The 258,709-nt window shown below is 40.5% G+C and overlaps 4 protein-coding genes and 3 pseudogenes across 11 annotated transcripts; 3 read left to right on the forward strand and 4 right to left on the reverse strand.

The window, feature by feature from the left end:
* Window positions 1–12,324: 12,324 nt before the first annotated feature.
* Window positions 12,325–50,121, reverse strand: SHCBP1 (SHC binding and spindle associated 1). Its single transcript, XM_019980204.2, has 13 exons — window positions 49,994–50,121; window positions 45,344–45,511; window positions 45,055–45,170; window positions 43,463–43,671; window positions 38,461–38,553; window positions 33,548–33,781; window positions 33,288–33,456; window positions 32,880–33,000; window positions 29,593–29,724; window positions 28,812–28,930; window positions 16,502–16,588; window positions 15,968–16,109; window positions 12,325–13,541 (listed from the first exon to the last, which is right to left on the reverse strand). Exons 1-13 carry the CDS (start codon window positions 50,100–50,102, stop codon window positions 13,216–13,218), a joined length of 2,025 nt encoding a protein of 674 aa, XP_019835763.1. The 5' UTR covers window positions 50,103–50,121; the 3' UTR covers window positions 12,325–13,215.
* A 10,375-nt stretch (window positions 50,122–60,496) lies between these two features.
* LOC109572969 (kxDL motif-containing protein 1 pseudogene) lies at window positions 60,497–61,813 on the forward strand (annotated as a pseudogene).
* Window positions 61,814–94,127: 32,314 nt separating this feature from the next.
* On the reverse strand, window positions 94,128–94,295 carry LOC109571643 (small ribosomal subunit protein uS14-like; annotated as a pseudogene).
* A 15,449-nt stretch (window positions 94,296–109,744) lies between these two features.
* VPS35 (VPS35 retromer complex component) lies at window positions 109,745–143,053 on the reverse strand. Of its 2 annotated transcripts, none has more exons than XM_019979460.2 (17): window positions 142,948–143,053; window positions 133,448–133,546; window positions 132,074–132,170; window positions 131,229–131,352; window positions 130,589–130,771; window positions 128,811–129,024; window positions 127,745–127,828; window positions 127,190–127,299; window positions 126,206–126,302; window positions 125,952–126,100; window positions 124,023–124,230; window positions 123,460–123,615; window positions 121,260–121,382; window positions 119,412–119,591; window positions 118,479–118,718; window positions 117,879–118,022; window positions 109,745–116,345 (listed from the first exon to the last, which is right to left on the reverse strand). In XM_019979460.2, the coding sequence occupies exons 1-17, from the start codon at window positions 142,948–142,950 to the stop codon at window positions 116,166–116,168; spliced, it is 2,391 nt and encodes a 796-aa protein (XP_019835019.2). In that variant the 5' UTR covers window positions 142,951–143,053; the 3' UTR covers window positions 109,745–116,165. The 2 variants fall into 2 exon arrangements, with proteins under 2 accessions (XP_019835019.2, XP_070626609.1); XM_070770508.1 differs by lacking the exon at window positions 142,948–143,053 and adding an exon at window positions 142,113–142,357.
* A 154-nt stretch (window positions 143,054–143,207) lies between these two features.
* Window positions 143,208–151,795, forward strand: ORC6 (origin recognition complex subunit 6). Of its 4 annotated transcripts, none has more exons than XM_019979462.2 (7): window positions 143,208–143,569; window positions 144,798–144,927; window positions 146,511–146,674; window positions 146,893–146,982; window positions 148,235–148,347; window positions 148,804–148,872; window positions 151,235–151,795. In XM_019979462.2, exons 1-7 carry the CDS (start codon window positions 143,505–143,507, stop codon window positions 151,360–151,362), a joined length of 759 nt encoding a protein of 252 aa, XP_019835021.1. In that variant the 5' UTR covers window positions 143,208–143,504; the 3' UTR covers window positions 151,363–151,795. The 4 variants fall into 4 exon arrangements, with proteins under 4 accessions (XP_019835021.1, XP_019835022.1, XP_019835023.1 ...); XM_019979463.2 differs by having other exon boundaries at window positions 143,209–143,569; window positions 144,504–144,927; XM_019979464.2 differs by having other exon boundaries at window positions 143,209–143,569; window positions 144,657–144,927.
* Window positions 151,796–151,920: 125 nt separating this feature from the next.
* On the forward strand, window positions 151,921–155,991 carry LOC139177060 (histone-lysine N-methyltransferase SETMAR-like; annotated as a pseudogene).
* Window positions 155,992–162,833: 6,842 nt separating this feature from the next.
* Window positions 162,834–219,796, reverse strand: MYLK3 (myosin light chain kinase 3). Of its 4 annotated transcripts, XM_070770505.1 has the most exons (15): window positions 219,586–219,791; window positions 207,833–208,642; window positions 201,897–201,987; window positions 200,834–201,182; window positions 192,888–193,333; window positions 191,410–191,515; window positions 190,750–190,843; window positions 190,220–190,329; window positions 189,140–189,281; window positions 180,917–180,973; window positions 179,991–180,061; window positions 169,650–169,778; window positions 168,207–168,359; window positions 167,146–167,278; window positions 162,834–166,007 (listed from the first exon to the last, which is right to left on the reverse strand). In XM_070770505.1, exons 2-15 carry the CDS (start codon window positions 208,307–208,309, stop codon window positions 165,948–165,950), a joined length of 2,418 nt encoding a protein of 805 aa, XP_070626606.1. In that variant the 5' UTR covers window positions 208,310–208,642; window positions 219,586–219,791; the 3' UTR covers window positions 162,834–165,947. The 4 variants fall into 4 exon arrangements, 3 of the variants coding, with proteins under 3 accessions (XP_070626606.1, XP_070626607.1, XP_070626608.1); XM_070770506.1 differs by lacking the exon at window positions 180,917–180,973 and having other exon boundaries at window positions 219,586–219,789; XM_070770507.1 differs by lacking the exon at window positions 207,833–208,642 and having other exon boundaries at window positions 219,582–219,787.
* Between the last annotated feature and the right edge of the window lie 38,913 nt (window positions 219,797–258,709).

Below are 258,709 nucleotides of genomic sequence, written 5' to 3' on the forward strand. Positions count from 1 at the left end.
TTAGAGAATGCAAATCAAAACCACAATGAGATGTCACCTCACACCAGTCATAATGGCTATTATCAAAGTCTATAAACAATAAACACTGGAGAGGGTGTGGAGAAAAGGGAACACTCTTGCACTGTTGGTGGGAATGTAAATTGATACAGCCACTATGGAAGACGGTATGGAGATTCCTTAAAAAACTAGGAATAAAACCACCATAACCCAACAATCCCACTCCTAGGCATATATCCTGAGGAAACCAAAATTGAAAAAGACACATGTATCCCATTGTTCATTACAGCACTCTTTACAATAGCTAGAACATGGAAGCAACCTAGATGTCCATTGACAGATGAATGGATAATGAAGTTGTGGTACATATACACAATGGAATATTAGTCAGCCATAAAAAGGAACACATTTGAGTCAGTTCTGATGAGTTGGATGAACCAAGAACCTATTATACAGAGTGGAGAAGGCAATGGCACCCCACTCCAGTACTCTTGCCTGGAACATCCCATGGATGGAGGAGCCTGGTAGGCTGCAGTCCATGGGGTCGCTAAAAGTCGGACACAACTGAGCGACTTCCCTTTCACTTTTCACTTTCATGCATTGGAGAAGGAAATGGCAACCCACTCCAGTGTTCTTGCCTGGAGAATCCCAGGGACGGGGGAGCCTGGTGCTGTCTATGGGGTCGCACAGAGTGGGACACGACTGAAGCGACTTAGCATATCATAGCATTATACAGAATGAAGTGAGTCAGAAAGAGAAAGATAAATATCGTATTCTAACTCACATATACAGAATTTAGAAAAATGGTACTAAAGAATTTATTTACAGGGCAACAGTGGAGAAACAGACAGAGAATGCACTTATGGACATGGGGAGAGGGGAGGAGAGGGTGAGATGTATGAAAAGAGTAACATGGAAAGTCACATTACCATATGTAAAATAGATAGACAATGGGAATTTGCTGTATGGCTCAGGAAACTCAAACAGGGGCTCTGTATCAACCTGGAAGCATGGGATGGGAGGGAGATGGGAGGGAGGTTCACAAGGGAGGGGATATATGTATACCTATGGCTGATTCATGTTGAGGTTTGACAGAAAACAACAAAATTCTGTAAAGCAATTATTCTTCAATAAAAAAATAAATTAAATTTTTGAGAAATAATATGCTCAATAAAGTGTGCAAACCCTAAGTGAACAGTTTGATGGATATATGCATACACACACACACACACACACACATATATCAGCACTACACAAGTCAAGAGAAAGAATCTTTCCAGCACACCAGAGTTTGCCCTCAAGATCCCTTCTAAATAGGCCCTCACCAAAGGTGATCAATTATTCTTTCTTCTATCATATAAAATATGTTCTCCTTTTTTTAAACTTCCTATAAATAGAATCATATAGATTCTGCTGTTTTATACGTATGGCTTCTTTCCTCCAGCATTACAACACACACGTTGTATATACTAGTCTAGTCTGCGAAAATACAATTACATATCCATTCTCCTTTGAGACGTTTGGGTTGTCTGTAATTTGGGGCTAGTATGAGCCAGGCTGGGAGACAGCTTGGGACCTGGGACCCTCTGCTGTGGTGCTTGCACCTGAAATCTCCTTGAGTAACAAAATACAAAGAAACTATAAGGGATTAAAAATAACTGCCTGCACATCCAGTTGGGGCAAATTACAGACAAAATACAAAAAGACCAAAAATCCCAGCTGCCACTTCTGAAGAGCTGGGAGCAGGGTATCTGGAATAAAGCCACATGACCCATGCACACACCACTGAAAGGGTGGGCAAACCACTTAAGCCACCCTTTGGCCCAACTCCTGATCCTACCCCTGCCCTCACCTGATGTAAGGAACACCCTTGCCCTCCTCAGGGAGGAAGCAAGGGAACATGGTACTTTTCACTACCCCCTGCTGCAGCAAGGTCTCCATTGTCTGGCCTCTTACCAATTTCTGTTGATTAAGGAACCCACAAACCCTGGTTGGTAACACTGCTATGAACCCATTTCTTGTGGTTCTACATAGTTGGAGGTTGGATCTTATACATCCTTTACTCTCCCACAATATCCAGCAGGATGCCATACATAGAGCACTCTCCAGATAAGTCCCTGGGTCAATACTCAGACATTATGATATTAATACTTAGTCAAGAGACTTGGACATTAAAGAAACCTCATGAAATTAACTCAAAGCAGGTCAGCAAAGCTGTATTCCATTTCTCAAGTCAGAAAATGTTCGGGTGGGTTATTCACATGTTCAAGGTGACATGAATAGTTCGTGGCAGATTTAAGAAAGAGGAATTTTCACACAACTCTAGACATTTAGAGTTCTGGGCTTTCTTGCAAACAACAATGTAACAGATGTTTTATTTTAAATTATCTATGCCTGAACTGACTTTAGATCAGTTATTTCAGGATCTTGAGAGGGTGGTGGTGCCTATGCATAATGTTTCAAGCGCAGCTAAGTGCTGAGAGTCATGAGCTAATTTTCCAGCCTTGTCATCTTATAGCACTGGCATGGAAAAAAAAGGGGGGGGTGTGGGCTGAAATAATGACCCTACATGCTTGGTCTCTAGAAATTGCAGGAAGACACAGACTCACATGCATTCATAATCAATACCATGAGTGATGAACCTGAAATAATTCTGTCTTCATGTTCTATGGAAATTATCCTTAGGCTCTTTTTCTAGAGAAGCAAAAATGCTGGATAAAAATGGGATATTCATACATTTCCATGATGTCTATCTAAGATAGTATTTTCTGAGAGCCTCCTATACTCCTGCCATTATCTACATCCTTAACATCTTCAAAATTTGGATGCAGAAAAGACCAAATCTCTTCCCTCAAGTACCCAGATGCCCTAACATATGCTATAGAAAAATACCTGTAGTCCAACATTTTTGTCTTGGGAAAAATGATTGGCTTTCTATTGTCAGTATTTGCTTTAATAGTCTCAGATCTTTCCATATGATATTACGCAGTTAATTTCATAGTGTAAGCACTTCTCTTATATTACCAGTGCCTATCAGACCTCCCTCCAGAAAAGCTTTCAGGTGATAGTGTTCTACAGAGTAGATTTCCTCCCTCCCCTCCATCATGCCATCAGCAAATTAGTCATTACATTCCACAGCCTAGCAGAACCCTCCCTTGTCAATTGCTGAATAGTCAGTTACAGTCTGGACAGAAGCAGTTTCACACTGATTAAAAAAAGAATTACAGTTGTTTCTGTTTTTCAAATTAAGGGACAACATCTATGTAATACAGAATTAGAGACTTGGCTCAACAAAACGATTACTTAAAAGAACAGAAAACTGAATTTAGAGGGAAACTCTGTGACCAAGACAATATGACTTTCTTAAAACAAGAAGTTTGAAATCTGTTAACCTTTCTAAATCCAGAAAATTGAAAGACCCCAGGGAACTGTAAACTAACCTAATATCAATACTATGTTGAAAAGTCAAAATGTTAATTTCCTCAAGCACTGGAGAGGATTTGTCTCACTAGCAAATTTTAGATATAAATACCAAGTCAAAAATAATTCTCCAATGACTCTGAGCATGTTACCAATGACAACAGATTTGAAATGCATTTTAGAAGCAATGAAAGGGAATTAAATAGATTTCCAGTGCTATAAAGCTTAATATTACTTTAGAAAGTGTTGAACTCTCTTTCTCATCTTCCTTGCAACTCATTTGGTGCCTTGTAAGCATTGAAGTCGGACACGACTAAGCGACTTCACTTTCACTTTTCACTTTCATGCATTGGAGAAGGAAATGGCAACCCACTCCAGTGTTCTTGCCTGGAGAATCCCAGGGACGGGGAGCCTGGTGGGCTGCCATCTATGGGGTCGCACAGAGTTGGACATGACTGAAGCGACTTAGCAGCAGCAGCAGCAGCAAGCATTGAAGAAAAGCTAAGTGCAGGAGCACTTTATTAATGCACCAAAAGCCACATCAATGTTAATATGCTAACACCTTCAGAAAGTTTTTGAGATCTAAAATAAAACAGTATGTGGATTCCTAAAAGCCTTGACGGAAAAACATCACTAGTTATCACCTAGGAGAGCTGCCTTTAGCGCAAGGACCAACTATAAGTTAGGGATACTTGATTTTTCAAGAATATTCACAAGTTAACTGCAATGCATTATGCTTCCCATGAAAATAATGCAAAGATTTGAATTAGTTTTTAGTTGCTTGCTAAATTGGTCCAATTTTACTCAAAACGGCCTTTAAAGGGCTATACACCAAGATTATTTCAGTGAGAAAGTTGTCAGCCAACCTGGCCTTCAGGCAATAAAAGCTGAACTCAGAAGCATGCATGCATGGTAAACTCCTACTTTTGGATGCGAGCAAACCAAATTAGAGTTGGTTAAGATTCTAGAATGTGATGTGCTCAATTCAGAGTTAATGCCCTGTGACACCACCCCACCAATACTTGCTTTTATTTAAATGCTCCAAAAATGTTTTTATAGTCAAATACCAACCATTCTAGTAAATATTTCAACAGAAATAAGCTACAGAGAAACTCAGGAATTTGACCTAGTTACTAATTGGCTATCACAGAGTATCCTAACATAGAGAGACTCCATAACATAGTCTCCTAACTTCTCTCTCTACTAACATAGAGTCACCCATTTCTTTTGGAAATGGTTCTGATCTCAGAAGGAGAGTGGTCCTGAAGAGAGCTCTCAGTTCCCTGCCCAGGAATGGAATCTGGGTAACCTGTTTGAAAACCAGGAATCCTAGCCACTAGACCATCAGAGGCTAGAGGCTAGAAGCGAAGTGGCCCTGGCTCTTTCCGTTTGAAAACAAAAATGTTTCAAGGAGGCAAAAACCGTAAGAACAGGCACAAAGTTTATTATTAGAGACAGTACAATGTGTGGGAGAGCACACAGGAAAACAGTCTAAAATCAGAAGCTAGGCAGAAATACACCCCAGAGAGAAAGGGTATGGGCATCCTCTTTGATGAGGGGCCCAGTAAGGTGATTTCAATCACTTATATAGGACAGTCCTTTCAGGTCTTTGCTTACATTTGACCAATTATCTTGTTTCTTTCTTCACATCTCGGACCTTCCCCAAGATGCATGTGCGGCTTTTTCCTAAGATGGATTCTACCACAGGCCTATGGGTGCATGTCCTCACTTGTTATGGAGTGGAGCCCTCTCCCTTTTCAACCCCCAAGAAGGCTTCCTGCACATTTGCACACAGGAAAGTCTTCCTTGACCTCAAGAACGGGCACCTTATTGCTTTACTTTGGCAGAGCTCAACTTTTGCCACTAGCTTTGCCCTTGGAGTGTCTGGGTGAGAACAAAGCTTGAATCTCACTCCACTCAACAAACACTAGGTGGGCAGCCCAGAGGCCCACTGTCTTTTACCTCAGTTCCAACCTGGAGGATTAAAGACGACTTCCACTTTCAGTGAAGACTGAGTAACAAGTTTCAGATTTACCCTCCTGCCTTAAATAACTATACAACTGGACAAAACATATGAGACAATGGTTTTCCATACATCAGACAACAGATAACACAGGACTGTGATACCTGAGACGGGAAATAAAATTATACCAGCCTTCTGCCTGGAGGCAGTTTCCAGGCCTCAACACAGGGACAGGGAGCAGAGCACAGCTGATTCACTAAGGCTAGGAAACAGAAATCAAGAGTTTAGAGGCCAAGGCACCCAGAATTTGCAAGGCAAACTATTAGAGAAAGGAAATGTACAGGAGAGCTTCAGAAACCTGCAGTGGGTCCCCTTGAGTATGGGTTGAGTACCAACCGCATGTGTGTGAAGAAAGGTACCCAAGGCTGGGGAAAGGGTCACCAGAAAAGAATGAGCAGAAAAGAGTTCACTCCTACCAGCCAAAGTGAAAAGATCTCATAATATATGGGGCACCAGATAGAGTTCTGGAAAAGCAAAGAAAGGTGTAAATTGACCAGACTATAAGCTGCTCTGAACCTACCCAAACAGAGCTTAAAAGCAAACATTGAAAGAATTCAACTGATTCCAAGTAACTGCATTCCAGGAAAAAAAACAAAGCCAACACTATAAAGGACTAAAACAAACTATACGTTAGCAGAAAATTCATGATGCCTAGCATCCAATCAGAAATAAGCAAGCAGCAAAGAAACAGGAAAATATGACCCATAACCAAGAGTGAAACCAATCAATAGAAACAGACCCAGAAGCAACAGAGATGATAAAGCTATCAAATAAGGATACTAATAGCTATAATAAATATGTCCTATATGATCAGGAAACTAGAAAATATAATCATGTTAAAGAGCAAAAGGAAAGATGTTATAGTCACCCTGAAAAACCATCTTGGGATTAAAAAATACATAATATCTGAAATGGGTGAGATTGATAGAAGTTTAAATTATTTGGAAGAAAATTTTAGTAAACTTGAAGACATACCAATAGAAACTATCCAAAGTGAAACACAAATGAATAATGTATCAGTGACCTTAGGAACAAAATAAAACAGAGAAACATGTATGTAATTAGAATTAAGGAAATAGAGATGAGAGAGAGAGCAGGACAGAAAAAATATCTGAAAAAAAACTCACACAATGAAGAAGTACAATGAACTCCATGCAGGATAAATAAAAATAAAACAAAATCAACACAAAGATATAGGATAATGAAACTGCTGACTGACAACTAGTGATTGAATAGTCTGCTTGCCAGAAACTATGAAAGTGAAATGATAGTGAAGGACATCTTTAAACACTGAGATACACTGTCAATTTAGAATTCTCTAAGCAGCAAAAAAGATGTCCTTTTCATTATAGGGGACTGGAATGCAAAAGTAGGAAGTCAAGAAACACCAGGAGTAACAGGAAAATTTGGCCTTGGAATACTGAATGAAGCAGGGCAAAGGCTAATAGAGTTTTGCCAAGAAAATGCACTGGTCATAACAAACACCGTCTTCCAACAACACAAGAGAAGACTCTATACATGGACACCACCAGATGGTCAACACAGAAATCAGACTGATTATATTCTTTGCAGCCAAAGATGGAGAAGCTCTATACAGTCAGCAAAAACAAGACCAGGAGCTGACTGTGGCTCAGATCATGAACTCCTTATTGCCAAATTCAGACTTAAATTGAAGAAAGTAGGGAAAACCACTAGACCATTCAGGTATGACCTAAATCAACTCCCTTATGATTATACAGTGGAAGTGAGAAATAGATTTAAGGGCCTAGATCTGATAGATAGAGTGCCTGATGAACTATGGACTGAGGTTCGTGACACTGTACAGGAGACAGGGATCAAGACCATCCCCATGGAAAAGAAATGCAAAAAAGCAAAATGGCTGTCTGGGGAGGCCTTACAAATAGCTGTGAAAAGAAGAGAAGTAAAAAGCAAAGGAGAAAAGGAAAGATATAAACATCTGAATGCAGAGTTCCAAAGAATAGCAAGAAGAGATAAGAAAGCCTTCTTCAGTGATCAATGCAAAGAAATAGAGGAAAACAACAGAATGGGAAAGACTAGGGATCTCTTCAAGAAAATCAGAGATACCAAGGGAACATTTCATGCAAAGATGGACTTGATAAAGGACAGAAATGGTATGGACCTAACAGAAGCAGAAGATATTAAGAAGAGATGGCAAGAATACACAGAAGAACTGTACAAAAAAGATCTTCACGACCCAGATAATCACGATGGTGTGATCACTCACCTAGAGCCAGACATCCTGGAATGTGAAGTCAAGTGGGCCTTAGAAAGCATCACTACGAACAAAGCTAGTGGAGGTGATGGAATTCCAGTTCAGCTATTCCAAAACCTGAAAGATGATGCTGTGAAAGTGCTACACTCAATATGCCAGCAAATTCAGAAAACTCAGCAGTGGCCACAGGACTGGAAAATGTCAGTTTTCATTCCAATCCCAAAGAAAGGCAATGCCAAAGAATGCTCAAACGACCGCACAATTGCACTCATCTCACACGCTAGTAAAGTAATGCTCAAAATTCTCCAAGCCAGGCTTCAGCAATACATGAACCGTGAACTTCCTGATGTTCAAGCTGGTTTTAGAAAAGGCAGAGGAACCAGAGATCAAATTGCCAACATCCACTAGATCATAGAAAAAGCAAGAGAGTTCCAGAAAAACATCTATTTCTGCTTTATTGACTATGCCAAAGCCTTTGACTGTGTGGATCACAATAAACTGTGGAAACTTCTGAAAGAGATGGGAATACCAGACCACCTGATCTGCCTCTTGAGAAATTTGTATGCAGGTCAGAAAGCAACAGTTAGAACTGGACATGGAACAACAGACTGGTTCCAAATAGGAAAAGGAGTTCATCAAGGCTGTATATTGTCACCCTGTTTATTTAACTTATATGCAGAGTACATCATGAGAAACACTGGACTACAAGAAACACAAGCTGGAATCAAGATTGCCGGGAGAAATATCAATAACCTCAGATATGCAGTTGACACCACCCTTATGGCATAAAGTGAAGAGGAACTAAAAAGCCTCTTGATGAAAGTGAAAGTGGAGAATGAAAAAGTTGGCTTAAAGCTCAACATTCAGAAAACGAACATCATGGCATCCGGTCCCATCACTTCATGGGAAATAGATGGGGAAACAGTGGAAACAGTGGCTGACTTTATTTTTTGGGGCTCCAAAATCACTGCAGATGGTGACTGCAGCCATGAAATTAAAAGACGCTTACTCCTTGGAAGGAAAGTTATGACCAACCTAGATAGCATATTGAAAAGCAGAGACATTACTTTGCCAACAAAGGTCCGTCTAGTCAAGGCTATGGTTTTTCCAGTAGTCATGTATGGATGTGAGAGTTGGACTGTGAAGAAAGCTGAGCGCCGAAGAATTGATGCTTTCGAACTGTGGTGTTGGAAAAGACTCTTGAGAGTCCCTTGGACTGCAAGGAGATCCAACCAGTCCATTCTGAACATCAGCCCTGGGATTTCTTTGGAAGGAATGATGCTAAAGCTGAAACTCCAGTACTTTGGCCACATCATGGGAAGAGTTGACTCATTGGAAAAGACTCTGATGCTGGGAGGGATTGGGGGCAGGAGGAGAAGGGGACGAGAGAGGATGAGATGGCTGGATGGCATCACTGACTCGATGGACGTGAGTCTGGGTGAACTCTGGGAGTTGGTGATGGACAGGGAGTCCTGGCGTGTTGTGATTCATGGGGTTGCAAAGAGTCGGACACGACTGAGCAACTGATCTGATCTGATCTGAAGCAGCAAAAAGTCATCTTTCAAAATTAATGACAAAATAAAGGCATTTTCAGACAAATGAAATCTAGAAGAATTCAGTGTCAGCAGACCTATGCCAAAAGAAATGATAAAGAATATTATTCAGGTAGAATATGATACCAAATAGAAAACTGGATCTATATAATGAAGAATGAAAAGTGCCAGAAATAGTCCATACATTAACAAATATAAAAGACACATTTTTCAATCTTCCTGACAGCTAATAGTTTAAAACAAAAATGACAGCAAAATATCAAGGGGCTTATAAACCTGTGTAAGGGTAAAGTGTTTGACAACAATAGCACGAGGCAAAGAAGGGAAAATGGACTTTACACATAAGGTGAGAAGACAGTTTCTGTCTATTGTAAACTGTAGAGCAAGGGTCAGCAAATTCAGGCCATAGGACAGATTCATCTTGCTACTTATTTTTGTTCCGAAGCTAAGAATGTTTTATACATTTTGGAAGCGGGTGGGTAGAAGGAGATATAAGACCATGTATTTACTATCTGGTTCTTTACAGAAAAAGTTGCTGAGGACTGCCTGGAGCAGGAGCTTTTCTTGGTACAACTGACATTTTTGGCCAAAATGTCATTCCACAGTGTGAGGGTACAGGTACACTGTTAGGTTCAGATGTTTACTGGCATCCCTGGCCTCTACCTAATACACACCATGAGCACTCCACTCTAAGTTGTGACAACCAAAAACGTCTCCAGACTTTGGCACATGTCCTTTTGGGGTAGAGGTAAGGGGCCAAACTTGCCTCTGATTGAGAACTACTGCCCTGAAGCAAAACTATCAAATATATATTTAACGCGTGTATAATAAGCCACTGGTAGAGATAAAATGGATCCATTTTTTAAGTTAAAAAAAAAAACAACCCAAAAGAAGGTAAGTGAAAGTCACTCAGTCATGTCTGACTCTTTGTGACCCGGTGGACTATACAGTCCATGGAATTCTCCAGGCCAGAATACTGGAATGGGTAGCCTTTCCCTCTCCAGGGGATCTTCCCAACCCAGGGATTGAACCCAGGTCTCTCATATTGTAGGTGGATTCTTTACCACTGAGCCACAAGGGAAGCCCAAAAAGAAGGTAGGAAAAGAGAAAAAAAGGTTTCCAGAGAAGGCATAAACTGGTACTATTAAGAAAATTAAAGCCCACACCACAGGCAGAAAGGAAATATTTGCAAAACATATATTTGATTAAAAATTTGCATCCAGAATTAAAAAACACAAACCGTACAACTCAATAAGACAACCTGATTGGGGGGAATAAAATAAGCAAAAGATGTGAATAGACACTTCACCAAAGATATAGAAATGGCAAGTAAGTATATGAAAAGATGCTCAACACCATTAATCATAAAGTAAATGCAAATGAAAAACACAATGAGCTATCACTGGACATCCGTTAGAATACTTAAAATTTAAAAGAATGGCAATTACCAAGTGTTAGCAAAAATGTAGAGCAACTAGAACTTGCATAGACTGCTGGTAGGATATTCAACAGCTACACAATGGAAAACTATGCAGCCATAAAAACGAAATACAGACACATGAAACGATATAGATGTACTTTAAGAGCATTATGCTAAGCTTAAGAAGATGGACACAAAGACTATATGCTGAGTCTTTCTTTATTATACACAATTCTAGGAAAAAGCAAAACTATGGTGACTGACAGCAGATAAGAGGTTGCCAGGACCCAACAGGAGGTAGAGGGGATTGACTGCAAAGAAAAATGAGGGAACTTTTATTAAAGATGATGGGGACTTTCAATATTATGGTTGTAGTAGTAGTTACATAACTACATATTTGTCAAGACTCAAAAGGAGTTGTAGATTTAAAATTGATGATTTTTTATTATATCAAAGAAAGAGATAAATGTTAATTTTCAAGAAGGTTTTGAAGGTTTTCAAAAGAGTAAGTGAGGCTATATTTTCCTCTGGTGACTAAGAGGAGAAATAACTTGCTACAATGCAGGATGGCTAGAAAATACTTCTATTCAAACTTGATTGAGTGCTAGTGATGTAGACTCTTGTAACAGAATATACACTTAGCTAGAGATTATCAGACAGTAGTTTTTAAGCCAGAGGGTCAACTATAGGCAAACATGGGAATTTAGCATGATTCCAGTTAAGTGGGGAAGATGAACTAGTCAACAGGCACTATCAAGGGAACCTGCTACCCACTGAGAGAAAACCAGTTCTACATCATAACATCCACAAAACCAAATTACAGGTGGATTAGAAGTGTAAACTGAAATAAGCCTACTTGTACTAGAAGATAATATAAAATACTTTTATAAGCTTGTAATGGACAAGCCCTATGTAAACAAGTCACAAGACTCAGAAGAGTAGATTTGACTATATATTAATACTTAATCTCAAGTAAAAACTTTTTCCATGTCAGTATTTTTACTTCAACTGTCAAATCCCTCGAGGGCTCTCTCTATACTCCCTGAACTAAGTTATCTGAGATGCTCAATCCTCCCCAATAAGCAAAATGGACTCTATGTAACTTAAATAAGAATATACTTGTCTATTCACTAACTCATCATTTGAACAAAAATTAATATATAGTAAGGTTAGATTTAAACTGAGATAGAAATGAAATCTGAAAAACCATCATCCTATAATAAGGAACAAAGAAGGTATTAACTTTACTTACCTGGTCATTCTCCTGACACTCTATCTAGTAAGTTACAAGAGAAAATAAACAAAATCTAAACTCTAAGATAAAACAGAAATTTAATCCGAAAACCAATTTGATCTTTTTAAGTTGAATAAATGGTTTTCAAAAAAGAATTTAGCTCAAGTGACACAGAATTAATTAGTATTACTTTTGGAATAGGATTTAAAGAGTAAAAGAAAAATGCCTTGCAATGGTCAAACGAAAAGTCTAACACAAATCCTTCCACACTTTTTAGCATCTGAAAAATAAAATTACAACTTATTCAAATTTAAGAAACAATTTCTCTGAGAAAACATTTTAATAGTCTTTCTGAAACACTAAAATGATGTCAAAATACTGTATGTACTTCAAAGGATCACACGTGCACATGTGCACTATGGCCCATAATGCATTTGAAAAAATATCACAAGATTCAATTTCTTATTTTCATCATTGTAATTTTAATCAGTAGGAACATTAATGTCACATATACTTTCTTATAATATAAATATTTTAAAAAGCTGTACTTTACAATAAGATATCAAGAACATAGAGCTGATATGTTTATAGGTAATCATTTTGCCTATGTAAGAAATCTGATCAGAGTACTTTTATGGTGAAAGAAAAGTACCTTCTTTTTAATCATTCATATTCAGCAACAGGGAAAATGCTCTATGTACACACTGGCTCTGAAGAACACGTTTCATTCCTGTTTCAAACCTGCTATGCCATTATTGCTTTGATGATTACATAGTTCAGCATAAAAAGGCATTTCTTCTCAAGATTCTCAATATGTCTGATAAGGCAGGTCACGTCCCAATCATAAAAGCTTTAATGCAAATATTACAAGCTTTATGCAAATATTACAAGTATTATGCAAATAAAGCATGGCTATCAGACTCACTGTAACTGGGATTAAAAAGACAACTATAAGAATACTGCATCTTGATACACTACGTTTTTGTGCACGCACCTGGCATTCTCTGCCTTTCTTCCTCATCTTTGAAGTGCTAAAGTATATTTATACTAGAAAGTTATTAATAGACTTAATGTGGGAACTATGTATTTGAGAAAGCAAGACTTTCTGGATACGAATCTCCAAATGTTTTCTATTTTGTTTTATGACTTTATTAAACAGAGAGAGAGTGTTTTACGTGCAACACTTGCCGAGAGAAATGAAGCTACATTTCACTCAAATCCAACTGAATATATCAGATACAAAATATAGACATGAAGCAAAGTATGATAGCAGCAGTGATTCTTGGGGGCAACGTGCAAAATTCAATATTTTGCTATCTATTTACATCACAGTGGTCAGAAAAGAAATGTGCCAAAACTCCCTTTCCCATTCCACTTGAACTGGTTCCCCACAATTGAAACAAACATCTCCTGTGACATTAAGTTGTCATCAGCTTGTGTGATCCCCAGTTCACTCAACCTTTTCTTCTTCATCTGGCCTTTTTGTGTGGAGGCAGCAACTAGTTCATTTACAATTTCACAATTGCCTTCAACTTGCTCAGAAAGCTCAGCTCTCGCATAAAGCTCCATTTTACCAGTTGCACATTGAATCAGCTCTTCCAGATCCACTCTTTCAGCTACATCTGCCTCTCCACTTGTTTGAACTTTAAGTGCTTTATTTTCTGGAAAAAAAATTATAAAAATTGAGTTAAATATACAAACCACCCCAACTAAAACATGTATTTCTACAGTCTATCACAGCTTTCAAGTTTTTTCTGTCAAGGGGTCCTGTGTCATTTGACTGGACTTTCCAAACTCTCTGCCATAGTGTCTCAACAAGCAGTTGTATTAATTGTCAAGCTTTCCTGACTCTCATACAGGATTACCAACTTCGAATTTTCTCTTTTTATCCTAGATCTCATTCATTCAACAGACCTCTCCTGGATATTTACAAGCACTGTATTAGAAGCTAGATACAAAGATAAACAGAACAGTACTAGTACTTTAGTTTCCCTAAAGGAACTCCCAATTTAGCAGCTTTATAAGTGATTGCCTGTGATAGGCAGAATTCTAGATGGCCCTGTGATGCCTGCCCCTTGTTACTTTTACGACTGTTAAATGGTAAAAGGACCTTGCAGATAAGGTTACTTATCAGACCTTAAGAAAAGGATATAACTCAGGTATTCCTAACCTAATCATATGAATCCTTTAACAGCAAGGCTTTCCCTGGCTAGATGATGAAGAAGAAAGCATAAAGAGATTTAAAGCGTGAGAAAGATTTGAAGCGTGAGAGATTTGCTCTGAGGGAGGTCCTCTGTTGCTGAAATGGAGGGGGGTCATGGGGCAATAACCCAAGAGTGATCCCTAAGAGCTGAGAGCAACCCCTAGCCAACAGCTGGCAACAACAATTAAAAAAAAGAGATCTCTGTCCTACAACCTCAAGGAAATTGATTCTGCCAACACATAAGGAATTTGGAAGCAGATTCTCTCCCAGAGATTTCAGATAAGGGCCCTGTCCAGCTGATACTTCACTTTCACCCTTGTGAGACCCTAAGCAGATAACCCAGCCAAGCTCACCTTAACTTCTGACCTATAGAACAATGAGGAGAAAAACAACAGATAGAGTGGACCTTGAAGGATGAGAAGGACTACTCATCATCCTTTAAATGTTCCTCACCCATGCCAAGGCATAATCCTGCATGGCTGAGATTTCATAGTGATCTGGGTCATGGCTTGGAATTCAAGAATTTCCTGCAAATCAAAACCACAATGAGGTACCATCTCACGCTGGTCAGAATGGCTGCTATCAAAAAGTCTACAAACAATAAATGCTGGAGAGGGTGCAGAGAAAAGGGAACCCTCTTACACTGTTGATGGGAGTGCAAACTAGTACAGCCACTATGGAGAACAGTGTGGAGATTCCTTAAAAAACTGGAAACAGAACTGCCACACGACCCAGCAGACCCACTGCTGGGCATACAGACCGAGGAAACCAGAATTGAAACAGACATGTGTACCCCAATGTTCATCACAGCACTGTTTACAATAGCCAGGACATGGAAGCAACCTAGATGTCTATCGGCAGAGGAATGGATAAGAAAGCTGTGGTACATATACACAATGGAATATTACTCAGCTATTAAAAAGAATGCATTTGAATAAGTTCTAATGAGGTGGATGAAACTGGAGCCTATTATACAGAGTGAAGTAAGTCAGAAAGAAAAACACCAATATAGTATATTAATGCATACATATGGAATTTAGAAAGATGGTAACGATGACCCTATATATGAGACAGCAAAAGAGATACAGATGTAAAGAACAGTCTTTTGGACTCTGGGAGAAGGCGAGGGTGGGATGATTTGAGAGAATAGCATTGAAACATGTATATTATATGTGAAATAGATCGCCAGTCCAGGTTTGATGCATGAGACAGGGTGCTCAGGGCTGGTGCACTGGGATGATGACCCTGAGGGATGGGATGGGGAGGGAGGTGGGAGGGGGGTTCAGGATGGGGAACACATGTACACCCATGGCTGACTCATGTGAATGTATGGCAAAAACCACCACAATAATGTAAAGTAATTAGCCTCCAATTAAAATAAATAAATAAATGAAAAAAAAAATTCAAGAATTTCCAACTGAGTTAGCTCAGCTTTGCTGCCAAGAAAGACAGCTGTCAGGGAGACATTTACTTTTACAAATAAAAAATAGAGGCAAACTCTATGATCCCCTCCAGTCAAATGCAGTTTTCAACCTGGAATGTTCATTTTCCTGCCTCCAACCTTAAATGCTAACAGGATTTGTTAGCAATAGCCTCCATTGCTAGTGTATGCCCATCCTTATTTTATAAATTTAGAGAAAACCGAACATGAGAAGGGAACTGCAGGACTACAGAAACCACACATCAAGGCTTTGACCAGCTGACTTTGAAAGTTTCTTTCACACCTAGACTCCATATTATAGCTTTACCAAGTTCTCTATCTCTGTGCCTAAGTGTATGCTAGTTATCTTTTTTTAAGTAGAAGATTTCTATCTTTAATCAGAGCTTAATGCTGAAATAAACTAGGTCGAGATTTTATTTAGAAAATTACTAAATATACCATACCTTCAGTTTCATCTTGGGCATCTTCTTGCAGATCAGAGAAAATTGTAGGTTTCACCAAGACAACACCATAACCTTCATTATTATGTATGACATTATTCACCATGGATATTTTGGGAATGTCATAATGTTCATCTAAGAAGTCCTGTGACATTGAAAAAAATGTTTCAAGGAACCGTCACATTCAACACTGCCTGCTTTAAAAACCTCACTTTTTTCAGGCTATTCTAAAAGTAAAATAGAAAGCTATGCTTATTAAAATGTGGTAGCACAATCTGAGCTGTGAATGACACAGCATTCCTCTGCTCTTTTTGCAGAGCTATGGGGCAGCAAAGTATTCATAAGAGACTTTCAACCACCAACTATTGATATCATTAAAATTTATACACTGTTTATGCTTTTTAAAACAGAAAACAGAAATAACATGGGAATTTCATAAAACATAACTGTTTCTTAGGTAAAACCTAAATTCTAAATTTAAAATTCTAAAACCTAAATTCTACCCTTTGGAAAGAGGGTGTCTCAGCAGGGGCTCACCTTAATGAGGATCCCTTCCTTGCAGTGATGGATCCCGTTATCACTCAGAGTGCACTTACTCCCAGGATATATTTCTATACCAGCACCCTACAAATTACATTTTAATCACAGTCAGTTTTAAATAGGCAGGACTATAAAAGAAGGCTTATCACTTCTTAGACTTTTAATGTAGCACAAATATAAAGTGTATTATAGAAAGTTTTATTAAGTATTTTTAATCAACATTTCCATTTGCTTAATTTCCAGCAAGTTGTCTATCATTTATCATATTCAGATACCATACAGACACACACACATACACACACACACACACACAAGACAATGGCTAAGAGTTTCAACACTTGATTACTATTTCACTCTTTCCTTCTGGACAAATCAGTTTTCTGATTCTGCCCAAAAAATGTCAGTTAACAATTACACTGAAAGAAGCACATATTAAAAATAACCATTCTTTTATATATAATCAATTAGTTGGAGAACAGTGTTCAAATCTAGTAAAATATTGTTAAACTGTAGATAGAAATAAGGCTCTATATTTTGAAAAGCACACCAGTTCAAGAATATCCCAACATAACTTGAAAATCATTTCTGTGAATTAAAATAACTAATGCTCCCCACTACTACACATGTTAAATTAGTAGCTAATTCAAATGTCCTATTTATACCCTAACAGTAACCAGAATAATCCATGCACAGCCCAGTTCTCTCATATTGTCCCTTGGCACCAAATGGTACCAACAAAAAAAAGTAACAGTAATGGAATAATTTATTTCTTGACACTATGCTAGGTATTCTAGTAAGTAAAAATGTTCACTCAAACCTCTATGATTATTTAAAAATTCACTTTTAGAATAATTTCATACACAATATCCTAGAAGAAGAGTTGCAATTAACCATTTATGGCACATCTATTGAGTGTATGTTGAGCTGTTTCCCTAGGAATGGTAGTGTACCATGAGAAAATAGTTATTATTACTTCCCCCTTTAGAGATTACGGATATGTAAGGGCATGGTCACTACACACCAATCTAACTCTCTGTAGAAATTGTAAGATCTGTGAAATGGGCCTTCAGCTAAGACTTTCAGTTTGTAGCTATATACAGAAATAGATTTATGGGCAATAACATTAAAAATACATACACAATAAAACAGTTTAAATATCAAATTATCAGGAATCATATAAAACCTGAAAAGAACAACTTAAGCCAGCAGTCACCTAGTAACTGGGACAATCATTTTCAAAATATATTATGAAACTGAACAGATATTTAATAACTATAAAGAAACTGAAAAGGCTGCCTCTTCTAAGATGATGGTACAAGTAAAAATCACGGACATTATATATAAAACAAACATAATACGATTGAAAAGTGGAATAAAGGAGCCAGACCACCTAGACACTTCAACCCCTGAGAAATGACACCAACCTAGTTAGACTGGGTTTTCTTTTTGCCTCACATTTCCAGACATGAAACTAAAGAAGCTGGCAATCTATAAACATCAGACACAGACCAGAAAAGCCTCCCCCAAATCCCACTCTCTCTACCCAAAGGACTAGGCCAGCCTCAAAGGACAGAAAACTTCATCCATGCTGGCAAGTGCCAAGGGAGAGCCTAGACTTCTACCCTCTCAAGGCTGTGACTAGGTACCCCAATACTCACACAGAGGTAGTATCACTTAAAGCCAAAGATTTTCATCCCCACTAGCTGGTAACAAGTCCCTCACCCTCGTGGAGACTCCATATAGGGCCTGGACTCATGCCGTCAACTGATAACAAGATGTTGCACCCATTCCCTACTGGAGTGGGGTCAGAGCAGGCCCAGTGGGGGGGTCTAGATTTTCATCATTGCCAGTGGTAATAAGCCCACTGCCATGTGCCAGAGTGTCAGTGGAGACATGTAAGAAACTAGAATTCTTACACCCGCCCACCAGTAACAAGGAGCTTTCTCACTTAACTTGGATACCAATGGAGGCCAAATGGGGAACTTAGAGACCTGGTAGTAATAACGCAGTAGCCTTTACCCCATTCCCTCCTGTAGTAGTGTAAGAGAAGCCTACCTAAGACAGAAGATGTAGATTCTAATAATATAATACAAAACATCCAGGTTTCAGTTGAAAATCACTTGTCATATCAAGTGCCAAGAAGATGTCAGCTTAATAAAAGGTAATCAATACAAACTAAAACCAAGATGTCAGAGATGATGGAATTAGCTGATAAGGGTTTTAAAGCAGCCAATTATTTCAGTGAGCAATTATTAAATACTTAAATGAAAAACAGAAGACTGAATAAGAAAATAGAAAGTCTCGTCAAAGAAATAGAAGATATAAAGAACCAAATGGAAATTTCAGAACTGAGAAATACTATAACTGAAATAAAAAGCTCAGTGGATGGGCACAGGAAAAGAATAGAGGAATAAAGGAAATAGAGGGATAGAGGAAAGAATCAGTGAAATGGAAGACAGAACAATAGAAATCATCTAGTCTGATAGAGAGGAAACAATCTGAAAAAGGAAAAAAGAATGGAACCTTAGGGACCTATAGGACAATAACAAAGGATCTAAAATTTTTGTTATCAGTCATAGAAGAGAAGGAGGGTGAAGCTAAAAAAAGAAAAATCAAAGAATAAAATAGCTAAAACTTCCCAAATTTGGCAAGAGACATTAAATTTACAGATTTGAAAATCTGAGAAAACAGGATAAACTCAAAGAAATCCATTTCAAGGTACATCATAATTAAACTTACAAAAGCTTAAGGCCAAAAGGAAAGGGAAGAAAGGAAAAGTTATCCTGAAAGCAGTCAAAGAAAAATAATGTCTTATCAATTAGAGAAAAAATTCAAGTAAAGAGGATTTCTCATCAGGAACCATGGAGGCCAGAAGAGAGTGGCACAGTATTGTTCAAAAGAGCTAGCAGAAAAGAGTTGTCAATTGAGAATCCTATACCCAGTGAAAATATTCATTAGGAATAAAGAGAAATTAAGACATTCTAAGATGAAAGAAAGTGAATAGCATTTGACAAAAGCCAACACTTCAACATCAGTCCTTCCAATGAACACCCAGGACTGATCTCCTTTAGGATGGCCTGGTTGGAGCTCCTTGCAGTCCAAGGGACTCTGAAGAGTCTTCTCCAACACCACAATTCAAAAGCATCAATTCTTTGGTGCTCAGCTTTCTTTATAGTCCAACTCTCACATCCGTACATGACCACTGGAAAAACCATAGCCTTGACTAGACGAACCTTTGTTGGCAAAGTGATGTCTCTGCTTTTTAATATGCTGTCTAGGTTGGTCATAACTTTCCTTCCAAGGAGTAAGCGTCTTTTAATTTCATGGCTGCAGTCACCATCTGCAGTGATTTTGGAGTCCAGAAAAATAAAGTCAGCCACTGTTTCCACTGTTTCCCCATGTATTTGCCATGAAGTGATGGGACCAGATGCCATGATCTTAGTTTTCTGAATATTGAGCTTTAGGCCAACTTTTTCACTCTCCTTTTTCACTTTCATCAAGAGGCTCTTTAGTTCTTCACTTTCTGCCATAAGGGTGGTGTCATCTGCATATCTAAGGTTATTGATATTTCTCCCAGCAATCTTGATTCCAGCTTGTGCTTCCTCCAGCCCAGTGTTTCTCATGATGTACCCTGCATATAAGTTAAATAAGCAGAGTGACAATATACAGCCTTGACATACTCCTTTTCCTATTTGGAACCAGTCTGTTGTTCCATGTCCAGTTCTAACTGCTGCTTCCTGACCTGCATACAGATTTCTCAAGAGGCAGGTCAGGTGATCTGGTATTCCCATCTCTTTGCTATGGTTTTTCCAGTGGTCATGTATGAATGTGAGAGTTGGACTATAAAGAAAGCTGAGCACCAAAGAATTGATGCTTTTGAACTGTGGTGTTGGAGAAGACTCTTGAGAGTCCCTTGGACAGCAAGGAGATCCAATCAGCCCATCCTAAAGGAGATCAGCCCTGGGTATTCATTCGAAGGACTGATGAGAAGCTGAAACTCCAATACTTTGGCCACCTCATGTGAAGAGCTGACTCATTGGAAAAGACCCTGATGCTGGGAAAGATTGAGGGCAGGAGGAGAAGGGGACAACAGAGGACGAGATGGTTGGATGGCATCACCAACTCAATGGACATGGGTTTGGGTGGACTCCGAGAGTTGGTGATGGACAGGGAGGCCTGGCGTTCATGGGGTTGCAGAGTCAGACATGACTGAGCAACTGAACTGACTGAACACAAATTCACTATGAAAATTCTCAGAAAACAGAAATAGAGGACAACTTCTTTAATTTGATAAAGAATATTTACAAAAAAGCCCTATAGTTAGACTGGTGGCAAAGATGGTGAAGTGGGAAGACCCTGAGCGCCTCCCCCAAGAGGCACACCAAAAATAAACTATTTATCAAAGGGACTACCAATGAGAACAACTTGGTAACTAGCAGAAAATATTTCCCACTATTAAAGTTACAAAGAAGGAACCGCAAAGAGACAAATAGAAAGGGTGGAGACCCAGTACAGTCAAGGTCCACCAAGGTAGACAACCCACAAACAAGAATTAGGCAAAATGAGGTGCAGAGGAACATGTTCCAAAAAAAGAAACAAGACAAAAATCCCATAGGCAATCTACCTGATAAAGAGTTCAAGGTAGTGATCAAAATATGATCGAAGAACTCTGGAGAAAACTGGATGAATACAATGAATTTAACAAGGACTTAGAACTTATAAAAAAGAACCAATGGAGAAGGGAATGGCAACCCACTCCAGTATTCTTGCCTGGAAAATCCCATGGACATGGAGCCTAATGCGCTGTAGTGCATGGGGTCACAAAAGAGTTGGCCATGACTTAGCTGTCCCTACAACCCTCCTCCCAAATGGTCATCCCGCTGCTTGAGTTTGTTTGCTGGCAGAGTGCTCTCTCATGGGTGACTCTAACATTCTACTGATAGCGAAGGGCTTCCCTCCTAGCTCAGTTGGTAAAGAATCTGCCTGCAACGCAGGGGACCAGGGTTCGATTCCTGGGTCAGGAAGGTCCTCTGGAGAAGGAAATGGCAATCCACTCCAGTATTCTTGCCTGGAGAATCCCATGGACAGAGGAGCCTGGCAGGCTACAGTGCACAGAGTTGCACGAGTCGAACTCGACTGAGCAACTAAACCACCATGAAGAATCAAATTTGCCTCCTTGTAAATTGCAACTGTTGATTTCAGCGCTGCCTCCTGGAGCTTCCCCCACTGCAAATTAAACTCCTCTTCTACACCAACAGCCCTTCAGACACTTGAAAATGGCTCTCATGCTCTTCTGAAGACCTCTGTTCTTCAGAATATGCTATACTAGGGACTTCCCTGGTGGTCCAACGGCTAAGACTCCATGCTCCCAACGCAGAAGGCCCGGGTTCCACCCTAGGTCAGGAAACTAGAGTCCACATGCCAAAACTAAGAGTTTGCAAGTCACGACTAAAGATCCCACATGTTGCAATAAAGATAGAAGATCCTACATGCCACAACCAAGAGCTGGCACAGCCAAATAAATAAATAAAAACAAATTAAAAAAAAAAAAAAAAAAGAACCAAACAGAGATTAAATGCAATAACTGAAATGAAAAATACACTAGAAGAAATCAATAGTAGATTAAATGATGCAGAGAAACAAATCACAATATGGAAAAGAGATAGAAATCGCTGAGGCTGAACAGAAAAAAAGAATGAAAAGAAATGAAGACAGCTTAAGTGGCTTGTGGGAGAACATTCACATTGTAAGGATCCAGGAGAACACCAAGAGAAAGGGGCAGAGAACACACTTAAGGACATAAAAGCTGAAAACTGCCCTAATCAAAGAAACAAAAATCTAGGTCCAGGAAACAGAGAGAGTCCCAAATAGGATCAAACCAAAGAGGACCATATCAACACATATTATAATTAAAATGGCAAAATTAAAGAAAGAATATTAAGAGTAGCAAGGGAGGACTCTCTGGTGGTTCAGTGGTTAGGAATCCGCCCGCCAATGAAGGAGACACAGGTTTGATCCCTGGTCCAGGAAGATCCCACGTGCTGTGGAGCAACTAAGCCCATGCACCACAACTACTGAGCCTGTCTGCTGCAACCACTGACGTCCAAGTGCTTAAGGCCTGTGCTCTGCAATAGAGAAGGCGCTGCAATGAGAAGCCCGCAGACCATAATGAAGAGCAGCCCTCACTCGCCATAACTAGAGAAAGTCTGTCAGCAGCAACAAAGATCCAGCACAACCAAAAAATAAATACAATTTTAAAACAGAAAAAAGCAGCAAGGGAAAAGCATCAAGTTATATACAACAGAACTCCCATAGGCTATCAGCTGACTTTCCAGCAGAAACTCTGAAAGCCAGAGGGCACAATATATTTAAAGTGATAAAAGGGAAAAAACTAAAATCAAGAATACTATCTGTGAAAATAATCTGAAAAATATATATATATACATATATATGTTGTAACAGAATCATTTTGCTGTATACCTGAGACTAACCCAATATTGTAATATATCAACTATGCTTGAATAAACAAACAAAAAAGAAATCCCCATATTGGACACCAGCTGATAAAAAGGCCAGCATACTTCACGGTCCGCCCAAAAGAGAAAGGCAACAGGGATGGCCAGGGACAGATCAAGACACTCCTGGCCTGAAATGTGGTGGGAAGGAAGATACCCTGCAGGGACAGTGAAGTTAAGAGGGGGTTAAGGAGAAAACTGGAGCCCAAAGGAGGCATCCCACCATCCTGGCTGCATCACTCCCTTTTTACTGAGATACAACTCACATACCATGCAATTCACCCAGTTAAGTTTAATGTACCATTCAATAGTTTTTAGTATATTCACAGAGTTGCTCAACCATTACCAGAATCAACGTTAAAACACTTTCATCATCTTAGTACAAGACCCTGTACCCTTCAGCTATTACTCTAATCCCCTCTTCCCCACTCTAAGCCCAGCCCTAGGCAACCACTACTTTACTTTTAATGCATATAGATGTGGCTATCCTGGACATTTCACATAGAATGAATTATATACTATGTTGAAAAAAGAGAGAATACTTTATCCAGCAAGGCTTTCATTCAGATTTGATGGAGAGATCAAAAGTAAAGCAAAAACTAAAAGCATTCAGTACCACAGAACCAGCTTTGCAAGAAATCTCAAATGGAATTCTCTAAGCAAACAAGAAAAGGTCACAACTAGAAACATGAAAATTATGAAAGGAAAAGCTCATTGATTGATAAAAGCAGCTATACAGTAAAAGTAGTAAATCAACCATGTACAAAGCTCACAGGAAGATTAAAAGATATAGTAAAATCATCTATATGTACAATAAGTAGTTAAGGGATATACAAAAGGATGTAAAATAAAATGTCAAAAAACAGTAACTGTAGGGGCAGGGGAGTAAAATTGCAGGGTTGTTAAAAAATATATTTGAAATTGAGATTCAGTTCAGTTCAGTCGCTCAGTCGTGTCCGACTCTTTGCGACCCCGTGAATCGCAGCATGCCAGGCCTTCCTGTCCATCACCAACTCCCAGAGTTCACTCAGACTCATGTCCATCAAGTCAGTGATGCCATCCAGCCATCTCATCCTCTGTCGTCCCCTTCTCCTCCTGCCCCCAATCCCTCCCAGCATCAGAGTCTTTTCCAATGAGTCAGCTCTTCGCATGAGGTGGCCAAAGTATTGGAGTTTCAGCTTTAGCATCATTCCTTCCAAAGAAATCCCAGGGCTGACTTAAAATAATCACATATACATAAAAGTTGATATATATATATAAATCTCACTGTAACAACGAATCAAAAATCTATAATAGACACACAAAAAGAGAAAGGAATCCAAACAGCAAAGACAGTCATCAAATCATAAGGGAAGAGAACAAAAGGAACGAAAGGAACAATAAAGAACTACAAAAACAACCCCCAAACAATGAACAAAATGATAATAAATATATCTGTATCAATACTTTCAGTGTAAATGGACTCAGTTCAGTTCAGTCGCTCAGTCGTGTCCGACTCTTTGCGACCCCGTGAATCGCAGCATGCCAGGCCTCCCTGTCCATCACCAACTCCCAGAGTTCACCCAGACTCACGTCCATTGAGTCAGTGATGCCATCCAGCCATCTCATCCTCTGTCGTCCCCTTCTCCTCCTGCCCCCAATCCCTCCCAGCATCAGAGTCTTTTCCAATGAGTCAACCCTTCGCATGAGGTGGCCAAAGTACTGGAGCTTCAGCTTCAGCATCAGTCCTTCCAATGAACTAAATACTCAATTAAGACACAGAGTAGCTGAATGGATATAAAATAAGACCCATGTATACATACTGTCTACAAGAAACTACTTCAGATCTAAAGACACACAAACTGAAAATGAACGACTGAAAAATGGTACTCCATGCAAATGAAAAGAAAACTGGGATAGCAATACTTATACCAAACAAAATAGACTTGAACACAGAAACTGTAACAAGAGATAACAAAGGAAATGACATAAATATAAAGGAGTAGACCCAACAAGAAGATATATCAATTGTAAATATGTATGCACTTACACAGGAGAATATAATGAAACTGACAGTAATACAATAATAGTAGACTACTTAACACCTCCTCAATGGATACAACATCTAGAGAGAAAATCAATAAGGAAACACTGGCCAGATGGACTTAATAAATACCATTCCATCAAAAGAAGACGACATCCTTTACAAGTGCTTATGGCAATTCTACAGCCAGAAAACAAATCTCAAAATTCTAGAAAACTGAAATCCTATCAAGCACCTTTTCTGATCACAACGGTATAAGACTAGAAATCAACTACAAGAAAAAAGACTGCAAAAAACACAAACATGTACAAGCTAAACAGCATGATACTAAACAAACAATGGGTCACTGAAGCAATAAAAATATACCTGGAGACAGAAGAAAACAGAAATGATCCAAAACACAATGATGAAAATAAAAACACAATGATCCAAAATCTATGGAATGCAGCAAAAGCAGTTCTAAGGGACAAGTTTACAGTGAAACAAGCCTACCTCAGAAAACAAGAAAGATCTCAAATAAACAACATAATGTTAAAGGAACTAGAAAAAGAACCAAGAAACTCCAAAGTCAGGATAAGGAGATAAATAACAAAGATCAGAGTATAAATAAATGAAGTAGAGACTGAAAAATAATAGAAAAGTTCAATGAACTCAAGAGCTGGTTCTTTGACAATATAAACAAAATTGATGAACCTTGAGCCAGACTCACAAAAAAAAAAGAGAGAGGGCCCAAATAAAACCAGAAATGAAAGAGGACAAGTTACAACTGATACCACAGAAATACAAAGGACCATTTAAGACTACAAGGAACAATTATATGCCAATAAAACGGACAACCAAGAAGTAATAGATAAATCTCTAGAAATGTACAATCTTTAAAGACCAAATCAGGAATAAATAGAAAATATGAACAGATCAATTACCAGTAATGAAATTGAATCAGTAATTTAAAAAGCTCTCAGCAAACAAATGTCCAGGACCAGACATCTTCACAGGCGAATTCTACCAAACATACAAAGAAGAGTTTACATCTATCCTTCTTAAATTATCCTCCAAAATTGAAGAGGTACATTCCCAAACTCATCCATGAGGCCACCATCACCCTGATATCAAAACCAGAAATAGACAACACACACACACAAATCACAGGCCAATATTCTTGAAAAAATCCTCAACAAAATATTAGCAGATAGAATCTAACAATACATTAAAAGGATCATATGCTATGATCAAGTGGGATTAACCTAGAGATACAGAGATAGTTCAATATCTGCAAATCAATCAACATGACACAACATATTAACAAATGAAAGAATAAAAAAACCATTTGATCATCTCAGTTCCTGCAAAGAAAATTTTGGACAGAATTCAATATCCATGTATGGATTCTCAACAAAGTGTCCATTAATGGAATATATATCAATATAATGAATGATTTACAGCTAATACCATACTCAATGGTGAGAAGCTGAAAGTATTTTCTCTAACATCAGGAAAACATGACAAGGATGCCCATTCTTGTCATTATTATTGAATGTGGTACTGAAAGTCTAACCACAGCAATCAGACAAAAGATAAAAGAAATTCAAATAGGAAAGAAGTAAAACCATCACTGTTTTCAGATGACATGAAACTATCCATCAAAAATCCTAAAGACATCACCAAAATCCTATTAGAACTCATCATGAATTTGGTAAAATTGCAGAATACAAAATTAACATACAGAAATCTGTTACCTTTCCATACACTAATTATCAGAAAGAGGAATTTAAAAAACTATCCAATTTACAATCACATCAAAAAGAATACCTAGGACTAAATCTAATTAAGGAGGTAAAAAGCCTGTATATTTAACAAGACTTCCTTGGTAGTCCAGTGGTGAAGACTCTGCACTCACTGTAGGGTGTGTGGGGTCAATCCCTGGACAGGGAACTAAGATCCCATATGATGTGTGGCATGGCCAAGAAAAAAAACAAAGCTGCACTCAGAAAATGTAAGAAACTGATGAAAGAAATCAAAGATGACACAAATAGATGGAAAGATATACTGTGCTAGTGGACTGGAAGAATACTGTTAAAATGACCATACCACTCCACACAATCTACATATTCAAAGCAATTCCTATCAAAACACCAATGGCATTTTCCACAGAACTAGAATAATTCTAAAATTTGTATGGAAACACAAAAGACCCCAAATAGCCAAAACAATCTTGAGAAAGAACAACAAAACAAGAGGTCCCAGGTTCCCTCTTCTCAAGCTATACTACAAAGGTACAATAATCAAAACAGTATGGTACTGGCACAAAAACAGGAGAGATCTTCGCACCCTAGGGCTAGACAAAGAGTTCTTAACACCTAAAAGGAAAAAGTGATAAACTGGGCTTCATCACATTTTAAAACTTTGCTCTGTCTGTAAAACCCTCATGAAAACAATGAAAAAACAAGCTACACACTAGCACATCTGTAAATGATGTACCCAACTGAGGATTCATATCTAGAATTTATAAAGAACTCTCAAAGCTCTATAGTAAAAAAAAAAAAGGACATAAGTCATGAATTTTTCACTGAAGGTAAGGATGGCAAAAAAGCATATGAAAAAATGTTCATCATCATCAACCACTAGGGAAATACAAATTAAAACACACCTATCAAAATAGCTAAAATTAAGAAGTAGTGAAAATACCAAATACGGATCATTGGATCCATAATACCAAACCAAAAATTGGATCCAATACAAAAAATTGCATCAAAAATACCAAACTGGATCATTCAGATTTTGTTAGTGGGAATGTAAAATGGTACAACTAATCTGGAAAACAGTTTGGCAGTTTCTTAAAAAAAGTAAGCACACAACTAACCACACGTCCTGCAACTATACTCCTAGGCATCTACCCCAGAGAAATGAGAATGATGTTCACACAAAAACCTGTACACCAATGTGTACAGTAGCTTTACTTACAAAATCCCCAAACTAGAGACAACAGATGTTCTTCAACAAGTGAACAGTTAAAAGTGTGGAACAATCATACATGGAATACCACTTAGCAATAAAAAAAGAACCTATTGGTAAATGCAACAACCTTATACAGATCCAGAGAACTGTGCTGAATGAAAAAAGCCAATTCCAAAAGGGTATATACTGTATGATTCTATTTATATAACATATTTGAAATGATGAAATACCAGAAATGGAGAACATATTAGCATTTGCCTGTGATTAAGGAGAAGGTCAGAAGGAGAGGCACATAGACAGCTTTAAAGAGCAACATGAAGGATCCCTGTAGTGATGGAAATATTCAACTTAACTGAGTTTTATCCTGGTTGTGATGCTGTACTATAGTTTTGGAAGACGTTACAATTAGAGGAAACTGGTAAAAGGTACACGTATAGGCTATTTCTGTAGTATTTCTTACTACAGAATGTGAATCTACAATTATCTCAAAATAGAAATTTGATTTAAAAATAGCAAACAAGCCTCAATTACTACATCACTTACAAAGTTACAACTTAAAAAGTCTAACCTCTTTTTTAAAGGTATGACAGAGAAACTGTGAGATGCATTACTGTCTTCCTAATAATCTGTTTTGAAAATGCTAAATAAGAAGAACATTATATAGTTGAGTCTGGCCAACTTAATGCATGTAAGTATCTAAAGTTCTCTGAAGAAAGAGAACAGAAGTATGCATATACATCTTGTCCTACATTTTATTTATCTATTTAGAACTTAAACCTAAGCTACTCCCCAAAAGGCTAAGAGATGATCATACCTTAGCACCATATAAATCTGAGTTCTTCATTAAAAACTCTGCTGAAGTTCGTACTGTGACTCCTGTGGTTTCACACTGCAGTACACAGTTTTCCAATGTCGTCTTGCCACGGTGAATGACTGTGATGAAAACATGCGATCAAATGCTTTAAGAAGTAATGTATCTTTTACAGTAGTAGAAATGGCCTAGAGTTGATATTAGATACAGTCTAAATAATTCTCATTTAAACTTTGTTACTGAATTTATGAATTCTTATTTTATAAAAACAATGATTATTTTGAGCTATTTTCTAAACTCTAAAAGCGCTATTTTTAAAAAAGAATAACTTGACCTCAGAAATGCAAAATCATGTCAAAAATCACTTCTCATTACAAAAAAAAATTATGAAAGTAACTTTCATAACTGTCTTACAAGAGAGAAGAAAAGGAGGCCCAATTCAAAATAGGGGATACAAGTCCCAGGAAACAAATACTGTCACAATGTGAAGATAGCTGGTTTGAGTCCAGGACTAAATCAAATACAAAGAACACAGACCACATATTGGAATGTTCTAGTAGAAAAAAATGACCACTCAGAAACAAATATTAAACTAACAAATTTTCAAGAATACACTGAACTATTTTTCACTTTAGAATAAGCTTCCTAAATTGTCTAGCTACATAATTAACCAGCTTTTCATACTACTCAAAAGTAGTATTTCATTAAATTCTATCTTCCAGGGGAAATAAAGCTTTTCTTCAAAGCCAGGAACAAATAATAAATGAAATATTCAGATATTTACTCAAGATTCCTTCTACGGCATCATGCTGAACAAATTTCATGCTTGAGATTTTAATATCCGCACCCGTACAATCCACAAAAGTGTCTCCTTTGCCTTTCTTTTCTATCACAATATCATCTGGTAGACCATATCCTAAGGAAGAGAGCAAGAACATTTAGGATGGGGGAGGGGAAATGTCTAAACACAAAATTTCTATGACACATTTCTTCATTTCAAATGACTCCAAATGATATTTAAGACCAGTCAACCTAGTTACCTGTAACTAAAATCGAGGGACTTTCCTGGGGGTTCCATGGTTAAGACTTTGCCTTAACTGAGCGACTGAACTGAACTGAACTCCAAAGCAGGGGGTGCAAGTCAGATCCCTGGTTGGGCAGCTAAGATCCCATGTGCCTCATGGTCAAACCAAAACATAAAACAAGCAATATTCCAACCAATTCAATAAAGACTTTTTTTTTAAAAAAGGTCCACATCAAAAAAAGAAAAATCTTTTAAAAAAATTAATAAAATCTATTTCTCCACGTATCTAGCTTGACTTTTACCAAGGTATACAATTTGTTAACAAGTGCCTGCATATCAGGAAGACTACCCCCTATCAGTCATCTCATACCAGTTTCGGCAGTAAACTCACTTATAAAACTGCTACTAAAAAATAATAATAATCTTAAGTACTCACAGCTGGGTCAGAAGGCTTTCATGCATTTAGCCTTTATAAGTTTTTACTTCCCAACCCAAAGATTCTATTATTCTAATGCAATTAGGTTTGAAAAAGCATAAGCATTTCTCAAGATTTTCTCATTTTTATATTCTCTTAACCAGATAGACCTAAAATCTGACAAAGTGGCTTAGAACAGTTTTAACTATTGGAAAAATAGGTCTACCTTGTTAACCAATAAAAAACATTGTTCTCTACAAATCTTAATCAAACTAATAATGCAGGTAGACCTCTGAGTGGGCTTATGAAAAACCGGAGTATCAAAAACTAGAAAACTTTGCCTGACTATCATAAACCAGAATTATACAGACAAAGCTTTAAGAATTAACTCTCATTTCCTAACGTCAAAGACTCGTTGAGTCTTTGCTTGAGGAAATGAAAGTAGTAAAACATTAAACAGGCAAAATCTCTGAAGTTTTCTACATTTGAAGAGGGTGGCGGCACTAGAGAATGCAAGAGGGCTCCACCCATGGGAATGCTACTAATGCTGTATTCTGGATGACTAGATTGTAGATTTTTTCCCCTGATTCTTTTTATGTGTCTATGTGTACTTTGCACATTTTTAAAAATAACAACTTTTTATCATCAGAAAATTAAAAATATAAAAAGAATGGCCATGTTACATTATATAAACAAGTTACATAATCCTAGCAGTTTAAAACACAAAGCCTTCACCTAAGTGAAAGGATTTTCTAAACAAGAAAAATCTTATTACAAGTACTATTAATATCATGCAAATAGTGGGTACTCAATATATATCACTTGTTATAAGTGTTAGCTATAGATCAGATAAGCTATCATATAAGCTTTAATCTACCTCATGAACAGTTACTCCATATAGTCACACCAGAGATACCAGCTGATTCCCCAGATTCTCAGAAATGCCCTATGTTCACAGATTTATAGCCATTCTTACACTTAACTATCAGAATTCTATATGGTTATTCATGTGCTTAGTTGCTCAGTTGTGTCCGACTCTTTGTGACCCCATGGACTGTTGCCTGCCAGGCTCCTCTGCCCGTGGACTTTTCCAGGCAAGCGTACTGGAGTGGGGTGCCATTTTCTACACCAGAGGATCTTTCTGACCCAAGGATTGAACTCTCATCTCTTGCATCTCCTGCAACGGCAGGTGGATTCTTTACCACGAGCACCACCTGGGAAAGTGAAAGTCGTTCAGTTGTCTCCAACTCTTTGCGACCCCATGGACTATACAGTCCACGGAATTCTCCAGGCCAGAATACTGGAGTGGGTAGCCTTTCCCTTCTCCAGGGGATCTTCCCAACCCAGGGATCCAAACCCAGGTTTCCCGCATTGCAGGCAGATTCTTTACCAGCTGAGCCACAAGGGAAGTCCAAGAATACTGGAGTGGGTAGCCTATCCTTCTCCAGGGGATCTTTCTGACCCAGAAATCGATCCAGGGTCTCTTGCATTGCAGGTGGATTCTTTACCAACTGAGCTATCAGGGAAGCCTTGTTTATTTGTGGCACATTGGCACAATTACATTATAATTTCTTCACCAATCTAGGAAGAATGCTTATCCACCATATAATCTATAATATCAATGCTGTTTGCACTATGCCAAAAAAATTAAGTGCTTTTATTGCTGTGATTTATTCTGCAGATGTGTTATTTATAAAACACACATCTGTTATATACCAAATGTTGGAGAGGAAACAGAACAAAAATTACATACATAAAATAAAAACGGGGGTGAGGTGATGTATTGGTGAACAGCAGGATATTAAACTCCCAGCCTAGCTTCTATTAAGAAGTTTTGACAAGATAAAGAACAAAGCTTAAGCAGTTTGTGAACAGCTGCACCAATCCCAAAATGATATATGATTTTTTGCATTACAAGTTTTATTGCTGACTTGAAATTGTTTTGATAAATAGTTGAACAGGTGCCTTTAAATTTGACAAGCTATGGAAATACAAAAGACCAAGGTGAACTACTGTAAAGCAACCTAAATTTAGGAATCACTCTAAATGTACAGTAAGATTATAACAGCTAAAAGCTATTTTTAATAGACTCTTTCAACACTAATATTCTCAAAAGTACTGTAGAAGTTATGATATTCAGAAGTTCTTAAAATAATTAAGATAAAGATGTTCAGTCTACTTTCAAGTTGGACCTATACCTCTCACAAAAATAAGCTAAATTTAAAACAAAAACCGTGCACCAATATATCTACAACATACATGAGGTAAGAGGAAACAACAAATTAAAAAATAGTAAACTTTAAAAAAAATATTGCTGGGAATTTTTTTTATTCTAGAAATTAATTCATTTTCATCAAGCACCTATAGTCTGGAATTATGTTTCTCCCTAGTGGTTGTTCCTCTATATTTTTGTCTTCCCAACATTTATAATGTTGTAAAGACTCATATTTCATGTTGTTCAAACACTGAGTCAATAACCTATACACTTCAAAAACCCTTAATGTTTCCAGACAACTCATTTGAAATTAATTGGGTTGAAATAAAATTCTTAGAGCTTCAACAAGATCAGTGATTTCCTGTTTCTTAAGTGTCTCATGCAGGAGAGTTTGGTTGTATCATCTTCCATACTCACCTTCCAACTCAATGGAGTCAGCAATGGAGAAGGCACCATGTACCACATAATGGCCAGGACAGACAATCACAGTGTCACCCTCATAGCAGGCATTTATAGCAGACAACGGGTCACTATGGAACTAGAAAACAACAGCATATTGCAAATACACACCCCTCAAATGCAACCTGAGTATTACTCCAGGTGCCTTCATGTTTCATTTTGAAAAGGGAGCCAAAACTGTATATTTATCTACCGAGCCCAGTACGTGACTGATGACTAATGCTGTGGAAAGGCAGTACTCTCACTACTTCCCACTCCACAGAAAATCAGCTCAGGGAAACACCTATAAACTTCCTGTAGAATTCAGGAAAGCCTAGGGTGAATCAGATGGAAAAAAGCAACTGGAAGAAGAAACTCTCCTTTTACCTGAATTTCTATTTCTTCCTTACAAGGCTCTGGGCAAAGCCTATCCCTGAGCAGGGACTGCAGCAGACCAGTCATCATGGTGGAGGAGACCACATGGGTGATCTTCCGGCCATTTGGACGGATGCCTTTTGCTTGTATATTAGAATTCTTCTGATAACCAAATACATATCTTAAAGAAACCAAACAGACCTGTCAGTTCTCAGTAAGACAGCTGGTTAGAAAAGATGCTGACTAGTTGAGAATAACAAAAATACACATACCTCAACAAAGGATTCTCAATGAGTTTTAGCTTTTGTTTCAACTGTTCGATTTCTGAATACAACTTTAACCCTTCCACCATGGAGATGTTTTCCTGCTCAGAATCAGAGTTACAATTTGACAAACTGCTTCTCAAATTTAAAAATTTCCTGTAACTCTCCTCACATTGAGTCAACAGATTTTGGTAGTCAACAATAAGTCCTGAAGGAACTCGGTCTTCAAGAATGTCATAATGCCTGAAAGTTTAAAAGCAAATTGAAACCCATTGCCTTTCAGACACATTTCCCCATCACTAAGACAACCATTTAGTCCTCAAAGACCCCGTTAGAAAAGTGTCTCAGAGTATGCAACTCAGCAGCAACATGTTCAGTTCAGTTGCTCAGTCAGGTCCGACTCTTTGCGACCCCATTAATCACAGCACGCCAGGCCTCCCTGTCCATCACCAACTCCCAGAGTTCACTCAGACTCATGTCCATCAAGTCAGTGATGCCATCCAGCCATCTCATCCTCTGTTGTCCCCTTCTCCTCCTGCCCCCAATCCCTCCCAGCATCAGAGTCTTTTCCAATGAGTCAACTCTTCGCATGAGGTTGCCAAAGTACTGGAGCTTCAGTTTTAGCATCATTCCCTCCAAAGAACACCCAGGGCTGATCTCCGTGAAGTCCAAGGGACTCTCAGGAGTCTTTTCCAACCCCACAGTTCAAAAGCATCAATTCTTTGGCGCTCAGCTTTCTTCACAGTCCAACTCTCACATCCATACATGACCACTGGAAAAACCACAGCCTTGACTAGACGGACTTTTGTTGACAAAGTAATGTCTCTGCTTTTCAATATGCTATCTAGTTAAGTCTCACTAAATAGGTGGATGTTATTGAAAGTTTTAAGGGCCACTTCATTAAGGCCACTAATTTTTCTTTTGAGGAGTTGCTATTTTTTTCCCCCTTAGATCCAGGCATTTGTGTTCTTGAAGCACTGAAAGCTTATGTTGCACAATTTGTAATTATTATTTAATAAGAAATTATTTTCTCATATATTAAATTCAAAATCTTAATAAGTGGGTGGCAGGGGACAATCTGGAGATGGGGTGGGGAGAAAAGCATCCCAAATAGTTCATAACAATGTTTAAGATTACCACATTTATAGGATTAAAAATTTTAAATAATTCAAATCATCTAGTCCTGTCCTGCATTTTAAGCACTATGGAGCAGAATATGCCAAATATTTCTTCAGGAAGATTACTAGAGTATTTAAAAAATACAAGCCTTTGAGATTCTGAGGAAAAAAATAAAGCTGTTATTACTAAACTGCTGCTGCTGCTACTGCTAAGTCGCTTCAGTCGTGTCCGACTCTGTGCGACCCCAGAGACGGCAGCCCACCAGGCTCCCCCGTCCCTGGACTCTCCAGGCAAGAACACTGTAGTGGGTTGCCATTTCCTTCTCCAATGCATGAAAGTGAAAAGTGAAAGGGAAGTCGCTCAGTCGTGTCCGACTCTTAGCGACCCCATGGACTGCAGCCCACCAGGCTCCTCCGTCCATGGGATTTTCCAGGCAAGAGTACTGGAGTGGGGTGCCATTGCCTTCTCTGTATTACTAAACTAGAGAGTGATTAAAACAAAATAACCTTGTATTTTGTATTGGACAACACTGTTGGCACTTAAAGTTTATTATTAATTTATATACCTTCTCAAATATATAAACACAACAAAAAGTTCTTCTAGATGCAATAATTTATAAATGTGCAATTAAGTTAATGGATATGAAATGGATTTGAAAATAAATTATAATATTATTTCATTACCTATAGTTTTAAAATAATTGCTTTATTTCTCAAGTATATTGACTTAGGCCAGAGCTTATTTTTTTTTAAATTAATTTATTTATTTAAATTGGAGGGTAATTTCTTTATAATATTGTGGTGGTTTTTGCCACATTGACATGAATCAGCCACGGGTGTACACGTATCCCCCTCACCCCATCCCGAACCCCCTTCTACCTCCCTCCCTATCCCATCCCTCTGGGTTGTCCCAGTGCACCACAGGCTTTGAGTGCCCTGCTTCATGCATCAAACTTGGACTGGTCATCTGTTTCACATGTGGTAATATACATGTTTCAATGCTATTCTCTCAAATCATCCCACCCTCACCTTCTCCCAGAGTCCAAAAGTCTGTTCTTTACATCTGTGTCTCTTTTGCTGTCTTACATATAGGGTCGTCGTCACCATCTTTCTAAATTCCATATATATGTGTTAATACACTGTACTGGTGTTTTTCTTTCTGTCTTACTTCACTCTGTATAATAGGCTCCAGTTTTATCCACCTCTGAAGAACTGACTCAAATGTGTTCTTTTTTATAGCTGAGTAATATTCCATTGTGTATAAGTACCAGAACTTTCTTATCCATTCGTCTGCCAATAGACATCTAGGTTGTTTCCACATCCTAGCTATTGTAAACAGTGCTGTGATGAACATTGGGGTACATGTGTCTCTTTCAATTCTGGTTTCCTATGCCCAGCAGTTGGTTTGCTGGGTTGTGTAGGCCAGAGCTTTTTAACTTGGCTGCTTATTAGAATCACTGGGGAACTTTTAAAAATACAGATACTCAGGTCCCCATCCAGACCAATTAAATTAGTCTCTAGAAGCAGAGGAGTATTTTTTTTTTTTAATTCCCTGGAGATTCTAATGTGCAGCCAAGGTTGTGCACTATTACCTTAATGTCTTAACTTTGTCATGCTCTAAATAAGATAGGAGGACAAAAAAAGAAAACCACATCCTAAAGAAATTTACATCAAATTACAGCGAGCATTTAAATAGTATTTAAGATGAATAAAAAATACTTTTTCCACTTTTCAAGTAAATGAATTAGTTGAAGCCTGAAAAGCAAGGATTTTGTCTGCTTTGGTTAATCCATACTCATTTAAAAATATTCTAGAAATCCATTTCGCAAACAAGAAACTGGGGAACCCAACCACTGACTGCTTGATCAGGTCTATTAAGTTATGGAGATTAAGACTCAAATTTTAAAATAAATTTCTTAGCACTTCCAATATCCATGCCATTCAGCTTATTTCTTCTCATTATAATGATGCTTCATAGTCTGAAAGTAATGAACCAATACATGTGTCTCAGACCCATAACCTTTGAAGCAGAGTGTTTTGAATTAGAAAGGAAAAATATTTACTTCACAATGCAAAATCAAGACAATATAGTTTGGTTCCCTTTAGCTCTTGCCTGTGAATAGCTCTACTCCTGTCTTAGCCCAGGGACTTTTTAAAGAGTCTGTCTATATTTGATAACATTCTGGTTTCCCCATCAAGTCCCATAGTTTCTTCTCCGTAACTGAAAACAATTCCTCCCTTATGCTTTTCCATCTGCCAGTGAAGTATAAGATATGTATGTAAATAATTGCTTATTGTTTGAACATGTAAAGCTGTCAAATCAGAATATAGTATTTTCCAAATAAAGATCAAATTTGCCAGATACACGATATTCATCCACCATTATATTTCCCTTCAATCAAAACCAATCACTGCTCTTTAAGAGCAAGTGTATCAAAACTAGAAAGTATGCAAGATTATTGAAAGTCTGGATTTTATTGACTACATTATGGAAAACTGGGAAATGAACAATGGAAAAATTGGAAAGGCTAAACAAAAATCATAGCCAATTTATGAAAATCTGAAATTAGACATTCATAATTCTAAACCAAGTAGAACTAACCTTAACCAAACTTCTCAGGTATTTTTTACTTATGACTTACTATTTAAACCAAGGGAAACTTACTAAATCAAATCAGTTCTGCAGAAATGTAAAGAGTACTGCCTTATCTTATGTAACCACATCATCTTTTACACAGAGAAAAAAATTACCTTCTGCAATTTATTTTTGTCATGCAAGGTCTAATTTTATTCTTATTGCAGCACTGCCTATTAAATTACAGTGCACAAATATTAAAAAATTATCTGGTCTTATAGCACCATCTAGTGGAAACAACATTTAACAAAATCCGTGCAGGACAATTACTCCGGTCGCATGGTTAATTCGGGGTATTTTTATAATGGAAGGGTTTTTCCCTACCAAAACATGATATATCAGAAGAATGTGTTTAGGTATTTTGTTTACTTCAGTATGTGTTATGTTTGTTTAGCTATTTTGGAAACTTTTATTCACCATCAATATTAACTATGCAGTATTTTTATCTGTAAAATAAGATTTAAGGAAAAGAACTTGATAAAATATCCTGAGGTAAATCTGTTTAGCTTAGTATGTTTTACTTAGAGTAAACCCCTGTCTTTAATTTCACTGTTTTTCAAACAATTATCTTTGAATTTGGTTCTTTTTAATATATGCTCAACTGAATTTTACTTAAATTCAAAAACGAGTAAGCTGTTAACTTATATGTTCTTGAATTCTCTGCTTTTAGATTCTAAAAACACTACAGGTAGGTTTATAAACACAAAGTAGGTTTCTCTGCACTTACACAAATTTCATTTAATAACTTGTCAATGGGTTATTAGAGAAGGCAATGGCACCCCACTCCAGTACTCTTGCTTGGAAAATCCCATGGGTGGAGGAGCCTGGTGGGCTGAAGTCCATGGGGTCGCTAAGAGTCAGACACGACTGAGCAACTTCACTTTCACTTTTCACTTTCATGCATTGGAGAAGGAAATGGCAACCCACTCCAGTGTTCTTGCCTGGGAATCCCAGGGATGGGGGGGCGCCTCGTGGGCTGCCGTCTATGGGGTCGCACAGAGTCGGACACGACTGAAGCAACTTAGCAGCAGGAGCAACAATGGGTTATACTATTTGTCTCTGTCTGTAGGCCCCTGGAGTATATATACAGTATACACAAAACACGGGTTAAATTAAACTATAAATAGCTATTTTTTCCAACATGTTCAAGGCCACTAATAAATACTTACAATCTCAATCGAGGTTCAACACATCTGACAAAATAATCATATTCATCCTCCTCTTCTTCATCCCAACTCCTCCAAATGTTCTGATAGAAAAACCTGAAAAGTAAATCAGTATCACTCAATCACTGGCTCAAAATGTTAGAGGCGTAAGAGTAAATCAAACAAGTTTACCAAGTATGGTAGAGAAGAATGCATATTTGCTAATTTGACAATTGTGAGTCCCACAAGAACTTCTTTGGATTGGCTAAAGAAGTTTTTCTACAATATTGGTTCTGTTACGACCTTCTTTTTATCAGAAGAACTATTTGTTGACCATCTGAAACTTGGTGGAAAGTAGTGCCATTTGTCGGAGAAGGCAATGGCACCCCACTCCAGTACTCTTGCCTGGAAAATCCCATGGACAGAGGAGCCTGGTAGGCTGCAGTCCATGGGGTCGCTGGGAGTCGGACACGACTGAGCGACTTCACTTTCACTTTTCACTCTCATGCATTGGAGAAGGAAATGGCAACCCACTCCAGTGTTCTTGCCTGGAGAATCCCAGGGACGGCGGAGCCTGTTGGGCTGCCGTCTCTGGGGTCGCACAGAGTCGGACACGACTGAAGCGACTTAGCAGCAGCAACAGTGCCATTTGTTTAGAAAAGACTGGGAGAGAAACAAGTTTGGGGCTAAAAATAAAGAGTTCTGTTTTCACTATGTTCAGGTTGAGATGCCTATTTGAACTCCAAGTGGATGACATCAAGAGTGCAGATGAATATACAGGACCTGAGCTCAAGAAAAAGGTCAAGGCTAGAGACATAAATCTGGAAGTTGTCAGCATATAGATGGCATTAAAGCAATAGATGAGATCATCCAGAGAATAAAGCAGGAGCTCTCAACTCTGGCTGCACGTTGGAGTCCCCCGGGAAGCCTTTAAAAATTGATTTGCAGCCCTATCCCAGACCAATAAATCAGAATCTCTTGGGTGGGAGACAGGAGAGAGAGTGTGCAGGATCCACATTTTTTTAAAGTATGTATCCATGATCCAGCTCTGACAATGCCAACTCCTGGCAATCTCATTTTGCCTCTGCTCTACCCACTTACTTCTCTGCTCTCCTGCACCCACTATACTGACACTGGATTATTTTAAAGCAAAATTCTGACATATCACTCATAAGTGTTTACTTTGTGCCTCTGAGATAAATCTTTATACAAAAAAGTTTTAGTTACTTAATAACCAAGTATCCCCAGTGTTTCCTTTTCCTTAATTATCTCTTTCTTTCATTGTTGCTGCTGTTGTTTTATTTGGCTAATTCAAATCAAGATCCGAACAAAGGTCAGCCATTAAATTTAATTAAGTCACTTTTACTCTATAGACTATCCATACTTCTTTTTCACCTTGCAATTTATTTAATAGTTTCCCACACTCTGAATTTTACTGATTGCACCCCCATGGGGTCATTTAACATGTTCTGTTTCCTTTATTTCTAGTAAACTGATATTAAGAACTAGAGACTTGATCATCTTTAGGAAAGACTTTTTGGCAAGAATGCTTCAAGGGATATAATGTACTTTCATCACAAAGCACATGATACCTGGCCATCTCTATTTTATTATGGGTTGCAAACACTGATACTCTCATCATTCTTTCCTCATGTGCCAGATGGAATACTCCTATGAAGAAAAGTCCCAGGAGATTCTAATGTGTTTCCAAAGCTGATTAGAGAGAGATAAGAGTAGACAGCCTAGCCCTAAGCCCTGGGCTCTAATTTGAGTATGAGAGGAAGGACCAGCCAGGCCAAGATTACTAAAAAAAAAAAGCAAGCCTGTGACATACCATCATAAGGTGGTGTCCCAGAAGCTGGGAGGAGAGGATATTAAGAAGATGAGAATGATCAAATAATTAGAATGTGACCAAGAGGTCAAGGCAAGATGAGATCAGAGGAGTGATGACTAGACATGAGAATATAGGTGACCTTAAGCACAATTTCAATACTGTAGAAGTAGAGGCGTGAGTGGAAAGCCAGTAAGTACAGCCTGTATAACTGTCAAAAAGTTGAAAAGGAGGGAGCAGTGAAAATGAAGCTATCTTTGGATTCATGTTGATGTTTGACAGAAAACAACAAAGTTCTAGAAAGCAATTATATTTCAATTAGAAAATAAAATTTTTTTTAAAATGAAGCCATTCTTTGAATTCTTATAAATTGGACTGCTAGTCTCTTCACCCTCTGGAGTCTATCTCTTAAAAACAAACAAAAAAAAAAATAAAACAAACCTGAGCGTGCCTTTGTGTGTGTGCACGCTAAGTCGCTTCAGTTGTGTCCAACTCTTTGTGACCCTATGGACTGTAGCCTTCCAGGTTCCTCTGTCCATGGGATTCTCCAGGCGAGAATACTGGAGTAGGTTGCCATGCCCTCCTCCAGGAGATCTTCCCGACCCAGGAATCGAATCCACATCTATTATGTCTCCTGCATTGGCTGGCGGGTTCTTTACCACAAGCACCAGCTGGGAAACCTGAGCATGCCTTTACTCAACCAAAAAACTCTGCTGGCTCCTTGTTGTCCTCAAAACAAAGTCCAAATTCCTGAAATTGGTGATATTAGATGGACTTACAGTCCACTTCTAGAGCACCTGTCTTGCCTTGGAGCCCCTATATGCAAACTTCCAATTTCACAAGCTCTTTCAAACCCGCTGTGACATGCTGGTCAGGCTGCCTTCCACTTTTTCCACCTGGTGAGCTTATATTTGGGCTTCCCTGGTGGCTCAGACGGTAAAAGAATCTGCCTTCAAGGCAAGAGACCTGGTTTCAACCCCTGGGTCAGGAAGATTCCCTGGAGAACGGAATGGCAACCCACTCCAGTATTCTTGCCTGGAGAATTCTATGGGCAGAGGAGCCTGGCAAGCTACAGTCCATGGGGCTGCAAAGAGTCAGACACGACTGAGCGACTAACACACAAGCTTATATTTACCCTTCATGACCCAGCTCAAATATCATCCTCACCAGCTCAGAACTGGGCAATCACCTTTCATTCACATCTGCACTTCCACCAGTGTTTATCCTCTCGAGACAGAAACTTGGTCATCCTTGCCTTCTCCCATATCCATTCCACCATCAAGTCTTAGCCATCCTACTTTCTCAATAAGCCTAATCGGTATTTGCTGTATCTCCACTCTAGTCCACTCTGTCTCTTAACTGGTCTCTCTACCTGTTCCCCCTCCATTTACTTTCTACACAGCAGCCAGAACGAAACTTTTAAATAAAAAGCTGATCACATTCTCCCTTGATTGAAAACCCTTCACGGGTTTCCCACTGCACTTGAAGACAAAAATGATTCATTGGCTAACAAATCCCTGCATCTTCTGACCCCTGATAACCTCTAAGCTGGTTTCCTAAGTCTCATCTATCACTGTCTACGTTCCAACCAATCTGGCCTTTCGGCTCCTTAAATTCAGAGCTGCCCAACATGTTTCTTCCTCCACCCTGCTGCAACAACTTTCACCTAGCCAACCCTTCAGACCCAAGTTCCAATACCATTTCCTCAGGAAGTAACCATATTACAGAAACCTGAGCTAGACTTAGAACACTCTAATCCCTCACAGCACTCACTGCAGCTTCCAATCACACGCATATCTTTATGTGATTATTTCATCAAGGTTCATCTCCCACATTAGACTGCCAACTCCCTGGTGATGGTGATTGCGTCTGTTTTGTGCACCACTCAAATCTCATCCTCAACTTAAGATGCAGCACTGAAATACTTACTGAATAAAATGAGCAAATGAAAACTCTCATAATCTAACTTTTTCTTGACTGTGATCAGAATCTGAGCCCTCAAAATGAAAAATAATTTAGCCAGGTTCTCCTTCAAATAATACTAATTCCAGATACTTGTTTTTCTACCAACTTCTATACCCGTAAGAGATTAACTCCCTGATTTCTAATTTCCTAAATGCATCAATTATCCCTTTACTTTCAAATGCCTCGTTGACAGCTTTTTTAAGTGAGAGAAACATAAGGAGTTATTTTGGCTCTGGACATAAGCCAGTTCTTTAGATTTATCTTGTTTGGCCTAATATTGAATACCTATGGTTAAATGCCCTTGAATACAATTAGAAATCTTCCATGAAGTGTCAGAGATAGGGTGCAAGACACTCTGCTTCTTTGTAGAGTATCAAATTAAGTTCAACAAAACCAGGTTAACTCACGAATGGTATAGAAACTGGAAATTACTTTTTGAACTACATAACACCAAGCAGCATTATTAACATGACCTTTATATTATCCAGTCTTCCAGTTTATGGAGGAATATAAGTCTACTTTCAAATAGCCAAAAATAAGCCTTCCTTAGTAAATATACTTATAAAAAGATGATTCAAAAAAACTATCTGTATCAGGAACTATCTGACAAAAAAGTCATCTGAAACTAAAGAAAACATGAGGTATGAGTTTTCCTTCTCATTTAAGGGACAAGGCATGCACCTGTACAAAGGGAAACCAACTCAGCCAAAAAAGGTTGAAAGGCACGCACATCGCCCCTAAGGATCCCAGAAGTGGCCTGAGAAAACATCTTCTTTGGCCAGACCCATCCTTGAAAACACTGTATGCTAGTCTTCTCAGTGCACAGGTGATGGTATATCATCTTCTTTCCTTTCCTTATATTTAAGTGTATCAACTATAGCCTTAGCATCCAGAATTTTTAAGGCAGTTTCTAAACATATACAAACCAAATTAAGAATCCCCTGTCTTTTGTTAATATTTGGGGACACTGAGAAAAGGCTATACAGGAATCCCTAGTACTATTTTTCTCAACTTTTCTGTAAGTCTGAAATTAGCTCAAAATGAAAATTTTAAACACTGAAATCATTCTTTAATTTAAAAAAGATCCCTCTATCTTTGAATATTTTAAAATATTGCAGTGACCAGGTTTACAGTTTGAGCTTTAAATCTAGGTATAATACAGACCAGAATTACAGCATTTCATCCAAAGTTTTTGGCCACAAGGTTACTTTTATCAACCTCTATTCCTACCTGACATGCTCAATTGCAAGTGCTGTCTGGTCAAATAATCCAGAATCATCAAACACCACCCACAGCTCCTGCAGGGGCAACCGGTATTCCTTCAGATCAAGGAGCTCTTTCATACACTCCAAAGTAAAAGCGCTCACTTGCGATTCACAGAGGTACGGATCGGCAAGCCTCACCACTGCCTTCAAAGCTGCGAAGTCTACGTCTGTGACCTGAAATTTAAAATGTGACTTAACATACGCAAATCAAAATTAAGGTGCATCTAAAACACTACTTACAGCTTGATTTCTTTTTTAAAGCATGAAATAGGAGTGGCGAGCCTTCTTCCATAAAGACAAACAGAACAGACCTGGCTTGTACCCACATGTAGCTGACATTGTAATTGAAGTGACAAACAAATAAGGTGGCAACAAGTATGAGACAAAGAATAAGTAGCAGGGGTGGTGGTCTGGTTTTACTGGGAGGGTTGGGGAAGTCACTTTTGAGCTGGGATGAAAAGGAAGCAGCTGTTTCAAGAGCAGGAAAGATGAAAAGGCCCTGAGGCAGAGATGAGGTTGGCAGATGGAAGAGCAGAGAAGCAGTTTTTCTTGCTGGAACAAAAGGAAGGAAATGAGGTAGGGGCAGCAGGAAGGGACAGGAGAGGCAAGATGAGGACAGGAAGGGCACTGAAGGAACTTGGCTTTTACGTGTTATCTAACAATGAGAGGCCAGAAAGCCAAAACCAGACCTCTAGTATATTCAATGCATGAGAGGAATGCAGGGGAATGGCACATTTCTCTTTTAACATAATGATTTTGGCTGCTTTTAGAGAACTGAGGTATGTTGAGGGGAGGGCGTTACTATCATGATCAACTTAATGGCCTGAACTGCAACCAAAGGTATTACCATAATCCAAAATTTAAACATCCATGAGCAGCAGCTGCAGGCAAACCACTGCCTCATATAGAGCCACTGTAGGATGTGATGTCATTTTCTAAAGGGGCTGCAGGTTCAAGCTGTACTCACACTCCCTGCTTTACCATTTTAGTTTAATAGGTTTTTTTTTGGTGGTTCAGTTAACAAACACTGAGAAAAATTCACAGCTGTAAGTAGAGTGCAAATTTAATGTAAAAGGCCCAGCCAGTTGAAAAATAAGACTGTTTTTACTTTCTGCAGTGGAAGATAATATCAATAGGTTAACTACATACTTACAAATCTGTTAGGCAAAAAATAGGCTAGTTTTAAAATGCCTACTTGTTTTGAGCTACTTTAATGGGCTATAACTAAGAAGAAAAAAAATTAATTCAAACCCCACTGATTTTATAATTAGGCATCTTATTTTTTAAATGATCTCAAGTACCTCCCCCACTACATAGGTTTCTAGTCCGTTTTCCTCTTTTAAAGGACGGTGAAACTTAAACCACCCCAATTCCCTCTTCAGTTGCCTTTAAAATTTGCAGAACACTTCTTACACCACAGCAATTAGATGTCAAAAAACACACCATTTTTCAATCAGCTCATAAATCTTAATTAAAAATAAGCACTTTGGTTATAACAGTCTGAGGGAAAGTGTTTTTAGGTAGAGATAAATGTCTTAACAACAGAATTAAATTTACCTCAACTAGCACCTCAAACACATTAGTCTGCCAGACTGCCCGCCATCCAGATGGTTCAAGGACCTTCTCTAAGAACTCAGCTGTGAATTCTTTTACCTCAGAGGCCTTGCAGTCAGCTACAAACAAATTAAACACAGTAAGAATTGAGACAGCATAAAGCAGAGAGAAGTTAAATAAATCCTTGTAAGTCTACTTTCTCAGAACCAGCAATGGCAGTCTGAGGAACTGAGACAATCTACCTGTAGATTAAAAGATAAAAGAAGCAAAAAAAAAAAAAGGACCTACTCACCTAAAATGTAATCTTGATAAGCTCTGAATCGCTCATAGAACAAAAGTTGACTTGTCTGGAACATTTCTGGGAAATGAGTTTTTCCTTCTGGCACAAAGCTTTGTAAGCTACTACCTGGTTTAGCACGATCACTACAATCGCTGCATGAATCTTCATTTTCAAACAAACCTAAGAGAGCAACAAAAACAGTCAGGCGCAACTATCCCAGATACCTCAAATGCTTATCAACTGCTATTTTCATATATTTGCTTAGAAATTTCAAATAAAATATAAACAAGGATTTGGATATAATGCTTTACTTACCTCTATCACTATCAAAACTTTTTTTTTCTAAATTTAAAAATATCTCAAAACTCAAGTTTTACTTCAAAACAGTTAAGAACTTAAAATCTTCCATGGGTTAGGTTTTTGTTGCTGTTCTGTGAGGCAAAGAAAGAGGGTTGTTTTTTAATTCAGTGGAAATCACCCAGGTTCTCCTTCAGAAGATACAGCTATGATTATTACTAGAGCTAGAGAGGAAGAAAAACAATGACAAACCTAGGCAGTGGATTAAAAAGCGGATACATTACTTGCCTACAAAGGTCCATATAGTCAAATGGTTTTTTCAGTAGTCATGTATGGATGTGAGAGCTGGACAAGAAAAAAGGCTGAGTGCAGAAGAATTGATGTCTCTGAACTGTGGCGCTTGAGAAGACTCTTGAGAGTCCCTTGGACAGCAAGGAGACCAAACTAGCCGATTCTAAAGGAAATCAACCCTGAATATTCATTGAAGGACTGATGCTGAAGGTGAAGCTCCAATACTTTGGCCACATGATGGGAAGAGCCGACTCACTGGAAAACACCCTGATGCTGGGGAAGATTGAAGGCAGGAGAAGGGGATGATGGAGGATGAGATGGTTGGATGGCATCACTGGCTCAATGGACATGAGTTTGAGCAAACTCTGGGAGATGGTGAAGGATAGGAAAGCCTGGTGTGCTGCAGTCCATGAGGTCGCAAAGAGTCAGACACAACTGAGCGACTGAACAACAACAGCAAAGCAACTCATAATGGTCAAATATCTTACAGTCATTTAAAAAAAAAAAAATTCCATAAAGCTGTATTAAATGTAGAGGTGGTTTCCAATATGTCATCTCAAAACAAGTTGAAACTTCCCTTTAATTTCTACAATATCACCTGTCAATACCATTCAATAAACATGGATATGCATTCTTAATAATGCATATCTATCTCTTTTATACTTTAATAAAACTTTATTACACAAAGACTCTGAGCAATCAAGCCTTGTCACTGGCCCTGGATTGAATTCTCCTCCTCCGGAGGCCAAGAATCCAGGTGTCTTTTGTGGTTCAGCAGACACCTTTCATCTTGGGGGCCCGTCGGGGATTCTTTAGGACAGGGTAAGGATGCTTGGAGCTCTAGTTCTTTGTTCTCCTAGCGACCATGTTTTCTGCTATACTTTACTAACTCTACAGTGTGCTTGTGTGAATGAATGACACTCCCTGCACGAATCAAGTGAGGAGCCCTGTTCTGCGGTTCCCCGGTGACCTCATAGGGCTTATGGCAGGGGGTTTATACCGACTTGCCAATGGACTCCCCTGGTAGCTCAGATGGTAAAGCGTCTGCCTACAATGCAGGAGACCCAGGTTCAATCCCTGGGTCAGGAAGATCTCCTGGAGAAGGAAATCGCAACCCACTCCAGTATTCTTGCCTGCAAAATCCCATGGATGGAGGAGCCTGGTAGGCTACAGTCCATGGCTAAAGTCCATGGGGTCCATCGCAAAGAGTCAGACGTGACTGACTTCACTTTCACTTACTTCACCAAAGCTACTAGTTCTTCCCCATTAATTTCAGTGCCTATGTCTAACGAAAGGATTAGAAAATGCTAATCGAATTAGGTTTGGGCTGTATGTAATTATGTTTCACAAGGCATGATTGAGCCAGTGGCATATCTAATTCTGTGTAATATGATGTTTTTAACAGACAAAATTACCACTATAATAAATAAACATGCTGAGGATAGCATTTAGATCAGCTAAGTCCTTTCCAGTGGTTTCAGGAAGGTTATCTGAGACTTTTGGCAGGAGTCTCTTTCTCTTTCCCCATCCCTTATATTTCTCCCTTCCACTTCTTTGCCCAGTTTAGGGCACCAGAATTATGCGACCCCACAGACTGTAACAGGGAAGAACAAATCTGACTCCATATTGGATCTGTTTCTTGTACTTTAATCTTTGTATTCTATTACTTTTGATACAAGTTAAGAATGTTGCCTATAGCCTGAAGTAGACAGGATAGCCCATTCTCAAGGCTCTGACCTTTAAAGGTAAAACAACTTTCCCCCATTCATATACAGATAAAATGTTGCAGAACAAAGAATAACATTTGCTTTGTTGAAGGTTTAAAGAAACATCATGACTTGACCTACCTTAACAGCTGCAAGAATAAAGGCTTCTGAAACAAAGAAGTGTGCAACAACCAGCCACACCCTCTCCCCTTTCAGTATAAAGGAAAGCTGAATTCTAACTTTGGCAAGATGGTTCTTTGGGACACTAGTCCACATCCTCTCGGTCTGCTGGCTTTCCAAATAAAGTCACTATTCCTTGTGCCAACAACTCCTCTCTCAATTTATGGGCCTGTGGTGCAGAGAGCAGGGAGTGAGTTTGGACTTGGCAACAAGACAACCAAGATGTACTCTAGGGTTTCCTGCTCATAGACACCAATGCACCTGAGCTTCAGAGGACATAGATACCTTATCAAATGCGTGAAAATCTCTCTGAACCTCGGGAAGATGAAACTAGAATGCCAGCTGCAATTACGAGAATAAACTATTTCACACCGTCCATCACATACATAACATAGATATGTTTTTTAAAGAAATAATACATCATCTCACACCCATTAGGTGACTATTATTCAAAAAACAATGAGAAGCTACCAAGAAAACAAGTGTTGTCAAAGATGTGGAGAAATAGGAACCCTTGTGGACTGTTGGTAGGCATGTAAAATGGTATAGCCACTATGGAAAACTTATGGTGATTCTTCAAAAATGTAAAAATAGAATTACCATATGACCCAGCAATTTAAAGCAGGGTCTCCAAGAGATATTTGTACATGCATGTTCACAGCTAAAACTATTTAGCTTTAAAAAAGGAAGAAATTTATGATTATGCTGGATAAACATTAGGCTGAGTGAAATAAGCCAGTCAGTCACAGAAAGACAAATACTGTGTAATTCCACTGATATGAGGTTACTTAAAGTAGTCAAAACCATAAAGGCAGAAAGTTTAATGGTAGTTGCCAAGGGCTGGGGAGAGGGGCGAATGGGGAGTTGTTATTCAATAGGTACAGAGTTTCAGTTTACAAGATGAAAAGAATCATAGTAACAGATGGTGGTGATGGCTACACAACAATGTGAATGTGTTTAATACCACTTAACTGTACACTTAAAACTGGTTAGGTACTCAGTGGTTAACCAACTCTGCCACCCCATGGTCTGTAGCTTGCCAGGCTGCTCTATCTATGTGATTTTTCAGACAAGAATACAAGAGTGGGTTGCCATTTCTTATTCCAGGTTATCTTCCCAACCCAGGGATTGAATCCACATCTAAAATGGTTAAGATGCTAAGTTTTATGTTATGTGTGTTCAGAGCCAATTTGAAATACTTTTCACACATTATTTCACTTAATCTTCACACTTAGCAGCACTACTACCTGTTTTGCAGATGAGAAAACTGAAGTCACCTGACTGTTGCCAGATCACCAAGAGGGGTGAGTAGTGGAATTAAGTCCCACTTAAGGTTTTCTCACTTCTCCAGGACTCTTTCCACTACACAATACAACTGAAAATGTTAAAGTAAAAGACTGAACCACCTTAAAATATCAGGGGGAGAAAACGGAGTCTCCATGAAGAGACAGAAAGAACTATAAATTAGAGCTGGGTTCGTTGTAGACAGATGGAAAAGCGTCTGTCTACAATGCAGGAGACCTGGGTTCGATCCCTGGGTCGGGAAGATTCCCTGAAGGAAATGGCAACCCACTCCAGTACTCTTGCCTAGAAAATCCCATGGATGGAGAAGCCTGGTGCAGGCTACTGCCCATGGGGTCACAAAGAGTCGGACACGACTGAGCGACTTCACTTTCACTTTCTATTTTTTTACACTGTGTCACAAATTGGCTCCCCTACCTTTGGGCACGTCACCTGCTCTCAATGCTCAGTACTGCTATCTAGGCCAAGCGTCCAAGCTTCTTTTCTTCCGGGAAAGGGGATAGTGGTACGTGGTCTCCTTTGAGACGCAAATAAAAAATATGCGTCCACTCTAAACACACAAACTCGCGCACAAAACCGGGGCGGTGGGGGTGAGGGCGGAGCGGCGCGGGGTGGGGAGACACCCAGACAGCAAGAGTAGGGATCTCCACCCAGCCCAAGTCCCTCCAGTCTCAGGGAAGCTGAGGCCAGATTGGGCGAGGAGGAGAGGTGTTCTGGGTGCCTCCCGATTCGACGTCCGGAGAGTGGGTCGGGGCCTCGCCCAGTCACAGCCGCCACCCAGGCCAACCGCCTGCGGCCCAGGCGCCCTCGGAGAGTCCCCACGCCCCCAGCGCTGCCGACACGGTCTGTCGCAGACGGCGGCTCCTCCCGCACGGCGGGTGCTCACCTTTCTCCAGGCGCTCCAGCTCCTCGTCGGTCGCCCAGCCAGGAAGCTCGGGCTCCGGCGCCATCGCTTCCGACCCCAGGCCACCACCAGCCAGCAATCCCTCAGCCATTTCAAATTTCCGCGGGCGGCCTCCCTGCCCAGTAATGTGATGACGCAGCCGCTTCTAATTGGATAGTGGGCCGAGGCCCTCGGACCAATTAAAGGAAGGCTGGCGTGGCCCGGGTAGCCGCACGAGCCCCGCCCCCTTCAGCCTCCACCCGCCCTGGAGGGGAGTGTCTGGGCTCTATCTACTGGCCCGGTGGACTGCTCTTCTCGTCCAAGATCTTGCTCTTTTTGTTTACTGGGGTGAACTTGTATGAAGTTAAATTAGAACATAATTTGGGATAATTTCCGAAAAACTAACAAGCCATACATGGAATGGGGTAGAGTGGAAAAGGCACTGGCTTGAGAGTCAAAAAACAGTATTTAGACTTGTTTTTTCCATTATTACCACTTCACCTCTCAGAAAAGCATCTTCAATTCTAATTATATATTGACCTAGATGGTTCCAAACCTTTCACCACCAAAAGTCTGTTGCTCTCTGGCTTTCTCTTTCCCCTTCTCTTTCTTTGACTATCTACACATAGAGGATATTTTCAAAAAATATAAAATTATATTTAGTATGTAAAAGTATGTTTTACCTACATTTATTAATCAACAACAGATATAACCTCCAAGGATAAGAGCTAACATTTATTGAGTACTGTGTGCAAGACACCTTTCTGCATATTTTACAGTGTCTTATTCAATCTTCAAAACTATCCTATGAGAAAAGAAATTTTACTATTCCCATTTCACAGATGAGGAAGTGGAGTCATCAAGAAAATAAGCAGTGCCCAAGTTAACCCAGCAAAGCCAGTATAGCAACCAGTCAAATTCCTGAATCCACCCTTTAATGGCTCTGCCAGATCATTACTAGTCAGAGTTGAGATGGCCAGCAAGAGCAGGGGTTACTAGAACACCAGGAAGGGTGAGACCCACAGAAGGACAAGGGCCTGGTCATGACAGTGTTATTACAGTGAAGACATTTCCACTCACTGCCTTTAAGGAAAACCTTGGGCTAAAGTCTCTCAGATTCCTCACAGCTGAAATGAAATGGAACCAGAAGAGGTAACTGTAAAAACCTGCACTTAATTCAGCTAGCTTTTCCAGAAAACAAGATTTCTTTGACTCTCATGTACAAAGTCTGACCTTCCATTTATTTGTTCACTGAACAGATACTTATTGAGCACCACAAGGGGAAAACACATAAAACAATAAAATCAAGACTAGCATCAGGCCTTGAAGACTAAGTTATCTTTCTCATAAGTCTCCTTTTAACCTACTGCCACAAACCCCACAAGTGGAGGGATTTCTACTCACCCACCCCTGTCTCTGCTGGAGACAACATAGTTCTCTCCTTGTCCAATTATAGAATATTTCACCAGCCCTCAAGATATTGCTTCTGGAAAAAATCTTGGAAATGAACATGTGGCCACAGGGTCAGATGAAACACCTGTGTTGCTGCAGACTCCATAAAGGACAAATCATTTATTAAACTGGATACATTTCCTGTGCAACCTATGCTTGCATGGATTATATGGAAGGTTTTTAGAGTTTTCCCCTAAATGGAGACCTTTCAGGAGCACACATGTCTTGGGGGTTTGCTTTCCCTGCCCCCTCCCCCTTATCCAGACGAAAGGGTTTTTTAATTCTTTTTTTCCAGTCTCTCTATCTGCAGCCCATCTCAGCCTTCCATCTGCCTTAGGTGGGGTGGAACCCATTATTCCCAGTCTTTTTTATATCTTCAGTCTCTTTCTTGGCACTAGGTCCTTAGACTCTGTCTACACAGGGGCTCAAAACTTACTGCTCTCTCCTAGAAACTTCCAAAGCCCAACTGAAGTCTTGAGATACTACCTCTATACTTTCTTTCTGGATAGCACTAAATCATTCCTGTTGCAGCAAAATAGAAATGAGTGAACAGCCTTTGGCACATACCAGCCAAACAGGCCCACAAGAGTTAAACAATCTTGGTTAGTCTTTAGCTGTTACTACCAACAAACGCTTGTAGCTGGACTTGTCCTTCACAAAGAAAACTACTCTCGGACTCCATATAGATTATATTTGCACCTGGCATTCGTGTCCCCCTACACTCTCTTGTAGCATTCTGCATTTCAAAAAGAAGGACATAAGCGGATAACTTCAGGGTCACCAGACCTGGTTGTTGAGTTGCCTGATGCCAGCTGTGGCCATTTTGAAACCTTACAAAAGAAAGAAAGAAAAAAAAGAAATCACAGACTTTAGGAGGATATAAACCTCTCCTTATTCCTGAGAAGAGGGGCACAGTTCTTGAGGCGCTAGCCTGCTGTGTTTCCCTTTTGCCTGGCAAAAATAATAAAGCTACTCCTTCCTATTTCCTCCAAACTCTTGTCTCCATATTTCTATTTGGCATCAGTAGACAGGGAACCAAGATTTTGGCAACACCCCGGGTAGAGCATTTTCTCTCCTGCTTTCTTAATGGCCAGTAGCTTCCCCCAGAGGCCCACGGTCCCTCGCTCCCATCAGCCTCCGCCCGCAGCAGCACTCACCGTCCACCACCCCCGCTCCATAGTCCTTCCTCCGGTGGCCTCGGGGCCCTCGCTCTTCTGGTCCTCCTTCCTGCCTCATTCCTCTTCCTCCGCCTCAGATTCCCTGAACACAGGGGGCTCCCAAGGGCACTATCCTGAGTCTGTCTTCCTCAGGGGGTAACTCAAGTGAGTGAAGAAGGCCATGTGTGGACTCTAGCACTCACTTCACGCTCATAGGAAAGCGCATGTGCTAATTCACTTGACAAATAATAAATATAGAGAGTATAGATTGTGTGCCAGACACTGATCTAGGCTCAAGGGGAGCAGGGGCAAACCAGACAGACAAGGTCCTGCCTGCGCGGAGTTCACAGCCTGGTGGAGATACACAACGAACAAATAAAAAAGTTCAATTATGAGAGATACTACTAATAAAATTCAGTGATGTGATAGAGAATGATGAATGGAGAAGACAGATTCAGAATTTTATGTGAAAATGCCTGATTTTAAGCTGTTGCTGCTGCTGCTGCTGCTAAGTCACTTCAGTCGTGTCTGACTCTGTGGGACCCCATAGACGGCAGCCCACCAGGCTCCCCCGTCCCTGGGATTCTCCAGGCAAGAACACTGGAGTGGGTTAGCAACTTTGAAAAAAAAAAAATTAAGGTTTTTTTTTTAATGTGGACCATTTTTAAAGTCTTTTTTGAATTTGTTACAATATTGTTTCCATTTTATGATTTTTGGTTTTTCGGCTGTGAGGCATGTTCAATCTTAGCTCCCCGACCAGGGATTGAACCTGCACCCCCTGCTTTGGAAGGTGAAGTCTTAATCACTGGACCGCCAGGGAAGTCCCACAACTTTTTAAAATGTAGACACTATGCAACCCTGAAAAACCTTATTTCCTAGACAAAATTTGGCCCACAGCCCACTAGATTGCAATCTGTCTTCTAAGCCCCAAGTTCTCAAAGTATAGTCCAGGGACCAGGAGCTTGTTAGAAATGCAGAGTTTCTCCCCTATCCCCAGATCTGCTGGATTGAAATCTGTGTTTCAGCAAGATCCCCAGTCCTCGAGCAACACCATTCATATTTGCTACAAAGATCTTCGAACCTGAGTTCTCTACTGTGGCTATTTCAGTTTTCATTTCCTGCTGAAAAATTTGACTTGGAATTCTCGTTCACCGTCATGTTCATTATGCTCCAAAGCCAAGAGCAGCCCATCCCAGTGTATTAGGCTCTAATCCCATCACACTCTCCCTGCCACGGCCTCCTGTGACCATCACCCATGCAGGCTGTCGAGATGGCACTTGGGAAGCCATCACATCTGAGAAGACTCATTCACCCTCTCACCTGCTTCAGAGTTAATTGCTCACCTCTCACTGCTCCTAGGGAAGCAGGGGTTCCCTAGGACCCTGCAGATGTCTCAACACAGTGCCAGGCTGGCCAGACAGGTGACAGAAAGGAGAGAACGGGGCACCGGTGCCAGTCCCATAGGATGTGATGGGTATGGACCCCATGTTGCTTGTCATCCAATTGAAGCCAGAAGTCTAGATTTTTATAAGAAATTTCCCATATTAAAAAGTTGGCAACTAATTTTTAAAAACTTAAAATACTGTGCCAGCCAAATAAAACATATCTGCAGACCACCAGTTTGCAACTTCTGAGGCTTCGTCTACTTGTGACATTTCGTCAGAGGCTGTGATTCTTTGAAGGCAAGTACCATGTCATATTCATTGTTGTATTGCTGGTGCCTACGACTAAACTTCACTTAGTAAAGGGACAAACTAAATTAACACTCCTCCTTTTATATATATTTCATGCATAGTGTAATATCACTATGGCATTAGCCAAAGGCTCAGATTTAGAGCCATTTCTGGGCCAATTCTGCTGCTTCTGCCCAGAGACTTCCTACCCAGAACCACAGATTCAATGTTACTACCATTACCTAAGTCAGGGTCAGCGAATGCTGCTTGTATCAGGGGCCCTCTGTCCCCAAACAGCTCTCCCAGGACAGAAACACTCTGAAGTGTGCAGCTCAGGGCTTTGATTCCTGGGGGGACAGAAGCCCAGCAGAACCCCCCCACTGCCCCACTTTAGAATGTGTCCGCGCATCCATATGAATGGGTTTCCGAGTGCAGACAAGGACCAAGACACATAATGAAAAAAATTTTTTTGGCTGTGCTGGGTCTTCGTTGCTGTGTGGGCTTTTCTCTAGCTGTGGAGAATGGGGACAACTCTCTAGTTGTGGTTCGTGGGCTTCTCACTGTGGTGGCTTCACTTGTAGAGCATAGGCTCTAGACACGTGGGCTCAGCAGTTGCTGCTCCCAGGCTCTAGAGCAGAGGCTCAGTAGTTGCGGTGCTTGGGCTTAGTTGCTCAGTGACGTGGGGGATCTTCCTAGATCATGGTGGAACCGGTGTCTCCTACATTGGCAAGTGGATTCTTTACCACTAAGCCACCAGGAAGGCCCTATGGTGCCAATCCTGAACATCATCAGAGAGGGGTGGGGAAAGCGCCCAGATTCTGGGAGGGGTGCTACAGGGGGAGGCCGGTCCCTCCACCTGGAGTTGTGGGGAGCTCCACGTGGGCCTGGGGTGGGCAGGTAGCCCATGATATCCAGAGAGAGGAGAGGTGCTAGGCCTCTGCTATTCTGATCTGAGAGTCTGGGGCTCTCATTGACAAAAACAAAAACGAAGAACAAAACCAGGCCCCAATTTTGGCTTGTATTTTCCACTAGAGGGCAGCTTAAACTTTCAAAAGAAAAGAAATCTTTAGCAACTTGGTAGAGCAGGGACGGAGGAGCCTGGTGGGCTGCTGTCTATGGGGTCGCACAGAGTCGGACATGACTGATGCAAGTTAGCAGCAGCAGCAGCAGAGCACTGAGAAGTCCTTTCAGCGTTTCTTCTGGAGCCTCTGGGCCTTGTGGAAAGCTGCAGGGATTAGAAGGGAACCAATTAACTTCTTACCTCACAGAACCCACAGTCTGTTTAGGGGAGAGACATATTAAGCAAAAGAATACCTGGTGAATATAGTCAGACCTGGGATAAACGGCACGAAGGAGACAGAATCTTAGGCAGGGCCCTCTTTGAGGGGTACTGAGCTAAAACCTTCAGGATAAGACAGAAGCAGCCATTGGTGGGAGGTGGAGGGGGACTCAGGAAGAAGTGCAAATTCAGGAAGGAAAGTGGGGTGACTCAGGAAGACAAGACCCCCAGTTCTAGAAGCCTTGAGACAGAAGAAAGTTTGGCATGTTCCAGAAACAGAAAAAGCATCTTAACTGTGATGTTGGATATATCAACCTACACAGGTGATAAAATTGTATAGAATTTAATACACACACACATACACACATGATGAGCACAAGTAAAACTGTGGAAATCTGATTAAGGTCAGTGAATTGTATCAGTGTCCCTGGTATTCTATATTCTATATTATATTATAGCTTTGAAACTGTTCAGTTCAGTTCAGTTCAGTCGCTCAGTCATGTGGACACTTTGCGACCCCATGAACTGCAGCACGCCAGGCCTCCATGTCCATCACCAACTCCTGGAAATGTTACTATTGGAGAAAACCCTGGTCTCCCACGTTGCGGGCAGACGCTTTAACCTCTGAGCCACCAGGGAAGCCCCAGTGGAGAAAACAGGGCAATGTATTTATTCAACCTGAGGAGAAACCAGAGTATTCATTTCTTTGTTCACACCAATATTATTGTTAAGAATAAATTACATAAATAAAAATATACCCTTTTAAAGTATACACTTCTAATGGGGTCGCACAGAGTCAGACACAACTGAAGCGACTTAGCAGCAGCAGCAGCAGCAGCCTGTCTTTTTCTTGTTGGGTATTTTTGAGTGGTGGCAAATTGAATGACTTGTGTTTTTTTTAATTTCCCATTTGCTATTTTACGAACTACTTAAAATTTTTTTAAATAATAAAAACACATAGAGACTTGCAAAAAAAATAAAAAAAAATAAAGTATACACTTATAGAAGTTCCCACTCCAGTACTCTTGCCTGGAAAATCCCACAGACAGAGGAGCCTGGTAGGCTGCAGTCCATGGGGTCGCAAGAGTTGGACACGACTGAGCGACTTCACTTTCATTTTTCACTTTCATGCATTGGAGAAGGAAATGGCAACCCACTCCAGTGTTCTTGCCTGGAGAATCCCATGGACGGAGAAGCCTGGTGGCTGCAGTCCATGGGGTCGCACAGAGTCGGACACGACTTAAGGGACTTAGCAGCAGCAGCAGCATAGTTGTATAATCACCTCCACAGCAAAGATATAGAAGTTCTTCATTGCCCCACAAGGTTTTCTTATGCTTCTTCCCAGTCAACTACCCCCAAAACTGCTGCTTCCAGCCCCTGGTAACGACTGATCTGCTGTCAGTATAGCTTTGTCTTTTCTAGGTTTCATATAAATAGAATTATACAGTGTGTACTTTTTTTGTGTTTGACTTCTTTCACTTAGAATAATGTTTTTTTTAATTCACTCATATTATTGCATGTAATAGTAGTTCATTATTTTTACTCCCAGTATGTAGTTTTCCCACACAATTTATTTAATCATTCACTATTGGTGGATATTTATGTTGGTTCAATTTTTGACCATTATGAATTAGATTTTTATGAGTATTTGAGTACAAATTATTTTGTGATCATATGTTTTCATCTTTCCAAAGTAAATGCCTGGGAACAGAATTTCTGAGTCATATAAGTATATACTTAACTTTCGAAGAAATTGCAAAATTGTTTCCGTAAGTAGTATGATGGTTGATTTTGTGTCAATTTTACTGGGCCATGGAGTATCCAGACCTTTGGTCAAACATTATTCTCAGTGTTTCTGTGAGAGTGTTTTTTTTTGTTGTTTGTTCAGTCACTAAGTGGTGCCCAGTTCTTTGTGACCCCATGGACTGTAGCATGTTAGGCTCCTCTCTTCTCCACTATTTCTCAGAGTTTGCTCCAATTCATGTTCATCATGTTGGTGATGCTACCTAACCCTCTCATCCTCAGCCACCCTCTTCTCCTTTGGCTTTCAATCTTTCCCAGCATCAGGGTCTTTTTCAAAGAGTCAGCATCCAGTGGCCAAAGTATTGGAGATTCAGCTTCAGCATCAGTCCTTCCAGTGAATATTCAGGGTTAATTTCCTTTAGGATGGACTGGTTGGATCTCCTTGTAGTCCAAGGGACTCTCTAAAGTCTTCTCTAGAACCACACTTGGAAAGCATCAGTTCTTCAGCACTCAGCCCTCTTTATGGTCCAACTCTCCCATCCATATATGACTACTGGAAAAACCATTGGTTTGACTATACAGATCTTTGTTGGCAAAATGATGTCTCTGTTTTTTAATACACTGCCTAGATTTGTCATAATTTTCTTTTCAAGGAGCAAGCATCTTTTAATTTCATGGCTGCAGTCACCATCCACAGTGATTTTGGAGCCCAAGAAAATAAAATCTGCTTTCAATTTTCCTCCTTCTATTTGCCATGAAGTGATGGGACCAGATGCCATGATCTTAGTTTTTTGAATGTTGAGTTTCAAGTAAGCTTTTTCACTTTCCTCTTTCACCCTCATCAAGAGGCTTATTCATTCCTCTTTACTTATTGCCATTAGAGTGGTATCATCTGCATATCTAAGGTAGTTGATATTTAGGTTGAGATTAACATTTAAATTGGTGGACTAAGTAAAGTTAGTCTTGATGAAAGTGAAAGAGGAGAGTGAAAAAGTTGGCTTAAAGCTCAACATTCAGAAAACTAAGATCATGGCATCTGGTCCCATCACTTCATGGCAAATAGATGGGGAAACAGTGGAAACAGTGGCTGACTATTTTTGGGGGCTCCAAAATCACTGTAGATGGTGACTGCAGCCATGTGATTAAAAGACGCTTACTCCTTGGAAGGAAAATTATGACCAACCTAGACAGCAAATTAAAAAGCAGAGACATTACTTTGTCAACAAAGGTCCATCTTAGTCTAGGCTATGTTTTTTTTTTTGGATGTGAGAGTTGGACTATAAAGAAAGCTGAGCACCAAAGAATTGATGCTTTTGAACTGTGGTGTTGGAGAAGACTCTTGAGAGTCCCTTGGACTGCAAGGAGATCCAACCAGTCCATCCTAAAGGAAATCAGTCCTGAATATTCATTGGAAGGACTGATGCTCAAGCTGAAACTCTAATACTTTGGCTACCTGATGTGAAGAGATGACTCATTTGAAAAGACCTTGATGCTGGGAAAGATTGAGGGCAGGAGGAGAAGGGGACGACAGAGGATGAGATGGTTGGATGGCATCACTGACTCAATGGACAAGAGTTTGGGTGAACTCCAGGAGTTGGTGGTGGACAGGGAGGCCTGGCATGCTGCGGTTCATGGGGTAGCAAAGAGTCGACACAACTGAGCAACTGAACTGAACTGAACTGAAGTAAAGTAAAGCAGATTGTCCTCTTTAATGTGGGAGAGCCTCATCTGATCAGTTGAGGCTGGAGAACAAAAAGACTGACTCTACTCCCAGTAAGAGAAAAATTCTTTCTACCTGACCACCTTCAAATTGGGATAACAGCTTTTTCCTACCTGTATGTGTGCATGCTAAGTCACTTCAGTTGTGTCCAACTCTTTGTGACCCTATGAACCGTAGCCCACCAGGCTCCTCTGTCCTTGGTATTCTCCAGGCAAGAATACTGGGGTGGATTGCCATGCCCTTTTCCAGGGGATCTTCCTGACTTAGGGATTGAACCAGCATCTTTTACATCTCCTGCATTGGCAGGCAGGTTCTTTACCACTAGATCCACCTGGGAAGCCTTTTATACTTGAACTTTATTCTCCTTCCTTTATACTGGAACTGAAACATTGGCTCTTCCTGAGTTTCAAGCCTGCTGGCCTTTGGGCTGAAACTATACCATCGGCTCTCCTGGTACACAGGCCTCTAGCATCAGACTGTGAAACTACCATGAGCTCTTGGTCAGCAGCTTGCTGACTCATCCTGCAGATCTTAGGATCTGTTTGTATTTCAGTTTTTCTACAGAACTCTATTACAAGTAGCTGTGCCATTTTCCATTACTTCTAGCAATAAACAAGAGTTTCACTTGTTCCACATCCTCACTAACACTTGTTTTAATTTAGTTAAATTTTGGACACTTTAGTAAGTATATAGTGCTATCTCATCATGCCTTAAATTTGTATCCCTTGATAATTAATTATGTTGAACATGATATCTTGTACTTTACTATTTGTATATCTTCTTTTGTGAGCTACTTGCTGAGGTCTTTTGCCAAGTTTTTTTTTTTGGCTGCACCGTGCAGCTTGCAGGATCTTAGTTCCCTGACCAGGGATTGAACCCATGCCCGCTGCAGTGGAAGTGCACAGTCCTACCCAGGAAAGTCCCCAGTCTTTGGTATTTTTAGCAACTTTATTGAGATATCACTCACATGTCACACAATTCACCCATTTAAAGTGTACAGTCTAGTGACTTCTAGTATATGAACAGCGTTATTTATCCATCACCACAGTCAAGTTTAGAAAAAAATCACTACTTCAAAAACGAGCTCTGCATCTGTTGACCATTACTCCCTAAACCCCAACCCATCTTCTACAGTCAGAAGAAACCACTAATCTACCTGCTGCCTCTACAGGTTTGCCTATTCTGGGCATTTCATATAAAATTAAGCATACTGTCTGTGCTCCTTTGTGACTGGCTTTTTTCACTTAGCATGTTTTCAAGACTCATTCATGCTGTAGTATATAACAGTACTTCAGTGCTTTTTATGGCTGAGTAATACTCTCTTATAAAGATATATCACATTTTGTTTATCTGTTCATCAATTGATAAACTTCTGATTTTCTACATTTTTTGCTATTATGAATAATGCTGCTATGAATATTTATGTACTACAAGCTTTATGGCACCCCCTCCAGTACTTTTGCCTAGAAAATCCCATGGACATCCCGGAAGCGCGAGCAAGGCCGCCAGATGTGCAGGCAGCGGAGGAGGAGGAAGAGATGGACCCCCCAGACTCGGCCTCGAGGGTCTTCTGTAGCCGCATCCTGAGCATGGTGAATGCGGACGATGTCAGTGCCATCATCCTGGCCCAGAAGAACATGCTGGACCGCTTTGAAAAGACCAACGAGATGCTGCTCAACTTCAACAACCTGTCAAGTGCCCGCCTGCAGCAGATGAACGAGCGCTTCCTGCACCACACAAGGACCCTGGTGAAGATGAAACGGAACTTGGACAGCATCTTCCGCAGGATCAGGACACTGAAAGGGAAGCTGGCCAGACAGCACCCGGAGGCCTTCAGCCACATCCCAGAGGCATCTCTCCTGGAGGACGAAGATGAAGACCCCATTCCGCCTAGCACCACCACCACCATCGCCACCTCAGAACAGAGCACAGGCTCGTGTGACACCAGTCCCGACACTGTCTCGCCCTCCCTCAGCCCTGGCTTCAAGGACCTGTCCCACATCCGGCCTGGTTCCCCTGCCATCAATGGTCGCAGCCATACAGATGACGAGGAGATGCCGGGCGAGTAGCCCTGCTCCCAGGAGCTCCGAGGGGGTCTCAGGGCAGCAGCAGCGTCACTCCCCAGATGTCTGAAGTGGCAATGGAGAACCCTGCCTCGAGATACTCAGCTTTACCACCCTAGTCTGTCACTTAGGGCTTGCTGAGGGGACAAGGCTCCCTCCTTAGAATTTCTGGGGATCTTTCATTCCTGCTCCTTCCTCACTGAGAACATCTTTTCTGTAGATTCCTCTATCAAACTGGGGATGACCAGTCCATCTGGAGTTGGGCTGGGCACAGGGAGCTTTTCCAGAGTCAGGCCGTAGGTCTACTCTGAACAACACTTCAAGCTTCCCAGAGACCAGAGCCAGATGTCCCCTACCCCAGCCCCCTGGTCAGAACCCCCTCAAGACAGTCAAGCACTGTCATCCGTGTCCACCCAGCCCACCCCTGCGCCTACTGATTCTGGTCTTCTTGCCCCTTCCTCCAATGAGAGTACTGAATCCTTTCTCCAATCATTATCTCAAGGAGGTTTCTGAAACAGTTGTAGAAGGCTCAAGACAGAGATTAGCCATCCACTCAGCCCCAAGCCTGTTTCTCTGACCAGAGGTGTAGACCTCTAGAGCCTAACAAGCCTCTCCTAGGGCCTTTGTGGAGCAAGCCGAGCAACGTTGGAGAACAGAGTTAAGTGGAATATTTTTGTACCCGATGTTTACAGATGCTGTTGGGAAGTTATCAATAAAGAGACTCTGTTACTAAAAAGGGGAAAAAAAAAAAGAAAGAAAGAAAATCCCATGGACGGAGGAGCCTGGTGGGCTGCAGTCCATGCGGTTGTGAAGAGTCAGACACGACTGAGCAACTTCACTTTCACTTTTCACTTTCATGCATTGGAGAAGGAAATGGCAACCCACTCCAGTGTTCTTGCCTGGAGAATCCCAGGGACGGGGGAGCCTGGTGGGCTTCCATCTATGGGGTCACACAGAGTCGGACACGACTGAAGCGACTTAGTATTAGCATATTTTCATTTCTCTTGAGTACATACTTAAGAGTGGAATTGCTTGATCATATTGTGATTGAGGAACTGGTAAACTGTTTTCAAGGTGACTGCACTAGTTTCCATTCCTACCAGCAGTGTATTAGGGTTTCATTTTCTACCAGTCCCCGTCAACCCATATTATCGTCCATCTTTTTTATTATAGCTGCTCTGGTGAGTGTAGAGTGGTATATCTCATTGTGGTTTTGATTGGCATTTCCCTGACGGCTCCTGCTGTTGAGGATCTTTCTGTGTGCTTAGGGCTATACGTATATCTTTCTTGTAGAAGTGGTTATTCAAATCCTTTATCAATTTTTAAAATTGAGTAGTCTTTTAATTATTGAGTTGTAATAGTTCTTTATATATCCTACTACAGATACCTAATCAGATATATAATTTGTAAGGATTTCCTCACCTTCTATGGGTTGCCTTTTTATTTTATTTTTAACTTAGATGATATCCAGATTTTATTTTTTCTTTTGTCAATTTTCCTTTTTGATGTCATAGCTAAGAAATCAAGGTCATGATGATTTACAAACTTGTTTTATTCTAAGAGTTATACATTTTTAACTCTTATGTTTGTATCTTTGATCCACTCTGAGTTAATTTTTGTATATGGTGGGACATAGTAGGGAAAATTCATTCTTTGGTAAGTAGATATTCAGACACCATTGAATTGTCTTGGACCCTTGTCAAAAATCAATTGACCGTAAATGTTGGTGTAAATGTATGGACTTCTAATTCTATTTCATTGATCTATATATCGATCTTTATGCCAGTACTATGCTGTCTTGATTATAGTAACTTGTCATAGGTTTTGAAATCGGGTGGTATAAATTTAACTTTGTTCTTCTTTTTAAGAATGTTATTGCTTATTCTGGGTCCCTTGCATTTCCATATGATTTTAAGATCAGTTTGTCAATTTCTGCAAAGAAGCAGATTTTGATAGGATTTTGATAGGGATTGCATTGAATCCACAGATCAGTTTGAAAAATATTGCCATCTTTAACAATATTAAGTTTTCTGATCTTCTGATATATGAACATGGGCTGGTTTTCCATTTATTTAGGTTACCTTTTTTTTGACAATGTTTTTTAGTTTTCAGAGTATAAGTTTTATACTTCTTTGGTTATATTCATCCTAAGTGTATCATTCTTTCTTATGCTGTTGTTGTTCAGTAGCTAAGTCATGTTCGACTCTTTGCAACCCCACGGGCTGCAGCATACCAGGCTTCCCTGTCCTTCACTATCTCCTGAAGTTTACTCAAACTCATGTCCATTGAGTCGATGATGCCATCTAACCATCTCATCCTTTGTTGCTCCCTTCTCCTCCTTTCCTTAATCTTTCCCAGCATCAAGGTCTTTTCCAGTGAGTCGGTTCTTCACATTAGGTGGCCAAATTATTGGAGCTTCAGCTTCAGTATCATTTCTTCCAATAAATATTCATGGTTGATTTCCTTTAGGATTGACTTGTTTGATCTCCTTGCAGTCCAGGGAACTCTCAAGAGTCTTCTCCAGCACCACAATTTAAAAGCATCAATTCTTCAGCACTCAGCCCTCATTATGGTCCAACTCTCACACCCATACATGACTACTGAAAAAACAAAGGTTTGACTATATTTCTTATGCTACTATAAATAAAATTGATTTCTTAATTTTATTTTCTGTTTTCTCTTTGCTACTGTATAAAAATACAATTGATTTTTTGTTTAGAGATCTTTTATCCTACAATCTTGCTAAACTCCTTTACTCTAATTGCTTTTTAATAGAGTCATTAGAACTTATGTATAAAGTCAGTGAAGTGAAATGAAATTCTCAGTTGAGTCCAGCTCTTTGCAACTCCATGAACTGTAGCCTGTCAAGCTCCTCTGTCAAGTCATCTGCAAATAGAAATAGTTTTGCTTCTTTTTCATTCTGAATGTGTTTTATTTGTTTTTCTTGCCCAATTTCCCTGGCTAGGAGAAATTCCCAAACAATGTTGAATTGACATGGCAAGTGAAGTGAAAGTGAAGTGAAAGTCTGACTCTTTGTGACCCCATGGACTATACTGTCCATGGAATTCTCCAGGCCAGAATACTGGAGTGGGTAGCCTTTCCCTTCTCCAGGGGCTCTTCCCAACCCAGGGATCAAACCTAGGTCTCCTGCATTGCAGGAGATTCTTTACCAACTGAGCCACAAGGGAAGTCCAAGAATGCTGAAGTGGGTAGCCTATCCCCACCCAGGAATCGAACCAGGGTCTCCTGCATTGAAGGCAGATTCTTTACCAACTGAGCTATAAGGGAAGCCCAGAAATGGCAAGAGCTAACATCTATGTTTTATTCCTAATCTTAGAGAGAAAGCATCCATTCTTACACCATTAGGTATAATCTTACCTGTGGATTTTTTATTGACTTTATCAGGCTGAGGAACTTCACTTCTATTCCTATGTTATTGAGTATTTATCATGAAGGGATATTGAACTTTATCAAATGCTTTTCCTCTGTCTCTTGAGATCGTGTAGCTGTTTTTCTTTATTCTATTGATATGGAGTATTACATTAATGATTTTCAAGTATTAAACCAACCTTGCATTCCTGGGATAAATCTCACTTGGCCATGATGTTATATATTGCTGGATTCAATTTGCTTGTATTTTGTGGAGAATTTTTGCATCCATATTTAAAAAACATTTTCTGTAGTTTTCTTGTGATGCCTTTGTTTGGTTTTGATATCAAAGTAATACTGACTTTATAGTCTCCTGCATTTTTCCTATATAAGATTTATCACAATTTACACTTCTCTATTATTCCTGCCTCACTTTTAAACAGTGAGCTCCATGAGGGGAAGAAACATGTTTGCTTTTTTATCAGCAATTCCTAGTGTCTTTCTCAGCATCTGGCACACAATCAGTGCTCCATAAATGTTTGTAGCATTCATCAGTAAGTAAATCAGTACATGAGTATTGTGAATAAAATTCCATATTTTATAGCAAGACAAGAAAAATTTACACATGAAAAAATTTCCCTGCCCTTTGGCCTCCTATTTCCCTCCTACTGTGCATTGTGTATCTGAATTATGCATCGGCCAAACCTCCCCCATAGCGGAAATACCTGCTCAGCCATAAGGAGCGACATTCTCCCAGTATCAACAAAACAGCTCATTTAAAGATAACATTCCTTCTTGATCTTTTAAGGGGCCACATGATGCTTAGATCTGGATTGTGTAAACTGTCAATAATACCTCACTTAATGTACAACTCTGTCTCAAAAACCTTAGATAACTGTATTTTGACTTCTAACAGGTGGAATAGTTTTTAGAGCTTTCTGAGATGCTGCTGAGATGTCCATCAACAGATGAATGGATAAAGAAGCTGTAGTACATATACACAATGGAATATTCAGTTCAATTCAGTCACTCAGTCATGTCCAACTCTTCGCAACCCCATGGACCACAGCATGCCAGGCCTCCCTGTCCATCACCAACTCCCAGAGTCTACTCAAATTCATCTCCATTGAGTCGGTGATGCCATCCAACCATCTCATCTTCTGTCATCCCCTTCTCCTTCTGCCCTCAATCTTTCCCAGCATCAGGGTCTTTTCCAATGAGTCAGCTCTTCACATCAGGTGGCCAAAGTATTGCAGTTTCAGCTTCAGCATCAGTCCTACCAATGAATATTCAGGACTGATTTCCTTTAGGATGGACTGGTTGGATCTCCTTGCAGTCCAAGGGACTCTCAAGAGTCTTCTCCAACACCACAGTTCAAAAGCATCAATTCTTCTGTGCTCAGTTTTCTTTATACTCCAACTCTCACATCCATACATGACTACTGGAAAAACCATGGCCTTGATGAGATGGACCTTTGTTGGCAAAGTAATGTCTCTGCTTTTGAATATGCTGTCTAGGTTGGTCATAACTTTCCTTTCAAGGAGTAAACATCTTTTAATTTTACTCAGTCATAAAAAGGAATGCATTTAAGTCAGTTCTAATGAGATGGATGACCCTAGAACCCATTATACAGAGTGAAGTGAGTCAGAAAGAGAAAGATAAATACTGTATTCTAATGCATATATACAGAATCTAGAAAAGTGGTACTGAAGAATTTATTTACAGGGCAGCAATGGAGAAACAGACAGAGAATAGACTTATGGACATGGGGAGAGGGGAGGACAGGGTGAGATGTATGAAAAGAGTAACATGGAAACTTACATTACCATATGTAAAATAAATAGCCAACGGGAATCTGCTGTATGGCTCAGGAATATCAAACAGAGGCTCTGTATCAACCTAGAGGGGTGGGATGGGGAGGGAGATGGGAGGGAGGTTCAAAAGGGAGGGGATATACATATACCTATGGCTGATTCATGTTGAGGTTTGACAGAAAACAGCAAAATTCTGTAAAGCAATTATCCTTCAATCAAAAATAAATTAAAATAGAAAAAAGCAGTGAGGGAATGCAGAAGCAAAGGAAAAGCAGTCAATTAACAATAGAGCAGCAATAAAGCAGGGTCCTGATTCCTCTTGGTGAGGAGAGGGGGTAGACATAACAATCTGACACATATTTCTAAGTCCTTCTGTAGGAACTAAGGACCCCAACCAGGAGAAGGATGGTAACTTCAGGCAGAGAACCAGCACACGAACCCCAGATTGGCTGGAACCAGAAGGTCGATGATTGAGATTCTGGGAACACCACTCTGTTATCTTGCAACCGATCAATGAGAGGAGAGTTACACCCCCTGCAGGCCTCCCCCCAGATTTTGCCAATAAAAATGCTTCCCCAAATACCATCTGGAGCTTGAGCTTTTTAAGCATGAATTGCCCACTCTCCTTCCACAATCTTTGCAATAAACCTTTCTCTGCTCCAGACTCCCATGTTTCAATTTTTTTGGCCTCACTGTGTGTGAGATACATGGATTTGGGTTCAACAGTAATGGGAGTAATTGGATCCAGGGAGTAGAAGCTAACAGGGGGCACTCAACAACAAAGGCAAGGTGGGAATGGTTGCCACTTATGAGCTGCAGAGTCAAAGCAGCAATCTGAATCGTCTGACTCACACAGACCTACGGTGTTGCCTATTTGATCACAACGTTCCTAGAACTGAAACAGATAGGCAGCCTGCTAAATTCTTACTTATTCTGTATAAACATAAAATTTCTTGGCCAAATGAACAAAAGTCTAAACTGAATAGTAAAGACAGAGTCATGGGCCCTCAAACAATTCCCCGACTTGAGCTAGTTTATAGGCCCGCAGCCCCTTGAATAAAGAGGAGGCTGGTTCCCCTTGAGGAAGGACCTCAGTATACTGTCAAAATTTTATGCCGTTAACCCTTCTCCCAGCTTTGGGTACTTGTGCATTGGGAAAAAGGAAATAAGCAGAACTTTAGAGGACTACTAGATGCAGGCTCTGAATGCTTTCAGCTGGCAAAACCAGCAATATACACATATTGTTCTCCTTCAGGGATACATCAGCACTCCAGCCTTACATCATGGTTTAGTCTGTAGCGTTCTTGCTCACCTTTCTCTTCCACAAGTTATCACGTTGGTTCATTATATAGATTACATTGTGCTGGTTAGACCTACTGAGCAAGAAGTAGCAACTACTCTAGACTTGTTGTTAAGATTTTTGCATGCCAGAGGGTAGAAAATAAATTTTGAAAAAAATTCAGGGAGAAATGCAGATGACCATAAAACACAGGATAAGATGTTCAACATTGCTAACCATCAGGGAAATGCAAATCAGAACCACAATGAGAAATCACCTCATATAAGTCAGAATGGTCAGGATCAAAAAGAGCCCAAATTTTTAAAAGTTGGCGAGGATGTGGAGAAAATGGAACCCTCCTACACTGTTGGTGGGAATGTAAATTGGTGCAGGCACTAAGGGAAACAGTATAGTTTCTCAAGAAATTTAAAATGGAACCACCATATGACCCAGCAATCCCACTGGATATATATCAAAACAAAACAAAACAAAACACTAATAAAAAAAAAAAAGGACATGGGTTTGGGTGGGCTCCGGGAGTTGGTGATGGACAGGGAGGCCTGGTGTGCTGCGGTTCATGGGGTCACAAAGAGTCGGACACAACTGAGTGACTGAACTGAACTGATGTACCCCTATGTTCATAGCAGCATTATTTACAATTGCCAAGATATGGAAGCTACCTAAGTGTTCATCAACAGATGAAAGGATAAATAAAATGTGGTGTGTGTGTGTGTGTGTATGTATGCAGTGGAATACCATCCAGCCATAAAAATAGAATGAAATTTGGCCATTTGCAGCAACATGAATGGACTTGGAGGATCTTATGCTAAGTGAAATGTCAGACAGAGGAAGACAAATACTATACGATATCACTTACCTGTAAAATCTAAAAAAAATACAACAAACTAGTAAATATAACAAAAAACAAGCAGACTTACTCATAGATACAGAGAACAAACTAGTGGTTGCCATGAGGAGAGGGAAGGGGGAGGAGCAATATAAGGGTGGGAGGCTAGGAGAGTCAAACTTTTATGTTTAAAATAAACTACGAGGATATACTGTACAATGTAGAGAATGCAGACAATATTGTATAAAAACTGTAAATGGAATGTGGGCTTCCCTGGTGGCTCAGAGCTAAAGAATCCACCTGCCAATGCAGGAGACATGAGTTCAATCCCTGGGTTGCAAAAATCCCCTGGAGAAGGAAATGGCAACCCACTGCAGTATTCTAGTCTGGGAAATCCCATGGAGAGAGGAGGCTGACGAGCTACAATCATGGAGTCACAAAAGAGTTGGACACAACTTAGTGACTAAACAACAGCAATGACATAAATGAAGTGTACTCTTTTTAAAAAAATATATAAATTTATTTATTTTAATTGGAGGCTAATTACTTTACAATATTGTAGTGGTTTTGCCATACATCAACATGAATCTGCCACGAGTATACACGTTTTCCCCATCTTGAACCCCCCTCCCACCTCCCTCCCCATACCATCCCTCTGGGTCATCCCTGTGCACCAGCCCCGAGCATCCTGTATCATGCATCGAGCCTGGACTGGCGATTCATTTTGCATATGACATTATACATGTTTCAATGCCATTCTCCCAAATCATCCCATCCTCGCCCTCTCCCACAGAATCCAAAGGACTGTTCTATACTGTATTGGTGTTTTTCTTTCTGGCTTACTTCACTCTGTATAATAGGCTCCAGTTTCATCCACCTCATTAGAACTGATTCAAATGTATTCTTTTTAATGGCTGAGCAATACTCCTTTGTGTATATGTACCACAGCTTTCTTATCCATTCGTCTGCTGATGGACATCTAGGTTGCTTCCACGTCCTGGCTATTGTAAACAGTGCTGCCATGAACATTGGGGTACACGTGTCTCTTTCAGTTCTGGTTTCCTCGGTGTGTATGCCCAGCAGTGGGATTACTGGGTCGTGTGGCAGTTCTATTTCCAGTTTTTTAAGGAATCTCCACACTGTTCTTGATAATGGCTGTACTAGTTTGCATTCCCACAAACAGTGTAAGAGGGTTCACTTTTCTCCAAACCCTCTCCAGCATTTATTGCTTATAGACTTTTGGATCGCAGCCATTCTGACTGGCGTGAAATGGTACCTCATAGTGGTTTTGATTTGCATTTCTCTGATAATGAGTGATGTTGAACATCTTTTCATGTGTTTGTTAGCCATCTGTATGTCTTCTTTGGAGAAATGTCTGTTTAGTTCTTTGGCCCATTTTTTGATTGGGTCGTTTATTTGTCTGGAATTGAGCTGCAGGAGTTGCTTATATATTTTTGAGATTAATTCTTTGTCAGTTGCTTCATTTGCCATTATTTTCTCCCATTCTGAAGGCTGTCTTTTCACCTTGCTTATAGTTTCCTTTGTTGTGCAGAAGCTTTTAATTTTAATTAGGTCCCACTTGTTTATTTTTGCTTTTATTTCCAATATTCTGGGAGGTGGGTCATACAGGATCCTGCTGTGATTTATGTTGGAGAGTGTTTTGCCTATGTTCTCCTCTCGGAATTTTATAGTTTCTGGTCTTACATTTAGATCTTTAATCCATTTTGAGTTTATTTTTGTGTATGGTGTTAGAAAGTGTTCTAGTTTCATTCTTTTACAAGTGGTTGACCAGTTTTCCCAGCACCACTTGTTAAAGAGATTGTCTTTTCTCCATTGTATATTCTTGCCTCCTTTGCCAAAGATAAGGTGTCCATAGGTGCGTGGATTTATCTCTGGGCTTTCTATTTTGTTCCATTGATCTATATTTCTGGCTTTGTGCCAGTACCATACTGTCGTGATGACTGTGGCTTTGTAGTAGAGCCTGAAGTCAGGCAGGTTGATTCCTCCAGTTCCATTCTTCTTTCTCAAGATTGTTTTGGCTTGTTTCGAGGATTTTTGTATTTCCATACAAATTGTGAAATTATTCATTCTAGCTCTGTGAAAAATATTGTTGGTAGCTTGATAGGGATTGCATTGAATCTATAGATTGCTTTACCTTTAAAAACTGTGAGTCACTACATTGTGTTCTTATAGTTATATAATATTGTACATAAATCATATTACAATGAAACATTTTTAGGAAACTTCTACTTAGTGAAATCTCTAGGGGTCCAATAGTATAGGGCGTAGCAAGATATTCCTTCTAAGGTAAAGGATAGGTTGTTGTCTCTGGCCACTCCCACAGCCAAAAAGAAGGCACAGTGCCTAGTGGAACTCTCTGGATTTGGGAGGCAACATATTCCTCATTTTGAGTGGTTACTTGGGCCAATTTACCAAGAGACCAGAAAAGCGGTTAGTTTTGTATGGAGCCCAGAACGGGAGACGACTATGCAATAGATACTGAATGCTTAACCATGGACCCCCCAAGTTACTATGCAACCTGAGCTGCCCGTCGTGAACTGGCTTTTATCTGACCCATCAAGCTACAGAGTTTGGCATGGACAGCAGCTCTACATCATCAAGTGGAGACAAGATATATCAGATTGGCCTTGGCAGGCCCTGAAAGTACAAATAAGTTACATGAAGAAGTGGCCCAAATACCCACAGTCCCCCTTCTGTTATGCTGCCTCCTCTCTCCTAGCCTGTATTTATGGCTTCATGGGGAGCTCCCTACTCTCAATGGAAGGGAAGACTTGGGCCTGGTTTACAGATGGTTCTGCATGATATGCAGGCATCACACAACAGCCCCTCTCTTGGGCATTCCTGAAGGATAGTGGTAAAGGGAAACCCTCACAGCAGGCAGGACTTCAAACAATGCATCTCGTGATTACATACTGTTATTACATCTTGTGATTACATCATCACTTTGTGATTACATACTGATTCAGGGCCTATGGCCGTTTGGCTGGATAGTCAGGGGCTTGGAAGAAATATGATTGGAAAATTGGTGACAAGGAAATCTGGGGAAGAGGTATGTGGCTAGGCCTCTCTGAATGGGCAAAATATGTGAAGATATTTGTGTCTCATGTGAAGTTCACCAAAGGATGATCTCAGCAGAGGATTTTAATCATCAAGTGAATAGGGTAATCCATTCTGTGATACCAGTCCATGAACCCTCAACGGGCTCATGAACAAAATGGCCACGGTGGCAGGGATGGAGGTTATGCGTGGGCTTGGCAACACGAGCTTGCACTCACGAGGCTCGCCTGGCTACAGCCACTGCTGGGTGCCCACTCTGTCAGCAGCAGAGACAACACTGACCCCCTGATATAGCGCCATTTCCTGTGGTGAGCAGCCTGCTACCTAGTGGCAGGTTGATTACTCTGGCCTACTTACATCACGAAAGGGGCAACATTTAGTTCTTACTGGAATAGACACTTACTCTGGATACAGATTTGCCTTCTCAGCATGCAACACTTCTGACAAAACCACTACCGATGGACTTACAGAATGCCTCATTCATCATCATGGCATTCCACATGACATTGCTATTTATCGAGGAACTCACTCCAAAAGAAATGCAGCAATAGGCCCATGCCATGCAATTCTTACCACATTCTCCACCACCTGCAAGCAGCTGGATTGATAGAAAATGGCCTTTTGGAGATTCAGCTACAATGCAAGATAGTGCAAGCACAATGCTTTGCAGCGCTGGGGCAGTTCTCAGAAGACTATGTATGCTCTGAATCAGCATCTGGTATATGGTCCTAGCTCTCCCGTAGCCAGGATTCACGAGTCCAGGAATCAAAGTGTAAACGTGAATGTGGCATCACTCACTATTAGCACTAGCAATCTTTGAGCAAAATTTCTGCTTTTTCCTGTTCTAGTGTTATGCTCTACTGACCTGTGCTGTGCTTAGTCGCTCAGTCGTGTTCAACTCTTTGCAACCCCATGGACTGCAGCCCACCAGGCTCCTCTGTCCATGGGGATTCTCCAGGCAGGAATATTGGAGTGGGTTGCATGCCCTCCTCCAGGGGATCTTATCAACCAAGGAATCAAACCGGGGTCTCCTGCATTGCAGGTGGATTCTCTACCAGCAGAGTCACCTGGGAAGCCCTCTACTGGCCTAGAGGTCTTAGTTCCAAAAGGAGAAATATTTCCAACAGGAGACACAAAGGTGATTCCATTGAACTGGAAGTTAAGGCTGCCACCTGGCCATTTTGGGCTCCTCAAGCTTCTGAATCAACAGGCAAAGAAGGAAATAGTGTATTGGCCAGAGTGATTGATCCTAATCACCAAAAAGTCTGGTGTTACTCTACCATCAAAGTAAGAAAGAGTATATCTATATCAATATCTATGCTCAGTCACTCAGTCATGTCCAACTCTTTGTTACCCCATGGACTGTAGCCCACCAGGCTCCTCTGTTCATGGAATTTTCCAGGTAAGAATCTGGAGCAGGTTGCCATTTCCTATTCCAGGGGATCTTCCCCCACCCAGGGATCAAACATGTGTCTCTGTAGTCTCCTGCATTGGTAGGCGGATTCTTTATAACTGCACCACCTGAAGCCTACATCTATATCTATCTGGATCACTTTCCTGAATGCTGAAAGTTAATATTGTAAATCAACTATATTTCAATTAAAAAAAAAAAGTATGTCTGGAATACAGGAGATCCCTTAGAGTGTCTCTTAGATTTACCATGCCCTGTGATTAGGGACAATGGAAAACTACAACTCAATCTGGACAGGACTATTACTGATTCAGATCCTTCAGGAATGAAGGTTTGGGTCCTCCCAGCAGGTAAAGAACTACAACCAGTTGAAGTACTTAAGGCAAAGGGAATATGACATGAAGAATGAAAGAAGGTAGTTATAAATACTAGTGACGACCAGTTATTAGAGAAATGCAAATCAAAATTACAATGAAATTACCTCATACCAACCAGAGTGGCCATCATCAAAATATCCACAAACAATAAATGCTGAAGAGGGTATGGAGAGAAGAGAACCCTCCTATACTGTTGATGGTAATGTAAATTGGTACAGCCACTATGGAGAACAGTATGGAGGTTCTTTAAAAAAACTAAAAATTAGAGCTACCATATGACCCTGAAATCTCACTTCTGGGCACATATTCAGAGAGAAACATGACCTGAAAGTATATATGCACCTCAATGTTCATTGCAGCACTATTTACAATAGCCAAGACAAAGAAGTAACCTAAATTGTCTACTAATAGAGGTATAGATCGGAGAAGGCAATGGCACCCCACTCCAGTACTCTTGCCTGGAAAATCCCATGGACCGAGGGCCTGGTGGTCTGTAGTCCATGGGGTTGCTAAGAGTCGGACACGACTGAGCGACTTCACTTTCACTTTTCACTTTCATGCATTGGAGAAGGAAATGGCAACCCACTCCAGTGTTCTTGCCTGGAGAATCCCAGGGATGGGGGAGCCTTGTGGGCTGCCATCTATGGGGTCTCACAGAGTCAGACATGACTGAAGTGACTTAGCAGCAGCAGCAGCAGAGGTACAGATAAAGAAGATGTGGTACATATATACAATGGAATACTACTCAGCCATTAAAAAGAATGAAATAATGCCATTTGCCACAACATGGATGGACCTAGAGAGTGTCACACTGAGTGAAGGAAGTCAGACAGAGAAGGAGAAATATAGTATGACATCCCTTATAGGTGGAATTTAAAAAGAAATGATACAAATGAACTTACTTACAAAACAAAAAGAAACTCATAGACTTAGAAAATATATTTAAGGTTACTGGGGGGAAGGATGTGGGGAAGGGATATCTAGGGAGCTTGAGATGGACATGTACACATTGCTATATTTAAAATAAATAACCAACCAGGACCTACTGTATAGCACATGAAACTCTGCTCAATGTTATGTGGCAGCCTGGATGGGAGGGGAGTTTGGGGGAGAATGAATACATGTATATGTTTGGCCGAGCCCCTTCACTGTTCACCTGAATCTATCACAACATTGTTAATCAGCTATACTCCAATACAAAAGAAAAAGTTTAAAATAAAAAATAAATACAAAAAATAAAATAAATACCTGCAATGACCAATGGACCAGTTACAGAAACAAGGACTGTAATTACCATGAGTACTTCCCTCTTATTTTGTTATGGCTTCTCCAGTGGCTCAGTGGTAAAGAATCCACCTGTAATGCAGGAGCCACAGGAGATGGGGGTTCGATCCCTGGGTCAGGAAGATCCCCTGGAGGAGGGCGTGGCAACCTACTCCAGTATTCTTGCCAGGAGAATCCCACAGATAGAGGAGCCTGGCAGGCTACAGTCCATAGGGTTGCAAAGAGTTGGACACGACTGAAGTGACTTAGCATGTTTGCATATAGTTACAAAGATAGATATATAGATAAAGAAATAGTTTTCTTTCCTCTCCCATTCCCTGCTGTGCAATGTAAGGTATATTGACTTTGCATCAAAGTATTTTAAATATTGTTATTATCACATCACAGGATTTAAGTTATGGGATATCAAGAAGAGTAAGCATCATTCAGTGACTCTACTTCCTCTTCTGGGTAAGGTTTAGTGTGTTATCAATTGTATATAAGATCGTTGTATCCCATTAGATGAAATTATGAACTAGTTATTGCCTTTATTTGGAGATTAAATATGGCTTAAGAAGATGTGTATGGGTTTTCCATTGAAAAATGGTGGGCATGTGATATGGTTAATTTTATTGTCAGTTTTATATGCTCAGATGTGCAGTTAAACATTATTTCCGGATGTGTTTGTGAGGATGTTTCCAGAATTAGCATTTGAATCATAAGACAGAGTAAAGAGGATTGCCTTTCCCAAAGCAGGCACCATCATTCAACTCACTGAGGACCTGAACAGAACAAAAAGGAGCAGGAAAGGAGGATTTGGATGAAGGGAGATGGAGGAAGGGAAAAGAATGTGGCAGCACTTTCTGTCTGAGTGCTGGGCTGGGATAGTGACCCTCTCCTGCCCTCAGCACTCCTGGTTCTCAGAATCTCTGGCTCTCAGATACAAGACACTATTTCACCTTCCTTTAGCTCAGCACAAGAAATCCTACTGCTCTGTCCAAGTTTGGAGCAGCACCATGTGTCATACACAATCTGATGACCCCAAAGCAAGGCAGACTCTCATGAAGCAACTGATTTGGAGACAGAAGGATTTTTAATTACTTCTTAAATGATGAAATACCTTTTCATTATTTAAGGACCTTGTAACTGAGAGGTATTGATAGTAAAATAAAGCAATTAAAATATTAATTTTATGGCCCCAATTAAAGTGACTCACATACCCCAGGTTTCTGTGTCCTGTCCTGTCCTGATGAGCTTGGAGCCACCTCCTCTATGACACTGACCCTATCTCTTCCACTCAGTATTTATGAGCCATTCTCCTTGCCTTTTGCAAAGCTTACCCATCCTTTAAGGGCAAGTCCACATCCTCCAGGGAGCCTCCTTGCCTGTTCTCCTCTGAACTTTTTGTCGTCATTAATCCTACTTCTAGATCTTATTTGATGAGTTAAAAAAATAGCGCATCTATTACTATATCATACAATTTGATAACTGCATTTCATTATAACTGGCTTCCTTTGTAATTCTACGTATTTTACTTGTGCTCATAAAAATATTATTCTGTAAAGGGGTCTGGAAGCTGCACCCAGTGGGACCATGGCACAGAAGAGATCAAGAATCTCTGCTTCTACCATGTGTAAAACATAAAGCTATAAAATATATAACACAGGGAGCTCAGCTCGGGTCTGTGATGATCTAGAAGGGTAGGATGGTGGGGGGAGGGAGGCTCAAGAGGGAGGAGAAATATGTATACTTATAGCTGATTCACATTGTTGTACAGCAAAAGCTAATGTAACATTGTAAAGCAATTATCCTCCAATTAAAAAATTTTTTTTAATTTTTAAGTAAAAAAAAAAAAAGAATCTCTGCTTATACTCTCCTACTTTTGACTCTCCTGTCAGCTCAACTGAGGAGCCTGAAGTGGCTGGAGCAGTGGCCATCAGGTGGCATGGGGGAAAGCATTTCCCCTTCCAGAAGCCACGCCCTTCTGCCTATGCACGGGAGAACACTTACAAGAAGGGCTTGTGGTTAATCAGACCAGCAAAGAGCCCTCTTTACTGCAGATGGAAGGCTCCAGTTGCTCACCAGGCAACAACACTAGGAGAAGGAGTTGTCAGATGAAAAGGAAGTCTGGGGTTCAGCCAGCTTGGACCCCCAAACAGGTCCAAAGAGATGACACCAGGGCCACAGGGACCGTCACTGCTGCATGTTGGGTTGCAAGGAGGCTGAGATTATAGACTGAATCTGAATGTCCCCTCACAATTCACATGTTGAAACCTAACCCCCAATGTGATGATAATAGGTCATGAGAAGAGAAGCCTCCTGTTCTAGGATTAGTGCCCTTTTAAAAAAAGACAGGAGAGAGGCTCATCACCCCTTCTACCAGCTGGGTCCATGGCCAGAAGACAGCCATCCATGAATGGGGAAGTGGTCCTCATCAGACACGGAGTCTGCCAGCACCCTGATCTTGGACTTCCGGCCTGCAGACTGTGAGTGATACATTTCTGTTGTCTATAAGCCACCCAGTCTTGGCATTCTGCAATAGCAGCCCAAGTAGTCTAAGACAGAGGCAGAGGTTTCTTAAATTCTCCCCTGCATTCAGAGCATACCTGGATCCAAATTCCATGTCTGCCCCTTCTTAGTTATGCAGCCATGGCAGGAGCTGACCCATCTGTGTCCTGTTTCCTCACCTGTATTATCACAGGGATAATAAGAGTAGGGATGAGAGTACCTGCATCGTGGGACTGTCAGGAGGGAGACATGAATTAAGAGGCTGGCATGTAGTAAGCAGGATCTAAGTGCCAGATTTTTTGTTGCTTCTCCTCATGTGATCAGCCACTCATTGAGTGACATGGAGCACATTGCGTCTGCTTCATGGAGGCCTGACACAGAGTGAGCATTCAGTAGTGGCCCACTGTTGTCATTTTGACCATGATTTCTAGCACCAGGCACAGTACTGACTTTAAATGAATTAGTCAAGCCCCAATTTGGGAGAAGATTCCAGTCACAGGGCCTTTGGCTCAACACTCTAGTGCAGGTGTCCTGGGATATCCATCGCCAAGAATGATGACTCTGGGTTCAGGAAACGTGGTTGGACCTGTGACACATTCAAGCTGGAAGAAGATGGAGATGAGTCTGACAAGAATAACCTGCTGATCACTCAACCTTTCCTGACTACCACTGCCTTGCCCATCGTTCCAGGCCCCGCACCACTCCCTCCAGGAAGTCCACTCTGGCTACTCCAGCCTCAGGGATCCCTCCCTGCCGTGAAGTTCTCAGCCCTAGGAATATGCACCCCTCAGCACTAGGCCTTTTGCTGCCCCCTAAATCATTCCCTGAGCACCTCAAGGACAGAACAACAGCTCCCCTGCCCTCTTTGGCTCGTTGATATCTCCCGGCAGAGGGCATGCATAAGGCACTGATTAATAGAATCAGTTTTCTGCCACCTGCAAACAAAGACATCTGTCCTGATTCATACCATACTCTTTTTTTCTAAGCTTCTTTGCAGCCCTTGCAGTCCTCACACCATCACCATAGAGTGAATGAAACATGTTTTACCAAAAGAAAACTAAGGCTCAGAGAGAGGAAGCAATTTGTCCTAACACTACAACAGTGTCATTGCCAGGGTAGACATCAGCACAACCACACTGCCTTGGGCCCCTAATTATATTTCCCATCACTCCATCACTCTGCCGAGAGCCTTGTTGTTGTGGACTGATGAAAGCAGGCAGGAACCACACTCCAAGCTGAATTCACGATGGGCACAGCTTACTCCCATTAATTTCTCCAATGCAGAGACTCTAAGTTCACAGGTACAGTTAGCACAATTCCCTCTCCTGGAATTCAGTCTCTGCTGTTAATCTTTAGGTTACTAACCTTCACTCTGATAACACATTCTTGTTTAATTTAAACAGGTCTCCTCACATTGCAATCAGAACCTTCATCTCTTTCTGAGAATGGTTGAGTGTGGAAGTGGTGCAGGGACAGGAGAGAGGTTCTGGACAGTTCTCTGGCTTCCATAAAATTTTGTTTTGGATTTTGTTTTTTATCTTTGACTGCACTGGGCGTTCATTGCTGCAAGCAGGCTACTTTTCTAGCTGTGGTAAACAGACTTCTCATTGCTTCTCTTGTTGCAGAGCAAGGGCTCTCCAGTGCATGGGTTTCAGTAGCTATGGTTCATGGACTCAGTTGCCCCACAGTATGTGGAGTCTTCCCCAACCAGGGGTCAAACCTGTGTCCCCTGGATTGGCAGGAGGATTCTTTACCACTGGACCACCAGGGATATCCCACTGAGTCTTGTCTGATCTCAAGAAAATAACCCTGCAAGCCTCAGACAAACTATTTTGATGAATTCCTTGGCTCAGTTTCCCCAAATGAAAAATAAAGAGTTTGGACTAAACTCTACCCCAAGATGTCAAAGAAAGTTCCAGGAGTGGGTATGGGGTACAGCACTCTGTTCCTCCTCAACCAGAACTGCTTTCTAAGTTTTGTTTTAATCTAATCAGAAACATATAAATACATTCCCATCATAAATATCTAACCAACAAGGTTAAAAAAACACCAAAATCACAACTAGCTTTTGAACAAACATCAACAGGAGGACACTGAAACCCACCAAAAAAAGATACCCTATGTGCAAGGACAAAGGAGAAGCTGCAATGAAATAGTAGGAGGAGCACAATCATGATAAAATCAAATCCTGTATCTGCCAGATGGGCGACCCACAAGCTGGAAACAATAATACCAAAGAAGTTCTCCCACTGTTGGAAGGTTCTAGACTTCACATTCAGCAAATGGACGGGGAATCCTCAGGGAATATGATTTTGAAGGCCCGCAGGACTTAACTATAAGAATTCCAGGACTGGGGGAAACAGAGACTCCATTATAGAGGGCACAAACAAAGTCCTGTGTGCACCAGGCCCCAGGGGAAAGGAGAAGTGACCCCACAGGAGACTGAGCCAGACCTACCTGTGAGTGTTTGAGAGTCTCCTGCAGAGGCATGGGTTGGCAATGCCTTGTCTCAGGGACAGGGGCACTGGCAGCAGCAGTCCTGGGAGAGGTGTGTTGGCATAAGTCCTCTTGGAGGTTGCCATTAGCCCTACCATAAAGCCTGTAGACCAGGGGTGAGTTGCCTCAGGCCAAACAGCTAACAGGGAGGGAATGCAGCCCTACCCATCAGCAGACAAGTGGATTAAAACTTTACTGAGCATAGCACTGCCCACCAGAGCAAGATTCAGTTTTCCCCACAGCCAGCCCCTCCCATCAGGAAGCTTGCACAAGCTTCTTATCCTTATCCACTAGGGGCAGACAGAAGAAGCAAGAACTACAATCCCACAGCCTCCAGAATGTAAACCACAATCACAGAAAGCTAACCAAAATGAAGAGAAAAAGGATTATGTCCCAAATGAAGGGACAAGATAAATCCTCAGAAAAACAACTAAACAAAGTAGAAATAGGCAACCTTACAGAAAAAGAATTAAGAATAACAATAATGAAGATCATCCAGGATCTTGGAAAAAGAATGGAGGCAAAGATTAAGAAGATGCAAGAAATATTTACCAAAGACCTAGAGGAGCTAAAGAATGAGCAGAGATGAATAATACACTAGAAGGAATCAATAGCAGAATGAATTCTGCTCAGGCAGAAGAATGGATAAGTGACCTGGAAGACAGAATGGTGAAAATCATTGCTGAAAAATAGAATATAGAAAAAAGAGTGAAAAAATTGAAGGTAGCCTAAGAGACTTCTGGGGCAACATTAAATGCACCAATATTTGCATTAAAGGGGTCCCAGAAGGAGAAGAGAGAGAGAAGGGACCCAAGAAAATATTTGAAGACATAATAGCTAAAAACTCCCCTAACATGGGAAAGGAAATATTCATCCAAGTCCGGGAAGCACTGATAAAAATTAAAAACAAGCATAAAATATTAAAAGCAACAAGGGAAAAAAAGACAAATAACATATAAGAAAACTCCCATAACATTATCAGTTGATTTCTCAACTGAAACTCTACAAGCCAGAAGGGAATGGCATGATATATTACAGGTAATGAAAAGGAAAAACCTACAACCAGGACTATCATACCCAGCAAGACTCTTGCTCAGATTTGATGGAGAAATCAAAACCTTTACAGACAAGGAAGAGTTAAGAGAATTTGGCACCACTAAGCCAGTTTTACAACAAATGGTAAAGGCAGGAAACACAAGAGAAGGAAAAGACCTACAAAAACTAAATCCAAAACAATTAAGGAAATAGTAATAAGATCATACCAGTAATTACCTTAAATGTAAATGGATTAAATGCACCAACCAAAGGACATAGACTGGCTGGGTGGATACAAAAACTAGACCCATATATATGTTGTCTACAAGAGACCCACCTCAGACCTAGGGACACTTACAGAGTGAAAGTAAGGGGGAGGAGAAGGTGTGCCACACAAATGGGATTCATAAGAAACCTGGAGTAGTGATACTCATATCAGACAAAATATACTTTATTTATTTTTATTTAATATAAATTAATTTATTTTAATTGGAGGTTAATTACTTTATAATATTGTATTGGTTTTGCCATACGTCAACATGTGGCGGATTCATGTTGATGTATGGCAAAATATACTTTAAAACAAAGACTGCTATAACAGATAAAGAAGGGCACTACATAATGATCAAGGGTTTAATCCAAGAAAAAGATATAAACAATTATTAATACATATGCACCCAACTAAACAATTATTAATACATATGCACCCAACATAGGAGCACTTCAATATGTAAGGCAAATACTAACAACTGTAAAGGGAGAAATCAACAGTAACCCAATAATAGTGGGGGACTTTAATACCCCACTTTCATCAAAAGATAGATCATCAGACAGAAAATTAATGAGAAACCCAGGCCTTAAACGACACTTTAGATAAGTTAGACTTAACTGATATTAGTAAAGCATTCCAACCAACAAGATTAAGTTCCCTTGACCACCTCTCCTAATTCTGGTTCCCCTCATCTCACACCCAGAGGTAACGTATTAGTTTGAGTTTCACAGTTTCCAGACTATTAATAGATATGTGTGTGCACGCTCTGTTGTATCCGACTCTTTGTGACCCCATGGACTTTAGCCCACCAGGCTCCTCTGTCCATGGGATTTCCCAGGCAAGAATACTGGAGTGGGTTGCCATTTCCTACTCCAATTAGTGTGTATATATATATATATATACACACACACACACACACACACACATTATTATATATAATGTCCTTAGAAAATGGACAGTATTTGTTTATATGCGTGAGTTCTTTTAGTTTTTTGAAGGAAAATAACTTTGACATCTTACTCTTTAACTTGCTATTAGAGGAAGTCTTGAATATAACCAATCTAGAATATAACCCAATCTAGAATTATCTCATTCTTTTTAATTGCTACCAAGTCACTTCATTATCAAAGCTCAGAAATAAATCAATAAAACATTTCCCACTTTCCTATAGTTGTTCTCTTTTCTTTTGCAGTTTCCAAACCAGAAAATCACAGACTCACATCAAAAGGTTTAACAGATAATAAGAGGAATCATTTGTGAAAGGAAAATGTCATTGTGACATGCATTATTTGAAATAAAAATTTCATCTGACATTACAAATTGCGATGGCAGAGTAGAAGAATGTGTGCTCATCTCCTCCTGCAAGAGCATCAAAATCGCAACTAGCTGTTGAAAAACCAACAGGAGGACACTGGAACTCACCAAAAAATGAAATCCTGCATCCAAAGATGAAAGTGAAAAAGTTTCTTGATGAAAGTGAAAGACGAGAGTGAAAAAGTTGGCTTAAAACTCAACATTCAGAAAACTAAGATCATGGCATCTGGTCCCATCACTTCATGGCAATTAGCTGGGGAAATAATGGAAACCGTGAGAGACTTTATTTGGGGCTCCAAAATCACTGCAGATGGTGATGGCAGCCATGAAATTAAAAGACACTTGCTCCTTGGAAGAAAATCTATGACAAACCTATTAATATGCTAGAGAGCATATTAAAAAGGAGAGACATTACTTTGCCAACAAAGGTCCATATAGTCAAAGCTATGGTTTTTCCAGTAGTCATGTATGAATGTGAGAGTTGGATTATAGAGAAAGTTGAGCACTGAAGAACTGATGCTTTTGAATTGTGGTGTTGGAGAAGACTCTTGAGAGTCCCTTGGCCTGCAAGGAGATCAAACCAGTCAATCCTAAAGGAAATCCATCCTGAATATTCATTGGAAGGACTAATGCTGAAACTCCAATAATTTGGCCACCTGATGAGAAGATCAGACTCTTTGGAAAAGACCCTGATGCTGGGAAGGATTGAAGGCGGGAGGAGAAGGGGACGATGGAGGAGGAGATGGTTGGATGGCATCAGCGACTTGATGGACATGAGTTTGAGCAGGCTTCAGGAGTTGGTGATGGACAAGGAAGCCTGGCATGCTGCAGTCCATGGGGTCACAAAGAGACGGACATGACTGAGCAACTTAACTGAGCATCCAAAGAGCCACAAGATGGAAAGAGGGGTGCAATCATGATAAAATAAAATCCCATACTTGCTGGGTGGGTGACCACAACCTGGAGAATGATAATAACAAAGAAGTTCTCCCACTGTTGGGAGACGTATTTTTGGGCTCCCCAGCCTGAGGATCCAGCAAAAGGGCTAGGAATCCCCAGGGAATATGGCTTTGAAGGCCAGCAGGATTTGATTACAGGACTTCCACAGGACTGGGGGAGACAGAGACTCCACTTTTGGAGTGCACAAACAAAATCTTGCACAAACCAGGACCCTAGGGAAAAGAGCAGTGACGCCACAAGAGACTGAACCAGACCTATCTGGTAGTGTTGGAGGGTCTCCTGTGGAGGCGTGGGTCAGCAGTGGTGCACCACAGGGGCAGAGGCACTGGCAGCAGCAGTCCTGGGAGGTGCCCATTGGCAAGTGAGACCTCTTGGAGGTACGATTAACCTACCATAGAGCCTGGAGACTCCAAGGCTGGATCATCTCAGGCCAAACAACAAACAGGGAGGGAGTGCAGCCCCACCCACCAGCAGATAATTGGATTAAAGTTTGACTGAGCCCAACCCTGCCCACAAGAACAAGACCCAGTTTTCCCCACAGACAGTCCCTCCCATCAGCCTCTACCACCAGAGGGCAGACAGAACAAGAACTACAATCCTGCAGCCTCCAGGAGGAAAACCACAACCACAGAAAGTTAACTGAAATGAAAAGGCAGAGGATTATCTCCCAGATGAAGAAAGTGAAAATGTCAGTCCCTCAGTCTTGTCTGACTCTGCAACCCTGTGGACTCTAGCCCACCAGTTTCCTCTGTCTATGGGGTTTTCCAGGCAAGAATTCTGGCATGGATAGCCATTCCCTTCTCCAGGGGACCTTCCTGGCCTGGGGATTGAACCTGGGTTTCCTACATTGCAGGCATGTTCTTTACCATTGAGCCACCAGGGAAGCCCCAGATGACAAGATAAAATCCCAGAAATACAACTAAATGAAGTAAAGACAGTCAACCAAATCCAGGAAGCACAGAGAGTCCCAGGCAGGATAAACCCAAAGAGGAACACTGATACACATAGTAATCACACTGACAAAAATTAAAGATAAATATAAAACATTAAAAGCAACAAGGGGAAAAATGACAAATATTAATAACATACAAGGGAACTCCCATAAGGTTATCAGCTGATTTTTCAATAGAAACTCTACAAGCCAGAAGGGAATGGTACAATATATTTAAAGTGATGAAAGGGAAGAATCTAACAACCAAGAATATTCTACCCAGTAAGACTCTTGTTCAGATTTGATGGAGAAATCAAAAGCTTTACAAACAAGCAAAAGTTAAGAGAATTCAGCACCACCAAGCCAGCTTTACAACAAATGCTAAAGGAACTTCTTCAGGCAGGAAACACAAGAGAAGGAAGAGAACTACAATGAATAAACCTCAAACAATCGAAAATGGTAGTAGGATCAAACATATGGATAATTCCCTAAAATGTAAGTGGATTAAATGCACCAACCAAAAGACAGACTGGCTGGGTGATTGAAGACATGTGCTTGTGTATATACTTCCACTTACCACATTACTTAACCCCCTAAATTGTAAGTAATTATTTTATGCTGTTAGGTTAATCATGTTTCCCTTATGGCTTGCAATTATAAATATTTTTTATTTTTGTCTGGCTATTAATTGTGAAACTGATTAACATCTTTTACTATTGTGATTGTGCTGTGCTGTGCTTAGTTGCTCAGTCGTGTCCAACTCTTTGTAACCCCACGGACTGTAGCCCGCCAGACTCCTTGGTCCATGGGGATCCTTCAGGCAAGAATATTGGAGTGGGTTGCCATGCACTCCTCCAGGGGATATTCCCAACCCAGGGATCAAACCTAGGTCTCCTGCATTGCAGCCAGATTCTTCACCAATTGAACCACCAGGGAAGCCCACTATCGTGATTACAGAACTATTACTCATTTTGATATCATTGTATCATGATTGGTCAAAAGAAAATAATAGAATTCTGTATCACGAAAACCACCATTTAATAGGAAAATCTGTAACTACTTTTTCAAATCCAGGTACACGTGAGAATTATCTGGAATTTTTTGAAAAATACAAATGCCCAGGTATTGTTTTTTCTCCAGAGTTCCAGACGTGATTCTAATGAGCAGCCAGGTTTAAAAGCAACTGGACTATATGATGATCTTTAGCTTTTATCTAGTTTCACTTTTTCTATTTCATATTCAACACTCCCATTTCTCTTAGTTCATGTTTTCCAATTTCTCCATCTCTTTTTCGTTGTTCTTTCTCAAGCCTTTATCAAGCACAGTAGAAAAGTTTATATGAATATAAATATATATATAATAAGCATAATACATATATTTTAGAAAACTTATGAACTTTTGCTTAGTTAAAAAAATTATGACATTTTGGTCCTACTTGTTTGACTAAGTATGAATAGAATGCTAGATTTCTAATTTATATTCACTCAATGTTTTGATATAGTTCCATTTATTCTGGCATCTAGTATTACTGGAAATAGTGACAGACTTTATTTTCTTGGGTTCCAAAATCACTCCGGATGGTGAGTGCAGCCATGGAATTAAAAGATGCTTGTTGCTTGGAAGAAAAGCTATGACAATGTATTAAAAAATGTGGAGACATTACTCTGCTGACAAAGGTCCATATAGTCGAAGCTATGGTTTTTCCAGTAGTCATGTATGGATGTGAGAGTTGGACCATAAAGGAAGCTGAGTGCCAAAGAACTGATGCTTTTGAACTGTGGTGTTGAAGAAGACTCTTGAGAGTCCCTTGGACTACAGGGAGATCCAACCAGTCCATCCTAAAGGAGATCAGTCCTGGGTGTTCATTGGAAGGACTGATGCTGAAGCCGAAACTCCAATGCTTTGGCCACCTGATGTAAAGGACTGACTCATTGGAAAAGACCCTGATGCTGGGAAAGATTGAAGGCAGGAGAAGGGGACAACAGAGGATGAGATGGTTGGATGGCATCACCGACCCAATGGACATGAACTTGAGCAAGCTCCAGGAGACGATAAAGGACAGGGAGGCCTGGTGTGCTGCAGTTCATGGGGTCACAAAGAGTCAGACATGACTGAGCAACTGAACAACAAAGTATTACTACTAAAAATCTAGCAATCTTATTACTTTAGTGATTTAAAAAAAAATCTTGAATGAGGCTTGAAACTTTTAATTCAATTCTGAAAATATAAAGAAATACTGTGTTTAAGTAAGCCAGAAAGAAAAACACCAATACAGTATACTGACACATATATATGGAATTTAGAAAGATGATAACGATAACCCTATATGTAAGACAGCAAAAGAGACACAGATGTATAGAACAGACTTTCGGACTCTGTGGGAGAAGGTGAGGGTGGGATGATTTGAGACAATAGCATTCAAACATGTATATTATCATATGTGAAACAGATCGCCAGTCCAGGTTCAATGCATGCAGGGCGCTCAGGGCTGGTGCACTGGGATGACCCAGAGGGATGGAATGTGGAGGGAGGTGGGAGGGGGGTTCAGGATGGGGAATACCTGTACACCCATGGCTGATTCATGTCAATGTATGGCAAAACCACTACAATATTGTAAAATAATTAGCCTCCAATTAAAATAAATAAATCAAAAAATAAATAAATAAAAAGTACTTTAAAAACCAAAGTAAATAAATAAATAAAAAATCTTGACTGAGGCTTGAAACTTTTAATCCAATTATGAAAATATAAAGAAATACTGTGTTTAAAAGACAACAAGAAATTAACATGTTATGTAATATTAACTAAAGTAGAGATTTTGTTCAAATTTCACAAAATTTTATGCTGGTGTCCATTATTTGTTTTCATACCTTATTCAAGATTCCACATTGTATTTAGTTTCTTTGAGCAGCCTCAGCTGCATGCAGCAAATTCTGATAAATTATCTTTTCAAATTTGTTTTGTTACAAATATTTTCTAATTTTTCTTGTTATGGCTTCTTAGATACACCCATCATTTAAAAGTGGACACTTAATTTCCAAATACATTGCTTTTTTAAAGTATCCTTGAATTTCTCATTTTGGTATTAATTTCTCATTTAAGTGCGTTCTTCTCTGTATTTTTTCCAATCTTCTAACCTTCCTGAGGCTTTCAATGACTAAGTCAAAGATCTCTCTTGGCAAATGTCACATTGTGCTTGAAAATAAGTGGGTTACTTTCAAATATATTTTTATATTGATATCTAACATAATGCCACAGTGATAAGAGACTAGTCTCTGGATGATTTCAATCCTTTTAGGCCATGAAATTTTTGCACCTTGTTTTATGTCCCTGGGTATGCTCCAGTATCTCCTTGTTTATAGTCCATAGGAACTTAAATAGAATTTGTGCCCTGCTTTGTGTGAAAATTGTATAAGTCTTAATTATGTTGAATTAAGGGCTTTTCAGGTCTAGTATATCTTTCTACTTTTCTGTCTATTCATTCTGTTAATTTTTGAGAGTTTTACATTAAAACTTCAACTAAAAAATCTTAATTTATCTACTTAAAAATAATTAATTGTAATATATAGTGGAACTACATGCAATTTTGTTCTGTATTTTCCAATCTACTATAAATCTGTTATTGTACTCTCACAATTAAAAAAAATTTTTTTTTTAAAACTTCATCTGACTTAAAAAAAAATGTGTGTGTCTCAAAAATACCAAAAAGAAAAAGTGGAGTGCTTTAATCATCCCTGGAGAGCAGTGTTGCCTTCAGTGGCTCAGACCCACTAGATTCCCAGCAGTTCCGTAGAGTTGCTCCTGGGGGACCTGAGCTCACTGGTTTCACATTTCTGAATGATGATGTAACTCCCCTACAGGTTTGCAGCTGCCTTGACAGCCTACACCTTAATCTGGCCTTGGTTCAAATTTTTCAAATTAAAAAAGTCAAGAGGAAAGAACACAGAACAAGATCACTCAGTGATTGAACAATAGGGAGCCAAAATCTCAACCTTTGCCTCAGTTTATAAACAAGGCCCATTAAGTCCAAGCTACGAGATCTAGAATGAAGCGAGGAGATGATGTTCGATTCTCCTTTGCGTGTCTGAACCAAGTTGCTGAGACCCTGTATACACAGCCACAGAGTCGGCCTCTGTTGCTACATGGTGGTGAGCAACAGAAACAGACTGGCCAAAGGAAGCAAAACTCAGCAACAAGAGAAATAAAACTTGGAAGCTTCTGGGATAGCTTATGGAATGGAATAAAAAGCAAAAGGATGAGGCTTTAGAAGGATAGGTCCCAGGGAAGATCTGGGTTTCAAGGGAGTGGTCTCTTTGAAGTGCCTTCTCCAGGATGATCTGCTTCCCAGTATCCTATCTTTATGTCATCTGCTCAAGATTCAGATTCCTACTAGACTTCACCGAGCCAAGCTCAGTCACCTCCCATCCTCTGGCTAGGGGAGGGCCAACACCTTGACTGACAGCCTTACCAGCTCCTGTTAAGAAAATTCAGGGTCCCACAGTTACCAGAAAGAGGAAAGATCTACACTGAGGAAGGAAAAACTCAGATGCCCATTCTGTTAGATGACCATTTCACAATTATTGACTGACTTCAGTGCCTGATAGACGTTGGTTAGAGAAGGAGAAAGAAGTGAGTGGAAGAAGAAGAGGACAAAGAAGGAAAGAGGGGGAGGGGAAAGAGGAGGAGGAGGAGAGGGAATCAGGAAAGGTGCTGTGAGCGCCCTGGGGACCTGAGTTGCAGGGTTCAGCCCAGGCTGTAGAGCCTTCCCTTTCTGTTCCCCTAACTAATGACCATCATTCCATCTTAAAATAGTGCTGGTAGTTAGTCCAATCTCTGATCCACCACCTTCTGAAGATCTCATTTCTGGACATTTCTCTGGCTTTGTGTGGGTTTTGTCTGGTCTGAAGAAATTAACACTGCAATAAAATATTCTGATAATACCCATACCCACAGCCTCAGATCTGCACAGAGTTAATAAACTTAAAAAAAAAAAAAAAAACACTTGACAGTATCGAATAATTTTCTTCATGTCTTTTTTGATTGCAAATTTATAAAAATAACATGGCTGAAATTATGTAATATATAAAGTTTATGACATGCTTTTCCTACTTATAAGAAACATTTTCTTATGTCCCTAAAATTCTTATAATTTCAGTGTCTATAGGATATTCTACCTTATAATGACAATATAATTCATTAATGCCAATGGTTAAGGGCACAGAGTCTCTACTAAGAAGGACCTGGGTTCAAATCCTACCATTTTCTTGTTATCACTAGCCATATTGCTTATTCCCCTCTGGTTTCAGTTTCCCCATCTGTACATGAAGATAACAATAATACCTTCCTCCTAGGTTGTCAGGAGGATTAAATAAGAGGACCCATGTAATGCTCTTGGCACAAGGATACCCATGTTACTGACCTCAGGTCTGGTTGATTGCTGCCTGAAAATCAACACTCGAAAAGCAAATGTTGGTAGAAAGAAATGTTGATTTAGTCAGAAAAGCCAGCAATCTGGGGAGAAGGTGGATTCATGTCCCCCAAACCAACTCTGAAGATTCTGCTTGGCCATTAAAGGGAAAGAAGGAAGTAATCTCTTTAATTATTGATCTCAGTTCAGTTCAGTTCAGTTCAATTGCTCAGTCGTGTCTGACTCTTTGCGACCCCATGAATCACAGCATGCCAGGCCTCCCTGTCCATCACCAACTCCCGGAGTTCACTCAGACTCATGTCCATTGAGTCAGTGATGCCATCCAGCCATCTCATCCTCTGGCGTTCCCTTCTCCTCCTGCCCCCAATCCCTCCCAGCATCACAGTCTTTTCCAATGAGTCAACTCTTCTCATGAGGTGGCCAAAGTACTGGAGTTTCAGCTTTAGCATCATTCCTTCCAAAGAAATCCCAGGGCTGATCTCCTTCAGAATGGACTGGTCGGATCTCCTTGCAGTCCAAGGGACTCTCAAGAGTCTTCTCCAACACCACAGTTCAAAAGCATCAATTCTTCGGCTCTCAGCTTTCTTCACAGTCCAACTCTCACATCCACACATGACCACTGGAAAAACCATAGCCTTGAGTAGATGGACCTTTGTTGGCAAAATAATGTCTCTGCTTTTGAATATGCTGTCTAGGTTGGTCATAACTTTCCTTCCAAGGAGTAAGCGTCTTTTAATTTCATGGCTGCAGTCACCATCTGTAGTGATTTTGGAGCCCAGAAAAATAAAGTCTGACACTGTTTCCACTGTTTCCCCATCTATTTCCCATGAAGTGGTGGGACTGGATGCCATGATCTTAGTTTTCTGAATGTTGAGCTTTAAGCCAACTTTTTCACTCTCCACTTTCACTTTCATCAAGAGGCTTTTTAGTTCCTCTTCACTTTCTGCCATAAGGGTGGTGTCATCTGCATATCTGAGGTCATTGATATTTCTCTCAGCAATCTTGATTCCAGCTTGTGTTTCTTCCAGTCCAGCGTTTCTCATAATGTACTCTGTATAGACATTAAATAAACAGGGTGACAATATACAGCCTTGACGTACTCCTTTTCCTACTTGGAACCAGTCTGTTGTTCCATGTCCAGTTCTAACTGTTGCTTCCTGACCTGCATACAGATTTCTCAAGAGGCAGGTCAGGTGGTCTGGTATTCCCATCTCTTGCAGAAGTTTCCACAGCTTATTGTGATCCACACAGTCAAAGGCTTTGGCATAGTCAATAAAGCAGAAATAGATGTTTTTCTGGAACTCTCTTGCTTTTTCGATGATCCAGCAGATGTTGGCAATTTGATCTCTGGTTCCTCTGCCTTTTCTAAAACCAGCTTGAACGTCTGGAAGTTCATGGTTCACATATTGCTGAAGCCTGGCTTGGAGAATTTTGAGCATTACTTTACTAGCATGTGAGATGAGTGCAATTGTGCGGTAGTTTGAGCATTCTTTGGCATTGCCTTTCTTTGGGATTGGAATGAAAACTGACCTTTTCCAGTCCTGTGGCCACTGCTGAGTTTTCTAAATTTGCTGGCATATTGAGTGCAGCACTTTCACAGCATCATCTTTCAGGATTTGAAATAGCTCAACTGGAATTCCATCACCTCCACTAGCTTTGTTTGTAGTGATGCTTCCTAAGGCCCACTTGACTTCACATTCCAGGAGGTCTGGCTCTAGGTCAGTGATCACACCATCGTGATTATCCAGGTCATGAAGATCTTTTTTGTACAGTTCTTCTGTGTATTCTTGCCACTTCTTCTTAATACTGTCTGCTTCTGTTAGGTCCATACCATTTCTGTGCTTTATTGAGCCGATCTTTGCATAAAATATCCCCTTGGTATCTCTAATTTTCTTGAAGACATCTCTAGTCTTTCCCATTCTGTTGTTTTCCTCTATTTCTTTGCATTGATCACTGAGGAAGGCTTTCTTATCTCTTCTTGCTATTCTTTGGAACTCTGCATTCAGATGCTTATATCTTTCCTTTTCTCCTTTGCTTTTTGCTTCTCTTCTTTTCACAGCTATTTGTAAGGCCTCCCCAGACAGCCATTTTGTTATTTTGCATTTCTTTTCCATGGGGATGGTCTTGATTCCTGTCTCCTGTACAATGTCATGAACCTCAGTCCATAGTTCATCAGGCACTCTATCTATCAGATCTAGGCCTTTAAATCTATTTCTCACTTCCACTGTATAATCATAAGGGATTTGATTTAGGTCATATCTGAATGGTCTAGTGGTTTTCCCTACTTTCTTCAATTTAAGTCTGAATTTCGTAACAAGGAGTTCATGATCTGAGCCACAGTCAGCTGCTGGTCTTGTTTTTGCTGACTGTATAGAGCTTCTCCATCTTTAGCTGCAAAGAATATAATCAATCTGATTTCGGTGTTGACCATCTGGTGATGTCCATGTGTAGAGTCTTCTCTTGTGTTGTTGGAAGAGGGTGTTTGCTATGACCAGTGCATTTTCTTGGCAAAACTCTATTAGTCTTTGCCCTGCTTCATTCGAATAATCTGTTAATCATTGAGATGTGGTGGTGGTTTAGTCACTAAGTCGTGTCCAACTCTTGCAACCCAGTGGACTGTAGCCCACCAGGCTCCTCTGCCCATGGGATTTTCCAGGCAAGAATACTGGAATGTGTTGCCATTTCCTTCTCCAGGGGATCTTCCAGACCCAGGAATTGAACCAGGGTCTCCTGCATCACAGGCAGATTCCTGCTTTGCAGGCAGATTCTTTACCAACTGAGCTACAAGGGAAGCCCCTAATCATTGAGATAGGGAATCAGATTCATCACTGTGTCCTACTGTGTGCACATTTGTTGACACCTTCTGATCTTTACATGCTATCTTGTTCACTATTTGTTCACAAGATTAGTGAAGAGGAAGCTAAGGAAGAGATCTGATCATCTGTTAATTATTCCTCATTTTTATTTCTTTGGTCTATGGAAAGAACCAACATGTTAAGCTAAGCACTGTGTGATCGAAAGATTTGAAAGTTGTGTTTGGCTTGAGATGAGTAGAAGATAAGGGCACCTCGTTTAAGATTAATTACAATGTAGCTTTGCTAAAGTTATTGTAAGACAAAAAGGAGTCTCCTGCAGATAGCACTTTCCTGTTAAAGAGCTCTTTCCTGCCAAAAGCTGCGTGTACCCAGAGTAAGTATCTATAAATTTTCATTGGTATCATAAGAGGATTTTTTCCTTCAAGTTTTTGCAAATGTAAATGGCTCTGTATTGAAAATCCCAGTAGAGAGATCCCTGAAATTAGAATTTCTGGCTATGCACTTCTTCAAGGTTCTCACTACAGTTTGTCAGTTCTGCAGTATTATTTATGATAGAGAAAAAGTCTGCCTATATGTGGACCTGCACAATTTAAATCTATGTTGTTCAAGTTACTTACTGTATTGACAATAAGGTCTCAACTTGTCTCTGTCGCCCTCTTTCACTCCCTATCCCACGATGTCATCCAGACTCCTGTTTTGACTATCCCCTATCCCCAGCCCCCAGTATGGCTCACTCATCTACAATCCTACAGGAAACCAGCATCTGGGGTCTTGTCACAGAGAGAAGTCCAAGATTCAAATATTGATTTTGCTTTGCGATTTGGAGACTGCTTTGATCAGCCTGCATTGTGTCAACATTTTACACTACCTGTTACCTCTGTGCTTTCCTCATTTATCCACCCAGATAAAGTAATTTCAGGAGCACTCGTTGCGATTCTGTGCACCATTTAATTTAGCTTTTTTTTTTTGAAAGATGTGTGCCTGCCTGGTCCCATCAGTGTCGTTTTTCAGAGCAGTGGTTTTGTTTCTATGGCAACTGAAAAGTCTATTGTAATCAAATAATTGAGCCCCATTAAATTGCAATCTTCTCAGCCCCACTACAGTTTGCTCTGACTTTTATGCTGTATTATGCTGCTTTTACTGGAGAAGGCAATGGCACCCCACTCCAGTACTCTTGCCTGGAAAATCCCATGGACAGAGGAGCCTGGTAGGCTGCAGTCCATGGGGTCGCTAAGAGTCAGACACGACTGAGCAACTTCACTTTCACTTTTCACTTTCATGCATTGGAGAAGGAAATGGCAACCCACTCCAGTGTTCTTGCCTAGAGAGTCCCAGGGGCGACGGGGGCTGGTGGGCTGCTGTCTATGGGGTTGCACAGAGTCAGACACGACTGAAGCGGCTTAGGAGCAGCAGCAACAGCATGCTGCTTTTCTTCTGTATTCTCAATCAGGCAGTTGCCATTCATTCCACTGTGATGGGCAGAGGCCACTCAAAATAACACTCTAGACGTCTAGAATAGGCATTAAAAAAGAGGATATGCCCCTCAAAAGCCAAAGTCAAAAATGTATATGTGCAATTGCCCTTTTAAAAGAGCAAAAATCAAATATTTGTCTTAACAACATTCTCGTGTCATAATTGACTTTAATTTACATATTTGACTCTAAGTTGGATTAGGCCTTTCTCATCCCACAATAATAATACTAATAAGCTACCATATATTGAATACATACTATGTGCCAGGCCACATGCTAAGTCTTCTTTAAAAGTTTTTAAATTTTCATTTTATATACAAAGAGCTAGCATTGTTTCTGCATAAGGCAGATGTCTTGAATGACCCATTTAAGGAAGTTCATTTAGCCCAACTTAATGAAGCTGGTGTCCTTCAAGGACTGCCGTGAACACTGGCTGCACATATCGAGGCTGTATTTCTGGATTAGACCGTGCTAATTTGAGACCCATCAAGAGCGAAAACCCTGGCCACATTTTCTTGCCCGGCTCTAGTAGAGCTGCTGGTGGCCCATGTTCTACTAGGCTTCAACAAGGCAAAAGTGCTAAGTGTTTTTTTAAATTTTTAGTTGTTATTCAATGAACTACAAGCTTTCAAATTTTAAGTGTGGTGCACTTTCAGGCAAGGAAGCAGAGAGGACATGAGGTCTCACAGAGAAATTGGACAGAGGGTTTTGGGCTTTCGAGGGCTATTGGTTACAGGCTATTTTCCAGGGGCAGATGCTGACACACACAGAGGGAGAGCAGGTAGTTTATTTAGGATAGATCTGGTGTTTCTTGGAAAACAGATCCTAAGAATGAAGAGACAGAGAGAAGTCTGTCCCTCTCCACTCATCTGCTCAATATCCTCTCTAAAGAAATCCCAGCTTCTTCCTTGGAAATGAGCTCTGACTGCCTGATTAAGGATGCCAAAGAAAGCAGCATAATATAGTAAAAAAAAAGTCAGAGCAAGAAAAGCAGTTAGTGAATTAATGTCCTGATTTCCTTTTGGGGAATGATCTTTCCTCCACTGTGTGGTGTCTTGGTGGGACAGTAAATCAAGGATCCTACCCCTCACTATAGAAAGCAAAGTGACCAAGACTGGCCCAGCTGGGAGAGGTTATGTGGCCTAAGTGTGGCTTGGTCAACAGGTCCAGAAGTCCCTCCACAAACGTCCTTTTGCTTAATTTAGCCAGAGTTGGTTTTTGTTGTTTGCAGCCAAAGAAACTAAGGTAAGGACCTTAGAGAAATAGAGGAGCACAGCTTAGAAGGACATAAGTCCATGAGAGAAGAGGGTTCAAAGGCAGATTTTAACCATTCGAGGTATGCCAAGGCCCACCCTGGGAATGAAGAAATAGATAGGACCACTAGCTTCTTGATTTAAATTTCTGTCTCCTAAATATTTATAAATAATTCATCTGACAAAAGACTTAAATCCAAAATATACAAGGAACAAACAACTAAATAAAAAGAATACAAAAGAGTCCAATTTTTAAATGGGCAGAAGATTTAAATATACAATTCAAGAAAGAAAATATGGCTATTAAACACATGACAAAATGCTCAATATCATTAATCCTTCAGTTCAGATCAGTTCAGTCTCTCAGTCGTGTCCGACTCTTTGTGACCCCATGAATCGCAGCATGCCAGGCCTCCCTGTCCATCACCAACTCCCGGAGTCCACCCAAACTCATATCCATCGACATGGTGATGCATCCAGCCATCTCATCCTCTGTCGTCCCCTCCTCCTCCTGCCCCCAATCCCTCCCAGCATCAGGGTCTTTTCCAATGAGTCAACTCTTCGCACGAGATGGCCAAAGTTTGGAGTTTCAGCTTCAGCATCAGTCCTTCCAATGAACACCCAGGACTGATCTCCTTTAGGATGGACTGGTTGGATCTCCTTGCAGTCCAAGGGACTCTCAAGAGTCTTCTCCAACACCACACTTCAAAAGCATCAATTATTTGGCGCTCAGCTTTCTTCACAGTCCAACTCTCACATCCATACATGACCACAGGAAAAACCATAGCCTTGACTAGATGGACCTTTGTTGGCAAAGTAATGTCTCTGCTTTTGAATATGCTACCTAGGTTGGTCATAACTTTCCTTCCAAGGAGTAAGTGTCTTTTAATTTCATGACTGTAGTCACCATCTGCAGTGATTTTGGAGCCCCCCAAAATAAAGTCTGATACCGTTTCCACTGTTTCCCCATCTATTTCCCATGAAGTGATGGGACCAGATGCCATGATCTTCGTTTTCTGAATGTTGAGCTTTAAGCCAACTTTTTCACTCTCCTCTTTCACTTTCTTCAAGAGGCATTTTAGTTCCTCTTCACTTTCTGCCATAAGGGTAGTGTCATCTGCATATCTGAGGTTATTGATATTTCTCCTGGCAATCTTGATTCCAGCTTGTGTTTCTTGCAGCCCAGCATTTCTCATGATGTACTCTTCATAGACGTTAAATAAGCAGGGTGACAATATATAGCCTTGACGTACTTCTTTTCCTATTTGGAACCAGTCTGTTGTTCCATGTCCAGGTCTAACTATTGCTTCCTGACCTGCATACAAATTTCTCAAGAGGCAGGTCAGGTGGTCTGGTATTCCCATCTCTTGCAGAAGTTTCCACAGCTTATTGTGATCCACACAGTCAAAGGCTTTGGCATAGTCAATAAAACAGAAATAGATGTTTTTCTGGAACTCTCTTGCTTTTTCCACGATCCAGCAGATGTTGGCAATTTGATCTCTGGTTCCTATGCCTTTTCTAAAACCAGCTTGAACATGAGGAAGTTCATGGTTCACATATTGCTGAAGCCTGGCTTGGAGAATTTTGAGCATTACTTTACTAGCATGTGAGATGAGTACAATTGTGCGGTAGTTTGAGCATTCTTTGGCATTGCCTTTCTTTGGGATTGGAATGAAAACTGACCTTTTCCAGTCCTGTGGCCACTGCTGAGTTTTCTAAATTTGCTGGCATATTGAGTGCAGCACTTTCACAGCATCATCTTTCAGGATTTGAAAGAGCTCAACTGGAATGCCATCACCTCCACTAGCTTTGTTTGTAGTGATGCTTTCTAAGGCCCACTTGACTTCACATTCCAGGATGTCTGGCTCTAGGTCAGTGATCACACCATCGTGATTATCTGGGTCGTGAAGATCTTTTTTGTACAGTTCTTCTGTGTATTCTTGCCACCTCTTCTTAATATCTTCTGCTTCTGTTAGGTCCATACCATTTCTGTCCTTTATTGAGCTGATTTTTGCATGAAATGTTCCCTTGGTATCTCTAATTTTCTTGAAGACATCTCTAGTCTTTTCCATTCTGTTGTTTTCCTCTATTTCTTTGCATTGATCCTTAGAGATATGCAAATAAAAACCACAACTATGTACTAATACATACCCAATAGAATGTCTACAATCAAAAAACAGATATAGTAAGTGCTGGTGAGGATGTGGAGAAAACAGAACCCTCATGCGTTAATGCTTTTGGTGCAGTCACTTTGGGAAACAGTTTGACCTTTTCTTAAAAAGTTAAACCTAAAACTTCCATATAAACCAACAATTCTACTTCTGGGTATCTACCCAAGAGAAGTGAAAACATATGCTCACACAAAGATCTGTATCCAGATGTTTACAGAAACTTTATTTGTAATAGTCAAACAAATGAAAATACTCCACACATTGATTCTGGTGAATGCTCAGTGATAAGAAAAGAAGGAAGTTATGATACATACTACAAGTCAATGATCCTCAAAACCATGATGTTAAAACGAAGACAGACACAAAGACCACATATTGTGTGATTCAATTTACATGAAATACTCAGAAAAAACAAATCTATAGACAAATATCCAGAGAAGGAAACGGCAACCCATGAAATGGCAATTCACTCCTGAAGAATTTCATGGGCAGAGGAGCCTGGTGGGCTACAGTCCATGGGGTCACAAAGAGTTGGACATGGCTGAGCAACTAACACAGACAAATAGCAGATTAATGATTGCCTTTGGCTAGGGATAGGAATAGGGAATGATTGCCAATGAACATGAAAAATCTTTTGGGGATGACGAAAACATGTTCTAAAAGTGGATTTTACAATTCTGTAAATTTGCGAAAAATCACTGAATTTTATACTTAAAAATGAGTCACTTTTATAGTATGTAAACTGTATATCAAAGGCTATTTTTTAAAACCCCATCTCTCATTTCTGGGAAGAAGGCATAGAGAAGAAGTTGCTTTCTATCCATTGTCAGTTCAGTTCAGTTTAGTCACTCAGTCATGTCCGACTCTTTGCGACCCCATGGACTGCAGCATGCCAGGCCTCCCTGTCCGTTATCAACTCCCAGTGTCTACCCAAACTCATGTCCTTTGAGTCGGTGATGCCATCCAACCATCTCATCCTCTGTCGTCCCCTTCTCCGCCTGCCCTCAATCTTTCCCAGCATCAGAGTCTTTTCAAATGAGTCAGTTCTTCTCATCAGGTGGCCAAAGTATTGGAGTTTCAGCTTCAACATCAGTGCTTCCAATGAACACCCAGGACTGATCTCCTTTAGGATGGACTGGTTGGATCTAGTCCAAGGGACTCTCAAGAGTCTTCAGCATTGTACCCACTGTAGCTTCTACTCATTGTAGCTGACATTAAATGTTATGTCTCTGGTGTGAAGAACATGTAAATTCCTAAAACAATGAAACTAGACGGGCCCTTATAGCAGTTTTAGTTGAATTCTCTTTTTTTTAAAGTGACAAAAATCCAACTTAAAATGGTTTAGTCAAAATAACAAGTGTCAATTATCTTACATAAGTGAAAATTTCAAGGGCATGTTGGTTTCAGACACATCCGCATCCAAGGGCTCAAATGATGTCACCAGTTTTTCTCATCTTCTCTCTTTCTCACTGTCTCTCAATTCAGATTTCCTCCTGTATCAGCTCTTGTATCCATGAGATGGCCCCAGAAAGTTCTTTCAATACATCAATCCTGAAGAAAAGAGATCCTTTTCCTCAATAGCTTCCACAAACCCCCCAAGTTAACTCTTACTAACCCAACAAACCACACTCTAATTTCTGATTCAATTGGCCAATCTGGTACACTGACGTAGTTTGAGAGAAGGAAAAAGTTGATTCCCAAAAGGAAAATCAAATTATAATAATCAGAAGAGGATTGGATGCTTGGCAGGCAAAAATTAGAGAAGTTCAATAGAGAAAGCATTTGGTTACACCCTGAGGCCAGTAGAAAGGTGGAGGCTTGCCTAAGGCAGCAGGGAAGCTCAGAGGAGTGTGGCCATCATGTGCTTCCCCAAGCCCACAGGACAAGCAAGTTTCGGTGTCTAGTGGGCGATGTGGGTCAGCATCATGGAGAGCACACAAGTCTTCCCTCACATCAGGATATTGCACGAGTTGTTCTCTGTGCCAGACTACTGTATCAGAGAGAATCCTGGCAGTAAACAAGTGTTACATTCAAAGAGGGTAACTATCTTAGTCCATTCAGGCTGCTATAATTGAATACCGCAAACCGTGGCTTATAGATGACAGAGATTGATTTCTCACAGTTCTAGAGGCTGCACAGTTCAAGATTAAGGTGCTAGCAGATTCCAGGTCTGGTGAGAGCCTGATTCATAGAAAGCTGCCTTTTTGCTGTGACTTCAAATGGTGGAGAGGCAAAGGATCATCTCTCCGGGATCTCCTTCCCATTCTTGGGGGCTCTGCCCTCATGAAAAAATCACCTCCCAAAGGCCCCATCTCCAAATATCATCACATTGGAGACCAGTTTTTCTTTTCTTTTTAATTTATTTTTTTATTGAAGGATAATTTCTTTAAGAATTTTGTTGTTTTCTGTCAAACCTCAGAATGAATCAGCCATGGGTATACATATATCTCATCCCTTTTGATCCTCCCTCCCATCTCCCTCCCCATCTCACCTCTCTAGGTTGATACAGAGCCCCTGTTTGAGTTTCCTGAGCCATACAGCAAATTCCTGTTGGTTATCTATTTTACATATGGTAGTGTAAGTTTACACGTTACTCTTTCCATACATCTCACCCTCTCCTCCCCTCTCCCCATGTCCATAAGTCTATTCTCTATGTCTGTTGCAGATCAGGTTTTAACACACGAGTTTTGGGGAGATATAGCCAGACATCCTGGAATGTGAAGTCAAGTGGGCCTTAGAAAGCATCACTATGAACAAAGCTAGTGGAGGTGATGGCATTCCAGTTGAGCTCTTTCAAATCCTGAAAGATGATGCTGTGAAAGTGCTGCACTCAATATGCCAGCAAATTTGGAAAACTCAGCAGTGGCCACAGGACTGGAAAAGGTCAGTTTTCATTCCAATCCCAAAGAAAGGCAATGCCAAAGAATGCTCAAACTACCACACAATTGCACTCATCTCACACGCTAATAAAGTAATGCTCAAAATTCTCCAAGCCAGGCTTCAGCAATATGTGAACCGTGAACTTCCTGATGTTCAAGCTGGTTTTAGAAAAGGCATAGGAACCAGAGATCAAATTGCCAACATCTGCTGGATCGTGGAAAAAGCAAGAGAGTTCCAGAAAAACATCTATTTCTGTTTTATTGACTATGCCAAAGCCTTTGACTGTGTGGATCACAATAAACTGTGGAAACTTCTGCAAGAGATGGGAATACCAGACCACCTGACCTGCCTCTTGAGAAATCAGTATGCGGGTCAGGAAGCAACAGTTAGACCTGGACATGGAACAACAGACTGGTTCCAAATAGGAAAAGGAGTTCGTCAAGGCTGTATATTGTCACCCTGCTTATTTAACATCTATGAAGAGTACATCATGAGAAATGCTGGGCTGGAAGAAGCACAAGCTGGAATCAAGATTGCCGGGAGAAATATCAATAACTTTAGATATGCAGATGACACCACCCTTATGGCATAAAGTGAAGAGGAACTAAAAAGCCTCTTGAAGAAAGTGAAAGAGGAGAGTGAAAAAGTTGGCTTAAAGCTCAACATTCAGAAAACGAAGATCATGGCATCTGGTCCCATCACTTCATAGGAAATATATGGGAAAACAGTGGAAACAGTGTCAGACTTTATATTTTTGGGCTCGAAAATCACTGCAGATGGTGACTGCAGCCATGAAATTAAAAGACACTTACTCCTTGTCAGGAAAGTTATGACCAACCTAGATAGCATATTCAAAAGCAGAGACATTACTTTGCCAACAAAGGTCCGTATAGTCAAGGCTATGGTTTTTCCAGTGGTCATGTATGGATGTGAGAGTTGGACTGTGAAGAAGGCTGAACGCCGAAGAATTGATGCTTTTGAAGTGTGGTGTTGGAGAAGACTCTTGAGAGTCCCTTGGACTGCAAGGAGATCCAACCAGTCCATTCTGAAAGAGATCAGCCCTGGGATTTCTTTGGAAGGACTGATGCTAAAGCTGAAACTCCAGTACTTTGGCCACCTCATGCGAAGAGTTGACTCATTGGAAAAGACCCTGATGCTGGGAGGGATTGGGGGCAGGAGGGGACGACAGAGGATGAAATGGCTGGATGGCATCACTGACTCGATGGACATGAGTCTGAGTGAACTCCGGGAGTTGGTGATGGACAGGGAGGCCTGGCGTGCTGCGATTCATGGGGTCGCAAAGCATTGGACACGACTGAGCAACTGAGCTGAACTGAAACATTCAGTCTATAGCAGTAACTTTTCTGAGTTTAATGATGGGACTTCTTGAAAAGTTGCAAACAGGCCTAAGGGAAACACCACCCAGGGAGTAACAACAGCTGAGCTGGAATCACAGCCAGGCCTCAAAGAGGCGAGGAGGGAACAGTTTCTGGGGAAGGGTGAGCTGGCAGTTGAAAATGAAGGGCCTCTCAGCAAAGGCAGGTTCTCCAAGAAACAAACGCCAAGATGAGATTAAACATGCTAGGATCTTATTAGGGAGAACGTTTAAAAGAGAAAATGGGAGGGGACTCAGAAAGTTTGGGAGGAGCATCTGACATGATGATGTAATTCTGACTCCAAGTGAAGAATAGAGGAAGAAGGATGGATTGGACTAAGAACGTTTTGACAACATTGTCAGGAGCCAAAATTGACAGAGGAATCCCAGATCTCTCAGGAATGCCTTAGTATCCCTGCTGCACAGGCTGAACATCTGGGAGCAGCCAATGCAAGACATGGCCTTGGAGCAATGCAGGGATGGACTTCAGAGCACAGCAGCCAGTGTCCTCAGTTAATTATGCTCCCTGCAGTCAGAGACGACTTGTGGTTGACACAGGCTGACACAGCTGTGGCCATCCGTAGAGGAATGCCACCTCAGACAAGGAGGGAGCAGAGGAATAAACACCACCATTCACCTGCTCCCTGCACTCACCTCTTGGGGGTGCCTCCCATTGGCCAAACCCACTCGAGAGCCTGGAGAGACAGTCCCTGGAGGCCATGCCTCTGGGGCACAGAGATGAAAAATGGAAAGTGAATCCTGAGGGGCAAACATGAGAACTCTTTCTCCCCCACTCTCTTCACCTAATCATCTACAAAACTCTTATATTACAGCTCAAATATCCTTTCTCCAGGAAATCTCACCCGGATCCACAGGGAGTGAGATCAGGGAGCACTTTTAAGCATTTTCGAAGCTTTCTGGGCCTTCTGTTGTTTATAGTTATTTATGTTTATAACTTTAATGGTCATAAAAATAAGTTTGAAAACTGGAAACTGATGCCCACAAAAACCTGGAGTAAGAGGCACTACGGAGAAAAGGAATTGTTGAGGGAACGTTCTGCCTGCTCCTCCAGCACTGGCCTGCCTAAGGCTCTCCACCCCTTATCTCCTCTTTACCCTTCCTCCCTCCCTCTCTCCTTCACCTCCTCTGTCCCCCCTTCTTTCTTCCTGTCATTCTCCTTTCTCCTTTTCCTCCTCCTTCTTCTTTCTTCTCTTCTTCTTTCTGTCTCTCCTTCCTCCCTCCCTAGGATTGTCTTTTCCACCAAATAGAAAAGCCAATGGCACCCCACTCCAGTACTCTTGCCTGGAAAATCCCATGGATGGAGGAGCCTGGTAGGCTGCAGTCCGTGGGGTCGCTAGGAGTCGGACACAACTAAGCGACTTCCCTTTCACTTTTCACTTTCAAGCATTGGAGAAGGAAATGGCAACCCACTCCAGTGTTCTTGCCTGGAGAATCCCAGGGACGGGGAAGCCTGGTGGGCTGCCATCTCTGGGGTCACACAGAGTCAGACATGACTGAAGTGACTTAGCAGCAGCAGAAAAGCCAAAAGTCTTTCATTTACAAATTAGGATTCACGAACACCACCAACCTGAATCAGTGAATGAAAAGGGGCATTCAGTCCAGTTCCATCTGTATTTCTAAGTATGGCCAAGCTTTATGTCTTCTATCCACCTCCCCAAATGAGGAGTTTGTCTTCAAGCACGCAACACCCTCATCTCTTGGTACAAAAAGAAAAGGAATTGGGTAAAAATCGGTGTTCAGGAAACGAGGCAGAGGTTGGGCTGACAGCCCCTTTCTTCCTGATTCTGAGACTAATTATAGGTCTTAAAGTTACAGGCCAAGGTCATGACAAGGGACATCAGTGAGCCAAGGCCTGACATAAGTCAACAATGAGTGGTGAAGACTATGGATCTTTCCCTCATTTTAGTGGGCATTTGTTATTTAGGTCCCCTCTTCTAATAAGAGTCAAGACAGAAAATCTGTTGGAAAATGGAGAAAAGCTGTTCTTAATGGTATTACTGGAGTCCATGGATCCAGCTCTGCTAGATATTTATGGCTATTTCAGTCATACAAATAGATACCCTCCTTTTCTGTTCCTGCTGTGCAGAAATGTAGGGGCCTGGACTGACAACCCCAGGTCCAGCACACAGTTTCACCCTCATTAATTTCTCTCACCACCAGAATGTCCCTGAAACTTCCCTATGACACCATCCTCATTTTTGGATAAACAGAACAAACTGGGGCTCAGCAACCCCCGAGGATCCAGTGCCTTCATACCAATGTCTGGATTTCTTATTTTTAATTTTTATTGGAATATAGCTGCTTTACAGTGTTATGTTAGTTTCTGCCATGCAACAAAGTGAATCAGTTACATGTATACATATATCCACTTTTTTAAAAGATGTCCCTCTCATTTAGATCACCACAGAGCACTGAATAGAGTTCTCTGAGCTATACTGTAGGTTTTCATTAGTTATCTATTTTATACATACTAGTGTATATATGTCAATTTCCCAATTTATCCCACGCCCCCTTCCCCTACTTGGTAACCATAAGTTTGTTCTTTACATCTGAGATTCTCTCTTTTGCAAATAAACTTGTCTGTACCATTTTTCCATATTCCACATATAAGCAATATTACATGATATTTGTTTTTCTCTTTCTGACTTACTTCACTCTTTATGACAGTCTCTAGGACCATTCATGTCCCTGTAAATGGCACTATTTCATCCCTTTTTATGGCTGAGTAATATTCCATTGTATACACATACACCACACCTTCTTTATCCGTTCCTCCACTGATAGACATTTAGGTTGCTTTCATGTTCTGGCTATTGTAAATAGTGAACGTCAAGGCGCATGCATGCTTTCAAATTGTGGTTTTCTCTGGATATATGCCTAGCACTGGGATTGCTGGATCATACGATAGCCCTATTCTTAGTTTTTAAAGAAACCTCCATACTGTTCTCCATAGTGGCTGCACCAATTTACATTCCCACCAACAGTGTAGGAGGTTCCCTTTTTTCCGTACCCACTCTAGCATTTATTGTTTGTAGATTTTTCTGAAGATGGCCATTCTGGCTAGTGTGAGGTGATACCTCATTGTAGTTTTGATTTGGACTTCTCTAATAATGAGTGATGTTGAGCATCTTGTCCTGTGTTTGGTGGCCATCGAATATCTTCTTTGGAGAAAGAAGTCTTTAGGTCTTCCACCCATTTTTTGTTCGGGTTGTTCGTTTTTTTGATATTGAGGTGCATGTGCTGCTTGTACATTTCGGAGATTAATCCCTTGTCCGTAGCTTCATTTGCAAATGTTTTCTCCCATTCTGAGGGATGTCTTTAAATTTTGTTTATCATTTCTGTTGCTGTGCAAAAGCTTTTAAATTTAATTAGGTCTCATTTGTTTACTTTTGTTTTTATTTTCATTACTCTGTGTAGTGGGTTGAAATCTTGCTGCAATTTATCAATGTTTTGCATATATTTTCCTCTAAATGTTTTATACTATCTGGCCTTACATTTAATTCTTTAATCCATTTTGAGTTTTTTCTTTTGTGTGTTAAAGAGTGTTCTGTTTTTATTCTTTTACATGTATCTATCCAGTTTTTCCAGCACCACTTATTAAAGAGACTGCTTTTTCTCTGTGGTATATTCTTGCCTCCTTTAGATGGATCGTCTATCCTGTTCCTTTGATGTATATTTCTGTTTTTGTGCTAGTCCTGTTTTTGATCACTGTAGCTTTGTAGTATAGTCTGAGGCTGGGGAGTCTGATTCCTCCTGCTCCATTTTTCTTTCTCAAGATTACTTTTGCTGTTTGGAGTCTTTTGTGTTTCCATACAAAATGTAAAATTTTTTGTTTTAATTCTGTGAAAAATGCCCTTGGTAATTTGACAAAGATTCATTGAATACGTAGATTGCTTTGTATAGTATAGTCATTTTCACAATATTGATTCTTTCAATCCAAGAACATGATATAACTCTCCATTTGTTTGTGTCATCTTTGATTTCTTTCAGAGCCTGAATTTCCAGGACTTCTACCTCCAAGGCCAGTGCTGTGAGTCCTCTTCTCTCCAAGAGAGGATCACTTCTCTTCCAGGGCCCCAAGTACAATCCTTTCATCAAGATAGTTTAAGTAAGTCCAATTTTCTGAAATAGATCACTTTGACCTGAAATGCGCACATTGGACAAAGTAACAATTGTGTGTGTACATAAAGGCTAATGCTGATGGGGAAAGTCAGGGGAATGTTTTTTAAAGCAGAAACTATTTGCTACTTACTTTTATTATAATGGGTTTTGGGGAATGAATTTGACAAGAATAAGACACAGGACACAGCACAATACACAAATCAGAAAGCCTTCCAGCAAAGTGGCAGAGAAACACAGCAGAGTTCATAGAGCTAGTTATCCCAAGAATAAACAAGACAGCATTTCCCAAAGTGTACTGTATGAACCATTACTCTCTAGGGATGTTAAGGCAAGGTGGTGAATGGTGTCCAATTCGTGATCTCTGAAGAAGATTTAACTTCGGGACCAGGGACCAGTCTTGATCACTCGAGAGCTTTTGTATCAGTTCAGTTCAGTTGCTCAGTCATGTCCAACTCTTCACGACCCCATGAATCACAGCACACGAGGCCTCCCTGTCCATCACCAACTCCCGGAGTTCACTCAAACTCATGTCCATCGAGTCGGTGATGCCATCCAGCCATCTCATCCTCTGTCGTCCCCTTCTCCTCCTGCCCGCAATCCCTCCCAGCATCAGAGTCTTTTCCAATGAGTCAACTCTTCGCATGAGGTGGCCAAAGTACTAGAGTTTCAGCTTCAGCATCAGTCCTTCCAATGAACACCCAGGACTGATCTCCTTTAGAATGGACTGGTTGGATCTCCTTGCAGTCCAAGGGACTCTCAAGAGTCTTCTCCAACACCACACTTCAAAAGCATCAATTCTTCGGCGCTCAGCTTTCTTCACGGTCCAACTCTCACATCCGTACATGACCACTGGAAAAACCATAGCCTTGACTAGACGAACCTTTGTTGGCAAAGTAATATCTCTGCTTTTTAATATGCTGTCTAGGTTGGTCATAACTTTCCTTTCAAGGAGTAAGCATCTTTTAATTTCATGGCTGCAATCACCATCTGTAGTGATTTTGGAGCCCCCCAAAAATAAAGTCTGACACTGTTTCCATTGTTTCCCCATGTATTTGCCATGAAGTGATGGGACCAGATGCCATGATCTTCGTTTTCTGAATGTTGAACTTTAAGCAAACTTTTTCACTCTCCACTTTCACTTTTATCAAGAGGCTTTTTAGTTCCTCTTCATTTTCTGCCATAAGGGTGGTGTCATCTGCATATCTGAGGTTATTGATATTTCTCCCGGCAATCTTGATTCCAGCTTGTGCTTCTTCCAGCCCAGCCTTTCTCATGATGTACTCTGCATATAAGTTAAATGTCATGCAAGTGTACATTCCTCGGTTCTTTGTCTTGTTACAACAAAGATTTGGAGCTACGGACATTAAAGCCCTCAGCACATCACAGCTCTCGGGTCTTGGACAAACCGTGTTATAGCTTTTAGGCAAATCAGTTGTTACAGCTCTATTTTCTTTAGAAGATAGTAGGAGAATCCATCCTCGAAGCGTGAGGGCATGCCAACCCAAAGACTCGAAGAGAAGAGAGTGGAGGAGTGTGTGGGGGAGGGGGAGAGAGAGAGTGAGAGATGGAGAGAGAGAGAAAGAGCGTAGGCATGAGGGAGAGAAAGAGAGCAAGAAAGCGCTTTGGCTCCTTTTATGTTTTTTTCCGCCACCTGGGCTGCCGTGTGCAAACTGGGCTTAGCCAGGAGTGCTATTTGTTCTACCTGAAATCTTCACTCTGGTCCTTGGACCTTCCTTTGACCTTCCTTTGTTCTATTTTCGCGGGCTTTTCCCTTCCTTGTCTTTTAGCCACCACAATTTTGGACTTCTTTTCCCTATTCGACCTACCTAACATTAAACAAGCAGGGTGACAATATACAGCCTTGACGTACTCCTTTTCCTATTTGGAACCAGTCTGTTGTTCCATGTCCAGTTCTAACTGTTGCTTCCTGACCTGCATATAGGTTTCTCAAGAGGCAGGTCAGGTGGTCTGGTATTCCCATCTCTTTCAGAATTTTCCACAGTTTATTGTGATCCACGTAGTCAAAGGCTTTGGCATAGTCAATAAAGCAGAAATAGATGTTTTTCTGGAACTCTCTTGCTTTTTCGATGATCCAGCGGACGTTGAGGGACAGAGAAAGCTTCTGATATAGACATCGGAAGGGGGGGTGGAAAGTGTCCCCCTCGCTAGTGTTAGCAAGGGAGTTATATTTATTACAATAAATCAAAAGAATGTTTCAAGGTTGTAAAGATCTTACTAGACCCACTCCCATAATTTACATTTTAAGATAACAGGATTAGCCAGAAGGTTTTCAGGAAGGAGAAACTGTCCTCAAGCAGGATACATTGTTGTTTTATAATCCTTAGTAGAGAGTTTAAACTGAGTTGTTTGTTGTGTAATCATCAGTTCTGGGCTTAAAGAAAAAACATTTTATGTGACTAAGACTAAGGAATGTAGAGAAAAAAAAGATGTTTATCCTTTCCTCCTCCTTGAGAATTCCAGACCCCTATCTCCTCCGGGACTCCACCCAATTCCAGACCCCTATCTCCTCCGGGACTCCCGGACTTCTTATCAACCTGCCTAGGAATTGACTCTCTCAATGGGAAGCGGGTATTAATGTCAAATAACAATAGGGCAGCAGCATACACTACCCGTTCTGAAGGATTCACTGACAATCCTGAAATAAATCTGTTTAACATGGGCATTTCAAAACTTATTTTAACAAGGACATCAATGTATAGAGTTATCTGACTACAATAGAGATCAACAAAGGCTAGCATGCAGAAATGGGGGAAATTGTTAGAGGGCTATAGGTTAGCTTGTAGAATTACACACTTTGTAAATATTAATTTGTGTCAGCAAGCTTTCCATGCACATACCAATATGCATATGTTCCCTTCATTCTTTCAAATTGCTCCAAGATATTTCATTGAATGAATGGGTATCAGTATTTATTACTATGAAACAAACTATCCTAAAACTTAGTGACCTAAAGAGGTCAGCTACACAGTTCTGGTCTGATTCAGTCTGATTCAGTCTGATCGATTGCTGATGAGCTTTCTCATGCATCTGTGGTCAGCAGGCAGGTCAGCTGGAGACAAGATGGTCTAGGATGGCCTAGGATTGTTGTTGTTGTTCAGTCACAAAGTCTTGTTCAGCCACAAAGTCTTGTCCAGTCACTAAATCCTGTCCAGTTGCTAAGTCCTCTTTGCAATCCCATGGATTGCAGCACACCTGTCCTTCATTATCTCCCAGAGACTGTTCATTCATATCCTTTGAGTCAGTAATGCTATGTAACCATCTCATCCTCTGCTGTCCCCTTCTCCTTTTGCCTTCAATCTTTGCCAGAATCAGGGTCTTTTCTAATGAGTCAGCTCTTCGCATCAGGTGACCAAAGTATTGGAGCTTCAGCTTCAGCATCAGTCCTTCCAATGAATATCCAGGGATGATTTCCTTTAGGATGGACTGGTTGGATCTCCTTGCTGTCCAAGGGACCCTCAAGAGTCTTCTCCAGCATCACAGTTGGAAAGTGTCAGTTCTTTGGCAGGAAGTGTCAGTTCTTCCTGGTCTAACTCTGACATCCATACATGAGTACTGGAAAAACCATACTTTGATTATCGGACCTGTGTCGGCAAAGTAATGTCACTGCTTTTTAATATGCTGCCTAGGTTTTTCATAGCTTTTCTTCAAAGAGTAAGCGTCTTTTAATTTCATGGCTGCAGTTACCATGAGCAGTGATTTTGGAGCCCAGGAAAATAAAATGTCACTGCTTCCCCTTTTTTCCCTTCTATTTGCCATGAAGTGATGGGACCAGATGCCATGATCTTGGTTTTTTTGAATGTTGAGTCTTAAGCCAGTTTTTTCACTCTCTTCTCACACCAAGAGGCTCTTATTTCCTCTTCTCTTTCTGCCATTAAAGTAGTACCATCTTCATATTTAAAGTTGTTTTTTTTTTTTTTTAACAGTTTATTTATACATTTTTTTGGCAGCAAAACTTTATTAAACAGAAAATCTGCACTATGAACACACTTCACTGCTTCTGTTGAAGAACCCCAAGCCAAATAAAAAGACCAATATTAAAAGCAGCATAACTGGTTACTGCCTTAAAGATACATCAAATGCTACAGTGTAGGAAGACAATCATCCCCATATCAGAAATCACAACTTCTTCCAAATAAAGAATATGACTGACCCATCTGCCATATTGAATTGATATTTATTTCAGGACATGCCATGTCAAAAGAAAACAAAAGAGTCAACCCTTGCCTTTAACAATAATATTGTATTATAAAAGCACTTTACAACTCCATCCCATCTTTGAGTACAAGTTACTGGGGTATGTGGGCTAATGATTATCTGAAAGCATTTCTCTATTCAGACCCATAATCCAAGTGCTCTCTGAATATTATAAGGTGATATAGTAAGTGGGAAGTGGAGGAGGAAGAGGAAAGAGAGGGGAATAAGGTTCTCCCAGTTAAGGGCTTTGTTGCAATGAGGGGATGAGGAAGTATGAAGATATTTTTGCTGTCTTTTCATCCTTATACTGTGTTAAGTAATGCTTACAACATAAATTCAGCGGGCTTTTCCTGAGCTGTAACTCAGAAATTTACTTCCTGCAAACAATGTATTTACAAATGTGTTTATTAACTTACACAGCAATCTCACAATAACTAGTAAAGATTAAAATGGTGCACTCCTAGTATATTTGTTTGCAGTGTTTTAAGGGAAATACATATTGCCATTGTGATGCTCTAAAGACTGAATAAAACATTTAAAAATTCAAAGTAGTTAAAAAAGGCAAAGAAATAAATATCAAAGAAAAAAGATTAATTGTAGCTTAAATATAAAACCAACTCACTAATTAACCAAACTATACAGATCTAATAAAAAGCAAAACCAGGTTGAGAGAACCAACATAAAAAAAAAAATGCTGAAAAATAAGGCATAAATCTGCATAATGTTAAGTTTTATTTTCACTCTCTCTTTTCCCTCTTCTATGTATGCTTGTTCAGATCTGCCTCTAAGGGCTTATGAGAAAACTTTCCATTTTCAATTTGATCTCAAATGTCCTGGGCTAAGTATTTGTTAATCTGCTGAAGAGTCGATAGTTGGTAAGCTTTAGATATCACTGTTTCCACTTGTTACAGTAGTTTTGATCAAGATGCCAAATTTAAATTCTTGCACTGGTTCTTCTTAAAGGAATTTGATTTCTACAGTGACTTGCCTGCATAGCATTTTTTAAAAAAGAAAGAAAGGAAGAAATAAAGAAACTCAAGAGTAATCTATTGCTTAAAAAAGTCTTCTTTTTCAATCAGAACTCTATTTTGACAATTTTAAAATCTTGGGAGAATTAGCTCTTAGAAGAATTAAATATTTAAAACTTGTTCTGAAGCGCTTTTACTTTTCTCAACAATCAAAGTTGTTGATATTTCTCCCAGCAATCTTGATTCCAGTCTGTGATTCATCCAGCCTGGCATTTCACATAATGTACTCTGCATATAAGTTAAATAAACAGAGTGACAATATATAGACTTGACATACTCCTTTCCCAATCTTGAGCCCGTCAGTTGTTCCATTTAAGGTTTTAACTATTGCTTCTTGACTCATATACAGGTTTCTCTGCAGACAAGTAAGGTGGTCTGGTATTCTCATCTCTTTAAGAATTTTCCACAGTTCATTGTGATCCACACAAAGCTTTGGCATAGTCAATGAAGCAGAAAAAGATGTCTTTCTGGAATTCCCTTGCTTCTCTATGATCCAATGAATGTCGGCAATTTGATCTCTGGTTCCTCTGCTTTTTCTAAATCCAGCTTGTACATCTGAAAGTTCTTGGTTCATGTACTGCTGAAGCCTAACTTGAAGGATTTTGAGCATTAACTTGCTAGCATGTGAAATGAGTGCAACTGTGCAGTAGTTTGAATATTCTTTGGCATTGCCCTTCTTTGTTTGGAATGAAAACTGACCTTTTCTAGTCCTGTGGCCACTGCTGTTTTCCAAATCTTCTGACATATTGAGTGCAGCACTTTCACAGCATCATCTTTTAGGATTTTCAATAGTTCAGCTGGAATTCCATTACCTCTACTAGCTTTGCTTGTAGTAATGCTTCCTAAGGCCCATTTGACTTCACACTCCAGGATGTCTGGTTTTAGGTGAGTGATCACACCATCATGGTTATCCAGTTGATTAAGACTTTTTTGTATAGGATGGCATCATCAACTCGATGGACATGAGTTTGAGTGAACTCCGGGAGTTGGTGATGGACAGTGAGGCCTGGCGTGCTGTGATTCTTGGGGTTGCAAAGAGTCAGACACAACTGAATAACTGAACTGAACTGAGTATTAATTGCTCAGTCATATCTGACTCTCTGCAACCCCATGGATTGCAGCCTGCTGGGCTCCTCTGCCCATGGAATTCTCCAGGTAAGAATACTGGAGTGAGTAGCATTTCCTTCAGGGATCAAACCCACATCTCCTGAATTGCAGGCAGATTCTTTACCATCTGAGCCACCAAGTAAGTCCCTTTTTTGTATAGTTCTGTGTATTCTTGCTCTTCTTAATCTTTTCTGCTTCTGTTAGGTCCTTGCATTTTCTATCCTTTATTGCGCTCATCTTTGCATGAAATGGTCCCTTGATTTCTCCAATTTTCTTGAGGGGATCGCTTCCCATTTTATTATACTCCTCTATTTCTTTGCATTGTTCACTAAGGCTTTCTTATCTCTCCTTGCTACTCTCTGGAACCCTGCATTCAGTTGGGTAAATCTTTTCCTTTCTCCCTTGCCTTTCAGTTCTCTTCTTTTTCTCAGCTATTTGTAAAGCCTCCTCAGACCACCCCTTTGCCTTCTTACATTTTTCTTTGGGGTTGTTTTGGTCACTGCCTCCTGTAAAATATTACACATCTCTGTTCATAGTTCTTCAGACATTCTGTCTACCAGATCTAATCCCTTGAATCTATTTGCTATCTCCACTGCATAACCATAAGGGATTTGATTTCGGTCTTACCTGAATTGCCTGTGGTTTTCCCTGCTTTCTTCAATTTAAGCCTGAATTTTGCAATAGGGAGCTCATGATCTGAGCCACAGTCAGCTCTAGGCTTTGTTTTTGCTGACTGTATACAGCTTCTCCATTTTCAGCTGAAAGAATATAATCAATCTGATTTCGGTATTGACCATCTGGTGATGTCCATTTGCCTTTTCATTCTATTCATAGGGTTCTTGAGGCAAGAATACTGGAGGGGGTCATGATTTTGTTCTCCAATGGACCACGTTGTCAGAACCCTCCACTATGACGTGTCCATCTTGGGTGGCCCTGTATGGCATGGCTTCACTGAGTTCCGCAAGTCCCTTCACCATGAGAAGGCTGTGATCCATGAAGGAGGATATGGTTCAGAATGGAATGCAAATCTCAAGTCCTATTAAGGTGCCTTTATCTTTCCACCCAGTGTTCTCTCTGTATAGGCTCACCCTGAGTTTCTCCAGGCCTCTGTTCAATTGTCATCCCTCCCCAGAGGCCTTCCTTGCGTCACCCATGTCACGGAACAGCCCTGGCCCTGTCCAGCCCCTCTTCCCTGCTATACTCGTGCTTAGCACCACTTGACACTGTATTCTGGATCTGTGTGTGTGTCTCCTCTTAGAAACCAAGTCCTAAGGGGGCAGAGGCCTGTCTTGTTTGATGTATTCCCAGTGTCTGATCTGGACAGCACTAGATCTATTTTCTGGTTAATGTTAACATAACCTCAGCTGGAGATAAGATTCAAATTCCAGCCCAGTGGAAATGTGATGTGGGTGCCAAGTGGTTTCTCGCCTTCCCTAGTAGGAATTCACGGCTGCCTCCCTCAGGACAGTGCTGGGCGGGAAGGGTCTCTGCTTCTGAATAAGGGATTACCTCTGCGTTTCCAGGGCTGACAGCTGCAGGACAGGGTTTTCTTGGGCAATCACTAGTGACCACTCACAGGAGTACCTTGTATGCTGGCTCAGGAGTCAGAAGACCTGGTTCCACTCTTGATTTAGCCACTCATACATTGTGTGAACACAGACCATCACAGCATCTCTGTGAGTCATCAGAAAATTGGGAGGTTGAAAGCCCTATGGACTTTGGCTGTAATAACTACTATGTCACCCTCTCGTAAGATATGTAGAAACTAAGAAATTAATCAGCAGGGTGAGACTATCTTAAATGAGACAGAGGAAAAAAATGGAAGTGAAAAGAGTAACTTTCCTTTGATTCCTTTCATCATGTTTCATCTTTTGTACAAGTAATCTATGTTCAGTTTTGATTAGAAAATAGCAAGGTTTGGCCTCTTCTCAGAAGTAGACTCTGAAGTCCACACAATGTTTTAGTTTCAGCTGCAGTCTGAAACCACTTGGGAAGCTTTTTTTAAAAAAAACAAAAAAGATTTATATTTCATTGGTGTGGAAAGTGGCCTGGGTTTTTTACATCTATTATTATGTTTTTAATGTCTTCAAGTGACTGAAGTGCAGCTAGATAAGATCCACTCCTTTTGTCACTGTTCATCCCTAGTACTGTTTCTTATATTCACAGAGTATTTAACCAAAGTCATTTCCCAAGTACCAGCATGGCCTAAAGTGGCATTTTCTAAATTTCCAGAAGCTCAGAGTATGTATTGCTTGGATCCTCCTTTGGAGATTGTTTCCTTTACCCTGAATTAAGGCTTTGTGTACATTGCAAATAGGGTGAAATCACCGAATTACCAGTATTAAACATTCTGCATTGACCATGTGAAGAGTGGGTGTTCTCTTTCGGTGATTTACTCTGAAAGGGTCTACAGAATGGCAGCCCAGCTGAGGGGAAATATCCATCTCCCAAATCTTCAGAGAACCTTTAATTCTCTAGTTATCTCTCACTATCTCAGAACTTTTTCCAAACGTCAAAGATACAAGGGCAGAAAAGATCAGTAAATTTTATTCCACGCTTTGATACAGATATTTTTATACCCAGTAATAATGATAGCCAACAATCGAGGACTTAAAGTCAGACACTGTTCTCAGAACTTTACAGGAGCTTGATGTATTAATACATAGGGTCATGCCACCTCTGTGGTACAAGTGTCCCAGTTTACACATGAAGAAACTGAGGCCACAGAGGTTAAGTTCAGCGCCTAGAACAAAAGCTAGCTAAGTGGTACTGGGTCTTGACTCCAAGCCACCTGACTCCAGACAAAGCCTCTGCTCTTAGCCACTGTGACTCAGTGCCACCTACAGGAACCACAGTGGGGACTGAATTAATAGGTCAAGGGTAAAAATACTGAATGAGCACAGTTACAGTGTGTCCTTAAAAGCCGGAAGAGGAAGTTCAGTGGAGCAGTGCTGTTGCACACATGGATGTTAAGTGACTTATCTGTATGATGTACATATGTCCTGGGAGATGTTCAAGATGTTTGCTTTCATGTATGAAAGAACACCAGTAACGGACCATTAGCTTTCTTCACAGGAGGGTAGCTCTTCACCCATTTCAAGGCGGCTACCTGGAGTGGCATAGTACAGCTGGGGAAGAGGTGACTGATGCAGGAAATGAAACGCACCTGGCACCCACTCACTGGTTAACTTAACAACAATGTACATTAAACTGCAAACGCACTCTGCTAGTTCCTTTTATGAATCAAAATAGCCAATGGGAATTTGCTGTATGTCTCAGGGAACTCAGACAGGGGCTCTGTATCAACCTAGAGGGGAGGGATGGGTAGGGAAGGGACATATGTACACCTATGGCTGATTCATGTCTATGTTTGACAGAAAACAACAAAATTCTGTAAAGCAATTCTCCTTCAGTTAAAAAATAAATAAATTTAAAATAGATAGTATGAAAGGAAAAAGGTCCAAAATTGTTAATAGCAACTTTATTGTTTCACTGGTGAAAAAAAATCATAACTGTATGATGCATTTCCCCCTAAATTTACAACAATGAAGGTTATACATAAATTATATAGATCACAAATTTTCTATTTTATACTATTTAGAACAACATTATTTTGATAAATATGTCCAGAAGACAACATAAGTTCTTAATGGATGGCTGAGTCCAAATATGCAAAATATAGCTTCTGGTTTAGACCATGGTGCTTTAAAATCCTCAAACATGCATTAATATTCTCTAATTTTAGGGAAAATATTACACATGGCCTGATCTTGCAATTTGGAAGAAGCCCAAGCTGAATTTCACATACAGTATTCCTTTCCTCTAAATTAATTTCAGAACAAAGATACTTTCAGGTTAGTACTTCCAAGGAATGAAGGAAATTATACACTCAACAGTGAAACAAAACAGAAAAAACGAAAGGGGCGCTTCATTAGTAACAGAGATAAGTGGGGGTTTTTTGGCTTTTTTGTTTGTTTGTTTCTTTTAAACAGATCACAGGAATTTTAAATAGCAGATCAATCATGCTACTTAGGATGAGCAGACAGACCTGAACACTTATGAAGTGAATAATTTTATTAAGGTCTTGCAGGTGAGTGTCCGGAGGTGCTGGGTAAAACACACCACAGGTAAGAAACGGGAAACCTACCTCAGCATTTCTGAAAGGCACAATCTATGGAAGGGAAGCCTAGTATAATAAAACCCTTACTGGATGTGCATGGAAAGGAGGATGGGAGCCTGACTCCTTTTTAAAGGATGAGACCCTCATAAATTGGCCCTTCAGATTCTGGTGATTCCCGCCTCAAACGCAAGTGCTCCAGTGTGTTATGAAAATGTTTGTTAATCTGCTCTGTTTCTTCACTGGATTCAAGATTTGGGAGGTCTTCTCGAATCTTTTGGATAAGCTGATTCAAAACCTGAATAGTGACCTATAAAAGAATACATACAATTTCACAATCGAGTAGTACCATAAAAGATAATGTCATTTAATACGAATATCTTGAAGAGCTTTTGTTACTCTTAGAAGTTACCAGAATAATTATGAAAAAAAAAAAAAAAAAGAGATGTGAGAACATGATCCCTGGCTTCAGGAAAAACTATTGGCTATTCATCTAAAATATCAACAAACAAACAAAAAATACTTAATGGAAAAAAAGAACTTCATAAACCTGTAAAAGAACAAAAGCAACATTTTATTTAACCTATAAATATTGATCAATCCCTTATTTGGGAATTACTCTATACTTGTGATAAATACTATTCAGCATTTGTAAATTCTTTATTTTTTTAAACAGAGAGTGACTGGTTCCAAATCAGGAAAGGAGTAACTCAAGGCTGTAAATTGTCACCCTGCTTATTTAACTTATATGCAGAGTACATCATGAGAAATGCTGGACTGGAAGAAGCTCAAGCTGGAATCAAGATTGCCAGGAGAGATATCAATAACCTCAGATATGCAGATGACACCACCCTTATGGAAGAAAGTGAAGAGGAACTAAAGAGCCTCTTGATGAAAGTGAAAGAGGAGAGTGAAAAGTTGGCTTAAAGCCCAACATTCAGAAAACGAAGATCATGGCATCTGGTCCCATCACTTCATGGCAAATACATGGGAAAACAGTGACAGACTTTATTTTGGGGGCTCCAAAATCACTGCAGATAGTGACTGCAGCCATGAAATTAAAAGACACTTGCTCCTTGGAAGAAAAGTTATGACCAACCTAGACAGCATATTAAAAAGCAGAGACATTACTTTGCCAACAAAGGTCTGTCTAGTCAAAGCTATGGTTTTTCCAGTAGTCATGTATGGATGTGATGGACTATAAAGAAAGCTGAGTGCCAAAGAATTGATGCTTTTGAACTGTGGTGATGAGAAGACTCTTGAGAGCCCCTTGGACTGCAAGGAGATCCAACCAGTCCACCCTAAAGGAAACTGGTCCTGAATATTCATTGGAAGGACTGATGCTGAAGCTGAAACTCCAATACTTTGGCCACCTCATGCGAAGAACTGACTCATTAGAAAAGACCCTGATGTTGGGAAAGATTGAAGGTGGGAGGAGAAGGGGACGATAGAGGATGAGATGGCTGGATGGCATCACCAACTCAATGGACATGGGTTCTGAGCAAACCCCAGGAGTTGGAGATGGACAGGGAAGCCTGGTGTGCTGCAGTCCATGGGATCGCAAAGAGTCAAACATGACTGAGTGACTGAACTATTTTTATAAAATATTCATAAGCAAAAGAGATAAGAATTTTCTTGCACATAGGGAGCTCTTTTCTTAGATGCCATCCATATAGACAGAGAACTTTAGAGAATGAAAGAGACCAACTAAGTGGACTCTCCAAACTCTGACCCTTGTAAACAAAAAAAGAAAGTATCAGAATGATAAACTTTTATATGCGTCAAACCTAAGAACAGGAAAAGAAAACATTATTTCACTAACAACAATTTACTATTCACTTACCGCATCATTTTCCTTTTCATAAAAATAGATATATCTGTTCAGGATTTCTATAAAAAGTTGCACTTGTAGAGAGGGGTCCATGCACTGATTTGCTATTTTCAGAGCTTTCTTTAGGCATTCCATTACCCTTTTGCCTCCATGCAGCTAGAAAAAAGGCAGTGACGAGTATTAAAGAATATTAAAGAGACCAATGAATTACAAATGTCCCATTTCACACAAAGAAATAAACACACTACTATGGCTCTTTCATATTTTAAAAGGACACAAATTTAAATCCTCTTCACTTTTTAAAGTACACAGCAATATTTTAAAACAAATATATTGTTTTATATATTTATATATTAAGTGTTTTATATTTGTGTATTTTTAAAAGGAAGTGGTCCAAACTTGTTACATTGCAGAATCCTCAAAGTGGAGGCTTCACCACAGGATGTAACTCTCTATACATTACTGTTCATTTTATTTAACAAAACAGATTTCCTCTCAGGTGTCTAAGCACTCTACCTATTTCGCCTCCAAGGCACACCACCACAGCAGTGTTCCCTATCAATGCTCCTCTCTCCTGTAACACTGCTGGGCAGGAACGACCTCCCATCTTACCTCCTCTCCGTTTTTGTCTGTGTTTCTGCCAGACCAGAAGAGATGTGCACAGGTGCTCACAGCTCGGCCCTGATCAGGCTTCTTCAGAAGTTTGGATGCAGCAAGAGCACACTGAGTCCTCAAGGGTTCATGGTTTTCTTCACTGAAGCACTTCATCCTCTCAAAAGTACCAATGATCAAGGTGATGGCAGCCAGTTGTGCTTTGGAATCACTGATTTCATCTTCGTACAGAGAAAACGCCTGGTGCACACAGAGCAGAATAGACCTTTAGAGACTATGTATTAGAGCATTTTCCAGTTATTTCCCATCAAAGCCTCATCCTGTGAGTAGTTCAGATTAGAATATACATGTGCCCTTGGAGAGCTGTAAGACAAAGATGCTGACAAGTTGCAACAAAGAAACTTGCTTTAACTTTTAATCTAGAGATTCCAAACTGAATTATCAAAGGGATTTTTTTTTTTCCTCATGAAAGTTTTACCATGACACACTTGAAAATCCTCAAGCTCATTGAAAGTATGAAAGGATTAGTTACTCAGTCGTGTCCAACTCTTTGTGGCCCCAAAGACTGTAGCCCACCAGTCTCCTCCGTCCATGGGATTCTTCAGGCAAGAATACTGGAGTGGGTTGCCATTTCCTTCTCCAGGGATCAAACCCAGGTCTCCCACACTGCAGGCAGACTCTACCGTGTGAGCCACCAGGGAAGCAGTGTCCAGTAATTCTGATCAATTTTTCTGCTCCAAACCAGTCAATAAAACTACAGTATTAAGAAGCACAGTGTAAGATGTTGGGAAAGGGGTGCTTAATTTTAAGAGTAAATCCATGTGTACCACCACATTAACATAAAACATAACATAACATAACTTAACATCATTAACATAACAAGTGACTGAACAAAGCAAACAGATTCATCCCAGAAAGAGAGCAGATCATCACCTGGGACATAAATTCATATGCTACTGTTTCATGATTTTCAAAACCAATTTCTCCAGCAGCCAGAGCCCCCTGAAGAAAAAGTCTTAAGGGTAATTCTGCCAGCTCTGCTTTGATCAAAGCACTAATAGTCTGGTGAGCAAATGAAAAAATCTTCTGGCATTTCTTTTCCCATTTGTCATCCTAAAAAAAAGAAAAAATAGTTTAAATTACCTTAAATTCAAGATTAACTTGCTTAAGAATATTCATTTTAAATAAAACTTTTATGGAACAAATAGGAAAAGTGGTAAAAGCTGAGTTCACAGTTTTCCTACTATCTTCCGGTCCCTTGTGGAGTCCACAAGTAGATCAAGCAGGATGCCTTCTCAAAACAACCATCTGAGGTCACTGGCTTTGCAATTTTTATATATTTGGTATTTTTTTTCCCTATCAGAAAAAGCAACATATTCCCAAATTGGACAAAATTTGGAAAATACATAAAAGAATTTTTTAAAAATTCTTTAAAACCATTCCTAAATCTACCACCCAGAAATAATCACTAATTACATTCTGATGTTAATGTCTTCCTTTCTTTTTCCTATGTAAATATTACGTAACTGGGATCCTCTGGGTATGGTTTTGTTTTCTGCTTTAAAGTACTTACTGAGAAGAGTTAAATTGGGCTCAGTGTTGCATGTAATTTGTATTCAACTTCTTTTCTTTCACTTATTTTACCATGATTTTCCTCATGATATTAAAATTATTTAAAACCATTTGAATCACTAGAAAATATTCCATAAAAAGGATACAGCATAATTTACTTTCTTTTGGAAATAAATGTAATATAACAAATCGTCTATAAACACAAAGCATTATTGAGTCCCTAATTTTTTCCTTAGTATAAATTTTTAGAAGTGGAAATATTGGGTTTATTAAGGCTGTAGTTACATACTGCCAGAGTTTTCTAGAAAGACTGCAGTAATTCACATTCTCACCATTACTAGATGAGAATGAATTCACATCACACCATTGCCATTGCCGAACATTTTTCTTTTTTCTTTACCAGTTTGATTTTTAAATAAGTTCACTATTATAATTACCAGTGAGGTTAAATATTTTATCCATGTTTGACCATACAAATTTCATGTTAAAGCAATTGATTCTTTTCATCTTTAAGAGAGGGTAACTGTCACAGACTTTTACAAGGAATAAATGCAATAATCCAAGATTATAGTCCTTGGCACAGTGTATGGCAGATAGTAATGTGCTAGTTGGTTTCTTTATCATTACATTTACAAACATGTACCCATAAAATACTGGGAAAAAAGGAATTACATGACAGGCCGGTCTTATAAAAACTGGCCAAAGGCATGCTATGTCATGATTATACCTTGTTTCTCTATTAATTATTGTTTCTCCATTATGAGAATGTTTCTCCAATATTAGATCTTACTTGTTATGTACTGTAACCTCTGAACGAGACTACTGCCTCACTTCAGAACTTGTACTTTATAAAGACTCCAAGAAAATAAAATCATTCTTCAAAAAGTAAAGCATTCTCAGTCACTCTGTGAAAAACTTACCAATGTCTCTCTCACAAGTGATCTTTAGACACAGGAAAAGCTTCAGCATCATTTAAACTGTTCGAATCTTTCATTTCTAAGTGTTTTTTTAATGTGATTCCTTCAACTAGTATGTAATCAACATCACTATTAGTAATATTTAACACAGGACTAGTAATGAATTGAGTTATTGAAACTGGGATTTTACTACACCATTTTGTATTTGTACATGTTTGAAATTTTCTAGCATAATAAAGTAAAATACACACACAGAGGAAAAAATTAGTGACATACTTAAAAGTAAACCCACCACTTTAGAATTCTCTTTGTAGCGAAAAGCCAGCTGGTAAGCTGCAAATACCAAAGGTGGCAGTGTGAAGCGAATCCGTTGATTTCCACCAGCTCCAAAATGTTTTCGTGCTGTGTTTAAAATCTGACCAAAACAAAGAGACAAAACCCATTAATCTTTTCTGTAATTATAGAAACTATAATTATTTATAAAATTAAATGAGAGCTCTAATCATGATGATTGCTACTGTTTTTTGAATACAGTTTTATGGTATACTCTTACATTTCTTTTCTTGCCAAGTCATCACCATCGCCCAAGAGACAGATGCTCGCCAGGCTCCTCTGCCCATGGAATCCTCCAGGCAAGAATACTGGATGGATAGCCATTCCCTACTCCAGGGATCGAATCCGTGTTTCCTGCATTGTAGGCAGATTCTTTACTGTCTGAGCCACCAGGGAAGCCCATCTTACAAATGGGGGAAAGCTTGAGGTTCAGAGAGGTTGTATAACTTGCCCTAACTTACAGAGCTAGTCAGGGGCAGATACAGATTTAAATATATTTTCACACACACATGTAAAAAGCATGCTGTGTTGATAAAGAGCACAGGCTCTGAAGCTGGACACATTTAAATGTACATTCTAACACTATTTGTGTGACCCTGGGAAAATTACCATTTACCTTCTTTTAACTTTAATTTTCACTCTCAGGGTTGTTGGGAAGACCAAATAACAGATGTAAAGTGTTATCAGTACTAACACATTGCATGTACTCAAAATACTGGCTACTATTATAATATAAAAAATATGCATATTGCTGGTATATCATGCCTCTTACTTCAGGAAAATATTAAGACCATTTAAGTCAAGGAATGGCAACCCACTCCAGTACTCTTGCCTGGAGAATCCCATGGATGGAGGAGCCTGGTGGGCTACAGTCCATGGGGTCACAAAGAATCGGACACGACTGAGCGACTTGCCTTTAAGTCAAGGAAAATGGTAATAAACTTTAAAAGAGCCATTAGGAAACAAACATCTGGTTGTTTCAGAAAACCACAAGAATTCATGAAATACTTTTTACTACGTGGAGACACAGTGTGTGACACATTCAAGTTTGTAAATTTCTTTGATGATGGTAGATGGGTAGGAAGAGAATGCATTCCCCCTTGAGAAAGTCAAAGGTAACGATCCTCACCTTAAAGGTGTTTCTTTACATGGTATAACCAACTGGTCACAAGTGGAAAGCACACTTTCTACTTTGGTTTGTAACGAAAAATGAAAACCCACATAGGCCAGGTATGTGCATGACACAGAAACATAAGGGAATCAGTTAAAACATTTGAACAATCAGGCCAGCCACTAGGTCAGATCACACGCAGTGCACAGACTGCTTGACACTAAGCCAAGTCGAAGACTACCGCACTACAGACAGAAATCAGCTTCTTTTTCACAATGGTTATGAAGGAGTACAAGAGTGTCAACTATGACAACGTCAACACAAGAAGTCAGGGCTCATCCTCAAATTAAGGTGTTCTTCATTACAACAGACTCACAGTCCCATGTATCCAAAATGGTTAGACAACTTTGCCCAAACAATAATTAAGCCACTATCTGTGCCACCTTTCATAAATTATCCAGTATCAGTCACCAATATCCTACTCAGGCAACATATTTTTCATTCATTTCACAAAGGTTTATTAAGGACTAATGACAAAGGGAGAATCTCATCTGATTGTTTTTTGCCAGGAAAAGGGGGTTAAGAAAAAGACAATTTTAAAGTCTTCACACATTTTTAATGTGGCCAACAAACACAACCTCTATCTGCAAACCTTGGAAACACAAACACAACTGAATATAAAGGTTGTTGCTCATACTTTAAAAGTTTATTATGAAAAACAACTGAACAATTCTAAAAGCAACAGTTCAGAAAGAAAATAAACATGGAATGATTATTGGATGGATACCCAACTAAAGGAAGATAGACTTTTCTACAATTTCTAAGAAGTCTTCAGAAGAAATTACAGCAACCAACTTGTTCTTCATAAGCTCCAGAAGTTTACAATTAATGCATTTAACCATAAAGTAAAAGTCCAGTTAATCTCTTACTCAGTTTCAATTCTTTTGAAACCTTTTAATACCACAAGCTGGATTAAAGTATTTGAGACACATCTACATATGATTTCACAAGAAGCTGTTGAAGGGGTATAAGAAGAGTTAATTCATACCAAGTACTGTTGATCAGGGTCCTCAGATCGTAGAAGATGAATGAATCTGCCCACAAGGCTCTGCTCATCAGCAAAGTCCTCTGGGTCAGGTTCTTCTACAGGTTGATCTGGCTGATCCTGAATCAGTGTAGATACCAAATTCATTATGGAATCCACCTGTAGTATGGAAGACATGGAAACCGACTAGGGTGAAACAATCAGCATGTAACGCCACTGACAAAAGTGCTTTTAGTTGTGTAAAGTTACAAAACCGTATCAACAACTTAATTCCTTTTTTCTTTAGGAAAGTGCATGCATGTTGGTACACATCTAGATAAAAGTCTAGAAAGAGACAGACCAAATGTTAATTAAGAGCAGTATTCTCTTCCTGTGGGATTATAATTATTTTATATTTTCTTCTTTATACATCTTCCATCTTATTTATATAATGAATAAGCTACTTATAATTATTTTTTAGTAGTAAATGACCTTCCCCTCCCATCTCATGTGTCTGTCTCATTGTCTAAAACCATAACTACATTGTCTCTATTTTCTAAATATATAGCATGTCAGTATTCTCTTACCTGGTCTTGAGAGACAATTTCTGTATTATAATCTAGAACATTACTAAGCACGTAACAACTCATGCTCTTTCTGGACTCATAGTCAAAATACTCAAAGAGTGGGTGGAAATGTTTTAATTTCAAGACTGTTAAAATATTGTTGTAAGTGTCAACAGGAATCTTCAAAAGTCTGGTGAGCTCCTTTGAAACTGCACTACTGGTAGCAATACTGCCAAAAGAAAAACAGCGGTCCTTTAGTGAGTAAATTAACCTCTGACATACACAAACAGCACTTGATTCATAAAAATTTGAAAATGTTCATTTACATATTAAAGGAGATGGGTGAAGTGAATCACACCATCCCAAAATACCCCAGTGACTTCCAAGAGAGGTCTATCAGATGTCCACCTAAACACACACATTTATTCATCTATTCAAGTCCTATAGATACAGTAGGTTATGCTGGTCTACAATTCATGAACAGGTTGTTCATGGAGTTAAAAAGACTGTCTAGAATGTGGTATTTCTAAGGGAAGTATTTTAAGTGGTAGTTAGGTTTCTGCTGCTGCTGCTGCTGCTAAGTCGCTTCAGTTGTGTCCGACTCTGTGCGACCCCATAGACGGCAGCCCACCAGGCCCCACCGTCGCTGGGATTCTCCAGGCAAGAACAGTGGCTGCCAAGTCGCTTCAGTTGTGTCTGACTCTGTGCGACCCCATGGACTGCAGCCTACCAGGCTTCTCCGTCCATGAGATTCTCCAGGCAAGAACACTGGAGTGGGTTGCCATTTCCTTCTCCAATGCATGAAAGTAGAAAGTGAAAGTGAAGTCACTCATCGTGTCTGACTCTTAGCGACCCCACGGACTGCAGCCGACCAGGCTCCTCCATCCATGGGATTTTCCGGGCAACAGTACTGGAGTGGGGTGCCATTGCCTTCTCTGAGTTAGGTTTCTAGGGCAGTCAATAAGTACTGTATATTCAGGACGAAAAATCCACACAAAACTAGCAAGTGAAGAACATAATACATAAGACATAAATTATTTCTTCTGCATCAGATGTTGGTGAATAAGGAAAAGCAGGATAAAATTAGGAACATTCCAGGGTGACTGAGGAATATCCAGGCATTTATAAGACCTTTAGAGGTTGGGACTTCGAATTCTTTATTCTGTCTAATTTTACTTTTAAACTCATTTAGTGGGGAAGATAAAGATACAAAATTTATTTAAGATCTGGAATGTTTTTTTGATTCACACAAAAGATGAGAGTGACAAAAAGAAAAAGAGGTAAAAGAAAAAATAAACCTTCCAGATGCAACTAAACCACTGGAAGAGAGATGGAAAACAAAAAGATTATGTGAGATGAAATGATAATATAGGGCAAGGAGGGGCCTAGCTTGACTCATGTTCAGAAGCAGTGGAGGATGGGACAGTAAAGGGACTACTGGAAAAAGATAATAAAATCACAACTGTGCAAGCGGCCCCTAGAGGATGCAACAGGTCTAGGACAGCATAGTTGAGGAAGATGCAAGTACACAAGAGAATATTCATACCATGCCTGAAATCAAAATCAAAGCTGAAAATAGAAAAAAATTTAAACCAATATAATTTTCACATCTTAAATACATACATGGATCCCTAATTTTTTCATAACTGACTCATCTGTTGGAAACTACTTATGGAAATACTAACTCACCATAAGTAGTTATACAAAGGGGTCTGAATGGAGACACGGGTCTCTAAAGATGCCTATGGTCTGTGAGTGCCACTACCTCATCACTGTACACAACCAAGCAACTGGCTGCCACTTTCTGCCCTGGTTAGTACCAAGCATGTCAATCTAACAGATGCTTAAAAAACAAGATGAACTCTAACATTTAAAAAAATAATTGCAAAAGGAAAACAAATCTGGGACAAAAAAGTTTTACAAAGGTTTTTATAAAAATGTTTGACTTACTGTTCAAGGTTGAGCTTATTAAATATCTCCACTGTTGTTTCTAGAACTTTATCAACATAGTCCACACGATCAGGATAACACTTCATAGCGAGATTAATGAGAGAGACTTGTAAAGATACAACATCCTCCGAAGGCATGTCTTGTCTAGACTGGAATGTTCAGAAAACCATGGAATTTATTTTAAACAATTACTAAAAGACTATCAGCTGAGAATTTTGAAAGTGTTTAGAACTTAGGAAGAAAGTCATACAAACCTGTATTACTGTAGCCACCTGCTGTGAAAATATGTCAAAAAGTTTAATATCTGTTGGGATTCCAGGTCCATCTTCACGGTGAGCAAATAAAGCTAATCTAAAAAAGAAAATACTCTTTATTTGAAAACATATAGGGATTGGGGTAGTGGGATCATGGATGACATTTTACCCTTTCAGCTTTTCTCTCAATTCATTTTTAATGGAACAGTTTTACCGACGATGCCTTTTTCACTGCATTCTTACTTTATACCATATGCACCAGATTTTTAACAGGTCAATTCTGTCAAATTCTTTGAAGTCTAATTAAGTAGTCATGGACAGAACTGTATTAACATGACAAAATGTATTCAACAGCTATGATTATAAAAAGTAATCTCTAAAATGTAAAAAGTACATAGATAATTTTACGACACTGCATTTTTACTACCGTAAAGTTTAAAACACAACTAATTCCAAAAGCAGTCAAGTTAACTTCTATTTACCACATCTTAAACTACTCAAAACAATGCTTGTTCCGTTATCATTACTGTTTATCCTGATTATTTGAAAACTCTTCTTTAAAAAAATGCAGGAACAGAGTGATTACTTGAACATTCTTAATTATCTATATTTATGTCTACTTGATAAAGATTCCAGATCAAATTGTTTCCCTCTGAAAGATAACTTTCATCATTGTAAAACACAAGGTTTGCTCTTTGGTGATAAATGGATTTATAAAATTTAAATGTTGGGACTGTATAATGTCTTTAAACACCAATTAAATGCATAGATTAAAAATATTATCTCCATGCCTTCTGTTCAACTAAGAGCTAAACGTCTCTCATGAATAAGCCAGACAAGTACTTAGTAGATACTCAGACTTACAGAACTAATGTTAACTAAATCAAAATCATTAATAAAGATGTAAAAAAGAATTCACAAAAATGTTTTAAATTCACTATTCAAAAGTCAGAACATCTACCCTTCAATACGGGAAACTCTTACCTATCAATTAAAGCAATGATTATGTTTTTCACATTTACATTTTGGTGTAACTCAGCACAGGCCCGAAGAAAAGGATTCAAAGTTTGAAGGTGGAATTCATCAGGGAAAACCTGAAAATCAAATGATAATCAATTATTACTAAAATCAACTAGCAAAAATCAATTAGTAAAAGCATTTTCTACTATATTCTGGACTTAATATTTAAAGCTCATATTTATGGGGGAAAAAAATTCATCTTAACATTATACAAGAAAGTGCAAATACACCACTTTCAAGCCTCTCTAAACATAACCCCAGAAAGAAATATTCTGTTAACCAAAGTACATCTACAATTAAATTAAAACTAATGATACCTAGACAACTTGGAGGTTACTCTTTGTATATTTTGGGAGGAAAAACCCATCAATACAAAGACCATGTTATTATATTAATAGGAGAAAAGGATTCATTCAGGAAAGCTTAATCTCTCTTCAATCAAGATTTTTCCCCCCAAAACAAAGAAAATTAATGAAATACAAAATGAGTTCTTCAAAAACCTGAAATGTTCTCATCTACCTGAATAATGCACTCCATGAGATATTCCTGAGCCAAAGCATCTCTGCAATTCACCACTTGCTCCAATATGCCGGTCAAAACAATCTGAAAGAAAAAAAAGATTTTAAGAATTAAAGAATTATTTTCAAAATCTTAAATCACTTCTCCAGTAACATATTTGTACTACTAACTTAAAAATCATATTTTAGGTTTTCCTGATCCATACTTAATTTCTAAACTGTAAAATTTTACAAAAGAATGTTTAAATAAAAACATTCTGGGTTTCTATTTTGTAAAAGTCAAAGTCCATTTCATTGGTATTTTTTCTTTTATGATTTGTACTTTCTGTGTCCTAAGAAAGCTTACCTAATCCAAGGTTATAAAGACTTCCTTTGTGTTTTCTTCTAAAAATTCCAGTTGCAAATTTCACACTTATGACTTTGATAAATTTTTTTGAGTTCCTCTGCATAGTATGAGAATGGGTCGCAATTCAGAGGCTTGGTTTGCATACAGATGTCCAATTATTCCAGAATCACTTGCTGAAAAGGTTGCCTTTGCACCCTTATCAACAATAATTGACTATATACACGTGAGTCTATTCTGGATCATCTCTTCTAGGGGTCAGCAAATCTAGTTTAATGACCATTTTCGTATATTGTTTTCCACATTATCTTCGGCTGCTTTTGCACTACACTGGCAGAATTTAACAGCTGCAAACTATATGGCTTGTAAAACCAAAAAATAAGTACTATTTGGTCCTTTAAAGAAAAAGTTTGCTAATTCCTGATTTATTCTCCACTGATGTATTTATTTATCCCTTTCACCAATATCACATTACTTTATTGTAGCTTTAGAGTAAATCTATAGTAAAATAAATCTCAATGTAAAGAAAACTGGTATCTTGATAATGATAATACTGAGTCTTCCAATCCACAAACACAGACTCAAATATATCTTTTGGTTTATTTAAATCTTCTTTGATCAACAACTGTCAATGCAATATTATTTTTTAAATATTTTAATTAAAAAAATCAGACTTTATATATCTCATGACATAAGAAAAGATGAGAAGTAAAAAGATATAAACCTGTTTGTAACGTTCCACATTTACACCTTCCAACTGACTAAGGCGCACCAAATTTGTTCCCACTAAAATTCTCAGTTCTTGTCTTTCTCGTTCTCTTTTTTCTCTATCTCGGCTATGTCCCTGATGCTGCATTCGAACCCAGAGCTTGTTCATTTCTGCAAAGTTGAGTAGGACAAAATCCATGGAATCACTGATATCACCAGTTGTTTCTTCACTGCAAAGAAACAGTTGGAAAAATCTTTATACACAGTATTTAAATATAGGAACAATTTCCTACTATTCCTCTTCTTTGTGCATTTCCTTTTTACCTCTTTAATACACCAAACGCTTCATGAAAGACATCTTCAACTACACTGTCTTAATGCTCAATTTCAAGAGGAAGAGAGAAAAGAATATCAGGGAGGGGACGCAGTTCAAGTTTAGAGGGACAAAATGCTCCCCCACTCCTTTTGGGGCTTCCCAGGTGACACTAGTGATAAAGAACCCAAAATCTAAGAGATGTGGGTTCAATCCCTGGGTTGGGAGGATCCCCTGGAGGAGGGCACGGCAACCCATTCCAGTATTTTTGCCTGGAGAATCCCATGGACAGAGGATCCTGGCAGGCTACAGTCCATGGGGTCATGAAAAGTCTGATACAACTGAAGCAACTTAACCACTCCTTTTCCTGGGCCAACTAAACTTGTTCTTAGAATTGTATTCCATTAATTCAAAAAGCCTTAGAAAATGGACACTTGTGTCACTGTTAACTCATTTTATTATTGAGTATTTTATGTTTGCAATTGAACTGTAAACTTTGTAAGTTCTGTAAGGTAAAAGACCAAGTATTTCTTGCTTATTTTTACATTTCCTAAGATGGGGAAATTAGTAGTTTTCAAAACTTTTTGCTGATTACTAAATTAATACTCAAAAACTGAATCATATCATAACACAGCAAATAACCTCACCGTCTTCTCTACACTGTTAAATTTTTATCTTCTCTACACCATTTAAATTTTTGTCATATGCATGGTTAAAGTTTTATTATAGCTTTTCATTTAAAAAGGAAATGATGTAGATATACTAAAAACAACTAAAATATACACATAAGAAATAAATGAATATAGAAACTTTTTAAAAAGGGAAATAAGTTCCTCAATCAAGGGAATTTGTCATGTGACTAGTTCACCCAACTGGATACAGACCATCTGCCATCTTTGTGGGATAAAAGCACAACGGACTCGGATGCTAGAATACTGGTTGCATAAGACACAGCTCTCTCTGAATGGCTTCCCCGCCCCATCCCCACCCATTTTGGAGTTAATATATAATTTGTGTGCACAGATAATTAAAATCACTTATACTCTGGGGTAACTAGAAGTTGCTAAATTATAAAAACTGATTAGACATTCAAGAAACAATATGAAAACTGGCTAGCTCATAAAAAAAGTTAAACATACTTCGTTATTTTATCACAAATACAATTTTCAAAATGTAGCTCATTTAAAAAGTCTTATTTTCAAAGAGTATCTGATGGAATGGAAAAATGCTCTCAATTATGCTAAATTAAAAAAGCAGGTTCTAATAATCTACACATAATTTTTATAAGAGTACGTTTTATATCACATCACATATACTGTGTCTCAAAGGAAATCTATAAACAAAATGCTACCAGTGGCTGACTCTGGGTAGGAGAATTACTGATATTTATTTTCTTCTATATACTTTTCTATACTTTTTATATGTTTTACAACAACAACAATAAAAATACTACACCTAAATCAAGAAAGAAAACCACTTACTCTGTTGGCTCCCCTTCATCAGGTAAGATGTTTCTGGTACACTGAAGTAGATAATTTCGAAGAAACAGACCTCTCAAGGGATGTTGCACACCACGGCACATTTCTACCAAATCTTTCAAAATATCTTTCCTGGACTGAGGAAACGACTTGACGTATACAACTCCAACTGTGATCAACAGGTAACTAGAGGAATGAGGCAACATTTGATTAGAAATAAAATACTCAAGAATTTGACTATATTCAAACACAATATATACAAACATGAAATAAACAAGACAGGAAGCAGGTTTTCTCCTACACAATAAAGAAAATATCATCTAATTTAAAATGTAACTGTTTACGGACACCCTTCCATTTATTTATAATATCACCTTTAAACACATTAGGACTCATAACTGTCACGATATTAACTTTTCTAGTAGTCCGGAAATTAGAATATGTCCATTTTTTTCTATTTTCAAAGTTCTTCAATAATCTATAATAAATAGTTATTTATACTTCACAGCCTTAAAAAATCACTATCAAAATGTTAACCTCAATTCGTTAAGAAATTAAATAACCTTAAACCCACTGATTTTAAAGGATGTAACACAAAGTGGGAAATGCAGACATAAAAGCCCACAGAATCTTAATAACTTACAGCCTTGGGATAATGTTTCCGGCATACTGTACAAGTTCATAGAGATCTGCCACTTTTCTTCCTTTAGCAAATTCATCTGTCAGGTAAACTTCCAAGTAGTGCAGTTCATCAGAAATAGCCATATCTTTTAATTATCATTAAGGATTTAAAGCTAAGTCAACCTAAGAATGTTGACTCTACAACTTGTTGGACTCATTAAATTGGGCAAATTTCTTTTCTTGGTATTGCAGTTTTTTCTTTATTTATTGGGGGCAGGGGGCATGCCCCACAGCTTGTGGGATCTTAACTCCTCAACCAGGGACTGAAACTGGACCATGGCAGTGAAAGCCCAGAATTCTAACCACTCAACCACCAGGGAACTCCTATATTGGGCAAATTTCCTAAATGTTAGTCATGTAAGAAAGCATGTTTACATTAAGTAAAGACAGAACTTCTTCTGGGCTTTCCTGACTTTAAGGGTTTTTAAAGATGTCTGGTAAAGCAAAACAATAAAAATAAGATTGCCTGTGAGACTACTTAAGGGTTTTGAAATGGCAAATCATTGATGTCCTTTACATGTCAGAGACCAGCTTGACAAAATCTTAGCATTAAAAAACCATTTGCTTAATACTTTCAATATCCTTCATGAGTAGTCTGAAAACTGAAATATAACAACAAGCCACATAAAGAAGTGTAAGCACAAAAAAGGTGTTTCTGATACTCTTCTCAGCACATTTGCAGGGAGAAGTACTACTTGATTAAGACAATGAGAAATAATACAACTTCCAAAAAACCTAGGGAACAAGCAAATAAGCCTTATCAAGAAAACAGTATGATCAAAATGTTCTTCAACATTCAAAAGATACAAAGTTCATAGTAGCTCTTTGGTGATAACATAGAAGTCCGCAGTTCACCAAGCATATTAGAAGCATGTTTCAGAGCATCCATAAGCTTGTTTTTGTCCTACAGAAAAACCAAGAGCGTTGGTGAGAATGCTTAAATAAACATTTAACTTGGCTATACAAATTTTAATCAAGGATCTATTACACAGTTTTAAAAGTATACAGCACCTAAATTATTTTAATCACATAAAAATCAAGTTTTAATTTCACCTTGCCTTCACTTTACTGAAAAGAGTAAGATAACGTAATTCCTCACCAGGCTGCAAAGCTTAGCAAATCTCATTTATCTAGGACCACAAGCTTCCTGGCAATAACTCAAATCTTTAGTCCTGGCAACTATTAAACTATAGCTCCATTAATTTATCTTTTACCTGTAAGCAAGAAAACTGGCATACTGATTCTTTTGAAAGAAAGTTACTATTCTGACAATGGCTTGGTCATAGGTTAAACACTCTTCAGAGATGTCTGGAATGACTACTCTTTAAGTATGCTTTTCTCCTCACAATGTCCATATGCCCCACTTAAGACATAAACATAGACAATTCCTTTAGATACAGAAACACTGTTCATACACAGAAAGAGACAGGAGCAAGCAATAGCAAGCTCCATGCCACCCATTCTCTCCACTCCAAGAGTTTTGTTTTTACAAACTGGTTTGCAAGAAAAACAATACAATAGATACAACTGGTTAAAAGAGCATATTATTACTAAGCTTTAGAAACTCTAAGACACTTTACAAAGGCAAGATATTATCATCATCATCAACACAGAAACTTATAATTTAAGTACCAGCCTATTTGGTTCCATTTATTAAATTTTATTCCAGAGAATCTATAGTTTCTACACAGATAATCTACTCTTTCAGAATATGAATAGTTTTTAAGGTAGTTCTTGCAAAAAAATGTATCTGTTCAGGACAGAAATAAAAGCCTTCAAGATAGAGGGGAAAGGCTGAACAATTCAAATTGAAAGCATTTAAAACCAATATTTATTAAGCAACTATTATATGTCAAGTACTCCTCAGGTTTGGAGGATGAGGCCAGTAGTTCAGGTCAGATATGGAGATAATACAGTGATGCATAAATAGAAGGCAGGGTCTCCCACCCTCATGGAGCTTACATTCTGGTAGGGAAGACAGACAATTTCAAACCACAAGTATAAAGGTAAATAAATATTTCAACAGGGCTATCTACCGAAACTGCTCCACACAGCGCCTGAGGGAGCTGAGGCGGAATATTAGATTTACCAGAGCAGTAGTGCCACAGGCTTTAGAAAACACAGCCTAACATTCCCAGGAACACGCAGACTACAACTGTGCCTCTCACACTGTCATCTTACCAGGCATCTCTTCATCTGGAATGACTGGACCTTCACAGCCTGTATGGCTTCATCCAAGAGTTTTTCCTGCTCATCCTGCGGTGACTGCTGTGTTGTAGGCTAAAAAAAAATTTTTTAAATCTCCCATTAATGTGTCATTAGAACTCTCGTCAAGCAAATCTGTTATTTTTATAGGTCCAGCCATAGTTTACATTTACAAAGCTTTCATATAAGGTTCATTCCAGTTCTACATCTCAGACTCATTTATCAATTTTTGACAACTGAACAGAGAGCCATGCCGTTACTGAAGTTAATAGCATAAGACTGCTGAAGGAGAAAACTAACAGATACAGAGAATGTCTTCTCAGAAACTGACTCAACATTCCTGTAGCAGATTGTCTTCAAAGAAATAGAAGGTGGTGGTTTATGGCTGCCTATGCTCTGCTGCTGCTGCTTCTAAGTCGCTTCAGCTGTGTCCGACTCTGTGTGACCCCATAGACGGCAGCCCACCAGGCTCCCCCGTCCCTGGGATTCTCCAGGCAAGAACACTGGAGTGGGTTGCCATTTCCTTCAATGCATGAAAGTGAAAAGTGAAAGTGAAGTCACTTAGTTGTGACCGACTCCTAGCGACTCCACGGGCTGCAGCCTACCAGGCTCCTCCGTCCATGGGATTTTCCAGGCAAGAGTACTGGAGTGGGTGCCATTGCCTTCTCCTAATACACTCTAAATCCACCCAGAACATAACCAATCTGTGGTGGTTAAGTAGTCTAACCCAAATCTCTAAAAGCTTCCTTTTTTCCTAAACTACCTTTCATCTGCATCTTAGTCTATTTTTAGGAAGACCAAGGAACTAGTTTATGAGAACACATATCCTCTTAGGCAATATATAATGAGGGACTAAACAGCTTGGAAATGAAATAGCTAACTGTTGACAGTGACTTGTAGTAGAACACCACAGAGAGTACACTCCCTCAAGGATCTACCATATCATTTCAAATACAGACAGCTACAGTTATAACAGACAAAATACATCCGTACAGTCTTCTTTTTGCCATCAGAAAAATCTGCTTGCAAAATGAATTAGATCTACCTGTGAACAGAATTAACCACTCCATCCTTATGTTGAATAAACACTGTGTTTACACCTCTGCTACGGCAGGCATCACATTATAATTATAAATGATGGCTATTTGCACGTCCTTGGAACCCAACACATTGCCAGACACATAATGGATGCTTCATAAATGTTCACTGTCTGAATGAGTAAGCTGGTTTTAGATTATGTTTTTAATAAAAAGCAACTGAAGAATCAACAGGCAAATGGATAAACAAATTATGTTATATACATATAAGGAATATTACTCAATCATAAGGAGTGAAGTATTGACAGATGCTACGTGAACTACAAAAAGGTTATTTAAGTAAAAGAAATCAGACATGGAAGACCACACATTGTGTGACTCCACTGATATGAAATTAAGGCATAGCTCAGAGATATTGCACGTTCAGTTCCAGACCACAGCAGAAAAGCAATATTGCAATAAACTGAGTCACAGAAATTCTTCAGTTTCATATGTTTACACTGTACTGTAGTCTATTAATTAAGTCTGCAACAGCATTATGTCGAAGTAAATAATATATATACCTTAATTTAAAAATAATTTATTGCTAAAAACTGCTAACCATCATCTGAGCCTTCAGCAAATTTTTGCTGGTGCAGGGTCTCACTTTGATGTTGATGGCTGCTGAGTAATTAGGATGGTGGTTGCTGAAGGTCATGGAGGCTGTGGTAATTTCTTAAAATAAGACAATAATAAAGTCTGCCTCATGGACTGGCTCTCTCTTTCACGAACGATCTCTCTCTCTCTGTAGCATGTGATCGTCTGATACCATTTTACCCATGGTTCAGTTCAGTTCAGTCGCTCAGTCATGTACAACTCTTTGCGACCCCATGAATCGCAGCACGCCAGGCCTCCCTGTCCATCACCAACTCTTGGAGTTCACCTAAACCCACGTCCATTGAGTTGGTGATGCCATCCAGCCACCTCATCCTCTGTTGTCCCCTTCTCCTCCTGCCCCCAATACCTCCCAGCGTCAGACTCTTTTCCAATGAGTCAACTCTTCGCATGAGGTGGCCAAAGTACTGGAGTTTCAGCTTTAGCATCAGTCCTTCCAAAGAGAACTTCCCAAATTGGAGTCAGTTCTCTCAAACCCTGTGTGCTCAGTAGCTCAGTCATGTCCAACTCGTTGGACTGTAGCCTGTCAGGCTCCTCTGTCCATGGGATTCTCCAGGCAAGAATACTGGACTGGGTTGCCATTTCCTCCTCCAGGGGGTCTTCCTGACCCAGGGATCAAACTTGTCTCTCCTGCATCTCCTACACTGGCAGGTGGATTCTTTACCACTGTGCCACCTGGGAAGCCCCTCAAACTGCCCTGCTGTATTCACTAAGTTTACGTAATATTCTGAATCCTGCACTGCCATTTTCAACAGTCTTCACAACATCTTCACTGGAGTGGAGTTCATTTCAAGAAACCACTTTCTTTAGTCATTCATACAAAGCAACTCTTCATCTGTTAAAGTTAGATCAGGAGATTTGGCAATTCAGTCACATCTTTAGGCTCCACATCTGATTCTAGTTCTCTTGTTATTTCCACCACATTTCAAAGTGGTGGAAGACCACTTTGAAGACTTCATCCACTGAAGTCTTCAACCAAACAAGGTCATCCATGAGGACTGGAATCCACTTCTTCCAAACTCCTGTGTATGTTGATTTTTTTGATCTCTTCCCTTGAATCACAAACGTTCTTAATAGCTTCTAGAATAGTGAATCCTTTCCAGAAGGTTTTCAATTTGCCCAGATCCATCAAAGGAATTATTATCTGCGGCAGCTATAGCCTTTTGAAATCTTTTTATTTGGCTACACTGGGTTTTAGTTGCGGCCTGTGGGATCTTCAATCTCTGCTGCAGCATGCGGGATCTTTAGCTGTGGCAATGTGAACTCTTAGTTGTGGCATGTGAGATTTAGGTGAGATTTAGTTCCCTGACCAGGGATGGAACTGGGCCCCCTCATTGGGACGCCAAGTCTTAGCCACTGGACCACCAGAGAAATCCCTGAGATGTATTTCTTAAATAACAAGACTTGAAATTCAAAATAACTCCTTGATCTGTGGGCTACAGAATGGATGTTGTGTTAGCTAGCAGGAAAACAATATTCATCTCACTGTATGTCTCCATCAGAACTCTTGGGTGTTAGGTACGTAATCAATGATTATTAATATTTCGAAAGCAATCCTTTCTTTTCTGAGCAACAGGTCTCAACAGTGAGCTTAAAACATTCAGTGAACGATGTTGGAAACAGATATGCTGTCATCCGGGCTTTGTTTTTCCATTTATGGGCACAGGCCCTACTTCATAAGGACCCTAGGATTTCAGGAATAGTAAATGAATACTGGCTTCAACTTAAAGTCATCAGCTGCACTAGCCCCTAACAAGTCAGCCTGTTCCTGAAGCCAGACATTGACTTTTCTCCAGCTGTGAAAGTCCTAGATGGTATTGTCTTCCAATAGAAGGCTGTTTTGTCTACAAGGAAAATCCTTGTTTAGTGTAGCCACCGTTATTAATTACCTTATCCAGATCTGCTAGGTAACTTGTTACAGCATCTACATCAGCATTTGCAGCTTCACCTTGCATTCTTATGGTATGAAGATGGCTTCTTTACATATACCTTATGAACCAACTTCTGCTAACTTCAAACTTTTCTTATGCAGCTTTCTTACCTCTCTCAGCCTTCACGGAACTGGAGAGGGCCTTGCTCTGAATTAGGCTTTGGCTAAAGGAAATGTGATGGCTGGTTTGATCATCTATCCAGACCGCTACAACTTTCTCCATATCAACCATAAGGCAGTTTCACCTTCCTCTCATTCATGTGTTCACTGGAGTAGCACTTTTAATTTTCTTCAGTAACTTTTCCTTTACATTTACAACCTGGCTAACTGTTTGGTACAAGAGGCTAAGCTTTGGACATGTCTTCCTCACTGAGCTTAATCATTCCTAGCTTTTGATTTCACTTGAACTCTTTCAACTCTTCCTTTCATTTGAACACTTAAGAGACTATTGTAAGGCAATTAATTGGCTTAATTTCAATACTGTTGAATCTCAGGGAATTGGGAGGCTCAAGAAAAGGGAGAGTAATGGAGAAGAGCTGGTCAGGGGGCAGTGAGAATATACACGCTTATCAATTAAGTTTGCAGACTTATGTAAGTACAGTTTGTGTCACTTCAAAACAATCACAACTGATCACCATAACAAACATGATAATGAAAAAGTATGAAATACTGTGAGAATTACCAAAATGTGACACAAAAACACAAAGTGAGCAAATGCTGTTAGAAAAATGGCACCAAAAAGACTTGCTAGATGCAGGATTGCCACAAATTTTCAATTTGGAAAAAAAAAATGCAGTAAAGCAAAGCACAATAAAATGAGGTATATTTGCATCCAGAATAGGAAAATCATCCATAGAAACAGAAAGCAGACTGGTGGTTACCAGGAGGGACAGTGGATGAGTAACTGCTTAAAGAGTACAGGGTTTCCGTTTTGGGTGGTAAAAATGTTTTGAAACTGAGTTTCCCTAGGGCATACTTCTTCATAAGCATAAATAAATATAAAAGAAAAAGTTCAATATCTTTTACACTGAACACTAACTCACACAACAAAACTAATAGTGTAAAATGCTGACAAGGAGCATGTGCATTTAAGGATTCTGACTTAATGAAATTCACTATTCATCATGGGCTAGTTCTCTGAGACCAAGCAACGGTTTGGGTTTTTTGGCTCCTTATCTCTGGATGCAATAGATTTAACAATTATTAGAATCAATGGATTTCACTAGGTTCAGAAGGCCAGCTTTGAGATAAGCAGAAATTTTTATTGTGATAAAACATACACATTAGAAACGTGTATGTTAGAAAATTTTTATTGTGGTAAAACATACACAATGTAAAATTTCCGTTTTAACCATTTTTAAGAGTGCAGTTTGGCAGCATTAAGTACATTCACACTGTTGTACAGCCACTGCCACCATCCATCTCCAGAACTTTTTCACCTTTCCAAAGGGAAACTCTGTGAGCAATAAACAGTAACTTCCCACCCCACTCCCGCCCTAGGCAACTACCACTTTCTATGTCTAAGAGCCTGACTTCTCTAGGACCTCATATAAGGGGAATTTTACAACATCCATTCTTTTGTGTCTGGTTTATTGCACTTGGCATAACATCTTCAAGGTTCATCCATGTTGTAGCATATGTCAAAATGTCCTTTTTAAAAACTTTAATTCATTTATTTATGGCCGCACTTGGTCTTCACTGCTTTCAGTGGGCTTTCTCTAGTTGTGGCAAATGGGGCTACTCTCTGCTTGCGGTGCTTCTCTCTCACTGCGGATACGGGTTCTAGGGCTCTCGGCTTAGCTGCCCAGTGGCATGTGGAAGATGTGGCAATCTTCCCAGACCAGGGATCGAACCTGTGTCCCCTGAATTGGCAGGCAAATTCTTAACCACATTCTTAACCACTAGATCACCAGGGAAATCCAAAATTTCCTTCTTTTTGAGGTTAAATAATATTCCATTGTGTGTATATACCATTTTGTTTATCCATTCATCTGCTGATGGATATCTGAGTATAGTACTACCTTTTGGTAGAAAGTGAAGAGGAACTAAAAAGCCTCTTGATGAAAGTGAAAGTGGAGAGTGAAAAAGTTGGCTTAAAGCTCAACATTCAGAAAACGAAGATCATGGCATCCGGTCCCATCACTTCATGGGAAATAGATGGGGAAACAGTGGAAACAGTGTCAGACTTTATTTTTTTTGGCTCCAAGATCACTGCAGATGGTGACTGCAGCCATGAAATTAAAAAGACGCTTACTCCTTGGAAGGAAAGTTATGTCCAACCTAGATAGCATATTCAAAAGCAGAGACATTACTTTGCCAACAAAGGTCCATCTAGTCAAGGCTATGGTTTTTCCAGTGGTCATGTATGGATGTGAGAGTTGGACTGTGAAGAAGGCTGAGTGCCGAAGAATTGATGGTTTTAAACTGTGGTGTTGGAGAAGACTCTTGAGAGTCCCTTGGACTGCAAGGAGATCCAACCAGTCCATTCTGAAGGAGATCAGCCCTGGAATTTCTTTGGAAGGAATGATGCTAAAGCTGAAACTCCAGTACTTTGGCCACCTCATGCGAAGAGTTGACTCATTGGAAAAGACCCTGATGCTGGGAGGGATTGTGGGCAGGAGGAGAAGGGGACGACAGAGGATGAGATGGCTGGATGGCATCACTGACTTGATGGACGTGAGTCTGAGTGAACTCCGGGAGTTGGTGATGGACAGGGAGGCCTGGCGTGCTGAGATTCACAGGGTCGCAAAGAGTCGGACACGACTGAGCGACTGAACTGAACTGAACTGAACTACCTTTTGGCTACTGTGTATAATTATATGGCAAATAACAGTGTGGTTATAAAAAGGCTGGGTTCATGCTCAGTCTCTAAATCATGTCCAATTCTTTGCAATCCCATGGACTGTAGTCCCCCTGGCTCCTCTGTCCATGGGATTCTCCAGGCAAGAATACTGGAGTGGGTTACTATTTCCTTCTCCAGGGGATCTTCCCAACTCAGGGAGCGAACCCAAACACGGGTTCTGCATTGTGTCTCCTGCATTGGCAGGTGGATTCTTTATCCTGAGCCATCTGGGAAGGCCTATAAACAGATTTCAAACGATTCAAAAATACTTGTATAGAATTGACTACACTCAGTAATCTGTAAGCCAATTAGCAAATTTTTTCTATTTTGTACCAACTGGGTTTAAAATTAATAGAAAAGTATATATACAAAATGTAGAAAATAAAGAGATAAAGCTATAATGAATAAATGTACTTTTACATATTACTTGTAAGACAATGCAGCTGGCTATTCTAAAGGAACACCTAGATGCCCTTCCTGCCAAGTATGGAACTGAACAAGTCAGTTTAACATGAACACGATTTCACTATACACAAATTAGGTAACCAATGACCCCTCACTCATAAAAGTCATTTACAAATGACTCTGTACATAGCAGTTATATATATCAGAGAAAAATGGAAACACTAGAGTCAAGATCAAATTAACATTTGTGATTAGGCCTCTTTTACCCCACACATTCAAGCTAAATAGCCCTCACAAGTCTACAGTTAAAAGGTGCAGAGAAAACAAAGGTCACTATGAACATATCACTTATAAAACTAGTTCCAATTCAAACAATGTGCTTTCATCTCCTCTTGCAGCAAACAAGGATAACAGAAATACTTGTATCATTGTTACGAGTAATAAAGTGAAATGACACCGATAAAGCTTGAAAATTACTTAGCAGTTAGTATAAGCTATCCACCTAAGTGTTCCCATCATTATTATATTCCCCATAGATACCAGCAATTATCTACAACCATCCTAGAGACTTGTTGATCTCTCCACTCACATAGATGTTTTCAAGATAGATGTAATCAAACAATGCAATGTTAATCAACTATAAAATGAAAATAACACATCTCACAAAGATACAGAATTTCATTATGTTAATGAAAACACTATTTTTAAAATGACGGTAAGACACAAAATAGCAACTGAAGTAGGGAGAACTAAGCACGATGAAAGGATGGGAACATCCAAACATGTATTTTAACACCAGCATCTCCAATTTCATTTACCAATAAATTTCCCCAGGAATCCTATGATGGCACACACCACGACCGTTTACTTCCCCCAGCTTTATCTACTAGCAATACACATTCTTCTCCACCTAGAAAATTCCTACTCACTGTCCTCAGAATCTCAGTTCACATGTTACTTCCTGTAATCTTTCCCATACTCCCCAGAACCTTCTCTCCTTTCGTGGCCCCACAGCACTGAACTGACGGACTGTCCTCAGTACTCAAACTGTACTACATTAAGTTCCGTAAACATGTCTTCTGCTAGACTCTTAAGTTCTTTGAAAGCATGGGCTACGTTTTCAGGGTCCAGCACCGTGCATGACATAAGACACACAAGATGCATGATAAATTGAACTGAATCCTAGATTTTAGAATTGGGAAGGGCCAAAAAAAGAACATTTATTTTCAGACGCAAAAAGGAGACTCAAAGAAGAATGAGTGACTTGCCCAAGTCACAGAGACGGTGGTTGTGACAAGACTACTACTGCAGTTTTCTTTCCCAGTCAAATTCGTGAGGACAGTACAGGGTGTCTCCCTCACTGTTCCAAACTGGTTCCTCACGCACAGAACGGGGATATACAAGAGATCCTCAAGTAGCTGCTTTTCTATTACAAACACTATAAATGGAAATCCATAAATGTTGAGAAACAAACGCCAGTTTAATTTTTGCACCATTCTTATATCAATTCCCAAATAAGAATTCAGAGAAATAAGCAGAATCACCTCGTACAGCATCATATTATATGCAAGCAATATATGTCAAACATTTTGCTTTTTGGCATTAGTGCATTTAAACCGAAGCCTGTTTCCAGGCTTACAGGTTTTGACAAGCCTGTCTACACAAACTGAATAGTGAGATAACTAAAACGGATACTGTACACCAACATGCAAAAACATTATTTATACAGTACAGGCTATGTCAAACGCTAATAAAATGCAAGTGACAACTTGCCTTTGGGGAAACGAGACACAAGGATTCACACTTTGAGGAAGTTCAAGTTCACCAGCCAACAGCTACACCACGATTTGCTGCCAGCATGGAGAGGCGCTAAGGAGAATGCCTACTTCCAGTAAGTAAAAGACCTGGATTTTATCAATGGGGAAGTCAGTAAAAGAGCCAGGGCGCCCAAAGAACAAATGTTAAAGGAAACAAGCAGTCTCTTTTTTGTCTCTCAGAATTAATGGATATCAGATAGTATGAGTCCTTCCAGGAAATTCACCTAAGCCAGTCCCTAGAATTCTCTGACACACACTGCAATCTAAGAGGCCTATGAGGCTAAAAAAGGCCCGGGCACTATTAAGGACCCTCCAGAAGGTATTTCTTGCAGAAGAAAGGGACACGAAGGCACTACCAGGCACAAAGGTGGAACCGTCAGCAAGGGAGCAGCCTTTGGGCGGGTCCCAACGCCACCTCTGAGCCTCAGGCCCTCCGTACGCCCCCGTTCCAGCCAGACGCCCAGACCCAGCACTAGAGATCCCCTCAAGGCGGGGCAGAGGCCAACTCCACTCAGAGGGCTCGCAGGCCTTTACTGACTCTCAGAGCTACGGAGCGAATACACCCCCTCAAAGAGCAACGGCCATGGCCAGGCGCCGCCGCGCCCCCGATCCCGTATCGGCCCGCCTGCGGCCTTCCCCGGCCTGTCCCCCAACCCGTAGGCCAAGCATGGCTGGTATTAGCCCCGACCCAGCTGCTGGGCCCCGACTCCGCCTGCACGGTTCCAAACGGTGGGAGCAAGCAGTGGCTGGGAAAAGGGTCAGCCCGGGGCCCGCCGCCCCTCAGCACTCACCATGGCGACTCCCCTAAGCCTGCAGCGAGAAGCACCCACCCCGCGCGGAGCCTCCCGCGGTCAGGTGACTCTGCGGCCCCTCCAAGCCCCGCCCCCTCTAGCTCCGCCTTCGGACCCAGCAGACGGCTCCTCGATTGGTCCCCCAACTCCCGCGTATTTATTGGTCCCTGTCACTTCACGGTGGACTGACGGACCTAGGCGCCAGCCAATCTCTCCACAGTGTGTGAGAGGGCGGGGCAGTGCGGAGTAGCGGGGAAGCTCTCGGCGGCAGGAAGGGGCACCCGGAGAGAAAGGCAGTGTTACAGTCTCTCTAGAAGGGAGAAATGGAATGAGTGGGAACTACCCCCGCACATTCACTTTTTGCCTTGACGTGTGTACTCGCAGCGCGCACGCGCAGAAGGATGGCCAGGATTGGTTTGCGGGGCAGCCGTAACTTCTAGTCCCAACCAATCCAGATGCAGCGGTGGAGGGGGGCAGCCCAGCCGTAACTGGCGAGCGCAGCGTCTGTGCGCGGGTTTCGTTTGGTCTCAGCTGTGGGTGTCGTCCTAGTCCGCGCCATGGAGTCTGGTCTGATTAGGCGTTTAGCCCCGCGCCTGGGCATCGCCGAGCAGGAGGTGCTGAGGTGAGTCAGGCTGCGCACGCCCCAGTAGCCCTGCGCCCTCCTCAAATGGGGCCCCATGCTTTTCCCGCGCAAGGCAGGATTTAGGCTCTACATCAAGAAAATCCTACCGGCAATAGGCTCTGTGAGCGGGCCGGAGGGGCGAGGGGCCCCTGGGACCAGCTAGCACTGTGAGATGCACGGTGGTGGAAAAGGGAGAGAGGCGGAGAACTTGGGTCGTTTCCCTGAAACTTACTGAGAGTGCGTTTACGGCAGAGGCAGATGGGATACAGACCCCAAGGAGGGCAGTATCTGGTGGCCACGACAGGCGGGAAACGAAATAGGATGGGTGTGCGGAGCCGCCGCGGGTGGGGCGGAGCGTGGCCTGTGCCTGCTTTTAATTTAAACAAACAAAAAAACTTTCCAGAAAGCCTCGGAGGGGTTGCTGTTTGCGCTGACTCGATTGATAGAAGCTGCCAGCCACGGCAAGATGTGGGAAGAGGGCCCGACCTGGCGCAGCAAACTGTACAAAAGCCCGGAGATGGGAAGGGCCTTTGCAAGATCCAGGGTTAGAAATAAAGTATTTCTAAATACTTTAAACTGTGGAGTGCAGGACTTAACTCTGGAAGGCAGGGCTAGGCCGGGTGTCTGGGCTATGGATTAGTTGAGGGAAGGGAAGGAGCACTTCTTAAAAGACAGGAAGTATGGCCTTCTGCACTCTTAATCATTTGGAACAGTGGTTCTCAAAGTGTAGTCCCTGGACCAGCAGCATCAATATTTTCTTGTCACTTGGTAGAAATGCACATTCTTGGGCCCCACTCTAGACCTACCGATCAGAAACTTGGGGCTTGTTTTCACACGCTCCAAGGTGACTGTCATGTACAGTAAAGTTTGAGAACCACTGATTTAAAGGAAGGAGGAACCCTGGTCTCACCTGCCTGCCTCTGTCTTGTCGTAGTTCATGCTTGTTCCAGTAATGGAAGGCTGAAAGAAGGGTTGGCATTTTTTGGAGGATTTCAAGAAGTTATTTCTTCCTGAAAGGATTGGAGCACAGTGATGTTTGGAGTCAGGGGGTTTGTTCTGACTTGTAGAACCCTGTCCTCTCTCAAAGGATGTGAGTTCATTCCCAGCCCCAAATCAACGTGCATAAGAGTTAGGGTCAGAATGAAGTCCACCAGGCTGAATTTATTGCTTACCGAAGTACTGGGCAACCTTCTGAAAAAGAAAGAGTTTTAGTGAATGTGTTGCTCAGGAAAGCGGAGGAGTACTTGCGACTGTCCCGTGTGAAGTGTGTTGGCCTGTCTGCACGAACCACAGAAACCAGCAATGCAGTCATGTGCCTGGACCTTGCAGCTTCCTGCATGAAGTGCCCCTTGGACAGGGTAAGTAGGTCCCACTGAATGTCTGAATTATCTGGTGTGGCACTGAAGTTTAATCATATGTTTTCTTTTTTTTTTTTTTTTTTAAATTTTATTTTATTTTTAAACTTTAAAATATTGTATTAGTTTTCCCTAATCATATGTTTTCATCTCTGGTTATACTAGCCCCTTTCACAACTCTGTTATAGGATTTTCATCTAGAATATGTTATTCTAGATGAAGTTTAGAACCATTTTGAAAAGTTGGAGAAAAAAACTTTTTTGCAACGATCTCTTTACTACGTACTTTCCCTGAGCACTTCTTTCCTTATACAAACCCATCTATCAAATTGCCACTAGCATCATCCTCCTAAATCACATACTTTAAAACCACTGTATTATTTTTCTTCCAATGTCACAGTGGTTGAGAGCCAAGCTATGACAAGACTCACATGTTGAGACCAGATCTCAGCACCACCAGTTACTAGTTCTATGTCTCTTGTTTCCTCATCTATCAAGTGGGATAAGAGGTATCCATTTCACTGGATAATTGTAAGGAAGAAACACAATGTACTATATGTAGCACTCTTAACACAGTGCCTATCACATAATGCTACACTGATAAAATGGTGGCATTGTAAACACCATTGGCTTCCAGTGGGTTGGCTCCCCATTACCATCAAACTCTCCAGCCTCTCTTGATCCCTGCTAACTTCAAGCTACAGTATTCACTTAACAGACCATGCACCTTAATGACTGACTTTGTAAATGCACTGCTTTTTTTTTTTTTTAAACCTGGGATGCTCTTCTTGCAGGCTCCTGTTTGTTTGTCTTACAATGACCTCACTTTGCTGTCACATTTCATTAAGCTTTTCTTCCCCAGGCAGAGTCAGTGTCCCTCAGTTGTTGTCCCTCCTGTTTCTCTCCCAGTCTCTGTCTCCTGTCCCTTTTGCACACACTCACCCTCCCCACGCCATTCCCACTACTTCCCTCCTTCGTTTTTCCGATGGATTACAAATTGGCACCTTTGTTAAAATAAGTAACCATATATACATCTTCTATGTTTTTTAATTCATGGACTTCCCACATGGCACTAGTGGTAAAGAATCCACCTGCCAATGCAGGGCACACAAGAGACACGGGTTCTCTCCCTGGGTTGGGAAGATTCCCTGGAGTAGAAAATGGTACCCTAGTCTAGTATCCTCGCCTGGAAAATTACATGGGCAGAGGAACCTGGCAGTCCATGGACCTGGTTACAGTCCATGGGACCTCAAAGAGTCAGACACAGCTGAGCGTGCACACATGCATGCATGCGCACACACACACTTTTTAGTTCACAGCTCGGCATTGGTAGCGCTATGTTGTATTTTAAATTATCTGCACACACGTGTGACATGACTGCCTTTCTGTAGGTATGAGCTTATTGCAAGCAGTAGTTAACTTGCCTGACATGCTTACTGATTTTTGAGTAAATGAAGCTAAACCTTTAGGTAGAGTGACTTGCCACAGAAATAGTTAATTTTGAAAAGTTGACTTATTAAACAAGTGTTAAAGGTATTGATATAGAGCACTTATGATTTTTATGATTCATTTCTTTTCCTTTCAAAGGCTTACTTAATTAAACTTTCTGGCTTGAACAAGAAGATGTATCAGAGTTGTCTTAAATCTTTTGAGTGTTTATTGGGCCTGAACTCAAATATTGGAATAAGAGACCTAGCAGTACAGTTTAGCTGCACAGAAGCAGTGAACTTGGCTTCAAAGATACTGCAAAGGTATGAGGCATATAATTAAAACTCAGTACTAATGCATAAAGTGAAAGTATCCAATGTCCTGGTAATTTTCAGTTTAAAAAATAATTAACATGCTGAAGTGACAGAATGTATTTCTTTTACATTTAAAGTGACACATTTATGAGCTCGTATTTGCATTTTCAGTCCCTTTGAAACAATATTTTCTAACAAATAACTCTGTGAACACTGCTTTTACTTAGCTATGAGTCCAGTCTTCCACAAACACAGCAAGTGGATCTTGACTTATCTAGGCCGCTCTTCACCACTGCTGCCCTGCTCTCAGCTTGCAAGTAAGTGTTCCTTTTACCATTCAGGAAAGTCTATAATTTATAAGTAAATTTCTCATTCCCAAAGAATACTTCTAATTAGTTGATTTCAACTCAAAGCATATTTTCCTAAATAACAATAGTGGCCAAGGGACCCGAGTCTCAGTTTATCCCACAACAGATCTGACAGCTAGGAATTAGTGTTGCCCGAAGGCTACTTGCCAATATGTATAAGCTGGGTAATCTGATTTCAGAGTCTGCCTTTTATAAATCATGAAATCTGTCATTAAAATAGCATTTAGTTGTGATTTTTCCAGTCACATTTTTGAAGTATTGATTACAACTCTTTTTCAAGTAATTTATAAAACAATTCAGTAATAAATTCTTAATTTGAATTTTGGGGTTATCTATATGTATACTGACTGTGAAATGTTACCCTGGAAATATTGGTAATTGCTATCTTCATCTAAAGTTGTCTTGTTTTATCTTGCTAGAAAACTCCTCAGAAAACAAAATTAGTTGGCTGGTAGACAATAGGTTTTTTACTGCGGAGAAGGCAGTGGCACCCCACTCCAGTACTCTTGCCTGGAGAATCCCATGGAAGGATGGGTTTGGCTCCATTAGCTACAATTAGTGATTAATTGGCCTTAATAGAAAATGCCCTTTAATTCAATAAAACTATATGGAAGGAACATAGCTATTATAGAAAACAGTATGGACAGCCTTACTTTTGAAACCAGGTTTCACTGAGCAAAAAAAGATTCAAGTAGGTCTGTTATCTGAAATAAGAAGCTTACTTTGTATTTTTCATTAGTGGTTGTTGTGAATTGTTATTAGGGAGGAAGTTTTTGGAGGTGAGAGTGATTTATATTCTTGTAGTAGCATAAACATAAGCATCTTGTGTTAAAGTGAATTAAATATTTTAACATGCTGTAATTGACACTCAGCAAATTAGTTAATATCTGAGATTTACTAGAAAGAGTTCTATGAGGCATGAAGCACTACAGTAGATGTCTTTCATGTGTCCTGTTTGTTACATAACAGATAACGTATATATTTTAATTCTCACAGTACAATGAATAACTAAATAAATAGCTTTAAAAGGTAAGTTTACATGATTTTTAGCTAATGATATGTGTGTGAAGTAAAGGGAAAATTAAACAGTTGGGAGCTCTTCATAAAGCCTGAGTGGAAAGGAAATAAGTTGATAACTGGTTGGCCAAAAAAGATAACAGTACTGATCTTAAGAACAGCAATTTATCAAATTCTTTTGTAGGATTCTAAAGCTAAAGGTGGACAGAAATAAAATGGCAGCCACATCTGGAGTAAAAAAGGCCATATTTGATCGACTCTGTAAACAGTTAGAAAAGATTGGGCAGCAGATCGACAGTGAGTTATTCATTCCATGTTTCAAGAATGTGTCACTTGAAAATGTAAACCTCTGGTAAAAGTTAAATATTTTCAAACTTGTAAACTAGCTCCTTTCTATTTACTATAGATGAGATCAATTTTTAGTAAGAAAATTACTGTTTATTTTCAGTAACAAAACTAGTTTGTTTTCAAATAAATAGCTTAATAATTAAAAACAACAATAAATGCTGTAATTCCATAAATTCATGCTTAGGGAGTAGATTCTCCCTTTTGAAGTCTGACAAGAAAAGCCAAAGAAAAGAGAAGGCAAGATAATTTCCCTTCTCCTTATCCTAGTATTTGGCCATTTGCAATATCTAATTTTTATTTCTGATCCAAAATACACCCCAAAACTGAAATTAAAAATAGGAGAAAAGTGAACTCAGATGATATATATATATATATATATATTTGTTTGTTTTTTTCCCCCTAAAGGAGAAGCTGGAGATTCAGTTACTCCACCACAGAAGAAAAAGAAGACAGTGATTGAACCTTCAGCAAAGGGTGAGGCATGTTAATACTAGATGAAAATTGAAATTTGTACAACAGGATTAGTGTACAGTGGATTTAATGCAGTGAATGGCCCTTTGCTGCTGTAGCAGCTTGCCTTAACAAGAGTCAGATTCTAATTTGCAGCAACATGGATGGACCTAGAAATATCGTACTAAACAAAATAAGCCAGAGAAAGACAAATACCAATGATATCCCGTATAGATGGAGTCTAAAATATGACACAAATGAATTTGTTTATGAAACAGACAGACTCACAGACACAGAGAACAGACTTGTGGTTGCCAAGGGGAAAGGGGTGCAGGAGAGGGTTGGATTGGGAGTTTGTGACTATCAGATGCAAACTATATATAAAGGATGGATAAACAACAAGGTCCTAATGTATAGCAGGTATAGCAGGGAACTATATTCAGTGTCCTGTGATAAACCATAATGGAAAAGAATGTGGAAAAGTGTATATATGTATGTATGTGTGTGTGTGTAACTGAATCACTTCTTTGTACACCAGAAACTGTCCCAACATTGTAAATCAACTATACTTCATTTAAAAATAAAAGAGTCAGATTTTAGCTAAATCCTGTCAGTTAATCATTGATAATACCAGTTTTCCAAGCAGTAGTTTACACAAGTACTGTGTAATTAAGACTATATCTGATGGCCAATAAACACATGAAAAGATGCTCAATGTCACTAATTATTAGAAGAAAGAAAGTGTTAGTTGCTCCGTTGTGTCCAACTCTGTTTGACCCCAGGGACTGTAGCCTACCAGTCTCCTCTGTCCATGGGATTCTCCAGGCAAGAATACTGGAGTGAGTTGCCATTTCCTCCTCCAGGGGATCTTCTCAACCCAGGGATCGAAGCCAGGTCTCCCACTTTGTAGGCAGATTCTTTACCATCTGAGCCACCAGGGAATCAAAACTTCAATGAGGTATCATCTCCTGCTAGTCAGAATGGCTATCATCGAAAAATCTACAAACAATAAATGGTAGAATGGGTGTGGAGAAAAGGGAACCCTTCTACACTGTTGGGGATGTAAACTGATACAACCATTATGGAGAATAGTATGGCGATTCCTTAAAAAGCTAGGAATAAATCTCCCACATGACCCAGCAGCCCCACTACTGGGCATATACCCTGAGAAAACCATAATTGAAAAAGGCACATGTACCCCAGTGTTCATAGCAGCGTTGTTTACCATAGCTAGGACAGGGAAGCAACTTAGATGTCCATCGACAGATGAATAAAGATGTGTTGTAAAAAAAAACAAAAAAACAAAATAAAGAAGATGTGGTGTGTGTGTATATATATATATACACACACACATATATACATACAATGGAATATTACTCAGCCATAAGAAAGAACACATCTGAGTCACTTGTGAGGTGGATGAACCTAGAGCCTGTTATACAGAGTGAAGTAAGTCAGAGAAAAACAAATATAGTATCAGTTCAGTCACTCAGTCATGTCTGACTCTTCGTGACCCCATGGACTGCAGCACGCCAGGCTTCCCTGCCCATCACCAATTCCTGGAGCTTACTCAAACTCAAGTCCATCAAGTTGGTGATGCCATTTTAAAGCATATATGCGGAATCTAGAAATATGATATTGATGAGCCTTGCAGGGAAGGATTGGAGACCCAGATGTAGAGGACACAGTCAGGGAGGGAGAGAGTAGGATGAATGGAGAAAGTAACATCAACATATATACACTATCAGGTGTAAGATGGGTAGCTGGTAAGAAGTTGTGTAGCACAGGAAGCCCGGTCTGGTGTTCTGTGATGACCTGGAGGGATGGGATGCGGGGAGGGGAGGGAGCCTAGGGAAGGGAGGGAATGTATGTATAATTATGACTGATTTGCATTGTTGTATGGCAGAAATCGACACAACACTGTAGAAAGTTTTTTCTTAATATTTAAATTTAAAAAATAGAAGAAAAAGAATACATCTGAAGACAAACTGTTTAGGTTCAAATCCTGCTTTATCACCTACTGGCTGTGCAGTTTTAGGAAAGTGACAATTTCTGTCAATGCCAATTTCCTAGTCTATAAAATATGATTAATGTTAGCACCTGTTTGATAGAATTGTGGTGAAGACTGAATGAGATAATACAATTGAAGTGCTCGGTTCAAGGCTTGATAAATGTTAACTATCATCAAGAAGTCTTGAAGTGCTTGGAGTATAAGGGAGAGTGAAAAACCGACGTGTTAACGTCTGTTTCCATTTTTCATCTTGGTATCTTATTCTCTGTTACCTTAATTAAGATAGACATTTTAAAGTAAATAAGCTCACTTCTTTCTTACTCATTTATAACATAAGGATTTTGAAACATTAAAAAAAATTTTTTTCTCTCGTAGAAATAGAGAATGTAGTAGAGACCCTACCTAAACCGCAAAAAGATGAAGATCTGACACAAGATTATGAAGAATGGAAAAGGAACATTTTGGAAAATGCTGCCAGAGCACAGAAGGCTGCAACACAGTGATTTTAGGCTTCCAGACTAACTTGTTCTGCAAACCAGCAGTGCTTCTGCCACCTCAAGGGAAATGTGAGGACTTTGGAAATTTGTGTAAACTTTTAAAACAAAGATCCTATTCTTAACGGCAAAGAAGCCAGCCTTGGGGCTGAGCAGGATGGCTCTGATAATGGGCAGCAAATTCATTAGATCCGCCACAGTGCCTGGTTGACTCAGCCTTGGCTCCTCACAGGTCTGCACTCTGCAAAATGTAATTGAAGCCATTTTCCTTTTTTGTTGTGTTTTGTTTTAAGCAAAAGACAGTCTTCTGCCCTATCCATAATATGAAATTCAGGCTGAATGGAGTCTAAAGATTTTACTTAAGTTTTTGTGTAAATCTCTTGGTTTGAATAAATCCATATATGGTACAATCTTAAGTTAATAAATATTATTTTTATATGCATTCAAAGTGTACTTATTATCAGTTTGGGAGAATTCTTGTGATGCCAAAAGCTGTCTTCTCTAATGGGAAAAAAGACCCAGGTTGCTGAACTGAACCATACTGCTCCCCAGAGCACAAACTCTTGAATCAGGCTTTCTGGGTTTAAAACCCTGCTTAGCTCTTATCACCTGGGAAACCTTGAACAAGTTAATTAGCTTCTTTATCCTTCATCCAGTTATCCCTATAGCCCAGATGGTAAAGAATCTGCCTGCAATGCAGGTTCGATCCCTGGGTCAGGAAGATCCCCTGGAGAAGGAAATGGTAATCCACTCCAGTATTCTTGCCTGGAGAATCCCACGGACAGAGGAGCCTGGCGGGAGCATTTAGTGCAGCTCCTGGTAAAAGTATTTAGTAAGTATTAAAATATAGAAATACTTGTAGAGGTCTCACATAATTATATATTAACATCATATTAAAAAATTAAGAAACAAACCAGGGTGTGACAACATGGATGGGCCTAGAGAGTGTTAAACTAAGTAAGTCAGAGAAAGAAAAATACCATATGATCTCACATGTGGAATCTAAAAACAAACAGAAACAGACTTGGATAAAGAGAACAAATCGGTGGTTGCCAGAGGGGAGGAGGGTCGAGAGAATGAGTGAAATAGATGAGGGAGATTGAAAGGTACAAACTATGTGTTATAAATAAGTCATGGGGATGTAACGTACAGCATAAGGAGTACGGTCAATAATGTAATCACTGTATGATGACGAATGGTAACTAGACTGGTGTCATTTCATAATGTATAGACATATCGTCACTATATTGTACACCTGAAACATATATATTGTAAGTCAATTATACTTTAAAAAAGAGAGACCAAGATATATTTTCTTTGCTATCTACATACTGAAAAATATAACCTTACTAAATACTACTTATTTTACAACTACGGAAAAGGACTGGGAAGATAAGTTGCTAGCAGTTCTAAGGCATTATGCCAGATGTGATTTTAACTAAAATTAAGAACACATGATCTAAGTAAATATTTCCATGAAGAATGCAATAAAGTGATTGCATCTCAATTGTTTAAAGCTATTTAGGATGGTATCAGTAATAATGGTTGTTGCTTTCTATTTGCTATAAATAAGGTATAATACCTGCTACATAGAACAGAAGTAGCTAAAGGAGTGATTTTTTCCCCAGCCCCTTTTAATTCTAAACACTTAGCAAGCTGTTGTGGTTGAAGGCCATAATCAAATGATCCCAAAACAGGTATAATATCCCACAGCCCTGTGGTAGATGGGAATGAATGTGAGCTTTGGGACCATATGCAGTTATGTTTAAATTCTGACTTTGCCACTGAGAGCCTAAGGAAATTTCACAACCTTACTGAACTTCAGTTTCCTTGTTTAAAAAATAAATATATTATCTACTTTGTGAGAATTGAAGGTAATGTTTGTAAAGTGTGTGATACTTAGAAGGCATTCACTAAATAGTACTTCTGTTATTACTTTGATCTAAAATGGGTGAGTCTTTTCCTCATTTATTTTAAGAAGGTATGCAATCTGGTTTTGGTGCCAAGATTTAAATTCTAGCTTTGCATCCAAATGAAAGCACACTCATTTTAAAATAAATTGTGGTAAAATACATACGTAGTTTACTCTCTTAACAGTTAAGTCAATATAGTCAGCAATGCTGTAGTGCTTCCCCGGTGGCTCAGTGGTGAAGGATCTGCCTGCCAATGCAGGTGATACAGTTTCGATCCCCGGGTGTGGAAGATCCCCTGGAGAAGGAAGGCAGCCCCTTCCAGTATTCTTGCCTGGGAAATCCCATGGACAGAGGAGCATGTTGGACTGCAGTCCACGGGTCACACAAGAGTCAGATGCAATTTAGTGACTAAAAAACAGTAGTGTTTAGTACATTCATGTTATGTGATCTCCAGAACTCTTCACCCCATAAAGCTGACTCTACTCATGAAACCCATTAACAACTCCCATTCCTCCCTCCCTCAGCCTCAGACAACCACCATTCTACCTCTGAATTTGACTGATCTAGCTAGATACTTCATCGAAGTGGAATTATACAGTATTTTTGTGTGTGTTTTTTTCACTGAGCATAATGTCCTTGAGGTTCCTCCATATTGTGGCATATGTCAGAATTTCTTTCCTTTTTGAGGCTGAATAATTTTCCCTTGTGTGGATATACCACACTGTGTTTATCCAATTATCTGTCAATGAACATGTAGGTTGCTTTCATCTCTTGGCTGTTGTGATAGTGCTGCTATAGACGTGTGTGTGTGTGTGTATATATAGTGTTTCTTGGAGACCCTGCTTTCTATTCTTCTGGGCATTTACCCAGAAGTGACATTGCTAGGTCGTATGATAATTCTATTTAAAAATTTTTGAGGAACCACCATACTGTTTTCCATAGCAACTGCATCATATTACATTCCCACCAACAGTGCGCAAGAGTTCCGATTTCTCCACATGCTTGCCAACACTTATTTTCTGCCTTTTTTTCTTTTTTGGTCAGTGGCCATCCTAAATTGGTATGAGTTGGTATCTCACTGTGGTTTTGATTTGCATTCCCCTGATGATTAGTGAGCACTTTTTCATGAGCTTATTGGCCACTTAGAAAAATGTCTGTTGAAATCCTTGTCTATTTTTTACTATGGATTTTTGTTGCTGTTGAGTTGTTCTTTATATAGTGTAAATATTAAGCCTCTATTTAAAAAATGATTGCAAATATTTTCTCCCGTTCCTAAGGTTGCCTTTTCGCTGTTAATTTCATGAGAGTAAATCTTAGTTCTATTTGTGACCTTTCTTATGCCTTAAAAGCAAATAATGGTAATTATTTTGATTATCTGGTAGAATAGGATAATCAAACCAAGAATAAGTTCTTGGTTATTTGTTTTGTTTTCTTTTTTTAATTCATTTTTAATTGAAGGATAATTGCTTTACAACTTTGTGTTGGTTTCTGCCATACATCAAAATGAATCACCTTTCAACTATTAGGTTGGTGCAAAAGTAATTGCGTTTTTTTAATTGTTGAAATTTTGCTGTTTGATATTGGAATACATTCTTAAATAAATGTGGTTATGTACACATTATTTTAATGCACATTTCTTGCTTTTTTTTTTTTTTTGCTAATGACACTACTTGCTGTTTATTTTATGTTTATTTTCAATTATGGAAATGATGTTAGACAAAAAGCAAATTTGAGCAATTTTCTTACCCGAGTTCAAAATGGGTTTTAAAGCAGTGGAGATAACCTGCAACATCAACAACGCATTTGGCCCAGGAACTGCTAAGGAACATACAGTGCAGTGGTGGTTGAAGAAATTTTGCAAAGGAGACGAGAGCCTTGAAGATGAAGAGCATAGTGGCTGGCCATTGGAAGTTGACAATCACCAGTTGACAGCCATCATTGAAGCTGATCCCCTTAGAACTACACAAGAAGTTGCTGAAGAATTCAACACCGACCATTCTATGGTCATTCAGCATTTAAAGCAAATTGGAAAGGTGAAAAAGCTCAATAGGTGGGTGCCTGATGCGCTAACCACAAATAAAAATCATTATTTTGAACTGTCATTTTCTCTTATTCTGTGCAACAATAATGAACCATTTCTCAATTGGATTGTGGCATGCCACAAAAAGTGGATTTTATATGATATCCAGTGACGATCAGCTCAGTGGTTGGACCAAGAAGGAGCTCCAAAGCCAAACTTGCACCAAAAAATGCTCATGGTCACTGATTGGTGGTCTGCTGCCAGTCTGATCCACTACAACTGTTTGAATCCCAGCAAAACCATTACATCTGAGAAGCAGGTCGATGAGATGCACCAAAAACTGCAACACTGCAGCTGACATTGGTCAACAGAAAGGACCCAATTCTTCTCCACAACAATGGCCCACTGCACATCACACGACCAACACTTCAAAAACTGAACAAGACCGAGAACAAGAGGACAGAGGAGTAGGTGGACATGGAGTACATCTCTCTCCACGGATACATCAGGAGTACACCTTCATACACAGAAGTGCATGCAGACCACCAGCTGAGAGTGGACGGGAGTACCTGACCAGTGGAAAAAAATATATAGAACCACGAAAAACTCAGTAGGATGAAGGAACTAGGGGGAAAATGGAAGTGTTAGTAGGACTGGACCTGCCCTCAGCAGGTGGGGGAACTAAAGCAGGGGTCCAATCCCCACATCAGGGCAATTGTCTGAGTCAGAAGAGAAACATTTAAGGCTGAGAGTGAAACAGTTGATCTGTGGCCGCCTAAATGGAATGAGAATCAGATAGTCCTTGCCCCAGCCATATATACCCCAGACAGGAACGCTAGTCCCCTGGAAGGTGCAGTGGCTGGGAGCTGGAGTTTACGGATTGTGGTACAATCCCAGGCTGAGGGCTGTTGTTGACTGGATAGAGGGATTGAGGGGATGTGATGGAGGAGATTATGGTGGGAAATGCCAGTGGAGGAAAGCCGGCAGCCATGGAAGCAAGGTGATACTGCTGAGTCATGTGTAGGGGGTGGATCCACCACCATAGCCTCTCTCTCCCCACATTCCAGCATTGGTAGCTGAACAATAGAGAGGCTGGCCCATCAAACGCCTGATGCACTGAACTACAGAGTAGGACCCCAGCCAGGGGGACCCCTCTATGTGCCTGACGTGCTGAACAACAGAGAAGGGCCCCAGGTAAGGGAGCTTTCTAAGTGCCTGAATGGGTAGAGCTATGGAAAAAGACTGGCAAAGAGGCCTTCTGATCACCAGCTACAAGAGGCTTGAAAAAAGACTCTGATGGCCATAACTCCTATGCTGGAGGCAGTCCACGTGCCTGCACACTTTGTGCCACCAGGGTTCCTGCAAGCCGAGCAGGCACACCACCTTCATGCTCAACTCTCACTGGGGCAGAGCTGCCAAAGGCAAAAAAAGTCTTGTGTCTATGTACACAGGGTCGCTTTGGGCATGTCCAACTCTTTGCGACCCTGTAGACTGTGGCCTGCCAGCCTTCCACAAACCACTGAACCAACCTTAGGAGGGCAGAAACCAAAAGGAAGAAAGAAAGAAAGGAAGATAGAATTTCCTCAAGGAAAGAATCCAACTTTCCTTGAAGCCTGGGAAAAGGAGACCTCCAACACAGTAAGTTTAAAAAAAAAGAAAGAAAAGGCAGAGAAATACTACACAAATAAAGGAACAAACTATAAACACAGAAGTCCAAATAAATGAAGAGGAAATAGGCAAACTACCTGAAAAAGAATTCAGAATAATAATAGTAAATAGTAAAGATGATCAAAAATCTTGAAAACAAAATGGAGAAAATGTAAGAATCAACGAACAAAGACCTGGAAGAATTAAAGAATAAACATACAGAGACAAGCAACACAATTACTGAAATTAAAAATACTCTAGAAGGAATCAATAGCAGAATATCTGAAGCAGAAGAATGAATCATTGAGCTGGAAGATTAAATGGTGGAAATAACTTCTGCAGGGCAGAATAAAGTAAAAAGAATGAAAAAAACTAAGGATAGCCTCAGAGACCTCTGGGACAATATCAAACGCACCAACATTAGAATTATAGGAGTCCCAGAGGAAGAAGAGAAAAAGAAAGGGTATGAGAAAATTTTGAAGAGATTATAGTTGAAAATTTCCCCAACATGGAAAAGAAAATAGTCGATCAAGAGGCACAAAGAGTCCCATACAGGATAAACCCATGGAGAAGCACACCAAGACACTTACTGTCAAACAAAGACCAAACACAAAGAAAGAATATTAAAAGCAGCAAGAGAGAAGCAAAAAGTAACAGACAAGGAAAATTCTATACGCTTAATAGCTAATCTCTTAGCAGAAAGAGGGAATGCAGGCCAGAAGGGAATGGCAGAATATATTTAAAATACTTAAAGGGAAAAATCTACACCCAAGATTACTGTACCTGGCAAGGATCTCATTCAAAATTGATGGAGAAATAAAAAGCTTTTCAGACAAACAAAAGTTAAGAGAATTCAAACCAAACCAGCTTTACAACAAATGTTAAAGGGACTTATATAGTCAAGAAATACAAGAGAAGAAAAAACATCTACAAAAGTACCCCATACGATTAAGAAAATGGCAACAGGAACATATATATCAATAATTACTTTAAATGTAAATGGATTAAATGTGCTAACCAAAAGACACAGGCTGGCTGAATGGATACAGAAACAAGACCCATTTATATGTGCTGTCTACAAGAAACCCACTTCAGACCTGAAGACACATATAGACTGAAAGTGAGAGGATGGAAAATATATTCCATGCAAATGGAAAGCAAAAGAAAGCTGGAGGAGCAATCTTCATATCAGACAAAATACACCTTAAAGAAGATTACAAGAGATAAGGAAGGACACTACATAATGATCAAGGGATCAATCCGAGAGGAACCCATAACAATTGTAAATATCTATGTGCACCCACCATAGGAGCACCTCAAAATATAAGACAAACACTAACAGACATAAAAGGAGAAATTGACAGTAACACAGTAAGAGTAGAAGACTTTAACACCTTATGCACACCAATGGACAGATCATCAAAACAGAAAATTAATAAGGAAACACAACTTAAATGATACATTAGATGAGCTGGATCTCCTTGATATCTTCAGGACATTCCACCCAAATGCAGAAGAGTACACATTCTTCTCAAGTGCACATGGAACATTCTCCAGGATAGACCACATCTTGGGTCACAAATCAAACCTCAGTAAATTTAAGAAAATTGAAATTGTATCAGGCATCTTCTCCAACCACAATGCTATGAGACTAGCTATCAATTACAAGAAAAAAACTGTAAGAAACACAAATACCTGGAGATTAAACAACACATTTCTAAATAACCAACAGGTTACTGAAGAAAGCAAAAGGGAAATAAAAAAAATTCTAGAAACAAATGACAATGAAAACACAACTCAAAACCTGTGGGATGCAGCAAAAGCAGTTCTAAGAGGGAAGTTTACAGCAATACAACTCTATTTCAAAAAACAAGAAAAACATTGAATAGACAACCTAACTTCACACCTCAAACAACTGGAAAAAGAACAAAAAAGCCCCAAAATTAGTAGAGGGAAAGAAATCATAAAGATCCAAGCAGAAATAGATGAAAAAGAAATGAAAGACACAATAGTAAAGATTAATAAAACTAAAAGATGGTTCTTTGAGAAGATAAACAAAATTGACAAACTTTTAGCCAGACTCATCAAGGAAAAAAAAAGAGAAGAATCAAATCAACAAAATAAGAAATGAAGAAGAGGTTACATTAGACAATGCAGAAATACAAAGGATTATAAGAGACTATTATGAACAACTATATGGCAATGAAATAGATAACCTGGAAGAAATGAACAGATTCTTAGAAAAGTTCAATCTTCCAAGACTGAACCAGGAAGAAATAGAAATTATGGGCAACACAATTACAAGCACTGAAATTGAAGCTGTGATAAAAAATCTCCCAAAAACCAAAAGCCCAGGACCAGATAACTTCACAGGAGAATTCTATCAAACATTTAGAGAAGATCTAATGTCTATCCTTCTAAAACTCTTTCAAAAAACTGCAGAGGAAGGACACTTCCAAATTCATTCTATGAGGCCATCATCACCCTGATACCAAAACCAGACAAAGACAAGACAAAAAAAGAAAACTACAGGCCAATACCACTGATGAACATAGATGTAAAAATCCTCAACGAAATTTTAGCAAACAGAATTCAGCAACACATCAAAGAGCTCATATACCATGATCAAGTTGGGTTTATTCCAGGGATGCAAGGATTCTTCAATATATATAAATCAATCAATGTGATACATCATGTTAACAAATTGAAAGACAAAAATCATATGATAATAGATGCAGAAAAAGTCTTTGACAAAACTCCCAGCACCCATTTATGATTAAAACTCTTCAGAAAAAAAGGGCATAGAAGGAACCTACTTCAACATAGTAAAGGCCATACATGATAAACCTACAGCAAACATTATTCTCAGTGGTGAAAAACTGAAAGCATTCCCCCTAAGATCAGGAACAAGACAAGGATGTCCATGTTCACCACTATTATTCAACCACTTCCACCTCTATAGTTCTGGAAGTCCTAGCTACAGCAATCAGAGAAGAAAAAGAAACAAAAGGACTCCAGATTGGGAAAGAAGTAAAGCTCTCACTGTTTGCAGATGACATGATATTATACATAGAAAACCCTAAAGATAGTATCAGAAAATTATTAGAGCTAATCAGTGAATTTAGCAAAGTTGCAGGATACAAAATCAATACACAGAAATCACTTGCATTTCTATATACTGACAATGAAAAATCAGAGAAATTAAGGAATCAATCCCATTAATCATTGCAACAAAAAGAATTAAATATCTAGGAATAAACTTACCTAAGGAGACAAAAGAACTGTACATAGAAAATTATAAGACACTAATGGAAGAAATCAAAGATGACATAAACAGATGGAGAGATATTCCATGTTCCTGGGTAGGAAGAATCAATATTGTGAAAACTATACTACCAAATGCAATCTACAGATTCAATGCTATCCCTGTCAAATTACCAATTGCATTTTTCACAGAACTAGAACAAAAATTTTCACAATCCATATGGAAACACAAAAGACCCCAAATAGCCAAAGCAGTCTTGGGAAAGAAGAATGGAGCTGGAGGAATCAATCTTCCTGACTTCAGATTATACTACAAAGCTACAGTCATCAAGACAGTATGGTACTGGCACAAAATCAGAAACATAGACCAATAGAACAAGATAGAAAGCCCAGGAATAAACTCATGCACGTATGGGTACCTTATTTTTGATGAAGGAGGCAAGAATATACAATGGGGCAAAGACAGCCTTTTCATAAATGGTGCTGGGAAAACTGGACAGCTACATGTAAAAGAATAAAATTCGAACACTTCCTAACACCATACACAAAGATAAACTCAAAATGGATTAAAGATCTAAATGTAAGACCAGAAACTATAAGACTCCTAGAGGAAAATATAGGCAGAACACTCGATGACATAAATCAAGGCAAGATCCTCTATGACCCACCTCCTAGAATAATGGAAATAAAAAGAAAAGTAAACAAGTGGGACCTGATTAAACTTAAAAGCTTTTGCACAGCAAAGAAAACTCTAAGCAAGGTGAAACGACAACCCTCAGATTGGGAGAAAATAATAGCAAATGAAACAACTGACAAAGGATTAATTTCCAAAATATACAAGCAGCTCATACAACTCAACGCCAGAAAAACAAACAACCCAATCCAAAAGTGGGAAAAAGACCTAAACAGACATTTCTCCAAAGACTTACAGATGGCTAACAAACACATGAAAAGATGCTCAACGTTGCTCATTATTAGAGAATGCAAATCAAAACCACAATGAGATATCACCTCACATGGGTAGAATGGCCATCATCAAAATGTCTACAAACATAAATTCTGGAGAAGGTGTAGAGAAAAGGGAACACTCTTTCACTGTTGGTGGGAATGTAAATTGATACAGCCACCATGGAAGATGGTATGGAGATTCCTTAAAAAAACTAGGAATACAATCACCATATAACCTAGCAATCCCACTCTTAGGCATATACCCTAAGGATACCAAGATTGAAAAAGACGCATGAACCCCATTGTTCATTACAGCACTATTTACAATAGCTAGAACATGGAAGCAACCTAGATGTCCATCAACAGATGAATGGATAAAGAAGTTGTGGTACATATACACAATGGAATATTACTCAGCCATAAAAAGGAATGCATTTGAGTCAGTTCTGATGAGTTGGATGAACCTAGAACCTATTATACAGAGTGAAGTAAATCAGAAAGAGAAAGAGAAATATCATATTCTAATTCATATTTACAGAATCTAGAAAAATGGTACTGAAGAATTTATTTACAGGGCAATAGTGGAGAAACAGACATAGAGAATAGACTTATGGCCATGGGGAGAGGGGAGGAGAGGGTGAGATGTATGAAAAGACATGGAAACTTACATTACCATATGTAAAATAGATCACCAATGGGAATTTGCTGTATGGCTCAGGAAACTCAAACAGGGGCTCTGTACCACCCTAGAGGGGTGGCATGGGCAGGGAGATGGGAGGGAGGTTCAAAAGGGAGGGAATATATGTATACCTATGGCTGATTCATGTTGAGGTCCGGCAGAAAACTACGAAATTCTGTAAAGTGATTATCCTTCAATAAAAAATAAATTAACTAAAAAAAAATTGAATGAATTGGGCTATGAAGTTTTGCCTCATCTGCCATATTTACCTGGTCTCTCGCCAACTGACTACCACTACATCAAGCATCTCAACAATTTTTTGCAGGGAAAACACTTCCACAACCATCAGGAGGCAGAAGATGCTTTCCCGTTGAATCCCGAAGCATGGACTTCTGTGCTCCAGGAATAAACAAACATTTATTTCTTGTTGGCAAAAATGTGTTGCTTGTAATGGTTCCTATTTTGATTAATAAAGATATGTTTGAGTCTAATTAAAATGATTTAAAATTCACGATCTAAGATAGCAATTACGTTTGCACCAACCTAATAGTTGTGGGGTAGGGGAATTGCCTTAACATAGTCTTGTTCAAATGCTCTCCTGGAGCTGGAATCCTTTACAATTTTTCAACACATTCTTTCCCCAGCAATGGAAGCTTTCTACTTAGTGGGTTCATATATTCCAGTGCTGTTATAAAGATTTTTGGAAGCTCATTTCTTTAACAGCTCCTCTTGGCTTATTTAACTGATTAAAAAATGCTTTATCATGAAAGTTTTCAAATGTATACAACAAATGTATGTCCCTTTACTAGAGGAAAATACACTGATAGCCCATACTGACTACCCAAACCCAACAGTTAAGATTTTGCCACACTTGCTTCACTATATCTCCCTTTTTCTTGAAGTCATTTAATCCACATTATAAACACATTACTGTTATCATACCTCACAATATTAATACAAAAAGAAGTTCTGTCATCAAATATACAATTTAGAATTAAATTTCCCTAAATGTCTCTGAAATATCTTTATTGTTTATTTGCTTAAATCAGGGTCAAGACAGGGTCCACACTTGACAAGAGGTGGCTAATTTTTAATTATAAAAGCAATACATGCTCATTGTTAAAAAAATTAGAATAATTCAGAAATAACGTGAAAAGTAGAATTCCCTCTCTCCCCATCACCCAATTTCCACGTTCCACTGTTAAGTTTCTTGCATAACCTAGAAAATTTTAACACATATATAAACATGTCTTCACAAATAGGATAATACCATATATATGTTCCATAATTTTTTCATAATAAAAATCAGTACATCAAGATCTATCTTTAACAGCTACAAGGCAACCTCCTATACGTATGTGGCAAAATTTAAACTCATACTGATAATCACATGTAGGTTGGTTCATTGGGCCATTTTGCTACAGTAAATGTCATTTTGCATACACCTCTGCCCACTGGTTCAAATATTGCTGAGAGATAAATTTTTAGAAATGGAATTGCTGGGTGAAAGTGTGGGCATGACTTTTATTTGGATTGGATACTTGATATTCATCTTGATATTCATCAAGAGTGAAAAATTCTGTTTTGCTCACACTCCCACTAAATCTGATAGATAAAATGTGGGTCATGACTACTTTTCAGATTTCCTCTGCTGGGCAGTTCTCTTTCTTTTTAAAAAATTTTATTTTATATTGGATCTCTCAGCAGTTTTTAAGGACTGTTCGTTCAAATTTAAAAGTCCCATTAGAAATAGTTAATACTAGCAAAGCGTCAGTCTAAAAAAATTTTGAGTTCAGTACATACCAGCAGAGAACTAAAAATATCCAGAAAATTTTTAATAATATATCCAGAAAATTAAAGCTTCATAAAAACTCCCTCACATTTCAAATAAGGGAGGCTAACTTCTGCAGTAACTCTCACTTGTGTGGGTCTGGCCTAAACAAATCCCTCAAAGGGACTTTGGAGAAAAGTTGTTTCTTTAGGTAGAGAATTACAGCATATATGGGAAAATTAAAATTTGATAACTATTAGATTTTCCCTGGATCTGTCCTATCATATAGAAGCCACAAACCATATGTGGCTAAATGCACTTAAAATGTGGTTAATGCAACTGTAAAACTGAATTCCTAATTCCTAATTTTTATTAAATGTAAAAATACTAGAAAATATTTAAGATGCTTTGAATAACTTGAGCATGTGAATATATTTTTCCACAGTAAATTTTATGAAATCTAAATACAAATTATGTCTGATAAAAACCTAGAATCTGAACTGACATGTATTTTAAGTATAAAATACACACCAGATTTTGGAGACTTAGTATGAAAAAGAGAATATAAAATAGCTTATCAATAATTTTTATAATGATTAGATATTTAAATGTTTGATATATTATGCTAAATAAATTATTGAAATTAATTTTAGCAGATTTTTTTTAAGAGAAGCTATCAGACATTTTAAAATTATGTATTTGACTCATATATTTCTGTTAGGCAGTGGTGTTCTAGATTAGAATAACTAACTGGGGAGACTCCATATTTCTGGGGAGAAGATTCATAGCATTCCCCCCACTGTGGAGGGGAAGAATAACCATACTATAGATAGAACTATAGATATCCTCTAGCTCTTTCTGAGGCTGCTTTCAAAACACCTTAAAGCATTTTACTAAGCCACTGTTACTGGTCCATGAAAGAGAGATTTCTAGCAGCCATCTCTTCTGATAGTCATCCACTAGCCAGTCAGCTTGCAGCAGGCCGAGCTGTGCCGGTACTGAAAATCTTAGCTTCCCAACAGGTGTTAGTGTTCCCGAGGAACATTATAACCGAAGAAATGCATCAGGAGGATTAATCTCTCCATCTTCTGCCCTTCTCCCCACACCCACGTCCTCTACTTAAAAAAAAAAAAAAGTATTATGGGACAAAAAAATGTGAAACTGTTGCATGGCTAATTACAAACTAAAAGTAAAAACTGCTGACCCAAGAAGGTCATGGGGAATATAATGAAAATCAAGTTAGCAGTGAGGAAATTAAAAGGAATATTTACTTTTGAATAATAAAGCATTCCTTGTTACTCATTTCATGAAGTTAGTTAAGTGACGGTTCTATCCCCATAAAGCAGGAGAGCAGTTTTCATTTGACTTCTCACGATCCATCATTTCTGTGTTTCTCTCAGAAAGCTGAACACCATTGCACTCTCTTTTCACATATTACATATCAGTTCCCAGACTTACTAGACCATAGATTCATAACTGAGAAAGACAGGTTAGGATGGAGACTGCCAGTGTCAGGACAGGGCAGAATTAGGAGAGGCTAGAGGTCTGCATGTTTTGATTCTCGAAAGGGAGTACAAGCTAAAACAAGTTTGAGAATCTCTGCCCTAAATTTACATTGCTTGACACTAGAGCAACAAATGTCGTACAAAATGTCAGCTCAATTTTGAGCAAATCAAAATGCTAGGAATTCTTTGCACTGGAGGAGGTAACACTGACTAACATGCCCTGTGTGATAGTCCACTGGGCTCTTTAATCAAAGTAAGCTGACTTTAAAGTTGACATATGCAAAGTAGGAGCTTTCCTATGCTATGCTAAGTCACTTCAGTCATGTCCGACTCTGTGTGACCCCATAGACGGCAGCCCACCAGGCTCCCCCGTCCCTGGGATTCTCCAGGCAAGAACACTGGAGTGGGTTGCTATTTCCTTCTCCAATGCATGAAAGTGAAAAGTGAAAGTGAAGTCGCTCAGTCGTGTCCGACTCTTAGCGATCCCATGGACTGCAGCCTACCAGGCTCCTCCGTCCATGGGATTTTCCAGGCAAGAGTACTGGAGTGGGGTGTCATTGCCTTCTCTGAGGAGCTTTCCTACCTACGACTTAAAGCATGCCTATACTTATCACCAAAAGTAGGTACACTTGAAAAGTAACCACATCATTTCAACTCAGTGATCTTACAAACCAGAAAAAATTCTTAGGTCACTTTCTTACAGTCACTTTTCATCCACAAGGAAGGCAACAGTCGTAACATTTTTGAAACAAAATAAGTAGAAAGCCACATTATTAAGAATCTTCAGTCATGATTTCACCAGCAGTCCCAGTAATTTCTAGGCCCACAGGAGCAGCAGAGTTGAGGATTAGGGACAAGTTGGAAATTTCCTTAACCTGTTGGCAGCAGTCACCACGTAGAAGTGTTTCTTAAGCGGGGGAGAGAAAAAAAAAGAGGAGGGAAGCATATTTTTAGTCCAATTATTTAAAGAAGAAACAATAAAAGGACTTGCTTAAGTTTAGCCACTTGAGTGTGTTTAAAATTGATAACTAAAGGGGAAAAGAAGATTCTAGGAAAACTATAGTAAAACAGTCACATGACTTTCAGGGGCATATCTGGAGCAAGTTTGAAGTGAGAAAATATGTTCTCCTGCCCTTTTCATGTGAAAAATGGAGCACTCTAGAATGGTATTTTTTAAATTGTAATTCACAACCCACCAGTGAGTCATGAAATCAAATTCATGGAGCATGATTAGAAAATTTTTAATGAAACCAAATATCATAGAGTAGAAAATATCAGAGCTCATCATACTCTGTGGCGCAAAAGTCACAATATTTTTGTTTCACACATGTGTGAGTATACATATACTTGTATGCTGGCTTTATTGAGGGTCTAAGCCAACATCAAAATATTGGAAAGTCACTTCTCTGGGGGACAACTTTTTTTAAGATAAATTTTACATCCATGGTTCCAAAGAGTTCTCAAAATTATAAAGCTTTTAAAGCCTAATAGGTCTTCCCTGATGGCTCAAATGGTAAAGAATCTGCCTGCAATGCAGGAGACTCAAGTTCAGTACCTGGGTTGGGAAGATCCCCTGGAGAAGGGAATGGCTACCCACTCCAATATTCTTGCCTGGAGGATTCTCTGGACAGAGGACCCTGGTGGCCTACAGTCCACGAGGTCACAAATTGTCGGACAAAACTGAGTGGCTAACACTTTCACTTCTAGGCTTTCCTAGGCCCTCTTTCTGAAATGTAGAGGAATCAGCCTCAAACTACAGGCAGTTAGTTCTGATCACTTCACTGCAATGGTCATTGAGAACATATGTTCAAACTTCATGCTGTCACTTCAAGTGTTCACGTAAGTATGAATTAAATGCTACTTTTATGCCAGTTGTTTTTGTTCTGAGGCATTTTTTTAATCAAAGTAATAGGTTTTGACGTGAGGCTTTTTTCTCCCTAAATAATCTATTTAGAATCAAAATGTAAATAAAAAACTTAGTACACTTCTTTCACAGGACATTTAAAGAAGACAAATGCTGCTTTTACTAAAAGAAAAACAGATACCTTCCATTTCCTCTGAGCCATGTATTTCTGCAGCAATAGTTGGGATTTAAGATGAACTTTCGATTTTGAAGCTTTAGCAGGCAAATTATTCAGCCACTCATGTTTCAGGCACTGTGTGGCACTCATTCTGCAGCTGTGAAATCAAACAGCAGGTGAGACTTTTAGCTGGGGTTGCCTTTTCTGGCTGTCCAAAATCTGTTCAATTGGTAGGAAGCTGAGTCAGTGGAAGAGATTAATCATTTGGGCAGATTCATGCCACATAATATAAAAAGACACCCTCCTACCTAAAATTCCCATCCTTAAAAGTACAAGAATGTCATCAGCAAAATGTTCCCAGCCCTCTATGGAAGATGTATTTCCCAGTGATTAATTACCACCTCCCACAGTAGAGCTGGGGAATTGAGGCAGGACAGAAGAGGGGTCAGGTGAGCCTGGAATTGCTCTCAAGAAGTAAAAGAACTTCACAGAGAATAATGTCAACTTGTTCTAAATTAGAAATATTTTTCATCACACATAACTTTTCACAGTCAGGAAGAAACAAAACAGTCACGGCCAGGGAACGAGAGCTACCTCAGAGCCCAGATCTTGGGCCTTACCGCTTGTAGTTATCCCCGTATGTTTGAGTACTGGAAAACTCAGTGCTCCAACCCATGACCTTGATAAACCTACTGAAAAGTAAGTAGGTCTTCATCTCCAAGAAATAAGGTTTTATGTCTTTTATTCTGGGGAATAACAACTGCATATCTCAACTTTTTTCAACATTAGCCTATCAAAAGTGATAACATGGAAATAGGCCTGATTTGTAAATATGGTCCTTTCTAAAACTCTGTCTAGATTTTATGATCCTAGTCACTTGTTTCTTAATTGATTTCCTTTGTCCCTTTCCCTGCTACTTTTTTTCCCAAAGAAGTAGCAGACTAAGAAATCCTGGACAGAACTGGTCTATAGGACAGAAGGACCATTCACTTCAGCAGCCCCGCCCAGTACAGCGTGATTTCCACAGCATCCAGATGGATGGTCACCATCAGAATGGATCACGGATGATAAGCAATAAAGGGTACCTTTTCTCTTTGACCAGCAACCGAGAGACAAAGTCCTTGGCCTCCTCTGACAGCCCTTCAAAGGTATCAGCATCAAAATCCCAGTTACAGTTCACAATGAAATTCATGGTCTCTGCGTCTGTTTCTCCTAGAAATGGGGACAAACCACTGAGTCTACAGAGGAGAGAAAGGACCGTCAGTATGTGGAATCCACACCTGCCAACACACATTGACAAACAGAGAAGACTCTTACAAGGTCAAGCAAAGCTAACCAGAACCAAGAAGTTTCGAAAGAAAAGCACCCGCCGTTGCCTCTCCATAGGAGAAATCCCCAGCACTCAGTAGAGGAAGTGGAAGGACTGGGAAATTGATGGCAGGAAGGGTGTTGGAAAAAGTCCCTTATCATGCTCACTGCATTCCCTCTTGTTTAGTCGCTCAGTTGTGGCCAACTCTTTGCGACTCCATGGACTGTAGCCCACCAGGCTCCTCTATCCATGGGATTTCCCAGGCAAGAATACTGGCATGGGTTTCTATTTTCTTCTCCAACATTCCCTCTTACCCTGAGTAAACTGGGGCCCAACCCAATATGCCCATTTGTCATGTACATTTGACTGAATTTTAAAATAGCTTGGCATGTCTCTGAGACTACCCCGGCCTCAGAGGCCAAAGGAAAACTGGCTTTACTAGGCTCATCTAGAGGAGGGCAAAGAGACAGGACCACCTCACTGGCTGGCCTTGGGCCTCAATATTCCCCCACCTGGTACAGCATACGCTCAAAGTACAGGCAACAGTTAAACCGTAATAATAAGACTGGGAGCAAAGCTTGATTTTGCTGTGCCCCTGAGGAAATAGCTGAGAGAATTGGAGAGAGAGGAGAATGTTAAGTCTGTGGTTGGCTCTCCTCTCAGCCCGTCCTACCTCTACTTCCTCAGCCCAGAGAAAACGGGGAGCAGAGGGACAAGGTTAGAAGACGCGTGAGCTGAGCCCTGCTCTGTCGGCCCCTCTCCTTCCCACTTGAGTGCACTCCAGCCCCATTTGTGCTGCAGCACCTGTATTTCTTCACCAGAGGGCTCTCTCTCTAGTGGAAGCTGATTTATCAACCCGGAGGTTTCAGGGAATTCATAACTCTGGGACCAGCCCACTAGCAGCAACTGATTAGAGCCAGTGTATAAATACTCCAGCTCCCTCCCCCCTCAGCTGAACTAGCTCTGAGCGGGTCCCACAGTGGGTCCCCTGTTCCCCACAGGATTAGACTCCAGTTACCCACAGCTGCAACTGACTCCACAACACACAGCTTGCTAGTTGCCTTCCTTCCCCATTTCACTTCCCCACTTCTCGGTGTTTCTCTTGGGGACACCTCCCCAATAAACTTCTGGCACTCAGATTTTTGCTGCTTCTAAGGATACCCAAACTAAGACAAATGACCTCCATCCCCAGTGGGAAACCAGGCCCCTGGGCACTCACAGCATGTAGGTGATGACTCCCACACTCCACATGTCCGTCGGGAACGAGACAAACTCATAATTGACGACTTCTGGGGCCAGGAACTCAGGAGTACCAAAGTTCACCTTCAGCTTCTCCCGAGGCTTGTATCTGGGGAGGACGGGTGCAGAGCACAATGGGAGTGAGCGCCGAGAGAAGCTGGGGATGCCAGGCTAATTCTCGTTGGGAGCTAAATACTCCTCAACCCTTGGTGTCAGCCATGTTTTCTAGACCTCACATGCCGTGTGGTTCACTGGGAAGTCATCACACCCTCAGGCCCTAAATGCAGACTTTCCTAAGTCACTGGGGAAAATAAGAAAACCACAGTCTTCCTCCTCCAGGTATTTACAATCTGAAATGGAAGGAAGATTAATATATCTTATTTGGCCTCCGGTCACATGAATGAGGGCTTCCCTTGTGGCTCAGCTGGTAAAGAATCCACCTGCAATGCGGGAGACCTGGGTTTGATCCCCTGGAGAAGGGAAAGGCTACCCACTCCAGGATTCTAGCCTGGAGAATTTCATGGACTACAGTCCATGGGGCCGTGGAGTCAGACATGACTGACTGACTTTCAGCCACTCACTCACTCACATGAGTGAGCAAAAACTGGGTAGAAGCTGTGTGGGGAGCAGTGCTCTGTTGTGCAACATGGTTAAAGGGAAGATGGTATGAGTTATAGAAAGAGGCAAAATGCTCAGCATCACTGATTATCAAATCAAAACCACAGGGAAATACAAATCAGAACCACAATGAAATCATACCCACACCATCAGAAAAAAACAGAACATAGCAACTGCTGGCTAGGATGTGATGAAATTAGAATGCTTAATAGTGGAAATGTAAAATGATGCAGTTACTATGGAAAACAGTGTGGCAGTTCTTCAAAATCTTTTTTAAGAACTACCATATGATCCAGGAATCCTGCTTCTGGGTATATATCCAAAAAAAATTAAAAGCAGCGTCTTGAAGTCATATTTATACACCCACATTCGTGGCAGCAGTAGTTAAAACTAGCCAAAAGGTGAAAGCAACCCAAGTGTCCATCAACAGATTAATGGATAAACAAAATTTGGTATATACATACAATAGAATATCATTCAGCCTTAAAAAGAAAGAAAATTCTAACACATGCTGTAATTTGGATGAACCTCAAAGACATTACAGTAAGTGAAATAAGCCAGTCACAAAAAGAGAAATACTGTATGATTCCACTTATATGAGGTTTCCAGAGTAGTTAGTTCAGAGACAGAAGGTAGGATGACGGTTTCCAGGTGCTGGAGGCAGGAGGAAAATGAGGGGTATTTGTTTAATGGGCATAGAGTCTCAGTTTTGCAAGGTAAAAAGAGCTCTGGAAATCGGTTGCACAACAATATGAACATAGCTAAAGATGCTTGCTCCTTGGAAGAAAAGCTATGACAAACCTAGACAGCATATTAAGAAGCAGAAGACATCACTTCGTTGACAAAGTTCTGTATAGTCAAGCTATGGTTTTTCCAGTAGTCATGTATGGATGTGAGAGCTGGACCATAAAGAAGAATGAGCACCAAAGAATTGATGCTTTTGAACTGTGGTGTTGGAGACAACTCTTGAGAGTCCCTTGGACAACAAGGAGATCAAACCAGTCGATTCTAAAGGAAATCAACCTTGAATATTCATTGCACGGGCTGATGCTGAAACTGAAACTCCAATACTTTGGCCACCTGATGCAAAGAGCTAACTCACTGGAAAAGGTCCTGAAGCTGGTAAAGATTGAGGGCAGGAGGAGAAGGGGGCAAGAGTGGATGAGATGGTTGGGTTGCATCATTGACATGAGTTTGAGCAAACTCTGGGAGAGAGTGAGGGAAGCCTGGGGTGCTGCAGTCCATGGGGCCACAAAAAGTCAGATATATCTGAGTGACTGAACAACAACTGTAACTATTCTTAATAATTGCTAACATGGTAAATTTTATGTTACATGTGTTTTATAAAATTACAAAAAAAGATTAGAAAAAGTATTCTGGACATGAAGTTTAAGGGAGACTAGGAAGATAATTGATTGCTGCATGGAGAAATTTGATTTTTGCTGAATGACAAAAGTTGATTTTTAGAATCATTCTTGAAAGAGAAGAAAATCCTTAGCTAAAATTTAATGGGCAGCAACAAAAGTGTCCTTCAGTTGGTGAGTGGATAATATAAAGTATGGTACATCCAAACAATGGAATAGTATTCAACACTAAAAAAAAAAAAAAAAAAAATAGAAAAGAAACAAAGAACCATCAAGCCATGAAAAGACATGTAAGCGTGCTAGGTCACTTTAGTCGTGTTTGACTCTTTGCAACTCTATGGAATGTAGCCCAGCAGGCTCCTCTGTCCATGGAATTCTCCAGGCAAGAATACTGGAGTGGATTGCCATGCCCTTCTACAGGGGATCTTCCCCACCCAGGGATTGAACCCACATCTCCTGCATTGGCAGGTGATTTCTTTACCACTAAAGCCACCTGGGAAGCCCTGAAAAGACATGGAAGAACCTTAAAAGCATATTGCCAAATGAAAGAAGCCTGTCTGAAAAGGTTACATACTGTATGATTCCAAATATATGACATTCTGGTAAGGGCAAAACTATGGAGACAATAAAAAGATCACGATTGCCAGGGTTAGGGAGGAGGAACGATAAATAGGTGAAGCACAGAGGATTTTAAGGGCAGTGAAGATACTCTGTTGATGAATATATGCCATCATACATCATTTGTCCAAACCCATTTGTTGTTGTTCAGTTGCTAAGTTGTGTCAGTCTCTTTGTGACCCCATAGACTGCAGCACCCCAGGCTTCTCTATCCTTCACTATCTCCCAGAGTTTGTTCAGACTCATGTCAATCATGTTGATGATGCAACCCAACTATTTCATCCTCTGTTGCCCCCTTCTCCTGCCCTCAATCTTTCCCAGCATCAGGGTCTTTTCTAATGAGTCAGCTTTTGCCATCAAGTAGCCAAAGTATTGTAGCTTCAGCTTCAGCATCAGTCCTTGCAATGAATATTCAAGGTTGATTTCCTTTAGGATTGACTGGTTTGATCTCCTTGCTGTTCAAGGGACTTTCAAGAGTCTTCTCCAGCACCACAATTTGAAAGCATCAGTTCTTCAGCACTCAGACTTCTTTATGGTCCAACTCTCACATCCATACATGACTACTGGAAAAACCATAGCTTTGACTATATGGACCTTTATTGGCAGAGTGATGTCTCTGTTTTTAAATACACTGTCTAGGTTTGTGATAGCTTTCCTTCCAAAGAGCAAGTGTCTTTTAATTTAATGGCTGCAGTCACCATCTGCAGTGATTTTGGAGTTGCCCAAAATAAAATCTGTCATTGTTTCCACTTTTTCTCTTTCTATTTGCCATGAAGTGATGAGCCCAGATGCCTTGATCTTAGTTTTTTGATGAGTTTTAAGCCAGATTTTTTTCACTCTCTGAGTCATTCACCCTCATCAAGAAGCTCTTTAGTTCCTCTTCACTTTCAGCCATTAGAGTGGTATCATCTGCCTATCTGAGGTTGTTGATATTTCTCCTGGCAATCTTTATTCCAGCTTGTGATTCATTCATCCTGTCATTTCACATGATGTACTCTTCATGGTGGTGGTGGTTTAGTCGCTAAGTTATGTCTGACTCTTGTGACCCCATGGACTGTGGCCCACCAGGCGCCGCCCCCGCCCCCAGCCACCCCATCCATGGGATTCTCCATGCAAGAATACTGGAGTGGATTGCCATTTCCTTCTCCAATGCTCTTCGTGAGAACATCACTAATCCAAACCCACAGAATGTACAATGTCAAGAGTGTACCTTAATTTAAACTATGGACTTTGGGTGATTATGATGTGTCAAAGTAGGCTTATCATTGTTGATGATGCGGGAGGCTTTGTATATGTGGGAAAGGGGATAAATGGAAAGAGGATAAAATCCCTGTTCCTTCCCCCAATTTTGATATGCACCTAAAACTCTAAAAATTAAATATTTATTTTAAAAAATCAATGAATACTTTCTATTTTGCAGATACCATGCTAAAAGTTTTCTTTATATAAACTTTCATCCCCATAACAGCACCACGAAGTAAGTCTACTGTCCCCATTTTACAGATGGGGAAATTGAGAGAGAAGAATAAAATAAATATTCTGCTGATGTGGCCCAACAGGGATATGAGTTTTCAAAATACAGTCTCCTCTCTTTCAAATTTGCCAAGAGCCGGGCAAATGCAAACCTTGAGCCAACACAGCCCACACCTATCCAGCGAAAGTGCACCAAAGGTCACCTTGGTGGCTGAGTTGTGGCAGGAAGCCAGGGAGGGGAAGAAAGTGAAAGCCTTCCTCCGGCAGCCTGTTCCTCCCCTGCACTGGCACCTGCCTGGAGCCTCAGAGCTAAGCAGCCAAACTGAGAGGAGCAGCCTTCCTCTTGGGGACAGGAAGTCCAGGCTCTCAGCCCCTGGACACCGCTTTCCTAGGATGCATTCTTATTTCTGCTGCTTCATCTGCCCCACATCCACATCTTGTATCACGTGACTTTGTAGTTCCTTCCACTAGAGATGGCATATTTTACCCCATCCCATTGACGCTGAGCTTGGCCACGTGAGTTGCTTTGGCTACTGGTATGTGGGTGGAAGTGATAGTGGGCCAATTCCAAGCTAGGCTGTAGGACTGTGCCCTCCTGCTCCTCAGCCATCACCATGGGAAGAGAATGAGAGACACCTGGAAAAGACCTGTCCTCACTGACCTGCATCCAAGCCCAGTTCAACTCAGCCTAGATCAGAAACTCCCTACCAGTGGTGTGTGGGTAAAAGTTTAACAACCAGCCATCTGATTTTTTTAAAAAAAATCCTGATTTTTAGCATCTGCCAATGGTGTAAATATTGATTTCACCATGCCTGATTTTAATGTTCTATCAGGATGTCACTGAATAGAGTTGAGAAGAGATAGGCCATAGCACACAATAATAACAATAGGCATAAATAACCTCATGAGCATAAATAATAGTGAAATGTAGTAAAATAATTAGAAATTATTAAGGTTTTAGCATGTAATATCTTGGACTTCCCTGGTGGTACAGTGGATAAGAATCTGCCTACCCATGCAGGGGACCCTGCAGTTTGATCCCTGGTCTGGGAAGATTCCACATGCCACACAGCAACTAAGCCCATATGCCACAGCTACTCAGCCCATGCTCTGGGTCCCACAAGCTGCAATCCTGAGCCCACGTGCTGCAGTTACTGAAGCTTCTGCACCCTAGAGCTGGTGCTCTGCAACAAAAGAAGCCAACACAGTGAGAAGCCCAAGCGCCACTAGACCGTGGACCCAACTCTCTGCAACTAGAGGAAGGCCGCATTCAGCCATGAAGACCCAGAACAACCAAAGATGAAAATAAATATTGTGATATCTTTGTTTCAATATAATTTCTTTAATTGTACATTTATACAACTTAATTTTTAATAATGGTCATGTTTAACAACTGGCTTACAAGATTCCTTATCATGAGCTAGTGTAAGTTGGGTCCATCAAACTAATTCCCCAGCTGACTCAAAAATGTGCGGAGGAAAATAATTGTTTTAAGTCACTGTGACTTGTTATACAGCAAGGAGTGTATATGGGTGTGACTCGTTATACAACAATACTGTGGCAATAGTTAACCAATCCATCCACCCCAAAGTTGGGTCAAAGTATCTAAGATTCCCTTTCCAAATTCCCAGAGCAAGGCCCTCTGTAATCATAAGGTCACATATGCAGTCACAGTCCATAAGGTTTGGGACAAGCACCTCCTTGCCCTGACAAAGGATCTGATTAAATGTGCTTAGATTCCAATCTGAGCCCAAGACTGGGAGTCAGGAGGCACATCCCTGCACCCAAAATTCTGGAGACCAAGCTTAAACAAGCTATTTCCCATTTGTCTCCATCCTCAACCCTTTGATATGTCCTTATTTAGACCCACTGATGACTCTTACCACCCAGCCTGCTGTTAAAACTGGTCCCTCTTGCTGGATGTCAGAGCCTCTGAAGATTTGTATGGCCTCTCTCTACTGAGGGCCATACCTCCACTCACAATCTCAGAGCCTTCTCACAGCTCCACCCAGAAATACAACTGTACTTTCTACAGTTCTTGTTGGGGGAAATTTTGTCATTTCCTCCCTCTTTACAAACATTTAAACTATTCTGGAGCATAAGGCATACTCTCTCAACACACGTAGTTCCCCCCCCGCCCGCCCCCAGAGGTCCCTCCTCTTAAAATCACACTGCCCAGTAAGCAGGCCAATTTGCCAAATAATCCTTTGGCTGAGTGACCGGTTTGCCAGACTGCTGAGGATGTTTTTGATGTTTTCCTTTCATCTCACAGCCAGAACCCATGAACCTGTGGGCCCAGCTCCCCTGAGGGCCATTTCCTGAGCACCGTGTTTTCTGACACCTACACTTCTCCAGTGCTCTGCACGTGCCCTCAGCACCCACTGGCCCACCTGCAGCTCCTGCCTTCCCCAGGTCAGCCTGCTCACAAGCACAGCACATCCTATTCTCAGCCCCCGAGTCACACCAGCCCTCTTGCCTCCCCTCCACGCAGAGTCGTGCTGGAGCCAGTTGTCACAAGTGCGTGAAGGCCAGCTGTGCACATCTCTTCTCAGCTCTGTAGTCAGTGATGTCATATTGGCAGCTTGAAATCAGCCAAAGTTAGCAAAGGTTACAGATCAGTCCCATCCCCTCTCCCGCTCCAGCTGCAGCGGGCTGTTAAACGTTTACCAGCACTATCGCCTGCAGGTAACAAAACTTGGTCCATTCCTCTCTCCTGGCTGTTCAGAAAAGCCTTCTCAGACTCCAGGGACCTCAGGTGGTTACTTCTTGCTCTGAATCCACAGTGTGTCACTGTAAATCCTCATTTGGCAATTGGTCATCTGACATTTGGGAGGTCCTGCATACACGCTAGCGTGTGCAGTCTCAGTGAAGAACATATTGTCCCGCAGTGAGGGAACAGTGGTTCTTGTGGAAAAGTGAAACTGAAATTGTTAGTCGCTCAGTTGTGTCCTACTCTTTGTGACCCCATGGACTATAGCCTGTCAGGCTCCCTTGTCATTTCACCAGGCAAAAGTGGGTTGCCATGCCCTTCTCCAGGGAATTGTCCTGACACAAGGATCGAACCTGGGTCTCCCGCATTGCAAGCAGACTATGCTGTCTGAGCCACGAGGGAACACCGGTTCTGGTGGGGGTGGGGCAAAGAAAGTCTTAGCTATTACAATGGCCTGTGGCTCTCCAAAGGGCCACAGTACATAAACAGATACACAGTACACCTGTGGCATCATGAAGATGGAACCTGGGGATTAGGAAAGAAATAGTTAAAAAGGCTCTTTGTGGAGCAGGCAGAGACATGAAAACTAGGTTGAGAAGCATGCCCCAGTGCATAAGATATGCAAGTGTACAGGATGCATCCCAATTTTATACAACATTACTTGGAAAAATATTAAGCGATTTTTTTTTTTACATTATGGGTTGAGTGTGATTTTTAAGGTTTTGGGTTGGGGGGCTTGGTATTGTTAATGAAATACAATACACTGTGTAATGAGGATCCTGAAGGTAGAGTGGGATGATAAGAACTTCCTCTGCTGTTACTCTAACAACCCCACACTTGGCCTCCCATCCGTCATGTGGAGCACTGAAAATGCACCTTTCACACCTACACAGAAATAACATCGACCACTTCAACCAGTGGAGCGGTGACCTAGGAAGACCACCACTGTGGTCTTGAATGCCACCTCTGGGAGGCAGGTGCTGGACACCAGAGGCTGAACTCAGGCAAGCAGCTCTGCCTCCATGGAGATAAGAGTCTCCTTTCTCCCCTTGTGGAGAGAGTGGAAGATGCTGCAAGGCTCATAAAGTGAGAAAACAACTTCTTTGTGGAAAATGATCATTAGAGAAAATTTCAAGATTTGATTATTCAGCTGTGGTGTGAAGACCCATCTAGAAAGTATGCGATTCTCAGAGACATGTCATTTCCTGGTAGAAACAGAATTCTGGAGGAAGCATGGAGGATGAGCACACATTTATTTCCATCTTTATAGACTGTGGAAAGTCACTCAGTCATGTCTGACTCTTTGCAACCCCAATGGACTGTAGCTCAGTCATGTCTGACTCTTTGCAACCCCAATGGACTGTAGCCCACCAGGCTCCTCTGTCCATGGGATTCTCCAGGCAAGAATACTGGAGTGGATTGCCATTCTTTTCTCCAAGGGATCTTCCTGACCCAGGGATTGAACCCAGGTTTCCTGCATTGCAGGCAGATATTTGTGTGTGTGTGTGGCGGGGGGCGGGTTTGAACTTTTCTCTTTTGCTTATTTTTAAATTGAAGGATAATTGCTTTACAAAATTTTGTTGTGCAGGCAGATTTTTTACCATCTGAGCCACCAGGGAAGCACTATAGACGGTGGATGTCCTCCCCAATGCCAAGGGTCTGCTACAGCCACCCCATTGGGTATGCATGCCATGGACAAGAGCCGTGCAGAGGCATGGTGTTTATCACACATGACACAGGACAGGATCCAACAGTAAAGCTGTCTATACTTCACTAGGCTTGCATTCTAAGGGACTTAAAGTTTTCTTTAATTATATATAATGTTCACTGTATGCACTACAACTTGGGGACCTAACCACCCTCACAGGATGGTTCTGCACTGGCGATGTAGTATCTCATTTAAACTTCATAACTGCCCAGATCAACAGTCGCTGCATTATATCACCATTTTACCAAGACTGAGCCCAGTCCTGAGCGCCCAGAACCTCTTATCCATGGCACCATCCTGCACAGTCACACACTTTCCTGTCTAACCTCACCATTTTCTGGAAGGCAGAGTTGCTAATGAATGTATCACACATCCTGGCCCCAGGAGACCTGGGGAGTGAATAGAAATGAGCTGCCCAGCACCCCATTCAGTGACCTCCTTTAACTACCACTCCCCTCTGCTCACACAAGTGGATGGAAGTATAGTTAATTCTTTTCTTAAATTTTATTTTTAGTTGGAGGATAATTACAGTGTTGTGTTGGTTTCTGCCATATAACAACGTAAATCAGCCGTAAGTATACACGTATGTCCTCTCCCTGTTGAATCTCCCTCCCACCACACTATCCCAGCCCTCTGGGTTGTCCCAGAGCACTGGGTTGAGCTCCCTGTGTTCTATAGCAACTTCCCACTAGCTATCTATTTTGTATGTGGTAATATATGTGTTTCGTGCTATTCTCAAATCGTTCCACCTTCTCCTTTCCCTGTTGTGCCCACAAGTCTGTTCTTTATGTCTGTGTCTCTATTACTGCCTTGCAAATCATCACTACCATTTTTCTATATTCCATATATTTGTGTTAATATACAATATTCATTTTTCTCTTTCTGACCTATTTCATTTTGTAGAACAGGCTATCACACTGCTCAGAATGGCCATCATCAAAAAACAATACATGCTGGACAGGATGTGAAGAAAAGGGAACCCTCTTGTACTGCTGATGGGAATGTAAATTGATACAGCCACAATGGAGAACACTATGGAAATTCCTTAAAAAAAACTGGGAATAAAACCACCATATGACCCAGCAATCTCACTACTGGGCATATACCCTGAGAAAACCACAATTCAAAAAGATTCATGTACCCCAATGTTCATTGCAGCACTATTTACACTAGCCAGGACATGGAAGTGACCTAGATGTCCATCGACAGATGAATGGATAAGGAAGCTGTGGTATGTATACACAATGGAATATTTTGTTGTTGTTCAGTTGCTAAGTAATGGAACATTACTCAATCATGCTGCTCCTACTGCTGCTAAGTCACTTCAGACGTGTCCGACTCTGTGCGACCCCATAGACGGCAGCCCACCAGGCTCCCCCGTCCCTGGGATTCTCCAGGCAAGAACACTGGAGTGGGTTGCCATTTCCTTCTCCAATGCATGAAAGTAAAAAGTGAAAGTGAAGTCACTCAGTCGTGTCTGACCATCAGTGACCCCATGGACTGCAGCCTCCCAGGCTCCTCCGTCCATGGCATTTTCCAGGCAAGAGTACTATAAAAAGTAACATTTGAGTCAGTTCTAGTGAGGTGGATGAACCTAGAACTCTATAGCCTTTTAAGGAGAAACGGAGCCTGCAGCATAAAGCTGCCCCCTGTGGTAGTAACAAGGCCTGTCTACACAGTTTTTGTGAAGGCCACCAACCTTATAAGAGAGCTTGCTCATATTAGTCTTCAAAATTCAAAAACTGGCTGAGTTGTGGGTAACCATATCCAAGAGAGCTATCAAGAGTCCCCAAGCAGTTCTGTTAAAGTACCAAAATACAACTCCCTTACCTTCTGGCCAGCCCAAAGTCAATGATCTTAATTTGGTGTCCTGTCTGATTGACACACAGTATGTTCTCAGGCTGGGAAAGAAAAAGAAGTTTGCTTAGCTTAATCAACAACTAGGAAGGTCTGAGCTCCCCCACTTATTTGTCAATAGGCCTCAGTTTCCAAGCCTCCAAGGGAAAGCCCTAGAGGGCAGCCCTTCAGGGATGGATGGATAGTGAAAATAAACGATGCGGGCTAGTGTGAGACAATAAGGAGTGCTGTGAACTATGAGACCCGGAGAACTCCTGCCGTGTATAAAAGGGCAGCCACTGATCAGCTCCAGCCACTGGCCACCACACAGAAATGTAGGTCCAGTCACTAGAGTTCCTCAGCCCTCAAGGGATCCCAGAAATTCAAGTTTAAGTAAAAACTCCATGCTTTTAAATGTTGACAACTGAATCCAATTTAAACACATACTTATCATGTGTGGGAATCAAACACAACATATCTGGGATGTAGACTGGGCCCATGGGCTGCTTGTTTGAGACCATTGACTTGGGGTGGTGGTTCCAAACCTTGGCTGCATACTAGCATCATCAGGGGAGTCCTCGAAAGTCTTAACACCCAGGCCCCAGTCCTGACCAGTTAAATCAGAATCTCAAGTGTGGGACCAAATCTGCAGTAGTCTGGTCAAGTAGATCAGAGCTGCCAAATGCCATCCTGCCATTTTGCGGTGACAGCTGTGACCCACGGAATGGAGATAATGGACTTGACATGCTTCTCTTAAGTCTTTCATATCAGCTTGGAGGCCCTGAGGAAGACTGGAATAATTCTTGCTGCTTGTGGCAGACAAATTCGAAGGTGGGGAGGGGTTGAGGGCAGATGGAAGGCTTATAGAACAAAGGACCTGGAGACCTGAGGTCAGGGCCTGCAGTCCAGGGGTCCATTACCAGGGTCTGTAGCCCTAGATGAGTACTTTCCCATTCCAGAAATCTCGGTGTCTCCATCTGTAAAATGAGAATAATAACCTCTTCCTGCCTTCCTCCTGGGAAGGTGTAAAGATCAAATGATATAATAATGCATTAAAGATTTTACAGCTTGTGAAGCAAATATATCAGGCACTATTTCTCCCAATAGAAGATTTTATTGCTACTTATGTTACAATGGGGTTGTGAAACTCCTCAGATAGGTTCAGAAAATTATGATTAAAAATCTTCAGGCCTTCTTTATAAGATTTAGAATAACACTGTCCAATAGAAATATAATGTGAGCTACATACGTAATTCAAAAAATTCTAATAGCCACATTAAAAAAGTAAAAAGAAATAGGTGAACTTAATTTTCATAAAAGCATTATTGAAATATAAATAATAAAGATATGATCATAAAATTACCATTTTAAAGTATACAATTCAGTGGTTTTTCAGTAGATAGTTTACCACTCTAGTTTTAGAACATTTTCATCACTTCAGGAAAAAAAAAACATACTCATCAGCAGTCATTCTCCATCCTCCTTACTTACAACTCCTATGTATTTTCTATCTCTGTAGATTTGCCTGTTCTAGGAATTTCATATAAATGGAATCATAAATACATATGTGACCTTTTGCATCTGACTTCTTTCACTCAGCATAATTTCTTCAGGGTTCATCCATATATCGATACTTGATTCCTTTTCATGGCTGAATAATAATCCAATTACAAGGACAATATACCTACCACATTTTGTTTACCTGTTAATCAGATAGTAAACATTGGTGTTGTTCCTACTTTTTGGCTATTTATGCATAATGCTGCTAAGGACATTTATGTACAAGTTTTTGTGTTGACTTGTGTTTTCAATTCTTGAGAATATACCTAGAAGTGAAATTGCTGGTCTTATGATAACTCCATGTTTAACATTATAGAAACTACCAAATTGTTTTCTAAAGTGGATGCATAACTTTACAATCCCACCAGCAATGTCTGAGAGTTCCAGTTTCTCTAAATCCTAGCCAACACTTGTCTGCCATTTTTACTTTTTATTTTAGTTAATCCAATGGGTCGGAAATAGTATCTCATTTTAGTTTTGATTTACATTTCTCTCTTGACTAATGATGTTAAAAATCTTTTCATATGCTTACTGGCCATTTAAAAATCCTCATTAGACAAATGTTTATTTAAATTTATCTTTCTCATTGAGTTGTAAGTGTTCTTTATACACCCTAGGTACAAGTCCTTTATCAGATAAATGATTTGAAAATATTTTCTCCCATCTGTGGGCTGTCATTTCATTTTCATGATGGTGTCCTTTGAAGCATAAAGATTTTTTAATTTTGATGAAATCTAAATTTATCAACTTTTCTATCTTGTGCTTTTTGAGTCAGATATAATTTACTCCTACACTATCTTCTAACAATTTTATAGTTTTAGCTCTGACATTTAGGTCTATGACCATGTGAGTTAACTTTTATTTATAGAATGAGGTGGGGCTTCAACTTTTATGTGGATCTCAAGCATGGTGTCCCAGTATCATTTATTGCAAAGACTACTCTTTCCCCACTGAACTGTCATGGCACTGTTCTCAAAAATCTATTGACCACAAATAAAAGGGTTTAAGTCTAGACTCTTAATTGCATCACATTGATATATCTGCCCATCCTTACATCATAACACATTTTTTATTTACGTAGCTTAGTAGTATATTTTTAAGTCAGGAAATGTGTGTCCTCCAACTTTGTTCATCTTCTTCTTTTTTTTTTTTTTTTTTTGTTCCTCTTTTTCAAGATTGTTTTTGCTCTCCTGGGTCCCAAAAATTTCCATCTGAATTTTAGATTATTAATTTCTGCAAAAAAGTCAGCTATGAGTCTGACAAGACTACATTGAACATATAGATCATTTTGGAGAGTATTGTCATCTTAATAACATTAAGTTTTCTGACCTATGGGATGTCTTTCCATTTACTTATGTCATCTTTAACTTCTTTCAACAATGTTTCATAGTTTTCAGAATATAAAGTTTATACATCTTTGGTTAAATTCATTTCTAAGTACTTTATTCTTTCCAATGTTACTGTAAGTGAAATGATTTTCTTAATTTTATTTATAGAATGTTGATTGCTAATGTATGGAAATACAATTGATTTTTACATCTTAGATCCTGCAACATTGCTGAACTCATTTATTAGTTCTAATAGTTTCTCTTTACCCTCCTTAGGATTTGCGATATACAAAATCAAGTCATCTGTGAATAGAATCTTACTTCTTCCTCTCCAATCTGGATACCTTTTATTTATTTTCTTGCCCAATTGCCCTGGTTAGAACCACAAGTATAATGTTTAATAGAAATGGCAATAATAAACATCCTTGTCTAGTTCCTGATCTTAAAAGGAAAGCATTCAACCTTTTACCATTAAGTTTATTATTACCTGGGGGATTTTCATAGGTGGCCTTTATCAAGCTAAGGAAGTTCTATATTTAATTTGCTTAGTGTTTTCATCATGAAAAGGTGTTCAATTTTGTGACGTGCTTTTTCTGCAGCTACTAAAATGATCAGGTGATATCATCCTTTATTCTTTTAATATGACATATTACATTGATTGATTTTCTTATGTTAAACCAACTTTGCTTTATTGGAACAAATCCCAGTTTGTGATGTGTATAATCCTTTTTATATGTTGCTATACTCAGTTTAGTAATATTTTATTGAGAATATTTACATCTATATTCATAAGGGATATTGTACTGTAGTTTCATCATAGGAAGTGAGGTCTGCCTGGTTTGGGGATGAGGATAAGTTTGGTCCTCTAAAATGAGTGAGAAAATGTTTCTTTCTCTTCTAATTTTAAACATTTTGTGAAGGATTGGTGTTAACTCTTTAGACATTTGATAGCCATATGGGCCTAGGATTTTTTTATGGGTAGTTTTTATACTAGTTTGACTGTTTTACTTATTATAAGTCTATTCAGATTTTCTGTTCCTTTTTGAGCCAGTTTTCAGATGTTTGTGCCTTTTAGGGAATTTCCATTTTATCTATATTATCTAATCTACTGGCATATAAGTTTTCATAATATTCTCTTATAATCTTTTTTTAATTTTGGTAAGGCTGGTAGTGATGTCCCCTCTTTCATTCCATTTATTTTATTTTATTTTTTCATTTCATTCATTTTAGTAATTGAGTCTTCTCTCTTTCTCTCTAGTTCAAGATAGCTAAGGATTTGTCAACTGATTCATCTTTTCAAAGAACCAACTTCTTTTCACTGATTTTCTCTACTGTTTCTCTGTTTTCTGTTTCAATTACTTCTGCTCTAATCTTTCGTATTTCCCTCTTTCTACTTGCTTTGAGTTTAACTTGCTTTTCTTTTTCTAGCTTCTTAAGGTGGAACGTTAGATTATTAAATCTTTTGAACACATAAGGGTTTGCAGCTACAAGTTTCATTTCTAGTTTAGATGAACCCCGAAAGTTTTAGCATGTTGTGTTCTCATTTTCATTCATCTCAAAGTATTTTCTAAAACTTAATAATAATTTTATTTAGCGAAATATATCAAAATCATTTTCATAGGTTACCCAAATAAAAATATTTATGAGATATTTCCGATTATTTTTATTATATTGCCTTTGAAGTCCAGTGTGCATTTTACATTTATAGCACATCTCAATTCAGACACTAAAGTTTCATCAGAAGTACTTTAGATATATTTAGATCTCATGAATTGGCGGATTCTTTACCACTGAGCCACCTGGGAAACCTTTTATTTGTATTTAGATTGCATGAAATTGATAGTTTTTGAAAAGCAAATTAACATGTTGAAGTTGTTCTAAATATCTAAGTAAGTGAAGTCGCTCAGTTGTGTCTGACTCTTTGCGACCCTATGGACCGTAGCCCGCCAGGCTCCTCTGTCCATGGGATTCTCCAGGCAAGAATACTGGAGTGGGTTGCCATTTCCTTCTCCAGGGAATCTTCCCAACCCAGGAATTGAAGCCGGGTCTCCTGCACTGCAGGCAGATGCTTTAGCCTCTGAGCCACCAGATTCTAAATATACTTTATGGTTTTTAATAATTTAATCATATCAGCTTTTTATTTAATTAAAAACTAACAAAATTTAAACTTTAGTTCCTCGGTCACACTAGTTATGTTTCAAGTGAAATATTTAAATATTTCATATTTTAATTCAACCAACATTCCTAGGAGGTAGATATTATTAATCTCCACTTTTCAATTGATGAGCTTATGCAAGACCAATCAACAAGATCAAGGAACTTATGTAAGATCTCCTGGTCAGGAAGAGGCTGGACTAACACAAGCTCTGCTCCTGGCTGGGAAACAGACCTTGGCAATGACTGTCTCCTGCTGTAGTGTCACAGGTATTGTCCCAAAGGCTGTTCGTTGATCCTGAATCACAGAACAGAATCAGGTTCTGTTTAACTGGTTCCCTTAACTGCTCTTTCTGAGCAGTTCTCTTAACTGCTCAAGCCACAGAAAGCTGGTCCAGAAGCTCTGGAATTAGCTCCAGTGAGCAGGGAAGTTTGAGGCCGATTCCTCACGATCTCTACCATTTTTCACAGTACCACAGTGTTACAGTCTGATGTCAATCCAGAAAGATGGTCAGAAGGAGCAGTGTGCAAACATGTAGGTCCAACCAACCCACTTCCCATCTTCTGTAGAGAGCCACTGAGATTCCCGACAGAGGTTATAGAGAAAAATTCTCCTGTTGCCCCAGTGGAGTGAAAAACCACAGAAATGGCCACCATGCAAATCGAAACCACAATGAGATATCATTTTATTCCTGTTAAGATGAATGCCATCCAAAAAACAAGAGCTAACAAGTGTCACTGAGGGTGTGGAGAAAAGGCAACCTCTGTGTACTGTTGCTGGGAGTGCAAACTGGCGCAGCCACTGTGCAAAACAGTGTGGTGTTGCCTCAAAAAATTAAAAATAGGACTATCATGCAATCTAGCAATTCCACTTCTGGGTATATATCCCAAACCCAAATCACTACCTTGAAGAGATATCTGCACCCCCATATTCACTGCAGCATTATTTACAATAGTCAAGTGTCCATCAACAGATGAATAATTTTTTAATGTGTTATATATACACAACAGAATATTATTCAGCCATAAAAAAGAAAGAAATTCTGCCATTTGCAACAACATGGAATTTGACAATATTATGCAGAGTGAAATAAATCAGACATAGAAAAACACTTACTGTATGATCTCAGTTATAAGTAGAATCTATTAAAAAATCACCCAGAACTCATACGAACAAATGAGTGGTTTGTTTAGAGAACAAATTAGTGGTTGCCAGAGGTGGGGAGGGGGAGGGTTTGGGGAAACTGGTTAAGGTGGTCCAAGGGTACAAACTTCCAGCTATAAAATAAAAGTCCTGAGGATATAATGTACTGCATGCTGACTGTAGTTAACAATGCAGTATTATATATATGAAAGCTGTTAAGTGAGGAGATCTTGAGAGTTCTTATCACAAGAAAAGAAACTGTAACTATGTGAGGTGGTATAATTAACTAAACTTACTGTGGAATCATTTTGCAGTGTGTAATATATCAACAATTATGTTTATACCTTAAACAAAAACAATGTTACCTGTCAATTATATCTTGATAAAACTGGAAACAAACTTTACAGATAAGGTGACTCAGATGGTAAAGAATCTGCATGCAGGAGACCCGGGTTTGATCCCTGGGTTAGGGAGATGTCCTGGAGAAGGGAATGGCTACCCACTCCAGTATTCTTGCCTGGAGAGAGTATTCTTGTCCATGGACAGAGTAGCCAGGTGGGCTACAGTCCATGGGATTGCAAAGAGTCAGACACGACTGAGCAACTAACATTTTCATTTTTCACTTCTCAGACTCACCAAAAAAGAGAGAGAGAAAGAGGAATTTATTGCCAACAAACTGGACAACCTAGAGGAAATGAATTAATTCCTAGAATTGTAACAACTAGATAAGACCAAATCATGAAGAAATAGGAAATCTGAACAGACTAATTACTAGTAATCAAAAATATCCCAAAAAACAAAAGTCAAGAACCAAATGGCTTCACTGGTGAATTTTACCAATCACTAAAAAATTGGTATCAATCTTTCTCAAACTCTACCAAAAAATATAAGAGGAGGGAATACTTCTAAACTCATTTTATAAGTCCTACCCTGATACCAAAATCAGACAAGGATATTACAAGAAAAGGAAATTACAGGCCAATATACCTGATAAGAATAGATGTATAAATCCTCAACAAAATATTAGCAAATCAAGTTCAACAATACATAAAAAGATTATACACCACGATCAAATGATATTCATTCTAGGGATGCAAAGATGGTTTAATGTGTGCAAACCAATCAGTGTGATACAGCACATTAACAAAATGAAAAATAAAAATCATACTATCATCTCAATAGATACAGTAAAAACACCTAAAAAAATTCAATATCCATTTCATGATAAAAACTCTCAACAAACTAGGTACAGAGGGAACATACCTTAACGTAATAAAGATCATATATGACAAGTCCGTAGATAATATTCTCAATGGTAAAAAGCTGGAAGCTTTTCCTCTAAGATCAGGAACAAGACAAGGATGCTCACTCTCACTACTTTTATTCAACAGAGTATTGGAAGTCATAGACAGAGTAATGAGGTGATAAAAAGAAATAAAAAGCATCCAACTCAGAAAGAAGTAAAACTGTCACTATTTGCAGATGATATGATATTAAGTCTTCACCAAAATACTGTTAGAACTTAAAAACAAATTCAGTATATTTTCAGAATACAAAAGCAATATACAAAAAATCAGTTGCATATCTATACACTAAAAAGAAACTATTAGGAAAGAGAAATTAAGAAAACAGTCTTACCTACAGTTGATCAAAAAAATACTTAGGAATAAATTTAACAAGTTAGTGAAAGATCTATATACTAAAAACTGTAAGACGTTGATGAAAGAAATTAAAGAAGACAAATAAATGGAAAGATATCCTGCGCTCTTCGTTGGAAGGATTAATATTAAAATGTCCTTACTATTAAATGTCCTTACTACCCAAAGCAATCTACAAATTTAAGGCAATCCCTATCAAAATTCCAGTGGCAATTTTCACAGAAATATAGGGAACAATCTAAAATCTGTATGGAACTACTGCTGCTAAGTCACTTCAGTCGTGTCCAACTCTGTGTGACCCCATAGACGGCAGCCCACCAGGCTCCCCCGTCCCTGGGACTCTCCAGGCAAGAACACTGGAGTGGGTTCCCATTTCCTTCTCCAATGCATGAAAGTGAAAAGTGAAAGTGAAGTCACTCAGTCGTGTCCGACTCTTAGTGACCCCATGGACTGTAGCCTACCAGGCTCCTCCGTCCATGGGATTTTCCAGGCAAGAGGACTGGAGTGGGGTGCCATTGCCTTCTCCGACTACAAAAGACTCCAAATAGCCAAAGCAGTCAGGGAAGAAAAACAAAATTGGAGGCACCACACTTCCTGATTTCAAACTGTTACAAAGCTATACTAATCAAAATAGTGTGATATCAGCATAAAAATAAACAAACAGATGAATGGAACAGAACAGACAACTGAGAAATAAACTATGTATCAAAAAGAAAGAAAAGAATGGCCACCACATGCTTACTTTTCATCAAGTAGACAAAAGAAGCTGCAATGCATTCATTCAATGGACTATATGATGGCCCTTAAAAAGAATCAGACACGATGTCCACACTATACTTAAAAAGGCAAGTTTAAAAATGGAATGTACAGTAAGCTCCCCTTTGTGAGTGTTTTTCATGCCCATGTGCTAATACAGAATACCTCTCAGCACAGAGGCTGGGTGAGAAGAACTTTCACTGTGCATTTTAAATATTTCTATATTGTCTATATTTGTTACTACATGCATGTGTTTCTATTTTAATTTTTTTAAAACTAATTTTTGAGTTTTTTTATAGGAAAAAAAAAGTTGTTTCATTTGATCTTTAAAGAACACTTAATGAGGTAGCTATTTTCCACATCTCACAGATGGAGAAACTGAGGCTATGAGACTTGGCCTGCCCTAGACTCCAGAACTAGGCCATGGTAGAGCCAGGAAAGGAAGCCAGGACTGTGTGATGACAGAGCTCTCAAAGATGAGAGAGCTGCAGAGGCTCAGGAACACGGGCACCCACCCGCCACATGCCCAGGGCGGAGCCTGACCTTGAGGTCCAAGTGCAGGACGTAATGCTGATGGAGGTAATGGACACCCTCGCAGATCTGCTTGGTGAACAGGACCACATCCAGTTCAGTCAGGTGGTACTTCTCTTCTGTGATCCGGTCAAAGAGCTCACCGCCATCCACGCTGCCAGGGCCAAAGGGGAGGCAGACACTGACTGAGCAAGGCTCTCAGAGGACTGGTCTACTCATCACCAGGTGAGACGAGGGCACCACTCCCATCTGGGGTTTTACGGGCGGGCAGGTGGGGGAACCTTTGCTCTGGTCTATTCCCAGCTCAGAGTGTGGGTGATAAAAAGGAAGTGATGGGCCAAATGGGAGACTGGGGCTTGTCTGCAGTACTGATCACCCAGGCTCACTCTGGATACTCACTGTCAATAGTCCAGACCCAGGTTATAAACTCATTGGCCTACAGGGGCCAATTAGTGCCTACATGGCAAGAATCTAAGTGGACAAACCAGACCAGATGTGAGACAAAAGTTTTCTTGGAATACACAGCCTTTAGTCTAACTTTTGTTTTTCCATTTTTTATAGAGGCATGACATGACAAAGGTTGCCCTCTCCTCAGTTGCACCAGAAGGAAAACAGCAACACAAGCACGCTAATAAATGTCCCCTGAGCCCCTGGCCTCAGCACTACGGGTAGTTGAAACTGGTGGGGACTGTAGCAAATGGGAAATGGGTTGCCCTGTCTACAAAGGTCAGTTACCACAAGCTCCATCATACCATTTCCAACTGAGAATGCAGACCCAGCATTACTAGATCTTTTATATTTGCAAGAAAAATCAGGCACCTAGGTTTTAATGTGAACTTTCCCAGTTTCCAACTGTTAGCACTAAATCAAAATTACTAAAAATTGTGTAGGCCAAAATAATATCTGCAGGTCAAGCAAGGCTCACTGGTCACTGGTTTCTGACAAATGGCCTTGTCCTCTGTGTTTTATGTTGGAGGTCAGGTAGAGGAAGCGATGACATTCCCTGAGTGTCACAGAGAGGGCAAAGGGAGAGTTTTGCTGCAACCTTGGCTCCTAGCCCCACCCTGAGCCCTGGCCCTGCCTCCCACTCACTACTCCATGACGAGGGTAAAGCTGTTCTTGCTCTCAAAGGCGTCGTAGAGCTGGATCAGGTTCACATGGCTGAGCTGGTTCATGATGTTAATCTCATTCTTGACATCCTCCTTGTGAAGCCAACAGGGAGAGGAGTTTCCAAGAAATGGGTTAGGAAGAGCAGTCAGTTGCATCTCCCAAGACACACACACACACACACACACACACACCCTGCATCCTCATTTCCTGCAGCATCACCAGGTTTCCTCAACTCACCACCCACACCAGCTTCTTACAACAGAAGGGACCCACCCATTTCCCAGATAGGATCCCTGAGACCCCGAAAAGAACCCTGGAGATCTGGGAGGACCCTGTTCCCCAGGGTGCAAGGTGACTGCTGACTAGAGAGTAGGAGCCAAGGAAAGATGGCCAGGTTTCCTGCTCAGCGTGGAGGGGCCTGAGGCAGTGCAGGACCCAGAGGGGCCTAGAAGGAAGTGAAGGAGTCCTGAGCTTGGCCCAGGGCACCCGTTGGCCTGGGGCAGACACCTCACCCGGTCCTTGGCGCTCTTCACTTTGATGATCTTGGCCGCCAGTGAGAGGCCTGTGGCCTTCTCCGTGCATCTGTGAACCTGGCCAAACCGGCCCCTGCAGAGAGAGACACGATGACACTGCAGGCTCAGAGCCCCAGAGGCACACCCTGCATGTGAGTGGGGGCCAGCCCTATCTGGGACCCTGGTCTTTCTGGTCCGACCTCAACTCCACATACGCTACAGGGATTACCCTGCCCACCAGAGGTATCATAGTCACCACCCCACACTGCTACCTGAACCTGGAGAAGAGCTTCTTCACCCCATAGGTATGGGCCATTCTGCACCCCAGGGGAGCGCCCCACAGCCACACCACCCAGGCCGTCCTGCACCCTAGAGGTCATTCCTCTTAACCCACCTCATGTCGGCTCTCATTTCACCTGCAGGACATGGGCCCCAGGCCCACCTGTACCCTCCACTTAGCCTCACTCACACCACATGGGCCCTCCTGCTCTCTGCAGCTGTCTCCTCACCCACTCTTTATGAGCTCTCGGCTCATGCTCTCACCTCTCGGGACATCCCACTCTTGGCTGTGGCTCCATCAGTCAGTTCCTGAGAACCAGCAGCAGCGCCCGGTTGTCCAGTTGCCCTCTCCACCCCCCTCAAGGCAGAAGGCCCGCTTACCCTCCCAGGACTTCATGCTGGCACACTGTGTAGCCCGCTGAGGTCGAGGTCTCCCTGACACTCACCACCCGGTGCTCGAAAGGGGCTGGCGGGGCTGGACTGTCGTCTGTTCAGGAGACAGCAGCCCGTGAGTCTTCTTCATGCAGCCCCTACCCCTCAGCTCCCCCCAATCCCCACTGCCACCCCGACCCCCAGACCTAGCCCCTCTTGGTTCAAAAAGGCTTCTGCTGGCTTGTTGGGGGTTTATCAAGGGAGCATTCAGAGTGTTCCCGGGAAGGTTCCATGATTTCTGCAACCCTGGACCCAGAGCAGGGGAAAATACTGCTATTTTCCCTTAGTTTGTCTCACAAGCAGCTTTCTGCTCCCCAAAGTAGAAGGTTGAATGTGCTTTGAGAGCGTTTTTGTGTGTGTCTGCCAAGGTGAGCCTGTGCCCTAGACTACAAGGGGGTAACTTTTGTAGGGGGTTGTGTGGCAGAGACTCCACTTTTAGAATTCCAGTCTGAAGTCTCCTTCACTGCAAAGTAACTGCCTTCTGTTCTCAAGGTTTACACACAAGTTTCAAGAAACCAGTGGTCAGATCCTGGCTCTGTCAGCACAGACCGTGTGGCCTTACAAGTGCTTCTCAGCCTCTCTTGTGTCTCATGTGTCCTCACTCCATCCTGTGAGGGTAAACACACCCACAAACGCTTGAGGCTTGGCTCACAGAGTCCTCAGCTAACATTGGCTTGATCACCATCTCAAGTCTCACAGAAGACTAAAGTCACAGGTTGCTCTCAGCTGTGTTTCTGGAATTAAGGGAGGCCGTGTCCACATCTGGACCAGGTCATACAAGGGGAAAGGAAGCAACCAGAGACATCAGAGTAACTTCAGAGCCTGGAAGAGCCAAGGGGCACCAGGATGACCTGCACAACACTCAGCCCTTCCTCAGGGCCTCCAGAAATTCTGGGACAGGGAATTGGCAAAGGGTGGCCTTCCTGCAGCCACATGGGATGAGGGCTCCCATGAGGGTGTGGCCCTAAGGGCTGAAAGACTCAACGCCTTTTGGGTCACAGGAACACAAGGACACCTACCACCACCACTGTGACAGAAAGCAGATCAGCAGCCCCTTCCTGATCCTGGATGAGTCAGCCCACTGGCTGCAAATGGCTAATAGTAGGTTATAGACATCAGGTAATGGAGGAAGGAGTCTTCCCTATCTCAATCCAGAATGATGCCAGTTCTATTAGGCAGGCAGGTGGCTTTGAGAAATCCACCCAGTTGAGTCCCCCATGTTTCCTTTTCTCCCATGGCTACAGCCAACCTGATGCATCTCTATGCCCTGGTCCCCAGCTCTGGGATGTGCTGGCAGGCTCTTCTGAGTCCTGGTCTCCCAGACATTATCCCCACATTATCTCTACCTGGAAGCTTCAGGGAGGCCCCCCCAGAGAAGGTCTTTCAGACTCACTCACCTTGGGGCACACAGCAACGGCCTCACTTACCTAATACTAGGCTGCTCGCCTCAGCTCCTGGGGGTGTCCTGCTTCCTGCTTCGGCACTGCCCACACCCCCAGCTGTGCAGTCCTTCCCAGGGTCAGGGTTCCCTGCTCCTGGGTTCATGTCCTGCTGTGGGCCTGAGGCCCCGGAATCAGCTCCCTTGTCCCTCCTGGCCCTGCTTGGCGCCATGGTCAGCTCGGACCCAGGTCCTTGCTTCTCTTTGGCCTTTGCTCCCTCGTCGCAGCTCCGCTTCCGCACACTGGCTCCTCTGAGGATAGGTTTTCCTGACTCAGTCCCAGGGGCCTGGGGGCAGCACCTGGGCCCAGGTGGGTCCTGCTCACCTGGAGGCACAGCTGCTGGAGTCTCTGCAGGGGGTGAGGTTCTGAGGCTGCCCCCTCGTGTCACAAGCAGCTCCCCAGGGGTATCTGTCTCCTGCACATGGATGGAGATCCTGGGACAGAGAGAAATGTGGCAAGAACTCAAATCAGAGCATACCTGGGCTCAACTGCCTGCTGCTGCCACTCACTAACCGCGGTCTCTTAGCCTCAGTGTTCTCATCTGTTAAAAGTGTCCTTTGGGTTGTTATAATAGTAAGAGTTAGCTTGTGGTTGAAACCAGCAACCAACCCCTACCCCTCTCCCCAGACACAACACTGGGGAGAGTCTGGTTTCAGTGACACGCGGTGCCACCAGGATTCCACCGGGTCAGCATCTGGGGGAAACTTGAAGAACCTGTGGTGGATGGCGGGTGAGTGGGCACCGGACATCTCTGTGGCCCCTTGAAAACATGATTCTGCCCCATAAGTGTGGTGGCCTGGAGGCAGGAGACTTGGGCTGTTCCCTCCCTTCTCTGGGCCTCAGTTTCCCTTCTCTTAAGTGAAGAGAAGGGTGAACCAAGTCAAACATCACACTAGAAGCCTCAGGTTAGACATATTTTAGTAAAATCAGGGAATTGTTCATAAGACTCTGGACCTTCTGTTTCTCCTGAAGAAACAGTCCTGGCTGTGCTGGGCCTGCATGCTTACACCCCTGAGGAAATTCTCTGCCTCCCTACAAGTCCCCAGGGCCATTGGGCCCATCTCATCCATACTTGTTCCCCAGACCAAGCAGTACTGTGGTTTGGGACCCCAGCTGGAGGTTGGGAAAGTCCTCTAAGCCCCAACATTCAGAGGAAAGGACCCTGACCCTGGGAGCTTCAGACCCTGCTGCTCTGCCACCAGGTTACTAGAGAGGGCTGGGTCTGGGCAAGTCTAGCCTCAGCAATCGCTTCTGTCAAACAAGGATGATAACACCTCATGGATGTGCTGAGAGACAACTAAGAAAAGAAAACACAGAGGTTCTAATAGTGAAGACTAAAATGGTGCAGCCACTGTGGAAATCAGTATGACAGTTCCTCAGAAATGTGAAAATATATTACCATATGATCCAGCAATCCCAATTCTGGAAATAAACCCAAAATAATTAGAAGCAGAACCTCAAAGAGATATTTGTACAGCCTTGTTCATGGCAGTATTATTCTCAACAGTCAAAAGTGGAAGCAACCGAAGTGTCCATTGACAGATGAAAGAATAAATAAAATGTTGCACATACACATAATGGAATGGTATTCATTCTTATGCTAAGTGAAATAAACCAGTGACAGAAAGGCGGATTCTATATACTTGAATGAATGAGTTATATGAAGGACCCGTGCTGCTGTGCTCAGTCACTTAGTCGTGTCTGATTCTTTGCGATCCCATGGACTGTAGCCTGCCAGGCTTCTCTGTCCATGGGATTTTCCAGGCAAGAATACTGGAGTGGGTTGCCATTCCATTCTTCAGGGGATCTTCCCAACCCAGAGATCAAACCCACATCTCCTGCATTGGCAGGCAGATTCTATACCACTGAGCTACCTAGGAAGCCCATAGGAAGGACCCAGAGTAGTAAAATTCATAGAGACAGACAGTAGAATGGTAGTTACGGTAGCAGTTTCAGATTTACAAAATGAAAAAGCTCTGGAGGTCTGTGTCATAACAATATGAATATACTTAACACCACTGAACTATACATTTAAAAATGGTTACAACAATGAACATTATGACACATGTTTTTTAACCAAATTTTTTTTAAATTAGGGCTTCCCCTAGCAGCTGGAGGCCTGGGTCCCTCCTTTGCCTGCTCCTGAATGCACCTGGTTCTGCAGACTGTTCACAGCTAAAGCTTGGATAGGATGTAGCAAAATTCCCCTGACACCCCTCAAGAACAATTACAGGTTGGTGATGATAGGGCAGGATGGGAAAGATGGCATCTAAGCCCAGCTCAGGCATTGCCTTGATCAAGGAACATGGGAAACTGCAGGAAGCCAGTGTCTGGAAGAATATACAGGTAGTCTGGTGGCCGCTGTCATTTAGAGACAACATTTTCCTCAAGATATACCCATGTGCTAGATGAGGGAGGGTAGCTAGTTCTCCCCAGTTCCTAAGCCCAGTTTGATGTGTCTGAAATTCAGCTCAAGGTTGGAACTTACATAGAGACCTTTTGCTCTCACCCAGAATCTTTTCAGGGCCCCTAACAAGTTCATGGAAAGTTCATCCCCACCCTAGATTCTACATTTAGAGCCCTGGCAAGGATCCAGGGATGCTTGCCAGGAAGCCCTCCCTCCAGATGGTTAGGTCTCCTGGGGACTCACATTTCCTTGCAGAACAAAGGCAGACAAAGTATCTGGGCTTCCCTGCCAGTCACCACAGCATACACAGACACCAGCTCCCCTCCCTACAGCAGGCCTCGAGGGGCTTGGTTACAGGTCAGGACAACTGAGGACAGGTGTAGAAGGGTACCAGGCCCTTTAGAGAGAAGCCCAGGAAGCAGAGTGCCCTTTAGTGCACTGCCCTTGGAGAACACTGCTGGATAACACAGAGATCTCACAATTATCAGGTTCTAACTCGTTATTCTCTTGCACCATGTTGGCTGAGGGCAGGTCCTGAGGCTGGGTCCTGAGGGTTAGGACACAACCTCATCTCTAGGACTCCAAGCATAATCCTTTTGAAACTCCCTTGGCTTCATTCAGCCTATACCAACCTCCCACCTCTGAAGACCCATTATTCTTTCCCTACCATAGTGTTTAGGACTTAACAAATGCTGACAAGAAACAGGATGGTGCAGTGATTAGGGGCACAGATATTGGAGTCCAGAAACCTATGTCCATCCTCTTAAATTTTTTGAGACTTGTGTTATGGCCTAGCATGTGATCTAGCCTGGAGAACATTCCACGTGCACTTGAAAAGAATGTGTATTCTTATGTTAAGCCTCTCTTCCAGCCACAGTGGTATGAAGTTGGAAACCAACTGAAGAAAGAAAAATGGGAATAGAGCAAACAAGTGGAGACTAAACAGCATGCTACTAGAAAGACCAATGCGTCAATGATGAAATCAAAGAGGAAATCAGAAAATACCTTGAGACAATGTAAATGGAAACACAATGCTCCAAAACCTATGGATGCATGCATGCTAAGTTGCTACAGTCATGTCCGACTCTGTGCAACCCTATGGACTATAGCCTGCCAGACTCCTCTGGCTGTGGGATTCTCCAGGCAAGAATACTGGAGTCAAGAATACTTGACATGCCCTCCTCCAGGGTGTCTTCCTGACCCAGGGATCAAACTGTGTCTCTTACATCTTCTGCATTGGCAAGCAAGTTCTTTACCACTAGCACCACCTGGGAAACCCCCAAACCTATGGAGTTCAGTCAAAGCAGTTCTAAGAAGGAACGCGATAGTGATACAGATCTTCCTCGATAAACAAGAAAAATCTCAAGCAACCTAATCTACCACCTAAAGGAATTAGAAGATAAGAATAAGTAAAGCCCAAAGTCAGCAGTAGGAAAGGCAAAATAAAAATTAGAGAGGAAATAAGTAAAATAGAGATCAAAACACAATAGAAAAGATTGATGAAACAAAGACCCGGCTTTTTGAAAAGACAAACAAAATGATAAACCTTTAACCACTCCCATCAAGAAGAAAGGAGAGAGGTTCAAATACACAAGAAATGCAAGAGGACAAGTTTCTACTGTATTGCACAGAGAACTATATTCACTATCCTATGATAAACTACAATGGAAAAGAACATTTTAAAAAAGAATACATATATACATATATATACTTGACTCATTTTGCTATAGAGCAGAAGATAACACATTGTAAATCAACTATACTTTAATTAAAAACAAACAAAAGAAATGAAAGAGGAGAAATAACACATAGCACAGAACTACAAAAATATCAGAAGAGAATATATGAACAAATTTGATAACTCAGAACACATCAACAAATTTCCACAAACATACAGCCTGCCAAGACTGAATCAAGAGCAAACAGCCAATCTGAACAAACTGACCCCTAGCAGTAAAATTAAATTTGTAATTTTTTAAAAACCCAGCAAACAAAAGTCCAGGGTTGGACAGCTTCACAGGGTAATTCTCTTTTGTATTCTATAAAAAAAGAGCTAGGGCTTATCCTTCTCAAATTAGTCCAATAACTTGAAGAGGATGGAACATTCCCAAATGTATCCTATGAGGCCACCATTACAATGACATCAAAACCAGAAAAAGATACTCCATAAAAGCAAGTTATAGGGTAGTATCTTTGAATGAATATAGATGTAAACATCCTCAACAAAATACTAGCAAGCTAAATTCAACAATATGTAAAAAAAAAACAAAACAATACACCATGATCAAGTGGGATTTATTCAAAGGACCCAAGGATGGTTCAATATTTGCCAATCAATGTGATACATCATTATGACAAAGGGAAGGATAAAAATCACATGATCATTTCAATAGATGCCTAAAAAGCATTTGACAAAATTCAACATCCATTCATATATTCATGATAAAAACTATCATCAGAGTGGGTACAGAGAGAACACATCTCAACATAATAAAGGCCACTATGACAGTCTCATAGCTAATATCACACTCAGTGGTGAAAAGCTAAAAGCCTTTCCTCTAAATTCAGGAACAAGACAAGGATCTCACTCTTTCCATTTGTATTTAACATAGTATTGGAACTCCTAAACACAGCTATCAGACAAGAAAAGGAAATAGAAGGCATCCAAAATGAAAGAAAAGAATGTCACTATTCAACAAGAAAACTGTCACTTTTTGCAAATGACATGATACTTTAAATATAAAACTTTAAAGTTTCTACCCAACACCTATACAAATCAATAAATGAATTCAATACAGTTGCAAGATACAAGATTAATATACAGAAATCTGTTAATTTTCTATATGCTAATGGTGGACTATCAGAAAGAGAAAGTAAAAAAATCAATCCCTTTTAAAATCACATTTTAAAAATACCTAGGAAGAACTTAACCAAGGAGATAAAACACATTTATTCTGAAAACTATAAAACACTGATGAAGGAAACTGAAGATGATATAAAGGAAGGATATCCCACTTTGGGATTGGAAGAATTAATATTGTTAAAATAGGCATACTACCCAAAGCAATCTACAGAATTAATGCAGTCTCTATTGAAATATCCATGACATTTTTTACAGAATGAGAACAAATAATCCTAAAACTCATATGGAGCCACAGAAGACCTTAAGTTACCAAAACAATCTTGCTTAAAAAGAACAAAGCTGGAGGAATAACCCTCCCAGTCTTCAGGCTCTATTACAAAGCTACAATAATCAAAACAGCATAGTACTGGCACAAAAACAGAATCATAGATCAATGGCACAGAATAGAGTCCAGAAATAAACCCATGCACCCGTGGTCAATTAATCTATGACAAAGGAGGGAAGAACATACAATGGGGAAAAGACAGCCTCTGGAATAAACACTGTTGGGACAACTGGACTGCTACATGCAAGAGAATCAGACTGTTCTACTTTTTCACATTGTATACAGAAATGAATTCAAAGTGTATTAAAGATCTAAATATAAGACCCCACACATAAAACTCCTGGGAAAGAATGGTTAGTCAGAATAGTCTGATGTAAATTATAGTAACTTAAAAAAAAATCTGTATCTTAAGTCAAAAGAAATAAAAGCAAAGCAAACAAACAAACAAACGGGGCCTAATTAAAAGCTTTTGTACAGCAAAGGAAACCATTGAAAAAATGAAGACAAATTACCAAATGGGAGGAAATATTTGCAGATGATATGACCAACAAGGGGTTAATATCCAAAATATACAAACAGCCTATTTGTTTATATAGACTTAATATAAAAAACCAAACAACCCAAGGAAAAAAATGGGCAGAGGGCCTTGATAGACAATTCTCCAAATGAGACATACAGATTACCAAAAAGAACATGAAAAGATGCTTAACAATGCTAATTATTAGAGAAATACAAATCAAAACAACAAGCTATCACATCACACAGTCAGATCACCTATCATAAAAAAACTACAAATAACAGATGTCGGCAAGGATGTGAAGGAAAAGGAACACTTATACACTGTTGCTGAGAATGTAAATGGGGAGGTGATTATGAAAAACAGTATCAAGGTTCTTCAAAAGACTGAAAATAGAACTACCACATAACACAGCCCATTCCAATTTTGGATATACATCCAGAAAAAAACAAAACCATCAATTTGAAAAGATACATATGCCCCCAGTGTTCATAGCAGCACTATTTATAATAACCAAGATATGGAAGCACCCAAGTGTCCATCAAGAGATGAATGGATAAAGAAGATGTGGTAGATATGTACAATGGAATACTACTCTGCCATAAAAAAGAATGGAATTCTGCCTTTTGTAGCAATGTATATCAACTAGAGAACATTATGCTTAATAAAGTAAATCAGACAGAGAAAGAGTTATTGTATGATATAACTTATATATGGAATCTAAAAAAATTATGCAAATTAAGATATATAGCAAAACAGACTCAGAGAACAAACTACTGGTTGGTTACCAGTGAGGAGGGGGAGGGAGGAGGTGCTCATTAGTGGTAGAGGGTTAAGAGGTACAAAGTACTATGTATAAACTGGAAAAACACAAGGATATATTGTATAACACAGGGAATTATAGCCATTATGTTATAGTAACTTTTAATGGGGTGTAAACTATAAAAAATCTGATCACTATGCTGTACGCATGAATGTATGCTCAGTCGCTCAGTCATGTCTGACTCTTTGCAACCCTATGAACTGTAGCCCACTAGGCTCCTCTGTCCATGGGATTCTCCAGGTAAGATTAATGGAGTAAGTTGCCATGCCCTCTTCTAGGGAATCTTCCTGACACAGGGATTGAACCCACATCTCCTGCGGCTCCTGCATTGCAGGAGGGTTCTTTACCACTGAGCCACTGGGGAAGTCCCACATGCTGTATACCTGAAACTAATATAGTATAGTAAATCAACTATACCTCAATAATAAACTAAGAAACACCTGGATTCAGATTCCAACTCTGAACCCCTAGCTGTGTGACCCTGGGCAACCTGACCCTGAATCCTCATCAATAAATTGAGGATACCTCCTGGGGATGTTTTGAGAATAAAATGAGATGATATTTGTGAAATGCTCAGCCAATGACGGTCACCTGGGGTGTGTTCTGTGAACCCCATCTTTTAGGTGGCATTATAGCTATTACTGTTGCTGTCAGAACTGGTAATTCTCAGTCTTGTTCCACGTGGGACTCACCTGGGAAGCTTTAAAAACAAACAAACAATGTTTGAACCTCGTTCCAGACTGAATAAATCAGAATCTTTGTTCATTTGTATCTTAAAAATTCCTTCCAGTAACTCTTATGGGTGCCAGGTAAGAGCCAGTGCTCTAAGCTCCCGAAAGCAGGGCCTTGGCCTTCTCTTATCCTCCTCCTTATGAGACTAGCCAGCACTGCGCACAGTGTACATTCTGCAGGAGCAGCTGTCCCCTTGGCCACGCTCTAGCCTAGGGGCTGCAGTTAATTCCCCGCCCTCCTTTCCCAGCTTGGAGGCACATGCCTTACCTTGGAGGTGTTTCTCCACCACCGTGAGCTGCCTTGGCCTGAGCTGGAGGTGCTGGAGTCAGCCTCATGCCCTCCACCGAGGGCCGAGGGTCAGGCCTACTGGGTGATGTTCCTCGTCCTGCACTCAATGCAGCCTCCTGGCCAGTGGGAGCCTCACTGACCCTTTCAGACACCACAGACAGTTCCAGGCCAATCCCGGGGTTCTTGCTGGATGCTCTAGGAGCTTGGACTTCCACCTCTGGGCGCACCTGAGTTGGGCCAGAAATTCCGTCTCTCTGCTCTGGTGGGGCCTCTGTCTGGGTAGGGAGGTCAGATCCTGTCCCCTCTGGCAGGTCCGCCTTCTGGCTCTCTATAGGAAAATAAGCAGAATAACTCTCTCATTTGGAGGAAACTTTCCAAAGAATATGTAGCAGGCCATTCAGTGAACCACGTTTATAACTCTAGGCTGACTGGAAATAACCCGAGTGACCAGCAAGATGGAGCTATTTGACTAAACCAGGGCCACTCAGGCATAAAAAGGAAGAAAGGACTATCTCCATATGTGGCTATGGAGTGATCTCAGGTTATACAGATGGAGAAAACGAAGTGGAGAAGTGTGTGATGTGTTTCTGTTTGTCTAAAGGGAAGCTGTGTGTGTGTGTAAGCACAGACATACATGTGTATAACCACTTATAATGTGGTCTGAAGAGACTTGACCTCAAAGGAAAGATAAGACAAAAATTGTTTTAAATGGTTACAAATGTGGGGGAGAAAATGAGATGCAGGGAACATGCATAGAAGCTAGACTTAGTATAGCTTGTTTTATCAATTCAGCTTTGGCAGCATGTAAATATTATGCAAAAAGTATAAAAGAAAATTAAACTTAAAAAAATCCTTAAAAATTTAAAGCAAAGTGAAATAAACAGCAATATAGAGTGGGATAAACACGAAAAAAAAACTTCAAAAAAAGAGGAAGAAGACATTTCAGCAGTTTTTCAGTAATCACATTTGTTATGGTGGTGATATTTTTACCCTGAAACTGTTGGGTGTCCATGTGGGATAAAGCAAATGGGGCCCTACTCACCTTCCCACGGGCCCCTGAGCTCAGCTTGTACACCTCTGGTGCTCAGCGTGTGCTTTGGTTTTGCTTCTTTCTCTTCCACTTGCTCTTTGTTCTAAAAGAATGACCATAAAACCTATCACTGTCGTCACTGAGGCCACAAACATTTTGTTGAGTACCTACCTTGGGCTTGAAATAGAAACACTTAGGTTATTTCATGTAGTCTCGCAGTAATACTAGAGGGTACGAATTACTATTGTTATTTTAGAGATAAGGACACTGAGGTTTTCCCAAGGTTACCAAGTCCGTTCAAATGGGTTACTGTATTGCAGGTAAGGTGCAGACCTAGTCTCCTATCTAAGTAGACCAGACCTCAAAATACTAGATCAGGCTTGGAAAATAAATTTGAGTCAATTTAGATTAGTCGGTTATGACTATTCCAGTGTTGGCTTGGATTGGATACTGAATCCACGCTTGTAGGGGGAGTGTCACTGTCAATGAATATCTGCCTGGGAGCTAGGTAGGTGGATCCCATGGTTATCTCTTTATAGTAGAGGACCCTTGAGCTAAACTTGATGGATTTAAACCCAGTTTAACCATTTGACAAGATCCTTAACTTCTCTGCCTTTCACTTTTCTCATCTGTGAAATGGGGAGAATATCTAATCACAGAGCAGTGGGAGGATTGAGGGAGTTCATTTGTAGAATTTCTTGAGGAGTTCTCCCAACACAAGGTGATTAGTTCTGGTGATTTTATGCTGTCTGAGACAGATAGAGTGGATCGTGTAGGATGCTCAGAGCCCACACACACAGGCTCTCAGCAGTTCTTCCTTAACTGAATGGTCCACACCAGACCACACCATGCGCTGTGCTCCTGAAATCATCCAGACCGCTCAGTATTTCTGAGTGCAAATATTTCTAGGTGCCCTGACCCTTGTTGGGTCCCCCTGGTGCTTCTGAGTCTTTGACTTTATAGAATAGGACGCTTGAGCCAGACTGGTTGGGTTTAAACCCCATCTAGATTATGGCCCCTAAGATTCCTCCTGGCACTTGTCACAGACCCAGGTCTGGTCTAAGCCCAGAGACTGAAGGCCCTTTCTCCTACCTTGGCCAGAGAGGCCTCAACTGGGAGCGCAGAGTCCAAAAAGAACTAGAGTTTTATTTGGCTTGCACAGCATTTTACATCAAAATTCTAAGCTCCCTTTTGGGCTTAGAGAATTGTTCTACATTTTGATTGTGGCGGTGCTTATTAGTGTATATACATTTGTTAAACTGTGTACTTAAGATGTACATATTTAGTTGTATATATACAGTTTATTGTATGGAAATTATACATTAATAAGACTGATTAGAAAAAATTCTAGGTTTCCAGCTTCTCTTGAAAAAAAAAAAAAAAAATCTGATGACCTGTCAACTCCAAGCCCAAAAGGCAAAAATCAGCTGAAGCAATTCCCTCTAACTGGGGCACCACAATCCTCACCTCTCTTGCATGTCTCCCTGACACTAAGGATGAAGGTTAGGTTTGTTACTGAATCAGGTTCAGCTGCTTGTTGCTCAAAAATCAATACTTGAGAGAGGCAAGTGTTGGTAGAAAGTTGCTTTTAATTAGAATGCCAGCAATCTGGGGAGATGGTAGACTCTGTTCCCCCAAAAACCACCTCCAAAGAATCTGCTCAGCCATGCAAGTTTTTAAAAGGGAAGAAGAAAGTAACCTCAGTTGATCTTTGAGGTAAGGAGTCAGAGTCATCCGCATCCCCGACTGTGTGCAGGCTTGTTGTGTAGGCTTGTGGAGGCTACCTTGCTCACAGCTTGTTTACACAGTTAGTTACATTGCCCGATTACTAAAGAAGAAACTAGGGAAGAGATCTGGTCATCTGTTAATTACTTACTCTTCATTTCTAGTTCTTTGATCTACAGAAAGAACCAACATGTTAGGCAAAGGATTGTGTGATTAAAAGATCTGAAAGTGGTGCTTGGGTCAGAGGTGAGTAGAGCATGGAGGTGCCTGGTTTAAGTTTGGTGACAAGATAAAAGGGCGCTCCTACAGGGAGCTCTTTCTTGCCAAATGTTGCTTACAAATCCCCACTTGTCAAAACATCATTCAATTTCTATGGAATTATGGGGGGAAATCCATCTTCTGTAACTCTTTCATGCGGACACAGGGTGCCATATTCCATTCCTATGGGATTAGGGGTCTGTCTGACTTCTGTAAATTCTTCATGCTGACATAGGACACTGTATTTTCAGAGTGAAAATGTTGACATGGATCTGTACCATCTCTTTGCTGACAATTTTAGTTTCCTGCTTACACATACGGGCAGAGCAAGCTACAATTATTCTAATACCCACAAAGTTATAGATTATTATGAACAACAGTATTAATCCCATTCTCTTGAGGCCAGTTCTTGAAATTGCCCTAGCCATAAATTCAGTACTGCTCAAGATGGAGCAGTTCATGGCATGGCTGCAGTCTGGTCAATATGCAGCTGGCCTTTTCCCTCTGGTGGCAGTTATAGTATCTGTGAAACAACTCAGGAGCGTGCATCAGACACTGGGTCTGTGACTCTAGTGTCCTAATCATTAGCTGCTTGAGTCCGCTCTTTTGTGACTCAGCGAGGCCTGGGAGACTTCAGCTTTTTTACAAACAAAAGGTAGGGAGTGCGGAGGGGCCTTTGTAGTTGGGGTGGGAGCGGAGGGCAGTACACAGGGTTCTGCTTGCTTCCAGGTTGGTTCCACTGATTTTCCTACCCTGTGACCACTTCTCTCGTCTTGTTTCCTGTTCATGTCTTTGTGATTCCAGGACAGCAAGTTTTGCCCTCTTAATGGTAACAGCATAACACATGGGAACACTTAATAAGGTTGGCTGTTGTCATCATGATTATCACCAGCATCATCGTGACCTGGATCCCCTGCTCTACAGAGATCTCTCCCTGGGTCTCTTTCTACAGACTCTGTCCTGCCAGCCCCGTAGTTGGGGAACTGGAAGCATTATCACGGCTGCCTCCTACTTCACCTACCAGTAGAGAAAGAGTCAAACAGACTGATTCAAACAGATTGTCCTTTGGCAGACCTTGTGGGGTTCAGACTATCTTCTCCCTCCCCCTGTGTTTGGTAGAGGGAGGTGCATGCACACACACACACACACGCACACACACACACACACAGGCAGAGCTGGATTTTGACTTCAAAGCTCAATCTTTTGGTCCTAGCCTTGTTTTGATGTATTCAGAAGAAGGAGGATAAACCCCAAATACCTAGGCACCTTGAGGACTGATGCATTCTGGGCAGTTTGACTGCGATTCTGTACACCCTGGCTGAGCCTGACTCCATCCATGAGATAGCATATGGCTTCCAGTAATAATCTGATCCATTGCTACTACCAAATGAAGTGTCACTGGGCAATCCAGGCCTGAGGAGAAGCTTCATGAAGTCCTGGCAGCCAGCGCTGCCACAAATTGCAATGCCCATACTCTCCTAGGAAATAGAAGAGGATCTCCAGAAAGTCTCCACAATGCACTATTTTCAGCATCCACAGTGTGTTTAAAAGCTGAGGCTCAGTCTCAGCTATTTAATGGCCCCTTTTCTGACACCCTCTGTGAGAAAGCCCTGCCAGCACACAGAAGGAAGCAGAGGTTTCTCACGGGGGTAAGGTAAGGAGCTGACAGCCTAACTGGGAGACTAGATCTAGCCCTGTAGATAGCTACTGACGTGTATATTAAATACAAAGACCAGAAGAGAGATCAGTCATGTTCCAGATCAATCACAGGCAAGAACTGTGGCAAGAAAACAGAAAGTTCCGTGACTTTGCCTTATCCAGAAATGCCTAAATATCTGCAACACGTGTGACAGCTAACTTCACTTATATATGAAGAATTCTTAAAAATCGAGAAAAAGGCAAAAAAAAAAAAAGAAATGGAAAAGAGGGAAAATGTATGAATTAAAAAAAAAAAGTTTGTTTTAAAAAGATATAACTGATTGCCTTATTTGGATTTTAACTCAAATAAACAAATTTTAAAAGTAAACAAATAAAACATTAGCTGATCAGGGACATTTGAACACTGGTTGGTAACATCAAATTACTGTTTACCTTTAGATATGAAGGGTATCAGGATAATGTTTTTTAAAAGACCCCTTATGTTTTAGATATATTAGCTGAGTTGCATATGGAAGAAATGATCCAATGTCTCAGATTTTCCTTAGATAATCTGGAAAGAGGGAAGTGGGTGGGAAACAGCCTCTAGTTGTGGGCTGATAAGGTTCATTATACTAATCTATTTTTATTCATTTGACATTTTTTATATTAAAAAATTTTTTTTAAAGAAACACATGCATAATAAGATGTTTTCATTTGCCAGACAATGAATGAAAAACTGGAGAATATGCTTTGTTAGCAAAAATAGGAATGCAACAAGCATTCCCGTATGTTACTTAATTAGAATAACTTCTTTGAAGGTTGGTTTGGCTTTATTTATTGTATAAATTTACCCTTTGGCTTCGCATTGTCACTTCTAGGAGTGTGTCATATAGATAAACTCACTATTCCATGGATAGTCACTGCATCATTATTTATAAAAGCTAAAAATGAGAAATAATGTACACAATGATATGGGACTGATTAACAAATTAAGACACATTCTCAAAAATAGAACTCTCTGCAACTTAAAAAACAAGAACAAGAACGCTTTCTAGATATAAATATGAAACAATGCCCAAAATAATGCCCAAAAAAGTTTTAAAATAGTCAAGCCCAGTACAATGTGAATAATATTTTAGTTAAAACAAAACAAAGAGGGTGGTGTGTATACCAATGTGCTTAGAGATTAACAGTCTCTGTCAGGAAGGTTTCACCGGAAATAGGCTCCTATGATTGTTGGGAGAGGAGGGTTGTCCTGGGGACTGGGGGATGAGTAGGAGGGAGAATGATTTTTGCCATGTGCATAAATTAGATTTCTTTTCTTTTTTAAAGCTGAGGTTGGTTATCAGAGTCAGGAGCAGAAGGTCATATCTTCCCTACAGGCTCGACTCTGAGGAGGTGCAGAAAGCAGAAAGCTGCGCGGGAGGGGCCTGCTGTGGAGAAGCTGCAGGCCAGGAGGGAAAGGGGTCTGCAAAGTGACTTCTGGCCTGGCTGGGGGTGGGGAGGAAGGCAAAGTCCTGCAGCCTTGCTCCGGAAAGCCTCAGTCACTGACACAGAGTCAAGCTCAGATTCCATGAGGGGGAGAGCTGCAAAGATCTGAAAGGGTAGCTCCAGGCCATCATCTGCGAGTTGCTAGGTGGCTGACCCTTAGCTGCTCCCAAACAGAGTGTTGCCTTTACACACCTCATACATATGCATACACAGACACCCTGCACCCCAGCCAAGCGTCCTTTAGCCAGTGGATCTGATTATGCAACCCTTGGGAACAGCCACTCCCAGAAATGCCACACCACCCCCAGGCTCTGGCCCCGGCCTGTGTCCCCCGTGGGCCACTGTCAACACTCATCTCCCCACAGGCAGCTGCATACTCCGCCCACTCAGGGACACAGCACAAGGTTGGGGACAGGAAGGGGGGTCTGTGTTTCCGAAGGAGGGACTCTGTCAGGGTAAACTGAGTGCTCCCCACCTCTCGCCCACCCCAGGTGTAAGGAGAGAAGTCCCTGGGATGTCAGATAAGTGTAACTGCCCTCCTCTCCCTGGTGGCTCATTTGTCCCCCACTTTTAGGCGCCCTGCACTGCCCAGGGCCCCACGGTCTTTGCCAGGGCACAAGGGAGAAACCCAAACGTCCTGCCCTGTCTGGAAATCCACCTATGGCCTTTAAGCTTCCATCTCTCCTTTTTCCCATCAACAAGTCATGCAGGAGACACTAGAGGAGACAACAGCACTCCCGCTCTCCGAAGACTAGCTTCCTGTCTGGGCAACCCACCAGGGCCCTGAACCTCCCTTCCAGCCAGAAGGGCACCGGGGCACAGAAGCAGGAACCAACCTCCTCAGGGACGTCGGCCAGGCTTCCCTTCCTCCAGGGGACACTCCCTTGCATGATGAAATCCACCACCTTCGAGTTCTGGAGCACGGCCCCCACCAAAGCTATGGCCTTGTCCACGGCCATCACCATCCGGAAGAGGGCTTCAAGCCTGGCGCCCTGCTGGGCGGCATCCTGCCTCCCGGCCCGCACCAGCTCCAGGACCTCCGGCCACCCAGCCTGAGCATCAGACGGTGGGGAGCGGTCGGCCCCAGCCGGGCCCAGACCGCGGGAAGCCTCCAGCCGGTGCAGGCCTTGCTCCAGGTGGCCCATGCCTCGGTACACACACTGCAGTTTCTCCGTGACGTCTTCTTGGAAATGTAACAGTTTGTCAACCTTCTCATTCAGCATGTTGAGCTTTTTGTCCATAGTGGTTAAGCAGGCCTTGCCCAGCCCCGGTAGCCCCTGGGGCCCCAAACTCTCCTTAGGGGCTCCTGACATCCTGATGAAGACTCTTCAAGAGTGCAGATTCGGAAGAGCCACAGACCTCTGGCTTTCACTTGGGCAGTGGTGTCTGGAAGTTCATTGTTCTTTAGCTAGGGACTGCCTGGGTTGTTCAGGGAGCCCAGAGGACCAGGCTTTCTACAAGCCGTTGCCTTTGCTTATCTCCCACTCTGCTGTGGCCATGAGTGACAGGCTGGGCTTGGCCCAGGCCCTTCTCCTCGGGGCCCCTTTGACATCATGGCAGCATTTAACATTCCTTTCTGAGAGGCTGCTGATGGGCAAATATTTTAAGAATCTGCCCAGGACAGGCAGGCGTTCATGTAGCTGAAACTAAAGGTTAGAAGAAAAGGAATCCTTTAGGTAACGTCCCAAAAGCTGGACTCTATAAGGAACACCAGGGCAGAGTAAGGACTTAAGAGACCCAAAGCACTGAGAAGTACATGGCTCCCACCCAAACCACATACACACCAAATTCACAATAAGAAGCAAGACCAAAACAGGAAGAAATGCGAGGCCATTCAACAGAGTTCTGATCTTTGCCATGATGAAAAAATTTGATTCTTTTGCAAATTAAAAACAAAATTTTGTTGCCCCTACTTTGCTGATACCGCAAAGGTGTTTAGGCTGCTGTAGAGGTGGGTGTGCATGTCCCTCCCCACATGGGGCCCCCAGACACTAATCACTTGTACCTAAAAATAGAAGTGAGGGGCTAGCAAGGGCCTAAGTTACTCCCCAAGCGTCATCATGCAGGCCATGTTCCTTGCAGAGCCCTCTGGGGACCATTTGCCAGCCACCCCTTTCTCCCGCAAGGATGACTACACAGGCATCAGGCATTCAGTCTGTAAACTGCAAAACTGAAACAGACACAGTAGGGCCTCAGAGAGCAAGGGGCCCGTGTTTCCAGTGGTTTCCAAATGTTTTAGCATCAGAAACCCTTGGTTCAAATGAAACTTTCACAGAAACGTCAATAATACAGTAGACAAAAGGACACGCTCAAGCTGACACTAAGGTGGGGGACAAGGGGGCACCCTAGTGCCTGAGGCTGCCAGGGAGCAGTCCACGTGCACCACTTGCCTCCAGGTCTTCATAGAGAGAAAGCAGGGCCAGAGAGGGACTCTGTCCAAGGTGGCCCCAGGCATACAACCTCCTGAGGACAGCGTATCTCTGGTGAAGGCCAGCAGCAGGGAGGTGAGCATTAGCATTCCCTTAAACCCCCTCCTTCTGAATGAAAGCAATTATGAGAATAAATTCGACCTGGAACTCTGACGTCTAAAAGCACCTTGGGATCATTTAGCTTTCTGAAGCTGCAGATGAGTGGTAAATGCAGTGGGCAGCTTGACCACAAACCCCTCGCCACCCTCCTCTGTCAGGACAACTGCCCTTAGCAGCCCATATAGAAAGCCAGACCCGTTTCTCGGAGCACAGACCAGGTGTCATTGGTGGAATGGCCCAGAGCATGCTCCAAAGAGCACTGGTCTATTACATTTATTGTGATTTAAAACACACAGATAAACTGTCCTTGGAAAAAGAAATTTGAGGCACACTGGGCACACAGCTGGGGACTCACTCTGTACCTCAGCAACAGTCATCTGCCACAGGAAGAAATCAGCATCCGACCGGGGACTCACTCCTTCCCCGCACTTCCTGCTGAACACTTCCCTGTGGAACTGCGGTTCCCTGGACCCAACCTTGGGAAATGTCCACCTAGAGAAAGCTCTGGAAGTCTAACACTCAGCACAATGTCCTTCAGTAGGTCCTGATAATCTTTGTGAAAGGAAGTCCCCACAGTCTAAAGAGACAGATGTCGTCTCTGGGAGACCGTTCCTACCAATGCTTGGCACAGGCTGCTTCACTATGACCGCTGCTCTAGAGATCTCAGAGCAGCCTGCTTCCAGGCAAGTCCTGGGTTAATAAAGTCTGGAAAGATATTTTGAAAGTCTAGATGAACACAATGGTCACAAGTAAGTGTCCCAGACATCTATTTATATCAAAAAGCTAATTATTCGAATTGCAAAAGGATTTGCCCCTGGTCTCCCTTAAGCGACAAGTAATTGCAAGTCAGCGGGTTTACTGTGAATGTGTCTGCTGTGTCATCCACTGTTCCAGAACTACTCTGAAGGCCCCTGAGCCCAGAACAGCACCCCTTTGGCTTGCCATGATCCCCAGCACACCAACATGCCTGGGATGTAGGTATTCAAGGCAACTATATAGAAGGAATGAACTAAGGAGGCGCCAATAGGAGCAGGCGGCTGGGCTGATCCCTGGGAGAAAGTGGAAGGAGGAGGCTGCAGCTGGGGTTTCCCAGAACAATCAGATGAGCAGAGGGCAAGAAGCCCTCACAATTCCCAGAAGTAAACTCTAGGAGCCTCTGGGAGAAAGCTCAGAATATGCCGACAGGACAAGTCCTTAGGCCTCCTTGATGAACACCAACTGTGAAGCCCTTTCATTTCTCAGCCTCCAGAAGAAATGAGTTTATGAGCACATCCGTTTTCTGAGGGTGGGTGCATGGCTTCTCTCCAGCTCCCTCAGTTAGAGGGCACAGCAAGAGCCATGGGCAATTCTTTTGGGGCAATGGTGCCTGCCCAGAGAACAGGGGAGGCATTCCACCCACCAAGTCAAGAGAACACAGGTCAGAGAAGAGGCAACCAAGCTGGATGGTCACAGAGTAGCAAGTTCAGTGACACCTCATCTTTCCTGGGTGATGACTGGCAGCCAGTCCACTCCCAGAAAGGCACAGACCTCTGTTTGCCAGAGGCTGTATCAGTGTGCACTGAACCCCAAGAGTCTTCCAATGTCTTTATGGTGATAGCCAGCTTTTCCTGAAGAACCTTAGAGAGGCTTGTGGACCCTGAGATCCCAGTTGGAGGAAGAGGGGAGCAGAAACTCAAGGCTGAGGAGTCCATTCAAAGCCGTGACTCTTCTCTTGCCCCCCATTCCCTGCAGATCACAGATCTGTTTCTGAAGAGATGCAGCGGTCCACAGTACAACAGTGCTATGCTCTGAGGATCATCTGATCCTCAACAGAGCCAAGCGATCAACAAGCCTCAACCCACCAGCCAGGTTTCAGTGCCTTATTCTGAAATATGCACAGAAAAAAGGGATCACCAGGTATTCAGAGAAAGCTCCCAAGATAAAAAGGGGAGCCCAAACAAATAAACAGAAATATATTGTGGCAGAAACAGGGAACAAAGAAACAAGAAAGTTTCAAAAAAGGCTCTCATTAGTAACCACAGAAAAGTGTGAAAGATTCTTCCATCCATTGAAAAAGAAGAGAGTACTGTGGAAAAAGAACAAGCATAGAATAAAAGGTCTTGGGAATTACAAATATGAATGTTAACATTTAAAAATCCAATACAGGGATAGGAAGATATTATCTTATCTGGAATAAGATAATATTCCAGAAAACAGAACTGAAAGCTGAAGATGTGTACAATAGGAGAAAAAAGAAAGAGAGACAGTGGATTAAGCTGGTCCTACATCTAATTAACTGGAGTTCAGGTGGAGAAAGGAAAGAAAGAGGAAAGGAATTTATCAAAGAAATACTACAGACATTATGAAATATAATAGAGTTAAAGACATGTAAAATGTTACGAGTATGGGGCCTAGGGTCAGATGACCAGGATTTAACTCCTGCCTCTGCCTGTTATTAGGCAGGATCGTGGGCCAGTTTATTTAACCTCTCTCAGTCTGTACTTCCTGGAGTGTAACATAATAGCAATGCACATGCTTCATGGAGTTGTCAGGAGGGTCATTTGAGAATGCTTGGGAGGCGCCTGGAACGAAGCTTGGCACACAGTGAGTGCTCAGATGTTAGCCATCAGTACAATGCCAGCCACGGGGCAAAAGGGGAACAGAAGGAATCAGAGTCTCCAAGAAAATCGGAGTCCAGGAAAGAATGAAATCAAAATACACGATTACAGGGAGACTGGCGTGGAGCTCTGTGATGACCAAGAGGGGTGGGATGGGACCAGGGGAGGGAGGCAAAAGAGGAAAGGGTTATATACATAATGACTGATTTGCGTTGTTGTACAGCAGAAATCAACACAGCATTGTAAAGCAATATCTTCCAACTAAAAAATTAAAAAAAAATTTTTAAGTACATGATTGAATTTTCAATGAATAATATTTATATAGGAGCCTGGATAGCTCAGTTGGTAGAGCATCAGACTTTTGGGTTTCCTTGGTAGTTCAGCTGGTAAGGAATCTTCCTGCAATGCAGGAGACCCTTGTTGGATTTCTGGGTCGGGAAGATCCCCTGGAGAAGAGAATGGCAATTCTCTCCAGTATTCTTGGGTTTCCCTGGTGGCTCAGATAGTAAAGAATCTGCCTGCAATGTGGGAGACCTGGGTTCAACTCCTGGCTTGGGAAGATCCCCTGGAGAGAGCATGACAACCCACTGCAGCATTCTTGCCTGGAGAATCCCCATGGACAGAAGAGCCTGGCGGGCTACAGTCCATGGCGTCACAAAGAGTCAGACAGTGGCTAAGCACAGCACACACATTATAATGTTACATTATATATGTATTATATTATGCCATAATAAAGTAAATACTGTATTAAGTTAAAGCAGTGATATATAATATTATGAGAGTTGTAAAGGGAAAATGGAGAGAGCTAAATCTTCATTTCTCTTAAAAGGAAATCCATACATAATGAACAAAATTGATGAGGAGAGAATTGGAAGCAAACACCAGAAAGAACTGCTCAAAGACTTCATTGTGTTTGCTGCTGGGGAGCAGGATGGGAAGTAGGTTTTGCGGAGCTCACAGGTACAACATCTGGGGGAGGCCAACGTGGTAGAATTTGCATGTTTGTGGACTCATAACAAGTGTGGCAGCACAAGGCAGTGAAGGGTCTTGTTCTAACAAAGTCAAATAAGACAATTTTCTGAGAGATGGAGGCCACGTATCTTGAGGCCACATATATACAAGTAGGTAAGTGCACCTAAGTGCCCGTAAGGGCCAGCTGGAACTTACTTAACCTCCCTGAACACAGTGTTCTTCATTTGTAAAAGGGGCTCATAACAGTGCAATAGCCTCAGGGCTATTTGAGTATTCAGATAAGCAAAACACTCAGCACAGCACTTGGCACACAGTAAGTACATGAAAACAGTAGAGATTGGAACTCACCACCCCTCACCATCCCAGCCCAGACGGACAGCCCACCAGCACGGCAGCCTACTCAGTCACCTCATTGTGGGGTAGGGGCAGGGGACAAGGGTGTGTCTTCCCAAACCTAAATCAGCTCCCCCAGCCACCTGACCTCCCCCAGGCCACCACCCCGCATGCACCACTCATGATGTGCAACCAGAAAGGGCAAACACGTCCTCCACGAAGCTGCACTTACTCCCGAAAGGAAACCAGGGATGAAACAGAACCTCAGAAAGTCTCGCAGGGTTCAACGTGGACAACTTTGGGGTTAGCTGCCCCTTGGCCTTGTCTGCCCACCACATCGGGAAAGGCCTGTGCTGACCACCCCCAGGCTGTACTCATCAACCAAAAGTTTCTGCTGATGGAGTTTCTTGGTCCAAGAGGACTCAGATTCACTGAGGCTCCCTTTGTCCTGTGAACCTAATAGTTGTTACTTGGGTTCCTACTTCAAAGCAGACCGGCCTGCTTACCGCAAATATCTGGGTGTAATTCGACGCCCGCTGCTGGCCTCTGGCGCTGGGACTGAGAAGTGCCGGAGTGAGGCACAGCGTCCTGTCCTGCTGCTGCGGCCGTGCCAGCCCAGTGTTTACTCTGCTTAGAGATGCCCGACTGCCCGGAGCCCAGGGAACGAGGTGGGCTGGCCAGGATGGCTTCTCTAGAACTCGGGCTGCAGCGATAAGCCTGGCATTTCCGCTTATCTCTGAGCCTGCCCCGGGCCCCAGAGGCATCCAGAGGCTTCACTTGGTTATCTGCTTTGCTAGGCGGTATCTGGCTTCCTGGGGGCCTACTTCCTGCATCACTTAGCTGAGTGTCCAGTGTGAAACAAACGCTGTGTGGTCCAACAACAGAAAAAAGAAGGGATTGAGTCCTCAGACAGAGCTGACCTGAGTTCAAAATCCAGAACCTGGGTGCAGGGGCCAGAAGAAGAGCTAAGACTCCTTGCCTTCCAGCAGCCCTCCAGGACAGAGCAAAGCCCTGGACAGCAATAGAACAGGTTGCTTTCTTCATGGGGGCTGCTCACATCCAGGCTGGGAGGGATCAGTAATTGCCTCTTTAAGTAAAACTACTCAAGAAGCAATGAAGATATCTGGAGCCTCAAAGACTGGGACATGCTGCAGTGAAGAGAAGGCCATGAGCGGTGGCTTCTGCTGAATGAGATGCCTGCTCCAACTCAGCTGTTACCCTCAGGGAGGCTCCTTGGACAGATCTACCCAGAGTGCTCTGGGGGAGGCCAAACCCTCCACATGCCCTGGCATGCATCCACAGACAGACAGACATATATGCACACATATCACTCCAGGGCCCAATTCACCTGGCCTGACTGACAGCAATCAGAGTAGGGGGTGCAGGTTTTTGATATTTAGCTTGCTTTCTTGAACCTGACCATGGGCAGATTCTGTACTAAGTACTTTAAATGCAAATGTCTTATTTAGACTTTGCTACAAACCTATAGTGTGGGTTTCCCAGGTGGTTCAGTGGTAAAGAATCTGCCTGCCAATGCAGGAGACTCGGGAGACTTGGGTCCAATCCCTGGACCTGGAAGAGCTCCTGGAGGAGGAAACCCACTCCAGTATTCTTGTCTGGAAAATCCCATGGACAGAGGAGCCTGGTAGACTACAGTCTGCAGGGTTGCAAAGAGTCAGACATGACTGAGGGACTGAGAAGGCATGTACAACCCTATAGGGTAGATTACTATTTATCACCTCATTTTACAGAGGGAGATCAATCTAAAGAACTTAAGGGGCTCCCCCAAGGCCACACAGTCAGAAAACAGTGGAGCCAGAATTCCAACCCAGGTTGATAACTCACACCACTCTGCCACTTTCAGAGACAGGAGGAACTTCAGAGACTGTAAGGGTCAACCACATCATTTTGTAGATGTACAGTCTGAGATCTGGAGAGGAGAAGGGGCTTTTTAAAGGCCACCGAGTAAGTCAAAGGCAAAGACCGGACCAAACTGTTGCCCTCAGAGTGACCATGGAAATCTCCACCCTGCTTGCTGGATTTGAGAATGGTGTGTGTGTCATGAAATTGGCCTCTGCCCACAGGCTCATCCTGGACAGTTGTCTGAGGAGATGGGGCGTGGGGGTGGGGGGACTGGGCACAGGGTTGGGGCCCCTAGATATTATAATAGTTACTTATTCTTTTGTAGAAAATCATCTACTGCTTATCTCATCTGCCTACCCAGAAAGATACCAAAAGTCCTGCCAGGATGAATCCAGGAATTGCACTTAGGAATAAAACCAGAGGCAAGTTGGGAGCTCTGAAGAAGCAGAGACGGAAACGACAGCTTCATGACAGGCCTGGGCCTCAGGGACCCTCCTCGCTAGCTCTCAGGTGGCTGGTGGGGTTGCTCCCAGATCTCACTGTCTTCTGTAGGCAGCATTTCTACCCCTGGTTGAAGCTTTTCACTTTGTAAACTCCTTTCTCACATGCCTAGTCAAAATTGTTCCCAGCCGAGCATGGTCAGATGGAATAAGCCTGAAAATATCAGAGAAGAACAAAAAGGACCCTCATAAATCAAATCCGCACTAGCAGCTATTAATTCATTCAACATGTCCAGAGCAACACTTATTTAGGAAATAAAGGACTATTATTTATCAAGCATTTCTATGTGTCAGGCACTGTGCTACATTGTCACATAAATTACTTTTGCCCCCACAACAATTCTAAGACAAAGAAACTATATCCCCATTTCACAGGTGAGTAAACTGAGGCTTGGGATGACAAAGTCACTTTCCAAAGTCTGTGTTCAGTTCAGTTCAGTTCAGTTGCTCAGTCATGTCCCACTCTTTGCGACCCTATGGACTGTAGCATGCCAAGCTTCCAAGTCCATCACCAACTCCTGGAGCTTACTCAAACTCATGTCCATCGAGTTGGTGATGCCATCCAACCATCTCATCCTCTGTTGTCCCCTTCTCCTCCTGCTTTCAATCTTTCTCAGCAACAGGGTCTTTTCAAGTAAGTCAGTTCTTTGCATCACATGGCCAAAGTATTGGAGTTTCAACTTCAGCATCAGTCCTTCCAATGAATATTCAGGACTGATTTCCTTTAGGATGGACTGGTTGGATCTCCTTGCTGTCCAAGGGACTCTCAAGAGTCTTCTCCAACACCACAGTTCAAAAGCATCAATTCTTCGGTGCTCAGCTTTCTTTATAGTCCAACTCTCCCATCCATACACGACTACTGGAAAAACCATATCTTTGACTAGACAGACTTTTATTGTAAGTGTGTCTATTGTAAGTGTGTAAGACCCTGTATATCAATGCAGGCAGCCAAACTCCCAAGCCTGCTTACAGCCGGAGGAGTCTAATTGGAACATCTTGTCTAGAACCCGATTTTCTCTAGGGGGCTGCATTTTCCAACTGCTAATTTAGAAACACAATTTTATTTGCAAGTTGGAACTAGGCCAATAAGCTTCATGCCAACATATTGTACTGCCTGTCGGCTCATACTGGTAAGGTGTCCCCACCTGCCAAGCGCTTTGATGTGTGCTCACACTTACACTCATCTAAGTTGCATGGATTATGATTCTTATTTTCCTCAAGAAGAGACTGAGGGTCCCAGGGAGAGTCAGTGCAGAGCTGGCCATGGCCCCAGGGCCTGTGTTCACTATAGTAGGTAGGGTTTCTGGCCACACACACACACACACACACACACTCACTTTGAGACCCCTAACACACCTGGCTTGACAGGAATCAGAGAAAGAGTTGCAGGCTTTTTATATTAGCCCTGAGCCTGACCATGGCAGACACTGTGCTAAGCACTTTAACAGCAATATCTTATTTAAACCCTTTGCTGTGCTGATACCTGTGAGCTCAGGGTGGAAAGTCTGGGTGGAAGCAAGGGTAACACACTGGAACAACAGAGAAGACGGGACAGCCACTAACTGCTGGGTGTGAGGGATGTGGGTGGGATAGGGCAAAATCATGTGATGTACCAGTGTTCCCAGGCCTCCCGTATCTGATAAAAAAGCAGCCCACCTTCATCTGCTCAAATTCTCAGTCCTCAATCTGTCCCTATCCTCTGAGGAGAGCTTGGTCTCAGGATTTTTCCTGTCAAATCTAAAGAATGGGTGGAATCTGAGGTCTGCAGGAGAGAATTTGGTGAGCTGGGTAGCAAAGCACCAAGAAGGGGAAGGAAAGAGGGGGCTTCAGACCGGGAGCAGGGTTTGGGGTTGGGGAGCAGCAGACCTGAGGCAGCCCCATGATGCAAGAGAACGGGTGAGAGAAGGAGGGAGGGTTTGGAAAACTGTGCTGCTGACTGTGGAGGGTCACTGGGAATAGTAAGTAGGAATGGCAGAGTGGCCTGCCTTCCATGGGCCCAAGTCTCTGCAGAAACTTGGTTACTTGATGTCAACCAATTCAGAGTGTAAGTGGGAGGTAAAGAAATTGGAAACAAATTTTAGCAAAGTGAAAGGACTTCTTGGTGGGAACCGGACTTGAGCTGAGCCTTGAAGGATGGGTGAGATTCAGGCAGGCCAGGGAAAGGTGAGGGCATGGAGTGAACAGAGCTCCAGATAGTCTGGCAGATGGGAGTGACAGTGCAGATACTAGTCTTGGGCCAGGAGGTGTCAATGGAGGCCCAAATGATCCAGCAGGCAGGACTCTTAAGAAAGTGGACCTGGAAAGTCAAGCAGAGACATTTAGACCCAAGGGGCAAGATAAAGGGACAATAATCCTGTGGAATGTTTTTAGGTGGGAAATAACATAGTAAAATTCGTGTCTAAGACTGAACAGATTGATTACCTAGAGGTAGGAGGGACTGACTCAGAGGGGACACAGAGCCACTTCTGGGATGTTGGAGATGTTTTATATGTGCATACAGGTCTGTAGTATTCAATCCAAAAGGCTATAAGATTTGTGCATTGTTCTGTATGCCTTACCAAGTTCTGTTAGTATGGAAAAAAAGGGAGGAAGGAGGAACCAGTGGATCTGATGGAATGTAAATGGATTGGGAGGGCACAGGATTGTCATCCACACAGAAACTAAAAGCAGCAAGTGTTTACCAGTTCTGGGATGTATGCTGTTGCCAAAACACATTAGCGCTAAGGAAGTGGAATGACATCTGAGAGAACAAGTCTTTGAAACTCCTTTCATAAATGCTGACTGATGCTCTGAGGCCCTCATTCCACCTCCACTTCCCCACCGCCATGCCTGCAACCAAAGCAGGACCCCTCCTCACTGTACAGGGTCAGACACTCTGAGGATCTATGGTGTTCCTCCCAGATCCAATAGGTGAAGGTTTCACCCCAAAAGCAGGTTGCAAAACAGCCAAGTACAGACATTAGAATCCCATTTTTGTTTAAAATATACATATATGCCAATATGGTTAATTCTGCATCAGAGAATTGCAGATGATCTTTCTTTTCTATATTTCATTTATATAATTATTCTAACTTTTAAGTGTATTATTTGTGGGTTTTTTTTTTTTTTTTTTCTGTAATAGTCATGATTCATCTGGACCCACAGGAATTATTCTAGACAACAATATGCACAAGTGAGAGGTTAATTGACCAAGAACAGACTCCCCCAGGAACCCAGCTGACAGAAAATGACATTTAGTAACCTTATAGAGAGGTCAGACCTCGATTGCTTAACCTTAAATTAACATGATTGCTTAACCTTAAATGAACACAACAAATGTATATGTAACAGATTCAGGACTCCTCAGAAACAGTAAACCCCCAGGGATAGAGAAAGGATTCCTCTTTGCACTGATTTTTAAATAGATTTTTGCCCCCTTCCGACTTGGAAACAAACATTCCAGACTACACATGCAACTCATTAAACTACAGTAGAATTAATTTGGGAATTTTTTTAGAGCAAAGTTGGCAAACATCTGCAAACAATCAACTACAGCATTCTCAAATGATTTGAGCCTTAAGTACGACTAATCACAGCAATGTTTGAAAATAAAATAGTTTTGAAGTCTGAATTACACATGTAATTCCCTGATAGCTGCACAAAACCAAAGACAAATCCATGCACTTAAGATTGTTAGTTTTTACTATTGTCTGCTTTTGGTCAGACTCTAAATGTGTTTTCTGGAGGGTCTACATGCCCTTAAGGCACCTGCTGAAAACACACACACACCACCAGTTTACCATCTGCACTTACATACCACCTTCCATCCATGGATCCCGAGCGGTCTATCAGAAATGCTGTTTTCATAAGTCCCCTGTCAGATGCGTATTGTTCCCTCCATCTTACATGCAGATAAACCTAAACATGCAGGCAGTTAAGTGGCTTGTCAACAGTCAGAACCCAAGACAAAATCCATGCAAGCCACTCTCTGGTCTCCCTTCCTCTGCTGACCGTGCCTTTGAGCCTTCTTGTTGGCCCTGGTTTAAATCATGCACGCAGACCACTGTTTCCCTGGTGATGGAGGTGGCATTCTATGTCCTGCCCTGAATCTGGCCTGGGGCCCTAGCGGCACCGCATTTAGCCACAAGTGCATCAGCCATGCGTGAGTGGGGACAGCTTGGCTCCTTGGAAACCTAAGTGGCATGTGTCAGCTGGCACCAGCCTGCAGAGAGCCACTCCAGGCCACCCTGCTAACTCCTCCATCACTAGCCCAGAGCAACCCATAATGAAGGCAATGACGTCTCTCTGGGAGCTGGATGAACAAATGGGAACAGCTCAAAGGCAAACTCTCTGGCTCGGCTCCTGTCCAGCCCTCAGAGAGAAATAATCCTTACATGCCTGGGAACCAGGCCCCCAGACCAGTCCAGCCCTCCCTCTGTTCATTTCTATGGACAAAGTGTCATGGTCACAGATTACATTCCTGATAGGCAACTGAATTTACACTTCCAGTCTCCAGTTGCAGTGTTTATTTTTACGGTCCATTTATTAACGTGTCCTGGAATGACCATTCAGAATCACCTCTAGAAAAATAAGAAAGTCACTGGGGCATCCACCAGGTAATAAGAGTTATCACCTGAAAAGAGTTTCTCTGATGATTGCAGTCACTCTTAGAAATTAGGGGTGGAGATTTTGTGTGTGTGTGTGTGTGTGTGAACTCTGTCATTTGGCAAAAAAATCAATTAAATCAATTTTAGCTCCTTCATTAACCTTACTGGATGGTCAGGTGCGTTTATGAACCAGAGGCTGGGTTAACCACCCCTCTTTCTTGTGTTCTCCCAAAGCACCACAAATGTCTTCCTATCAGATCCTAAAAGTGGTAACAGTTCTGTCAAGCATTCACCTCGTGCAAGGTAAAAGCCAGCACTGTATATTTTTTAAATTCTAAGTATTACCATTAATATTCTCATTTACATAAGGAAACTGGCCTAGAGAGCTCACAAAGTCACCTGTGATTGCCATAAAAAGTTACCACAAACTTAATGGCTTAAAACAACAGAAACTTATTCTCTCACAGTTCTGGAGGCCAGAAGTCTGACACTAATATCACTGGGCCAAACCAAGGTGTCAGCAGGGCTATGCTTTCTCCAGAGGCTCCAGGAGAAAATCATTCCTTCCCTTCCTAGCTTCTGGTAGCAGCTGGCGTTTCTTGGTTTCTGGTCAATCACTGCACTCTGTTTCCACGATCACACTGCCTTCCTAATCCTTCTGTGCATGTGTCAGATCCCCTGCCTCCCTTGCATGATGATATATGTGACCGTATTTAGGTCTCACCTGGATAATCCAAGATAATCTTCCCATCTTGAGGTTCTTAATCACATTTTCAAAGTTCTTTTTCACCATAAAAAGTAACATTCACAGGTTCCAGAGATGAGGATGTGAATACCTTTTGGGGGGGCCATCGTCTACCCTCCCAGTGAGGTTTCTCTTCTCACGCAGTCATGAGGGCTCACTGGCTGAGTGGTGAATCTGTGGCACAGAGGCCAGAGCTCAAACTTTGGTGTTAGGCAGACCCAGGTTTGAAGCTTAGCTCTACCACGTACTGTCTGACTTTAAACAAGTACCTTAACCTCTCTAAATCTAATGTGTGGGACTATTTTGAGGATTAAATGAGATAATAAAAATGAAATGCATATAACAGTGCCTAACATAGCTTAGTGCTCAATGAATTTGTTAAAAGCAGAGTGTAAGCTGGAGTTGTGATCCAACCTTACATAGGTGAGCACAGATTTCTACAGATGAAGAAATGTGAAAGCGGGGAGTGGAGGGAGTGGGGGTGTATAGGGGTATCATTCTGCCACAGAGTCAAGGAAAGTGTGTATTTTTGTCATAGATATTCTTATACACTATTATAAAGAGGATTCATCTGAAAATTAACACTGATTTTTTTTTGAGGTTAAATTGATTCCAGTTTCAAGACCTATAACAAAAAGAATAAGGAATAAATCAAGAACTTAAAACATGGTGAATAAACCAGAAAAACAGTCAGGGAATAGCAGGAAAAGAACAGTAGGAAAAAAATAAGGATGTTTTAAGCCTGGACATTTGTTATTAGTACATTTGAGAGATGACATTCAAGCTGATTTGCCTTCTTAGCTGTGAGCAAAATAACTGTTATTTGATTTTGTTCCATTCACTACCCGAGGTAGGATAATATGAATTTTAATAAAGAAGTTTTAGTATCGTACCTCTAAATATTATTACATATTATGATCTGTTCAATTTGCTGTATTTCATCCAGCCACTTTTTTTCAGTTTAATTCACTGGGATTCTTTATAGTTATGACAAGGATTTCTCAGTTTGAGTGGAAAGCATGCTAAGGGTCAAAGAAACAGGAAAGTAATAGATTTTGTCTTTTTGGGAAAAAAAGAACAAAACTGCAGACTCCTTAAATGGCAACCAGTGGAGGAAATAATGACAGCTGTACATCTACTCGGAGAAGGCAATGGCACCCCACTCCAGTACTCTTGCCTGGAAAATCCCATGGACGGAGGAGCCTGGTAGGCTGCAGTCCATGGGGTCACTAGGAGTCAGACATGACTGAGCGACTTCACTTTCACTTTCATGTATTGGAGAAGGAAATGGCAACCCACTCCAGTGTTCTTGCCTGGAGAATCCCAGGGACGGCGGAGCCTGGTGGGCTGCCGTCTATGGGGTCGCACAGAGTCGGACTCGACTGACGCGACTTAGCAGCAGGAGCAGCAGCAGTACATCTACTATCCTGAAAAGCTAGCCAAGACATACGGCCAAGTTAAAATTCACAAAACAACATATGAAACTTGATCCTATCTAAATAAAAAGGACAAACAGCCTGAGAACCAGACACATATAGATATACAAATACATTAGCAATAGTCAAGGATACATAGCCAGTAATTAACAGCAGCTACTTCCTGGGGAAAGAGCAGAACTCTGTTGGGGAAAAATAAGGGAAAAGCCAAATTCTCTTTATAATCCACATGTTTCTGTATTTGCATTTCTATAAGAAGTATGTTTTTATATGTTACTTGTATACTTTTTTAAATTATAAAAAATTATTTGTTTATTTCAATGGACCATTACATTAATTTACAGTTCTTTTGCTAGAAATATTACTTGCAGGATAACAAATAGTAAATGTGTATTGTTTTTTATTAATGAACCAGACATGCTCTCTCTGCCTTGACTCTTTATACAAAAGGAACAAAAGTACACAAAGGAATAAACTTGTATCTAATGGAGAATGGAGTAAGGAGGTATCACTTGGGGATGAGACAGTTGGCATATATCCGGAAGCCAGAGAGTTGATGGAAGAGGCTTACAGGTAAAGGAAGCCTTAGACGGCCAGCCCAGAACAAGCTATGAGGGTTGCAGAGAATGGCTGCCAGTCAGCCCAGGGAACAGGCAAGCTCCGAAGGTGGATCAACCGTACCCACCTGCTTTTCTCCACCACCCACTTCCATCCTCCAGCCCCTCCCTCACATGTAGTAAGTACAGGCAATTGGCCTTTACCCTCAGGCAAAAGTAAACAAGCCCCAGACAGCTCTTCTCTAAACAAATTAGACAGTTCTCCACACTGGAGATCTAAGGATTTTAGTCATCAGCTTTATGTCTCACAGTAAAGTTCTCATTCTGGCCATCAGGTGACCTCAGCCTAAAAATGAACTTCCACTCAACTCTCCCATCTCATGCCCAGAGCACCCAGTCAGAATTACCAGTGGAGAGACGTCACCCTACTTATATGGACCTTCTTTCTTAAATATGAGCAGGTAAGCAAAGATCACCAAGATAATGGCAGATCTAGCAGCTAGAGAGGGAAAGATCAAGATATATAAATGTGAAAAACAAATTCTGGTGGAAACAAAATTATCAGGGAATAGAATAAAAGTTGACTCAAGAGAGTTAAGAAAGATTTTATAAAAACATAAGATTTAAAAAAGAATAATTAGAGAAGCAATTAGAGATTTAAAATGTGATAACAGAAATAAAATGTTCACAAATTATAAAAGGGAGGAAATCTCCTATAGCATAGGATGAAAAGAGAGAAATGTGAAAGAACAGATGAAATCCAAAAGCCCAAGGTTCAGTAAATGGTGTCCCAGGAAAAGAGAATAGAGAAAAGGCTGGGAGTAGGGGTGGGGGAGACCAGTGAACTCCAGCCATTTCCCTATCTTGGCATTACTTATTCCCAGGGGAGCGCTAATGGCAGTTGCTTTAAGACTGGAGGATAATATACTCTGGAAGGGGAGTCGAGGGTGGTCAGAAAATGACAAATGACTAACACTTTCTTAATGTGGCCTGAATAGCACCAAGGAAGCCAGGGCCATAGCCTCTGATCGTGTGGGCACTTGCATTCCAGTGAGAGCTCATCTGAATCACTGAGAGCAATGCCAAAATCAGGTCTGGTTGAGCAGAGCCTTCCAGCTCATCACTAATGACCTGCCTGCAGGGTAGCATCAGTGCACCCTCTTTGCATTTGGTTGTTCAAATACTTACGATTGCACCCAATTCCCCAGGATTCAGTTTATGTTTCTCCATCTTGTTTACAAGGACATCATAAAGTTTTCCTATCCCCTGGTCTACAGAGTGTAGAAGGCACCTCTTTGATGAGTACCTGGCTAGTAAACATTTTGTCTTTTCTAGGGATGCCCCTAACAGAGTCTGTATCAGTAGACTCCCAGCAGCCACGTTTGTAGAATGGGATTCTGGTCCCTACCCAACTGGTCATGACTGACTGATCCAAGAGTAGATTTACGATCAATTTGAAAAAACTAGTTTTTACATTCTAAAAAGTTGAAAATTGGTCTAGTAAGAGAGATTCTAGAAATTTCTTTCTTTAGGCTTTTACCTAAAGAAAAGGGCCACAAATTCAAAACGACAGTGTAGAAAAAAGCCAAAAACAAACAAAAGGAAAACAAAAAAGGTCACAAATGAGGAACTATAAGACAAAAGTCTCAAAAGTATGGATGTCAAGAACCAAAAACTATAATAGAGACAAAGCTATATTAACTGGAGACTTTCAAATGAGCAAACTGAATCCATTAAAGACAGGTTTAGGGAAAGGCTTTGAGTTGAAAGATGGGGGCATGGTAAGAATTAGGAAAGGAGACATTTGAAGTAGCATTTTGTTCAGAAAGAAGTAGTAAGGCCAATGAGGAGGGAATAATAGACAATACAAAAGCCAATCCAAACATAAGCAAAGTATTTTAATCCAAAATTTGAAAATGAAAAGAAAAACTGCAACACACTTAGAGAAGAAATTGGCTTTCCTCATTTTTATGAAACATTTCCAACACAGTTTAAAGAAAAAGTCTATCTACTTAAATCTCCTATTTTCTAGATGACATCCCTTTTGTCTTCAGCCAGTCACAATAATATTAAACTATTTGAAATGTATTTCTTTGTTTTTCCTCCATCCAGCTGTTGTACTTCTGTTATAGAGTCACACTGACCTGATTTTATATCCAGTCTCTGCCATTTATCAAGTATGTGACCTGAGCACTTTTCTTGAATCTTAGAGCTTCATTTTCCTGACTTGTAATCTTTAAACACAATCATACATGGGAAATACCTGGCATGGTGCCTGGGATGTAGTGAGTACTCCATATATGGTAGTTCTTTTCTATTGTTTCTGCTCTTGTTCCTGTTAATTGAACCCACATGTTAGCACTACCATACAAGACATAAAGAAATGTACTCAGATGTGTTCAATTGATTTTTTTTGTTACAAACATGTTTGACACTTTTAAATGTGCTTTATAGTTCTACGGCCTCAAAATCACACATAAAAGTTTTAACCTTGAGCTTCCGGATAAAGGTCAGAAGTTAGTTGCATTTATCAGTATCTCTAGCACCAAATTTATTTAGCTCTTGGGTTGTATCATAGCTTTTAAGTTAGAAGAGCATGTGGCAAACTTGTGTCAGAGCTGCCATTGCTGGAGCAGAAGCAGATTCTCTCAATACTGATACGTGAAATTGAATTTGGATGAATTTCAAATTAGAAAATGAATTTCAATTAGAAAATGAAACTCATTTTCAATCAGAAATGAATTTCTCATTTGTGAGTCAAAGAGTGAAGATGTTTTTGTTTACTGAAATAAAAATTTCAAACTCAAAGAAAAGTGAAGTTTTAACACTGAAGCCTTGGGAGCAACACACAAGTCACTTCAGATCAGTCTGGTCAATAATTCTTTTCTGGAAGTATGCCATACAGAAACAAGAGGAGAACACTGGAAACAGCCCAGGTACACGGGAAGCAACTTGGAATCACTGTCTGCTTCATCTATTACAAAGGAAGATCTGCCACATAAGGGACACCATTGTCATAGAAACACGAAAAAATTTCCTGCGGAGCATTTTCTAGATATGTCAGACATAAAATACCAAGTGAACATCAAAACTCCCAGAAGATCTTTGAAGAACAAATAATTTGGACATATAGGTCTCCCCCTAAACCAACAAACCAATTCAAACATGGGCAAAAGAGGACTTCCCTCGTGGTCCAGTGGCTAAGACTCTGTGCTCCCAATGCAAGGGGCCCAGATTTGAACCCTAGTCAAGGAACTAGATCCCATCTGCCACAACTAAAGATCCCACAAGCTGGAACAAAAAGATCCCCTGTGCCGCAATTAAGATCTAGTGCAGCCAAATAAATCAATTTAAAAAAATAAACAAAATAAACAGATGCACAAAGGATTTGAATAAATATACAACAGACAGTAAGCACATGAAAAAATGTTCAGTATCACTAGTCATTAGGGAAATGAAAATCAAAACCACGTTGATATACAACTTCACCCCCAATAGAATGGGTTCTATTTTTTTCAATGGAAGGAAGAAAGAGAGAAGGAAAAGAAGAAAAACAAGTATTGTGAGGATGTGGAGAAACTGGCACCTTTGTGCATTGTGGGTAGGCGTGTAAAACGGTGCAGCCACTACGTAAAACAGTTCGGTGATTTCTCAAAATTAAACATAAAATTACCATGTGATTCAGCAACTCTACTCCTAGGAACACACCCAAAAGTACTGAAAGTAGATACTTATACACTCATGTTCACAGAATACATAAATATATGAACATATATACTCAGTTCATAGCCAAAAGGTAGAAATAAATGAAGTGTCCATCAACAAATGAATAAACAAAATGTGTTATATACATACAAAGGAATATCATTCAGCCTTTTAAGAAGGAATAAAATTCTAATACACCTACAGTATGGATGAATTGAATATTATTCTAAGCGAAGCAAGCTAGGTACTAAAGGCCAAATGAGGGGCTTCCCATGCAGCACAGTGGTAAACAACCCACCTGCCAATGCCGGAGACGCAAGAGATGTGGGTTAGATCCCTGGGTCCGGAAGATTCCCTAAAGAAGGATATAAGAACCACTCCAGTATCCTTGCCTGGAAACCTCTGTGGACAGAGGAGCTTGACAGGCTATAGTTCATGAGGTTGTAGAGTTGGACGTGACTCAGCAGCTGAGCATACAAAGGACAAATATATTAATATGATTCTACTTACATGAGGTACCAGACGAGGCAAACTCATTAAGAGAGAAAGCAGAATAAAGATTACCAGGAGGTGGGTGGAGGAGAGAATGGGGAGTTATTCTGATGGGTATAGAATTTCTCTGGGGTGATGAAAAAGTTCAGAAATAGTGGTGATTTTTATACATCATTGTGAATGTATTTTATGTCACTGAATTATACACTTAAAAGGGTAAATTTTGTAAATTTCAGTTCAAGATGGCAGAATAGAAGATTGTGCTCATCTCCTCCTGTGATAGCACCAAAATCACAACCATCCACAGGAGGACGCTGGAACCCATCCAAAAAAGGTACGGTGCATCCAAAGACAAAGAAGAAGCCACAGCAAGACAGTAGGAGGGGCACAATCATGATAAAATCAAACCCATACCCGCCAGTAGGGTGACCCATAAACTGGACAACAATAATAAAAAAGAAGTTCTCCCACTGTTGTGAAGGTTCAGAATCCCACATCAGGCTCCCCAGCCTGGGGATCCGACAAAGGGACTGGGAACCCCCAGGGAATCTGACCAGGAAGACCAGTAGGATTTGATTACAAGACTTCCACAGGACTGGGGGAAACAGATTCCAGTTTTGGATGGCACAAACAAAACCTTGCATGCACCAAGACTCAGAGGAAAGGAGCAGTGACTCCACAGGAAGCTGAAGCAAAACCACCTGCTAGTGTTGGAGGGTCTCTTGTGGAGGCGTGGGTCAGCAGGCGTTCACCACAGGGATGGGGGGACTGGCAGTAGCTGTCTGGGAAGGTCCCCTTTGGCATAAAACCTCTTGGAGTTCTCCATTAACCCGACCATAGAGCCTAAAGACCCCAGGGTTGGGTTGTCTCAGGTAAAAAACTACCAGGAAGGGAGGGTAACCCCTCCCTTTAATTGGATTTAAGCTTTACTGAGCAAGTGAAGCAGAGCCCACCAGAGCAACATCCAGTTTTTCCCACCACCAGTCCTTCCCATCAGGAAGCTTACATAAGCCTCTTAGCCTCCTCCATCAGAGGGCAGACAGAAGAAGCAAGAAGAACCACAATCACACAACAAATAAAACAAAACCACATTACAGAAAGTTTATCAGCATGAAAAAGCAGAAAGTTAAGTCCCAGATGAAGGGACAGATAAAATCCCAGAAAAACAACTAAATGAAGTGGAAAGAAGCAACCTTCTAGAAAAGGAATTCAGAATAATGACAGTGAATATGATTCAGGATCTTGGAAAAAGAATGGAGGCAAAGATTGAGAAGATGCAAGAAATGTTTACCAAAGACCTACAAGAACTAAAGAACAAACAAACAGAGATGAATAATACACCAGAAGGAATCCATAGCAGAATAACTGAGGCAGAAGCACAGATAAATGACCTGGAGAACAGAATAGTGGAAATCACTGGGGCAAAACAGAATATAGGAAAAGAAAAGAAATGAAGACAGTCTAGGAGACCTGATGTGAAGAGCCTACTCATTGGAAAAGACCTTGATGCTGGGAAAGATTGAAGGCAGGAGGAGGAGGGGATGACAGAGGATAAGATGGTTGGATGGCATCACCGACTTAATGGACATAAGTTTGAGCAAACTCTGGGAGATGGCCAAGGACAGGGAAGCCTGGCATACTGCAATCCATGGGGTTGCAAAGAGTCAGATACAACTGAGCAACAGTCATGTAGTTATGTCTGAACAACAATAAAGAGATCTCTGAAAGTGAAAGTGTCAGTTGCATGGTCGCGTAGGACTCTGCAAAACCATGGACTGTATCCTGCCAGGTCCTTCTGTCCATGGAATTCTCCAGGCAAGAATACTGGAGAGGGCTGCCATTTCCTTCTCCAGGAGGGCCTTCCTGCCCAAGGATCAAACCCAGGTCTCCTTCATTGCACGCAAATTCTTTGCCTTCTGAGTCACCAGGGAAGTGTTAAAACATGAATATTTGCATTATAGGGGTCCCAGAAGGAGAAGAGAGAAAGGACTTGAAAAATATTTGAAGAGATATTAGCTGAAAACTTCCCTAATGTGGGAAAGGAAATAATCTACCAAGTCCAGGAAGCACAGAGAGTCCCAGGCAGGATGAACCCAAGGAGGAACACACTGAGACACTTGGTAATCAAACTGACAAAAATTAAAGACAAAGATAAAATATTAAAAGCAACAAGGAAAAATGACAATTAACATACAAGGCAACTCCCATCAGGCTATCGGCTGATTTCTCAACAGAAACTCTACAAGACAGAAGGGAATGGGATGATGGTGATAAAAGGGAAGAACCTACAACCAAGAATACTCTGCCCAGCAAGGCTTTCCTTCAGATTTGATGGAGAAATAAAAAGCTTTCCAGACAAGCAAAAGTTAAGATAATTCACCACCACAAAACCAGCTTCATAAGAAATGTTAAAGGAAATTCTCTAGGCAGAAAATAAGAGAAGGAAAAGACCTACTTACAGAAAATAAACCCAAAACAATTAAGAAAATGGTAATAAGATCATACACATCGATAATCACCTTCAATGTAAATGGATTAAAAGCACCAACCAAAAGACACAGACTAGCTGAGCAGATGAAAACATATGCATTATACAGTTCCACTTGCCACAAAACTCTGCTTGACCCCCCAAATTATATGTAATTATTTTATATTGCTAAGTTAATCATGTTCCCATTATGGCTTGAAATTGTAATTATATTTTTTGTCTGGCTATTGATTGTGAAAACTGATAAACATCTTTCACTATAGTGATTATGTGGGGCTTCCCTTGTGGCTCAGCTGGTAAAGAATATGCCTGTAATGTGGGAGAACTGGGTTTGATCCCTGGGTTGGAAAGATCCCCTGGAGAAGGGAAAGGCTACCCATTTTTTGTCTGGCTATTGATTGTGAAAACTGATAAACAACTTTTACTATTGTGATTATGTAACTAATACTCACTTAATCACTTGGATCACAGCCTTGTCTAACTCAATGAAACTATGAACCATGCTGTGTGGGGCCACCTAAGACGGACGGGTCATGGTGGAGAGTTCTGACAAAACGTGGTCCACTGGAGAAGGGAATGGCAAACCACTTCAGTATTCTTGCCTTGAGCAGCCCATGAACAGTATGAAAAGGCAAAAAGATGTAACAGTGAAAGATGAACTCCCCAGGTTGGTAGGTCCCAATATGCTACTGGAGACCAGTGGAGAAACAGCTCCAGCAAGAATGAAGAGGCTGAGTCAAAGTGAAAACAACTCCCAGTTGTGGATATGACTGGTGATGAAAGGAAAGTCTGATGCTTTTGGACAATATTGTGTAAGAATCTAGAATGTTAGGTCCATGAATCAAGGCAAATTGGAAGTGGTCAAACAAGAGATGGCAAGAGTGAACACTGACATTTTAGGAATCAGTGAACTAAATGGACCAGAATGGGCTAATTTAATTCAGATAATTAATTCATTATATCTACTACCGTGGGCAAGAATGGAGAAGGCAATGGCTACCCACTCCAGTACTCTTGCCTGGAAACTCCCATGGACAGAGGAGCCCGGTAGGCTGCAGTCCATGGGGTCGCAAAGAGTCGGACACGGGACACAATTGACCGACTTTACTTTCACTTTTCACTTTTCACTTTCATGCATTGGAGAAGGAAATGGCAACCCGCTCCAGTATTCTTGCCTGGAGAATCCCAGGGACAGGGGAGCCTGGTGGGCTGCTGTCTGTGGGGTCGCACAGAGTGGGACATGACTGAAACGACTTAGCAGCAGCAGCAACAGTGGGCAAGAAGCCCTTAGAAGAAATGGAGTAGCTCTCATAGTCAACAAAAGAGTCTGAAATGCAGTACTTGGGTGCAATCTCAAAAGTGACAGATGATCTCTGTTCATTTCCAAGGCAATTCATTCAATATCACAGTAATCCAAGTTTATGCCCAACCACTAATGCCAAAGAAGTTGAAGTTGAACAGTTCTATGAAGACCTACAAGACCTCCTAGAACTAACACAAAAATAGATGTTCTTTTCATCATAGGGGACTGGAATGCAAAAGTAGGAAGTCAAGAGATACCTGGAGTAACAGGCAAGTTTGGCCTTGGAGTACAAAATGAAGCAGGGCAAAGGCTAATAAAGTTTTGCCAATAGAACACACTGGTCATAGAAAACACCCTCTTCCAACAACACAAGAGACGACTCTATACATGGACATCACCAGATGATCAACACCAAAATCAGACTGATTATATTCTTTGCAACCAAAGATGGAGACGCTCTATACAGTTAGCAAGAACAAGACCAAGAGCTGACTGTGGCTCAGGTCATGAACTCCTTATTGCAAAATTCAAATTTAAATTGAAGAAAATAGGGAAAACCACTAGACCATTCAGATATGACCTAAATCAAACCCCTTACAATTATACAGTAAAGTGACAAATAGATTCAAGGGATTAGATCTGATAGACAGAGAGCCTGAAGAACTACGGACGGATGTTGGTAACATTGTACAGGACGCAGTGATCAAGACCATCCCCAAGGAAAAATGAAAAAGGCAAAATGGTTGTCTGAGGAGGCCTTACAAATAGCTGAGAAAAAAAGAGAAGCAAAAGGCAAAGGAGAAAAGGAAAGCTATGCCCATCTGAATGCAGAGTTCCAAAGAACAGCATAGAGAGATAAAGTGATCAATGCAAAGAAACAGAGGAAAAAAAATAGAATGGGAAAGACTAGAAATCTCTTCAAGAAAATTAGAGACACCAAGGGGATATTTCAAGCAAACATGGGCACAATAAAGGACAGAAATGGTATGGATTTAATAGAAGCAGAAGATATTAAGAGGAAGTGGCAAGAATACACAGAAGAACTATACAAAAAACATCTGAATAACACAGATAACCCATGATGGTGTGATCATTCACCTAGAGCCAGACATCCTGGAGTGCAAAGTCAAGTGGGCCTTAGGAAACGTCACAACGAACAAACTAGTGGAGGTGATGGAATTCCAGTTGAGCTGTTTCAAATCCTAAAAGATGATGCTGTGAAAGTGCTGCACTCAATGTGCCAGCAAATTTGGAAAACTCAGCAGTGGCCACAGGACTGAAAAAGGTCAGCTTTCATTCCAATCCCAAAGAAAGGCAATGCCAAAGAATGTTCCAACTACCCCACAATTACACTCATCTCACATGCTAGCAAAGTAATACTCAAAATTCAAGCTAGGTTTCAACAGTACATGAACTGAGAGCTTCCAGATGTGCAAAGTGGATTTAGAAAAGGCAGAGGAACCAGAAATCAAATTGCCAACATCTGTTGGATCACAGAAAAAGCAAGAGAGTTCCAGAAAAAATCTACTTCTGCTTCATTGACTACGCTAAAGCCTTTGACTGTGTGGATCACAACTAACTGTGGAAAATTCTAAAAGAGATGGGAATACCAGATCACCTTGTCTGCCACCTGAGAAATCTGTATGCAGGTCAAGAAGCAACAGTTAGAACTGGACATAGAACAATGGACTGATTCCATATTGGGAAAAGAATACATCAAAGCTGCATATTGTCACCTTGCTTATTTGACTTATATGCAGAGTACATCATGCAAAATCCTGGGCTGGATTCAACATTGCCAGGAGAAATATCAATAACCTCAGATATGTAGGTATGCAGATGACACCACCCTTATGGCAGAAAGCAAAGAGGAACTAAAGAGCCTCTTGATGAAAGTGAAAGAGGAGAGTAAAAAGCCAGCTTAAAACTCAACATTCAAAAAATGAAGATCATGGCATCCGGTCCCATCACTTCATGGCAAATAGATGGGGAAACAATGGAAACAGTGAGAGACTTTATTTTCCTGGACTCCAAAATCACTGCAGATGGTGACTGCAGCCATGAAATTCAGACGCTTGCTCCTTGGAAGAAAAGCTATGACAAACCTAGACAGCATATGAAAAAGCACAGACATTACTTTACTAACAAAGGTCCATCTAGTCAAAGCTATGGTTTTTCCAGTAGTCATGTATGAATGCGAGTGTTGGACCTTAAAGAAAGCTGAGCTCCAAAGAATTGATGTTTTCAAACTGTGGTGTTGGAGAAGACTCTTGAGAGTCTTTTGGACTGCAAGGAGATCAAACCAGTCAATCCTAAAGGAAATCAACCCTGAATATGCATTGGAAGGACTGATGCTGAAGCTGAAGCTCCAATACTTTGGCCACCTTATGCAAAGAACTGACCCATTGGAAAAGACCCTAATGCTGGGAAAGACTGAAGGCAGGAGGAGAAGGGGATGACAGAGTATGAGACGGTTGGATGGCATCACTGACTTGATGGACATGAGTTCAAGCAAGCTGTGCAAGTTAGTGACGGACAGGGAAGCCTGGTGTGCTGCAGTCTATGGGGTCACAAAGAGTCAGACACGACTGAGTGACTGAACTGACTGACCATTGTATCATGATCGGTCAACAGAAAAATTATAGAATTCTATATCACCAAAACTAGCATTTAACAGAAAAACCTGTAATCACTTTTTAAAATCCAGAGACATAACAGAATTATCTTGGAGTTTTTGAAAAATACAAATACCCAGGTATTTCTTTTTTTTGCCGGAATTTCAGGCATGTTTCTAATGAGCAGCCATGTTTAAACACTGGACTATATGAAGATCTTTTATCTAATTTGTTTCGATTTTTCTATTTCATATTCAGTGCTTCCATTTCATTTAGCTTATATTTTCCAATGTCTCCATTTTTTTATACTCTTTTTCAAACCTTTATCAAGTAGTAGAAAAACTTTTATATAAATATACATAAATAATGGGCATAATATATATATTTTAGCAAACTTATGAACTTTTGCCTAACTAAAAAATTTATCACATTTAGATTCCACTTGTTTGACTCAGTATGAATAGAATGCTAGGTTTCTAGTTAAAAAAATAGATATGCAACAAGCAACAAAGCTTTACTATATAGCACAGGGAACTATATTCAATATCCTGTAATAACCTGTAATGGAAAAGAATTTCAAAAATAACATATGTGTCTATGTATAACTAAATCACACACACAGAAAAGAATTCTACTTTTTGAAATTTAGTAATATTTATCTTTTTGTCAGATTTTCTAAATGTCCTATGGACATCTAATAACAACATATGAGATACAGAATTTTAAATATATTTGTGTAGGATATATTAATATAAATTAATTAAATATAAACCTATTATATTTAAATTATTAAGGACATCATTCAAGATGTTCCTATTCTTATTTTTTCTGCACTTGATAAAATATTCTCAAATGTTAATATGTCTCATTATGATTATATATTTTTTCTTATATTTCTCCTGATTTTGCTTTATGTATCTTTGTTTTTAAGGTGTCTAATGATTTATGATCTTCTTTGTGAATTGTACCTTTTATCATTAAAAATATTCATTCTTGTTTCATTTAAAGTAAATAATTTTTTTTAATGGTAAACTTTGTTATGTAGACTTCAACCAAAACTTAAAAAAAAAACTCATCTTAACCCACATAAAAAAGTAAAATAAGGCTTCTAAAGCCCTTGGCCCATGTATAATGCCATAAAAATGTTTTATAACTACATCTGGCAAGCAGCTGAGCCCAGGAATGTGATACTGTAATAGTATAATAAATACCAAAAGTCTCTGCAACAGATTTCTCTTACTCGTTTAAAACAACAGGATTTTTTTTTAATTAAAAAAAGAAATATTAGAGATTTTTGATGGTTATATTTTTAATAGATTCTGAACAAAGATTAGTTCAGAGACCAAAGAGATGGCATGTGCTTTATCACATATCAGGAAAACACGTACAATCAGACTCTAATGTGTTTTCTACTGATAGCAACTGGTTAAAACCAATAAGAAGCCTTTTTGTCTGTATTTAAGCCTGAGAATAATTATGAGCTAAATAACAGAGGCAGGATACTTCTACTTTCAGCCAAGATGGGGTAAAGACTGGATTTACTGTCTGAAACAACTAAAAATCTGGACAAAAAATATATGAAAGAACAGTTCTCAAGATGTTAGCCATCAAGTAGTAAAGACTGTGATGTGTGAGAGATGGGAACAAAACCAGTGAACCCAGTGATTGCTCCAGGTTCAGACAGCTAGAAAAAAAGTAGAATGTATTGAGTAGAGACATGGAAGATTGTAAAAAGTCTCAAAATGAAATTCTAGAGATTAAAACTTCAACATCTAAGATGATAAATACACTGGATGGGATTAAAGGCAGGTTAAATGTTGCAGAAGAAAAGATTAGTGAACTTGAAGACAAAGCAATGGAAACTGTGTAAAAAGAAATACCAAAAAAAAAAAAAAAAAAACCCCAAAAAATCACTTTTAAAAAAGAAAAGAAAGAAGAGAGCAATAGTGGGATATGAGACTTCAAGTGGCTTGATATAAAGCAGAGTCTCCAAAGGAGAGGGAAAGATGTAATGGTCAAAAAAATGTCCAAATTTGATGAAAACTATAAATCCACATATACAAGAAGTTCAGTGACCCCCAAAGGATTAAAAATAAAAAATCACTCCTTGTCATTCAGGTCTCAGTTGAAATGTCAGAGAAGCCTTCCCTTACTGTCAAACCTTAAAGTAGCATTATGTAATCATCTTGTCTTAAAAACTGTTTACTTTTTTTTACATATCCCTACTTTTCCCCTCAATGTAAGGGCAGGCCCTTGTCTACATGCTTCACTAGAACATACAGGCACTGTGTTCCCAGGACCTAGCAGAGCACCTGACCCTGAGAACATACCCAATACATATTTCATGGGTGACTGAGTAATTTTATCTATTCCTAACCTGTAGGCTTCCCGGGTGGTTCAGTGGTAAAGAATCTACCTCCCCGTGCAGGAGACACAGATTCGATCCCTGGGTCGGGAAGATTCCTTGGAGGAGAAAATGGCAACCCACTCCAGTGTTCTTGCTTGGAGAATTCCATGGACAGAGGAGCTCGGCAGGCTACAGTCAACAGGGTCACAAAGAGTTGGACACATCTGAGTGACTGAGCATGCAACCTTTAGTAATGAATTCCTATTTCAAAATCCCTCTCAAATGATCAAAACGATTCTTTCTGCATTCTGAACGTTTCCTTTTGCTCCAAGATTAATGTTGCCATTGAACAATATGGCATTTCCTAGTACTGTCATTGTCTAAAAGTGAAGTTACCTAACCATTTCTTGAGGGATGACCTATAAGAAAACGCTTCCAGGCCAGACTGACCCCAGGCAAGACTCTGGCAACACTACTGCCAAGCTTGACATCCAGCTTTCCACAGAACATATTCTCAGCTCTCCAGTAGAACACCATTTTCATCAAAACAGCAGTTTACTGGACAGCAATTGTAGGCAAATATTTTACACTTTATATACGTTTTCTATTTAATCTATGATGAGGTTACAGATAAGGCAACTGAGGCCTAGGAAGGTAATGTAATATACATAGTCACGTGGCTAGTAAGTGACAGAATATATATCTAAGTCTATCTGATTCCAAAATGTTGTTCTTTATACAACCCTGAGATCAAATTAAAGTGTTATGAAATTGTGGCTAAGTATCAAGCAGCAAGGACTTCTCTAGTGGCTCAGATGGTAAAGTGTCTGCTTACAATGCAGGAGACCTGGGTTCAATCCCTGGGTCAGGAAGATCCTCTGGAGAAGGAAATGGAAACCCACTCCAGTACTCTTGCCTGGAAAATCCCATGGACGGAGGAGTGTGGTAAGCTACAATCCATGGGGTCGCAAAGAGTAAGACACAACTGAGCGACTTCACTTTTTCACTTTTATCAAGCACAAACATCTCTTGAGGAAGGATATAACTTAGAGTTTGCTTTCCATTTAATAAAATGAAAAAGATCAAATCCTTAATATGTATGTTCACAGAACCTCTACGATTGAGATGAGAATCAACAACATTTGTCTCAGCCAAGGTATTTTCTCTTAAAACTAGGACGATTTAAATACCTGAAGTCTTCGATAGACCTGGAGAAGGAAATGGCAACCCACTCCAGTATTCTTGCCTGGAGAATCCCATGGACGGGGAGCCTGGCGGGCTTCAGTCCATGGGATTGCAAGAGTCGGACACAACTTAGCGACTAAACCACCACCACCACCAATAGAATACCAAGAAAATAAAGTTTCTACATTCTAGAGGACTGGCTGAAGGGAAACAGAATAGCTTTCACTAACTTTCAGATGTACTTTTTCACTCTTCACATTTTAGTATCTCTGAAATTCATGTGCATCTCACAATCAGTAGTGTTTGACCATCACCCAGGCAGCAGTTAGTGATGTGGTGATCAGTCCACATGAGTGAATTCAGCCACAGCCATTCATAGTCATTGATTCTATGTCTAAATAAGTCAAAAATAACTTTTAAAAAAAGTTAAGACATATTTTTCTTTTTTAATGGAGATATAATTGACATATAATACTATACAGTTTAAGTTGTACAATGTGTTGGTTTGACTCATTTATATATTGCCATATAATAACTACAGTAGTGCTAGCTAACAATGGCACATATTTATAATTTCTTCTTTGTAGTGAGAATACGTAAGATTTAGTCTCTTAGCAATTTTAAAATTCGTAATACAGTATTGTTGACTATAACCCCTATGTTGTGCATCAGATTTCCAGAACTTATTTATCTACTATTTGTATTTGGTACCCTTAAATAGTATGTTCTCAACATCCCCACCCCCAGTCCTTGGTGACCAACTAATCTCTATCAAAATAACTTATTTTTTAAACTTCATGCTGTTTTAACTTTACTTTTTTTATATAAGAACAACATATACTTTGTGAAGAAAAAAACTACTTCAGAATATACAACAAATTGTAAAGAAGGAAACTGAGACAGCACTGTCGATAGTTAATATTTTCCACAATTTTTGCACAGGTGTATATATATGCGTAAAATATATACATATATATATATATGCATGTGTGTGGACACATAAAACTGGAAAATACATACATTCATCCTATAATATTACATCTATATCATTTAACTAATCTATACTTTTCACAACATGATCCTATCAGATGCAGGTTTGCATCATGCATTTCTAATGTGGCATCAAGTTGTGAACGTTCTCTGCATCAGTAAGCAGGTTTGCCCAGCATGGTATCTAACAAAGACAGATTCACTCAACATGTACTTCATCCCATATAAGCAGTTCCCAGTTGTTGGGCATGTATGGGTTGTTCCATTTCTCTGTCCCTGGCAATGTTGAGATGGGGCATATCTGATGATTGCATGCTGCCAAATTAAGGAAGTGGAGGAGTTGGAATCCTCCTTACCGATCTGGTCTTGTCCTCCAGGTTTGAGGTGGATAGTCATATAGGCTGATTTGCCCTTGTGGATTTACCCTGGTGGGCTTCCCTGGTAGCTCAGCTGGTAAAGAATCCACCTGCAATGTGGGAGACCTGGGTTTGATCCCTAGATTGGGAAGATCCCCTGGAGAAGGGAATGACTACCCAACTCCAGTATTCTGGCCTGGAGAATTCCATGGACTGCATAGTCTATGGGGCCGCCAAGAGTTGGACATGGCTGAGTGACTTTCACAGTAATGTCTGATCAGGGTACGGATGAGGAAAGCACAGGAGCGGATACTACCTACTACTGTCACCATGATGAGAAATACCAGCAAGGATCCTGAGATGGCGAAAACTTTGCCCAGGCACCTGGAGCTGGACTTCCTGATATCTGTATCTGCCCATCTGGTCCCAGGTCAGATTCAGGAGGGTAATTTTTTCTCTGAGGAGTTCAGAAAGGAGCCATTGTGGATCCATTGGATTCTGAACTGGAATAGGAGCTATACTCCATCTCCACTGGAACCAATCTCAGCAGTCAGTTTGCCATTTAGGTTACTAGGCTTACTCCTGATCAGCACACGGGAGGGCCCATAGGTAATTGTCCGAAAGATGACTTCATTTCTCTCAATACTGTGTGGGAGGATTTCCATCCCACACTGAAGTGGTGTGTTGCAGATGCTGACCCTTTGGATGATGAGCGTCTTGCTGTCTGGGTCATAGTTGGATACCTGTGAGTAACTCACATACCATTTGTCGTCAGTGGCACTGGAGTGGCAGATGGCAGCCACGGAATCCACGTTCTCTGCCGTGGAGCTGGTATTGACTGAGATCCCTGGGATTTCCAACTCTTGAATCTCAGGCCAGCCAGTTGCTCTCTAGGTCCTGTTGATGGCTTCTACCCACACAGCGTAGCTCCTGTGTCACTTAATTAAGACTCCCTGATCAGCAGGTCATCTGTCATGGCACACTTTCCCAGCCCTTGAACATGGGCCCATGCCACAGGACCAGTTTCCCTCAGAGGCTGCACCTGGGCCTGGAAAGGTCCATGAGTTGTACGGGTCCTCCTGGTGGAGGGGTCTCTCCAGGGACCAGGCAGCCTCTTGCGTGCTCTCACAGACCTGCATCAAAATAACTTTTAATCAAGTATAAGATAAAAAATTCTGAAGGTTAATTGGTTTACTTCTTTAGCATTACATAAAATAAGGGTGTGCCTCACACTTGATATCTTAGATTTAAGAAGATCAATATTTCATTTGGGAAGACACTTTTATTGGCCTTTTGGTTATAAACAGTTTGGCATTCCATCCCTTCAGGACCCCACCCCTGAAATGGAAGGCATGGCACAGTAAAAACATAGGAACTTTCCATTCTTCAGCATAACACTCAGGCAGCTAAAGGATTAGGGCTCCTGATAGAGAAAGATGATGACACAGAGAAAGGGCTTAGTCGTCAAAGGCTTAGTGTCAGTGAAGAAATAAGCAAGTGCAAGTTTTAAAGCTGAAACAGTCTACAGCAGTAGCAACAGCATAATCACACTACCTTTAAGCACCTAAAACCAGTCAGGCACCAAGTGCTTTACATAAACTCATTTAATCCTCTAACAATTGTATGTTCAGTTCACTTCAGTCCCTCAGTTGTGTCCGACTCTTTGCGACTCCATGAATCGCTGCACACCAGGCCTCCCTGTCCATCACCAACTCCCAGAGCTCACCTAAACCCATGTCCATTGTGGCGGTGATGCCATCCAACCATCTCATCCTCTGTCGTCCCCTTCTCCTCCAGCCCTCAATCTTTCCCAGCATCAGGGTGTTTTCAAATGAGTCAGCTCTCCGCATCAGGTGGCCAAAGTATTGGAGCTTCAGCTTCAACATCAGTCCCTCCAATGAACACCCAGGACTGATTCCTTTAGGATGGACTGGTTGGATCTCCTTGCAGTCCAAGGGACTCTCAAGAGTCTTCTCCAACACCACAGTTCAAAAGCATCAATTCTTCGATGCTCAGCTTTCTTCACAGTCCAACTCTCACATCCATACATGACTACTGGAAAAACCATAGCCTTGACTAGACAGACCTTTGTTGGTAAAGTAATGTCTCTGCTTTTCAATATTCTGTCTCAGTTGGTCATAACTTTCCTTCCAAGGAGCAAGCGTCTTTTAATTTCATGGCTGTAATCATCATCTGCAGTGATTTTGGAGCCCCAAAAAAATAATGTCAGCCACTGTTTTCACTGTTTCCCCATCTATCTGCCATGAAGTCATGGGACCGGATGCCATGATCTTAGTTTTCTGAATGTTGAGCTTTAAGCCAACTTTTTCACTCTCCTCTTTCACTTTCATCAAGAGGCTCTTTAGTTCTTCTTCACTTTCTGTCATAAGGGTGGTGTCATCTGCATATCTGAGGTTATTGATATTTCTCCCGGCAATCTTGATTCCAGCTTGTGCTTCCTCCAGCCCAGCATTTCTCATGATGTACTCTGCATATAAGTTAAATAAGCAGGGTGACAATATACAGCCTTGACGTACTCCTTCTCCTATTTGGAACCAGTCTGTTGTTCCATGTCCAGTTCTAACTGTTGCTTCTGGACCTGCATACAGGTTTCTCAAGGGGCAGGTCAGGTGGTCTGATATTCCCATCTCTTTCAGAATTTTCCAGTTTATTGTGATCCACACAGTCAAAGGCTTTGGCATAGTTAATAAAGCAGAAATAGATATTTTTCTGGAACTCTCTTGCTTTTTCAATGATCCAGCAGATGTTGGCAATTTTATCTCTGGTTCCTCTGCCTTTTCTAAAACCAGCTTGAACATCTGGAAGTTCATGGTTCACGTATTGCTGAAGCCTGGCTTGGAGAATTTTGAGCATTATTTTACTAGCGTGTGAGATGAGTACCATTGTGCGGTAGTTTGAGCATTCTTTGGCATTGCCTTTCTTTGGGATTGGAATAAAAACTGACCTTTTCCAGTCCTGTGTCCATTGCTGAGTTTTCCAAATGTGCTGGCATATTGAGTGTAGCAATTTCACAGCATCATCTTTTAGGATTTGAAATAGCTCAACTGGAATTCCATCACTTCCACCAGCTTTGTTTGTAGTGATGCTTTCTAAGGCCCACCTGACTTCATATTCCAGGATGTCCAGCTCTAGGTGAGTGTGAGTGATCACATCTTCGTGATTATCTTGGTCGTGAAGATCTTTTTTATGAATTAGGTACAATTTTTATGTCCACCTCAGAAGTTCGGAAAGGCTAAGTAACTTGTTCACGTTCACATGACTAATAAGAACAACCTTGGGCAAGTCAGTTGTCTAGTCAGTTCCTTGCAGTAGTGATGTCTAGAAAATTTACAGACCAAGTTATATATGGAGGGCATATTACAGCCAAGTGAAGGGTCTATCAGGTGAACACTCACTGTCAACTACAAAAAATGCGGAGTTGAGTTAGGGACAAACCAAGAGATTATGTCCCCAGGAGAAGATTTAGAGAAGACTCTGAAAAGTGCAGGGGCTTCCCTGGTGGCTCAGCAGTAAAGAATCCACCTGCAATGCAGGAGATGCAGTTTCAATCTCTGGGTCAGGAAGATCCCCTGGAGAAGGAAATGGTGACCCACTTCCAGTATTTTTGCCAGGGAAATCCCATGGCAGAGGAGTTGGTGGGCTACAGCTCATGGGATTGCAAGAGTCAGACACAACTTAGCAACTAAACCACCACCATCACCAGAAACATGTGGATTACATAAAGAGTACAGTCAATTGATAGAGATAATGCCCAAACATAAGTTGGTGATGGACAGGGAGGCCTGGCATGCTGCGGTTCATGGGGTCACAAAGAGCTGGACACGACTGAACTGAAAATGCCCAAACTGGATTATCACTAGGATGGAAGGCTGAATGAAAGTGAAGATATAATCAAGGACATTACCATCCATCTAAGGATATGATCAATTTTTCCCATTGGGATTCAAGTCTGTTCCAATCATCATACTGTTGTCTTAGAGAGATGAGAAAGGAAGAAAAAAGTCAATCCTCAACTACCTCCTATATCCCTGGGGCTTTAATATCAGTGCCTGAAATCTGTAGTCAAAAATTGAGTCCCTCATTTTATGAAGTTCCACCATTCTAAACATTACTGACTTGTCAAAGAACTCAGCAAGGTACAGTGCCAAAGACCTAATAGAAGATAATCCTAGTTACAACCCAAGCTTTCCTTGACCACCCCAATAAGGACAGGGGTTGGGATATTTATACATTAGATGTTCTTTTCTCTGCTTAAAAAGGAATATATCAATACCAGATATAATGAAAGCAGAATGGTAAAAAGATCAATTCCATGACTCTAAAAGCCTGTTTTTGCTCCTCTATTCTAACTTCTTTCATGTAATAATTACTAGGGTTAGTTTTGAACACCTTCCAGGTACTATGCTACATCCCTTGCTTCCCCAAATAAATTCCACTTATGGACAGCAATTTTACCCCATGCCTGAGAGTTCCAACCTGCCCTCATGATTGCCTGTCCTGTGGATTTCAGACTTGTCTAGCCAGCCCCCTCAATCATATAAGCCAATTATTTCCAATAAATCTCTTAATATACATATACTTCTGTTTCTGCTTCTCTAGTTGAACCCAGACTGATATAGATTTTGATACCAGAAGTGATTCTAGAGAAACAGAATCTTAAGGATGAGTTTTTGAAATTGATTCTGGATTTTCTGGAATTCATTCTCTAATCTTATTGATGGCACTAATGAATCTATCTTCAGTAGTAAAAAGGACACTAGTAGTTCATGACATGATGTGGCAAGAGATATGCAAAATATCATCATTCAAATACCTACAGAAAATGAGATTCTATGTGACTGTGTATTTGCTACATAAGAATATTTTACACATACTATGGAATGTGATGCATTAATCACAACTCACATTTATATAAAACCCCACGTTAAAGACCTCTTACCCTCCTGGCCCCACGTGATTAGAAAGACTGGCAAAAACACCTGCAAGCTGTGTGGCCCAGTGGTGCTCAAGCCAATAGAAGGGCAGGCAGAGCAGGTCAGTTTGAGTTAAGACAATAAAGAGCTTTACCAGCTTTACCAGAGCTGCTTCTGCCACTGTGCCTGGATAGGGAAACATTCGTAGCCCTGCTCACAGCTGAATACAGTCTCAAACATGCCTGATCTGGGAATCTGAACAGATGGGAAGCTTCATAGCCTATCCGATAGCCCTGCTTACAGTAACACTTGAACAGAGGCACAGCCTGTAGATTTCTTCATCTGCAGAGCAAAACCAGTGGCGTCATCTGACCAGAGAATTCAGTGCGGCCTCTCACCTAATTCAGGTTCCCAAACAACAAGCCACACAGGCCTGGGTCCCATCCTACAGAGAAGCTAATTCATAGCCCTGTCTACCACTGAGTATAGTACCCAGTCCTGACCATCTAGTAAGCCTGATCAGAGAATCCAGGCAACTACAGAGCCCCTCCCATAGGCTAGCTTTAGGGTAGGGAATCAAGCCAGCACTTTTACCCAACTGTTCTTATCCAGTGGCACATCCCCCCATTCCCAACCTCAGAACTCAAACAGTTATCTCTCAGAAAATGAGATCATAATAATAGGCTCCACTTGCCTAAGGACACTATCAGCAGACATGCCCAGAAACCTAAACTGAGTTGACTGGGGAAAATCTGTCTCTTCGAAAGCAAACTGATAAGACTGTAAGAGAAATCCAAGTACTCAACTGTGCAGACACAAACAAGGAATCAAGGGTCATGAAAAACTAAATATGACACCATCAGAAGAAACAACGCCAAAAATAACTGATGTAAAGAGAGATCTACAAACTGTCAAAGAATTCAGAATAATCCTCTTAAAATTCAGTAAACTACTAAAAAACACAGGCAAATACCTAAAAGACATTAGGAAAACAATGCACAAATAAAAAAGTTTGACAAAGCAACAAAAACTACCAAAGTGAATAATCACACAGAAATCCCAGAGTAGAAGACTACAATAATAGAATTGAAGAGTTCATTAGAGAGTTTCAAAAGCAGACTCAACCATGCAAGAAAGAGAATCAGTGACCTGGAAGATAGGATCCTGGAAATTATCCAGTCAAAGAAAGAAAAAGAATGAAATGGAGTGAAGAAAGTCTATAGACTTATTGTACACAATGAAAAAAAAAGAAAACAAAAAAATTCACATTATGGGAATTCCAGAAGAGAAAGAGAAAAATGATAAGAAAGTATATTTAAAGCAAAACGACTGAAAATTTCTCAAACCTAGGGAGATACATGGATGTCCAGATCCATGAGGCTAAAAGACAGGTTGAACTTGAATAGGGCCACACCAAGACATATTATAATTAAAGTTGTCAAAAGTGAAAGATAAAGAAATAATTTTTAAAACAACAAATGAAAAGAGAGAAAGCATATACAGGGAACCCACATAAGACTAAAGGCAGATTTCTCAACAGAAACATTTCAGGCCAAGAGAGAATGGGATAACACACTCCAAATACTGAAAGAAAAAACTGTTAACCAAGAACACTATACCCAGTGAAGCTGTCCTTCAGAAATAAAGGAGGGATAAAGACTTCCTTGGACAAACAAAAGTGCGAGAGTTACCACTAGACCTACCTTACAAGATATGCTAAAGGGAATTCTACGAGTGGAAGTAAGGGACACTAAATAACATCATTCAAAGGTAGTGTAAAACAAATGGCAAATGTACAAATTTAGGTTCTGTAATTTGGTTATGATGGTTCATAGTTCACTTAAAACTTAAGTTTAGAGGTTAAAAAACTAAATATATTAAAAAGAACCATAACTACAATAATTAGTTATTGGTTACACAACAGAATAATGTGTAAATTAACAGCAATAAACAAGAATGTGAAGGGGAGAAGAAGAAAAAGTGCAAAGTTTAGAAATTATATTGAAGTTATCAGTTTAAAATAGGACGTTATAATTTTAAGATATTTTATGTAAACCTCATGGTAACCACAAGGAGAAAAACCTATAGCAATTATACAAAGGAACATGATAAAGAAGTCAAAATATACTAATACAAAAGACATCAAAACATGAAAAAAGAGGGCAGGATAAAAAACAAGAACAATTCATCTTAACAATCAATTAATTAAGCAACCAGAAAACAATTTTTTAAATGTCATTTAAGGAAAGTCAATGAAGTCCTTACTTTTCAATAATTACTTTAAAAATAAATGGATTAAACTCTCCAATCAGAAGATAATATACCTAAATATCATTTTTTTCTTAAAAAAAAAAAAAAAAGCAGGGCTAATTACACTTATATCTGAAAAAATAGACTTTAGTTTTAAAAGGAGACAAAAAAGGTCATTACATAATAATGGGGTCATTCCATTAAGAATTTATAACAATTTAAAGTATTTATGCAACCAAAATTGGAGCACCTAAATATATAAAGCAAAACAATAGAGCTATGCAGCAACCAGAGAAAGCCCACATTCAGCAATGAAGACCCACCACAGTCAAAAGAATAAAAATAAATCTTTAAAAAAAAAAACTAACAGAGCTAAAAAAAAGAAGTTAAAGTATTACAATAATAGTTGGAGACTTTAATACCCCACCCTCAACAATTCTGAAAATCAGTAAGGAAACAGCAGACTTGAACAACACTATGAACAAATGGACCTAATAGACACATACAGAACATTCTATCCAACAAGAGGAAACACATTCTTCTAAAGTGCACATGGAAATTTCCTAGGAAAGACCATACGTTAGGCTGCAGAATAAGCCTTAGTAAATTCAAGAAGACTGAATTCATACCAAGCATCTTCTTTGATCACAATGGTATTCAACTAGACATCAATAACAAGAGGAAAATGGGAAAATTAATAAACACACAGAAATTACACAACACTCTCCTGAACAATCAAGGGATAAAAGAAGAAACTAAAGGTGAAATTCAAAAGTTTCTTGGGACAAATGAAAGTGAAAACTAAACATATCAGCACTTATGGGATGCAGCAAAAGCAATGGTATGAGGGAAATTCATAACAATCAATGTCTATATTAAGACTCAAGAAAGGTCCCAAATAAATCACTTGCCACTTGTGAAAACATGGATGAACCTATGGAGGTCCATCATTATGTTAAGTGAAGTAAGAGAGAAATATTGCATGATTTCACTTATATGTGAAGTCTAAACAACAAAATGAATAAATATAACAACAGAAACAGTGTTATAACTAGAGAGAACAAATAGATGGTTGCTGAGGGCTAGGGTAGAGTGAGGGGAGAAAAGAAAGAGGTGAAGGAGATAAGGGGTACAAACTCCCAGCTGCAAAATAAATGAGTCACAAGTATTAAATGTGTACTGTGGAGAAAAGTCAGTAATTATGTAATATCTTTACATCGTGACAAATCACAACCACACTTTTTTGTGGTGACCATTTTGATATATATAGAAATATCAAATCACTATGTTGTGTAACAGGAACTAACACAGTGTCATAGGTCAATAACACTTCAAAAACAAACATATTCATGGAAAAAAAGATCAGATTTGTGATTACGGGGTGGGGGGGGGCACGTGTCGACTGGATGAAGATGGTCAAAAGGTAAAAACTTCCATGTATAATATCATATAAGAAACAAATCGCCAGTCCAGGTTTGATGCAGGATACAGGATGCTTGGGGCTGGTGCACTGGGATGACCCAGAGGGATGGTATGGGGAGGGAGGTGAGAGGGGGGTTCAGGATTGGGAACACGTGTACACCCGTGGTGGATTCATGTTGATGTACGGCAAAACCAATATAATATTGTAAAGTAATTAGCCTCTAATTAAAATAAATAAATTAAAAAAAACATAAATAAGTACTAGGGATGTAATGCATGACACAATAAATACAATTAACATTGCTGTATATTATGTGAAAGTTGTTAAGAGAGTAAATCCTAAGAGTTCTCATCATAAAAATAATTTCTATTTCTTTAATTTTGTATCTATATGAGATGATGGATGTTTATTAAACTTACTGTGTAATCATTTCATGATGAATGTAAGACAAATAATTATGCTATACACCTTAAACTTATACTGTTGTGTGTCAAATTATATCTCCATAAAACTGGATGAAAAACTAAACTGAGACAAGATCAAAAAAATAAAGCCAATAGATGTCATATTAAAGCTACAAACAAGCAAAAATAAAGAAGAGGAACACTTTCAAACTCATTTTACAAGGCCAGGATTAACCTAATACCAAAAGCCAGAAAGGGACATTGCTAGAAAACTATAAACCAATATCCTGAATATAGTATAGATGTAAAAATTCTCAATAAAGTACTAACAAACTGAATTCAGCAGCAACTTAAAAGGGTCATTCACCACCATAGTCAAGTGGGATTCATCCCTACGATGCATGGAAGGTTCAATGTGTATAAATCAATCAATGTGATATATTACATTAATTGAAAGAAAAGAGTTATCATCTCCACATCCAGTCATTAAAAAAAAAAACTCTCAACAATTTAGTCAGAAGAAACGTATTTCAACATACTAAAGGCCATATATCATAATCCCACAGCTAACATTATACTCAGTGGTGAGAAGTTAGAAGCTTTTCTTCTAAAAGCAGGAAGAAGAGAACATGCCCAATCTCACCACTCCATTCAATATAGTACTGGAAGTCCTAGTTAGAAAAATCAGGTGGGAGAAAAAGAAATAAAAGGTATCAGAATTGGACTGGTGGTTTAGGTGGTTTATGCTAAGTTGTGTCCAAGTCTTGCAACCCCATGGACTGTAGCCCACCAGGCTCTTCTGTCCATGGAATTCTACAGGCAAGAATACAGGAGAGGGTTTCCATTTCCATCAGAATTAGAAAGGAAAAAGTAAAACTGTCTTTGCTTGCAGATGACATGATCATACATATGAAAAATCTTAAAAGTGAAGTCCCTCAGTCGTGTCTGACTCTTTGCGACCCCATGGATTGTAGCCTACCAGGCTCCTCAGTCCATGGAATTTTCCAAGCAAGGGTACTGGAGTGGGTTGCCATTTCTTTCTCCAGGGGATCCTCCTGACCCAGGAATTGAACCTGGGTCTCCTGCATTGCAGGCAGACACTTTACCATCTGAACCACCAGGGAAGCAAAAAATCTTAAAGATGAAACTAAAAACCATTAGATCTAATCAATGAATTCAGTAAAGATGCAGGACATAAAATTAGCATACAAAAGCAATAGCATTTCTATACACTAACAACACATTTTCTGAAAAAGGAAAAAAAGATGTCAATCTCATTTACAGTAGCACCAAAAATAATTAAATATATAGGAATAAATTTAACCAAGGAGGTGAAAGAGCTCTACTCTGAAACTATAATACTTTGATGAAAGAAATGGAAGAAAACACAGATAAATGAAAAGGTAGCCAATGTTCATGGATTTGAAGAATACTGGTAAAATGCCATCTATAGATTCAATGCAATTCCTATCAAGATTCCAATGGTATTTTTTAGAAGTTTGCATTAAGTAAAAGCAAACAAAAGCCTCCTAAAACTTACATGGAAATGCAGAAGTCCCTGAATGTCCAAATAAATGCTGAGAAAGAAGAACAAAGGTGGAAGCATCACATTTCATAATTTTTAGGTGTACTTTAAGGCTATAGTGGGCTTCTCTGGTGGCTCAGAGGTTAAAACATCTGCCTGGAATGCGGGAGACCCAGGTTCGATCCCTGTGTCCGGAAGATCCCCTGGAGAAGGAAATGGCAACCCACTCCAGTACTCTTGCCTGGAGAATCCCATGGAGGGAGGAGCCTGGTAGGCTACAGTCCATGGGGTCGCAAAAAGTCGGACACGACTGAGCGACTTCACTTTCACTTAAGGCTATAGTAATCAAAAAGTATGGTACTAGCATAAAAACAGCATGAAAAATGCCAGTGAGCCTTAGCCCTTGCTATCTGCTCTAGTCCCTTTCACTAAGAGTTTATCTGCAAGTAACCTCTGCCACTATATAGGGACATGCAGTTGGCCCCTGCAGCCAAGCTTGTGCATTTTGCTGGCTCCAACTACCACTTCCTGCCCTGCTACCAGTCTTGGAGGTGCCACTTAGCCCAAAAGATCTTGAAGCGAAGCAGAATTTCTGCAAAGCTTGTCAAAAGCCACATAGTTGTCAATACTGTGGACCCCAATGTCCTTGTGCCAAAGAGACATCATATATCATTGCACCTAGTGTCAAATGCACCTTTACACATGGTGCTCTGCATCACTAGACCAGGGCAACATTACCAGTATGGGTCCCTATCAGCAGGTAGAAGGCTTCCTGCAAAAAAATCAGTCCATAAAGCCTAGAGGAAGTGACTGCTTTTTCCAATGTGCAGATACTGATACAATACTACAGGGATCACAGAGAGTCAAGAAAAATATGTTTCCACCAAAGAAATACAGTAAACTTCCAGTATCTGGCTCCAAATAAATGAATATCCAGGAAATGCCTGACAAAGAATTCAAAATAATTATTCTGTGAATACTCAGAGAGGTACAAAACACAGATGAAAAGTTTAATGCTATCAGGAAAATAATAAAAGAACAAAATAAGAAACTCAAGAAAACATTAAAAAAAGAACCAAACAGAAAATCTGAAGCTGGAGAATACAAAGACTAAAATATAGTATTGACTAGAAAGCTTCAAGAGCAGACTTGAACAAGCAGAAGAGCAAATTCATGGTCTAAAGGACAAATTGAAATTTTACAACAGAAGAGAAAAAAGAATGAAAAAGAATGTACAAAGCCTATAGATGTTATAAACACTATCAAAAGAAATAATGTATGATGGGGAGAAAGGAGTAGAAACCTTAACAAATAATGGCTGAGAAATCCTCAGATGAGGGCAGAAGTTCATGAAGCAAATTGGTCAACTCAAAATCTCAATCCAAAATATTTTTCTCTAAGACACATAGTAATAAAATCGTCTAAAACTAAAGAGAGAATTTCAAAAGAATCAAGAGAGGACTTCCTAGCAGTCTGGTGGCTAAGCCTTCATGCATCCACTCCAGGGGGTAAAGGCTCAGTCCTGCTGGGGAACTAAGATACTGCATACCACACAGTGTGATTAAAAAAAGAAGCAGCAGCAAGAAAAAAAAATCTCTCTCATACAAGAAAATTCCCATAAAGCTATCAGCGGATGCCTCAGCACAGACCTTATAGCCCAAGAAAGAATGAGATAATATATCCAAAGTGCTGAAAGAAATAAACTACCAACCAAGAATACTTAGCCCAGAAAAACTGTCCTTCAGAATTAAAGGCAAAATTACAGCTTCCCCTAATAAACAAAAGTAGAGGGAATTCATCACCACTAAATTTGCTTTGGGCTTCCCTGGTGGTCCAGATGATAAAGAATCTGCCAGCAATGCAGGAAACCCAGGTTTGATCCCTGGGTTGGGAAGATCCCCTGGAGAAGGAAATGGCAACCTCCTCCAGTATTCTTGCCTGGAGAATTCCATGGATGGAGGAGCCTAGCAGGCTACACTCCATGGGGTCACAAAGAGTCGGATATGACTGAACGATTGACACTACACTACTACTACTAAAACTGCCTTACAAGAAATGCTAGAAGAGTCCCTTAGGCTGAAACAAAAGGATGCTTATTAGTAACATGAAAATATACAACACACTGGTAAAGGTAAGGAAATAGTCAGATTCAGAATACCCTAATACTGTAATTTGTTGATATGCTAACTACTTAACTCTAGAATAAAGGTTAAAGGACAAAAGCATTAAAAATAACTATGTCTGTAACAATTTGCTAATAGATACACAATCAAAACATGTAAATGGTGACATCAGAAACACAAAAGGGGGAGTAATTACACATGATATAAGTTTAACTGTTTTAAGCATAACATAAACTGTTAAGCCTATTACATGTGTTATGGAAACCTCATGGTAACCACAAAGCAAAAATCTACGAAATACACACAAAAGACATAGAAAAGGAAGTGAAAGCATACTACTACTACAGGAAAACATCAACTTAAAAAGAAGTCAGCTAGAGAGGAGGAAAAAAAATGAAACTAAAAAATAGCTAGAAAACAATAAGATAGTATTGCTGCTGCTGCTAAGTCACTTCAGTCGTGTCCGACTCTGTGTGATCCCACAGATGGCAGCCACCAGGCTCCCTCATCCCTGGGATTCTCCAGGCAAGAACACTGGAGTGGGTTACCATTGCCTTCTCCAATGCATGAAAGTGAAAAGTGAAAGGGAAGTCGCTCAGTTGTGTCCAACTCTTAGCGACCCCATGGACTGCAGCCTACCAGGCTCCTCTGTTCATGGGATTTTCCAGGCAAAGTACTGGAGTGGGGTGCCATATTAGCAAGTATCAATTACTCTAAATGTCAGGGGATTGAATTCTCCAATCAAAAGATATACAGAGGCTGGAAAGATTAAGAGGCAAAAGCCAACAATATGCTGCTTATAAAAGATTCATCTCAACTCTACAAATACACATAGATTCAAAGTTAAGGTATGACAAAAGGTATTCTATGCAAATAGAAAGCCAAAAGAAAAAAGGAGTAGCTATACTAATATCAGACAAAATAAGTTTTAGGTCAAAAATGGTTACAAGAGACAAAGGCGGTCATTATACGATGATAATAGGGTCAATTCATCAAGATGATACAACAATTATAAATATATATGCACTCTACATCAGAAATCTTAAATATATGTAAGCAAATACTATCAGATCTAAAGAGAGAAACACACAATACTAGGGGGACTTCAATACCTCACTTTAAATAATGGATACATCTAGACAGAAAAATCAACAAGTAAATGGACTTGATCACAGGTTAGAGCAAATAGATCTAACAAATGTAAAGCCTTCCACCCAGTACAGCAGAATACACATTATTCTCAAGCACAAATTCAACATTCTCCAGAGTAGGTCACATAATAGAACATAAAACAAAACTTAAAAATTTAAGATGACTAAAATCGTACTAAGTATCTTTTTTGACAACTGTGTAAAGCTGGAAGTCAATAACAGAGAAAAGCTAAAAATCCACAAATATGTGGAGATTAAACAACATGCTCCCAAACAATCAATGGATCAAAGAAGAAATCAAAAGGAAAATAAAGTAATATGAAAAAAAGGGAAAACTAAAGCATAACAGGGGCTTTCCAGGTGGCTCACTAGTAAAGAATCTGCCAGCCAATGCAGGAGTTGCGGGAGATACAAGTTCAATCCCTGGATCAGGAATATCCCCAGGAGGAGGAAATGGCAACCTGCCCCAGTATTCTTGTCTGGAGAATCCCATGTACAGAGGAGCCTGGCGGGCTACAGTCCACATGGTCACAAAGAGTCAGACATGACTGAGCACACACAAAAGCACAACATATCAAACCTATGAAATGCTACAGAAGCAGTTCTAAAAGGGAAGATTACAGAGATAAAAGCCTATATTAAGACACAGGGAAGATCTCAAATAAACCACCTCACTTTACACTTCAAGGAACTAGAAAAAGAACAAACTAAACACAGTTACATTTCATTTTCTTGGGCTCCAAAATCACTAGCGATGGTGACTGCAGCCACAAATTAAAAAACACTTGCTCCTTTTAATAGCTGTGACAAATGTAGATAGTTTATTAAAAAGCAGAGACATCACTTTAATAACAAAGGTCTGTATAGTCAAACCTACGGTTTTTCCAGTAGTCATGTATGGATGTGAAAGCTGGACCATAAAGAAGGCTGGCTGCTGAAGAATTGGTGCTTTCTAACTGTGGTGCTGGAAAAGACTCCTGAGAGTCCCTTGGACTGCAAGGAGATCAAACCAGTCAATCCTAAAGGAAATCAACCCTGAATATTCATTGGAAGGACTAGTGCTGAAACTGAAACTCCAATACTTTGGCCACCTGATGTGAAGAGTCAACTCACTGGAAAAGACTCTGATGCTGGGTAAGACTGAAGGCAGGAGGAGAGGGGGGCAACAGATGAGATGGTTGGATGACATCACTGACTCAATGGACATGAGTTTGAGCAAACTCCAGGAGATAAGGAAGGACAGAGAAGATTGGTGTGCTGCAGTCATGGGGTCAACAAAGAGTTGGACCCAACGTAGCAAATGAACAACAACGACAGGCGTATAGATACTACATATATCTCCAAATGTGAAAACAAGGCATATAACGGTATTAAGGGTGGGGGGGAGGGGGAACCCAGCTACACACACAAAGTTTTAATTGTAATGAGATTCATTTATTTAAAAAAATGTTCTAAAGGCTAAAAAGATAGAAAATGCTAGTGAGATTTCAAGAAAATAAGGCATCAAACCAAAACCAGAAGGTACACTAGAAATAGCAATTTTTCTTTTTTTCAGCCATGCTGCATGGCATGTGGGATCTTATTTCCTCAATCAGGTATCAAACTGGAGCCCCCTGAAGTGGAAGCTGCAGTCTTAACCACTGAACTGCCACGGAAGTACCAAAATATTATTAATAATATTAAAGGAATTTCAAAAAATAATAGACAAATCTTTTAGGGAAGAACACATTAAATTTGCAGTGTGAGTGACGATCTGTATCTTGAGCATATTTTGTATGCAGAATCAAACAAATTTGATTAATGCTTTATTATAAAGTATGTAAAGAGCTCAATTTCTTCAAATTTAAAGGAAAAAGATGCAACTTGAGAGGAAAGTAAAAGTTAAGTATATTGCTAAGACCTTTCTACATACAGAATTAGAAAAGCAAGTGTAACTACCAAAACTTAGAAAGTTACTTTTCTATTATAATTCTTATCTCAGGAACATCACTTCTAATAGTACTTTTAGCAAGAAACATAGATGTCAAGAAACACAGAAGAACTACACAAAAAAGATGTGAATGACCCAGATAACTACAATGGTGTGATCATTCACCTAGAGCCAGATATTGTGGAGTCTGGAGTTAAGGGGGCCTTAGGAAGCATCACTACAAACAAAGCTAGTGGAGGTGATGGAATCCCAGCTGAGCAATTTCAGATCCTAAACGATGATGCTGTTAAATTGCTGCACTCAATATGCCAGCAAATTTGGAAAACTCAGCAGTGGTCACAGGACTGGAAAAGGTCAGTTTTCATTCCAATCTCAAAGAAAGGCAATGCCAAAGAATATTCAAACTACTGCACAATTAAACTCATCTCACACACTAGTAAGGTAATGTTCAAAATTCTCCAAGTGAGGCTTCAACAGTACATGAACTAAGAACTTCCAGATGTTCAAGCTGGATTTAGAAAAGGCAGAGGAACCAGAGATCAAATTGCCAACATCTGCTGGATCATAGAAAAATCAAGAGAGTTCCAAAAAAAACATTTACTTCTGCTTTATTGAATATGCCAAAACCTTTGACTATGTGGATCACAACAAACTGTGGAAAACTTTAAAGAGATGGGAATACTAGGCCACCTTACCTGCCTCATGAAAAATCTGTATCACAGGTCAAGAAACAGTTAGAACCGGACATTGAACAACGGGCTGGTTCCAAATTGGGGAAGGAATACATCAAAGCTGTATATTGTCACTTTGCTTATTAAACTTACATTCAGAGTACATCCCGAAAAATCCCAGGCTGGATGAAGCACAAGCTGGAATCAGGATTTCCAGGAGAAATATCAATAACCTCAGATACGCTGATGACACCACCCTTATGGCAAAAAGCAAAGAGGAACTAAAGAGCCTCCTGATGAAAGTGAAAGAGGAGAGGGAAAAACCTGACTTAAAACTCAACATTCAAAAACTAAGATCATGGCATCTGGTCCCATAACTTCATGGCAAATAGAGGGGGAAACAATGGAAACAGTGACAGATTTTATTTTCTTGGGCTCCAAAATCAAGGCAGATGGTGACTGCAGCCATGAAATTCAAAGACGTTTGTTCCTTGGAAGAAAAGCTATGAGGAACCTAGACAGCATATTACTTTACCAACAAAGGTCCATATAGTCAAAGCTATGGTTCTTCCAGTAGTCATGTATTGATGTGAGTGTTGGACCTTAGAAAGCTGAGCACCAAAGAACTGATGCTTTCAAACTGTGGTGTTGGAGAAGACTCTTGAGAGTCCCTTGTACAGTAAGGAGATCAAACCAGTCAATCCTAAAGGAAGTTAGTCCTGAATAGTCATTGGAAGGACTGATGCTGAAGCTCCAATACCTTGGCCACCTGATGTGAAGAACTGACCCACTGGAGAAGACCCTGATGCCAGGAAAAGACTGAAGGCAGGAGAAGTGGATGACAGAGGAAGAGATGGTTGGATGGCATCACTGACTCAATGGACATGAGTTTTAGCAAGCTCTGGGAGTTAGTGATGGACAGGGAAGCTTGGCATGCTGTAGTCCATGGGTTCACAAAGAGTTGGACACGACTGAGTGACTGAACTGACCGTTGTATCATTGTATCATAACTGTCAACAAAAAACTTATAGAATTCTATACCACCAAAACTAGCATTTAATAGAAAAACCTGTAATCACTTTTTAAAATCCAGATGCATATAAGAATTATCTTGGAATCTTTTGAAAAATTCCACGACTGAGCGACTGAACTGAACAGATGTAATGGGATACCTACCGTTATTTTTTAAGTATTTCTGAAATTTAAAGACATGTGAATTTACTTTGGCTAAATTTCTAAGTCATGTGTAATTAAAATTTTTATTTCATCATGATATAAATTGTTTCAAGCTGTGTGATCATTTCCACTGATTGCCACAGAAGTCATCTGTAGTATTTTCCTTTTAGATAGTTTAAACTTGCCCATAAACATGTAAGAAATGTTCATACTTAAATAAAAACCACCACTAAGCATACAAAATCTCAAGCATTCACATGCCCCCTGAACCATTTTAGAACAGTATGGGGTTGGCTAGGAAGGTAAAGATACAAGTTTGTATAGGTTTGCCTAGCAACCCTCAAATAGTTTTATTTGATCTTGCTCACATTTAAGAAGGACCATACCTTCAACTCGGAGAAGGCAATGGCACCCCACTCCAGTCCTCTTGCCTGGAAAATCCCATGGGTGGAGGAGCCTGGTAGGCTGCAGTCCATGGGGTCGCTAAGAGTCGGACACGACTGAGCAACTTCACTTTCACTTTTCACTTTCATGCATTGGAGAAGGAAATGGCAACCCACTCCAGTGTTCTTGCCTGGAGAATCCCAGGGACGGGAGAGCCTGGTGGGCTGCTGCCTATGGGGTCACACAGAGTCGGACACGACTGAAGTGACTTAGCATAGCATAGCATAGCATACCTTCAACTGACCTAATCATGGAATCATTTTAGGGCATTTTGAATAATCATATCACTTACAAATATTAGAGCAGGACAAATTTTGCATTATATAATTAAAATTACTATAATTACGCTTTTAGGACATCTGCTGGCAAGAAAGCCTTTTTCAACATTAGTGACAAAATACTGTTTTGAGACCATTACAATGTGCCTAGACAAATTCATCTTTATGAGTTATCTTATATACATATTTATCAACAAATATGCCTTTTAGAGAAATTGGTTAAATAGGTTACATCACAAACAAGGGAAGCCTAAGATTTGCCCTTCAAAAGAACTTTTTAAATAAGCCAATGATTTAATATTTGAACATTTGAAACAATTACTTTTCTATGTGGCAAATTCCAGCCTCGTTACCCATCTCCTCCCTTCCTGTTTCCAATGACTAATTTTTGTTTTTAAAGATTTATGTTGGCTATGCAGCACAGCATGTGGGATCTTAGTTCTGCATCCAGGGACTGAACCCGCACCCCCTGGAGTGGAAACAGTGAGTCTTAACCGCTGGACCATCAGGGAAGTCCTTCCAATGAGTACTTTAACATGACTTTCCTCTAAGAGGTCTTCAGCTTTAAACATGTTGGCTCTGACATCAATAATTCTTATAGAGATACGTACTCCATAAGCTTCTTGCTTTTTCTGGGGACCTAAATGAGCACAGGCATACTTCAGTTTACTGAGCTTTGCAGATACTGCCTTTTTTTGAACACAAATCGAAGGCTTGTGGCAATCCTACATCAACCACGTCTATAGGTGCCATTTTCCCATCATTTGCTCACTTTGTGTCAATTTTGGTAATTCTCATCACATTTTGAATTTTCTCATTTTCGTATTTGTTTTGCTGACCTGCCATCAGTGATCTTTGATGTTACTACTGTAATTGTTTTGGGGTGCCATGAACTTTGACAACATAAGATGATGACCTTAATAAATATGTATTCTGATCACTCCACCAGCCGATCATTCTGTCTTCCCGCCTTTCCCCTGGCCTCCAAGACGCAATATTAAGGTTAGGTCAGTTAGTATCTCTAAAAGGATGCTAATGGTTCAAGTGAAAGGAAGTCACAGGTCTCTCATTTTATATCAAAAACTAGACATAATTAAGCCTGGTGAGGAAAACATGTCAAAAGTCAAGACAGGCTGAAAGCTAGGCCTCTTGTACCAGTCAGCAAAGTTGTGAGTGCAAAGGAAAATTTCTTGAAGAAAATTAAAAGTGCTATTCCAGTGAACACATAAATGAAAAAGGAAACTGCCTTATGGCCGACATGAAGATCTTCCATACGGACAGAAGATCAAACCAGCCATTTAGCAAAAACATAATCCAGTGCAAGGGCCTAACTCTTTTCAATTCTGTGAAGGCCAAGAAGTGAGGGAGCTGCAGAAGAAAGCTTCAAGGTAGTAGAGGTTGGTTCATGAGGCTTATGGAAAGAAGCTGTCTCTATAACATAAAAATGCAAGGTGAGGCAGCATATGCTGATGTAGAAGCTGTTAAGTTATCCAGAAGACCTAGGTTAAGATAATTAATGAAGGTGGCTACACCAAGACAATAAATTTTCAATGTAGACGAACAGCCTATATTGGAAGATGCCACCTAGGAGTTTCATGGTAAAGAGAAGTCAATGCCTGCTATCAAAGCTTCAAAGGACAGGCTGACTCTCTTATTAGGGGTTACTGCAATAGGTGACTTAAAGTTGAAACCAAAGCTCATTACCATTCTGAAAACCTTTAGGACCCTTTAAAATTGTGCTAAATTTACTCTGCCTGTGCTCTACAAATGGAAAAACAAAGCTTGGATGACAGCACATCTGTTTAC

This window comes from Bos indicus, chromosome 18 (assembly GCF_029378745.1).
Source record: "Bos indicus isolate NIAB-ARS_2022 breed Sahiwal x Tharparkar chromosome 18, NIAB-ARS_B.indTharparkar_mat_pri_1.0, whole genome shotgun sequence".
Classification (NCBI taxonomy): Eukaryota; Metazoa; Chordata; class Mammalia; order Artiodactyla; family Bovidae; genus Bos; species Bos indicus.

Coding starts and splice junctions, on each gene's coding strand:
- SHCBP1 (XM_019980204.2), bottom strand. CDS start 50,102: ATGGCTGAGGGATTGCTGGCTGGTGGTGGCCTGGGGTCGGAAGCGATG. Junction 16,110..16,501: donor AGGAAGGGATCCTCATTAAG/GTGAGCCCCTGC, acceptor TCAATGTCACAG/GACTTCTTAGATGAACATTA. Junction 13,542..15,967: donor TGCCCAAGATGAAACTGAAG/GTATGGTATATT, acceptor TTTTTTTTCCAG/AAAATAAAGCACTTAAAGTT.
- VPS35 (XM_019979460.2), bottom strand. Junction 124,231..125,951: donor AATAAGCTCAACCTTGAACA/GTAAGTCAAACA, acceptor TTCTTTTGGCAG/TATTGCTACCAGTAGTGCAG. Junction 118,719..119,411: donor CATATGAATTTATGTCCCAG/GTGATGATCTGC, acceptor TGTGTGCACCAG/GCGTTTTCTCTGTACGAAGA.
- ORC6 (XM_019979462.2), top strand. CDS start 143,505: ATGGAGTCTGGTCTGATTAGGCGTTTAGCCCCGCGCCTGGGCATCGCC. Junction 144,928..146,510: donor TGAAGTGCCCCTTGGACAGG/GTAAGTAGGTCC, acceptor TTCCTTTCAAAG/GCTTACTTAATTAAACTTTC. Junction 148,348..148,803: donor GATTGGGCAGCAGATCGACA/GTGAGTTATTCA, acceptor TTCCCCCTAAAG/GAGAAGCTGGAGATTCAGTT.
- MYLK3 (XM_070770505.1), bottom strand. CDS start 208,309: ATGTCAGGAGCCCCTAAGGAGAGTTTGGGGCCCCAGGGGCTACCGGGG. Junction 169,779..179,990: donor GACTTTGGGCTGGCCAGAAG/GTAAGGGAGTTG, acceptor CGTCCTCCCCAG/ATACAAGCCTCGGGAGAAGC. Junction 166,008..167,145: donor TGGCTCAGAGGAAATGGAAG/GTATCTGTTTTT, acceptor CCCCCGCTTAAG/AAACACTTCTACGTGGTGAC.